At 44.1% G+C, this 279,259-nt stretch overlaps 8 protein-coding genes, 1 long non-coding RNA gene, 2 other non-coding genes and 1 pseudogene across 17 annotated transcripts; 10 read left to right on the plus strand and 2 right to left on the minus strand.

The window, feature by feature from the left end:
- Positions 1 to 10,996: 10,996 nt before the first annotated feature.
- LOC123858135 (U2 spliceosomal RNA) lies at positions 10,997 to 11,187 on the plus strand. Its single transcript, XR_006794091.1, has one exon. It is a non-coding gene; the product is annotated as a U2 spliceosomal RNA (small nuclear RNA).
- A 28,087-nt stretch (positions 11,188 to 39,274) lies between these two features.
- ZFTA (zinc finger translocation associated) lies at positions 39,275 to 48,629 on the plus strand. Its single transcript, XM_045893443.3, has 6 exons — positions 39,275 to 39,576; positions 39,712 to 40,065; positions 42,278 to 42,775; positions 43,335 to 43,721; positions 43,966 to 44,538; positions 44,778 to 48,629. Exons 2-6 carry the CDS (start codon positions 39,927 to 39,929, stop codon positions 45,245 to 45,247), a joined length of 2,067 nt encoding a protein of 688 aa, XP_045749399.1. The 5' UTR covers positions 39,275 to 39,576; positions 39,712 to 39,926; the 3' UTR covers positions 45,248 to 48,629.
- Positions 48,630 to 48,647: 18 nt separating this feature from the next.
- On the minus strand, positions 48,648 to 111,946 carry RTN3 (reticulon 3). Of its 3 annotated transcripts, XM_045893442.3 has the most exons (9): positions 111,624 to 111,946; positions 110,217 to 110,220; positions 85,468 to 87,545; positions 58,001 to 58,208; positions 55,771 to 55,909; positions 55,266 to 55,335; positions 54,427 to 54,473; positions 52,687 to 52,745; positions 48,648 to 50,796 (listed from the first exon to the last, which is right to left on the minus strand). In XM_045893442.3, exons 1-9 carry the CDS (start codon positions 111,760 to 111,762, stop codon positions 50,751 to 50,753), a joined length of 2,790 nt encoding a protein of 929 aa, XP_045749398.2. In that variant the 5' UTR covers positions 111,763 to 111,946; the 3' UTR covers positions 48,648 to 50,750. The 3 variants fall into 3 exon arrangements, with proteins under 3 accessions (XP_045749398.2, XP_045749397.1, XP_064432332.1); XM_045893441.2 differs by lacking the exons at positions 85,468 to 87,545; positions 110,217 to 110,220 and having other exon boundaries at positions 111,624 to 111,936; XM_064576262.1 differs by lacking the exons at positions 48,648 to 50,796; positions 52,687 to 52,745; positions 54,427 to 54,473; ... (3 more) ...; positions 110,217 to 110,220; positions 111,624 to 111,946 and adding an exon at positions 74,696 to 80,612 and having other exon boundaries at positions 85,468 to 97,339.
- Positions 111,947 to 112,193: 247 nt separating this feature from the next.
- LOC135362295 (uncharacterized) lies at positions 112,194 to 116,024 on the plus strand. Of its 2 annotated transcripts, none has more exons than XR_010406815.1 (3): positions 112,194 to 112,465; positions 112,621 to 112,731; positions 113,409 to 116,024. It is a non-coding gene; the product is annotated as an uncharacterized LOC135362295 (long non-coding RNA). The 2 variants fall into 2 exon arrangements; XR_010406816.1 differs by having other exon boundaries at positions 112,621 to 112,721.
- A 3,591-nt stretch (positions 116,025 to 119,615) lies between these two features.
- On the plus strand, positions 119,616 to 177,318 carry ATL3 (atlastin GTPase 3). The gene is made up of 13 exons (XM_045893444.3): positions 119,616 to 119,994; positions 133,760 to 133,974; positions 134,114 to 134,257; positions 146,989 to 147,093; positions 147,579 to 147,629; positions 155,574 to 155,630; positions 157,041 to 157,133; positions 158,069 to 158,207; positions 168,769 to 168,896; positions 169,517 to 169,573; positions 171,336 to 171,407; positions 171,778 to 172,209; positions 172,947 to 177,318. The coding sequence occupies exons 1-13, from the start codon at positions 119,949 to 119,951 to the stop codon at positions 173,028 to 173,030; spliced, it is 1,623 nt and encodes a 540-aa protein (XP_045749400.1). The 5' UTR covers positions 119,616 to 119,948; the 3' UTR covers positions 173,031 to 177,318.
- Positions 121,738 to 121,844, plus strand: LOC123858041 (U6 spliceosomal RNA). Its single transcript, XR_006794011.1, has one exon. It is a non-coding gene; the product is annotated as a U6 spliceosomal RNA (small nuclear RNA).
- Positions 177,319 to 180,742: 3,424 nt separating the features above from the next.
- PLAAT3 (phospholipase A and acyltransferase 3) lies at positions 180,743 to 213,729 on the plus strand. Of its 3 annotated transcripts, none has more exons than XM_045893447.3 (5): positions 180,743 to 180,892; positions 181,345 to 181,423; positions 199,231 to 199,333; positions 206,565 to 206,833; positions 213,455 to 213,729. In XM_045893447.3, exons 2-5 carry the CDS (start codon positions 181,409 to 181,411, stop codon positions 213,554 to 213,556), a joined length of 489 nt encoding a protein of 162 aa, XP_045749403.1. In that variant the 5' UTR covers positions 180,743 to 180,892; positions 181,345 to 181,408; the 3' UTR covers positions 213,557 to 213,729. The 3 variants fall into 3 exon arrangements, with proteins under 3 accessions (XP_045749403.1, XP_045749406.1, XP_045749404.1); XM_045893450.3 differs by having other exon boundaries at positions 180,859 to 180,928; XM_045893448.3 differs by lacking the exon at positions 180,743 to 180,892 and adding an exon at positions 180,936 to 181,126.
- Positions 202,325 to 202,921, minus strand: LOC123857042 (peroxiredoxin-1-like; annotated as a pseudogene).
- A 17,456-nt stretch (positions 213,730 to 231,185) lies between the features above and the next one.
- On the plus strand, positions 231,186 to 237,580 carry LOC135362291 (phospholipase A and acyltransferase 4-like). Of its 2 annotated transcripts, none has more exons than XM_064576264.1 (4): positions 231,186 to 232,047; positions 235,045 to 235,153; positions 235,919 to 236,187; positions 237,306 to 237,580. In XM_064576264.1, the coding sequence occupies exons 1-4, from the start codon at positions 232,039 to 232,041 to the stop codon at positions 237,405 to 237,407; spliced, it is 489 nt and encodes a 162-aa protein (XP_064432334.1). In that variant the 5' UTR covers positions 231,186 to 232,038; the 3' UTR covers positions 237,408 to 237,580. The 2 variants fall into 2 exon arrangements, with proteins under 2 accessions (XP_064432334.1, XP_064432333.1); XM_064576263.1 differs by lacking the exon at positions 231,186 to 232,047 and adding an exon at positions 234,185 to 234,223.
- A 6,511-nt stretch (positions 237,581 to 244,091) lies between these two features.
- On the plus strand, positions 244,092 to 250,529 carry LOC135362293 (phospholipase A and acyltransferase 4-like). The gene is made up of 4 exons (XM_064576266.1): positions 244,092 to 244,996; positions 247,994 to 248,102; positions 248,868 to 249,136; positions 250,255 to 250,529. The coding sequence occupies exons 1-4, from the start codon at positions 244,988 to 244,990 to the stop codon at positions 250,354 to 250,356; spliced, it is 489 nt and encodes a 162-aa protein (XP_064432336.1). The 5' UTR covers positions 244,092 to 244,987; the 3' UTR covers positions 250,357 to 250,529.
- Positions 250,530 to 257,038: 6,509 nt separating this feature from the next.
- Positions 257,039 to 263,477, plus strand: LOC135362292 (phospholipase A and acyltransferase 4-like). The gene is made up of 4 exons (XM_064576265.1): positions 257,039 to 257,943; positions 260,942 to 261,050; positions 261,816 to 262,084; positions 263,203 to 263,477. Exons 1-4 carry the CDS (start codon positions 257,935 to 257,937, stop codon positions 263,302 to 263,304), a joined length of 489 nt encoding a protein of 162 aa, XP_064432335.1. The 5' UTR covers positions 257,039 to 257,934; the 3' UTR covers positions 263,305 to 263,477.
- A 6,505-nt stretch (positions 263,478 to 269,982) lies between these two features.
- On the plus strand, positions 269,983 to 276,424 carry LOC135362294 (phospholipase A and acyltransferase 4-like). The gene is made up of 4 exons (XM_064576267.1): positions 269,983 to 270,891; positions 273,889 to 273,997; positions 274,763 to 275,031; positions 276,150 to 276,424. The coding sequence occupies exons 1-4, from the start codon at positions 270,883 to 270,885 to the stop codon at positions 276,249 to 276,251; spliced, it is 489 nt and encodes a 162-aa protein (XP_064432337.1). The 5' UTR covers positions 269,983 to 270,882; the 3' UTR covers positions 276,252 to 276,424.
- The last annotated feature ends 2,835 nt before the right edge of the window (positions 276,425 to 279,259 follow it).

The following is a 279,259-nucleotide window of genomic DNA, read 5'->3' on the forward strand; positions in this document are numbered from 1 at the left end:
CCTCCTACACTGTTGGTGGGAATGCAAACTGGTGCAGCCACTCTGGAAAACAGGATGGAGTTTCCTCAAAAAGTTAAAAATAGACTACCCTACAACCCAGTGATTGCAATTCTAGGTATTTACCCAAAGGGTATAAAAATACAGGTTCAAAGGAGCACATGAACTCCAATGTTTATAAGCAGCATTATCAACAATAATCGAATAATGTAAAGAGCCCAAATGTCCGTCGACTGATGAATGGATAAAGAAGATGTAGTATGGGGCGCCTGGGTGGCTCAATCGCTTCTGCCTTTGACTCAGGTCATGGTCCCAGGGTCCTGGGATCGAGCCCTGCATCGGGCTCCCTGCTCAGCGGGGACCCTGCCTCTCCCTCTCCCAATCCCCTTGCTTGTGTTCCCTCTCTCGCTGTGTCTCTCTGTGAAATAAATAAAATCTTTAAAAAAATTTTAAAAAAATGATGTGGTATGTGTGTATATATGTATGTATGTGTGTGTGTGTATATATATAATGGAATGTTACTCAGCCATCAAAAAGAATGAAATCTTGCCACTTGCAACAACATGGATAGAGCTAGAATGTATTATGCTAAGTGAAGTAAGTCAGTCAGAGAAAGACAAATACCATATGATTTCACTCATATGTGGAATTTAAGGAACAAAACAGATGAACATCGGGGAAGGGGAAAAAAAAGGGACGCAAACCATAAGACACTCTTAACTATAGGGAAACAAACAGGGTTGAGGGATGGGTGTGGGGGGAATGGGCTAAATGGGTGAAGGTCATTAAGGAAGGCACTTGTTGTGATGAGCACTGGGTGTTCTATGTAAGTGATGAATCACTAAATTCTACTCCCGAAACCAATATTGCACTATATGCTAACTAACTAGAATTTAATAAAAATTTGAAAAAAAATTAAAAAATTAAAAATTCAATCTTGAATTAGAAAAAAAAAAGAGTGATATAATAAAAGTCTATGTCAAGGGGCGCCTGGGTGGCTCAGTCAGTTAAGCGTCTGCCTTCGGCTCAGATAATGATACCAGGGTCCTGGGATCGAGCCCCACATTGGGCTCCCTGCTCAGCGGGGAGCCTGCTTCTCCCTCTCCCTCTGCTGCTCCCTCTGCTTGTGCGTGCTCTCTCTCGGTCAAATAAGTAAATAAAATCTTTAAAAAAATAAAAAATAAGTCTGTCAAAATATCAGTAAGTCTGGAAGAGATTTTTTTTTTAAAGATTTTATTTATTTATTTGAGAGAGAGAGAATGAGAGAGAGAGAATGAGAAAGAGAGCACATGAGAGGGGGGAGGGTCCGAGGGAGAAGCAGACTCCCCGCCGAGCAGGGAGCCCGACGCGGGACTCGATCCCGGGACTCCAGGATCATGACCTGAGCCGAAGGCAGTCGCCCAACCAACTGAGCCACCCAGGCGCCCCAAGTCTGGAAGAGATCTTTAACTATAAAATACAATGCAAAGAGATAAGAAATTGTGTCAGAATTTGGCAGTTTTTTTTTTTAAATAGGCTTCGCACAAATGTGGGCTTGAACTCATGACCCTGAGATCAAGAGTCACATACTCTGCTGAGTCTGCGTCAGGCAGGTGCCCCTTGGCAGTGCTGTTTTTTTTTTTTTTTAATTATTATTATTTTTTAAAGATTTTATTTATTTATTTGAGAGAGAGAGAATGAGAGAGAGAGAACACATGAGAGGGGATAGGGTCAGAGGGAGAAGCAGACTCCCTGCCGAGCAGGGAGCCCGACGCGGGACTCGATCCCGGGACTCCAGGATCATGACCTGAGCCGAAGGCAGTCGCTCAACCAACTGAGCCACCCAGGCGCCCCGGCAGTGCTGTTTCTTAAGGGTACATAAGATGATGGCTTCTCTTGCAATCTGTGACATCTCAGATTTAATGAAATACGGTTAGTTGCAAAAGCAGGACTCTGCTCTGGCTCTGCCTGTCCCCTGTCCTTGCTCTTTCCATTACAGTTTTGCTCTGCTTCTCAGTGAACTCAAAGTCCTCGTTAAATGCACGAAAGGGTAGACACTATTAGCTCCAATATATACATGAAGAAATCCAGTCTGAGAGAAATCAGTCCTCAGAAATCGAACAACTTGCAAGTCACAGAGCAATTCCATCCCGCTGCAAAACCTGGGCTCTTTCCCATCACACCCGCTACTGAGCCAGCCCTCTCTGCCACGAGGACCTGAGGGGGAGCTCCAGACCATCTTAGGTGGAGTTCCCACCCACTGGCTACATACATAGTCAGTGCATTGCTGAAGGAAGTGGAATCTTTTTTCTTTTTTCTTTTTTTTTTTAAGATTTTATTTATTTGCGAGAGAGAGAATGAGAGACAGAGAGCATGAGAGGGAGGAGGGTCAGAGGGAGAAGCAGACTCCCTGCTGAGCAGGGAGCCTGATGCGGGACTTGATCCCGGGACTCCGGGATCATGACCTGAGCCGAAGGCAGTTGCTTAACCAACTGAGCCACCCAGGCGCCCTCTTTTCTTTTTTTTAAGTTTTATTTACTTGAGAGACAGAGAGAAGGGGCAGGGGAGGGGCAGAGGGAGAGGGAGAAATAAACTCTGGGCAGAGCACGGAGCCTGATGTGGGGCTCGATCCCGGGACTCTGGGATCATGACCTGAGCAGAAGGCAGACGCTTAACCGACCGAGCCACCCGGGCGCCTAGAAGGAAGTGGAATCTTAATTGTCGAGCTAGCCCCCTGTGGAGGAGAGAGGGTAGGTTTCCTAGACAAGTACGTCTGTAACTCGTCTTTTGACTTTGTAAATTTGGCTTTAGAGTATGAGATTCCTAAAACAAGAAGGACAGCCTGGAGATGAGAGAGATGGCAACGGATGGCCTGTTCTAGCAATCAGCTGCTCCAGGCCGCTCTCCATAGTGTCCCCTGGGCTGGAGGCCCAAGCTGGGATGAAGCATTTCCTTTTAGTACAGCTTTTACTATTGGTGGCGTTTTAGGGCCTCAGCGATGATGCAGACAGTGAGCAGAGTGCTGCAGGAAATAAAGCTGTCTGAAGCTCTAAATGTAGAGAGGGCTGTTGAAGGCTAAGTAAGAGGGTGGATGTGTGGCTTCACTTCTAACTTGCTTGGCATTTTGTAGCGATCTTCAGCAAAAGCCATAATAAATATCTGTCCATGCTCTTTGGCTCAATAATCCTGTTGCCAACAGGGCACCTGGGTGGCTCAGTCAGTTAAGTGTCCAACTCTTGATCTCAGCTCAGGTTTTGATCTCAGGGTCGTGAGGTCAAACCCCATATTGGGCTCCCAGTGTGGAGTCTGCTTAAAAAAAAAAAAAAAAGTTACCCTGAAGTCACCCAAAAGAAGAAAAATAATGACCCAACACAGATATCATAGCAGTGTTTGCCCCTTAAACTACTCATTCCCTGAAACTTAGTATACTCTCACTCCTAGGTGCTGGGTGAAATGTTACTCAGTTCTTGCATGTAGTCAGAGGTCCCCTTCTCTTGGCTCTTGACTCGGTCGGGACAGCTCTCCTGTGAAACCAGGCATAGCACACTGATGATTTGTTTGCATGTCACGGTCCCCTGTGGTCTCCGGGCTTCTGGAGGGCAGGTCCATTTTTCCGTCCATCTTTCTAGTTCCAGCACTGGCCCAGGGGCTGGGGTGTTAGCTCCGGCTTGGTGCCGGCACTTCAGGGCTCTCATTGCAAAAATGTCAACTCAGAGTAGCTCAGAAAAAATGGGCGATTTGTTGACTCGTGCATTTCAAGGAAGTGCTAAGCGCCCAATCCTGGGAAGGGCAGGAACACAGGAAGGCTTTGGGAATAACAGGACCCAGGACACGAATGCCACAAGGACATTCTTTTCATCTCTGGTCTCTGCCTCTTTCTGTAGAGAAGCCTTATTTTCTCCGTGTTGATGGGCTTTTCCCACATAGCAGGCGGTGTGGCCGCTCTTTCCCTGGACTGGCTTCTCGCTCTGTACATTTCAAACCTCGTTTCTCCTCCACTGCCCGAGTGAGCTTCCGGGGCTGGGCTCTGTATGACACACTCACATCACCAGATGACGTCTGGCTCTATGCTTTGGGGCCAGGAAATGAGCCGAATCAGCTTAGTGGGCAGCAGGAGAATCTCTGGAAACCATTCCTACTGAGGACAACTATCAACCGCTCTGTAGGAAAGTGGGTCCAAACTATGTAAATCTAGGGCAGTGAACTTCTCTTACTGACCTGCTAAACTACTACTGAACTCAGCAGTTGGAAAATGCCAGCAACCGGCCCACCTCTGCTCCATAGGAAGGGAAGAATGGTGGAAAAGAAGGCAAAACCGGAAAACAATCATAACCCCCAGCCAATCAATGCCGTAGAAATTTCTGGGATGAGTGAACATAACAGTAAAATACTAACAATAACCACAACATCTAACAACAGGAACTGGCTGACAGATGATGGTGTGTTATCCAGACTGTAACGACATGGAAAAGCCTTCATGAAATAATGTCAAGTGTGCAAACCCACAAACACGTTCGCGATGATTATGTTGAAGCAAAAAATGGAATAACGTTGCTACAGATCGTTAAGTAAACATGAGAAATGGAAATAAATGTGTCATGATAACAGAATTATTATTATTATTTTTAAAGATTTTATTTATTTATTCATGAGAGACAGAGAGAGAGAGGCAGAGGGAGAAGCAGGCTCCCCGCGGAGCAGGGAGCCCGATGTGGGACTCGATTCCAGGACCCTGAGATCATGACCTGAGCCGAAGGCAGACGCTTAACCATCTGAGCCACCCAGGCGCCCGATAACAGAATTATTGATGAAAAATGTTTATAAACACATGAAAGATGTGGTAACTACCGTAAGATTCATACGAACGTTAGAAATAATGATCTAGGGCGCCTGGGTGGCTCAGTTGGCTAAGCGCCCAACTCTTGATTTCAACTCAGGTCATGATCTCAGGGTCATGAGATCGAGCCCCACGTTGGGCTCTGTGTGGAGCCTGCTTAAGATTCTCTCTCTCCCTCTCCCTCTGCCCTTCTCCACCCCTGTTCACTTGCTCTCTCTCTCTAAAAAAATAATGATGATGATGATTTATTTATTTATTTGTTTTTAAGATTTTATTTATTTATTTGACAGAGAGAGGCACGGCGAGAGAGGGAACACAAGCAGGGGGAGTGGGAGAGGGAGAAGCTGGCTTCCTCGTGAGCAGGGAGCCTGATGTGGGGCTTGATCCCAGGACCCTGAGATCAGGACCTGAGCTGAAGGCAGATGCTTAATGACTGAACCACCCAGGTGCCCCATGATCTATGTTTTTGTATAGAAAGGTATTCTGGGGCGCCTGGGTGGCTCAGTCGTTAAGCGTCTGCCTTCAGCTCAGGTCATGATCCCAGAGTCCTGGGATCGAGCCCCACGTCGGGCTCCCTGCTCGGCGGGGAGCCTGCTTCTCCCTCTCCCACTCCCCCTGCTGTGTTCCCGCTCTCGCTGTGTCTCTCTCTGTCAAATGAATAAATAAAATCTTTAAAAAAAAAAAAAAGAAAGGTATTCTTGAAATTTTAACTGACAATGGAGATTACAAAACAATACATATATCATGATCCTGATTATGTTAAACATAGCGTCAGTGTGATTATATATATATATATATAATTTTTTATATAAGAAATTATATAAGAATGAACACGAAGCTATTAACATTGTCTAACCCTGAATGGTGGGATTCTGGCTAATTTTTACATTTGAACATTTTCTGTATTGTCTGATATTTTTACTTTTATAATAATAATTTTATTTTATTTTTAAGATTTTATTTATTTATTTGACAGAGAGAGAGTAGAGAGAGAGGGAACACAAGCAGGGGGAGTGGGAGAGGGAGAAGCAGGCTCGATGCGGGGCTCGATCCCAGGACCCTGAGATCATGACCTGAGCTGAAGGCAGACACTTAACGACTGAGCCACCCAGGCACCCAATCATAATTTTAAGTATAGTAATTTCTATTAAAGAAAAAAAGATCCCCATGCAGTAGACATTAGACAAATGTCTCATAAGGCAGGAATGACAAGTATGTGGTCCAGTAGTTGTGGTAGATTGGCTTGTTTTCAACTATTCCACTCCCCCTGTAATAAGATTACACGCCCAGCCCCATTACCTTGAGAATTTTCAGTGCCTCTTACTAGGCAGTGAATATTTTCCCATCCCACTGACTTTGGGCTTGGCAACGTGACTTGTCTTGGCCAATAGAGCGTGAGCAGGCGTGAAGTAAGCTATATCCTGGCTGAGGCTTTATGGATATTCGCGTGGTGTGGCTTGGCCTCTCTTAGAGTGCCGTCCACCTTGAGAAGAGCGTGCCCCAGGGTGATGCTGCTCCTGCAGCCTGGGTCCTCCGATGGGAGACACCCAAGTCCACCTGAGCCCAGCGGGCCCGCAAGAGGCTCAGTTCACCCACAGATCTGTGAGTGAGAAATAAAGGTTTGCCGGGGCGCCTGGGTGGCTCAGTCGTTAAGCGTCTGCCTTCGGCTCAGGTCATGATCCCAGGGTCCTGGGATCGAGCCCCGCATCGGGCTCCCTGCTCAGCGGGAAGCCTGCTTCTCCCTCTCCCACTCCCCCTGCCTGTGTTCCCTCTCTCGCTATGTCTCTCTCTGTCAAATAAATAATAAAATAAAAATCTAAAAAAAAAAAAAAAAAGAAAAGAAAAGAAATAAAGGTTTGCCTTTGTACACAGCATTGCCACAACAAGCTTATACTCCAGGCCCTGCGTTCTCTCCCCAACCTCCTTGTTATTATTTTTTATAATATTATATGGCTGCGGGTGTGGCGAGGGGGATCAACCCTTCTGGTTTGCCCGAGTGACAGAGGGGTTTCCTGGGACGCAGGACTTTAAGGTTTTTTATTTATTTTTTTAAGATTTATTTATTAGGGGAGCCAGACCTGGGCCCGATCCTAGGACCCCAGGATCATGACCCCAGCCAAAATCAGGAGTCCGTTGCTCACCCGACTGAGCCACTTAGGCGCCCTCGCCTTTCAGGTTATTAAAAAATAGCTTTCTTGAGGGGCGCCTGGGTGGCTCAGTCGGTTGAGCAGCGGACTCCTGATTTTGGCTGGGGTCATGATCTCAGGGTTGTGACATCGAGGCCCCCCGTTGGGCTCCATGCTGAGCATGAATTCTGCTTAAGATTCTCTCTTTTCCTCTGCCACCCCCAACCTCTCTCTCAAAAACAAGTAAACAAGTAAAAATACCTTTATTGAGATCGAATTTACATTCCATACAATTCACTCATCTAAAGCGTACAGTTCCATGTGCAACCAATATCACTAATTGTGATTTTAGAACATTATCATTCCTCCTAAAAGAAACTCCCTACCCATTAGCAGTCACTACTCATTGTCCCCAGCACCTCTCCCATCCCATAGCAACCGCTCGCCCATCTACTTTCTGTCTCTATACATTTGCATATTCTAGGCATTTCATATAAATGGAATCATACAATATGGCCTTTTGTGATTGGCTTTTTTTTTTTTTTAAAGATTTTATTTATTTATTTGACAGAGAGAGACACAGCGAGAGAGGGAACACAAGAAGGGGGAGTGGGAGAGGGAGAAGCAGGCTTCCCGCTGAGCCAGGAGCCTGATGCGGGGCTCGATCCCAGGACCCTGGGATCATGACCTGAGCCGAAGGCAGACGCTTAACGACTGAGCCACCCAGGCACCCCTGTGATTGGCTTTTAATTAGCATAATGTCTCCCAAGTTCACTCTTGTAACATGTATCAGTACTTCACTTCTTTTTATTGCTGGACAATATTCAATTGTACACACACACTGCATTTTATTTACCCACTCATCAGTGACGGACATTCGAGTCATTTCCATCTTTCGGTTATTGTGAATAGTGCTGCTGTGAACATGTTTGTACAGGTCTTTGTTTAGACACCTGTTTTCAGTTCTTCGGGGTATATGCCTAGGAGTGGATTTGCTGGGTCTTAGGCTAGTTCTACGTTCAACTTTCTGCGGAATTGCCAAAATGGTTTTCCGCAGTGGCTGCACCCTGCGTTCCCAGCAGCAAAGCGGGAGGGGGTCCTCTTTCTCCACAACCTTGCCCACACTAGTATTGTCCATCGTTTCTATTACAGCCATCCTACTAGATGCTCAGTGGTCTATCAGTCACACAGCTTATTCCATGAATCCTCTTGTAATGGGTTGGACTTAATGGAGTGGACCTGAGAGTTCAGGAAGCAGACTTTCCAGGAGCTCTCTGTGGGTTTCTTCAAATCCTCTCAACCATGTCTCTTTTTCAGGATTTTTTTTAAAAATTATTTTTATTTTTTAAATGTATTATTATTATTTTCTCTTTCGAGTTCTATGCGGCCTTTGTCAACTTTGTGTAGGTACAACCTGATGGCCCCTCTTCCACACCTTGTACCTTTCACACCTTGTACCTTTCACTTTTTGCTCTGGGGTTTCTCTGACAGCTCAGCATGGGCCGCTTGTGGGAACCTACTCAGCGCTAACACACGTGCATCCTAAAAGTGGGTGGACTGTGGAGCCATCACGGACCAATAGGGACCGGAGTTAACCAACGAATAAATGTGTTTCCCCAAAGGATACCAAAGACAGGGTGAAGGATGCTCAACAGGCATAAATAGCTTCCACTCTTTCTACAAAATCAGAATCTATAGAAGGATTCCAGGAATCTGTATTTGTAACAAGCCCTATAGGTGATTCCTACACATGCTAAAAAATTTGCAAGACACTGAATTAGGCCGGTTTCAGAAGGAATTTACGTGATAAAAGGAGCATTGATTATAATTCTGGCTCCCTTGCACATTCCCTTGTATCACGCAGAAAAGCACCATAGGACTTGAGACTTCTTTCCATCTTCATCCTCATGGATGCTTCTCTTCTTCTGACTGCTTTCTGGTCCTCAGGCTCACCCTGCATATGTACGTGAACTTCCTTCTTGGTCTCTAAATAAGACAACTGCTCTCTTCCTAAGGAAGACTCCACCCCTTTCCACAGGAGATTTTGGCCTCTGTTCCTTCCTGCATCCTGTTGTCTAGAGTGGATCTTGGGCTTCAGCTGGAAGGTCACTGATGCTGACTTCCTGCCGGGCCAGCAAGCTCTGGGTGATGAATGGCCTCTAGCCCTCAGAGTAAGGATGAGCATGGTGAGCCCACCAATTTTAACTCAGTTGAAAGAGTCAAAGCTGCAGAGCCTGCTGGTTCCCTTATTAGGTTTCTTCTTATGTAAGCATATCTTTCAACCCCCGCCCCCCAAATTTCTGGAAGCAATAAGTATGTATCTAAAAAGACATCCCCCGGCCCATTTGCATGGCTCTCAACTTATATTTTCAGATAATATTCCTTTCTGCACTGCCTGGGTCTTGGGGTGTTATAAATCTATACATGCTTTTTTTTAATTAATTAATTAATTTATTTATTTATTTATTTGACAGAGAGAGAGAGCACACAAGCAGGGGGAGCAGGAAAGGGAGAAGTAGGCTCCCTGCCGGGCAGGGAGTCTGATGTGGGACTCGATCCCAGGACCCTGAGATCATGACCTGAGCCAAAGGCAGATGCTTAACCGACTGAGCCACCCAGGCTCCCCTCCATACATACTTTTAATGGCAGATTGGTTTATTACCCAGGGGGTGGTACCAACACTCATTAAGATCTTTTGATTTAGACTCTACCTCTGATAAAGTTGATAGTGGTGGGATTTGGGGTTTGAGGACCAGTATAATGGGGTGGATCTGGCTTTGGCCTGGGGCAGAGGGATGGGCTCTATAATTTCTATAACAGGGACCATGTTTTTCCCCTGCTTAAAACCCCTCCTTGGTTCCCAGTTACCCCAGTATAAAGTCCAAACTTAGCCTCACATTCCAGTCTTACATGATCTGACCGCTGCTTGTTTCCTGTATCACTTATGACTCTTCCTCCATTGCAGATGATAGAAACCAAATGCCAACCAGGTCAAGTGCAAAGAGAGAGTACTGGCCCATGGATCAGAAAGCCCTGAACTACACTGACTTCAGACACTGCTGGATTCAGGAGCACATATGATCGTTTCAAGAATGTCCTTTCTCTCCATCTCTAGGCTCGGTCTTCTGCAGTGGGTTTGTTTTCAGGCAAAATCCACTATGTGGTGGCAAAGATGAACACCATAGCTGATGTGGAGAACAAAGGCAAAAGAAAAAATTTAAACTTCCTTACAACTTGTAGCCCACTGACAAGTACTTAAGACAGGCAGAGTGACCTTCCTCAAGGAGCTTAGCAGCCTAGGGGCACCTGGGTGGCTCAGTCAGTTAAGTTTTTTACTTTTTTTTTTTTTAAGATTTTATTTATTTATTTGTGAGAGAGAGAGAAAGAGAGCACAAGCAGGGAGAGGGGCAGGCAGAGGGAGAAGCGGGTTGCCTTCTGAGCAAGGAGCCCAACTTGGGAATGGAACCCAAGACCCTGGGATCATGACCTGAGCCGTAGGCTGACGCTTAACTGACTAAGCCACCCAGGCATCCCAAGCTTTTGATTCTTGATCTCAGGGGCCTGAGTTCAGTCCCCACACTGGGCTCTATGCTGGGTATGGAGCCTACTTAAAAACAAAAAGGAGTTTAGCTGCCTCAATATTAATACTTCGAGAGAGGCAAAAGGCAACCTTAGCTTGACATTAGCCCGACCTCCAGGATCCTCTAAAAAAATCCCTTTGGAAACTTCCTTTATCTCTACACTACCCGCCCATGCCCCCCAAGATACATGTTAGCAATCATCATCATCCTCTAAACATATGGCCCACTGATATACATCTGTAGGGTCTCATGATTAAGGTTTTACTAGACAGTAATACATGACCTTTTCCTAACAATGGCTAGCCCCATAAAGTCCTGGAAACCTTGAAATGTTCCTTCCAAATTCCTTAGAGACTTATGCTATCCCTAACTCCCTCCCAATTTGGAAAGTATATAATCAGTCACTCCTCACAGCCCCAGTGCAGCTTTTCCTGCCCACGGGTCCTGTCCCCCTGCTTTAATGAAAACCACCCTTTATTGCTTCTCGGCCTTTTGGCTAAGATCAAGTGTAGCATCGGTTCTTATCAGTTTAATATCTGATACGTCCTCTATCCGAGGACAATATATTAAATGGATTTTTGGAATTAGGAGATGGAATAGGAGCTTGCTCCGTCCACTCCACGCATCGACCTGGTATTGCAGTACTTCCAGGAACGATGCACCCCCTTTGGGGGAATAAATGCTGTCCGAAAATTTAAAAAAAGAAAAAGAAAAGAAAAGAAAAGCACTCTTTTCACACTGAAGACGTCTCAAGAATTCTTTCTTGACTGTTCATTCCGGACCCCAACATTTCACATCAATAGCCATCTCAAGTTTACAATCTGGTACTTTAGTAAGCTCAACAGAGAGTAAATGCATCTTGTCCAGGAAATTCCAGAAAAGTTCAGAGGATATCTCTTACGAGTGAGACTAGGTCATATGCCCATCCTTGAACCATCACTGTGACTCTTGGGGTTGTCCCCCTGAGGCTTGGGGGGTAGGGTCATTCCATTTGAACTACTTTTTTGAGAGTGATGTGTGGGAGTTTCCAAAGTATCTGTGGGATGGTATTACTATGGAAGAAAGATGTGGCATACACCACTACCTGCCTAACAAATAGTTATATCCCTCCTTTTCCTTGCTAATAGAGTCTAAATTCTATTCAGCAGCAATATGCTAAGGGAAGAAAAGCCCTTTGCTCAGCCTCAGATGAACTGTAATTGGTCTAACCCAAGCACCAGAATTCCATTTCTTTTGTAGTTTCTGGTGTATGGGTCTGCATGTGATGAGGCTCTAGCCAATGAGGTTCTAAGGGACAGTCTGCTGGAGGGCTCTTGGAAGGGTTTTCTTCCCTAAGAAAAGGATATTGTCATGTGAGGATGGGAAACTTTAAAGCTGTGGCAGCCATCTTGAAACCATGAAGAGGAGACAGAGATCCCCGGAAAAGTTAACCCGTCAATCTGCCTTTTTGAGAAGCTGAATTATCCAACCTTAGTACTTCCTTTAAAAAAAAAGTACTAAAATACACATAACATTAAAGTCAGCATTTAAACCATTTTAAAGCCGATAATTCAGTGGTATTTAGTACATTCACAATGTATGAAACCATCAGCATAATCTAGTTCCAGAATACTTTTATCACCCCAAAAGGAAGCCCTTGTACCCATCAAGCAATCACTCCCTATCCTCTTTGCCCCATCCTCTGGCAACCACTCCTCTATTTTCTATCTCTCTGCATTTGCCTATTCTGAATATTTCATATAAATGGATCATATAATATGTGGCCTTTTCTGTCTGGCTTCTCTCATTCAACATAATGTTTTCAAGATTCATCCATGTTGTGGCATATATATCAGTACTTCTTCCTTTCTCTCTCTCTTTCTTTTATTGGTTTATTTTTTTAAATGGAAGTTTTTTTTTTTTTAAGATTTTATTTATTTATTTGACAGAGAGAGATAACGAGAACAGGAACACAAGCAGGGGGAGTTGGAGAGGGAGAAGCCGGCTTCCCACCGAGCAGGGAGCCCGATGTGGGACTCGATCCCAGGACCCTGGGATCATGACCCGAGATGAAGGCAGACGTTTAACGACTGAGCCACCCAGGTGCCCAATTTGTTTATTTTTTTAAGTAGGCTGCACACCCAGGATGGAGCCCAAAGTGGAGGTCAATGTGGGGCTTGAACTCACAACCCTGAGATCAAGACCTGAGCCGAGATCAAGAGCCGGTCTCTTAACTGACTGAGCCACCGAGGCACCCCAGTACTTCATTCTTTTTTAAGGCTGAACAATTTTACATTGTATGGACATACCCCCATTTTATTTATCTATTCATCAGTGATGGACTTCTAGGTTGTTTCCACCTTTTGACTATTATGAATAGTGCTTCTATGAACATTCATATACATGTTTTTGTTTGAACACTTTCACTTCTGAGGATATGCCTAGGAGTGGAATTGCCAGGTGATGTGGTACTACCATATTTAATTATTGAGGAATTGCCGAACTGTTTTCCACAGTGGCCACACCATTCTGTATTCCCACCAGCACTGTAGGAGGGTTCTAACTTCTCCACATCCCCACCAACACTTGGCTATTTTCTGTTTTTGTGATTATAGCCATTCTAATGGGCATGAAGTAGTTCATGATGGTTTTTATTTTTATTTACCTAATGACACTGAGCCTCATTTCATGTGTTGTTTGGCCATTTGTATATATTCTTTGGAGAAATGTCTATTCAACTCCTTTGTCCATTTCTTTTTAAAGATTTTATTTTATTTTACTTTTTTAATTTAATTTAATTTTTATTTATTTTTATTTTATTTATATTTTAAAGCCCAGCATGGAGCCCAATGCGGGGCTTGAACTCACAACCCTGAGATCAAGACCTGAGCTGAGATCAAGAGTTGGACACTCAACTGACTGAGCCACACAGGCGCCCCTAAAGATTTTAAGTAATCTCTACACCCATTGTGGGGCTTGAACTTGCAACCCTGAGATCAAGAGTCTCATGCTCTACCGACTGAGCTAGCCAGGTGCCCCATGCCCATTTAAAAAAAAATTTTTTTTTTTTTTTAAGATTTTATTTATTTGACAGAGAGAGATACAGCGAGAGAGGGAACACAAGCAGCGGGAGTGGGAGAGGGAGAAGCAGGCTTCCCGCGGAGCAGGGAGCCCGATGCGGGGCTCGATCCCAGGACCCTGGGATCATGACCTGAGCCGAAGGCAGACGCTTAATGACTGAGCCACCCAGGCGCCCCTAAAAAAAATTTTAAAAAGATTTTATTTATTTCTTTGAGAGAGAGATTGAGCATGAGTGGGGGGAGGGGAAGAGAGAGAGGGAGAAGCAGACTCCCTGCTCAGCAGGGGGCCTGATGTGGGGCTTGATCCCAGGACCCGGGGATCATGACCTGAGCTGAAGGCAGATGTTTAACTGGCTAAGACACTCAGGCGCCTCCTCCATGCCCTTTTTTAAATTGGCTATCTTCTTTTTGTGGTTGAGTTGTAAGAATTCTTTATACATTATGGATACAGACTCATCAGATACATGATTTGCACATATTTTCTCCTATTCTATTGTCTTTCCACCTTCTTGAGAATGTTTTTTGAGTTTTAAAAAATTTTGAGGAAGTCTAATTTGTCTATTTTTTCTTTTGTTGCTTGTGCCTTTGGTGTCAGATCTAAGAAAACATTGCCAAATGAAAGGTCATGATGATTACCTGTATGTTTTATTCCAAGAGTTCTACAGTTTTATCTATTTATTATATATTTATATATATAGTTTTAGCTTATATTTAGGTAATTGATCCATTTTGAGTTACTTTGTGCATATGGTGTGAGGAAAGGTCCAACTTCATTATTTTGCATGTGGAAATCCAGTTGTCGTATCACCATTTGTTGAAGAAACTATTCTTTCCCTATTGAATGTTCTTGGCATCCTTGTCAAAAATCCACTGACCTAGATACCTAGGTTCCTTTCTGGACTTTCAATTCTATTCCATTGATCTGTCTTTCCATATGCCAATACCATACTGTTTTGATTACTATCATTTTATAATAAGCTTTGAAATTGGCAAGTATGAGTTCTACAACTTTGTTCTTCTTTTTCAATATTGTTTTGGCTATTTGGACCCCCTTGAGATCCTACATGAATTTTAGGGTGTGTGTAAGTATCTGCGGTTAGACTCCTGATGTTGAGTGTGACCCACTCCCCTTCTCTTCTGCTGCAGTTCACAGTAGGTATGACAGTTGGTGTCCTAGGAGTGGCCTGGTTGTTGCAGCCCTCACCAGGAGCCCGAAGGAAGCAGGAAAAACAATAAGTCTAAGGAATTGTCCTGATAGCAACCATTTAGTGTGGAGAAATCTTGCTTAGCCAGCTGGTATGGAATTCAGTTTATTGATTTCACTCTGTTTTGTGGTCACTTAGGCTTATTTTAAGGGAGCTATATAAAATCACAGAAAGATTTTGTTTGGGGAAATGCAGAGTAATGTGGATTCTATATTAGTTGGGCTCTGTTATGAACTGACTATGTCCCTCCCCAGAAATTCATGCTGAAGCCCTAACTCCCATGTGATGGGACTTGGAGGTGATGCCTCCTTGAGGGGCATCCAAATACCTTGAGAGGTATTTAGGAATAGATGAGGTGAGAATGGGGCCCCCATGATGGGATAGTGTCCTTATAAGAAGAATAAGAAAGACAAGAGTTCTCTTCTCCCCACCTCTTTGCAAAAACGCAATAAGAAGGCAGCTGTTTGCAAGCCAGGAAGAGGGTCTTCACCAGGAACTATATCAGCTGACCCCTTGATCTTGAACTTCCAGCCTCCAGAACAGTGAGAAAATAAATTTCTGTTGTTTAAGCCACCCAATGTGTGGCATTTTTTTATCGCAGCCCTAGCTGACTAAGACACCTCTGATTTCCAGGGGAATAATTCTAATATTTCTCCTTTTAGGATGAGGTTTTCATTTAATTTAATTTTTAAAATTGAGGTTAAATTTACATACAATGAAGTGTATACCTTGATAAATTTTTACGTATCTATACACCTGTTTAAAAAATTCAGATCAAGACATAGAACATTTCAAATACTCTAGAAGGTGCCATTATGTACCCTCCCAGTCCATACATTATTCTTTAAAAAATTTTTTTTTAATTTAAATTTAGTTAACATATAGTATATTATTAGTTTCAAGGGTAGAATTTAGTGATTCATCAGTTGCATATAACACCCAGTGCTCATACATCATGTGCCCTCCTTAATGCCCATCACCCAATTACCCCATCCCCCCACTCACCTCCCCTCCAGCAACCCTGAGTTTGTTCTCTATCATAAAGAGTCTCTTGGGCACCTGGGTGGTTCAGTCGTTAAGTGTCTGCCTTTGGCTCGGGTCATGATCCCAGGGTCCTGGGATTGAGTCCCACATCGGGCTCCTTGCTCAGCAGGGAGTCTGTTTCTCCCTCTCCCTCTGTCCCTCCCTCTGCTCATGCTCTCTCTCTCTCTGTCAAATAAATAAAATCTTTTTTTTAAAAAAAAAGGGTCTCTTATGGTTTGCTTCTCTCTCTGTTTTTTTTAAAGATTTTATTTATTTATTTGACAGAGAGAGACACAACGAGAGAAGGCTTAACGACTGAGCCACCCAGGCGACCCTCCCTCACTGTTTTTATCTTATTTTATTTTTCTTTCCTAAGTTCATCTATTTTGTTTCTTAAATTCCACACGAGTGAAATCATATGATATTTGTCTTTCTCTGACTGACTTATTTCGCTTAGCATAATACCCTTTAGTTCCATCCACATCATTGCAAATAACAAGATTTCATTCTTTTTGATGGCTGAGTAGTATTCCAGTGTGTGTGTGTGTGTGTGTGTGTGTACCCCACATCTTCTTTATCCATTCATCAATTGATGGACATCTGGGCTCTTTCCATAGTTTGGCTATTGTGGACATTGCTGCTATAAACATTGGAGTGTGTATGCCCATTTGAATCACTATTTTGGTATCCTTTGGATAAATACATAGTAGTGTAACTGCTGGGTCACAGGGTAGTTCTATTTTTAACTCTTTGAGAGAATTCCATACTATTTTCCAGAGCGGCTGCATCAGTTTGCATGTGTAAGAGGGTTCCCCTTTCTCTGCATCTTCACCAACATTTGTTGTTTCCTGAGTTGTTAATTTTAGCCATTCTGACCCATGTGAGGTGGTACAATACCCATTATTCTGACCTCTATTCCATAGGTTATTTTTGCTTGTTTTTAAATGTAATATCCGTGAAATAGCAAAAATAAAAGACAATAAAAACTACTCTTTGCATCTGACTTTTTTTAAAGGTTTATTTATTTAATTTAATTTAATTTATTTATTTTTAAAAGATTTTATTTATTTATTTGACAGAGAGAGACACAGTGAGAGAGCGAACACAAGCAGGGAGAATGGGAGAGGGAGAAGCAGGCTTCCCGCTGAGCAGGGAGCCCAATGCAGGACCCTGGGCTCGATCTGAGGACCCTGGGATCATGACCTGAGCCAAAGGTACATGCTTAAAGACTGAACCACTCAGTCGCCCCTCAATTCTTTCTTTCATGGATTGTGCCTTTGGTGATATATCTAAAAAGTCATTGCCAAACTAAAGACCATCTAGTTTTTCTCCTATGTTATCTTCTAGGAGTTTCATAGTTTTGCATTTTACATTGAGATCTGTGATCCATTTTGAGTTAATTTTTGTGAAGAGTGTAAGGTCTGTGTCTAGATTTATTTTTTGTTATGTGGATGTTCAGCTGTTCCAGCACCATTTATTGGTAAGATTTTCTTCTATCCATTGTATTGCCTTTGCCTCTTTGTCAAAGATGAATTGACTACATTTATGTAGGTCTACTCTGGGCTCTCTATTTCATTCTATTGATCTAGTTGTCTACTTTTTCATCAATACTACACTGTCTTGAGTGTAGCCGTATAGTAAGTCTTGAAGTTGGGTAGTGTCAGTTCTCCAACTTTATTCTTCTTCAATATTGCATTGGCTATTTTGGGTATATTGCCTCCCCATATAACTTTAGAATTAGTCTGTTGATATGCATAAAGTAACTTGCTGGGATTTCGACTGGGATTGCATTGAATCTATAGATCAAATTGGGAAAAAACTAACATCTTGACAATATTGATTCGTCCTATCCATGAACATGGACTGTCTCTCCATTTATTTAGTTCTTTGATTTCTTCCATCAGTTTGTAGTTCTCCTATAGATTTTTTCAATTATTTTATTGTGGTAAAACACATATAACCCAAAATTTATTTATCATCTTTTTTATCATCTTATTTTTTTCATCTTAACTATTTTTAAGTATACAGTTCAGGGGTATTAAATGCATTCATCATAATATTGTGTAGCCATCAACACTATTCATCTCTATAACCCTTTTCACCTTGTAAAACTGAAACTCCATACCTATTAAACAATAACTCCCTATTTTCCCATCCCCCCAGTCCTTGGCAACCACCATTCTACTTTCTGTCTCTATAAATTTGACTACCCTAAGTACCTCATATAAGTGGAATCATACAGTATTTGTCTTTTTCTGACTGGTTTATTTTGTAGCATATGTCAGGATTTCCTTCCTTTTAAACACTGAATAGATGTTATTTAGACCTAGTGTGATCATTTCTCAATGCATACAGATATCAAATCATGCTGTACACCTGAAACTAATATGTTATATGTTAATTATACCTCAATTAAAAACATTTTTTTAAAAAGACTAAACTAGGGGCACCTGGGTGGCTCAGTTGTTGAGCGTCTGCCTTCGGCTCAGGTCATGATCCCAGGGTCCTGGGATTGAGCCCCGCATCGAGCTCCCTGCTCCACGGGAAGCCTGCTTCTCCCTCTCCCACTCCCCCTGCTTGTGTTCTCTCTCTTGCTGTGTCTCTCTCTGTCAAATAAATAAATAAAATCTTACAAAAAAAAAAAAGACTAAACAATATCCCATTGTATGAACCAATAACCATATTGCAAACTATATACCATATTTTGTTATCTATTCATCTGTCAATTAGCTATTGTGGATGATGTGGCTATGAACATGGGTGTGCAAATTTCTCATCAAGACCCTGCTTTCAATTCTTTTGGGCATATACACAGACATGCAATTGCTGAGTCATATAATAATTCTATATTTAACTTTTTGAGGAAATGCCATACTGTTTTCCACCACCACTGTACCATTTACATTCCCACCAATAGTTCCAATTTCTCCACATCCTTGCCAACAATTGATTACATGATAGATCACGTTAATTTGATGTGATAGATTACATTGATTTTTGAATATTGAGCCAGTCTTGTATACCTGGGATAAATCCCATTTGGTGGTGGTATATAATTCTTTTTGTACATTGTTTGATTTGATTTACTAATAATTTGTTGAGGATTTTTGCATCATATTCCTGAGAGATATTGGCCTGTAGTTTTCTTTTCCTGCAATGTTTTTGGTTTTGGTATTATGATAATGAATGAGTTAGGAAGTATTCCCTCTGTTTCTATCCTCTGGAAGAGATTGTAGAGAATTGGCATCATTTTTTCCTTTAATGTTTGTTAGAATTCACCAGTGAACCCATCTGGGCCTGCTGCTTTCTGTTTTGGAAGGTTATTTACTACTGATTCAATATCTTTAATATCAATATCTTCAATGTCTTTAATAGATAAGTTTTGGATTATCAATTTCTTCTTGTGTGAGTTTTAGTGCATTGTGTCTTTCAAGGAATTGGCCCATTTTCTATGTTATCAAATTTGTAGCCATTGAGGTGGCTATAGCGTTCCTTTATTATTCTTTTAATGTCCATAGGATCTGTAGTGATGTCTCCTCTTTCATTTCTGATATTACTAATTTGTATCCTCTTCCTTTTTTTTTCTTAGCTAGCCTGGCTAAAGGCTTATCAATTTCATTGATCTTTTCAAAGAATCAGCTTTTAGTTTCATTGGTTTTTCTCTATTGATTCCAGATTTCAACTTCATTGATTTCTGCTCTAATTTTTATTGTTTTTTTCTTCTGTTTACTTTGGATTTAATTTGCCCTTCTTTTCTAATTTCTTAAAATGGAAACTTAGATTACTGCTTTTAGATCTTTTTTCTTTTCTAATATATGCATTCAATGTTCTGAATTTCCCACTAAGTACTATTTTTGCTGTATTCCACAAATTTTGAGAAGTTGTGCTTTCATTTTTATTTAGATCAAAATATTTTTTAATTTCTGAGATTTCTTCTTTGACTGATGTGTTATTTAGAAATGTGTTGTTTAATCTCCATGTATTTTGCAAGTTTTCCAGTTACTTTCTGTTATTGATTTCTAGCTTAATTTAATTGTGGTCTGAGAGTAGACATCATATGATTTGTATTCTTTTTTTTAAGATTTTATTTGTTTATTTGGGGGGAGGAGGGCAAGCACACACACGTGTAAGCAGGGGGAAGGTCAGAGGGAGAGGGAAAGGGAGAGAATCCCAAGCAGACTCCATGCTGAGCATGGAGCCCGACACAGGGCTCGATCCCACGACCCTGAGATCATGACCTGAGTTGAAACCAAGAGTCAGATGTTTAATCAAATGAGCCACTTGGGTGCCCTTATGTAGATTCAAATTTTTGACATATTATTTTTCTTCTTTCTGAAGAACTACTTTGTTAGCGTTTCTTAAAAGAAATGGCAGGTCTACTTGCAAAAAATTCTCTCAATTTTTGTTTGAGGAAGCCTTTATTTCTCCTTCACTTTTGAAGGATAATTTCACAGGGTACAGAATTCAAGGTTTTTTTTTTTTTTCTGTCAATGCTTTAAATATCTAATTCCACTCTCTTCTCTTGCTTGTATGGTTTTCTGAGAAGTTGGTTGTAATTCTTACCTTTGTTCCTCTATAAGTAAGGAGGGTTTTTTTCTCCTCCAGCTTATTTCAGAATTATAAATTTATTTTTACTTTTCTGTAGCATAAATGTGATATGCCAGGGTATAAGTTTTTGTTTTTGCATTTATCCTGCTTGGTATTCTCTGAACTTCATGGATCTGTGGTTTGGTATCCCTATTTTCATCTGTTTCTCCAGTTTGTGAGGCAGCAGTTTTCTGCCCTCACTTCTGGGACTCACTGCACACGTCCTTATCATTCTGAGACCTTTTATCACTTGCTGTGACCTCACTTCTCTTATAGATCTAAGAATTGTTGATTTTTCAGGTTGTTCACCTTTTTACTTGTTATCACAGAGAGGTAACTTCCAAGCTTTGTACATACTGGACCCAAAGAACCATTGTCTTTTATACAGATGATTTTATCTCCCACCAGACAATGTTCTACCTGTACTCTTTTAGGTTCATGCACTAAGAAACTGATCACATCCATCCAGTAAGGGATGGAGCTGGACTGGGGATGAGATCCAGTTTTACCAAGACTCTACCTTTGTTTCATCCTCATTCTCCAGGCATGGTCCTTCCTCAGGTCTGGAAGCTCTCCGTCTCAGCCTGTGGGCTGTGGGAGATTTTATTCTGAGTATTGGAGGTTTTGAGTTTAACTCTCCTGTCTCCTGCCCCACATATCTTCAAAATCTGGCAAATATCCTTTGTTTCAGGCAGGTGCTCTTTCTCGAATTGGACTTTGTCTTCTCAACACCATGAGACTGCTGAAGATTTCACTCTTTTATTTAGGAGCTTGCAGGAGCCTGTAGCTCCTCATGGCCATCAAAAGCTCCGTTGGTTTCTCTTTCTCCCAGTAGAGTCTCTTTGCCTGAGCTAAACTTTTGTGCCCAGAATTGGCAATTGCCCCAGGGAAGAATATTTGGGCAGTGATCCTCAGTTCATTCAGGGAGGAAAGCCTCTTCACTCTCTGAAATTTTAGTTCATCTCATTCATTCATAGCATTGCATTTATAGCTCTCTGCTATCTTTAAAAAGATGATTCTTGGGGTGCCTGGGTGGTTCAGTCGGTTAAGCGACTGCCTTTAGCTCAGGTCATGATCCCAGGGTCCTGGGATCGAGCCCCGCATCAGGTTCCCTGCTAGGAGGGAAGCCTGCTTCTCCCTCTGCCCCTCACCCTGCTTGTGTTCCCTCTCTCGCTGTGTCTCTCTCTGCCAAATAAATAAATAAAATCTTAAAAAAAAAAAAAAGATGATTCTTTAAAAAAAAAAAAAGATGATTCTTGCAATTTTTTTTTTCTTTTTCCCTTCTAATTCTTGCAGTGGGAGCACTGACCTGCTGAAAACTCTATATTTTGGTTGGAAACAGAGTTTTTTTTTTTTTTTTTAAACTTATTTAAATTCTAGTTAGTTAACATACAGTGCAATATTGGTTTCAGGAGTAGAATTCAGTGTTTCATCACTTACATACAACACCCAGTGCTCATTAGATCAATGCCCTCCTTAATGCCCATCACCCATCTAGCCTATCCCACACCTCTCTCCATCAACCCTCAGTTTGTTCTCTATCATTAAGAGTCTCTTATCGTTTGTTTCCCCCTCTCTTTTCCCCTCCTTCCCATATGTTCATCTGTTTTGTTTCTTTTTTTGTTTTTTAAAAGATTTTATTTATTTGACAGAGAGACACAGTGAGAGAGGGAACACAAGCAGGGGGAGTGGGAGAGGGAGAAGCAGGCTTCCCGCGGAGCAGGGAGCCTGATGCAGGGCTTGATCCCAGGACCCTGGGACCATGACCTGAGCTGAAGGCAGCCGCTTAACCGACTGAGCCACCCGGGTGGCCCCGTCTGTTTTGTTTCTTAAATCCCACATATAAGTGAAACCATATGATATTTGTCTTTCTCTGACTGACTTATTTCACTTAGCATAATACAGTCTAGCCCCATCCATGTTGTTGCAAGTGGCAAGATTTCATTCTTTTTGATGGCTGAGTAATATTCCTGTGTGTGTGTGTGTGTGTGTGTGTGTGTGTGTGTGTGTGTGTGTAGTGGGATCGAGCCCTCTGTTGTGCTCATCGGCAGGGAGTCTGCTTGGGATTCTTTCTCTCCCCCTCCCTTTGCCCCTCCCCCCACTTGCACACTCTCTCAAAAATAAATAAATAAAATCTTAAAGAAAAAGAACTTCTGGTTTTAATGGGCTACTAAAGAATAATCAGACTGCTATATTCATTCATATGTTTACTGAATCCTTACCTTGTGCCAGGTTGGGCTCTAGGTGTGAGGAATTTAATCACCATCTATAAAAGGGGAATTGCCAATTTAAGCCTCCAGCTCAGACCCATATGGTCAACAATGTACTTGACATCAGAGGAATCTCAAACTCAACATGTACAAAATTGAATCAGGGATCTTCCTCTAATCAGGATTCTCCTGGAGGTAAGCGGCAAAATTCCAAGTCAAACTGGTTCAAGCCATAAAGGAAAGTTATTGGCTCAGTTAACTGAAAAGTTCAGGGTAACTTCAGGCCTGGCTGATAGTAGGGGCTCACATGATACTGACAAGACTCAGTATCCGTCTATCTCTTGCTTCTGCTGGCTTCGCTTTCAGGCCTACGTTCCTCACATGGTCACCAGCAGCCCCAGGCTTACATTCTTCCAGCTCAAGCAACTCCAGAACACACAGATCTCTCTTCCCGATAATTCCATCATTAGCCCCATGCTTGACGCTTGCTTGACGCTTTGCTTGGGTTTTGTGTCCAGCTATGAATCAAGCATTGTAATTTGAAGGAATATTCAGATGGGCCAGATCTGGGTCTTGGGCACACTCCTGCAGCTGATGTTATTTTCTGCTAGCTTTGCAAACTGGTGAGAGCCTCTTTTCTGAGAGCTCCATCAAATGTCCAAAGGAGAGCCATCATCAGCCTGGCTTAGGACTCATGGCCTTTTCCAAACCAACCTCTGTGTTCTCTTAGTAGGCCTGGGTCCAGATCTGCCAGATGTAGTAAATAAAAATAGACATTCAGTTACATTTTAATTTCAGATAAACAATGAATAACGTTTGAAGATCAGTATGTCCCAAGTATGCTTCCTGTACTTTATTTGGCAACCATACCTGACTTACACCAACTCTTCGATGTGGGGGCTGAGACCAGTCACACCCAAACCACTTGGTTGGAGTGTGAGAAGAAGAAGAATTTCAAAAGGGAAAATGGCGGTGCTGTTTCCAGAAAGAAGCATGGATGTGGGCTGCACAAATATTTGTCCTTGCTCCTCCATGTACGTCTAGCTCATAGCAACCTTTTAGCCCTTCTCCAGCTCCTTTACCTCTGGAACCTCCCTCTCCTTCCCCAGTCCGTCCCCTTGTTTTGTTGAACTTCCTCCTGCAGGAACTCTGGAATCTGCCTCCTTTCTGCATTTCCTCCACCAGCACTGTATTCCCGATGGCTCCTCATTTCTGTCCTGGTCCAATTCCATAGACCTCTATCCAGTCTTCCTGCCTCTACTCTTTGTTCTTCTGCAATGTATTTCCACATTATCTGTTCAAATTATAAATCTGATAATCACACCCACAGACAGTGCTTAAAAACCCTTCAGTTACCTCCCCTTGCCCTTAGAAAAAAGATCGAAATTATCAACAGAGCCTTTAAAACCCTGCATGTTTGGCCCTGCCTCACACCATACCTCATCCATGCTACTTTACTTTTGTTTTGTTTTTAAAGATTTTATTTTGAAGCAATCTCTACACCTAACATGGGGCTCAAACTCACAACCCTCAGATCAAGAGTTGTACGCTCTACCGACTGAGCCAGCCAGGTACCTCAATACTTCCTTTCTTCTTCTTCTTTTTTTTTTTTTTAAGATTTTATTTATTTATTTGAGAGAGAGAGCACGAGTGGTGGGGTATAGGGTTGAGGAGGTATGGGAGGGGCAGAGGGAGAAGCAGACTCCCCGCCGAGGAGGGAGCCCACCACAGGGCTCAACCCCAGGACTCTGGGATCATGACCTGAGCCTAAAGCAGACGCTTAACCTACTGAGCCACCCAGGTGCCCCAGTACTTCCTTCTTAATTGGAGTCTGTTCCCTTTGCACATGCTAGAATGCCTGGAATGATCTTCCTCACCTGCACTCACCTGATCCTCTCCTGCCCTGCCTTTAGATCTCTCCATTACTCTGACTTTCTCAGGTGAGTCTTTTTCTGACCACCTAGACCCATGGCCTGACCCACTTTTTCAGAGCTCAACAAACTTCTCCTTGAGTACAATCCACAGAGACCTTCCCCAGTGCTCCCAAGACCTCCGAAGTGTCCATAGGCATCTTTTCCCTGCCTCCTCTGGAGTCCTGTCAGAGCTGCCTTCAACTCCTGAGATCCTTCCCTTCTGGAATAATCCTGCTACTCTGCTTCTATTAACCCAAGCTTTCAAACTCAGTGGCCCGCTAATTCTCCCACAGCAGCGAGAACAAAAAACAATACACCCTCTCTCCCTGAAAAAATGTTGTTAAAATCAGTTTGAGTTGGGTTTTCTGTCATTTACCACAAAAGTGTTCTGACTCATACTGAGAGCTAGGATTAATGAAGCATTAAGCAACCATTGGCATGCTCTGCGTTGGGTGACAGGTTAGAGAAAAGGGACAGAGGAATCCCAAATGGCCAGTTTTGACACATTTAAAGAGGGCCAGGAATGAAGGCCTTGCTAGTCAATTACTCCTTGTTCTCCATTTCTGCTTGTGGCCAAATCAAGGAGTTGGACAATTGTGGGACTTGTCCTGAGTAGGGAGGAGAAGCACTGGGAAGACTAATATCCTCAAATGTTTATGTCACATCAGAAAGAGTAGGACACTGGGACCATCTTGGAGACATCCCTGCAACCAGGAGCAGGGGACCCAGCAGCAGGCCAGCATCTGAGGCTCATTCTGAGGACCTTTGGATGCATCCACCCATGGCTTTCTGTACCCAGGTGGGAGCCCAGGTTACTTGAACCTTGGCTCTTAGGATTATCCTTCCTTTGGATAGGGACACGTAGGTTATCCTGTATTTTCTCATTGATCATGTTGCCCCAATTAATTGTACAGCGTGCTTCATTGGACCACGTCCTCCGGAAGCTGAATCAGAAATCAGAGAGCCAGAGCTAGGGTTTTTATCTGTGAGTCAACCTCGGTGGCGATATCTGTAACAGATGTTCAAGAAACAAGAGTTGAATGAAAGAGTAAAAGAAAAAATAAACATGTTTGAGAATAAACTGTGTGGTGTGGGGGAAGCGCAAGAAATTTGGAAAGTTCCAGGATTAACACTATAGAGGGATGCCATTTATTTAAGCCTTACAAACATGAAAGTCATTGATTTATGTTGTTGATGGATACATGGGCAGTGAAAGTATCGGAGTGGTATGGGAATGATAAGCAGATCATAGGGTGGGTTCACTTGGGGAGGAGGGAGAGAGGGTAAGGGAGCAGGAAGGCTTGCGGAGGAGCTCAACTGTCTCTGTAATATTTCTTTCTTTTTTTTTTTTTAAGATTTTATTTATTTATTTGAGAGAGAGAGTGAGAGAAAGAGCACAAGAGGGGGGAGCGGGAGAGGGAGAAGCAGACTCCCTGCTGAGCAGGGAGCCCGATGCGGGACTTGATCCTGGGACTCCAGGATCATGACCTGAGCCGAAGGCAGTCGCTTAACCAACCGAGCCACCCAGGCGCCCTGTAATATTTCTTTTCTTAGCAAATCTTATGCAGCAAATTTGTCAAAATGTTTAGGGGCGCCTGGGTGGCTCAGTCGGTTAAGCATCTGCCTTTGGCTCGGGTCATGATCCCAGGGTCCTGGGATCAAGCCCCACATCGGGCTCTCTGCTCGGCAGGGAGCCTGCTTCTCCCGCCTCCTCTCTCTCTGCCCCTGCTCCTGTGCTCTCTACATCTCTCTCCCACTCTCTCGCGCACTCTCTATCTCAAATAAATAAATAAAATCTTTTTTTTTTTTAAAGATTTTATTTATTTATTTGAGACAGACAGAATGAGAGAGAGAGAGCACATGAGAGGGGGGAGGGTCAGAGGGAGAAGCAGACTCCCTGCCGAGCAGGGAGCCTGATGCGGGACTCGATCCCGGGACTCCAGGATCATGACCTGAGCCGAAGGCAGTCGCTTAACCAACTGAACCACCCAGGCGCCCCTAAATAAATAAAATCTTTAAAAAACAAAAACTTCCTTTAGGAACATTTTCCAGCTCCTCTGTTCCAGTTATCAGCCAGGCTCTTCCTTCAATGGGACAGCCCAAGGAGCCCCTGAGGCACTGGGAATGGATGGTTCCAATGTGCCCTGAGTGACCCTGGCCCTTGCAGGCTGGGACCAGACACCCCAAAAGGAGCCTGTGCTGGCTGGAGACAAAACACGGTGGACGAAGGATCTGAGTCAGAGAATCGAAGGGAAGAGACAAGGTGCAATAAATGAGGGGTTCTGGATTTGATAGAGGCTCCAAGGTTTCCAGCTTGTGACCTGTTCACTGAATTAAACATGGCAGCCAGTAGACGGAGGTAGCTCTATTAGAGGGGCACCTGCGTAAGCAAACCTAACCCCAAGCCTGTAAGTCCCTCAAGGCTTTGAAAGCAAAACCTAAGAACCACCACTCAACAGCCAACTAGGATGTGAGCTATAGCCAATCAGTAATTTCCTCCCTTTGCTTCCACCTTTTCCCCATAAATAAAGCTTCTCCCATCTCCCCCGATGGAGTGCTTCTAACTCATGTGGAGAACAAAGGTAAAAGAAATACAGAAGGAAATTAAACTTCCTTACAACTGACAGCCCATTGGCAAGTGTTTGGGGTAGGCAGAGTGACCTAGTGACCTTCCTCCAGGGACTCAACTGCCTCCATGTTAACACTTTGCTAGAGGCAAAGGTAACCTTAGCTTGACATTAGCCCGACCTCCAGGATCCTCAAAGTCTCCTTTAACTTATGAAAATCCCTTTGGAAATGTCCTTCATCTCTACCCACCGCCCCACCCCCCCAAGACACATGTTAGCAATCATCCTCCAAGCATATGGGCCACTGAACTCCATCTGAAGGGTCTCATGACTAAGGTTTTATTAGAAAGTAGTAAATGACCCCTCAAGGTCCTGGAAACCTTAGAGACTTACACTCTCCCTAACCCCCTCCCAACTTGCAAGTCACTCCTCACAACCCCGGTGCAGCTCTTCCTGTGCACGAGTCCTGTCCCTGCGCTTTAATAAAACCACCCTTTTTTTGCATCGAAGATGTCTGAAGAATTCTTGGGCGCCTGGGTGGCTCAGGTGGTTAAGCGACTGCCTTCGGCTCAGGTCATGGTCCTGGAGTCCCTGGATCGAGTCCCGCATCCGGCTCCCTGCTCAGCAGGGAGTCTGCTTCTCCCTCTGACCCTCCCCCCTCTCATGTGCTCTCTCTCATTCTCTCTCTCTCAAATAAATAAATAAAATCTTTAAAAAAAAAAGAATTCTTTCTCAATTGTTTGCTCCCCGACCCCAACGTTTCACATCATTATCACTTTCACTTCAGTGCTGCCCAATTCGAATTGATTTTTGCTCAAATAAACACCTAAAATTGTAATATGCCTCAGTTTATCCTTTCACCCTTCTGGTCAGCAGGAGGATCCGAAGAAGACCCCCAAAGGCCCAGGAGCAGCGAGCAGCCAGCCACATGGGCTCACTGAGTTCATTGCTTTCTCCCTGGCTCTGGAGGTGGTGGGGTCCCTCTCTGATTTGACTTCCTTGGGTTTTTGCGATTAAAAGACCTCTCTGAATTTCTTCATGTTTCTTTCTCCAGGCTGGGTCCGGGGTCAGCTAATGTAAAACAAACTGGACTGAGTCCAGGATCAGACTCGGTCCAACTTAGAAACTGGACTGGGTCCAAGGTCGGACCGGGTCTGAATTAAGCTGGACTGGGTCCAGTGCAAGGCCTCGGGTAACAAGGGGAAAAAAAAGAGAGAAAAAAATATGTTCCTCTGAATCCAAACAATCTGGGCCTCTTCTATCTGGGACCCCAGCTAAATATAGGTATAAAAATTATGGGCCCAGAACCTGTGTTTTTTTGAACCAGTGGACTAACCTTACTAAAGATCATCTGGAAACTCCTGTAGAGAAAAAGGATCCCAAATTTTCCCCAAAACAATGGGACGCATTTTTTTTTATGGGTATGAAGAAGCTGCTAAGAAACTAGGTGAATAAGGGCACTTGAGTGGCTCAGTTAAGTGTCTGCCTTCAGCTCAGGTCATGATCTCAGGGTCCTGGGATCGAGCCCCACATCGGGCTCCGTGCTCAGCGGGGAATCTACTTGTTCCTCTGCCTCTACCTCTTCCCTCCCTGTGCTCACACCCTCTCTCTCTCAAATAAATAAATAAAATCTTCAAAAAAAAAAAAAAAGAAGCTAGGTGAGTAAAAAACTGCATCTTTAAAAGATTCTTTACAAAAGCCAAATGAAAACCTTAAGCAACAAGTTGATGGTGAATCTATGGTGCACACTGACTAACTTGTCTGAGAGCTCCTTCCCTTTACCTCCTCTCTCTAAATATTCTGAACCTACGAATCCCTTTACTCAATTGCCTTTTCATTCAGAAGATGAGCTAGAGTTTTTTTAATGTTTATTATTTTTTAAGATTTTATTTATTTATTTGAGAGAGACAGAAAGCACGTGCTTGAGAGAGCACAAGCAGGGCAGAGGGGCAGGGGGAGAGGGAGAAGCAGGCTCCCCGCTGAGCAGGGAGGCCGATGAGGGACTCGACCCCAGGACCCTGAGATCATGACCTGAGCCGAAGGCAGATGCTTAACTGACTGAGCCACCCAGGCCCCCCATCGACTTATTTTGGAAGTAAACTCTACCCCCAATGTGGGGCTCAAACTCATGACCCCAAGATCATGACCCTACATGATCTACCAGCTGTCAGCCAGGTGCCCCAGGAATTTAGAATTCCAATTGCAGCTTACCATCTGGGGCTCCTGGATCTCTGCCGATTTATTAATATTACATTAAGACCTGGTGTCACCCAAAAATGGATGCCTGAAGCCAAATGGGAAGACACTGAGAGCGATATTAAAGACCCACATAGTACTCGCTCTGCCGAGGATGGGCCAAAACACACTAGGAAAATAGCCCAAGACCTATTGATAAAATATTTCCTCAAAAGACTGACGGGTCTATCATCCAATCTTGCAAACAAAGGAAAGATGAACCAGTCTCAGACTATAAGACAAGATTGGAAACACTTTTTGTGAAACACTCTAGGCTTTATGACACACAGGCACAGAAAATGCTCTGACTTCCTTATTCATTAGCAGGCTCGGGTCAAAACTCAGTGGCCTGATAAAGGGACAGAAGCTGGGCTGCAAAGCCACCCCTCTCACTGAGCATTTTGAAAAAACCTCAAAGCCAGATACAGTGCAAAAGCCAATATACTTACGGCCCTGAAGATACACAATAGCTCCAAGGGTGGAAGAACCTCCATGCACACATGTCAGGCCAGAACCTAGAGGTCCCCCACACAGGAATACTGCACCCTGAAATGTCTGCCTGCCTTGTAAACGACCAGGGGCATGGTCGCTAACACCCCCTGTCGAACCCATCTTCTCATAGACCTCCATCTAGAATCCAGATGGTTTCTCCACTGGGGGAAGTCTTGCAAAATTAGATCACCAAAATAATCATAAGCATTGATGGGGCTCCGAGGGCTCCTCAGGTAAATTGCTCCCCGCGACACCTCTACATGAGCAAGGGGACGCTAAGGTAAACGTTCACGGAGGAGCTTGTTTAATACGGCGGAGCCCAGAGCCTCTTTATCTACACAAGACCCTGCTTTCATAAAGGGGCAAAGCCCTCGGAGTAAAGAGAGGATTTCTGTCGTGCGGATTTCTTTTTTTTTTTTTAAAGATTTTTTTTTTTATTCATTCAAGACACAGAGATACAGAGAGAGAGAGAGAGAACATGAGCAGGGGGAGAAGCAGAGGGAGGGGGAGAAGTAGGCCCCCTGCTGAGCAGGGAGCCCAATGCAGGGCTTGATCCCAGGACCCTGGGATCATGACCTGAGCCGAAGGCAGACGCTTAACCGACTGAGCCACCCAGGCGCCCCTGTAGTGGGGATTTCTTTCTTTCTTTTTTTTTTTTTTAAGATTTTTATTTATTTATTTGAGAGAGAGAGAATGAGAAAGAGAGCACATGAGAGGGGTTAGGGTCAGAGAGAGAAGCAGACTCCCCGCCGAGCAGGGAGCCCGATGCGGGACTCGATCCAGGGACTCCAGGATCATGACCTGAGCCAAAGGCAGTCGCTTAACCAACTGAGCCACCCAGGAGCCCTGTAGTGGGGATTTCTAAGCAAATTCAAAGTGTACCTGTATCTAAACCAGTCCAGATGACACTAGGACCATTTTTGGGGACCCATACGCTCCTCCTGTGTGGCCCTGTCCCAGTAAAACTGTGAGGACGAGATCTGCTTTCTAAATTGAGGAGTCCTATAAAATTTAACTCAGAAGGAAAAATGACCTTCGGGGAGCCCAGGTGGCGCAGTCGGTCAGGCGTCCAGCTGTTGATCTCGGTTCAGGTCCTGATCTCAGGGTCGTGAGATTGAGCCCCATGTGGGGTTCACCACTCAGAGTGGAGTCTGCTTGGGATTCTCTCTCTCCCTCTGCTTCTGCCCCTCCCGCTACTCTCGTTCTAAATAAATAAATAAATAAATAAATAAAATCTTAAAAAAGAAGAATTTAAAAAATAAAATAAAAAAGAAAGCATAAGAGCCCTGATCTCTCAAAAGTGCCTGAATGCCTATGGGCTTTTTCTTCAACCAACAAAGGCAAAATTAAGAGAACTGAACCCGTACAAATATTCCAAACCCCTGCCTAAATTGACTTAATATCCACTAAAACCAGAAGGTATATAAGGGCTCTCACCAATTGGAGAAGACTAAATGAAGCAAGGGCTGGCTCTTGCAATGCTTCCATCTTACCCATTAAAAAAAATCAAACAGGGGCGCCTGGGTAGCTCAGTCAGCTCAGGTCATGATCCCAGGGCCCTGGGATTGAGCCCGGCATTGGGCTCCCTGTTCAGCAGGGGAGTCTGCTTCTCCCTCTCCCTCTGCTCATGTGCTCTCGCTCACTCTCTCTTTCAAATAAATAAATACAATCTTTAAAAAAAAAATCAAATGAATAAAGTTGGAGTTTTGTCCAGGATCTGGGTGCAGTCAGTAAAATTGTGATTCCAAGGTTCCCTGGAGTTCCAAATGCCCAACACCTTGCTGTCTAACGTACCTAGAGACTCAGAATGGTTTGCAGTGGTGGATCTCAGCTCTGCTTTCTGTAGTAGCCCAGCTGACAAGAAGAATCAGTATTTATCCACCTTCAGTTGGAAAAACCAGCAATATACCTGGATTGCTGAAGGCCCATCCTTATTTTTCACAGGTTTTATTTACATCAGGTCTTGCCAAACTTACAGCTCCCGAACAACTCTACAGTCACTTGACATGTAGATGACCTACTGGTATATTCCCTGCCTAGGAGGGAGGCCTAAGAAATAAATTTGATTTATCCATTATAGCAATTAGCTTACAAAGACCATAGGCCTCTAAGGAAAAACTGCGGTTCCCAAAAGGCAAGGCCCACAACCTAGGACATGATTTGATTGCAAAAGGCAGTCTCTCTCTCACCTGAAAGAATAAAGACTATCCCAGACTTCCCCAGACTCACAACTAAGCGGCAATTAAGGAGTTTCCTTGGACTTGCAGGATATCGTGGATCTTGGGTTCCCAATTTTTCTCTGATCGCGACTCCCCTGGATGAGCTTACAAGGATCCCAATTCCAGAGCCCTTACCCTGGGAAGATAATCGTGCCAACTAACATTAGCCCTGCAACAAATTCTCGCCCTAGGGCTCCTAAATTATACTAAATCTTTTATCTCATTTGTCCACAGCATGATCAGCAGGCTCTAGGAATTCTAACAGAGCAGCATGGAGGAAAACATAGACCAATTGCTTACTATAGCTTACAGTTAGACCCAGTAGCCAGACCATATCCAAACTGTTGGAAAGCACTAGCTATAGCTGCTAGACTGGTGGAACTGGTATTAGGACAAGACTTATACTTACAAGTACCCCATGCTCTCTGATCAGGCTCAGTGTTTCTCAGCAGGCAGACTTGTATCTTATGAGAACCTTCTCCTCTCACCTTCTAACCTCCATCTTAAGCAGTTGGCAACTTGTTCAGCCAGCTCTGCTACTCTGCTTCCCTGCCTGACAACCGTATGGACCACCGTACCTGGGTGGGCGTGAGGTCGTGGCTCGCACTGACTTACAGGACACACTGGAAAACCCAGATGTGATATTCTTGGTCGATGCGTCCCATGCTCAGAATTCACTAGGGAAATATCGAGCACAATACGCTGCAACATCTCAATACAACCTATTGGAAGGGGGGGTGCCTGGGTGGCTCAGTCGCTTATCAGGTCATGACCCTGGGGTCCTGGGATCGAGCCCCGCATTGGGCTCCCTGCTCAGTGGGGAGCCTGCTGCTCCCTCTGCAGCTCCCCCTGTTCGTGCTCTCACTCTGTGTGTGTGTGTGTGTCAAATAAATAAATAAAATCTTAAACTACTGGAAAGGGAAATCTTCCCCAACTTAAGTCAGTGCGATGAAGCACTGATTTACCAGATGCCCTCCCTCAGGCTTGTCAGCTCTCCAAAGTAAAATCAGTAAGCATTTATACTGATAGCAGATGTATCTTTGGGATGGTCCATGACTTGGGCATGTTATGGAAACAGAGACGGTTCCTCACTTCTAACAGAACCCCCATCAAAAATGGGCCCCAAGTAGGAAGTGAACCACTCACTCCCTGCTAGTCTATTCTCTAGCAATTTGCAATGATTAACACTAAAGTTCATACTAGAAAAACAGAAGCTGAGTATCAGGGAAGTACTCTAGCAGACTTTCTATGCTACGTTGGCCAGCACTAAAATTATTCCAGTAGGCAACTTGAATGAACGAGGGTGCAAATGTAATACTAGATGAGGACTCACTGAGGGCCCAGAGGGCTGCCGGGTTCTTTTTGAATGCCATCACTAAAAGCCTACATTCTGCAACTCATCGTGGGACAGATAAAATGACCCAAATTATGAAAAAGTAGGGGTAGGGGTACCTGCTCCGGTGTCGCATAATTGGTTTACCGATTTTGGTTACCAAATTGGTCAGCCAGTTTCTGAGCTGATTCGTCCAACCCATAACCCTGGAAAGACCGTTAAGGTAGTAGATGGAGCATTCCCACCACCTACTGGGCCATGTGAAGACTTACAAATGGATTTCATTCAATTGCTCCCTGCAATGGGTTATCAATATGTTCTTGTGATTGTACGTTCTTGGGATGGATTAAAACCTTCCCATGCAGAAGGGCTGACACCACAACCATGACTAAGAAACTTTTAGAAAATGTATTTCCTTCTGGGGTATCCAAAGAGAGATCTCCAGTGACAGGGGAACCCATTTCACTGGGTGAATAAGTAAAGAATTAAATAAGGCTCTGCTGACACAATGGTATTACCATCGTCCTTACCATCCTCAGTCATCTGGTAGAGTTGAACGGACGGGTGGTTACTTGAAACTAAAGCTACCTAAATTAACAAAACCAACTGGATTGCCACAGCCAAAAGTTCTACCATTGGCTTTGATGGCAATTAGATCAACACCTATGGGAAAGCATAAAGTAATGCCTTATAAAAGAAACAGTAACAGGAAGACCCATGCCTTTGGCTGATAGAAACCCATGTGTTTCCTGTACTCACAAATTCTGATATGACTCAGTATTGTAAAGTTTTAATTCATTATGCAAAAGTGTATTTCCACCGAGTAAAGGAAGCTTTCTGTGATCCTCCTACAGACAGTCAAAACTTCCACAACTTAGAACCTGGAGAGTGGGCCTTCTGGAAACAACACCTGGAAAGATTGCCCTTGAACCTTGTTGGAAGGGGCGACACCGGGTTCTCCTCACTACCCAGGTGGCAGCCAAACTTCAGGGACTTGAAACTTGGGTCCACATCTCCCAACTGAAAAGGGCTCCTCCAGACTCTTGGAACTGCATTCTAGCAAGAGATGTAAAATTAAAACAGACTGGGGAGATTCCTCTCCAGAAGCAGTCAACATCTTGAGGCAGACAGCTCTCCCAAGATCACTAATCAAGATCTTCATCTCATATGAAATCTTTATCCTTTTTATCTATTTGCTATTGGCTTTTCTCTCTATTAATGCATGGGAAGACAGCACTATGATTAGAATTTCAAAAATAATACTACTGCAGGAAACCTCGCTAACTGCTGGGTTTGCCATGCCATGCCACCATCAGGACGTAAAGGGAGAAACCCCCTTAATTCACCCTATAAGTAACTTCACTGACATCCCACATGCCACTGTATGCCTAAACTTCCCACAGGCCCCTTTTATAAAATTAAAATGCTAAATCCACAGACCCTCATTCTTTGCCTCAATTTAACCTAACCCTGGGATGGGAAAATGAGATCTGTTGGAGAGAAGAAAAAAAAAATATATATGACATTGCAGAGCAGTCAGTGTTAATCAGATCATGTTTAGACTTGCTTTCGGGCCCATATATTTCAGTGGTCTTTCAATATGCGATAATACAGTATTTGAATCTTGGTTGAATGATGCTAACACCTCTATACCAACCAATGGGTCCATACATGCTAATACTTATGACGGAGCCCTAGGTATACCCCCTGGTGTTCCATTGACCCTTCATCATACCTCAGAAACTCAACATTGGTCCACTCCTTTGAATTTATACTATTGACCAAAAAGAAGTTTACCAGCAGATGTATCCCTCTGGATAAGTGTCATTTGGACAGTCCCTTCTTCCTTCACCTGAAATTAGTACAAACAAATATGTGATTAAAAACTTATCCTTGGGGCGCCTGAGTGGCTCAGTCGTTAAGCGTCTGCCTTCGGCTCAGGTCATGATCCTGGGATCCTGGGATCGAGCCCCACGTCGGGCTCCCTGACCAGCGGGAAGCCGGCTTCTCCCTCTTCCACTCCCCATGCTTGTGTTCCCTCTCTCGCTGTGTCTCCCTCTGTCAAATAAATAAAATCTTTTTTTTTTTTTAAGATTTTATTTATTTGCGAGAGAGAGAATGAGAGACACAGAGCATGAGAGGGAGGAGGGTCAGAGGGAGAAGCAGGCTCCCGGCTGAGCAGGGAGCCTGATGTGGGACTCGATCCCAGGACTCCAGGATCATGACCTGAGCCCAAGGTAGTCGCTTAACTAACTGAGCCACCCAGGCGCCAAATAAATAAAATCTTAAAAAAAAAAAAAAAAAGGGCGCCTGGGTGGCTCAGTCGGTTAAGCATCTTCCTTTGGTTCAGGTCATGATCCCAGGGTCCTGGGATTGAGCCTGCTCAGCAGGGAGCCTGCTTCTCCCTTTCCTCCAAGCTCGTGCTTGCTCTTGTTATTGCTGTTGCTATCTCTGTCTCTCTCGCTCTCAAATAAATAAATAAAATATTAAAAAAAAAAAAAGACGCACAACAGACAAACGGTGAAAGTAATTCTCCAATGGATTTGACATCATAACCATGAGTTTCACGATAAGATAAGAACAATTTAACTCTGATGATGACTGAGAGTGGTACCAATACCGAATTTGTGGTCCATCTATTACCATGCGAGGATGACCAAATGGAAACAATTGTTAAATTCAACAAGGAGGCCATTAGACTGAGGTGGCTCTCACCCCCTGGCGCCTATGTAAGCAAACCCAAATCGAAGCCTGTAAATACCTCAAGGTGACTAAAATGAGACCAAAGGACAACCGATTGCCAACAGCCAACTAGGGTTCAAGCTGTAGCCAATCAATACCTTCCTTACTTTGCTTCCACCTCTTCTCTATTAAAGTTTTCCCCCAGCTCCTGTTGATAGAGTGCTTCTAACCACCTCTGGTTTGGCGCGGCCCCACTTGAATCGATTTTGTGCAAATAAATTCCTACAATTTTAATATGCCTCAGTTTATCTTTTACCAGACCTCATTCTGTCTCCACCCTCCAAATCTATGTTTCCTTTTATATCCCTGTCCCCCGATCCCAAGGCTTGGGAGTTAGCCTGGGCCTTTCTCTGATCAGCACGGTGAGTCCTGCACCAGGTTCTGTGGATTCCACCCTCTTGTTGGCTCAATCAAGGACAGCAGCTAGCCTCTAAGGGGGCCTTTGTTAAAAATTAGTGAAAAGGGCCCCCTTGGGGCCAGTGAATTAGGGAAAGATGCCCCTCTGAGCAGAAGCAGCTTTCAGGTGCTTGCCTAACACATTGCTCCTTGGTGAGAAGAGGTATCCTCTCTTCCTGGCAGACACTGGGGTGCATGACTCACTTGGGGGCACAGGGGGCCCCTTGTTTGCTGGGAAGATTGCACGCACATCCTGTGGCCCCACTTGAACCTTTTGCCTCCCCTCCGTTGGCCCTGCAGCAGCTGCCTTAATGTTATTCTTACCGCAGGCATGGACTGCTTGCCAGAGTCCCCATCTTTCTCTCCTCGCTCCCTCCCTCGTGGGGGGGGGATGTGAATCCTGTGAATCCACAGGACCATCAAGGCTGCCTCCAGAATGCCTTGCACACTGGCTCCAGGCACTCCTCATGCCTTCAGGATAAATGCAGACTCTTAGCCCAGCACCCAAGGCCCTGGCCCTGCTCATTCCTGTTTCCTCTTCTGCCTTTCCCACAGGAAACCCTCCATCACTCGGCACTTCCCTGGCCTTGGCTAGGAAAGCCCTAGCTCCTCTCTCCTCCTGGCAACCTGTCCTGGCCTTTCTAGACTCGTCTCAGTATCTTCCCTCAAAGTCTTCTCAGATTGGGTGGCCTCTCTCTTGGCTTTATCACCCTATGTTGCAACTAAGCCTGGCTAACCATTAGGCACTGAGGACATAGCGCCTAGAACCCACGAGATCTATAGGGGTCCATGGAAACATTTGAATTTACTTTAAAATCGGAAGAGAAAGGTAACATTCAAGGGTCAGAGAAGAGGCATTAATTTTTCTCACATCAGAGAAAATAAAGAGGTTTGTAGGGCCCACAAAAATCAATTAAATATTTTTTGTTGTTTTTTTTAAATAGAGGAAGATACCCGTGGAGGCAAAAGTCCATAGGTCCCATGGAAAGCCCCAGGGTGGTCCTGGTTACTACTGTTTCCCCATCCCACAGTAGACCCGGTAAAGGAAAGATCTGCTAGGAAGGGCGGATGAAACATCTCCCCCTTCCCCGCTGTGTTAGGTAATTTTTTCAGTGATGAGAGTGAAGCTTTATCTTCATAGGGTAGCTCTGAGGATCAGCTGGTGAGAATGCTTCAGGACTACAGAGCTGGGAGCTGTTTCTGGAGCTGTGCGGGATGCGGGCAAGGAGAGAAGCACCACACATTAAAAAATGGCTCCAGGTGGCTTTGATACCTTTCTTTTGGTAACAAATAAAATGATCCTACTGAAGGGCGCCTGGCTGGCTCATGGATAGAGCGACTCTTGATCTGGGGGTTGTGAGATCGAGCCCCACGTTGGGTGTAGAGATTACTTAAAAATAAAATCTTAAAAAAAATTACCCTATTTATACCGGTAGAGAGAGATCTGGCAGGACATATAACCAAAGTGTCTCACAGTGGCCAGCCCTGATCGTGGGTTCCCTTTGTGATTTTTTTTTTTTTTTAACCCATACTTAGGAGCATTTGAAGGTCAGGTCTGTATCTCATTTTCCCTTTGTGGCCCTGGGCTCAGCACAAGTGAAGGACATAATGAACGAAGGAATCCCCCATCTCATGGCACCGCCTGGCAAGCATCAGCACCAGGGCCCCGAGTCCCGAGAGGCTGAAAGCAGTGCAGCTCCTCCTTGAAAGCAAGGCCAGAGGTGCAGAGGACAGAGCTGTAGGGCCGAGACTCAGTTTACCCAAGGTGATATCTCTCGCGGGTCATCGTGGGGACAACAGCTCCAAGTGGTGACAGACACCTGCAGGCACTTAAGAAATTTTGGTTCTGGCCGCTCTTCGCGAACACTTAGGGGATAGGCTTCCTGTGTTCCAAGTAATTTAATCTATCCCATGGCTCCCGAAGGGCTGGAATTGTTTCCTTTTTATAAGCGGTTGCTGCCTGTTAAGTCATAAACAGTATCAGTCTTGTCTGTCTCGTTCACAGCCCAGCGCCTACAAGCGTGTTGGCACACAGTAGGTGCTGAGTGGGCGAACGAGTCTGTCCAGGGTTACTTCTTTAACGGATCGCTGGGTACCTCCCCAGCGAAAAGCATAAAACCCAACTCTAGATAATAAGACCCTGCATGGCCTCCGCACCCTGTAATTTGGATCTCTAGGAATCGCCTTTGTTGTGGGCGACCAACCCCAGGCAAAGCAAGCACCTGCTCCTCCAGCCGGTCCTCGCGGAAAGACCCCAGGCTGCGGCGCCCCTGGCTGCTTCTCCGGGTCCCTTCTCTCTGCTTCCTGGGACCTGGGGCCCCCGAGGCATCCCGGGGCTTACGGCCAGGGTGCTCCCCAGCGCTTCGCAGCCGTGGGGGCGCGCGTCCCGAGGTGCCCGACACCCCGCCCGGGGTCAGCGTTCTTTGCCTCCTCGGGCCGGGCGGGGGTTCTGGGGCTGCGTCAAGGGTCTCGTCTGGCACCCCCCAGGCCTCCGGGGGCCGGAGCCTGAGTCACGGCGGCGCACGCCCTCTCCTCCCGGCTCTCAGCCTGGGGCCCCCTCCGTCCCGCAGCGTCGGGCCCCGGCACAGCCGGCTTTCCCCGAATCTACCGCGCGCCCCCCTCTCCCCAGCCCGAGTCTCTGCGGCCGCGGCCCCCGCCCCCGGCCGGCTCTCGGGGAGCTCCGCGCGTCCGCCCCTCCAATGGAGGAGCCCGAACTCCCGGCGCTCCGGGGCGGCTCCCGCGGGAGGGGGCGCGGCCGCCCCCGCGGCTCCACCCTCTCGGCGGGGCCGCGGCCATCTGGGGCCCCTGCCAGTCGCGTCCGCTCTGGGGCCCGCGCCGAGCTCGCGCGGGAGGAGGCACCCCGGCGGGGACCCGGGCCTCCCACCAGGCGGTCCCCAGCCGGCGCCGGTGAGGGGAGCCAGGCGCTGAGATGCCCCGAGGGGGCAGTGGCTGCGAGCTGAGCCCGGGTGGAAGCGCGTCGCAGCGGACGCGGGCGCCCCTCGCCACTTCGGTGACCCTTCAGGAGCCGGGACCGGAGCCCCGGAGGCGGCGGCGCGGGCCCGCGAGGGCGGCGAGGTCTGTGCTCCTAACGTCTGGGGCGGGCGCCGGCTGCGGAGCCTCGGGCCAGCTCGTCGCCTCCCGCCTCTCCCCCCCCAGCCCCCCGCGAGCTGGCAGGAGGAAATAGCGCGCGGCCCCTTTAAATTTACCCAGGAGCCCTTAAAGGAGCCCCAGGGGCCCCAGACAGGAGTCCCCACCCCGGTCCAGCCCGCGCCGCCGAGCGAGCAGCCAGCCGTCCGTGCGGCCAGCCGCCCCGTGCATGCGCCCCGCGCCCCGGGGCCCCGAGCACCGAGCGCCCCGCGCGGGCCGCCGCCGGCCCCGCGGCCCCGCGCCCCGCCGCCCCGGGGCCCCGCTCCGCAGCGCAGCGCATGGAGCCCGGCGGGGACCACCGGAGCCGGAGCGGCGGCGGCAGGGGCGGCCCCGGGCCAGCAGCGGCCTCGGCACGGGGCCGACGGCTGCCGCCCGCCGGATCGAGCGGCGGCGCGGAACCCGAGGAGGACGACGGCGGTAAGAGCTGGGGCCGGCGGCTCGGGCGGGGGCCCCGGCATGGGGGGAGGGGAGGGCTGCGGCTCCGGGCTCCGGGCCCCTCTCCGCCGCCGAACAAAGGGGGGGACGCGGGCAGGGCGGCCGGGGGCGCCACCTGGCGGGCGCGGATCGCGGCTGCAGGGCCAGCGGGGGAGCCCCCCGCCCAGCTCCCGGGGTCCGCCCGCGGGGCTCGGGCGGATTCCCTCCCCCTTAAAGGGCCTCGCAGCCCCCTCCTTAGAGGCCAGGTCGGAGGGTCCCCAAAGGGCCTGGCCCGGCGCCACGGGGCACGCGCTGTGGGTTGTTGGACTTGCGCCCCCGCCCCTTTCTCTTTCAGACTCCCAGGTGGTCTCCCTTATCCGGCTGTCTCTTAAAAGTCTGCCCAGACTTGGGGGGGGTCCCTTTCGGGGGGCTTCCCCCACAGAGGAGCTGAGCTGGGAACTCCGCTGCTTTAAGTCGGGCTGCTCCTCCCCTCCCGTGGCCTTGCTTACAGACAGGAAACCTTTCTCTACCCCCCCCCCCCCCCCGGCACGTTCTTTCTAGGAAAGCGCATGGCTTGCGCCTCGGGGGGTGGGGGGGGACCCGCCACTACCTTAACCCACCGCGGGTAGTTTTTAAAGGGATGGGCTCGCTCACAAAGGCAGATACCCCCTCCTGTCCGCGCGTTATCGCCTCCCTTCTTTTCAGAAATTTTTGCCACAATTTGTCAGCTATAGTAGGACCAGCCCGTCCTCCCCGTTCGCTCTTAGAGGACGCTGTTTCTTCATTCCCTGCTGCAGGGTCACCGCCTTAAGACCCGTGACGGTTCTGTCCGGGCTAGGGAGACTCTGCCCTAATCTCGGAGCTCCCCTCCCAGAAACTCCCCATCCCCTTTTGTTTTTAAAGAATCTCAGCTCCTCCCCTTTTTTGGGCTCTTAAAGGGCCAATCCACCTTAGACTAGCTTAGATCCGGCGCTGGAAGGATGCTTAGAGACCAGCTAGCTACCCAGTGCCTTTTCAGACAAAGAGTCTGAGGCCCAGAGAGCCACATGACTTATCAAAGATCACAGAGCAAGTTACCAGTGAAACCATACTGGAACCGAGGTCTCTGACTTGGAAGCCAATGCTTTTTGCTTTGGATCTACTTAAATCAAAACAGACAAAAAACCACAGTGGTGACAGGAGTCCTCTCTGGTCCTGTCTTTTGTTTCTCTGACCCTGAGATTCTCCAGTGGGAGCACGACCACACTTGTCCATTCAGCTTATGTGGCCAGGAAACCCTTTTCTAAATAAAATCGGGTCCAAACTGCAGGGAAGGTGGGGGACTGCTTGGGGTGTCAGCCTGTTTGGCAAAAGGGCACACTGCTGGGTTAGTGTGCTGTGCTTGGGCCTCTCCGTGCCTGCCCCTTGATTGCTGGGCAGTGGCCGGCTCTCTGCCAGAGTAAAAAATAAACCCCTAGAAAGACTTAATGGGCTCCAGTGGGTGGTGACCACTCCCTTCCTCAGAATCTTCAGTAGCCACTCCGGTGGCCCTCCTGCCATCCCCTTGCAGGGTCATCGGCTCTCCCAGACTGTAGGGAAGTCAGGGTCCTAGAAACTCCTTTCCCTGGAGGTGTTGACAGCTTTGTCATGGGGATCCCTCCCATGGGTGCCTGCATTTGGGGAACTGACCACGCTTAGCACCGGACTCTCAGAAGGCTGCCTTTGAGGCATTATTGGAAAAAGGGAGATGATGTTTGGGTGGGGCCCTCCTGGCTGGGGCCTCAGACGGGTGGGTCCCGTGTGCAGCCCTGGATGCAGACAGATGCCCCCTTTGTTCTGCCACTGCCAGCTCTGCTCTGGCCGTAAGGGCCCGGCCTGCTGCTCTCCTGGCTTTCCCCTCACAGCCCGCCGCCAGAAAGGGGGCCGAACAGAGCTGGCTGCCGCCTTGGCCTTCACCTTATTTTTTAAAAAGTCAGAGCTAGTCCCTCAGCAGTGCTCGGCATCCTTTTGTTCTTGGTCCTCTCTTAAAGGGTCCTCACTCTTTGTAAAGGGCCAGTGTTTTGACTCCAGGCTCTCCCGCATCCCTTTTATTGCTGTTGTCATCCCTTTCCTGCCCCCTCCCCCCTGCCGAACGACCCCTCCCCCCACCTCCCTTTCTCTGCAAAATCCAAGCCCTGGGTTTGTTTCCTGGATATCGGGCATTGAAAACTGTCTCCCCTTCTCCCCCCCTCTTCAGGGCAAGATCTTCAGCTGGAAGGGGGTGCCTTGGGGTCCTGGGGGAGTGCCCCCCTGCCCTCCTCCAGGGCCAGGGGCCCAGCACCTTCAGGCAGGAAATACTCAGACCACTGTGAGGCCCGGGCCTCAAGGCCTGGAAAGAGCCGCATTCCCGGCCGTGACCACCGGCGCTATTACCACGACCACTGGCGGCTGGAGTACCTGATGGACTTCAACCCTGCCCGCCACGGCATGGTGTGCATGGTGTGTGGGAGCTCGCTGGCCACGCTCAAGCTCAGCACCATCAAACGGCACATCCGCCAAAAGCACCCCTACTCCCTGCACTGGAGTCCCCGGGAGAAGGAAGTCATCAGCAACAGCTGGGATGCCCACTTGGGGCTTGGGGCCTGCGGAGAGTCCGAGGGCCTGGGGGCCCAGGGGGCTGAGGAGGAGGAGGAAGAGGAAGAGGAAGAGGAGGAGGATGGGGCTGGCCTGCAAGCTTGCCCACCCAAGGGCCCAGGTAACACAGGACATGGAGAGGCAGGGGCCTGGGTGGCAGATGGGGCCCGGTGGGGCCAGCCCTGACTTCTCAGCCAACAAACTCATTTTCTGGAGCGAGTCACCGCTCTGTGTGGGGTAGGGTCTGCTTACTGCCCTTACTGTCCAACATCGGGGGAGGGACAGTGAGAGGAAGGGGTCTGCACCATCTCTGATAGTCTTGGCCTTCCGTGGTTTTAGAAGGATCAAGGAGCGTGGAGGTGGGGAGGATAGGCGGGGGAAAGGCTGGGAGTGGAGGGTGCTGGAAAGGTATGGCTTGACAGTGAAGTCCAGGGAAGGGGCTAGAATCTGGGTGTCAGGGAGGAGTGGGTAGAGCTTCGGGTTTGTGTGCAGGACGATCGGGAGGTGGAGGAGTTCAGGCCTGAGGAGAGAGGAAGAACAGGGCAAAGGTTAGGCTGGGGGCTCAGAGTCAAGAGTGAGGGAGAGGCTTGTGGAGGACCTGGCTGTGGCGGGGCGGGGGGGTGGGGGTGCTCCCTGGAGGGCCAGCACCTCAGTTCCTTCCCTCCCTCCAACCCTTTCAGGCAAAGCCCCAGCTGGTGAGGGCAGCCGATGCCAGCGGCGAGGGGGCCCAGTGGCACCCCGGGCTCGGCGTCGGCACCTCTCAGCCTCCCGGAGGGCCGGGGGCAGCAGGGGGCTGGGGGCCCGGCGCCTGGAGCGGAGGCTGAAGGAGTCCCTGCAGAACTGGTTCCGGGCAGAGTGTCTCATGGACTATGACCCTCGGGGGAACCGGCTGGTGTGCATGGCCTGTGGCCGGGCACTGCCCAGCCTGCACCTGGACGACATCCGTGCCCACGTGCTGGAGGTGCACCCCAGCTCCTTGGGGCTCAGCGGCCCCCAGCGCAGCGCCCTGCTGCAAGCCTGGGGTGGCCAGCCCAAGACACTGCCTGAGCTCACTCGGTCCCCACCAGGTGCGAGGCCCCTCCCAGGGCCGAGACCCACCCTCCATATTAGGGCTGCAACGCGGGGTCTGTGGCCAAAACCGGGAGGGACTCCTCTCTACACCCACCCATGCAGAGACACACACCACACACCCCACACCCCCCCACACCGGCTGGGGCCTGTAGATTGGGGCTGGGGTGAGGACCCCTCTGCGTGGGTAAGGGCAGCCCTGCCACCAGGCTGAGCCCGTCTCCCTCACCCCTTCCCCAACAGACGATGACCTCGTCCCCCAGGACCTGACCAGAAAGAGCCGGGACCCCGCCCCCACTGCTGGAGCCCTGTCCTCTCAGGATCTCAGTCCCCCAGACGTAAAAAAAGAAGAGGCTGGCTGGCTCCCTGAGAGGCCCGGGCCCGCAGAGGAGGAGGAGGAGGAGGAGGAGGGCGAGGAGGGCGAGGAGGGCGAGAGGGTGGGGGTTTCGGGCCGGTCGCCGCAGGGCCGTGACCGCCGCCGCCGCTACCAGGAGCGCTGGCGGCTGGAGTACCTCATGGAGCTGGACGGCGGCCGGCGCGGCCTGGTGTGCATGGTGTGCGGGGGCGCGCTGGCCTCGCTCAAGATGAGCACCATCAAGCGGCACATCCGCCAGCGCCACCCGGGCTCCACGCGCCTCAGCGGGCCTGTCAAGGCCCTCATCGCCCAGGAGTGGAGCGAGAAGGCCGCTCACCTGCTGGCCCTGGGGCTGCCCAGCCCCGAGTCCCCCGGGGACCCTGCCGCCCCCGGCACAGCCGCAGCCTCCGAGGAGGGGGGAGGGGAAGAGGAGGAGGAGCCAGAGGAGGAGGAGTGGTGGGGTGAGCTGGCGCAGGGCCAGAGCAGGTGGCGCGGGAGAGCGGGGGCAGGGACCCGGGCCAGGCAAGGGGCAGAGGGCTGGGAGTGCTTGGGTGGAAGCGGGCGGGGAGAGTGGAAGGTTGAAGGGGAGACTGGGGGGGACGGGGCAGGAGGGCCAAGGTGGGCGGCTGTGGAGCTGAGGCGCGAGACGCGGGCGGCTTGCCCTCTGCCGGCTCCAATGCGGTCCTTTGTCCCTTCCTAGGCGATGTCCCGCTTTCCCCAGGGGAGCCGTCGGAACGGCCCGCCGAGGACGACGAGGACGACGAGGACGGCCAAGAGCCCGGGGGACTCGCCTTCCCGCCGCTGCCCCCGCCCCCGCCGCCGCCCCCGCCGCCGCCGCCGCCCCCGCCCCGCAGCCGGGAGCAGCGGCGGAACTACCAGCCGCGCTGGCGGGGCGAGTACCTGATGGACTACGACGGCAGCCGGCGCGGCCTGGTGTGCATGGTGTGCGGGGGCGCGCTGGCCACGCTCAAGGTCAGCACCATCAAGCGGCACATCCTGCAGGTGCACCCATTCTCCATGGACTTCACGCCCGAGGAGCGCCAGACCATCCTGGAGGCCTACGAGGAGGCGGCGCTGCGCTGCTACGGCCACGAGGGCTTCGGGCCGCCGGCCCCTGCGCCGCGCGACGGCGGCGCGGACCTCAAAGCGGGCGCCGTCTGTCGGGCGTAGCGGGCTCGCGGGGCGGGCCGGGCGGCTCCGCCCTGGGCTCCGCCGGCCCTCGGGCCCGGACACCCTGCTTCCCGCGACCCTGGCCGCCGCCGCCGCTGTCCCCCGCCCCGCTGGCCGGGCCGGGCGGAGATAGGAATTGGGTGGGGTCGCCGGCTTCCGCTCGGAGCCCCGGAGCCCCCCGGGCTGGTCGGTGCGCTGCGGGGAGCGCTCGCTCCCCTCGGATGCGGAGCCCTGGCCCTCCCCGCGCTGGGCCCCACGTTTCCCGAGAGGCCATCGCGGCCTCCAAGCGTGTGTGCGCGGAGGGCCTCTAGCTCCCGCCCGCGCCGGGCCCGGGTGGGGGTTGCCGACAGTCAGTATTAGGTCCCCAGGGCCGGGGGAGGGCAGGAGGGCCGCAGGCCGGGGCCCAGGTCCTTGAGGCACTGCACGCCGGCAGGCACGGCCCCCGGGTCGGGGGCGGCTGCTGCCGGGTCCTCATTGGTATTCGCGGCTGCTCGGAGGCCCGGACTGCGGACGAGGGCCTCCAGCGGAGGGCGGGGCGACGGGGCTCGGGAGCCCGCCCGGGCGGGGAGGACGCTTGGACCGCGGGCGGGCAGCCCGGAGGCGGGGGCGGAGCTGGGCGGGGGCCACCCGGCAGCTGCGCCAGCCTCCCAGGCGGGCTCTGGGGACAGCGCGCCCCGCGGCCCCTTCTGCCTCCCCCGCTCCTGCCGCGCCTTCCCGGACCCCGATCTTGTAAAGGGATTAGCACTTTTCTCCTTTGCTCCTCTCCTGCTCCCAAGACCTCCGTTTTCCCCCAGACCCAGTCAGGCACTCCTGCTCTATCGTCCCCGTCGGTCCGAGCCCGGGGCACTGGAGGTCCCGGCAGTTGGCGTTCTCTTCCCGTCCCCTCCCTGTCCCCCTTCGTACACGTTGGACGGGCCACCCATTCTCAGTCCCCCAGGGCCTGGGGCCGGGCCTCGGCCTTCTTTTCCCCGCGGCAGCGCCAGGCCCGGTGGGGCCGGGAAGGGGCCCCGCGATCTCCCAGGCAGGTCCGAGTGGGATGTGTAGATTCATTCTCCTGTGGAGAACAGGTGGCCCCGAGATCAGGCCCTTTTTGCTCTTTGTATTTTATTTTGAAACTGTATTTAATGCTTTTATATGAAAGGGGGAGGGGCGGGGAGAGAGCTGTCCCAGTCACCCTTATGTGCAAATGTCTTATTTATTATACGTGTATCAGAGATAAGCTGTGAGGTGGTGGAGGAAGGACCTAAAGGAGGAAGGAGTGAGGACAGAGGTGGGGATGGGGGCCCCAAACATCCCACACTAATGTGTGACTCTCCAGGCCTCTCTGGGCCCGTATGTCTGCTCTTCACATGGCCAGGCCGGTTCCTTTGGTCTTACAGCCTGAGAGTGGGGAGGTGGGACTTGAGGGCGAGGCCTGGAAGCAGAGGAGCCCTGGCACCTGGGGCCAGGAGCTGCCTCTGTGGGCGGGAAAACACAGCAAGGAGGAAGCCCTTCCTCATCCCAGCACCCCCAGGCCAGAGCCCACGGTTCAAGTGCCTCAGGCCCAGTCCCCTTGACTCTTCCTGATTGGGAATTGGATTTTATACCATGGATTTTATAGCATTTTTATATAACTCAAAATTGTCAGAGTTGGAATGACCTTGGAGATCAACCAGACCCCGTCCCCTTGACCCCTTCCACAGACAGGTAGTGAAGTTCGGAAACTGAAATGATCACACACAGCCAGGTAGGAGCAGTATAGAACTAGAATAAAAAGCTCAACTCCCGACTCAGTGTTGTTTGCACTACACCACACTGCCTCCCAATCTCTGGTCCATTATTAAGATTTCTTTTTCTCGTGGGGCTTGCCGAAGGATGGCACGCGGTGGGTGCTGCAGTCTGTTAGAGCGCAGTGACGCTCCAGGGGATGGCAAAGACCTGCACGCCTCCCTGGGATCAGTGTCGTCCAGGGCAGCTCTGGCCGCCACAGGCTTCAGCTCCAGGGTTCGGGCAGCAGCCTCCTCCCTCAGAAGTTCGGGAGCAGGGCTGACGGCCACCCATCCCATGGCCTCTCCAGGAGGCCAAGGGCTCTGGCATTATGTTTCCTGTTGTAGATGCCACCAGGGACAGCATTCCCTGAGAAGTGAATTCCATGTTTGAACCTCGAGGGGTTTTGAGTCAGTATTAAGAGCTTGAGAACAGGGATTATGGATGGCACCTGGCTGGGTACTGCCATTCTTTTATTTTCCTTCATGCATGTTATTTTCGGATCCAGAATGAGTCTTATCACTTTTTGCTACTTGCCTGTTCAAAAACAGGAGGCAGATTGGGGTGACCTATTCTGGTCACCCAAGCCCACTGCCAAAGTTCAGGTAAGCCAGGACAGAGAGCTGGTCAGGAATGGCTTTTCCTTTTGACAGACAGGGACGGAGGCCTTGGGAAGACAGGAATGAATGTCTTGAGAGGCAGCCCCAAGCACTCCAGGGGGTTCTCAAAGTGTGGCCATTGGACCAGTAGCATCACATTCGGAACCTCCTAGAAACACAAATCCTTGGGCCCCAGCTCGATGAATCAGAAACTGGGGTGGCACCCAGCAATCCTTTCTGATAAGCCCTCCAACGATCACAAAGCTGAAGATCTGCGCAGGAGTGGGCTCAGTGCCACTGCAGTGATTCCTGCTTTGACTGCCCCAACGGCCTCTTGGGTTGGGGGGGTCAGGTGGTCCTCCTCTCTCTGTGCCTCCTCCTTGCCTTGGGAGTCTGACATCAACAGGTGAAGTTTCTTCATGAAGTTTTTGTTAATGGTATGCTTGCTATTATGGCCAATATGTAAATGTTACTCTGAATCCATATTTATATGCCACGTTAGAGACATTACTCGAACATTTGTATGTGTATTTGTGAAGTTGTTTGCTTCAGTTATTTTTAAAAAATTTCAGCCTAAGTTTTCTAAGAGGTATGTTGAATAAATTTTTTAAAATCCAGCTTAAGGGTCATGGCAGCCTTAGTTTTGGGGAAGAATAAATCTGAAGGGATAAAGTTCTGATGTATGTGGTCTCCACTTTCCACGGTGAGTGACTCTGTGATGTATAGGCTGCTTCCCGCTGCAGGCAGGCGACCCTCCGAGGTTGGGGTGCGGCTGAACTGGGACAGCAGACCCTCTGGCCCCTTCCACTCATCCTCTTTCTCCTGAGGTCACCTCTTAAGAGGGTCTCTGTGATCTTTCAGAAAGCAAACGCACAGCTTTGCTCTCCTATGGAAATTCTGCAATCTTGGGAATCATTACCAATCTCAACTATTAGTTGCTTTTTAAAGCCTCAAAAGTGGAGTGGGGATGGGGGCCGGTGGAAGCCTGGTTCTTACTTTACCCAAACTGTATGTATAAAGAATAAAGTTAGCAGAATGACACCACAGTCACTGTGTTTTGTTTTTTGTTTTTTTTAATTAATACCACATCAATTTGCAGTTTTACAGGAACCAAGATTCAAGTTCCTTAGGTGCTACTGTATTTTTATGTTGCACGCACATACACGCACACACAGTTTCATTAGTAATAGTTCATCTATAGATTTTCCTTAAAAAAAAAAAAAAAATTCCTGTGTGGCACAAAGATCTGTCCAATTACCTAAACACAGCAGTAACAAAACAAAAGAGCTAGGTGTGGAGGCTTCCAGTGCAGAGAAGGGTCCTTTGGAGGGGAAGCCCAAAAAAGTTGATCAGTGCACTGACTTCTTGGGAGGGCATAAGATAGGATGGACAATGTGAAATCAGCTTAAACATTAAAAAGGAAAGGGGGCTAAGTAAATAGGAAAATGGAGTAAGGCAAGGGTACCTTTTACCCATCTAAATGGCTGAAGTAACTTTTCCAAAACAGTAGAAAGAAAACTTCCACTATCTTCTACAGAGTTGCAGTGCTTTGGGACCATCAAAGACTGTAGCCCTTACTTTCAAGTCACCAGCGCACATTCCCTCTGGATTACCATGACCACAAGTTTTACAACCTGAAGGAACTCACAGATGACTTCTTTCAAGTTGACTGAATTTTCATGTTGGAAAGGGAGAAAGACACTTGTCTCAACAGGAATCAGATTCCTGATCACCCTCCATCTGATGTCTGTCTGGGTTGTTCTGTTTATCTTTTAATTGCACACGGAGCCCATCCACACAATCTGGTCCTGCCTGGTCGCCCTTACCTAAAACTTCTTGGAAAACACTCTCAAAAGGAGCACCCTGGGCCATGACAGAGGTGCTGAGACATTTTATGTGCCTGAAGATGAAAGGAACCCTCAAAACATAACACACACGTAAAGCTAGCCTCAAAGTTAAAACTCCATATGAACCACAGAACATACTTTCTTACACTAATTTGTGGTCTCTTAACCACAGACACACACAAAATCTCCTCTCAAGCCAGCTTGGCTTTGGTCCTTAGGATACAATGATAAGCATAGGTTAAAGATGTAGCATGTGAAGGAGGAAGCTGCGGAGAAAAGATAAAAGCAAAAAAGGCCTTTTATGTTTCTGTATTCACCTCCTGAGAATGTTCCCCCCCCCCCCCGCCATGGACTGAGACAGGATTACAATAACTCAACAACTGAGGAGCCCACATGCAGATTATTTTTTTCTCTAACAAGTTTACAGCAGTGTACAGCAGTTACAGACATTTATTTCATAATAAGAAAAGTACAACCATATTTATTAAACTCGAGGTGAGGTGGGCAGGGAAGAAGAAGGAAAGCACATTCAGGAATGAGTTCTCAAACTAAAGCTCAGAACTGGTGCCTACAAGAATAGACACAGACGCCACCCTCCCAAATAGAAGAGACTTTCCTTTCCTAGGGGTGAGCGGGAGGGGAGGGTCGTCCCAGCCCCACCTTCCATTTCCATTCTGGGTTCCCAGATGGCATTCTGGGAATCAGAACTCTATCACCTACAGGTTATTCATAGAGTTGGAAGTTATAGCATTACGTGAAGAAGAGGAATATCAGAAGTAGCTGCTCACATTGTGGGGCAGGAAGATGGGATCAGAGGGCTGCCAAAAACCCCATGGGAAGGAATCCCACTCTTGTCCCCAGATAATTTCCTCATAAGTTAATCATTATTTCTTAACTTAAAAATAAGGGTAAAACTCTGATGGGAAGCTGTGTAAGACTAGTCCTTGAGAACTGGATAGCAGAGTCCAAGAGCAGTGCTTTATCTTTCATTTTCTCCTTGACCTCCAATCTCTCCCCTTTCAAGCTACAAGTAAAAGCTCCACCACCATTAAGGTACTGATTTATCCTATTAATTTGACTCTCTCTTTATTCTTTTGGGTCCTAAGATATCAGTTCTTTTTTTAGTCCAACAATTCTTGTGCTTGATACTGAGGGTAAAGGGAAAGGAGGGGAGAAAACACCAAATTAAGAAAAAGAAGCTTGGAATGCAGGCTCGAGCTGACACTGAGCACTTCCTTCATAGTACAAGTAATAACGTTATAACTATTAAGTGGTGTTTTAGTAACTGTTGCATTTCTTGTTCTCATGTACTTATTCTGCCTTCTTTTTTGCGACTCCGGGGAGTTTTGCTTGTATCCTATTGAAGAAAAAAAAAAAGAAAAAGGTGAAAACGGACATTAGTTGTAGGTTTTTACTTTAACAGTGACACCGAAAGACAGCCCTGGACTTGCTGGAGCAATGTGACAAATAATCTCCCATCTCCACAGGGCTTATTCTGGATGAAAAGAGGCAGGGGCCGAGTCTGGTCTGGGATGAGCCGAGGGGTCCGCAAAGATCCATCCCCACTCCCTGCCATCATGCCTGCAGCCTGTCCTCTTTCACCGCCTGCACCTCTCACGTCCCTCACTGGGGCCTCCAGAGAAGAATAAGGGGTATGTGGGCATAACGTCTGCTGTGTTCCACACGCTGGCAGTGCAAGAATCCGTTTCTCTGGGAATGCTAGTGACCCCCTAGTGCCACAAAAGGAACCAGAAGTCAAGGGTCAAGGTGACAGATAAAAAGACTACAGGAGGGGCGCCTGGGTGGCTCAGTTGGTTAAGCGACTGCCTTCGGCTCAGGTCATGATCCTGGAGTCCCGGGATCGAGTCCCGCATCGGGCTCCCTGCTCAGCAGGGAGTCTGCTTCTCCCTCTGACCCTCCTCCCTCTCATGCTCTCGGTCTCTCATTGTCTCTCTCGCAAATAAATAAAATCTTAAGAAAAAAATTTTTTTAAAAAAAAGACTACAGGAGCTGGCAATAGTTTCTGGCCCCTCACAGAACACCAAAGCTACCCTTCATTTTGTGCATTAAGGTTAGTCATCGCTAAGGTCATTCACATACCTCTCAGCCAATGTCAAAGCCACTCCTCACAAATCCTAGATCCCACAGCAAGGACTGACCAAGACATCAGTTTTAAAGCTAAGCTATGTCCGTATTTCACAATCAGGAGTAAACAGCAACCAGATACGGATTTGTGCTAACTGTCCTTGCCTGGTTTTAGCTCTAATGTATACCTGAAAAAGCAAAAGAGCAAGTAAAGACCCTGGCATCAAGCCAGAGTGGTGGGCATATATTCATAGTTTCCACTTATCAAAACTGGAAAAAGCATTAAAATCTGAGGTGTGAAAGGGACTGGGGCGGCGTGTGTGTGTGCGCGCGCACAAAAGAGATTTAGCTGGGGTGCCTGGGTGGCTCAGTCGTTAAGCGTCTGCCTTCAGCTCAGGTCATGATCTCAGAGTTCTGAGATCGAGCCCCGCATCGGGCTTCCCGCTTGGCAGGAAGCCTGCTTCTCCCTCTCCCCCTGCTTGTGTTCCTGCTCTCGCTATCTCTCTCTCTGTCAAATAAATAAATAAAATCTTTAAAAAACAAAACAAAACAAAAAAGATTTAGCTGCTTGTGTTTTATTTCTTAAATATCTGAATATGAAAAAATGTTAACATCTCAATAAGAAGTGTGGGTTCCTTAGTATTTGCCATAATTACAAAAAAAAAAAAAAAAAGCAAAAAAAACACCAAACAAAAAACCCCAAATGGTTCCTTGGTAGAAGGAGTCATAGAAATGTCTACCAATATTTTATTACTTGATTTTAATATTAAATTGGTTCAAAAAAAAAAGAGAAAACAGGGATTTGGTAGTTTTAGGAAGGGTAGCATTGTGCCTTGAGTCATTTATTTAGTAAAGCTCTTATTTCTGAAAAGAGAAGGAAGAGTTTGGCTTAAAATTGATGCAGGTGGGCGGGCAGCTACGTACACTTACAAGGCCGATTCAGAAAGGCAAAGCTGCTAATTCCACTGATCTTAAGACACAAAGGATGTTTTTTAAAGAAGCAGGATGAAATAATTTGTAGTAAAATCAAACTAGTAACCAACATTTTTCTTCAGGATGAAAATTCCCTTTCTTTGAATCAGTATTTTATAGAGGAGGCTAAAAATAATTGGGGAAGAAAAGCAACACGTTCTGATAAAATGCGGAACTAAAGCATACTTACTTTTCAACAATCGACTTGGTCTGATCGCGGGCAATGCCAACATAGTGATCAATCTGGGTCTTTAAGGAAGGGAAGAGACTCAGTTATGGCAACACACAGATTAACAATTTTCCTGAAGGTAATGTTCTGTTTCCTAGTGTTAACCATTTTTTAAAAACACTATTGCATATTCTGGGAAATGAAAACAATGCCAGTTTTTAAAATTTATTATTATTTTTTATTTCAAGTGGGCTCCACACTCAGCACAGGGCTTGAACTCACGATCCTGAGATCAAGAGTCGCATGCTCTACTGACTGAGCCAGCCAGCTGCCCCAATGATGCCCAGTTTTTATGAGTATTTTAAAAACTTCAGGTATTGGGGCGCCTGGGTGGCTCAGTAAATCAAGCCCCACACACCAGGCTCACTGATCAGTGGGAAGCCTGCTTCTCTCTCTCCCCCCTGCTTGTGCTCTCTTGCTCTCTCTCTCAAATAAAATCTTAAAAACAAACAAAAACCCAAAAACTTCAGGTATTAGGGGTGCCTGGGTGGCTCACTCAACTCCTGATCTCAGCTCAGGTCTTGAGTTCAAGCCCCACGCTGGGCTCCATGCTGGGCGTGAAGCCCACATAAACAAAACAAAACCCATAAAGACCCTTCGGGTTTCAGACTTTAAATTATGCCATAAACACCTTATAATACTCTGTTGAAGTAAAAATCACTCATTTCTTTTGCTAAGGTTTTTTTTTGTTTTTGTTTTTTTTTAAAGATTTTATTTTTATTTATTTGACAGAGAGAGAGACAGTGAGAGAGGGAACACAAGCAGGGGGAGTGGGAGAGGGAGAAGCAGGCTTCCCGCCGAGCAGGGAGCCTGATGCGGGGCTCGATCCCAGGACCCTGGGATCATGACCTGAGCCGAAGGCAGACGCTTAACGACTGAGCCACCCAGGCGCCCCTTTTGCTAAGGTTTTACTTGTTAGGTGTTTCCTTTACAGATACTGGAGTAAAGCATTTTCTGAATACTAAAAACGGTCTATTTAATCTATATTCTGTAATCACAAATGTGTTCTGGCCCCTAGGTAAGACTAATTCATTTAATACCAAAAGGCATAAATAAAGCCTGTTGATTGATGACTTAATCTGTAAAGAATAAACTCATAGCATCTAGCAAGGCTTTGTATTCACCATTCCACGATGCAAACATCTCTTCACATAGATGGATTCCCATAATAGCCTTGATAGTTTAAATTTCTTTTTGGACACCAGCTTTTATCTATTTAAGCATTTTTTCAACTTCTTTTTTTGAACAGATAATGCATCCACATGAAATACTTAAAAGACCCACAACAAGGCATAAAAATATACCTTCCTACCCTTCTCTCTCCTAAATCTTGGTACAGGAAACCACTATTTCTTACAGGCTCCTGACTTACAAACTCAGACTGCAGAAATGGTTACAAAATGATCACTCATGGGGCCCTGGTGGCTCAGTCAGTAAAGTGTCCAACTCTTGGTTTCGGCTCAGGTCGTGATCTCAAGAGTCGTGAGATCAAGCTGGGCGTGGAGCCTGCTTGAGAGTCTCTCTCCTCCTCCCTCTGCCCCTCCCGCTTGTGCACTCTCTCTCTCTCTCTCAAATAAGTAAATAAATCCTTAAAAAAAAAAGAAAGAAAATGATCACTCCAAACCTTCAATGCCTAAAAAATAAACTAAAGCTAGTCATACATCAACAGGCATATCTGATTTGAGACAGACAAGCGCTCACCTTGTACTTCTCATAGACAATGGGGACACTGAAAATAAGCAGTTCGGCTGTAAGAGAATCACAGGACACAGCAAGTCTAAATGTGAGACAGTCAAAAAGACCCAAGACTCAAGTAACACGCACATTTTTCCTTATGAAATATAGGGAAACACAGATCTTCAATATGAGAAATCCTACCTAGGGCTCTCATTTAAGGATAGGTAGCTAGAGGTACACAGGCTTTCTTTGTATCACAAATAATTTCCAGATTATGAAAATGATTTCTATAAGATCCCCATATTTAAACCAAATGTAGACAACTCTCCTTTACTTCTGGTTGTTTTGATATTTCTTTATAGTTAAGACCTTTCAAAAAACCTATGGCCACAAACACAGGTTCTTCCAACATCTAATTCAAGGTTTATGGATGTTAAAGGCTAGGCCACATGGAAGGAGTGGAGACATGCTGGGCATTCTCTTGGCTCCTACTTTTACCAATTACAGATGACCCCTCAACATCGTAGGGATTAGGGGTAGGATACCCCATGCAGTAAAAAATCTGCATATAACTTTTGACTCCCCCCCGCCAAACTTTACTAACAGCCTACTGTTGGCCAGAAGTGCTACCAAGAACAGTCAATTAACACATATTTCGTATGTTATGTGTATTATACACTGTATTCTAACAATAAGATAAGCTAGAGAAAAGAAAACGTTAGTCAGAAAATCCTGAGAAAATACATTTACAATACTGTACTGTAAAAAATCTGCATATAAGTGGACCCCCACAGTTCAAACCTGAGTTGTTCAAGGCTAGTTGTACTTCAAAGAGCATGGAGACATTTTCCTTGTCACCTTACCAAGAATCAGAAGGGTGATTCCATTGAAAACAGCACCAACATAGGTCATAAGCCACATGAAGACAGCCAGCTGTGAAGGCCAACATCAGAGGGTTACGCAGGGATAATCATAATGCAAAATTTAGGTTAACTGATGCCATTCTCCTCTTGCCAATTAAGTCTGCATAAATTTAGTGATGTATGCCATACATAATTATAATTTCACAATGAAGGTTACACACCGTCTGCACCATACGTTGGAAGTGTGCATCAGAGCTCAAAAACAGACTGTGACTGCATTTCTGTCAATGACGGTGCCCTTGTTGGGAGGGCACTTAGTTCTACAGGTGTAGGAGATGTCTTCTCTACTGACTCCTATCCCCATTTTTCACAGGTTGAGGTAAGCATACATTTGTTTTTATGCAAAATACATTTGCATACATTTATTTACTGTTTTTCCTCTGAATTATAACCTAGTCCCTGGTTTTCTTCAGCCTCACCACCAAAAGCTGTAGAAGCAACTAACCTTCAAGGAGTCAACCAAATCTTCCACCAGAAATAGACGAATAATGAGTTTCAGGGCTCTGTTGATGTGCACCATGGCAGCATTCACGTAATTATGGAAAGCTTCTGAGGACAGAGTAATGTCTACATCCAGGTAGGCTCTTCCAGAAGAAAAAACAACAGTCATACATTTGACAAGGAAGAAGATCTCTTTCTGTTAGTAGAGCAGTTATTTAGAGTGTGAAATTCCCCCAAGGGCACATTTTAGAAATCTGTAGGGGCATTTTTTGCTTTCATGGGCTGGGGAGAGGGCACCACTGTCTTTCAGTGAGCAGAAGCAAAGATGCCAGATGTCTGCAAAGTGTGGCACATTCATACACAGTAAAGAATTGTCCTATGCCCTGCATAACTTTTACTGCCTCACAGGTATTTATGAAGGTGAACTCATTTATAATTATCAAAAGCCCAGAACGTATAAAAACAAGGTATTTTCCCCAGTTTTAACATATCCTGAATTTTCTAAAAAAACTGTATTTTGTTTATGCTAAACTTTACTAAGACATTTTACACTACTTTGGAAAATCACATCTGTACTGGAGATTATACATCTAAGTACAAGTATCTAATGTCTCTATTGTTTTGTGTGCGTGTAGTCATGTCCAAGCAGTTAAATATTGACTGGAATATATATTATTTTACTATAAATGACTTTCTATCTTATTCCTTTATATTACAATTACAGTCTATTTTTGAAATTTTGTTAATAGATATCTATGAATTTCATTTCAAAATGATAAAAGAGGCATTATAAAATATTTGTTAACAAAAGAAAAAGGAGAGTGGAGATACTGAGTTTGATAGGGCGGACAAAAGACTTAGGTTCTGTTTGCAGATGCACTACAGAATTGAGATGTAACCATGTGCTCATAACTTGTTCCTTCACTCGGTACTTACTGAGTGCCTACTGAGTATCAGACCCTCTGCTATGCACTGACATATCAGGAAAGAGAAGACTGCTTTTGCCTTAAAGAGCCTATAATCTTGTGGAAAAAAGAGAAAGGAACAGGCATGCTTTCCTTTCCTACTTATTAAGAAAATATTTACTACCAAATACAAAAGTTATAAAAATCAGATGCTGTAATTCATACAACTTGACAAAACACATTTTATATTCCATAACAGTGTCCTGCAGAAGAGGAAAAACGCTGCTAAGACATTTGAGCTTGTAGCAAAAGTCACATTTATTCACTCAGTGAGCAGCTACTGATTTGTTAAAATTAATTCACGTAACTTTTTAAATGCCACATATAGTTTAAATTGTCTTCTATTTTCACCAAGAGAAAATAAAAGGACCAGAGCTGCAGCCAGACACTTATTCTGTCATAGTCTTGAGAGGTCACGGAAGAGTTTCTTTCCCTATGACGAAAAGGTTTTGAAAAAACGGTCATTTATGAATATTAAAATTGTTTATGGGCTAAGATTTCCAAGAGGAAAACATTTGTTAAAGTCACAGCACAGAAAGCTAGCAAGTGGATTCTAGAAATGCATGACCTACTGACCTCAAGACTTGCTCCTGGTATTAAGAAAACTAAAGGGGGGAAAAAAAAATAAGAAAACTAAAGGAGAGATAAGAAGGAAATCAGTAATAAAACTAAGAGCAAACATATCAAATTTTGATATTGCTAAGAGCACAGCCTCAATACTGAGATTTCTAAGTTGTTTTAAGGTTTAACTATATGGGAGGTGGGTGGGGGGATGCGGTAACTGGGTGTTGGATAATAAAGAGGGCACGTGATGTAATGAGCACTGGGTGTTATATATGACTGATGAATCACTGAACTCTACCTCTGAAACTAATAATACACTATGTTAATTAACTGAATTTAAATAAAAAAATGTTTAAAAAATCAAAATCAAAACCAAACCAAAACAAAAAGATTTAACTATAACAGGGAACTTAAGCATGTCCTTGGGACCCCATCTAACCAGGTGCTGTCCTGGAGGCCCTGCTCAGGAATTCAGACAGTCTTCTTTGCTCTTAAAGTGTGAGCCCCTAGTTTGTCAAAAAGTTCTTGGCTCCTAACTTGGTCACTTTTGAAGTGGCAAGGTTTCTAGCTGATGGTTCATGCAAGGGATCAGCTGTATTAGGCTCTATAATTCTTCACTTAGTCAGGTCTGATTGGTAGACCTGCCCAGCCTCGGCAAACCCCTTCTCTAAACTGTCGAATGTTACTTGTGAGACTTCCACTCACTTGAATGGATGGCCCTCTTCTGATTTCTGTACAGCTTGGATGACAGACTTGTAGACCCTGAAGCTGATGGTGACAGAGAGAAGAGCCAGGATGAGGTAAGAAACCACACTGATGACACTGAAAGCTGCCAGGGAGAGCAGCATGATCAGTGTGGTGCCAAAGACAAACCCAGTCTTCTTCACATCTCGCCAGAAAATCAGATCGTGCACTGCCAAAAGAAAAGGGAACACAGGTTACATGTAGCCACGTGGCCAGGACTGCTCTTTGGCTGTGTCCTGCATACCTGAGAAGCATTACACTAGCATGCAATTACAAGCGCAACCCTCCTTAAGAGAATCTGTTAAATGAAAATCAAATTGTATGTCAGGAGTGAGGACTCATACTGCAAAAGGTTCTTGTGGTTTCTGGACAGGTTCACAAAAACTTAGAAACTTATTTTTTTAGAGATGGCTACTAAAGTACAATGGGATAAAGTGTCAATTTCTTGGAATGCTTTAGCAGAAAGGATGTAGAATAAGTGTGATAAAATCTTGTTAATTGTTGACTAAATTAAGCAAACCATGCCGATAAATTCGTTTGGTCACTATAAAACCAAAGCTAATGTGTATAAATTGGGTGGAGGCAGAAGAGAGTGGTGGATAAAAACAAACCAAACTCTACGAGTGTTAGCTGCAACAAAACACCTATGTCTCTATGTTAATCTGAAGAGAACTCAGGAAGGATGATAGGTAGGGGACCACATCATTATCTAAACCGCTATACCTCTGAAAATGAATGGGGACACTATAACTAATTGTTAGGAAATAGGTATAAACCAAAACTGTCTCAGGGAAGTGGGTCTCAGGATGTGGGACAGCCAAACTGGAAAAATCTAAGTTCTTCTACTTAAAGACACCTCAAGAACTGTGTGTAAAAGTTTCTAGTAATCACCTTCAATCTAGCAATGACACTAGATTTGAATTTTCAATCTGTGAAGGTTAACTTCGACATTAATGGTCCTATTGCAGGTTTTTTCTGTTCATAAAGAAGGGCAAGGACTGGGCGCCTGGGAGGCTCAGTTGGTTAAGTGACTGCCTTCGGCTCAGGTCATGATCCTGGAGTCCCGGGATCAAGTCCCACATCAGGCTCCCTGCTCAGCAGGGAGTCTGCTTCTCCCTCTGACCCTCCTCCGTGTCTCTCATTCTCTCTCTCGCAAATAAATAAAATCTTAAAAAAAAAAGAAGAAGGGCAAGGGCTTTGGAGTTGGAGAGACAGGTTTGAGTCCTGGTAATTTTTAGCCATATTGTCTTAAATGACCTTTCTAAACCTTTGTTTTTTCTTTTGTAAAATAAAGAAAGTAACATCTATTTCCTAGAGTTGTTTTTATAGGAGGCCAATGCAATAGAATGCTTTGTAAATGACATGCAGTAAACACTCAAATTTTAACTACAACTAAAATATGATAGGCCTGCAAGACTGTGATTGAGGGTAAAATGAACTTGAATCTGTTCAAGTGGACCCCCTGGCACCTAGTTCTTCTCCATATTCCAGCTACAATACTCAACTCTGAAGCCTAACCTTGCTGGAGCCAACGGAACCTAACTTGAAACTTTCACACTAAAGGTATGCTGATTGTAGAGAAGAAATAATCACTGGTTCAGAGATTCCAGCCAAGGGATGTGACACTAGGAGAAGTAAGAGGCATTACGATTCCTGATGGGAAGGTGAGAGCCCCAGACTCACCTAGTTGGGACAGGAAAGCTGAACAGAGTGCTGCCCTCTTATGAGAGCAAATACTAAGCAGGATTTCTACAGTCAGAGTCCTAATATATAGACGTCACTGTTCCTAAGACCACAAGCACAGTTTCAACACAGAATGCTTCGGAATGGAACAGATACCATGTGCCTCCCGGTGTAATGCACTGAGGACACAACATCACTTCTGTGGTGTTCTTGCCAAAAACATAAAACCTAGAACTAATAAGAAAACACCAGACAAACCCAGACTGAGAAATTTACAACAACATGGATGGACTTAGAGGGTACAACACTAAGTGAAATAAGTCAAACAGAGACAAATATCTTATGATTTCGTTCATATGTGGAATTTAATAAACAAAACAAATGAACAAAGAAAAAAGAGACAAAAAAACCAGATTCTTAACTACAGGGAACAAACTGGTGGTTGCCAGAGGGGAGGTCGGGTGGGAGTGGGTGAAATAGCTGAAGGGGGTTTAGAATAAGTACCCTTACTGTGATGAGCACTGAGTGATGTACAGAACTGCTGAATCATTACACTGTACATCTTTAGTTAATGTAACATTGTACTTATTCTTCAATAAAAAAACAGCAAAAAATAAAGGAGGTAAGATCTGACAACACATAAATGCCAAGTGTGATGATTATAGACTGAACACTGGATAAAGGGGTAAAAACGGCTCTAAAGGGGCGCCTGGGTGGCTCAGTCATTAAGCGTCTGCCTTCAGCTCAGGTCATGATCCCAGGGTCCTGTGATCGAGCCCCACATCAGGCTCCCTGCTCGGCGGGAAGCCTGCTTCTCCCTCTCCCACTCCCCCTGCTTGTGTTCCCTCTCTTGCTGTGTCTGTCAAATAAATAAAATCTTAAAAAAAAAAAAAAAAAAAAAAAGGCTCTAAAGGACACCACTGGGACAACAGACAAAATTTGAATGTGGACTATATAACTGATAAAAGCACCGGTGATCCTTGAGCAACACGTGTTTGAACTGCACGGGTCATTTTCGTGGATTTTTTTCTGATATAGTATAGTACTTGTAAATGTATTTTTTCTTCTTTTGACTTTAATAACATTTTCTTTTCTCTGGCTTACTCTAAGAATATAGTATACAATGCATATAACATACAAAATGTGTATTAGCTGACTGTTCATGTTAGTGGTAAGGCTTCTGGTTAACAGCATGTCATGAGTAGTTAAGTTTTTGGAGAATCAAACGTTCTATGGGAATTTTCAACTACATGGCGCTCAGAGCCTCTTACCGCGATGTTCAAGGGTCAACTATACTGTATCAATATTAAATTTCCTAAATATGATAAGTGTACTGTGGCTATGTAAATTCTTGAACAAAATTCTTGTTCAAAAACGAAGACAAAAACTAAAACTCCAAAGTAGGGGTGTAAAGGGGCAGGATGTTTGCAATCAGCTCTTATATAGTTCAGGAAAAAACATACATTGGGGCCTGGGTGGCTCAGTTGGTTAAGCATCAGCCTTCAAATAAATTAATTAATTAAAAAAAATAAAAAAAAGCATCTGCCTTCAGCTCAGGTCATGATCTCAGGGTCCTGGGATAGAGCCCTGTGTTGGGCTCCCTGCCCAGCCAGAAGTCTGCCTGTCCCTCTCCCTCTGCCCAGCTCGTGTGCTCTCTTCTCTCTCAAATAAATAAATAAAATCTTAAAAAAAAAAAAAAGAAAAAAGAAAAAACATGGATCTATGGAGAGGGGAAAGGAGAGATAAAGCAAAAGTAGGCAAATGTTAACAACTGTTGAACTAGAGTGAAGGTTATATGGGAGTTTTTTGTACTATAGTTGCAATTGTTTAAGTTTGAAATATTTGAATGAAAGAAAGAGAAGAAAGAAAGAAAAGCTTACAGGGTAAGACTGGGGCCCAGAGAGAAAAAGACTTGAATGTATCAAAGAGGGGTAATGACACTAGCCTGTATGTAAATCTAGATTAGCAAAAGCCACCCTGTCCTCATGAACCTTGCTGCCATCTGCTGGAAAACTGTCATAAGAAATAGTCAAACCTACAATGAGTACACATGTGAATGGTGTCCCCTAGAGGTGTGCAGTACACAACCTGCACAACAGTATTAAGGCCCTAGGCTGGGTCTTAAAAAAATCAATGGTAGAATTATGGTCTGGTCTAGAAAAGGGACACACTGATTAAAGGGGGGGCTATAACAGAGGGAAAGGAAAAGCGGGTTAATCCCTCAAACCTCTGTCTGGGATGCTCTTCCTCCACAAAGTCACATGATTTGCCCCTTCACCTCATTTGGGTCCTGGTTCATGGGCTACTTCCCTCAGAATGCCCACCCCACCTAACATCCCCATCCTTTGATCACACTCCATCTCCTTATTCTGCTTTATTTTTCTTTAAATCTGTTCATAAGTGCTTAAAACATGGGCTAATAACCAGTTTGCATTTGTTTCCTGACGATCTCTCTCAATCTATGAGAGGCCAAGTTTCTGCACCTGTAGCCTATCAAGTACAGCGGGCCAAGGATTCTGAGCATACAATACCAAAGAAAGGAACTTGGCAGTCTGGAAATGCTGTCCTCTGATCGTGGAGGAAGAGTTAGGAGGACCAAACACATGAAGAAAAAGGCAAAAGGGGCACCTGAGTGGCTCACTCGGTTAAGCGTCTGCCTTTGGCTCAGGTCATGATCCCAGGGTCCTAGGATCAAGACCCGCATTGGGCTCCCTACTCAGCGGGAGCCAATGCTTCTCCCTCTCCCTCTGCCGCTCTCTCAAATAAATAAATAAAAAATATATATTTTAAAAGACTTTATTTATTTGACAGAGAGAGATACAGCAAGAGAGGGAACACAAGCAGGGGGAGTGGGATCCCAGGAGCCTGGGATCATGACCTGAGCCGAAGGCAGACGCCTAACAACTGAGCCACCCAGGTGCCCCAAATAAATAAAATCTTAAAAAAAAAAAGAGAAAGAAAAAGGCAAGAAATGAGGCAGCTGCTGGAAGTTTAAAATGATGAAGCCTCTAGACTTGGTTTTAGTGTTTGCTTCACAACCAGGAAAGCACCAAGAGGCTGCAATGGTTTGGTTCCACAAAATGTTTTTTCTTCTACTTTTCATTCATCTGCTCCTACTACTTCAGTAGAGAACTTTTTTAAAACAGGAAATTCCTTATTTTTTTTTGAGAGAGAATGTGTGTGTGCGGGGTGGGGGGTAGTGGGCAAAGGGAGAGGGAGAGAGAATCTTAAGCAGGCTCCACACTGAACACTGAGCCTGATGCAGGGTACGATCTCATGACCTGAGCTGAAATTAAGAGTTGAATGCTCAACTGACTGAGCCACCCAGGTGCCCCTCTCAGCAAGCTTTAATTAAGTGCCTACCGTGTACCAGGCAAGTACTAGTAACTGGGAATATAACAGTGAGCAACGCAAACAAGATCCTTACTTTCCGGGAGGAAGAGAGGCATGAATAACAAGCTAAGTGTTACCTCTACCAGAGGCTTGTAAGATATGAATCCATTGTGCCACGATGAAAATAAGGTGTGTGTGCACAGGCATGACCGAAGCTAGCGGTCAGGAAAAGCCTCTTGGAGGACTGACATGAAAGGTGAGATATGAAAAATGAGAAGGAGCTGGCCATGCAAAAGGCCAGAAGGGTGTGACAAGGCTGGAGAGACTGGCAGGAGCTAGATCATGGAATACTTTCATAGAGCAAGGTAAGGAGCTTGGATTTTAACTTCAGGTGAAATGGGAAGCCACTAAAGGTCAAGCAGGGGAATAACATGGTATATTGTATTTTAAAAAGAGGTACACTTTTACTGCATAGAAAATGGATTGGGTGGGGTAAAAGTACAGGCAGAGAGACTTGTAGGAGCCTAAGGTGGAGATTCAAGTGCGAGATGATGGTCATTTAGATTAGGATGGGGGCAGTCAGGATGGAGAAGAGTGGACAGATTTGAGCTATATTTTGGAGTAGAACAGGGAGAACCTGGTGGTGGACGAGATGTGGGAGATGATCGACAGAAGAAATATGGCTGAACCATAGGTTTGGGGCCTGAACAAACGGATGGCTGCGGTATCATTTAATGAGGTAAAGTAAGGAATAGCAGAGTACAGAGCATGTTAGTTTGGGATGGATGTCAGAGATGGCCACCAGTGTATATAGCCCACAGGCCAAGTCTGAGCAGGAGATACACATTTGGAAGTCACAAGCACACAATATTTAAAAGTCATAAAAATGGGGCGCCTGGGTGGCTCAGTTGGTTGGGCGGCTGCCTTCGGCTCGGGTCATGATCCTGGAGTCCCGGGATCGAGTCCCGCATCGGGCTCCCTGCTCAGCGGGGAGTCTGCTTCTCCCTCAAGCACACAAACAATATTTAAAAGTCATAAAAATGGATGAGGTTACCTAGGACTGACAGGGAAGCAGGCCTAGGTCTTAATTCAATGGCACTCTAATATTTAGTAACGGAATAAAACTAGAGGAGCTAGTGGAAGTGAACGGAAGCAGTAACCAGGGAGGTAGGGGAGAACTAAGAGAGTATGGTATCACAGAAGTGGAGAGAGAAGTACTTTGAGGAGGTGTGGAAACCGATGAATTCTGCTGAGCTTGAATAAGGAAAAAGGTAATCATGGACTTGGCAACATGGAGAGAGTTGGTGATCTGATTAAAACTATTCAATGGAGGGGGCGCCTGGGTGGCTCAGTCAGTTAAGCGGCTGCCTTCAGCTCAGGTCATGATCTCAGGGTCCTGGGATGGAGCCCTGCATCGGGCTCCCTGCTCTGTGGGGAGCTTGCTTCTCCCTCTCCCACTCCCCTGCTCGTGTTCCCTCTCTCTGTCAAATAAATAAATAAAATCTTAAAAAAAAAAAAATTAAGTGGTTGACATATTTTTTTAAAAAAACCTATTCAATGGAGAGGCACCTGAGTGGCTCAGTTAGTTGGGCGCCTGGCTCTTGATTTAGGTTCTGGTCATGATCTCAGTCAGGGTCGTGGGACTGGGATTCTCTCTCCCTCTGCCCCTCCTCGTTCATGCTCTCTTTCTCTCAAAATAAAATAAAATAAAATAAAATAAAATAAAATAAAATAAAATCTTAAAAAAAAAAGCTGTTCAGTGGAGTGATGCAAACACAAGCAACTGAAGGGAGCAGAAGAGGAATTAGTGGTGAGATGTGGAGGCAGTGGGAGAGTAAATGCCTATGAAGTCTAGCTGTGAGGGGGAGTAGGGACATTTGGGGCCAAGGGACAGTTTTTTTTAAAAGATGGGGGAAAAAAAAAAGATGGGAAACACTAAAGCATGTTTATATGCTGACACAAGCAGAAAGAGCTGAAGGGGGCAGAAGGAGTTCAGGAGAAGGGAGGGATAGAGACCCAGAGCCCAGATGAAGTGGCTGACCCTTGTTAGAGCAACACAGTGAAGAAGATGAGGACAGACACAGGCCCATTCATAGATCTGAAGACTGCAAGAAGAGGGATTTCTTTCTAAATGCTTCTAGTTTCTTAACAAAAAAGTGTTGAGGTCATCAGCTGAGGTGGGGGCAAGGTGATGAAGAAGGTTTACAGAGAAAGAAAAAGATAAATGGTTGTTTCAGAAAAGTGAGAAACTGTCTTTATACTCTTAGAAGAAAACAGGAGTTAAATAGGTGATGGAAATGAAGGAGTGCACTTGCAATGAGCACTGGGTGATGTATGGAACTGCTGAATCACTATATTGTACACCTGAAACTAATATAACACTATGTACTGTATGTTAACTAACTGGAATTAAAATAAAAACTTAAAAAAAAAAAAAAGAAAACAGGAGTAAATCTTTGTGACCCTGAGTTAGGCAATGATTTCTCAACCAAAAGCACAAGTGACAAAAAAAGAACAGATAAACGGTACTATATCAAAATTATAAACCTTTATGCTGTAAACGGTACCGAGAAAATGACAAAAGTCACAAAATGAGAGAATATATTTGCAAATTATATATCTGATAGGTATTTGTGTTCAAAATATAAGATTATATAAAGAATTATAAAACTCAGTAATTAAAAAATAGCCCAACTGAAAAATAAACAAGGGATATGAATAGACATTTCTCCAAAGATTACAAATGCCCAATAAGCACATAAAAAGATGCTCCACATCATTAGTCATTAGGGAAGTACAAATCAAAATCACAATGAACCCACTAGGATAGCTATCATAAAGAATACAGTAACAAATATTGGCAAGGACATGGAGAAATTGGAACCCTCTTACATTCCTAGTGGGAATGAAGAATGGCACAGTCACTTGGGAAAACAGTTTGGCAGTTCCTCAAAAAGCTAAACTTAAGAGTTATTATATGACCCAGCAATTCCACTCTTAGGCAAATGCTCGAGAAATAAAAACATACAACAACACAAAAATTTGTGTACACCAATATTTATCAGAAACATTATTCATAATAGCCAAAAAGTGGAAACAAGCCAAATGTCCATCAACTGATGAATAGATGAGTAACATGTAGTATATATCCATACAATGTAATTATTATAGAGCAATAAAAAGGAGTGAAGTTCTGCTACTTGCTATGACATGGCTAAAACTTGAAAACATCAGGCTAAGTGAAAGAAGACAATTATAAGAGACCACATATTGCATGACTCCACTTATATAAAACATCCAGTATAAGCAAATCTATAGGGACAGACAATATATTAGTTGTTGTATAGGGCTGTGGTAGTGGTGGGAAATGAAGAGTGAATGCTAATGAGTATGGGGTTTCTTTTTTGTAGGGGGACTAAAATGTTCTAAAATTGGACAGTGATGATAAAATACATTTAGCTGCACACTTAAATGGATGAATTGTATAGTATATGTGAATTGTACCCCAATAAAGGTGAAATATATATATAGTTAGGGATTTCAACATCTCTCTCTCTCAATAATTGGTAGATCAAGTAGACAGAAAAATCAATAAAAATATAGAAGACTTAAACACTACTAGCCAATATGACCTTCTTGATATTTATAGGACACTCCACAAAACAACAGCAGAACTTTTCAAGTACATGTGGAACATTCACCGAGATAAACCAAATCCTGGGCCATGAAATAGTCCGATACATTTTAAGATTTATTTATTTATTTTGAGAGAGAAAGAGTACACACGTGCAAGGAGGGGGAGGGGCAGAGGCAGAGGGAGAGGGAGAGAGAGAATCTCAAGCAGATTTCATGCCGAGCATGGAGCCTGACACGGGGCTTGATCTCACATCCCTGAGATCATGAACTGAGCCGAAATCAAGAGCCGGATGCTGAGCCTACTGAGCCACCAGGTGCCCCCAATACATTTTATTTTATTTTATTTTTTAAAAAGGTTTTATTTATTTGACAGAGAGAGCACAAGCAGAGGAAGAGAGAGGGAGAAGCAGGCTTCTTGCTCAGCAAGGAGCCCGATGTGGGACTCGATCCCAGGACCCTGGGATCATAACCCGGGCCAAAGGCAGCCACCTAACTGACTGAGCCACCCAGGCATCCTCCCCTGAATATATTTTAAAGGATTCAAGTCACTTTTATGTTTTCTGACTACAAGGTAATTATATTAGAAATAATAACAAAAGATATTGGGAAAGAAAGATATTGGGGAAACCTTCAATATTTGTGAACTAAATACACTTTTAATGAATCAAAAAAGAAATCATCAGGGAAATTAGGAAGTATTCTGAACTGAAAGAAAATAAAAACTTGTGGGATCTAAAAAAACCCACCACCACCATTACCAACAACAACAAACAAAACTTGTGGAATCTAACTAAAGTAATACATAGTATGAAAGTGCCTATGTTAGAAAAGATGACAACTCAGTGATCTCAGCTGCAACCCTAAAAAACTAGAAAAAGAACCTGAACCCCAAGTAAACAGAAGAAAGTAAATAATAAAAGTCAGAGCAGACATCGGGGCATTGGAGTGGCTCAGTCAGTTGAGTGACTTCAGCTCAGGTCATGATCTCAGGGTCCTGGGATCAAGCCCCATGTTGGGCTCCCCGCTCAGCAGGGAGTCGGCTTCTCCCTCTGCCTCACCCTCCCCCCTGCTCCTGCTCTCTCTCTCTCTCTCTCTCAAATAAATATATAAATAAGACATCAATGAAATAGGTAACAGAAAAATAACAGAGAAAATTAATGAAGCCAAAGTTCTTTGACAGTATCAATAAAATAGATAAAACTCTAACTAGATTAATCAAGAGAAGGTGAAAGAGTAAAAAAACTGCCAGTACCAAGAACGAGAGAGGTGACATCACTACAGATTCTACAGACATTAAAAGGATAATAAAGGAGTATTATGAACAACAATATGCCAATAAATTAGATAATTTAGATAAAATGGACAAATTTTCCCAAAGACACAAACTACCAAAGTTCATTCAAAAAATAAACTGACTAGTCCTATATCTATTAAAGAAGTAAAACATAAATAAAATGCTTCCCACTCAGAAAATTCCAGGCCTAGATGGCATCACTGGGGAATTCTGCCAAACATTAACAAGAAGTAATACTGATTCTACACAAATTCTTCCAATAAAATGAGAAGGTAATGTCTTTCAACACATTTTAGAAGGTCAGTATTACCTGGACTCCAAAACTATACAAAGACATTACAAGAAAACTACCAAGAAATACTGCTCATGAGCACAGATGCAAAAATTTCTTTTTTCTTTAAGATTTTATTTATTTGAGAGAAAGAGCACACACGCGGGTGCAAGACAGCATGAGCAGAGGAAGGGAGAGGGGCAGAGGGAGAAGCAGAATCCCCGCTGAGCAGGGAGCCTGACATGGGGCTCAATCCTAGGACCCTGGGATCATGACCCAAACTGAACGCAGACGCTTAACTGACTGAGCCACTCAGGCACCCCAGATACAAAAATTTCTTTTATTTTTAAGATTTTATTTATTTATTTATTTGACAGGGGTTGGGGGAGAGCACAAGCAGGGGGAGCAGCAAGCAGAAAGAAAGGGAGAAGCAGGCTCCCAGCTGAGCAGGGAGCCCGATGTGGGGCTCAGTCCCAGGACCCTTGGGATCATAACCTGAGCTGAAGGCAGATGCTTAACTGACTGAGCCACCCAGGTGCCTCCCAGATGCAAAAATTCCTCAACACAATTTTAGCAAGTCAAACCCAACAACATATAAAAAGAATACACTATGACCCAAGTGGGGTTTTTCACAAACATGCAAGATTGGTTTAACATTCATAATCATTCAATATAATTCAGCATATTGATAAACTAAAAAAAAAAAAAAACACCATATGATTGATCATCTCAAAAGATACAGAAAAGGCATTTAAGGAAATCTAATATCCCTTCTGATAAAACCTTTCAACAAGGTTTCAACAACTTTTTAAGTAGTAGCAAACTACTACGTTATAGAATTTCCTCAACTTGATAAAGGGAATCTAAAAGAAACCTAGAGCTAACATCGTATTTAATGAAAAGAGGCAAAGATGTTCTAGCCAGTGTAGTAAGTCAAGAAAAAGAAATAAAAGCATTCAAATTGGAAGGGAAGTAAAACTATTATTCCCAGATGGCACAATTGCCTATTTAGAAAATTTGATGCAATCTACAAAAAAAGCTGCTAGAACTAATGAGTGAGTTTAGCAAAGTTGCAAGGGTCAATATACAAAATCAGTTATATTTCCATATATTAGTATTAACCAGAAATTGAGCTGAGAATACCATTTAAAATAGCATGAAAATATAAGATACTTAAGCATAAATTCAACAAAAGATGCAGTCAAAATGCTCTACCACTAAGCTATAGCCCCTGACAAATCTGACAAAATCTGTATACTGAACTATGTAAGATAGCTGAGAGAAACTAATGAAGACCTAAATTATTGGAAAGCCATACTGTGTTTATGGGTTCAAAGACTCAAAATTGCTATTGTTAATTGTCCCCAAGTTTATGTATAATTTGATATAATTCCAATCAAAATTCCTAAGTATTTTTGTAAAAATGGACAAAGTGATTCTAAATTTCCTAAGGAAATTCAAAGGACCTAGAAAAGCCAAATTGACTTTGAAAAAGAACAAAGCTGGAAGACTAACACTATGTAATTTCAAGACTCTATAAAGCTATCATTATCAAGATGGTATAGCAATGAGAGATGAGAGCAATGGAATGGTATATAAAGTCTAGAAATAGACCCATGCATATATGAACAAATTATTTTTTCACGAAGTTGCAAAATCAATTCAGTGGAGAAAGAAGTCTTTTCAACAAATGGTGTCTGAACTGGATACCCATACACAAAAAAACCCTGAACTTTGATCTGTACCTCATATGATATGCAAAAATGAACACAAAAGGATCAGAGACTTAAATGTAAAACCTAGTACTATGTAACTACTAGAAGAAAATAAACATCTGATATATCATAGAAAAAACTGATAAACTGTACTTTATCAAAATTAAAAATGTCTCTCTCTTTTTTTTAAAGATTTTATTTATTTGACAGAGAGAGACACAGAGGGAGAGGGAACACAAGCAGGAGAGTGGGAGAGGGAGAAGCAGGCCTCCGTGGGGCTCGATCCCAGGACCCCGGGACCATGACCCGAGCCGAAGGCAGACGCCCAACGACTGAGCCACCCAGGCACCCCAAATTTCTGTCCTTTTTGAAAGACACTGTTAAAAGAATAAAAATTTAAGTCAGAGACTGGAGAAAGTATTTGCAAAGAATGTTTTTGACTTGTATCTAAATGACTTTTTATATATATGGTATATATATATAATGGAATACTACTCAGCATCAAAAAAGTGAAATCTTGCCATTTGCAATGATATGGATGGTACGAGAAAGTATTATGCTAAGCGAAATAAGTCATTCAGAGAAAGATAATTATATGATCTCACTCATATATGGAATTTAAGAAACAAAACAGAAGATCATGAGGAAGAGAGGAAAAAAATAAAACAAGACGAAATCAGAGAGGGAGACACACCATAAGAGACTCTTAATCATATGAAACAAACAGGATTGCTGCAGGGAAGGGGGGTGAGGGGATGGTGTAACTGGGTGATGGACATAAAAGAGGGCACACGATGTAATGAGCACTGGGTGTTATATGCAACTGATGAATCACTTAACTCTATCTCTGAAATAATACGTTATGTTAATTAATTGAATTTAAATTAAAAAAAAATTTTTTTTAAATGTTTATCTCTTGACCGTACTAAGGAAGCCACCTGCAGTACCCTCCTTATGCCAAAAGAGGGCACTAACACATCCAATGGCGAGCTCAAGGCGAAGAAAAAAGAAACTGGTACCTGTCCATCCAAGTGAGAACATCAGCAAATCTTGTTGAGTCCCTACTGATTTTTATTACTAAATTTGGGGAAAGGTCCTGGTTTGACTCTAACTTCAGCCTTTCCCCAAAATCAACTGACTGTACTCTACAAAGTATACACCTCAAAACAAGAAAAGAAAGGCTGTTGAAATGCTTATTCTGAAAAGGAATAAATATGTAAGAAATTTTAGGTTTTAGCAGTTAATCAACTTTAACTTCAAATTTAAGAATAAATCTCCAACTCAGGGCGCCTGGGTGGCTCAGTTGGTTAAGCGTCTGCCTTTGGTTCAGGTCATGATTCCAGAGTCCTGGGATCAAGTTCAGCAGGGAGTCTGCTTATCCCTCTCTCTCTGCCCCTCCTCACCACTTGTGTTCTCTCTTGCTCTCTCTCAAATAAATAAATAAAATCTTAAAAAAAAAAAAAGAATATAGCTACAACTCAAGAGTCTGTACAACTTGTTCTATATTCATTAGTTTTTCAAAATTTATAATATACATCTCTAAGAAAATTTAAATGTGAAATAACTAAAGGAAAAAAAAGCCAGGCTTTATGACAAAAGGGAAACTGTTCATTAATAAAGGGGAAACAGGCAGTTAAATTTTTTTATATGAACAATTATTTATGTAAAGAAAAATATGGGTATTTTCACAGTGATTATTTTATTTGATTACTTTTACATTAATAGCTCATAATAAATAAAGCCACTTTTTGAGTTGTAAAAAACACTGGATAATGTGTTTATATATTCAGATCCAAATTTTGTTACTGCTGAAATGGGTTAATAGTCTGCTCTGCTATAGATTTACCCTTAACTGAAGACATTCCCTTCGAAAAGGCACAGGATCACTATAGAACACAAAGCTGTTACTGTCAAAGACAGATGCACATGCCTTCGGCCATGAACGCACCTGGCAGCGGGCCAAAGAAATTTGTAGGAATCCCTTTCAAACTAGCACTCCTTAGACTGTCAAGAAAAAATAGTTTTTCGTTCATTAAAATAACCTAACATTCCCTTTGCCCTTGATTTCAGATTTATAAAACACACAAAACAGCATTGATTACCTCTCCATAACAAATAGCTAGGTGGATCTGAAAATGTCAACTTCTGAACTTAGTTACCTAGAGAATATAATCAAAGATAATAAATGCAGTGCTGAATCATGATGGAATAGACACAAAACTCTGATTTTAGTTTTCTATTCTTTTTTTCCCTTCTAGATCTGGCTGGTTCTTTGCACATGTTAGACAACTACTAAATTCTCCAATTAGGAAAAGTCTGGGGCGCCTGGGTGGCTCAGTCATTAAGCGTCTGCCTTTGGCTCAGGTCATGATCCCAGGGTCCTGGGATTGAGCCCCGCGTCTGGTTCCCTGCTCGGTGGGAAGCCTGCTTCTCCCTCTCCCACTCTCCCTGCTTGTGTTCGCTCTCCCACTGTCTCTCTATCAAATAAATAAATAAAATCTTAAAAAAAAAAAGTCTGAACTTAAGTCTGCAGAAGACATCAGACCCAATCTAAAACTGAAGAAAGCACTACTTAATTGCTAATAATGGTGAAAGCCAAACCAAATTTTGAAAGTAATTTTATGCCTTTTGCACACATTTATTTCTAATTCTACCTTCCATGCTAATCAGGTTATGGCACACTATTTCTGCTATAGTTATTGATATACTTGGACTTGAACGCTTCTTTCATGATCTGGTAAGCAATACAGGTAAGTGCTGTGGCTTCAGACTTGAACAGTACGTGACATAAAATTCTCTTCTTCTAAAAAAGCTGACAATTTCTAAAATCTTTGTCAGTAATAAGCAAAAGAAATTTTAAAAATAAAATAAAGCGTTAGGTCATACACAGACGCTTGACTTTTGAGATCTTATTCTCTCCATTTCCCTAGCAGCTCTATTATTTCCCCAGCAGAAACAATATGAATCTATTTAGTAACTGGAACAGCTTGTCTCCCCCTTCGGCTTTATCTCCCCCCAACGTATTGTAAAGCTGAAGAGTTCAGAGTGAATACCCATATAAACACTACCGACATTTTACTATAAGTCTTACTTTTATTTTTTATCATGGTAAAATACACATAAAATTTACCATCTTAGCCATTTGCAAGTATTCAATTCAGTGATGTTAAGCACATTCGCACTGCTGTGCAACCATCACCACTATCTACTGATTTTTTACTATACAGGTATCCCCTGCTTTCCAAAGGTTCACATTAAGCCACTTTGCTTTTACAAAAAAACCCTACGTTAGTGTGGTTGTGGCTTTTTTCATAAAAGCAAAAATCCTCTTTGGATTTCTTTCAGTAGGTGGAAACTGGTACTAATGTAGGTCTTTCGTAAAAGCAAGTGGCTTAATGTGAACTTTTGAAAAGGGCTGGGGATATTTTCCATTTTGGCTCATCGAGGGTTTTATAGGAACGCCCTACTTTTGGATAGTAGGGGAAACCTGTACGCAATTACATACTATCCCTCATATCTGTCCATTAGTCCATTTCATTCTTTTAAAATGTATTTCAAAGTAAATCACAAATAGGAAATCTACTTCAGCTTCAAATGAAGTGCAATGTTTATAGTTTTTCTTTTGACGTAAAATCTATATACATGGAAATACATAATACATTCACGGATTCTGAAGACATGCATACACCTATGTAACTCCACCAAAATACAGAATATTACCATCACCTCAGAAAGTTTCCTCATGTTTCTTCCTAGCCAACATCCCAAGAAGTAACAACTGCTTTCTTTTTCCTACATAATCAGTTTGCTTGTTCTATAATTTCGCCTAAATGGAATCATGCAGTATGAATTTTTTGTATTGCTTCTTTCACTTGACATAATTTCTGAGAATCATCCATATTGCTGCAAGTATCAAAAGATAACTAGCTAGGGGCGCCTGGGTGGCTCAGTTGTTAAGCGTCTGCCTTCGGCTCAGGTCGTGACCCCAGGGTCCTGGGATCGAGCCCCACATCGGGCTCCCTGCACCGCGGGGAAGCCTGCTTCTCCCTCTCCTACTCCCCCTGCTTGTGTTCCCTCTCTCACTATGTCTCTCTCTGTCAAATAATAAATAAAATCTTTAAAAAAAAAAAAAGATAACTAGCTATATCACAGGTTATCTACTCCCTTGTCGATGGACTTCACTATTTCCAGTTTTGAGTTGTGATGATTAAAACTGCTATGAACATAACAACTTAACAACAGCTGTACGAACACATTTTCATTTCTCCATAGTGGAGTTACAGAGTCACAGGGTAGCTGCAGGTTTAGTTCGGTAAGAAACTGACCAACCTTTCTCCAGAGTATTTGTACATTCTTACCAATAATTTATGAGCTTAATTTAAGTTGTTCCACAACCTCGCCAACATTATGTGTTGTCAGTCTTTAATTTCAGCCATTTAGGTGGATGTGCAGTGATACGTTTTGATTTTAATTCTGGGAAGACTCCATTGCTGAACACATTTTTACTGGATTATTGGTCACTTGTACATCTTCTTTTGTGAAATGTCAGAATCTTTTCTGCTCAGTTTATTGTGTTGTTTGTCCTTTTATTGTTGAAATATAGTTTTTAATATTTCCTAGATGCTAGTCCTTTTTCAGACATGTTTTGTAAATACTTTCTCCCAGTCAATGCTTTGCCTATCAGTAGCACCTTTTAATGAGCAGATTTTAATTTTGATGAGGTCTAATTTATCGAGTTTTAATTTTATGGCTAGTGCATTCTATGGTGTAAAAAACTTTTGCCTAAGCCCCCAATTCATGAAGATATTCTGTGCTTTCTTCTAAAAGTTTATAGTTTTAGTTTTTATATTCAGGTCTCTGATCCATTTTAAATTAATTTTTGCATATTGTGTGAAGTAGGGACTGTGGAAGGCAGAATTCTAAGATGGCTCCCAAGACTCTTGCTGACTGGTGTATAGGTCCTGTATAATACTTCCTCCTGCCCCCAAGATGAGCAGAACCTGTGAATATGATGGGACAGTAGTCACTCTTGTGTTTATATCTGTTATGTAAGATCTGGTAGTGGACTGGAGAGAGATTCTCCTGATAGCTTTGAAGAAGTAAGCTACCACGTTAGGAGAGGGCTATGAGACTATGAGCGGAGTATGATCCCCAGCCCACAGCCAGCAAGCAAGAAAATGGGAATCTGGCCCTACAACATCCAGGAATTGAACTCTGCCAGCAATCCATGAAGAGAACCCTCTGTCTTGAGATAAGATCACAATCCTGCTCACACCTGCTACTTCCAGGGTACACTTTACTTCAGCTAACCTGTGCCCAGACTTCTGATCCATGACAACTGTGAGATAACTAAAGTGTTGATTTAAGTCCCTAAATTTGTGGTAAGTTGTTTCTGAATTCTCTGTATCTTAGATCTATTTGTTGACTCCCTTGCAAGTACCACAACGTCTTTATTACTGGAGCTTTATAATGTCTTGAAGTGAGTATTCCAAGTCCTCCAACTTTGTTCTTTTTCAAAATTGCTTTGGATTTTCTAGGTTGTGTGTATTTCCATAGACATTTTAGAATGAGCCTGTCAATTTCTATAGAAAAAAAATCCTTCTGGGATTTTGAATTGAATCCACAGATGAATCTGGGTAGGACTGACATCTTAACAATAATGAGGCTTCCAATCCATAAACACAGCATAGCTTTCCTCTCAGACCATTCGTAAGCTTCTCTTTGCAGTTTTGAGTACAGAGGACTTATCTGAACATTATTTTGTTAAATTCATTCCTATCTTATGCTTTTGATGCTGTGTTTTAAAGTTCTGTTTTCTGGTCTCCCTTAGCTCTAGCGCCATCTTCTTGGAAACCTCTGCACCATGAGAACCAAGTGGAGGAAGAAGCAAATGTGCAGGCTGAGGCTTCAGAAAAGAAAACCACAAGTAAACCACTAGCATGTGCACCCATGGAAGTCACAGGAGCAGAAATAAGGAAAGCCAGAGGTCAGGGATTCTGGTACAATTTGTTGGACTGCATGCCTACTTTCTAGAGCATGATTCAATGGATCTAGAACATCCATCATCCATCCATGATCAGTCATCTGATCATGATGACCTATAAGAGACCCACCTTGCTCACACAAAAACTGTCCCTTTTGGTCCTTTGCCCAGGACTTGTGACTTTCAGGACTAATTCTGTTTTCATTTGTGGCTGAATGTAATAGGTGTACAATAAATCATCTCTTCTGCTATCTTAGCTGAGGAAAAGAAATTTTAAAAAATTTTCATTTTCTGATGATTTGCTGCTGGTACATAACAAATCAAACTGAGTTTGGTGTATTAACCTAATATCCTATAACCTTGCTAAATCCACTTATTAGTACTAGTAATTGTTTTATAAATTCCTTAGGATCTTCTGTCTAAACAATCATGTCAACTGCAAACTAAGACAGTTTTAACAAATTCTTTTCCAATCTATTCATTTCTATTTCTTGTCATAATTCAATGGTAGGACCTCCACAGTGATCTTGAATACAAATGGTGAGAATGAGCATTCCTGCCTTACCCCTAATCTCAAGGGGAAGGCGCTCAATATTTTGGCATTAAGTACGTCAGCTGAGTTTTCAATAAATGTCATGTATTAGGACTGAGATTACCTTCTATTCCTAGTTTGCTGAAAATTTTATCAGAAAAAGGATGTTAAGCATTTTCAAATGCCTTTTCTATACTGACTGAAATAATCACAGTTTTTCTATTATATTAATGTGGTGAATTACGCTAATGGATTCTGCAGTCTTAAAACAAGCTTGTATTCCTGGGACAAACTGTACTTAGCCATGGGGCATTAACCTTTAGATACAAGGCTCGATTTGATTTGCTAATATTTTGTGAAGGATTTCTCATCTTATTATGCTCATGAGGGGTATTAGTTTATAATTTTCTTTGCAAGGTCTTTGCTTTGTCCAGGTTCGGTATTACTACCGAAGTGTTCTCTCCTTTTTCCTTAAATGCTTGCAAGAGTGCCAGTAAAACTCTGGACTTGAACGTTTTTGTGTGAGAGATATGAATTTATGAGATAAATTCATTGATAATGAATTTAATAGAAATTGTGTTAGTTTCAGTAAGTTGTATTTTTCAAGGAGTTTGTTCATTTCATCTAAGTTGATAAATTTACTGGCATAAAGTTGCTCATAATATTCTATTATCCTTTTAATATCCATAGGATCTGAAGTGGTAACCCCTTTTTCATGTTTGATATTGGTATTCTGGTTCTCTTTTCTTAATGTCAAGAAATCAATTTTGTTGATCTTTTCCCCAACTGGAGCTCCAACTTACAACCCTGAGATCAAGAGCTGCATGCTCTACCAACTGAGCCAGCCAGGTGCCCTTTTTCTAAGTTCTTAAGTTGAAACCTTAGATCATTGAATACAGATATTTTTCTTTTCTAATACAAGCATTCAGAGCTATAAATTTCCCTTTTAGCATTGCATTCCAAAAGTTTGATATACTGTATTTTCACATTCAGTTTAAAACAATAAAATTTTTTGCCTGTGATTTCTTCTTTGAGCTATGCATTATGTGAAAGTAGCTTGCTTAATTTCCAAATACTTAGGAATTTTCTTAGGTATCTTATTTTTATTGTTTATAATTTCATTATGGTCTTAGAACATATTTTCTGTTTTTAATCTTTCAAATTTACTGGTTTTTTTTTTAATGGTCTAGCATATGGTAAATGTATTTCTTGTCTAATTGCAAAAGAGTGTGTATCCTGCCATTGTAGGACAGCGCTCTATAAATATTATCTAGGTCAGAGTGGTTGATTGTGGTGCTCAGTGTGTGTATGCTATGTGTGGGTGGGTCGATCAATTGCTGAGAAAGAGGTATTAAAATCTCCAATTATGATTTTAGAATTGCCTGTTTCCTTAATTCTGTCAAATTTTGCTTCATGTATTTTGCAGCTGTTACTAGGCACATACACATTTATGATGATGAAGATTTATTGAGACCTTTTATCATGACAGCACATCATTTTTCACTTCTGGTAATACCCTTTGTTGTCTCATGCTTAACTTTTGCATGGTGTTCATTTATATATTTTTTGGTATATATTTTCCCATCTGTTTAATTTTTACCTCTCAGTGTCTTTAACGTGCACCTTTTATAGTCAGGATATAGTTGGGTCTAGAAGTTTATGTAGTCTGCCACTGTATTGGTTGTAGTGTTTAGTTCTTTAACATTGATAGCCTTGACTTAAGTCTCCCCTGCCCCCTTTTTTTTAGAGAGCGAGTGTGTGTGTGAGCAGGGATGGGGACAAGGGGAAGAGGGAGACAATCTTAAGCAGGCTCCATGCTCAGTGTGGAGCCCAATGCGGGCGGGGCTCAAACTCATGACCCTGAGATCATGACCTGAGCGGAAACCAGGAGTCAGGAGCTTAACCCACTGAGCCACCCAGCACGCACTCCCTGCCCCCCAGTAAGCTCTACACCCAATGTGGGCTTGAACTCACAACCCCAAGATCAAGAGTCATATATTCTAAGGACTGAGCCAGACAGGCACCCTGAATAAATAAATCTTTAATATTGTTTCAGATATTTAGCATTTCTAATGCTCTTCCTTCCGGAAGGTCTGAGTTTCTATCTGGTATCAATTCCCTTTAATCTTTAGAACTTCCTTTAGTGTTTCATATAGTGCAGATCTTCTAGTGACAAATTCTTAATTTTCTTTCATCTAATAATGTCTTTATTTTGCCTTCATTCTTGCAGGGTATTTTTGTCCAACAAAGAAATCTGTTCAATGACTTTTTTCCCCGTTTGGCACTTTATAAGATGTTATTTCACTGTCTTCTGGCATTGTGGTTTCCAGTAAGAAGCTAGCTCTAATTATAATGGTCATTCCCTTTTATGTGTCATGGTTCTCTAGCTACTTTTCATATTTTCTCCTTATCTTTGGCTTCAGTAATTTAACTATAATACTGTGTAGGAAAGGGTTAACTCAATAGGCCTTAAATGCTCAAACCCTGCACAGGCCAAAAAAAGGTCTGTCTTTAGGACTGGACCTTGGCTGGCTCCTCGGAGATGAACTCTGAGCCCCTGAAATATTCTGGCTGAGAAGTGTTTTTGCATGCCTGAGGACTTGAGCCATGCTGCACCAATGCGATCAGGTAACCTTGCCCTAACAATATGATTTATGACAAACATCTGTTTTTGCTCCGGGGGGTCTGAGTAGCCGAGATCAGTCATGTGGGCACTGCAAGGCGTTCTGGACACCAAACACTGAGTGAGCTTTCCTTGTTGGCAACACTGCACATGCTGTCACATCACTGATAGGAAAATTAAGGGCATCCTTGTGTGACTCCACTGGACACCTGGAAGCTTGGACCTGGTTTCTCCTGGACTTTATCCCATGTGCCTTTCCCCTTTGCCAATTCTAATGTGTCCTTTTGTTGCAATAAATTGGTAACTCTAACAGTTTCTGAATCCTGAGTCCTTCTGTCTTGGGGACCCCTGACACATGTACCAAGGTATGTTTTTTCTTTGTCCTTATCCTAATAGGTGTCACTAAGCTTCTTTAGTCAGCAAATGTATTTTGCTGAGAAATTTTACTATTTTATCTTCAAATATATTCTTCTGCCTCTCATTTTCCTCTCCTTCTGAAACTTCCAATTACATGACTTAGATCTTATAATAATGTCCCAAAGGTCCCTGAGGTTCAGTAATATATTTTTCTTTCTGTTCTTCAGGATGGATAATTTTCTGTTCATCTATCAACGAGTTCAGTGACTCTTCCCTTTGTGATCTCCATTTTGCTATTAAGTCCACTTGGTGAATTTTAATTTCAGCTGCTGTACTTTACAGTTCTAGAATTTCCACTTGGCTCTTTTTTGTTGCTGTTTCTCAATTGAGATTTCCGTTCTTTTCATTCAAGTGTATTTTCCTTTATTTCATTATAATAGCTGCCTTAAAACCCGTTTCCCAATTCTAACAAATGAAGTTGTTTCTGTTGGTTGTCTTTTTTCTTCAGTTTGGGTCATATCTTCCTGGTTTTTAAAATGTGCGGTTTTGCATTGTATCTTGGACACCGTGAATATTATGTTGTACATAACGGACTCTGGACTCTGTTATATTCCTCTGGAGAGTGCTAATAAATATTTGTTTCAGTATGCAGTTAAATTTGGCTGGATCCAAACTGTGAACTCTTGTCTCTTGGGCAACATCTCAGTTCACTTCTTTTCTCTTTAGCTGAGCTGCTTGTCGTCTTCTATGCATGTGTGTAGTTCAAGGATTAAACAGAGGTGTATATAGAGAGTACGTACACAGAATTTTAAGTTCTCACTCTCTGGATTTCTCCTTTCCAGGACTCCTCCAACCCTTTCCAGTGGTTGAATCGGCTGTGGCTGACCCAAATTTTGTCCTCTTACAAGTTTTCTATGAAAGTTTTAGCCAACCTGCCAAGTGCCAACTCAGCCTGTCATCTGGCTAAAAGCAGTTAAAATGGAAAACACATTCCATGCTGTCTCTTCTAAAAGTGTCAGCTCCTTTTCAGAATCTGTCTAATTGTTCATTTTCCAGTATCTTCAGTTCTTTTTTTCTTCCAATTTTGTCCAGAATATATAGTTATATGCAAGAAAGGTCAGTTCCAGCAAAGCTTACTTGACCATACTGCAAGAAAAACCACCGTGATGTTATTTTTTTAAATTTACTTCAGCTTCACTGTGTGTGGATATATAGATTATCAAAAAAAAAATTTTTTTTAAGTTTTATTTATTTAGGAATAATCTCTACACCCAACATGGGCCTCAAACTCATGACCTCAAGATCAAAAGTCACATGCTCTTCTGACTAAGCCAGCCAGGCACCCCAGTATAGGTTCACTTTTCTTTTTTAAAAAAAGAGAGGGGGCGCCTGGGTGGCTCAGTCGTTAAGCATCTGCCTTCGGCCCAGTCATGATCCCAGGGCCCCAGGATCGAGCCCCGCGTCGGGCTCCCTGCTCAGCGGAGAGCCTGCTTCTCCCTCTCCCTCTGCCTGCTGCTTCCCTGCTTGTGCTCTCTCTCTGTCAAATAAATAAATAAAATCTTTTAAAAAAAAAATAAAAAGAGAGAAAGCGTGCATGCATGAGTGGGGGAAGGGGCAGAGACTGAGGAAGAGAGAGATCTTAAGCAGATTCTATGCTCAGCGTGGAGCCAGACGTGGGGTTGAATATCATGACCCTGAAATCGTGACCTGAACTGAAACCAAGAGTCAGACGCTCAAGCAACTGACTGAGCCATCCAGATGCCCCTAGATTCACTTTTAATAATTATTCTGAATAATTTCTTTTTTAACTTGTGTTTTCCTACTGTAATCATTTATCAGATAACAAAAACTCTGCTGGGGGGGTTCAATAATACAATTTTTATTAATAAATTATGAACATCTGGGGGCACCTGGCTGGCTCAGTCAGTACAGTGTATAACTCTTGATCCTGGGGTTGTAAGTTTGAGCCCCCACCTTGGGTGAAGAGATTACTTAAAAAAAAAATTGTGAACATTTTCACATAATAGCAGGAACTCCAACTTTGACAGCAAATTGACAATAACTAGAAAAATAATGCACATTCCTAGAAGTTAAATTGATAAGCAGTGGCACTCTGACCCTAGAGAAATATTTGTATATGTGTAAAACCAGACAAGTACAAAGATGTTAACTTCAGCACCGTCTGTAAGTGTAAAAAATGGAAAATAATCCACATCCTAATCAAAAGGAAAGTAACAGAGATAAAATGGATTACTGTATGTAAAGCTGTTAAAATGAATAAATTATTCACTTCATTCAAATTTTATATATTTCAATATGGAAAGAGTTAAAAAAAAAAAAAACCCTAATGTCGAATGAAACAAGTTGCATAACAAAGATGGTAATATTAATAAAGGTCTGAAAACACAAAACAATACTACATACACATACATTTAAAACAAGCTGGAAGGATTTATCAGGTCCGTGATGGTGGTTACCTCTGGGGAAGGGAAGTAGGGAGTAAGTGGGTCAGGTGGTAATCTAAGGGTTCTTTAGTTTGGAAGCAAATATGACCATTAATGTTAATTCACAGAAGTTAATTCTACATAAAGAAATACGAGTGTATATCTTTTTGTACTTTTCTATATTTTTCCATTTCTTAAAAAAAAAACAACCTATAACAGCTCCAATGGCTGCATAATATTCGATTGCACAGATAGGTAATAAGACATGGAGATACCTGCCAATATTTTAGACAGCACTACAAAAAACATCTTTGTAGGGGCACCTGAGTGGCTCAGTTGGTTAAGCATCTGACTCTTGATTTTGGCTCAGGTTGTGATCTCAGGGTCATGAGATCGAGCCCCGAACCTGGCTCCATGCTGGGCGTGGAGTCTGCTTAAGATTCTCTCTCTCCCTCTCCCTTTGTTAGAGCTCTCTCTCTAAATAAAATCTTAAAAAAACAAAACAAAAAACCCCCAAAACCTCCCAAAAAACAAAAAAACCCCACATCTTTGTAGTTGTTTTTGCACATAATTTTTTTCCTTAGAATAAATTCCTAGAAACAAAACTGCTAGATTAATTCTAGGACTCTGTTACATACTGCCAAAATGCCTTCCAGAAAAGTTGTAAAAACTTACATCTACCTATCACCAAAATATATACCTGTCTATTTCCTTGCATTCTTGCCAATCTGGATACTAAAATCCAAAAACCTGTCTTCACCCAATTAGGTGTATGAGCAGGATCTAAATTTTCCCCAAACAATTAGTTATACCATAGATCATACCATAATTATTGAACTATAATATCATCATAAAGGAAATGAAACTTATGCTTCATTACAAACTTGTATAAAATATACCATAAGACAGCAAAAGAAAAAATACCATTAATATTTTTCATTGTTTCTTTTGCCTATTTTCCCCAACAATTTTAGGCAGAACCTAATTACAGAACTGGTTTTACTTCAAAGGGAAGACTATTCAGATGTACTACTTAGAACTAGAGACTGATGTATTTTGCTGAAGTAGTTGTATTTTAAAATATTTATTCATAAAGTAAGACAATTTAAAAAGGTTTTCTATTTTGAAGCCTGCAAAGGAAGACCTTTTAGCTTCTTGGTCTCATTATACCGGTCTTTAATTAGCATCTAAAAATGTCTACTAATGATAGAATTTGGCCAGTGACAAATATCCTAAATTTCTATAGCCCATTTCACCTTTCACAACAGATTAAATAACTCAGTTAAGAATTACTAATAATTAGTATTTACACAGTACTTTGTTTACTACAACACTATAAAGCAGGACAAAATAATTATTACCATATTAACAGAGGAAGATGCCAAACCAGTTAGGTGAGTTATCTGAGGTCACACTGAAGCAGGAATTTGCCAAAATTAGACACTGAAGTCCTTGTAGCCTAATTCCTATATGCCTTATCATTCAAAAGAACAACCTGTAAGAATTATGACAACAACTCATAAAGAAACCTAGAATATACCAGAGTCGGAGAATCTTATTATTAAAATGATACTGAGGATCATCTCCTTCAACATCCTCACTTTACAGATAAGGAAACTGAGGCCTCAAAAGGTGATATAACTTAATTGTTCAAAGCTTTCTAGATGCTGTAAAGCAACAATGAAAATTCAGCACTCCTCAATCCAAGCTCAGCAATCTTCAATTTAACTAGAGTATAACAGCTATCCTTAACTGCCACTTCAAATTTTTTAGTTTATAAAACAGTCTCAATGTTTTCACTGATACTGAACAATTCATTCACTTAACAATGAACAAATAATTATCCAGTACCTACTACATGCCAGGTCCTGTACTTTGTGCTAAATGAGTATTTATTATATGCTAAGCACTGCATTATCTGCATGTCCACATTTGATCCCCATAATATTATTACAAGGTAAGCACAACTATCTCTATTTTAAAGATTAAAATTTAGAAAGACTAAGTAATCTGCCTGTGGTCTTCAGGAAGGAAATAAAAAGTAAAGGGTGCCCTTCTGCCGCAGCTGAAGAGCTGCAGCCACGGCTCTGCAAACCCCATGGTCATGGACCTCAACAAGGACCACAAGGTGACCAAGAACGTGAACAAGCCAAGGAACTTCTGCCGGCATGAGCACCTAACCAAGCACATCACATCAGTGTAGGACAAGATCCGAGAGGTGTGCGGTTTCACTCCTTTTGAGAGGCACCCCAGCAGGAGGAGCTGAGCAGCGTTCTGGCTGCCACCAGGATAGGAAAGTGGCTGCTAAGGGCTGGACCTCCTCCCCATTCTGTGCATAATAAAATGTTTATAGAAAAAAAGGAAATGGTATAATCAATTTTATAAGTTTATCCTAACAAAAAAAATCTTATTTTTATTTTAAATATTGTAACTCTGTATATGATTTCATTTGAAAAAAGGGATCTACTGTCAAAGAAGCCTGGAAAACCAGAGACCCCTACATAGATTTAAGAGTGACCGTATAGTGAGTGCAGAACTTAGGGTTGTGGGTCCCTTTTGGAAACCTTTAAATGTCCTTTTCTTCTTACACCTTCCAAGATCCCAGAACAGATAGCATTTGCAGTAATGTAACTGAAGGCTGATTTCGAGAAAAGTAATCATTCAAATAAAGAGAAGACAAAGGAGGGCGCCTGGGTGGCTCAGTTGGTTAAGCGACTGCCTTCGGCTCAGGTCATGATCCTGGAGTCCCGGGATCGAGTCCCGCATTGGGCTCCCTGCTCAGCGAGGAGCCTGCTTCTCCCTCTGACCCTCCCCCTTCTCATGTACTCTCTCTCATTCCCTCTCTCACATAAATAAATAAAATCTTTAAAAAAAAAAGAGAGAAGACAAAGGGAAAAGCTTCTAGTACCACATAATAAATCTGGCCTGAAGAGTATTCAGTAAGGTCCAAAGTAGAAGAATGCATGACTTCTCTTAAGCAATACTCACAAAACAGTACTATAATACAATACTGGTTACCTACTTTCAGAGCATAAAATCTCTGTAGTATAAGATCAAATTAATTAAAAGTTTCATTTGCTGTCGTTCCCAGGAGGAATTCCTTTATCTTTGATTGCTAAATAGATTTCACAAGGCCCACAGCAAAAAACCCAAGTGCTAAGCAGTGCTACTATTATGGAGATTTAAAAGTAAGCTTTGTGAATAAATAAATGCCTAATGATATTCTTAACACAGCAACTGCTCTAGGGCCAACCTGTAAGGAAAGCAGAACCTTGAGGAAAAAAAACAAACAAACCAAAAACCTGAAGCATAAAAAATGTTTTAAGGAGAATATTAATTTTAACAAGTGGTCTACTGCTTTGGGAAATATTTGTATAAGAAAAACAAATCAGGCAACCACAAAAAAAAATTCTACCTTTCCCCATTACGCAGTGTTGTTTTTATTCTAGCCGTAATTTTGGTGATATAAAATCAGAGACTTAGAAAAATGACACTCTGATAAGTAATCAATCACAGCAGAATTAATCACATGTAGTATTTCTAATGTAAATGATTACCTGAGAAGTTTGTGAGAAGTCTTGCTAGGGCTTGCTTGTTTACCACTTCAGTCTTACTAAGGCTCGAAATAGTATCTACCCTAGGAGTTTCTTTGCTAATTGTGGGCTTCTTAGAAATCCCAAGATCAGATCCAGTATTAACTTCTGTGTGTTCTAGGACATCATACGATCTCTGAAGCCAAGAAGATTCTGGATCACATGTGAAAGTCTGCTTGAGTATTTCTTCAGGAGAAGATTCTACATTATCCAGTACAGAAGCTGACTTCTCAACCTTCCTTTCACTCAGTTCCTTAAGTGCTTTGATTGTGAGCTGTTCCTGTTCTAAGTCAAGAGATGCTGCTGGAGTACCCTGGGCAGGGAAAACATCCAGAACCGTACTTTCATTAGTTTCTTTGCTTTGTTCAGTGTGTTTGCTTTTTCTATCTTTAATTTCAGAACCACCTGATTCATTTTCATGCAAGATTTCCACAGCAAGAGTTGTTTTAAAGTCTGCAGTCTTCTCTGATGTTGCCTGAAAGGCATTTCCTGCATCTTTATCTACAATTCCTTCCTCTCTGGTTTCTGTAAAGGCTGCTATCAGGTCCCCTGGGGAAGAATCATCTGCACCTTTAACACTTTTTTCATGTAATGACTCCAAATAGGCAGAGGTTGTCACATTTAGTGAGAATTCTGTCTCTGGAAGAACACTTGGAGACAGAGCTGAGGGATGTTTGCGGTTCTCGGTTGCAACAGGCTTTTCAGGATCAACTTCACTCATACTACCCGACTGCTCCACCTCTTCTGACGTGCCATTCAGATCAGGTACTTGTGAACACGCTGCCTCACCAGCTGGACTCCTTTCAAGAATATCAGGCTGAACTTGCACTGCCTCAGAGCCACTGACTGGCCCTTCAAAGTTTTCACATGTTTTATTTTCCCTATTGCAATTGAAAATCTCTTCGATTTCTCTTTCATCTCTTTTTACAATAGCACTTGGAATGGAAACAGGTTTTTCAGCCTGAATTTTGTTACTTTCAAATGAAATACTGGTTGTAATGTCCTCTATTACTGTGTCATCAGATTCACCAGAACTATCAGCCTCTGTGGCTTCTCCTAACACAGAGCTCTGCCAATTCATTTCACCTTTCACATGGCCATCAGGTAAGACCACTTTCACATTAGCCACTCCAGAACCCAAAGAGAGACTTTTCTCAAAAGGAGATCCAGGTAACTCTGAAAGTGTGTTATCTTGTTTCTGCACATTGCCTCCCACACCTTTGATACTGATTTCCTTCGTGGAATGGAGACCGTCTGGCATAGGTTTTTCCGTGACAGCATTTTCTCGTGGGAGAGATGCCTGTGCCCAATCACCTGCTGATTTAATGATGGGAGTGCTCCCACTAATAGAACATACAGGAAATTTCTGGTGAGCGTTAGTCTTAAGATTTACAATTGGGATTTCTGAATTATATTCACTCATATCAAGTCCTGTAGTTTTTGTGATGTAGTCAGATTTACTGCTCTCTTCTTTCACTTGGGGAACCAAATCCCAAGTCAGTATTTCATTAGTAAAGTTATGCATATCATTCACACATCTAGACACTTCTTCCAATGCTGCAGTTGTGTGCGAAAACTGTCTAGTGAGCAATGCAGAGGTTGGGTAACGCCCTGCCTCTTTACTTCTCAGTGGAAATAGTTTGTCACTAGACTCCAAAATGTCTGCAGATGATTCTCTATCAATGTGCACTGCCCACCTACCAAAATCATTTGTGCTCTCCTTACAGGCATCTTTAAATTCTTTGTCAAATGCTTCTTTGTCAATAATTACTTCAAATGGTGACTCAGGGGAATCCTTTTCAATAATACCACCTCCTGAAACTTCAGATGGGGATAAGGAATATGTACAAATGCCTTCTGCCTTAGGCTGCTGGGCGAGTGGTTTCTGGGCTTTTAGCAAAGTGAACTTGTCATCAACATCCAAGCCAGTTTCATCACCCGTACCTGGTACCTCATTTGGGTTCCTGGACTCCTGATTTTTATTTATTTGCTGTTCCATTAGACCAACTTCCTTTGAGAGAAAAGCAGGACGATCAGGGAAACTGACCGGAATGGAAGGACGGTTACACTGAACTCCTTCTGCAACAGAAACTGGGGAGTATGCTATGTCTTTACTAGTCCCTTGAAGCTTTTCCATCTTTTTCACATCTAGTAGATCCAAACAGTCTTTTCCTCCTTTGGCTAAAATAGGCTGGCTGCCTAACACTTTGCTTTTTTCTCCATGTAGTACTGTAAGGTCAGTGTTATGCATTTCAGAAGACGAAAAAAGGGAGGAAGTCATAATTTCTGAAGGTGGCTCATCAGAGCAAAGAGAGCTCAATCCCTCTATAGTCAGAATTTGAAAGAAAAAAGTTTGTTTACCAGGTACAATCACACATTAGCTAGTCAGGCCAAGCAGCATGCTTTTCATTTTGCAAGTTACATATATATATATATAGACACACACACACAGGATGTATATATATACATACACACACGTAAATATGTAACAAAACAATGATCAACAATTAACCTATAAAACATGCATAAAAGTGCCAAGAGTGAAACAGAAAAGCTGTATCATGCTACAAATTGCAGATGACAAAAAATTTTCATGACAAATACTTTTCAGTCTACTTTTTCCATTGTAAAAGTAGAGCATAAAGAAGTATAATGAGATTGGGAAATCTGGGGAAATTTTTTTTCCTTTTTTTTTTTTCCTGGTAGAGCTATTCAATGTAATCCATACATAACTCAATATTATGAAGTACTGATATGTTCTTATCTGTAAGCTGCATAATTCAGTACACAGAGTTTCTACAAATCCACTGTTATAGTCTGACAGTTTGAGAAGAAAAAAAAAAGTGACCACAGTTCTTTTTGATTCTTAGGAGATACAGTGGATCCCTCCTGAGCCTAAGAATCAGACTAGAATTATTCTATTCTATCCACAGGGAAGATTGGTCTCAGGTACAGACGGCCTCATTTTAAACTAAAGAGTATGAAATGGTTGGCCTGCTCCAAAATCTCTTGCACCAACTTGCCAATTTAACCAACATTGAACTGTGCAAACTGGTAAGGTTTGTTCTGTGGTTAAGAAGAGTTAACGCCAGAAACCCTTTTAAAAGAGAAAATATCCTTCTAAAAGTAATACATTAATTAAATCTTATTAGTTATTAATACTACAACAGCCAGTGATTTATCATATTGTTTTCCAACTTTCCAATCTAGCAAGTTTTTCCAGAAGAAAAGATCAAAACAACTGTCCCAAGGTAAGTGCTGTCTCTCTTGCACATTGTTGTTATCTCTGGAGTTAGAACAAAGTAAGTCTTAAATAAATCGTTCCAAATGAGTGAATCAAAGACTGTTTGGCCAGGTGAGACCTAAGCAGGCTCAGGACAGCACTGCCTTGAGTGTGAATGAGTGTGAATTTATGAAAGAGAAAAACCTTTGGGATTACTTTTATTCAGCTTATATTCTTTTTCATGTGAGAAGCTGAATAATAGAAGCAAAATTGTGACTTTATTCAAAATCATTTCATAAGACTGAAAAGAAATAAAAACTAAATATCTTACTCCAAAAAATAAAATTTAACTATTATAAAAATGTTTCCAAATGCCAGATAAAGTTCCTCTATTTCAACACATGACTGAAATTTCATGTAATAGGATATGACCTTTAGAACAGTTTAACTGTTATCTGGGTATTGGGGGAAAAAGTTTTTGTAAATTGAGGAAAAACACAGTTTGGTGGTACAAACTGTACTAGTGGGACAGAAAATACTTGAAGCAAGCTGTAATTCACATTTACTTTTTTTTTTTTAAAGATTATATCCATTTATTTGACAGAGAGAGACATAGCGAGAGAGGGAACACAAGCAGGGGGAGTGGGAGAGGGAGAAGCAGGCTTCCCGCTGAGCAGGGAGCCCGATGCGGGGCTCGATCCCAGGACCCTGAGATCATGACCTGAGCAGAAGGCAGACGCTTAACAACTGAGCCACCCAGGCGCCCCAATTCACGTTTATTTCTAATGTAGTAAAGATGGTTTGCATCTATCATTATATAGTATTGTTATTTAGTACTCAGCAAGACCAGATTAAGGAGACAATATAAATGAAGCTCAGCATTATAGATTAAAAGGTTCAAAACCCTGAAATTTAAAGAACTACATTTTTAGTAGTTCATTTGTAGGCTACATTTAAATCAGAAATATTCCATGATCTGAGCTATGTTATTATTACTGAACTTATTGGTTACTGTTTCTACCATGAAACATTCAATGGATTAAATATGGATTAAGGTAAAACTGGGAACCCCTCCCTTCAAACATGAATGGAACTCTGACATGATCAAAACTGACTCCACCTTACAGGGAATGCTTGGCTTGTATATTTTATAGAGACTGAGATATCAGATAATTTAGACCAGCCATCTTATAGACAAAAGTGGACAAAATGAATTAATAATTCCACAAATATTAATCGAGTGCCTGTCATGTGTCAGACACTGCCTTAGAAACTAGATTAACAGTGGTGAACAAAACAAAAGATCCTTGAGTTTGTGGTGCTTAAGGGTACCTGCACCCAGAGCAGGAGACAGACAATAAGCAAAATCAGTAAGTAAAGTGATGATGTGGTGGTGGTGGTGGGCCTGAAGAAATGAAAAAGAAAGCAACCTGGGGTGCCTGGGTGGCTCAGACGGTTAAGCGTCTGCCTTCGGCTCAGGTCATGATCCTGGGGTCCTGGGATTGAGCCCCACATCGGGCTCCCTGCTCAGTGGAGAGTCTGCTTCTCCCTCTCCCTCTGCCTGCTGCTCTGCCTACTTGTGGTCTCTATCTCTCTGTCAAATAAATAAAATCTTAAAAAAAAAGGAAAAGAAAAAGAAAGCAACCTACCCTGAATGCTAATAGAAGAATGTGCACATTACTGGGGGAAAACGCATGGTGGAACCATTCTAACATGCTTTGTCAGGACACAACCTGGTCAGTTTTCCAAGCCTTGTTTCTCTCCTTTCTTCTTTGAACTCTTAATACTCCAAAAGTTTTAAGTTAGGTATATAATAATCCGAGGTAAAGCCAGAAGATTAGGTTAGAAATCTTATTCTCAGAATACTAGCAAGTCCTGCAATAAATAAAACTTATAACATTCTTTAATTAAGACTCTTTAATATGATGTCACTATTATGCACACACAAATAACTTTAGTCATATTTCCTAATAATTTTGTGACAATATATGGAATGGATAGTGCTTTCTCGGGGGTTAGCCTAGGGTGCAAACAGAGCTCAATGCTGCATTAATTTCTCTGAGACTGTGAGATACAGGAACTAGCTCTCACCATTGTCAATCAAGCTTTCCCACATGTAGCAAAATAAGTAAGCATCCTCATCTGTGCTTCAACTTTAATTATCATGTTTAGAATTTCAGCAAATGAAAGGAAGTTTCTTTGGCTAGTTGAAACCCTAACAAACTTGGACAGAGCTGACTTGTACAGAGACAATGGAAAAAACTGGGCTGGAAGTAAAAAGTTTATAAAGGCATGAAAACATTAAATAGAACGAGACCAGAATCTACTAAGCCTTTTTTAGAACAGCTCCCATAAGCAAAGACTCTTCCAATTAGTGAGTATGGCACTTAATAGTCACTGGTGTTGTCCAAGTCTATAAAACAGCAGAAATCGCCAGGGAGTTTGAAGGTTGTTAGTTTTTAAAATACCATACACTGTAAAACTGCCTGATAGAATGACTCTGGATCATCTTACATCTCAGAAAATGTCCATTCCCTTTGCCTTTTCAAAAGATCCAACCGGGGCGCCTGGGTGGCTCAGATGGTTAAGCGTCTGCCTTCGGCTCAGGTCATGATCCCAGCGTCCTGGGATCGAGTCCCGCATCGGGCTCCCTGCTCCTTGGGAGCCTGCTTCTCCCTCTGCCTCTCTCTCAATCTCTCTGTCTCTCATGAATAAATAAATAGAATCTTAAAAAAAAAAAAAAAAAAAAAAGATCCAACCGTTCACATGCACTACAAGAGACTTTCAACATTACTCAAAACCAATGTCTGTCAAAAAATTCCCTCATTATGAATATTTTCTAGTTATTTGCTGTAATAGGATTTAATGTGCATATTCATTTTCAAGAATTCTAATTACTTAAAAATATGGTATGGCTCTATACACCTAATAAGTTTGTTGAAAAAGGGAATTATAGGGCGCCTGGGTGGCTCAGTTGTTAAACAACTGCCTTCGGCTCAGGTCATGGTCCTAGGGCCCTGGGATCGAGTCCCACATCGGGCTCTCTGCTCCGCGGGAAGCCTGCTTCTCCCTCTCCCACCCCCCCTTGCTTGTGGTTCCCTCTCTCACTATGTCTCTCTCTGTCAAATAAATAAAATCTTTAAAAAAAAAAAAAAGGGAATTATATATGGTAGAGGTGAAAAATGTCATAACCCCATAATAATCATGAGAATGTTCCCAAATTTATCCAGTACTGAGCTGTTTGCTTACCCGTATCTTCCTAAGGTCTAAATACTTATAAGTCTCCACTTAAGTGTACTATCCGAAATAAGACTAGGAAATTAAGTTGGCAGTCTAAATTTCTAGACCGCTCCCAGACCAAAAATTTCTATTAAAAGATGCAAAATCATTTGATCACACTTACTAATCGTGTGGCCTTGGCAAGTTGATTAATCTCATCTAAAAAACGGTGATACTAAAGCACCTAACTTGAGAATTGCTGTGAGGATTAAATGAGTTAATAGGTGAAAAGTTCTTAGAGCACTATCTGGCACTTAGTAAATCCTCAGTAAATGTCCCCAGACACCACATTCTCAAAAAAAAAAAAAAAAAAAAAAAAAATCTCCTGACACAGAGACTCCAGATCATATGCTTTTTTGATAGGGGAGAGTATATAAATCCTCATTCAGAGTTTTAGACACTTTTCCCTCCTACCATTCTCAAATAAAAGTAATTTAAAGAGCTTTTATCTATTTCAAAAATTTGGGTGATGCAACTTCTGAATCAGTTATTACAAAACAAATGTCTATGGCATTCCAAGAATCATACTGGATTCTATGTAGGTAAAGACATTTAAGACGGTCCAACACATAAAAAAATGGAAGGCAAGGTTGAAAGAAAAAAGAACTTTTTCTGAACAAAATGTTTCATTTTACCACCACCAAGGCCAAAGTATATTTTAGTTCAATGTACAACTAGCTGAACAATATAACAACCTGGCACAAAAACAGTCTTGGATGCCGTCTTTTACACTCCCTTTCAAACTTTAGAACTACTAGTACTTCATGTATTATCTCTGCCTTACTGACTCAGAATTTCCTGAAATGGATGCAATCTGCATTACAAGTTTCCTAGGTAATGAACCTGGTTTGAAAACCAGAACTTTATGAATTTTAGAAAGGTAGAAAAATTGAGCTGTACTTCAGAACTCTAGTCTTGTAAAAATCCCACAGGAGATGAACCTGACGCTTTTCACTCTCACTCTTGCCCCTGTCCTTGTCCAGAAGCACAGCTTACAGTTTAGTAGGGCATGGGTGGTCCTTTTGTGCATGCTTCAAATACTTCTATCTGCTAAGTTTGAAGTATAGTAACTCGAAATTTTGATTGGAATAAGGCAAAAGCTCCGTTTGATTGGAGAATAAGGTGTGGGAATTCAGGAAGAATTTTCCCTCTTCCTTGCCTGCAGTATTTTATATCTCAGAACAAGGTGGGGAGTTAAAAATGACATGAAAAATCAACTTCCAAGTGAATACTGTGTTCACATCAAGTAAATACACTCGAATTGAAAAAAATCTCTTCAAATATTGTTTACTCTATCCTTCAAAATAATTTCTCTTTACTTTGTTTCTTGTCCCCCAAACTGCCTTTTCAAAAAAGACTTAATATTTTTATTCAGGTGTTGGTAACTTAATTACTGAAAACAATGTGATCTAGAAATAAGTAATTAATAATGAATATTATATCCTATTATCAGAGTACTTCCTAAAAAGAGTGAATAGCTTAGAATCCTGTTTTAGATACCATTTGGTTACTTTCCAACCCTCCTCACTAAGGAAATTCATTACTTTTAATTAAAAGGATAGCTGTAACATGGAAAAACCATACACATCAGCAAAGAAATACTATGCTTATTCATACAAGGGAGGCTTGAAATATTCAGGTATAGGTTTTCCTACACTTGAATTTTCTTATGTTCACAAAACAGGAAGGAAAGACAAATTCTCGTGCAAAACAGTATCAGCAACTTTCAGCCACAGCATCGAAATAGGAAGTTAGCCAGCAGACACTTTGCAGCCAAGCTAATCCTAAACAAAAAGTCTCTTCTGTACAAAGAAAAATGTTTTGCTCTTGTTAAAAAAAAGGCTGTAACTGGCAAATTTTTCCCTCAAATGCCTGCCCCAAAGTCCAGTGTTTAACTAACTTCCTATTCCAGATGCCTACTGCATTACTCAAATTGAATGCAAATGTTCATTACTGCAAAGGTGCTTCCAGTTCTTCAGGTTCCTCTCTTTCCCATCTTATTTTTACCTACTTTTCTTCCATGCTTTCTAAAGAAAATCAGCGTATTTTTCAGCCTCCACTCTTTTCAAAGGTTTCAAAAGTAGAAACCAAATTTCAGTTTGATTTTGTGCTCATGGAGGGAGCAGAGCCCCCTGATGATACTAAATTTACATCACTAACAGCAGTAATATGGTTAAAATAGAATTTCTGCCTCTTCCCCTGCTCTTATGATTGTAACATTAACCTCAAAATGACATCTCTAAAAATATCTGCAAACACTAAAATACAACTAATATACTTTATCATGGGCAGTGTTTATGAGTATGGGCTTTGGAGTCCTACATCTGTCACTTATTCACTCTGTGATCTTGAGCAAGTTATTGCACCATTTTAAACCTGTGTCAACTGGTAAATGAGCTAGTACCTTTCCTCCATAAAACTGGCTGTGCGTATTGAAACAATTCACATAAAGTACTGAACACAGTAAAAGCTCAATAAAAACGAGCCACATCCTACATGTATACCTCTGTTAATATCTTTATTTTACATTACAGGAAAACGCCATTAAAATTTATTCCCCTATTTTGAAACACTTAGGGATTAGGCTGAAATTAAATTCTGCTTGATAAGAAAGAAGGAATCAATAAGAAAAGACTACAAAGGACCTACTCAGGAATACAATTTATTTAAAAAGAAATCGATTATTCTATTAATATTGTCATTACAAATATATTTAATAGCTGTCAAAAAGTTTGCTTTGCTAACTTAAATAGCTGTCTACTTCAAAGTAGTACAATTTAATAAATATTACATTAATTTTCTTTTGAAAAATTTAACTGCCCTTCCTTTATTCAGTGCAAATTAATGGCAGTTTTTTGTGTATTCATCTCCCTGAAGACCAATAATAACTATCTCAGGATTGAAGAGGTCATTCTCAAATATAAAAATGTCCTATTTAATAATTGCTATATTGCTTAGATATATAAAAGTAAGGCTAATTCTCCAAGGCTAAATAAGTGGCTAAGAGTATGGAAGCCAGAGACAGAGGAGTTAGTTGGGTTAATGCCAGTGATGGACTCAAGGTTCTTCTTGGTGGTGGCACTCTGAAAGCCCTGCATTGGGCCAGACTGGTCCCAGCAATTCTCCCCAAGGGGTTAATCCAGTTAAACAAGGACACCAACATCCTCTTTCCTTATTTTTATAAGGCATACTAGAAGCTACCATTCTTGGCTACTCTAGAATGCACCTAATCACTTGCCAAGGTGTTTCCTCAAACAACAGATTGATCTCTAGACCTGCCAATGAAGTAGAGTACCAACTGGGTTACTTTTCCATTACGTGTTTTTTTGCAGGAGAAAAATGCTAGTAGTAATAGAGGCTAGACTGGAACACCTTCAGGGATATGGCTTTTTTAACTGCCTCTTTATAATACTCTTTTAACAATAACATTATCCTGAATCTGCACTGCTCTAAATAACTCTTTTTAAGCAAAAAGGAAAAAATGGCAAATCTATTTTCTTTTACAAACTTTCATACTCACTGTGACGCTGAAGCCTACTTAAACATTGGTTTTTAATTAGCAAAATCCTTATTTACCTCTATTCTATTTGAATGTATGTGTAATTTTTCCCAATAGGAATGAAATAGTTTTTTAAGCTATAACAGTTATCTTGTCGACATTCCATACATTAGTTATGTTGTATTTGGCTTGCATTGTTACACTATTTAGGATATCGATTATTCCCCTTCTGTATGAAAAAAGTGGCTGAAAGTTCTAACCTTGAAGAATTGTATTTTAAAAGATCTAAAATATTTACAAGAGAAAATGTAATGATTTGTTCTATCTACATTATGCTATTTTTACCAGTTTATCTTCCAGAGTAGATTACATGTAATACCTACTTGCCTAAATTATTAAATTGCTCATAAGGAAAAAAACTCTTTAAAAAATCAATCTGGTTGGATTTCAGATGTCAAGTCACTTTATAGGTTTGAATTATTTTTCTAATATTCACAAAATATCTATCTTTTAATGCAAACACTTAATTTCAAAGGTCATGATTTGACCCACAAGTTACCCAAATTCACCCAAGACACATTACAAAGGGGCTGGGGGACCTAATATTATCAGTCTGATTTAAAAGCAACAAATTATCTACCATGTTTCATAAGAAATATGCTACATTCACTTTATCCCATTATGTTTTTATTCTTATAAGGTCAAAGTCTTGGGGCCCGCCCCTGGGTGGCTCAGTTGTTAAGCGTCTGCCTTCGGCTCAGGTCATGATCCCAGGGTCCTGGGATCGAGCCCCGCATCGGGCTCCCCTGCTCAGCGGGAAGCCTGCTTCTCCCTCTCCAACTCCCCCTGCTTGTGTTCCTGCTCTCACTATCTCTCTGTCAAATAAATAAAATCTTTAAAAAAAAAAAAAGGTCAAAGTCTTCCTACCAAACCAGCATCCAGACTTTGCATCTAGAGAATTCCAGCTGGGACAGTAATCTGTTTGCACAGGGCTTCTCAGACCTATCTAGTGAGTTTAATTACCTTTTTTTAAAATAAGGATTTTCCATTGACCTATATTTTAGATTGAGTACACCAGACAAATGAAACTGTGCTTATTACTAGTGCGACTCGACAGAGCACATAGTGCTCTCTCTTACAGATTCTTGATAGTGCTACCCCCGCAAACATACAGCTATCACACTCGATTCCCTTCTTCACTGGCTGGCAGATTAAACAAACAAACAACCCCACAAAGCCACAGCTTAATCTCTAGGAAAACAAGCCTTGCTTGCCAAAAAGTCAACTGACTTGTTCAGTGTTCCTAGGCATTTTGGAACCAGCCTCGCTCTTGGGACAAATCTCAGATAAATTCACACTAAAGTACTCTAGCTAAGTTAGTGTATTAGTAGTTCAGTGGAAGCACACTTTTATACTGTTTTTTCCAAATCTACTATCTCTCCAAACCAGTGACATAACTGCAAATCAGTAGGTTAAATGCATCCTGCACTGGGTTGTGTTATGAGCCACAATTCTGTCTGCTCTAAATTCTAATTTTTAAGAAATGCTCAAAACTGCACCTAAAGCTTATGTGCTGTTAAAGGGTTCACCTACCTAGTCTTACCCTATTTTATTAACCTTTACAGGAAATCCAAAGCAAACTACTAAATATGAAGGACTGGCTTGTAGTTTTTATTTCAAGGGGTTTGGGAGCAATAGAAAACTTGCGCCTCATATCCCCAGTTACAGCCTCTTTCTCAACATTTTTCTTTTATTAATGCACACAAAAAAATGACAGACTTGCCTTGTGAGGTCGAAAATAGAGATACAGGCTGAGAGGAAGAGGAAGAAACAAAGGAATCTGAAAGAAAATATACAGCATGAGAATTTGACAACCTCACACAGGAATTTTAACTTTAACTCTCCAACTCTCCTTTTTTTTTGGCCAAGCATCATAATTTCATTGGGTTTAAACAAGAGGGGAAAACTCAAATCTTTATTTCCATTTACTGTTTACACTCACCTGGCAGCAAAATCTTATTTTATTCTCAAGATGCATTTCTAAAAGTTAATCAATTTTTTTGGTCAAATATTCTCACCTTCAAAGAAAGAAAATAGGAACCTCTAGCATTTTTAAACAAGTATAACCTCAAGAAAGAGGATACTCCCTTGCAATTCTTTGTGGGAAAGAAAAAATAGGTACCTGAGTACTAACTGATACTTGCTTTTAACCATTATCAACTGCATTTTGAAGAGCTGGTCACTAATACAAGCATTTGAAGTTATAAACTTGGCAAATATGCAAAGCTGACCCTGAATACTTAAAAAAAAAAAAATCACAAATAATCCATTAGGAAAATAAGACTGCACGAGAAATCTTCCACCTTCTAAAATTATAGTCCTCTAAATTTGGCAACATTTATCAAAATTGTAAATGCATGTACTGTCCCCACCAATAATAGTTATTCTTTTAATTTGGCCAGTTATGCCTCAAGAAATTTAACCTACAATATTAGCACAGAGTACAAACCCGTGTACATGAGAATATTCATCAGAGCACTGGTTATGAATATTAGGAATACTCTAAGTGATCATCAACAGGAAACTAAATAGTTACATCCAAACGATGGAATACTTGCTGCTATGAAAAACAGTAAAGTACAGCTATGTATGTTGATACAGTTGATAAATTAAAAAAGCAAAGTGCAGAAGTATATACTTGTGCCCCCCCTTTGTTGCTAGCAAAAGGGACTCTGAGGTCTGAAATGGGGGAGATTTGCTTTTCACCACCACCTTTGGCCCTTAAAAAAAAATACAAACCAAGCATATAATTCACTAAAAATGGAAAAAATTAATAAAAGTAGAATGTGAAAAGCAGCCCCCCCGCCACAAAGTGCCCCTAAATATACTGGCCTTTACTCCTTTTTTCCTTGCAACTATAAAAATGTTTTCACAAATATTAGAAATGTACTTAAAATAGGGAGATTGATTGCTTTAAAGGACTGGGCTATAGCTTGTATTGATAAATACAAATTTATTTAGTCAATAAATATGAAGCACATTAACAGCAACAGAATTTAGTAGACCACAGGCACAGTTCAGTAACTCAGGACCAGAATTTAAAAATTCACTACTTTTTAACTCTCTTAAGATGAAGCATCACATTTACCACTACAAATGAAAAACTATTCTTTTTTGGTTGTTTTTGTTTTGTTTTTAGTAATCTCTACCCCCAACGTGGGGCTTGAACTCTCCACCCTGAGATCAAGAGTTGCACACTCCAACTGAGACAGCCAGGTGCCCCATCCCTTTCCTTTTTTAAAGCAAGCATTTCTGCTTCTTTAATGTTTCCAGATGGGTTCATCCCTATATTTACCTTCAACATTAAATCTCTGCCAGATGATGAGTTTAAATCTGAATAAACCTGAAAAACCAAATGTTAATAAGTTCAGCCGAACGCCAAAAAGGATCCTATGAACTTGACTATCCACCTCCATGTAACACCCCCTCGTAATGGAAAATTTCAACATACAAATTCTTATACACAGCATCTATTCTGACACAAAACACAGATAACAAGTAACACTTTCCAACAATATTGCATGAGATCTTCTAACTCACAAAACCACACTGTATTCATATCCCATATTTATGCCACAGGAAACTAAACTCAAGAATGGTGATCTTAATTCTCAAATGCTATTAATTAAATCAAACATTATCATTAATAACAGTAATCATTAGCTAGGTCCAGGCACTGTATCAGCACTGGAATAGAGATGACAGCTATGCCCACATAACTGAAGGAGAAATACAAGCCAGTAAAACTGCATGAGTTGTGGGAAGGCAGCAGAGGCAGGTGAGTAGGGTACATTGCAGAAGAGATGGTAAACTTAGTCTTTAAGGTCATCAAGTCACCACGGCAGGGGAAGCCATTCTGGAGAGAAGGAATAACTTGCCACATTCCAAACGACTTTAAATGTCATGTAATGAAATTTGGATTATATCCTATATGTGATGAGGAATCACACTGACAATATCACAGGTGTTTTAAAAAGAACTATGGCAGCAGGTAGAGCATAGACTTAACTGGAAAGCTACTGCATAATCTTGGCATCAGTTTATTTGGTTAGTAAACTTAGCAAAGGTCTATTAGAGACTGGTTAAGTAAGTTTCCATATATCCATACAATGGTATACTATTCATTAAAAATTGTGCTGTGGGTAAGAATTTATTGACACTAGAAGTTGTTGATAGGATACTGAATAAAAAAGAACAGTACAAAAAAACTTAAACGTGACCCAATTTTGGTAAAAAATACAAATTCATGTAAGATGAAAAAGGGATAATGATATTTCCTGAGTAGATTATGAAAATTAAAAAAAAATATTTTTTCTTCTCTGTGTTTTTGAAAATAATGAACTTGTATTCTTATTTCAAAAAAGCTTATTTTGTTACAAATGAAAGAATATATATGAAAATGTTAACTGGGTGGTTCTACTCGCTGATTTTTAATTTTCTTTGTATTTTTATTTTCCTAAATTTTGTTATGGACATACATTTTTCAAGAATTATAAATTCCTGGGATGCCTGGGTGGCTCAGTCAGTTAAGCATCTGCTTTTAGCTCGGGTCATGATCCCAGGGTTCTGGGATCAAGTCCTGCACTGGGCTCCTTGCTCAGCGGGGAACCTGCTTCTCCTTCTCTTGCTCCCCCTGCCTGTGCTTGATCTCTGTCAAATAAATAAATAAAATCTTAAAAAAAAATAGAATTATGAATTCCCAACACATACCTAATTCCCCACTTCTACAGGGAACAGGTTAGCAACCTTTGAAGAGAAAAAGGATACCTAAAATGGGATCTCTTACCAGGTCTTTCAATAAAACTTGAGTGAATAATCTTTTTAGTCTTTACACCACTAGATTTTCAATACTCGTAAGACCCTAATCTGCAACAAACTGTCAAAACTACCCCCCCAACCCCCGCCAAAAATCCTGCCTCTTTGAAAACAGGTCCTTCCATTTACTGAGTCCTGAATATTTGTGATAGACACTGAGCTAAATATTTATATACATATTAAGTGAAATCTTTACAAAACTCATTTAAGATTAAAAAAAAAAAACCCACAAAAACTTAAAGCTTTTATCAGTACTTGAATCTGCACTTTTCGGGGCGCCTGGGTGGCTCAGTCGTTAAGTGTCTGCCTTCGGCTCAGGTCATGATCCCAGAGTCCTGGGATCGAGCCCCGCATCCAGCTCCCTGCTCCACAGGGAGCCTGCTTCTCCCTCTCCCACTTCCCCTGCTTGTGTTCCCTCTCTTGCTGTGTCTCCGTCAAATAAATAAATAAAATCTTTAAAAAACAAAAAACTGCACTTTTCTTTAAAGTCTGTGCCTTTCTTTATCATTCTACCAGTAAGATAAGATCTTGTCGCCTTACCTCTTCACCCTTCTCTCCAGCAGCATATTGAGTGGGTGAGAAGTGGAAAAACAGGAGGAAAAAGACCAAATGGCCCACTACTGAAGGTTTTCAAATTTGTGTCAAGCCTGTGCTAGATATTGTTGGGGGTAGAGAGGAGAGGAAGAGAGGTGCATTGGATTGGACATGAGACTCAAGTTTTGATTGAGATGGGGGGAAAATAAACCAAATAAATCTGTTTGAATTTTCTAACCCTCAGTGAAAATACTGTTCCAATGAACTGTTCATTTTAGTGATAACTGTCCCTCAACACCAGCAGAATAAAAACTATATACATATATATTTTAAGATTTTATTTATTTGGGGCGCCTGGGTGGCTCATTTGTTGAGCATCTGCCTTCCCCTCGGGTTGTGGTCTCAGGGTTCTGGGATCGAGCCCCGCATCGGGCTCCCTGCTCCGCAGGAGGCCTGCTTCTCCCTCTCCTACTCCCCCTGCTTATGCTCCTTCTCTCGCTGTGTCTGTCAAATAAATAAATAAAATCTTAAAAAAAAAAAAAAAGATTTTATTTATTTGACAGAGAGAGGGGGAACACAAGCAGGGGGAGTGGGAGAGGGAGAAGCAGGCTCCCAGCTGAGCAAGGAGCCTGATGCAGGGGGGTGGGGGGTGTTGATCCCAGGACCCTGGGATCATGACCTGAGCCAAAGGTAGACGCTTAACAACTGAGCCACCCAGGCACCCCCACAAACTCTATTTTTAGAAAAGCAGCAAAGTTACTTTTAGGAACAACTTTGTACAATGAATGACTTCTATATTTAACCTCAAAATGTCTGCCTTTTTGATAGTTTCTATAGATTATTAAAGCATCTTCCAATACATAAGGAAAAGTAGTGTTTGAAATTTTATCTAAAACTAATATAATGAAAATTAGAAATTCTTTAGCTCTTTCAAACACCTTTTCTTTCTACTATTAAAATAAAAGATTTTTGTCATGGGGCGGCTGGGTGGCTTAGTCAGTTAAGCAACTGCCTTCGACTCGGGTCATGGTCCTGGGATGGAGCCCCATGTAACTCCCTGCTCAGCAGGCATCCTGCTTCTTCCTCTCCCTCTACCCCTCCCAGCCGCTTGTGCTCTCACTTGCTCGCTCTCAAAACAAAAACAAAAACAAAAAAACAACCCAAAACCAAAAAACTAAAAGATTCTTGTCACTTACAGTTTTCCTTTTTGCCTATAAAGCTAGGCTCTCTGAAAAGGGTTTTTCCACTCTTTCCCATGACCACAATTCCTGATGGCAACTCATATCATTTCCGTAGAAGCTGCTAAACTGAGCCTTTTAATACCCACTGTCCTATTAGAATTCCAGGGATAGGCAGACCAATTTCCCCCCTGCAAACTTTATGCCATTTTTTTCCCTTATATTTTTGTTAGGACCTCCACTGTATCACTGAATATTATTAGTGGTGAAAGAGGACCTCCTTACCTTGTCCAAAGCAGTTCTGATTTCATGATTAAGGCTTTTTTAAAAAAACAGAGAAACTTTTTATTTTAGAGTAATTTTAGATTTACAGAAAAGGCCCAAAGGTAGTGGAGTTTTGCTTTATATCCAGCACTCAGTTTCTCCCATTGTTAACAAGTTACATTAATATGGTAGTACATTTGTCACATTTAAAGAACTAACACTGACACATTACTAATAAGTAAACTCCATACTTCATTCGGATTTCATTAATTTTTCCCTAATGCCTTTTTTTGTCCCCAAATCCCATTCAGGATACCGTATCACATTTTGTCATCATGTCTCCTTAGCCTCTTTTGGACTATGACAATTTCTCAGACTTTCCTCCTTGCTTTTAATGATCTTGATAGTTTTGAGGAGTATTGGTCAGATAGATATATGAGGAATATTGGTCAAAATGTCCCTCAATTTGAGTTTGTCTTATGGTTAGAATGGAGTTTTGGGGAAGATTACCACTTAGGTAAAGGGCCATCCTTGTCATAACATATCAAGGGTACATGGTATCAATATGACTTATCACAGAAGATGTTAACCTCGATCCCCTGGCTGAGATGGTTTGCCTGGTTTCTCCAGGTAGTATTTTTCTCCCATCCTTCCACACTGCACTCTCTGGAAACAAGTCACTAAGCACTTCCCACTGTAACTCTTCTGAACCCTAAAAGAGTTGGAAGGCTTTCTTTGTACATTTATGGAGTAAATGTATATGCAGTCCAAGAGGAAGAACAAGCAGAATTCTTGTTGCAAAAGAAACACAATTAGAAAGTCTAACAGAAAGAAATAAAATGGACTGTGTAAACAGGAAATTGGTTACAAATATTTTAATGACTCAACTTTTTTTTTTTAAGATTTTATTTATTTATTTGAGAGAGACAGAGATAGCCAACAGAGAGCACAAGTGGGGTGGAGAAGGAGAAGCAGGCTCCCCGCTGAGCAGGGAGTGCTACACGGGGCTTGATCCTAGGCCCCTGGCATCATGGGCATCATGACCTGAGCTGAAGGCAGACTGCTTAACTGAATGAGCCATCCAGGCTCCCCTTAATGACCCAACTTCTAAAATAATGCATATACTTTTAGAAATGTCTTACCCTTTTCCAAATAATGTTCAAGATCAATGTATTGAATCAAAACCTCAGATTTTGTTAGGAATAAGATGGAAATTAAACTTATTTTAACATATTTAAAAATCCTGACACATCAGACTAGCCTACCACTGAGTCCTTATTAGAAATGGAGTCTCTTTGGGGCGCCTGGGTGGCTCAGATGGTTGAGCGTCTGCCTTTGGCTCGGGTCATGATCCCAGGGTCCTGGGATCGAGCCTCACATTGGGCTCCTGGCTCGGCGGGGAGTCTGCTTCTCCCCCTCCCTCTGCCTCTCCCACTGCTCATGCTCTCTCTCTCTATCTCTGTGTCTCAAAGGAATAAATAAAATCTTAAAAAAAAAAAAAAAAAGAAATGGAGTCTCTTTGTAACATACCAAAATGTGGCATTCAAGTGATTATAAAAAGAAACTTTTCTGGATTAAAGCCATTAGTGGAAAATACCATGAGTCCAGAAGTAAACAGAATAGTAAAAGAAACCAATCTTAAACATAAGATATATATATCACAGATATAGTTTTATGGGCTTACATAAAAACTCTTGTGGATATGTCAATTTCCATAGGGGTTAAGTTTTTGCAAAACTCATAATTTAATTTTCAAAAACCAAACATTCTTAATCTGCAGTCTATGAACAATTTTGTAGTTCATGCACTATGGACCTTGTGAAAGCGTATGCAATACTTTGTTTATATCCATGTTTTTCTGGGAATAGAATTTCTCCATTCGGGCGCCTGGGTGGCTCAGTTGGTTGAGCGACTGCCTTCGGCTCAGGTCATGATCCTGGAGTCCCGGGATCGAGTCCTGCATTGGGCTCCCTGCTCGGCGGGGAGTCTGCTTCTCCCTCTGACCCTCCTCCCTCTCATGCTCTCTGTCTTTCATTCTCTCTGTCTCAAATAAATAAATAAAATCTTTAAAAAAAAAAAAAAGAATTTCTCCATTCATTCCATAAATATTTATTGAACACCTATTATGAACCAAGGACTAGTTTTAGTTGCTGAATAAAAATGATTGGTTGCTCATTCAAAAATATCTGAGAGCCGGGGCACCTGGGTGGCTCAGTTGGTTGAGCGACTGCCTTCGGCTCAGGTCATGATCCTGGAGTCCCTGGATCGAGTCCTGCGTCGGGCTCCCTGCTCGGCGGGGAGCCTGCTTCTCCCTCTGGCCCTCCCCCCTCTCATGTGCTCGCTCTCTCTCATTCTCTCTGTCTCAAATAAATAAATAAAATCTTTAAAAAAAAAAAAAAATCTGAGAGCCAGCTTTGCACCTGGTCCTGCTCAGACATTAGAAATAGAGGAGTGAATAAAACAGCAAAAACCCCTACTCTGGTGGAACTAATATCTAGTGTGGAAGACAGACAATAAACAAAGTCAGATTACATACCTTATACATGTAAAGATAGGAAGATTATGACAGATGGTAAGAAAAAGAAAGCAGGGGAGGCCTATAAGTTATTTTTTCTTGTGCAATTTAGATAAGGTAAGTCAAAGACCTAACAAAGGTGAGGGAGAGAAAAGCTGCAAAGATAAATGGGGAAGAGCATTCTAAGCAGAGAGAACAGCAAATAAGACTCTGCAGTGTGAAGAACAACAAGGGAGCCAGTGTGGCTAAAGCTGGGCGAGTAAGAGGGAGGTTGAAGCCAGGTATCATAAGGCTTCAAAAGCCCTCTAAGGACTTTGGCGTTGACTCTGATGAATGTGATCAGAAGCTACTGGAACATTTGCCCATGAATGACATGATCTGACTTATTTTTTCACAGGCTTACACCAACTGTTGTACAGAAAACAGACTGAAAAGAGGCAAGGGATAAAGTTTGAAGACCAGTTAGCAGGTAAGTGCAATAATCCAGGAAAGCTACGAGAGCAGCCTGGGCTAGGGTGATAACAATGGAGGTGGAGAAAAATGGTTAGACACTGGATAGATTCTGAAGGTAGAATCAATAGGATTTGCTGATAGCTGTATGAAGGAAAGAGAGGAGTCAAGGGTACTCCAAGATTTTTGATTTGGGCAAGAGATGGATGACGAATGACCATTTATTGAGATGCACAAGAGTGTGAGAAGAATAGATTTAAAGGAAAGATCAGGAGTTCAGGTTTAGACACAGTAAGTTTGAGATGCCCATTAGACATGAAGACCAAAGATAAAGATTTGGAAGTCACCAATTTGTAGATGGTATTTCAAACCACAAGATGGATATCATAAATGAGACCAATGCAAAGAGAAAAGTTCTGAGAAGTGAGTCCTGGAGTACTCTACATGTTAGAAGTTGGGGAGACAAAAAGAATTAGCAATATGAAATACCAATATTAAGGAAATCCACAGAGTCAGAAAGATTAGTGGTTGCCAAGGAATGGAGGGAGGGAGGAATAGAGAGTGACTGCCACAGGTACAAAGTGTCTTTTGGGGGGGATGAAAATGTTCTGGAACTAGACAGACTTTAAAATGGTGCTTTTTATGTTATGTGAACTGTATCTTAAATTAAAAGAAAAGAAGAAGAACTAGCAAAGGACACAGGAGGAGCAGCCAGTGAGAGTATGTGGTGGTATGGAAGACAAATGAGAAAGGTATTTCAATGAGGAAGCAAGTGATCAATTTTACCAGAAGCTGCTGACAGGGCATTTCAGATGAGGTCTGAGAAGTAGCCACCAGACTTAACAATGTGGAAAATAGCTAGTGAATGTGACAAGAAAGTTTTTGTAGAAAAGTGGAGCAAAAAGGCACCTGGCTGAGGAAGCATGGGACCAGAAATTAAAAATTTTAACTTCAACCAGTAACTGAAGTGAAGAGGGTGACCAAATGATTTTTATCACCTGTTGTTTCAAATTTTAAAGACAGGCAGTATGTATATTTGGAAGAGAACTGAATTGGGCCCTCAATCCCTTAGTTTTATCCTACCCTCAATGTTACAGCAACAAACTTTTAGGCATGTCACTTAATCTCTCTGAGCCTGATTTCTCATCTGTAAAATGAGACTTATATCACTACCTACATCACAGATAAACATAACATAAGGCTTTCTCCTATTAAATATAGCCTCCAGAGATCTAGATGATCTGTTTTGTTTGCCTATCTTCCAAAGAGCTTTACTGTATGCTCAAACATTTGTTAAATTAAGTTAATGGATAGGCAAAACTTAAACCATAAAGCAATACACAAATATAAGACATAAAAATCAAATATTTCTACCTCCTAATTAAAATGAAGACACTTCTTTCTCACTGTTGAAATGCTTTCAGGTAATAGGACAAAAGGGCCTCTGTATCAGTTTTGCTTAAAAAATTTTCCCCAAATACCCTTCAATATATCCTAAGGGCGAGCGGCCAATGAGGAACATGTCAGAAAGCTCGCACCTCTCCTGGTTAGGTTATGACGATGTGCTTACAGGGAGAAATAAAACAGTTGATTGGAGAAAACAGAGAAGTACGTTTCTCTGAAATTAAAAAAAAAATCATGAGAGTGGGCTACCTACTGACAATTACACCCTTTCCTAACAAAATAAAAACACAAATCCTATACAGTATTTTAAGGGATTCTGAGAAATTGCAGTTTCACAGAGTAACATGTTTTACATACATCATGGAAATGTAGCAAAAGACTTCAAGAATGCAATCACAAGCAATACTGATTATAGCTAAAATTACTTGGCATACACAGTTTTTCAAAACATCTTTAGCATACCCAATGACCAAAAATAATTCTAGAATTAACAGCTGTTATAAATGAACTGAATAAAAGGTAAGTCAGTTTCCTGGGCAACTTCTGAATGAGATAATTATATGAACATAATGCCAACTTGATAATTTTTACCTAAAAAGTTTTATTACGAAATTTATATATTTTTCACAAGTTTATATAGTTTAGGAGGCAGTTATAAATTCACCATTAACAATAAAGTCAAGCACGAACTATAAGCTAAGTACATACAATAAATACACATAGTTATTCATTTATTTGGAGCCTTTATAATTCCACTTGGAATTACAAAAACGGTAAGTTCCAGGATTACTACTAAAGAGAAGTACTTTTCTATACAACAAACAACCTCAAACAAAACTGGAAAATTTAACTTTCCCTAAACTTCAATGACATGTCACCAATTCCTTTACTACCAAACTTCATTTACAAGTGCTTGAAACATGAACAGGATTAAACAGGTGAGTCGTTTCCCACCCCCCCAAAAACAAAAACAGTGAGTCCTGTATCTGGACAAATATATAATTTCCTTACCAGAGAATACAGTAAAAGCAGTGAGTCCTATATCAAGACAAATATATAATTTCCTTACCACAGAATACAATAAAAGCAATGATATTCATTTTGTTTTGTTTTCAGACCATCTCTAAAATCATAAAAATTAAAAATGATGCACTTACCAGCAATTTAATAAACAATCCTCTAGAGATTTCAATTTAAGATTAAGGTATACCTGTCAAATGTATGAGACTGGTTTGTTCAATCAGAATGGTTAAATTATTTGTGAATGTGACTCTAAGAGGAAAAAAGCATTAAAAGAACCCTTTTTTGTTTCCGGGAAACAAAAAAACCATCCAACTCAACAGGCAAATGTAAACTATATTGACACGACCATTCTTGCTGTCTCCTGTACTCTTGCTTCCAGTGACAGCAGGTTCATAGTGCATCAGAACTACACTTATGGTTAGAATGCTGCAGACAATACTTAGGCATATCTTTTTTAAACATTTATTTACTTAAGTAATCTCTACACCCCACATGGTGCTTGAATTCACCACCCCAAGATCAAGAGTCGCATGCTTTTTCCACTGAGCCAGCCAGGCACCCCAATACTTTAGCATATTGGTTCACGTCAAGCTATCTACAAAACACTTTGGCTACCCCCCACCTCCCTTCTAACAGATTAGCTGAATGAAAGGGCTGGTAGCTTTAAGACATTAACGTGAAAGGTCAAAAGCTGAAATAGATTCACTTTTAAAAAGAAGAAGTCCTATCAGATCTTACTTCATCTTGAGGAAGATTATGATTTCTCACTTGTAATTCAATTGCTATTTTGTATGTATGTGCAAATAGTTTGTAACCTGCAAACAGATATATCAAATATTAGGTATTTTTACTCAATAAGAGTTCAGATTTTAGGGCACAAAGCAAATTTGCCTAGGTCATATTGCTGAGGCTCATGATATGCACAAGGTCATACAATTAAGAGACAGAATTAGGCTTGAAATCTTTGTGCCTCTGGAGCTCAAATCTGTGTGTTTATCACCATGTTATACTGCCACTGACAATCTGACACGAATATAATAATGTCAGTGCTGAACAAGTAGATTTCTAAGGGTTAAGACAAAAAATGCAAATTACATACTCACATTTGATTGACATGATAGGACAGAGTGTGAAATGGTGCCATAAAAACTACACAGGACAACTAGGTTTCATGAGTAAGGAAAGTAAGTATAAAGCAAAAACTTTTTTTTTTTAATTGTGCAAGCTGTTTTTGCTTTGACTTAATTTCCATGAACAGAGAAAAGAAATGCAGCTTTATTCTGGCATCATGATTTTCATAGCAATAATAAAGAACAGTCGCTGGCAAGTTACAGAATTTCAAATGCTATAAAAACAGTAAACTTCTAAAGTTCAGACAACAGACATGTACCTATACTTGATGCCTAATAAAGGCAATTCTCCTCCTGAAAAGAACACCAAATATTTAAGTTTCTTTTACCTTAATCTCAATTTTCTGCCTTTGAGATCTTTGATTTTCTTCAAAGGCAGAAATCTGGAAAGCCAATTCTGGCACTTGACCTCCTTCTCCAAGCATATTACAATGCTGGCTGCACCAGTCCCTGAGGCACTAGACCAGGGAGTGCGATCACTCATTCTCTACCTTTAGTAGGAACTAATATTTCTGAAAGCTGTTACTGGATAGGTCAATCAAGACAAAACTTTTTCCTGCAGGACATCAATCGACCACTTCTTTTACTTTTTGAAAGTCTCTAAAACCAAGCGGAGCTTGGTGAAAGAATGTGAAGCTGAAGGTTGACATCAACACTTGTAGATTTTAAGCAATCAAGACAGATTTTTAAATATCCATTTTAAATAGGTTAAATTGTGGAGTAACAAGCTTCATCTTATTTTCATAGTGCAGAAGCCTACGACATTTCCTATGAGGTATGGAGAAAATATTCTGCAAGGGGAAGAGCTTCTCCAATGGAATGATAACTACACATTGCAGTATCTTAAGCTAAACTTTTCAAGTAGTGACCTGACAAATGAGGCCCACCAAAACTGTATTAATGCCTTTTTAGATAATATTAATACACATCTACAATAGATAAGAATTTAAGACAAAGTATTTTTCAGGTGAATCAAAAATTTAAAATCAAGAAGTATCAAAAGCTATGTACAAAAGGGCCAACAACCAAACGGTAAGCAATGACAAGTGGTTAAATCCAAAACACCAAGTTGCTAAGTTATAGGGAAACTGCTGTTCATCTGGACCTTTGCCCAGAACACAAAAATTTGGAGGAGAAACGCTGGTGGTTTAAAGGGAAAAAGAGTTCTAAATTTGCAGCCTCATTCCTTTATCTGGACAGCTAATCTTGACCTTGCAGAAGCTTCCTTTGATACTGTTTCTACTGAAATGGCCAAAACCACAGTGGAAAATCCAAAAGGGTACCAAAGCTCTTATGTGGAAATCCACTGTTCAAAAAACACCTACAGAAAAAGGGGCACCTGGCTGGCTCAGTTGGTGGAGCATCCAACTCTTGATCTCGGGGTTGTGAGTTTGAGCCCCACCTTGGGTGTAGACATTAATTAAAACAAAACAAAAACCCAACACCTAGAGAATGTATTTAAAGTGAAGATCAGAAATTCTACATTCCTTACATCAACCTGAGATTCTGGCAAAGGAGACGGTGAAGTATTTTAAAACCCCTCAAAATCCTTTAAGGTAACTAAATACAGGGCAAAATTATCTGTACTCTCCCGGGCTTATGGCCCACTTCTTTTGACAAAAAGGTTTTTTTCTTTTCTTCAAAGACTGCGTTCCTTTAAGAACCACCACCTGCCCAGGGTGCATTTTTTTTTTCCCCCTCAAGAAGGCATCTGCACTGCAGATCTCTGCATGAGGGGAGCTTGAGCTTGCCAGCCAGCTCCCACCAGCAGGCAAACGCGTATACAATGGAAACTAAAAGCGGCCTGCAGCTTCCCTCCTAGTCTTTCACAGAGATAGGAGAATGGGGTTCAACCAGCTCCTGCTTTGTCTAATTTTTCTCCCCCTCCCCCTTTCTGCGCTAAACACCCCCTTTTGTTACACTGGGATCGATAATAGCCCATAGAGAGCATGAAATCAAAATGTGTTTGTTAATGGCTTGGCGTGACTCTTATTATCTTCTAGAATATAAGCAACTGATTGCTTGTTCCCACCCCCACGGCGCGCCAGTGAAGAGCAGGCGGTGTTGCAGATGCAGCCACGGATCCATCTTGGACCATCAGCTGCTCCCTCCCAAATCTTCCTGAGCTATTCTCATCACGCCTCCTCTTACCTCAGAGCCTCAAAAAAGCGGGCATTTAGAGAGTCTAGCCACACACACACACACACACACACACACACAAAAGCAAGCAGATAAAAAGGGTATAGAAAACGGCTACCATGTTTCCATGAAACTTCCTGATCCTCCCCACGGGAAACCAAAAAAAAATTTTTTTGCAAGACTACCATGAATTTCTGATTATGTCAACATCTGTCCGCAAACCTGCAATGCAACCCTTTCACCATCATCCCCTCAAAATCGTAACTAGTTCTTTCTCCTACAACCAATCTGCCCCAATCCTCTCAATCTCTCTAATCCTCCACTAAACCCCGGTTCAGCGGACGGCTCCCCCAAACTGCTGTTTTCCCCCACCTACCCTGCCTCGGCGTTAACGCCCACTCCCTAGAATATCTCCCCGCCTCCAACCTGTTTGCCTCACACCCCGTTATTTCCTCACCGTCTGCACCACCTTACGCTCCCCTCCCCCTTAGCCCATTTTCCAGACGCTCGTTCCCGGGGGCTGAAGCCTCCAGTAGGCGAGGGTGATCTGCCTTCCCCGACCCCCAAAACAAGCCCCTCGAAGGCGGGGTTCCCCCGCGCGCCTCACCCGCACAGGAGGAGCCGCAGCTCTTCGCCCCCAGGGCGGGGCAGGATCCAGGGCTCCCGCCGCCGGGCGCCGAGGGTTCGGCCCCGGAGGACGACGAGGAAACGGACGGGGACTGAGTGGCCGCCGACGGCTCCGCCATGGCTGCGCGAGCAAGGGCAGGAAAGGGGTGAAGAGAGATGCGGGGCGGGAGAGAGGGAGGGGAAAGAAAATAATCGAGCAGCAAGCTCTCAGAAGACCCTCCGCTCCTCCTGCTCCGAGGACAGACTCCGACAGACTGACTGACTCAGCCGAGCGCAGCTAGAGGGCGGGAGCGCGAGCGCGCAGGCGCACAAAAGGCTCTCGGGCGGGCGGCGGTCGCGCCTAGGCGCCCAGCGACGCAAGGCGCAAGCGCAAGAACTGTCCCTCCGCGCTCCTGCGGGGAAGGAGGGGCAAAACTGGCTTCACGCTGCGTCCGCGCGGGAGGCCGGGGTGGGCCGTGCCTCTCCGGGAACGAGACGCAAGAGGCGTGGCCAAGTATCAAGCTCCGCCCACCACTGCGGCCGAAGTGGGAGGGGGTCCTGCAGGTTAGTGTCTCTTTACAACTCTTTGTGAATGCTTCAGGCGCGGCGGATTATGTGTTTTAACGATATTAGTTTCTTTTGCTTCCATTAGCTGGAGTATGTCTTTCCCATAAATTCCAGAGCGGATGTCTATTGTCTGATGCGTTTCGGCCTGTGTGTGTGTGACGCCAATGAAAAGTGAAAACCACAATGTGGATAGGCCCACTCTGCAAGGTGCTTTATGAATTTTTGTGGATGTGTCGTAATATCACCAGGAGCGGAGATGGCACTGTCTCCCATTCGGTAGGTGGAGCAAGATGCTAGACAGAATGAAAAGCTATTACTCATTCCAGTCACATTGCAATGCAGCTGCAGAACCTGCTTCATATTCTTACGTTGTTTCTGTTCCCAAAGAGGAGTCCACCTTGGGTCTTAAGGTTGTCCTTTCTTCCAAATAGGCTATCAGGTAAAGAAGACATATTTTGAAGAAACAATAGCTGAGCTAATGAGGAAAAAGAAGAGCCAGGAGATAACAGCCTGGCTGCGGTCATGAAGGAGGGTAAGATAAGGTATTAAAAATTGAGAATAGGGCACAAAATACACATAATTGAATTTTATTCATAGCCTAAATGGAGTCCTTTGCAGAGAATTTACTTGAAACCAGATATCTAGCTTATACTGAATTTTTTTGTCTTCTCTTTGGTTGGATTGTGAAATAGAAAGGCTTCTCCATAAGCCTGGTTAAAATATTTGAAATGTGCATAATTCTTTTAAAAAGGGGAACGTAAACTGGAAATGACCATGATCAAAACTGTTGCCCTTGTTATTGCTAAAGCAGCAATCGATGACCTGAAGGGCAACTGCAAGATCAGCAGATCCTGTAGAGATGCAGCCTCATGAAGGGGGAGGTAGTAAGCTAGGCAGCAACACAGAGGAAAAGCGATCTGACCAGTGGAAATCTTCTAGAACAGGAAGTGGACTACATCTGCCCTTGACAGTTTTTAAGGTCAGGTAAAGCTCAAACAGGAAAAAAACTGGCCATTGCAACGTTCTGAAAAACAGGCACAGAAAATATTTCCCAAAATAACTTTGTGGCAAATATCTTACTCTGACACTTACAGCATCACTTGATAATGCAGCAATCTGTCCTTTAGATGACAAAGGGAAATACAAGCCAATCTGATAACCAAGCCAGTTATCTACTCATTCTAATAAATGCATAAACTTTAAAAATGTATGTTATTAGGAGCTGGATAAGGAAATGAACGATGCTGGTCCCTAGCCCTGACAGCGATTGCTAGGATCTGAAGACCCTGCTTGGAAAGGAATCCTGTTTTCATGGTAACTAGAAGCAGAGAAAAGAAACTAAAAATCAAGACACTGATGTTGTCTTGGTGGTCCTTTCATACTCTTAAGATTTCTTACATCAGAGGTCTTGTGCCAGGTCCAATTCCTGAAGCTGCCTTTCCTTCCTGCTCCCTCTTGCTGTACCAGTAAATTCCCTGAGACTGACTCTTGCTTGAGATGTTATTTGTATATAAGGTTTGTTCCACAAATGTTTACTGATCACCTGCTGAGTGAATGACACTCTCCTGGGAAATTTGGAGGAATCCAAAAAATGTTTGTCCTATCTTCAATGAGCTTACAAGCTAGTTGGGGCTTAAAACATACTCACATAAAAATAAAAATTAAATAGCAACCAAAACAACCCCCAGCAACACAAAGCTATAGTGTTCTGCTTAGATGGCAGTGAATTGCACGGATTTAAAGGGAGAGGGAGTCACTATGGAGTTGTAGTGGCTTCCGGAGGTTTTATGAAGAAGCGCAAAGTTAGATGGGAGTTTGGAATGGTAAGGAGGTCATTAAAGGCAGAGGAGAATGGTATGAAGCAAATGCCAGGGGCTGCTTTTGTGCAAGTGTACAATAAGACCTCCTTGTGGGCAGACCAGTCACAGAAGAGCACCCCTTCCTCCTAGCCCAACCCATGATGCACTTCAATGCTGGCTTGTTTAGCAGAACTTGGCCTAGATTTGATCCTCTCTTGCCCCTCCCCTCCACAGGCTGCCTTAGACCTACACATAGAAAGCACAGCCATCTGTGGTGGCTAGAGGGTCCGAGTGTGACCCTGGATAAGGTGTTTTGGGTGTGGTTAGCCCAGGTTGGCTAGAGCCAAGGGCTAACAAGACGGAGATAAAATGGGGAAGATGTGTTGGGGCCAGAGTGTGGAGAAGAGGTACTATAGCACTAAGGAACCAAGGCTTCCTTTTAAGGCTGATAGGGATTCAGTGAATGTTTGCAGGCAGGGAAGGGCTCAGATGGGATTTTTAAATGCTCACTGGAGCATAGCCACTTCTCAGTTCTGTGGAGCAATTTTTACTGCTGAGGCACTGAGCTGGGCCTCTTCTTCCTTGGCCCTGTCCTTGTAGGACTGGTATTTACACTGGTATTTACAGTCCTTATAGGACTGCTAATTTCCCCACTCAGCTTCTGGGCCATCTCATTATCCCATCTTTTTCTTGACTATTAGAAAAAAGTATTTTTTAATTAAAAAAATCTCTTCGAATATATTTGTATGTCATATATATATATATATGTTCACATATATATGAGTGTATATATACCTTAAAGTTTTCTTCTGTTATTAACCTCTCTCTAGCTCCTAGTCTCCCCCTCTACGCACACATAGGTAAGTACTGTTAGGAGCTTTTTGTGGCAAGTGCAAAGGTGAATATAGCAAATCTTTATCCTCATTCGCTCTTTTAAAAAATATATATATTTTAAGATTTTTTTTTTTTAATATTTTATTTATTTGACAGAGAGAGACACAGTGAGAGAAGGAACACAAGCAGAGGGAGTGGGTAAGGGAGAAGCTGGCTTCCCGCCGAGCAGGGAGCCCAATGCGGGGCTCGATCCCAGGACCCTGGGATCATGACCTGAGCCGAAGGCAGACGCTTAACGACTGAGCCACCCAGGCACCCTATATTTTAAGATTTTATTTATTTGAGAGAGAAAGAGAGAGAAAGAGCATGAGCAGGGGGGAGGGGCAGAGGGAGGAGCTGACTCCCCCCACCAAGCAGTGAGCCCAACTTGGGGCTCCACCCCAGGACCCTGGGCTCATGACCTGAGCCGAAGGCAGACATTTAACTGACTGAGCCACCCAGGCGCCCCTTCGTTTACTCTTTAACACAAATGATAGCATGCTATACACAGGTATGTTGCTTCCTTTCCTTAATTGTAAATTCTAGTGATCCTTTCTAGTATCCTTTTGAAGAGACAGAGAGCCATACTGTTAACAAGAACAAGAATGAAGCAGCTGGTAGGTCTTGAGCTCTTAGAGTATTACCACCATGTTGAGGGCCTAATATCCAACTTTATAACAGCCTGTGAGTTGGGGTTGACTATATTTTCTTTTCTTTCTTTTTTTTTTTTTTTCAGAGAGAGAGGCAGGGGAGGGGCAGAGGGAGAGGGAGAGAGAGAATCTTGAGCAGGCTCCACACCCAGCGCAGAGCCCGACTCAGCTTGGGGCTTAGTCGCACAGAATCTTGGACCCTAAGACACCAGGTGCCCAGCTGGGCATCATTTAAATATTTGTATATTAAGTACTTAAATGTTTGCTCTGTGTATAGAATGAGCTATTGACTTGGTGTTCATAGTTTATAAAAAGAAAATAGTCGGGCGCCTGGATGGCTCAGTCAGTTAAGCATCCGATTCTTGATTTTGGCTTAGGTCATGATCCCAGGGTCCTGGGATTCAAGGTCCCATGTGGGCCTCCCCGCTCAGCAGGGAGTCTGTTTGAGGATTCTCTCTTCCTCTTCCTCTGCCCCTCCCCACCTAAAATAAATAAATAAATCTTTTTTTTTTTTTTTTTTAATGATGCCCAGGGATGCCAGTGGTCCAGTCTGTCCCTTCTGAGGCCCCAGACTGTTGCTTAAACATGGATCCTACGAGTAGGCGGTAAGAGAAAAGGCTGAACTGAGGCCCGCACAGTCACAGTGAGTGATAATTATTTACTTGGCTGTTTATCCCACAAGACTGGGAGTCTCTGGAGGACAGGAATATGTCTTATGCATATGTCAACAATACTGCCTAGCACTATGCCTGGCACATAAGAATTTTGGAAAGCTATTTTTGGAAAGCTTTGGAACCTGAGTCACAGTGGATGTCACTGCAGAAAACAATTTTATTATTTCTGTGCTTCATAGAATACTTGATTATGACTTTGTTTTGGCTTTCCAGAATGAATATGATTACCAATTTTTGAACACTAACTATGCATCAGTCATAATTGCCAAATACTTAGATCTATTTTAACCCACAACAACTCACATCATGTGGCAATAGATAATGAAATAAGTTCAAAGAGGTTAAGTAAGTCACCCAGGTTTGTGCAGCTAGTAAGCATCGAAGCCAGGATTCAAAGCCAGGTGAGTCTGACCCCAGACCCTGTGGTCTTTTTTTTTTTTTTTTTAAAGATTTTATTTATTTATTTGACAGAGAGAGACACAGCGAGAGAGGGAACACAAGCAGGGGGAGTGGGAGAGGGAGAAGCAGGCTTCCCGCCGAGCAGGGAGTCCAATGTGGGGCTCGATCCCAGGACCCTGAGATCATGACCTGAGCCGAAGGCAGACACTTAACGACTGAGCCACCCAGGCACCCCAACCCAGACCCTGTGGTCTTAACCACTCAACATGTCTACATGTCACCTGCTTCTGGAAAACCACAAGGAAAGCTCAGCCTCTGGTCATACCACATGACTCAATTCAGAGTGAGATGGCTGAAGGCAGGCTGTAATCAGTATTATCAATATTTAGCATTTTGAATGTCCACTGTTTTGATGACCCTGGTTATTTGAGAAGGAAACAACACTAACAACAAAATGTAGTTCTCGTATACAGGAGCAGCTTTCTAAGTTGTGACTAATCCTAAAGTCTACCTATAATTTGTACTGTGTTGTTCTAAATTCCAAAAACTTCTACAAGGTATGGGGAAGGCTGATGTGCTGACACTGACTTTGATGCAATTAATTGAGACAGATGTAATGTCAGTGTTTGCTGGTCACTTCCTAACAGGATGGATTTCAGTGGATCTCTACTGGGAGCCCTTAAAATAGAACAGCGTATTTTGTTTCAAAGCGAAAGTTAGGGACTTAATATTAAGGGAGCAAGAAAGTGAGTGAGCAGTGTTAGGTGTTTCATATCCCTTCTTTATCCATCCATTCAATAAATATTAGAGTTTCTACTATCTGCCTGGCATTGTATGAAGCACTGTGGATACAGCAGTAAACAAAAACAGACAAAAATTCCTCTTCTAGTGGGAAGAGAAACAAAAAGATTATGTTTTACTTAAAACATAGTCATGGGGGCGCCTGGGTGGCTCAGTTGGTTAAGCGACTGCCTTCGGCTCAGGTCATGATCCTGGAGTCCCAGGATCGAGTCCCGCGGGCTCCCTGCCCCGCAGGGAGCCTGCTTCTCCCTCTGACCCTCCCCCCCTCTCATGTGCTCTCTGTCTCTCTCATTCTCTCTGTCTCAGATAAATAAATAAAATCTTTAAAAAAAATAAATAAATAACATAAGTCATGGGCGCCTGGGTGGCTCAGTCAGTTAAGGGTCTGCCTCCGGCTGAGGTCATGATCCCAGGGTCCTGAGATAGAGCCCAGCATCTGGCTCTCTGCTCAGCGGGGAGTCTGCTTCTCCCTCTGCCCCTAACCCCACTCGTGCTCGCTCTCTCTCTCTCAAATAAATAAATAAAAATAAAACATAAGTCAGATGGTAAGAAGTCTAATGAAGTTGGACGGGGAAGGGGACTAGAGAATTCTGGGATGTGTGTGCAATTTTAAATTCTTACACTGCGTGTTGCAATTGTGTCAAGTCATTGGCCTTTGGCCCCTCTCCCTAAGCATGCCACATAATGGCCTGGACTTGTGTCACATCCTGTAGGTCTTGCCTTCTGCACACCTAGTGTGAAACCCCAATAACCACTTGCCCTGATGTTCATGGCTGGTTTCTTGCTGGCCTGAATGGACTAGATCTAATCTATAGACTCTTAAATCTAAAGCCTAGAGGAGGGTATTCAAGTAATCTTGAGAGTTTGGGGAGAATAAGAAGGCAGAGGGAAAGAAATCAAAACAGGATTTCTTTAGATAAGATTAGGCAAAATTACCTCTCTCTTCTCCTCTGTTCTAATCACTCAGGAAGTAAGAAAAAAAAAAAAACAGCTCAAAGGCTTGGCAGGGCCTGGAGGTGGCTGGAAGGAGGTTCTGGGCGGATTATAACAGTTAAGGCAGAGGCAGAAGTGGGGCGTCTTGTTGGCTCAGTCAGAGGAGCATGCAGCTCTTGATCTTCTGGTGGATTCGAGCCCCACCGTTGGGTGTAGAGATTACTTAAAAACAAACAAACAAGCTTAAAAAAAAGTTAGAGGCAGAAGAAAGTATAATAATTTGTCTAATGAATGAGGGAATGGTGATGCCAAAAGGTGGTGCTGATGGGATGGATGGATGCTTTAGCCTCCCATAAGCTCCACCAGCTGCTTATCTCCAATAACTGCCCTTACCCCCAACAAATCCAAACTAACAAGACTCTTCACAACTGACATTTTCTTAATCACACGTGAAGTGTGAATAAAAAGCATTTTCGGAGAACCTTGTTTTGTATTGACCTAACACACAGTTTAAGTAGGGTGAGCTTGCAAAAGGAGCTTCGGGCGCCTGGGTGGCTCAGTCGGTTGAGCGACTGCCTTCGGCTCAGGTCATGATTCTGGAGTCTCGGGATCGAGTCCCGCATCGGGCTCTTGCTCAGCGAGGAGTCTGCTTCTCCCTCTGACCCTCCCCACCTCATGCTTTCTCTCTCTCTCAAATAAATAAATAAAATCTTAAAAAAAAAAAAAAAAAAAGGAGCTTCAAAGCAAGCCCTGTAAACCCGACATTTACAAAACATGGCCATGGCTTAGGCTGGACAGAGCCTGTGGAAGGAGTTTCCCTGGAAGTTCTTAGCTGTTAAGGGTGGTGGTGATGGTCCACCACTTGGCTTGGCCAGGCATGCGATTATGGGGTGAAACTGATGATGGTGGTGATGAAGTCACGTCATCTCCTTGTGAAGTCAAAATCGTTAAAAATCCAGTGACGCTCACGTCATCCAGGTTTGAGGCCTCCCTTTGGTCCTTTGGTCCTTAAGCACTGAAACTGTCAAACGCGGCAGACAGGGCCTAGCAGCGGGTTATCCCAAGTCCTCCGCCCCGGGGCGGGTCTCAAGACTAGGATCTCGGCGGGGCTGGCTGGCCGGCCGACCCCGGCCTGAGCCGGCCCGCCCCTCCCTTCCCCGCATGGCCTGCTGGGAGTTGTAGTTTAGTCGTCGAAGAGACGCGCCAAGCCCCTTCCCTCTCTTCCGTTTCCTCTCCGCCCCGGATGAGTGCGCAGAATAGGGACGGCAGGAGGGGGCACCCAGAGAGTTTGGGACTACAATTCCCAGCGGACCGCCTTCCCTAGTGCGCAGTCCCAGGTAGCCGGCGGCTCGCTCGCGCGCAGGAGCACACGCGTTGGGCGGTGGCGGGATTTGGCCGCGTGCATCTTCCTGCCGCTGCCCGCCCAGCGCCCGCCGCGAGTAGCGCGGTCCGTCCGGCCTCGCAGACCCGCCCTGTGTTCGTTCCCTCGAAGCTCTGCGAGCCCCACCTCCTACCCAGTTTCTTCTAGAGCCCAGGCCCCGCCCGTTTCCCACCTCCTGGGCCCGGTTCGTTCACGACTCAGCCCATCCCTCTCTGCGCCCCTGCTGCTTCTGCTGAAGGCGGAGGCTCCATGTTGTCCCCTCAGCGAGCGGTAGCGGCTGCCTCGGGAGGAGCAGGTGAGGCTCCCAATTTTCCCCGGGCCCGCTCCGTGGCCCTTCCGCCGCCCTCCCGGCTGTAGCCCCGAGGAGAACGCCCGCACCGCCGCCCGTTCCTCGTCCCAGGGCTGGGACCCTGCGCCCCTCGCCGGGGTACCCTCGGCCCGCGAATTCGGGGCTGGGGGCTCTTCGTGAGGCCTGGCCGGTCGGGCGCGGGCGGCGCTTCCCGCGGCTCCCGAGGGAGCGGCAGCCGTCGGCGGTCGGGCCCTGCGCTCGCGGGAGGCCGGCAGTGCGCTAGGCCGGGGGACGGGCGGCGTGCCGGCCCCGCCCTGACCGAGCCGCGCGCTCCGGGGCTGCGGCTCCCTCCTTGCCTGGCGCTTCGCAGGGTCGCGGGCCGGGAACCGGGAACGTAGATGCTTTACTGTCAGTCTTTGACAAAGCGCTGGACGGCTGCGAAGCGTTTCGGAGTTGGAAGCTTAATTTTTATCCTCACGACCTCGAGGCGCTGACAAGCATTAGGAAGGTTGATTTTAAGCCCACACTTCTTTGTATAAACGAGATAAAAGAATGTGGCCTAAATTGCTTTTTTAGGAAGTTTTTAGTACGTTGTTCTCTTGCTTCCTTGAAGACATAAAAAATGGTGAAAGAATTAAAAATTAAGTAGAGATTCATCAAAAATTGAAGGATACTTCATCTGTCATTTTATCTGGCTTTATTCTTGATTAATGTGTGTGCTCTTGAAATCGCCAGGAGTTTCACGTGCGAAATCTAAAAGCAAAAAAAGAAAAGAACATTGAAGAATCTTAATAGATAAATCCCAGCCCTCAAATTTGAATACGAAGTTGGGTGGGATGTTTTGTGAAAGGGAGAAAAGAACTAACGGACGAAAAACGCAGTTTCACATTTTGGCTTGCCTTTGGAGAAGCAAAAACCTACGTGGTTTTAATCCACGTCAAGTGTTCAGTATTGCAGTGAACTGAAATTCAAATTAGTGCTTTTTTTTTTTTTTTCACTTTCCACAGAAACTAGCTTGTAGTCTAGAAATCCCTGTTTCTGCTTTACCACCTGTAAAGGAAAGGCTTGGATGAAAAGGATCTCTATATAATGAAGAATTAACACTAGTACAGCACATTGTTTTATTAGCTACCAATTACTATCTCATTGGAGTAATCGTGAAATTAGGAAAAATGACAACAAAGGATAAATAATGTGTACTAGCATACTTTTTGTAGTTTTCACTCAATAGTGTAGAATAGGCTTTTTGAAATTGGTGTTCTATGGTGGAGCAGGTATGTTTTTCATTTTTATGATTTCTAAATCTTAGAATAAAGGATAGATGCACACTAATTTAAAATGAGATAATAGAGAATTGTAAGAAGCAAGAAATTAAAGTTTTCTCTACCTCCCCCAGCCCCCAGTGCTAGGTCACTTAACAGTTTGGCTACATATTAAGATTCCAATGAAATAGGGAACCCCAGGTTGTGTGAACTTGTTGAGAACTAGAATTTGCCTATAATGACTAGGCATGCCTGTTAAAGTGTCTATGGCCTTGTGAACTGAGAAATTGTTCAAATAACACAGCTGCATTTTAAAGTTATCTGAATTTTAAAACATTTTCCCAAGTTATCTTGAGGTTTTGGGAGTTTATTCTTTAAAAAAACATCAAGGGGGAAAAGTGAGGGGAAAGCTTTTATTTAAAGGAAAAAAACCCTTTAGTTGGGTTGTGGATCTCCATTCTGCTGCATGATTAGAATAACCTGCGGTGTGCTCGCTTCGGCAGCACATATACTAAAATTGGAACGATACAGAGAAGATTAGCATGGCCCCTGCGCAAGGATGACACGCAAATTCGTGAAGCGTTCCATATTTTTAGTGGGGGAGATAACAGTAAAGGAGTAGACAACATTAAAAAAAAAAAAAAGAATATCCTGCGGTATTTTAAACCTGACAGTGCATGGGACCCACAGATTCTGATTTAATCTGTTGAGGGGCCAGGCAACAGTTAAAAAAAGAACATTGAGGGGGCGCCTGGGTGGCTCAGTCGTTAAGCGTCTGCCTTCGGCTCAGGTCATGATCCCAGGGTCCTGGGATCGAGCCCCGCATCGGGCTCCCTGCTCCGCGGGAAGCCTGCTTCTCCCTCTCCCACTCCCCCTGCTTGTGTTCCCTTTCTCGCTGTATCTCTCACTGTCAAATAAATAAAATCTTTAAAAAACAAACAAACAAACAAACATTGAGTAATTCTGATTTGCATACTAATATAATAAAATTTCTCTATAGGTGGTTGCTTACATTTGAATTGATTTGCTACTTAATAGGAAGTCTAATTTATAATATCAGTGTATTGAGAAGTTGATGCTCTTTGCAAATTTGTAAAGAATGCTTTTTATTAGGGCGCCTGGGTGGCTCAGTTGGTTAAGCGACTGCCTTCGGCTAAGGTCATGGTCCCGGAGTCCTGGGATCGAGTCCCACATCGGGCTCCCGGCTCAGCGGGGAGCCTGCTTCTCCCTCTGACCCTCTCCCCTCTCATGCTGTTAATCTCTCTCTCTCTCTCAAATAAATTAAAAAAAAAAAAAAAGAATGCTTTTTATTAGCATGTATTTTGATAGAATTTGTTGTTATATTTCACAGCTAAAGTATATTACAAGTTAGGAAATAGACTTTACTGGTATAGTCGGTGAAAAAACAAAGTAGATTAACTGTATTTATGTCTTGAAATCATAAGGAATCCAAGTCAAATATTGCCAATTAACTGCGTTTGCGCTTTCGCCTGGTTTAAAAAAAAAAAAAAAAAGAAGAAAGCCTATTCATCTGGAACACAAAACCTTCAGGTAACCAAAATGATTTTGGTGAATTTTTTTTTTAAAGATTTTATCTATTTATTTGACAGACACAGTGAGAGAAGGAACATAAGCAGGGGGAGTGGGAGAGGGAGAAGCAGGCTTCCTGCTGAGCAGGGAGCCCGATGCGATGCGGGGCTGGATCCCAGGACTCTGGGATCAGGACCTGATCCGAAGGCAGGTGCTTAACCGACTGAGCCACCCAGTCGCCCTGATTTTGGTGATTTTTTATTTTTAGGGCTGAGTCAAATAAGATGAATATTGAACTCATTCTATTAAAAATAATTTTTTTTCTATAGCATAGCCTGGCATAATTTTTAGATTCAACCTAGTCTCTGCATTTCTGAATCTTAAGTACTGTTTAGTCATAATTGGTCTTTATAAATCCATAAAGCACTACAAAATTGACAAAATATGGTTTTGTTCAGCATTCTGTGCTAAAGTATAAAGATTTCTTATGACAGATGAATTGAGAAAAAGTTTCCTCTTAAACCCTTTAATTGATTCTAATGTAAATTTCCCCCAGTATTCTCTTCTGTTGGGCATAAGTAGTATTTTTATTGAAACAACTTTAAAAGTGTCTGTATCTACCAGTATATTTACTGCCTTAAGACAAAATAGACTATATAAAAGCACTCCCCCCCCCATCAGCGGAATGGAACCACACCCAGCCCTTTGAGTTGGCTGAGGGCTTACCGACATGTATGATGATGTGTTTTCTCTGGCCTTGCCTGAATTAGGAACTTTGAAGACTGCCAGCGAGAACAAGGCATGAAATGGTATGCTTCTGTTTTTGGGTGTGTTGTTCTTGCCCTTTAGTGAATGTGTTTTAAAAGGAAACTGGAAAACTCGGGTCATAACTTTAACCTGAGTCATTCACTCTACTTGGTGAAATGTTTCTGAAACTAGTTAATTTGCTTTCTGGAACTCTGAATTGTAAAGATGAGCACTGGGGCTGGCTCTGCCGTAAGTGGTTCTTAACCCAGGGTGATTTTGCTGCGGTGGGACATTTAGCAATATCTGCAGACGTTTTTGGGTCTTACAACCAGGAGGTAGCACTACCGGTATCTAGTGGGTAGAGGCCAGAGTTGCTGCTAAATATCCTACAATGAACAGGCTAGCTCCCCACAACAAAGAGTTATCCAGCAGTGCCGAGGTTGAGAAACCCTGGTCTGCACTGTTTAATTGATCAACTAAATTCTGTATGAATTTTCTGAAATAGCATTTGTAACTGCTTCCAGTTAACTAGTTTCATTGAATTTATCACTGTTCAGATGGTCTTTTCAAATATTTGAGGGGAATTTAAGCTTTTTTTCCCCTATAATGTTTTTTGATAGAATTTATTTCTGAGAATGTATGTTTTCCATAGGACTGGAAAGGCCAATTATGATTAAGTAGTCTCACCGGCTTTTATTTAGCCTATGCAGCTACTTTTGAATTTTTAAAAGACTTTTTTTTTTTTTAAGATTTTATTCATTTATTTGAGAGAGAGAGAGAGACAGCATGAGTGGGAGGGGCAGAGGGAGAGCGAATATCAAGCAGACTCCACACCGAGTGCGGAGCCCAACGTGGGCCTCAATCCCAGGACCCTGAGACTGCAACCTGAGCCGAAACCAAGAGTTGGATGCTCAACCCACTGCACCACGCAGGTGCCCCTAAAAGACTTTTTTAAAAGTAGCTGCAGGGGCTCTTGGGAGGCGCAGTCAGTTGAGTGTCTGATTCTTGGTTTCGGCTTAGGTTGTGATCTCGGGGTCATGAGGTGGAGCCCCATTGGGCTCCTAACTCAGTTCAGGGTATGCTTGAGATTCTTTCTTCCTCTCCCTCTACCCCTCCTGCTTGTGCGTTTCCTCTCTCAAAGAAATTAAGACAAAAATTCAGAGTTAGGTCATTCTAAGAGAGTTAATGCTGTAATTTGTTCAGATCTCTAGTTTTCCCTATGATAATTAGTTTCACCTGTTAGTCTCAATGTCTTTCTACTTGGGTTGTCTGTTTTTGTCATTTTAGTGCAGAGCCAGTCTATTGAATGCAGTTATTACAGAGATTATCTGAGCAGGCATATTTAAACCTATTGGTTAGTCTGGGTTAAGGTGTATTGTGCCAAAAGTAAAGGCTAATCAGTACTTTAAAAGTAATTAGAGGGGCTCCTGGGTGGCTCAGTTGGTTGGGTGTTGGGATGAGTCCCGAGTTGGGCTCTCTGCTTGGTGGGGAGTCTGCTTCTCCCTTTCCCTCTGTCCCCCCCCCCCCACTCATGCTCTCTCTCAAATAAATAAATAAAATCTTTAAAAAAATAAAAGTAATTAGAAAAAAGGTTGTAGCTTCCACATAAACTGTTGAAAGGCTTTTTTTTTTAAGTTTTTTTTTTTTTTTTTTAAAGATTTTATTTATTTGACAGAGAGAGACACAGCGAGAGAGGGAACACAAGCAGGGGGAGTGGGAGAGGGAGAAGCAGGCTTCCCGCGGAGCAGGGAGCCCGATGCGGGGCTCGATCCCAGGACCCTGGGATCATGACCTGAGCCGAAGGCAGACGCTTAACGACTGAGCCACCCAGGCGCCCCTGAAAGGCTTTTTAATTATCTAAGTATTTTCAGCACTTCCTACATAACTGAAATGAAGGCTGATTCAGTATTACCATATGCTATTTACAGCAATAATCAGAATTGGAATTATGATACAGTGTTCTACTCATCATTTTTAAAAACAAAGATTTTAAGTTCACTTATGTGGATATGGATGACAGATGTAACTATCGTCAGGCCATATCTTTGTGTACCAAAATATCTCATCTGTTATTCATATAAATGAACATAGTACAGCATTAACTGTTCATCTAAATAAGCACTAACTGTTCATATAAGTGAGCATTACTGTTGTCTCAGAGTGGATATCTAGATCTTGGGAAATAATTGCTTCACTAAAGGGAGAAGCATGTCAGGTTGTCACCTAAGTTTTTTTAATACCATTCCTGGAGGTTAGATCTCCAGAGTTAAGATTCCTGAGAAATGGAAGTAATTTCAGTGCAATTAAGAGAAACCCCTCCTCCCTCCCCCCTAAAACCCTCAAAACAAAACCCCAAACCTCAAAAGCTTTTGTGTGAGTCCTTACTGAGCAAGTTGCTTTAATGTTTTTATCATTATAAATTTTGATCTGTTCTTTAGCCAGGCCTATAAAATTTAAATTAAGCCAAGGGATGCATAGGTTACCTAGCCAGTTTGGCCAATTTAGACATCCAGGAAATTTTCAGTTGTTAAAGAGTCATTGAATCTTAGAGCTAGAAAACAGCTTTACCTAACTGCCTGGTTTTGTGGAGGAAACAGACCCAGAGAGGTAAAATGATTTACTCATATGGTTGTACAGTCATTGTACAGCTGGGCCCTGAGTGTTCGGGAAGGCCTTTCTCCTGTACATTCTGCCTCACTAGAGAGTAACAACTTTTGCCAAAACAAGCTTAAGTCATAGAAGGAGGAAATGAGGGGTGCTTGGGTGGTGCAGTTGGTTAAGCGTCCAGCTCTTGGTTTCAGCTCGGGTTGTGGTCTCAGGATCATGGGATGGAGCCCCGAGTCAGGCTCCACACTCAGTGCACGGTCTGCTTAAGATCCTGTCTCCCTCTCCCTCTGCCCCTCTACCCCCGTGCTCGCTTATTCTCTCTTTCAAATCTAAAAAAAAGGAGGAGGAAATGATTGGACTTGGAGGTATATAGTATATAGGGAGATAGAGTCAGGGAAGATGTGGAGGCTGAGAGGTGGAGATTTGAGAGAAGTGGAGTAACTGAGAGGATTCATTGTGATGCTACCACAAGTAGACATAGAAAGTGTTAGTACTGGAGGGTTTCTAGAAGTTAAATCTTGACTCATTTCACTCTTGGGACCGAAGACTAGACATGCCCAGAATCCCACAAGCTGTTAGTGGTAGAACTGGAACAGGAACTCGTCTCTTGACTCTTACACCCATGTATTTCTACATATTACTCCTGAGAAGGAGGTGATGGTGGAATATCCAGGTGCATCTGACCCTGAGGCAGTTGTATGTTTGGACGTGAATGCAGGTTAGAAATTAATGATGTTGCATCACCGAAAGAGGGTATAGCGAAATTATAATAATAAAGAGCCCATTGAGGGAGTGAGAGAACTGCAAGACTGAAGCAGAGCGCTGGTGGAGCTCACAGGAGGCTGAAGAGAAAAAGAAGTAGTGAAAGGAGGTGGTGAAGAGGCTGGGAGGGAGCTAGGAATGGGCACTGTCACTGAGACCAAAGGTTTTCAGGAGTTCTAGAAGCAGGTGGCAGTTGTGTTTTGTCCTACAGAGAGGGTTGAATGAGAATCAAGAAAGGGCCACTGGATTTGGCAAGAGAGGTCATTGATAAACTAGTGAATAATTTCAATAAGAAGATTGAGAGGAAAGTCAGGTTGCAAGGCAATGAGAAGGGAATGGGTAGGTAAGTGGATGAAGACATACCTTCAAGGAGTTTGGCCGAGAAAGGAGACTGCAAGTGGGAAGGGAAGAAACTGGTTTTTATTGAGGTGCTTGACAAGTATTACTGGGTTTAGTGTTCACAATACTAGGAAACTGTTATTCTTTTATTTAATTTTATGTTCAGGTAGCCACTGTGTAAGTACATCATTAGTTCTTGATGTAATGTTCAATGATTCTTTAGTTACGTATAACACCCAGTGCTCATCACAGCACGTGCCCTCCTTGGTACCCATCACCCTGTTACCCCCTCCCCCCATCCCCCTCCACTCTGAAACCCTCAGTTTGTTTCCCGGGGTCCATAGTCTCTCATGGTTTGCCTCCCTCTCTGATTTCTCCCCCTTCAGATTTCCCTCCCTCCCCCTATGGTCCTCCGTGCTATTGCTTATGTTCCACATATGAGTGAAACCATGTGATAATTGTCTTTCTCCGCTTGACTTACTTCACTTAGCATAATCCCTTCCAGTTCCATCCATGTCGATGCAAATGGTGGGTAGTCATCCTTTCTGATGGCTGAATGATATTCCATTGTATATATGTACCACATCTTCTTTATTCATTCATCTGTTGAAAGGCATCTCGGCTCCTTCCACACTTTGGCTATTGTGGACATTGTTGCTATGAACATTGGGGTTCATGTGACCCTTCTTTTCACTACATCTGTATCTTTGGGGTAAATACCTAGTGCAATTGCTGGATCGTAGGGTAGCTCTATTTTTAACATCTTGAGGAACCTCCATACTGTTTTCCAGAGTGGCTGTAGCAGCTTGCATTCCCATCAACAGTGTAGGAGGGTTCCCTTTTCTCCACATCCTCTCCAACATTTGTTGTTTCCTGTTTTGTCAATTTTTGCCGTTCTAACTGGTGTAAGTTGGTATCCCATTGTGGTTTTGATTTGTATTTCCCTGATGGCTAGTGATGTTGAGCATTTTTTCATGTGTCTTTAGCCATTTTTACGTCTTCTTTGGAGAGGTGTCTGTTCATGTCTTCTGCCACATTTTTTGACTTGATTATTTGTGTTTTGAATGTTGAGTTTGAGAAGTTTTTTTGTAGATCTTGGATATCGCCCTTTATCTGTAATGTCATATGCAGATATCTTCTCCCATTCCATGGGCTGCCTCTTAGTTTTGTTGACTGTTTCCTTTGCTGTGCAGAAGGTTTTTATCTTGATGAAGTCCCAAAAGTTCATTTTTGCTTTTGTTTCCCTTGCCTTTGGAGACATGTCTTGAAAGAAGTTACTGTGGCCAATGTCAAAAAGGTTACTGGCTATGTTCTCCTCTAGGATTTTGATGGATTCCTGTCTCACATTGAGGTCTTTCATCCATTTTGAGTTTATCTTTATTCTTCTTTTAGATACTGGGGCTGAACGTGATAGTTTCCCTACTCCCCAGAAGTTCCCAGTTGGGTGGTAAATCATGATTACAAATGATAATATTATAATGGGTGGGATAATAGAGTATGTATGAGGTTTTAGTGGAAATAGGAAAGTGGAACCACTTTATTGAGTTCCTAATATGTGTTAGACTCTGGGCTTTGAGAGGAGTATTCAATTTCCAAATGAAACTGCAAGTGGTTAGGATTTAGCCATAGTCACATAGAGACTAAGTGGTGAAGTTTATTCAGTTATCCCACAAATATTTATTGGATATCTAATATGTGTGGGCAGTGTTCTGGGATCTTGGGGGATATAGCATTGAACAGAAGAGACAAAAATTCTTGCCCTCATGGGGGCACCTGGGTGGCTCAGTCATTGGGCATCTGCCTTTGGCTCAGGTCATGATCCCAGGGTCCTGGGATCGAGTCCCGCATCAGGCTCCCTGCTCAGCGGGAAGCCTGCTTCTCCCTCTCCCACTCCCCCTGCTTGTGTTCCCTCTCTCGCTGTCTCTTTCTCTGTCAAATAAATAAATAAAATCTTAAAAAAAATATTCTTGCCCTCATGGAGCTTACATTTTAGAGGGGAGGAAGTAAGCATTCAAGCCCTGCTGTATCTTGATTCCAGAACCTGCTTTCTTTTTAGTATACCATGTAAAGTGATAGGCAGAGGATGGGGACAGAGGGAGGGTAAGGTGGGTGTTGAAGGGTCAGTGTTTGCCTGGAGTTGGGGGGCAGGGAATATGCATTTCAGGCCATGGGAACAAGTGGCTGAATAGGTTGTACATTTGAAATTTTGGAATCAAGGCAGGACAGGACCTGAATCCTAAGTTTCTTCAGTAGAAAGACCAGTGAAAGTAAATCTTCCTGAGAGGATAAGGGGCATAAGGAAGAAGAGGAACCAAGGCAGTGGGGAGAATGGTGAAAGGCTTTGACTTAGAGGATGGAGATTTAGCTTTGAGCCCTTGATCCATAAAGTGTTTTTGCTAGCCCTTAAGTAGTTGCTGTTGTGATGTATTTATGTACTATAATGAAGGGGGTCAGCCCTAAAGGATGAGGTCGCATCATTAAAGCAACCCTTGGGGATGGTACCTAACAGGCGAGAAAGATTGGGAGGTGGTAAGGCCTAAGGGAGAAGGTCCTGAGGTTTTGATTAAGGGATTGGGGAACCTGAGATATGGGGATAAATCAGCAAAGGACATTTATTTTTTATTAATTTTTTTTTGTTTTATTTATTTAAGTAATTTCTATACCCCATGTGGAGCTCGAACTCATGACCTCAAGGTCAGGAGTTGCATACTCTTCCAACTGTGCCAGCCAGGCGCCCCTTTTAGCAATTTTTTTAAAGAGCAAAGGGCAATTATATGACATCTGGAAAGGGGTGAGTAGAAATAAAGTTTTTGCTTGGAAGATTAGTGATACCGTCTGGGGGCAGCTGGCTGGCTCAGTCAGTTGAGTGTCCAATTCTTGGATTTGGCTCCTGTCAGGATCTCAGGGTGGTGAGATTGAGCCTTGCATCAGGCTCCATGCTCAGTGCGGTGTCTGCTGGAGATTCTCTCCCTCTCCTCTGCCCCTCCCCCTGCTCGCTGGCTCTCTCAAAATAATATATCTTTTAGGAAAAAAGATACTGTCTTGTCTTAGGAAATGAGAGAGAAAGATGATATGGTGAAAAGTGAGCAACTCTTTGTTTAAATTGAATTACTGGTGATGTGTGCAGTTCACAATGATTTTTCCCTTAAGTGGACGGAAACCAAAGGAACAAGATCTTTTTAAATCCAGTGTGCCCAATAAACTGTTTGAAGAGAAATGCAGGATCACCCCAGCTCCTCCAACTAAACGTAGCCTGGTTCTCTCTTCCTTTTCACTGTACTGTAGGCAGAAAGAGAGGAATAGGTGAGTGAAGGGCCTTAGCACCTTTTTCCCCCCAACTGCCCTCACTGGTCTTCATCTTCTCTTGAAGTACAGTTCGTTGTGCACAACTGCATACATTCTTGTCATTGGATTATTCCACCTTGTCAGTAGCCCAGGTAACCTTATCTTCTGTGCCTGTTGCTCTGGCAAAACCACCTGCATCCTCAAGGTTGTGGCCTTCAATGTTACAATACATATGATTGATTCTTTTTTTTTTTTTTTTTAAAGATTTTATTTATTTATTTGTGTGAGAGAGAATGAGAGAGAGCACATGAGAGGGGGGAGCGGGAGAGGGAGAAGCAGACTCCCTGCCGAGCAGGGAGCCCGATGCGGGACTCGATCCAGGGACTCCAGGATCATGACCTGAGCCGAAGGCAGTCGCTCCACCAACTGAGCCACCCAGGCGCCCTGATTCATTCTTTTTACGATTGTTTATTGTGTGCCTGCTGTGTGTCAGTACATTCACTTGCTCAGTAAAGTTTAATGGTTTAATAGATGAAATGGAAAGAGCCAGTATCATGAACTTAATTTTGAAGTCCTAGGGGACTGTTGTACTGCTTACTGGGTTTGGCCATACCTGATAGAACCTTCAAATTAGTTACCTAAACAAGGTAGACATTTATTTATTTATTTCACATAAAAGTGAGCCAGCAGGGCAATTCTGCTACATGAAGTCCTAGGCCCTACCTCTTGTTGCTCCACTATTTCTGGGGTGTTGCCCTCATGTGCCTGGTACAGGGTGACTCCCTCCTGTGAATACATTCCGCTAGCAGGAAAGGGAAAAATGCGTGCCCCAGAAGTTGCTATATCATTTCCAGAGTCAGAACTTAGTCACACAGTGATACCCCTGCTACAAGGTTGGGTTGAAATTGGGTTTCTTTGGGGCAGTTTTTATGCCCAGCTAAAAATCAGTTGCCATAGCAGGAGGGGAAAATGAATATTGGGGGAGCAACCAGCCATTTCAGGGACTTTGGAATTGCTCCGAGTCTTGCACATACTTGACCCTGTGGCTTATCCATAAGATCGTTTGTTCTTTTATATGAAAGATTGAAGGTCTTTAGGTCCTGGATTCACCTGCTTTTGTGGCAATAAAGAACTGTAAGAGATTATTCACAGAAATATTTCCTTTTTATCCGGGCAGTAATGGGAAAGAAAAATAGTAATATACATTTATTACAATGATACCATGACAGTTAATGTATATTTATAACTTGTTTTCCACTAGTTTGATAAAAAGATAAAAGTGGCAAGAACCCTTTGTTGCTTTCTGATATAAAAAGTGAGCAGCAGTTCCCATAGCTTAATGGGTAGAGTCTGGCAGTCAAGCTGTTTTGTTGACTTTTGTCTACTGTGATCATGGAGCCTTCAAGTGTTTCCCAGACAAAAGTAATTTGGTGATTTTTGCCATATCTGCTTACCTTACTGTGCTTTGCTTAGGATTTGTTTTTCAATTTACTCTGATTTGATTCACCTTTTAAACTTAGCATCCTTCCGAGTAACAATCCATTAAAACATGGTTTTGTTTCCTTGTATACATTAAAATACATAATTATTAAAATAAATGTCCTTTTAATACATGAAAACATCTTTAATACCAGTGGTGCATACACTTAGGGAAATAGTGCTTTGCTTCTAGGCTTTACTAGGCTACACTGGTAGTTTTTCATAAACTTTCCATAAATCCATAGCTACTGAGTGGTTCTGTGAATTTCAAAGAATTGATATCTTTCTGCTTTCAACTCTGGTAGGGAAACTACTAGTTAGTGCTTAATTTTGAGCTAAAGAATTAATTGCCCCTAATGTGTTGCCTGGGTTATTAAGAATGATCTGCAAGTCCTAGCCACCTAAAGATCTTTTCAAGCTTTTCTCCAGAACCAGTTGGACAAGATGTTTAACTTTTGTAAGCCCTAGTTTCCTTATTTTTAAAAATGAGGCAGTATTATTTACCACATGGGGTTGTTCTGAGGATTAAACAAAATGTATGTAAAAGGCTTAGCAGTGGCAGGCACCCTTTCTACTGCTGATAGACATTTGGATTGTTTCTAGTTTGGGCTTTTTTGAATAAAGTTGATGGGAACCTTTTTTTTTTTTTAAGATTTTATTTATTGGGGCGTCTGAGTCGCTCAGTTGGTTAAGTGTCTCCCTTTGGTTCAGGTCATGATCTCAGGGTCTTGGGATAGAGCCTAGCCTCGGGCTCTCTGCTCATCTTTATTTATTTGAGAGAAAGAGCATGAGCAGGGAGGAGGAGCAGAGGGAGAGGCAGACTCCCCGCTGAGCAGGGAAGCCCCATGTAGGACTCCATCCCAGGACCCTGAGATCATCATGACCTGAGCTGAAGATAGCTGCTTAACCGACTGACCCACGCAGGCATCCCTATGTGAACATTCTTGTATTTATGTCTTTCGGTGGGCATAAGCACTTATTTCTCTAAGTTATATACCTAAGAGTAGAATTGCTAGGTTATAGGTATGTTTAGTTTTAGTAGCTACTGCCAAGCAGTTTTCCAAAGTGGTTATATTCCCATTAGAATGTGTGACAATTCCAGCTGTACCACAACTTCTCTCACAGTTGATATTGTCAGTCATTTCAATTTTAGCCCCATTCTCATGGGACAGGTAGTGGTATCTCAATATGGTTTTATTTCTATTTCTTTGGTAAGTAATGGTATGGAAGCACCTCTTCATAGGATAATTGACCATTTGGGTATCCTTTTTTTAATGAAGTGCCTTTTGCTTATTACTATTTTAAAAATTTGAATATTTGTCCTTTCCGTATGGATTTCCATATTGATTCTGGGTGTGAGTCTTTTGGATATAGGTATTGTGAATATTTTTTCCTGGTCTGTGGCTTTCATTTTACTTTCTTTTGATAGTGTCTTTTAAAATTTAAATTCAATTAATTAACATATAATGTATTATTAGTTTCAGAGGTAGAGGTCAGTGATTCATCAATCTTACATAACACCCAGTGCTCATTACATCACATGCCCTCCTTAATGTCTATCACCCAGTTACCCCATCCCTCCATTAATAATGTCTTTTAATAAACAAAAACTCTTATTTTAATGGATTCTAATTTGTCATTTTTTCTTTTATGGTTAGTGTTTTTGTACCATTTAAGAAGTTTTTGCTTTTCCCATGTTCAAAAATACAAATTTAAAAAAGATTTGAAACAAATTTTTTTTTTCCTCTGCAACAATCTAGGTGATGCCATGGAGAGTGGAAAGCCTGGCCCAGTGCAGGTTGTTTTGGTTCAGAAAGACCAGCATTCCTTTGAGTTAGAAGAGAAAGCCTTGGCCAGCATTCTCTTGCAGGACCACATCCGAGACCTTGATGTGGTGGTGGTGTCGGTGGCTGGTGCCTTCCGAAAGGGCAAGTCCTTCTTCCTGGACTTCATGCTACGATACTTATATTTCCAGGTAAGCTTGAATTATTTCATTTCAGATTGGAAATGAGACTTGTGTGTCCAAAAGAGCAAAATAAGCTTGTGGATTATCCTTGATAGGTAAAATTACTCAAAATTTAAGATTTAATGGAAATTTCTTATTTTTCCTATAGAAGGAAGGTGGCCATTCAAATTGGTTGGGTGACTCAGAAGAACCGTTAACAGGGTTTTCATGGAGAGGGGGCTCTGACCCAGAAACAACGGGGATTCAGATCTGGAGTGAAGTTTTCACTGTGGAGAAGCCAGGTGGGAAGAAGGTAAGGAAGAAAAGACTTGTAAATTAACAAAAACAACAACAGAACGAGAACTTTAATGTGTATTCTGATAATTCAATTAAAAATAATTTTTATCAAAATGATGTAAGTGCATGGTTTAAAAATAACACAAGTATCATTTAAATGGTCAAATAATAAAATTTCTTTTTTTAATTTAATTTTTAAAAAAAATTTTAAAAAGATTTTATTTGAGAGAGAAAAAGAACGCATGAGCAGGGGGAGGAGCAGAGGGAGAAGCAGGCTTCCCGCTGAGCAGGGAACCCCACGTGGAGCTCCATCCCAGGACCCTGGGATCTTGACCTGAGCGAAGGCAGATGCTTAACCGACTGAGCCACCCAGGCACCCCAGTAATACAAGGTTTCTAACAAAAAATAGCTATCAAAACCAAAAAGTAGCTATCAAGTGCCCTGTTCTTCCCTCTGCTTGTTTTCACTTCCCCGGGGGTTAATGATCTCAACTGTTTCAGACGTTACTTCTGTTCTTTACTTTCTTTACTCCTGTGAGGGTGACATAGACCTGGCTGCCACTCTTCTGGGAGCTGAGCAGATACAGGATACTAGGGCGTCTCACATGCAGAAGGTGAGCGTCCTCCGCCTGCCCCCGGGGCAGCCATCAGTAGACCTCTTACCCCATCTCTTCTGTGGCTAGTAAGCTACAGTCCTACAGCCTCCCCTACATTTTTTGGTCAAAGGTGAGTCATGTGTCTTCTCAAAGTGGCAGAGAGGATTTGGGGTTATCACTGTTTCTTAAACATATTTTAACCCATTCCTTCTGTTTTTAGTTCCATCCTAAAGCATGCTTTCACAGCTGTTGGTGCCTCTCATTCTTGAGTCTTTCTAGGGCTTAAGGTTTCAAATCGCCCCTTCAGATTGGTCGGTTTCAACCTCTTCCTAAATGCTGTGCCATTCGATATTTTTGGGAGCTGGAGAGTTGATGCACAAGTCTTGATTGCCGTTTCCACATCTTTTATTCTTTTTCCTTATAAATTTCCTCATTAATTCTTTTACAATTTTATTTCTCTTTCTCTTTTAGTGAGATTCCAGGAGAAAGGTATATTGGAAAACCCTCTAATTTTGGGGGGGGGGATTTTATTTATTTATTTGACAGAGAGCAGGAGAGAGAATGAGAGAAAGCACAAGCAGGGAGAGCAGCAGAGGGAGAGGCAGAAGCAGGTTCCCCACTGAACAGGGAGCCCGATGTGGGGCTTGATCCCAGGACCCTGGGATCATGACCTGAGCTGAAGGCAGACGCTTAACTGACTGAGCCGCTCAGGTGCCCCTCTAATTTTTTTTTAATGCATAGATGCACATATAAAAAATATGTAGCAAAATGAAGAGGTTATCACATATTTTTTAAAGAAAGAGAATCTAGGAGAATAAGAAGTTGTAACATTGAAATATTACATTATAAACTTTTTCTTTGGAGGGTCTGCCTTTAATTTTTTAACAGCTTTATTGAGATATAATTGACATTCCATTTCTCCCCTCCTAACTTTTGGGCTATTGTCACATATATATAATATATGTATATTGTATATATGTGATATAATATATATATATTATATATGTGATATAATATATATAATAATATATATAAATAAATATATAAATATATATAAATAATAACGTTGTATTTATTTATTTTTAAAGATTTTATTTATTTGACAGAGAGAGACACAGCAAGAGAGGGAACATAAGCAGGGAGAGTGGGAGAGGGAGAAGCAGGCTTCCCGCAGAGCAGGGAGCCCGATGCGGCACTCGATCCCAGGATCCTGGGATCATGACCTGAGCCGAAGGCAGATGCTTAACCATCTGAGCCACCCAGGTGCCCCTGTATTTATTTTTTTGTTTAAACAGTCTGTTAAAACATTCAATTATCTTTTAAAGATATTTAAATAATAAGAAAGAAGCCAGGGATGCCTGGGTGGCTCAGTCAGTTAAGCATCTGCCTTCGGCTCTAGTCATGATCCCAGAGTCCTGGGATTGAGGCCCATGTTGGGCCCCTGCTCAGCAGAGTCTGCTTCTCCCTCTGCCCCCTGCCCCATCATGCTCACACTCTCTCTGTCTCTCTCTCTCTCAAATAATGAATAAAATCTTTGAAAAAAAGGAAAGAAGCCATATATTTACCCATGTAGTTATCATTAACTGTGCTCTTCATTTTTGGGTGTCCATATTTCTATTTTTGTGTCCATTTTTCCTTCTGCCTAAAGGACTTCCTTTAATATTTCTTGTAGTGCTATTCTGCTGGTGCTGACTTCTTTTAGTTTTCATATATCTGCAAAGTGTTCATTTTGCCTTTTTTGGGAAAATATGCTGGATATGGAATTCTAGGCTGGCAATTTTTTCTTTCTGTGCTTTAAGATGTCAGTTCTTTGCCTTTTTCCTGGTTGTTTCTGATGACAAATCTTTTATCCTTATCTTTGTTCTTGTGGTGTGTTTCACATGTGGTTTTTTTTTTTTTTTTCTGGTTGCTTTTAACAGTTTAGCATTTTTTTGTTTTTTGAGCAGTTTGATTATGATGTACCTAAGTGTAGTTCTCTTCATGTTTCTTGTGTTTGGATTTTGTTGAGCCTCTTGAATTTGCAAGTTCATAATTTTTATCAAATTTGTACATTTTTTGGCCATTATTTCTTCAAATTTTTCTTCCCTTTTTCCCTTTGGGGCCTCCTATTACGCATACGTCAGGCTGTCCCATAGCTCATCGATGCACTGTTCATTTTTTTAACTTACTTTTCTCTCTCTTTCCTTTTGGGCAGTATCTATTGCTAGGCCTTCAAGTTCCCAAGTCTTTATAATCCAGTCTACTTTTCATTGCAGAAGTGTGATTTTCATCCCTGGAAGTTCAGGTTAGGTCTTTTTTATGTCTTTCATGTCACTACGTCACTTTTTGAATATATGGAATACAGTTATACAGAATGCTGTTTTAGAGTCATTTTCTGTTAATTTTAACATCTGTATCTATTCTGGGTTTTTTTTTTCCCTTAAGTAGGCTCCACGACCAGTGTGGAGCCCAAAGAAGGGCTTGAACTCACGACCCTGAGATCAAGCCCTGAGCCGAGATTAAGAGTCCCAACGCCTAAGTCCAACTGAGCCACCCAGGTGCCCCTGTTCTGGGTTAATTTTAATTGACTTTTTTTTTTTTTTTTTTTTTTTTAATTTAAAGATTTTATTTATTTGTTTGACAGAGAGCGAGAGCAGAAACACAAGCAGGGTGGGTGGGAGAGGGAGAAGCAGGCTTCCCGCCGAGCGGGGAGCCCGATGCGGGGCTCGATCCCAGGACCCTGGGATCATGACCTGAGCCGAAGGCAGACGCTTAACGACTGAGCCACCCAGGCGCCCCAATTTTAATTGACTTTTGATTGATTTTTCTCCTCATTGGGTTATACTTTCTTGTGTTCCTTGATTTCCCCCGTTTCCCATATTTTCCCTGACCTTATTCTTTTTTTAAAAAAAATATTTTTATTTATTTATTTTACAGAGACACAGTGAGAGAGGGAACACAAGCAGGGTGGGGAAGAGTGGGGGAGGGAGAAGCAGGCTTCCCGCCGAGCAGGGAGCCTGATGTGGGACTCAATCCCAGGGCCCTGGGACCATGACCTGAGCCGAAGGCAGACGCTAACGACTGAGCCACCCAGGTGCCCCTCCCTGACCTTATTCTAGGATGCAGTTAAGAAATTTGGAAACAGTTGGATCCTTTCTTTTCTGGCTTTTAAGGTTTCTTAAATGGCACCAGAGCAGTATTTAATATAGAGCTATTTATTCCTCACTACTGAGGCAAGTACTCTTCTGAGTACTCTAGAATTATGGGATTTTTTTCAGTCTGGTTGGAGGGAACAGGCCTGTTCTTGGCCCTCTGCGAGCACTGGGTACTGCTCCCTCTAAACCTTTTGATTGGTTGTTTCTAGCCTCAGGTAGCGTCCTCATGCGCACACGCTTGTCAGTATTCAGCTGAACTCTTGATGGGGACCCTCTACAGATCCCTGGGGTTCTTTGTCTTTGTATCTCTCTCCTCTCAGACACTCTGCCTGAGAATTCCAGTGTCCTTGGTCTCCTTGACTCTCAGCTGTGTCTCCTCAACTCAGGGAATCCGTTGAGTTCTGCCTGGCTTCCCCTCCCCGCGCTTTAGTCAGTAAGCTGGGACAACAGAAAGGCTCACCTCATCTGTTCCTTTCCCTCAAGGATCATTATCCTTTGTTACCTGATGTCCAGTGTTGTGAACTGTTGTTTCATGTGTTCTGTCTGTTATTTTTTCGTTTTAGGTGGGAGGGTAAGTTCAGTCTCTGTTACACCATTTTGACTGTGACTGGAAGTGGAAGTCCAGTCTTTTCATTTTAGAGATGTTTGGCATCTCTAAACTGCTGTATTACCCATAGCAGTTAAGGCCTCCTATGGGTAATACAGCTGCTCTTAGATCTGGCATTACAACAGGCCCTACAATTTTCATTTCAGTCCGGTTTTATATCATTGCTCTCTTCTGTTTCTCTGGTAGTGTGTGGTAGATGCTTTAATAATTTTCTTTTTAGGAATAAATAATTATTTTTGATTATATGATCCCTTTGTATAGAACTGGTGGACCTGATTTTTATTTTTTGGGGCAACTGGTATATTTTCATAATAGTTTAGGAAATCTCTACAATTTTAGTAAGCAAGCTTTGCTTTTAGTTATCTAACATTTGTAGTGCCCTCATTTTTTTTATCTTGTTGAATTGACTCCTCTATAAAGTTCAATTTTTTTTTTTTTTAAGATTTTATTTATTTATTTGACAGAGAGAGACACAGCAAGAGAGGGAACACAAGCAGGGGGAGTGGGAGAGGGAAAAGCAGGCTTCCCGCCGAGCAGGGAGCCTGATGTGGGGCTCGATCCCAGAACCCTGGGATAAGCTCAATGTTTTTTGACATCATTTTGGTTTCCTGACCTTTAAAAAAATTGATAGACTTTATTTTTTAGGACAATGTTAGGTTTATAGGAAAATTGATTGGGAAGCGCCGAGTTCTCACATGCCCCTCCCCCTGCCAGTTTCTCTCTACTATTTATATCTTGTATTAGTGTGAGGCATTTGTTATAATTAATGAACCAATGCTGATATATTGTTACTAGCTAAAGCCCATGGTTTACATCAGGGTTCCCTCTTTGTGTTATATGTTCTGTGGGTTTTGGTAAGTGTCATGATATGCAGCTGCCATTGCTGTCTCAGACAGAATAGGTACACTGCCCTAAAAACCCTCTGTGCTCCACTTATTTGTTCCTGCCTCCTTCTCCCGCCTCCTCTATGAACTGGCAACCACTGATCTTCATACTGTCTCCATAGACCTGCCTTTTCTAGAACATCATGTAGTTGGAATCATACAGTATGTAGCCTTTTCTATTGGCTTCTTTCACTTAGCAGTACTTTTATGGATCCTCACATTTTTTTGACTTGATAGCTTATTTCTTTTTATTGCTGAATAATATTCCATTGTCTGTATGTACCACAGTGTATCTGTTCACCTACTGAAAGACATCTTGTTTGCTTCCAATTTTGACAATTATGAATAAAGCTGCTGTGTAAGCATTTGTGGGCAGGTTTTTGTGTGGACATAAGTTTCAACTCATTTGGGTAAATACCAAGGAGCACGATTGTTGGACTGTATGGCAAGGTGATGTTTAGTTTTGTAAGAAACTGCCAAACTGTCTTCCAAAGTACCTGTATAATTTTGCCTTTTTTCCAGTAATGAATGTGAAAGTTCCTGTTGTTCCACATCTTTGTCAGCATTTGGTCATTTCAGTAGACGTGTAGGGATATCTCATTGTTGTGTTTCCTACCCTTTTTTTTTTTTTTAAAGATTTTATTTATTTATTTGGCAGAGAGAGAGAGACAGAGAGAGAGGGAACACAAGCAGGGGGAGTGGGAGAGGGAGAAGCAGGCTTCCCGCTGAGCAGGGAGCCTGACGCGGGGCTTTATCCCAGGACCCTGGGACCATGACCCGAGCTGAAGGCAGACGCTTAACCGACTGAGCCACCCAGGCGCCCCTGTTTCCTACCCTTTTAAGAAATATTATGTTCAGGCATTCAGCAGGATCAGGGGTGCTTTAAAAAATCAATATAATATTGGATAAATGCCATACTAATAAGCAGTTCTTTAGAAGTTACCCAAATGAAAGTTTCACATGATTGTCTTGTTTTTTATTTTTATTTTTAATTTTTTTTAAAGATTTTATTTATTTATTTGAGAGAGAGATAGTGAGAGCAGGAACACAAGCAGGGGGAGTTGGAGAGGGAGAAGCAGGCTTCCCGTGGAGCAGGGAGCCCGATGCGGGGCTCGATCCCAGGACCCTGGGATCATGACCTGAGCCGAAGGCAGATGCTTAACGACTGAGCCACCCAGGTGCCCTGATTGTCTTGTTTTTTAATATACCTGGTGAGATTTTAGCTTAGAATGTATCTGGCTAAAGAAGTAGATAATTTGGGGGGGGGGCACCTGGGTGGCTTAGTTGGTTAAGCGTCTGACTCTTGATTTTGGCTCGGGTCATGATCTCAGGATCCTGAAGTCAAGCCTCTGCTTGTCCCTCTCCCTCCCCCGCTTGTGCATTCTCTCTCTCTCTCTCTCTCAAATAAATAAATAAATAAATAAATAACATCTTTTTTAAAAAGTAGATAATTTATTTGTTTTTACTTTTTAATTGAAAAACTACAGTCTTTTTTTTTTTTTTTTTAAAGATTTTATTTATTTATTTGAGACAGAGAGAATGAGATAGAGCATGAGAGGGAGGAGGGTCAGAGGGAGAAACAGACTCCCTGCCGAGCAGGGAGCCCGATGCGGGACTCGATCCCGGGACTCCAGATCATGACCTGAGCCGAAGGCAGTCGCTTAACCGACTGAGCCACCCAGGCGCCCTGAAAAACTACAGTCTTAAATATGTGGCTCCAGTTTATTCTTTTTAACTGTTACGTGGTAATCATCATACGAATATATCTTATTTTATTTTGCTCATTTACCCACTGGTGGGCATATGGATTGTTTCCTTTTTCATTATTATTTTTTTTAATTTTTATAATCCTTCCTACAGTGAACAATCTGGTAAATGTCTCCTTGGGGAATTATGCAAGCATGACTCCAGGCCACAGTTTTTTGAACTCTGTCCATGACCCATTAAAGGTAGAGAAATCAACTTATTGGCTCATGACCAATGTTTAAAAAGAAAGAACTAGAACATTGTAGAAAGTGTCAGAGTGCAGCTTTATATATGTGTGTATTTAGTCAGGATGTTAAGTATATTTCTTTCTCTGCGTTCTGGAGTCCAAAACATTAGAAAGCCATGTGGAAGTGGAATTGCCGGGTCTGAGAATGCCCATTTCCCCTTTTTCTAGCTCCTGCCCAATTGTTCTTGACAGTGTTGATGGCAGTTTACCATTTCACTACATGATAAGAGAACACCATTTCCCCCAAATACCCAGCACTTATATCTGAGTGTATGTATGACTCCTATTCCTCAAGAGCTTATTTCCCTGATACAGCCTCATTTTTCTAGTTAGTAAATATATGCTAGGATGAGCTCTTTTTCATCGAGAGCTAATTCACATATCATAAAATTTATGCTTTAAAAGTGTATAATTGAGCAGGTTTTAGTATAGTCACGAGGCTGTGCACATATCACCACCATCTAATTCCAGAACATTTTCATCATCCCAGAAAGAAACTCACTACTCATTAGCAGTCACTCTCCATTTCCCTCCTCTCCCAGCCCCTGGCTACTACTGATCTACTTTCCTTTTTTTTTTTTAATGATTTTATTTATTTGTTTGTCAGAGAGAGAGAGAGAGAGCACAAACAGGGGGAGCATCAGGCAGAGGGAGAAGCCGACTTCCCGCTGAGCAGGGAGCCCAATGTAGGACTCGATCCCAGGACCCTGGGATCATGACCTGAGCCGAAGGCAGATGCTTAACGACTGAGCCACCCAGGCGCCCCTGATCTCCTTTCCTTCTCCACGCATCTATTTGCCAGCTCTGGACATTTCATGCAAATGGAGTCCTATAATCTGTGGTCCTTGCGTCTGGCCTCCCCCACGCCCCCACCCTCCCAGCCCATTGCCCTCAGGGTCCAGCCATGTCGAAGAATGCATCAGCACTTCATTTCTTTTTGTGGCTGCATACTGCTGTGTTGTGTGGATGCGTCACACTTTATCTTTTCATCATTTGAAGGACATTTGGGTTATTTTTACTTTGTGGTTATTACGAATCATGCTACCATGAACATACACGTACAAGTGTTTGTGTGAACATACCCTTTCTTCTTCCTTGTTCTTACTGTGGTAAGAGCACTTGACATGAGGTCTGCCCTCTGAATAAAATTCCAGGTGCACAGGATAGTGTTGCCAGCTGTAGGCACTATGCTGTGGGGGGATTTCGAGAACTCCTCCATCTTGCATAACTGAAACTTTATACCCACTGAACAAGTCCCATTTCCCCTTCTCCCCTGCCAACCACCATTCTACTCTCTGTTTCCCTGGGCTTGACCATTTTAGATACCTCACGTAAGTGGAATCAAACAGTGTTGGTCCTTCTGTGACTGGCTTATCTCACTTAATATCCTCCTGATTCATTTATATTGTCACATACGGCAGGATTTCCTTCCTTTTTAAGGCTCAGTAGTATTCCATTGTAGGTAGATACCACATTTTCTCTATCCATTCATCAGTTGATGGGCATTTAGGTTGTTTCCATATCTGGGCTGTTGCGAATCTTGCAGCAGTAAACATGGGAATGGAGATAACTCGAGATACTGGTCTAAATTCTTTTGGGTATATACCCAGAAGAGGAATTGCTGGATTATAAGGTAGTTCTATTTTTAATTTTTTGAGGAATCTCCATACTATTTTCCATAGCAGCTGTGTGATTTTGTATTCCCAACAGTGTACAAGGGCTCTGATTTTTCTATATCCTCGCCAACACTTACTATTTCTTTTCTTCAAAATAATCTCTGCGCCCAACATGGGGCTTGAACTCATGACCCTGAGATCAAGTCACATGCTCTACCGGCTGAGCCAGACAGGTGCCCCTATTTCTCTTGTGTGTTTTTTTTTTTTTTTTGATAATACCCATTTTAATAGGTGTGAGGTCGTATCTCATTGTGGTTTTGATTTGTATTTTCCTGTTGATGAGTGATAGTACCTTTTCACATACCTGTTGGCCATTTATGTTGTCTTTGGAGAAATGTCTATTCAAGTCCTTTGCCTATTTATTTAATCAGATTATTCCTTCCCTCCCTTCTTGTTGAGTTGTAGGATTAAGCATGTTTTCAGTACTTCTGGAACTGTACTTCTGGTGGCTCAGTCGATTAAGCATCTGCCTTTGGCTCAGGTCATGAGTGGAGTGGAGTTTCTGGGTCATATCTAACCTTTCGAAAAACTGCAAAAATGCTTCCCAAAGCAGCCGGCGCAGCCTACATTCTCACTGGAAATGCAGGAGGCTCCCATTGCCATATGCTTGCCACCCTGATATTGTTTGTCTTCTTGATTATAGCCAGCCTAGGTGTGAAGTAGTATCTCATTGTGGTTTTATTTTTCTAATTAAAAAAAATTTTTTTTTAATTATTTTTTAATTCTTGAAGTATAATTGACGTAGATATTACATAACTGTTACATTAGTTTCAACATCTTGATTTGATAGTTCTATACATTATTCATTGCTCACTGTGATAAGTATGGTCCCCATCTGTTGCCACATAATGTTATTACAGTATCATTGATTATATTCCTTATGCTGTACTTTTCGTCTTCTTGACTTACTTATTTTATTACTGGGAGTTTGTACCTCTTAGTACCCTTCACTTATTTCATCCATCCTCCCATCCACCTCCCTCTGGCAACCACTAGTTCTCTGTATTTAAGAGTATTTTTGTTTTGTTTTTTAGATTCTACATATAAGTGAAATTACATTTGTCTTTCTAAGTCTGACTTACTTCACTTAGCTTAATACTAACTGGGTCCATCCATGTTGTTACAGATTGCAAGATCTCGCTCTCTTGTTTTTATGGCTGAGTAATATTCAAAGATGTATACCACATCTTTATCCAGTTTACCTATTGGTGAACACTTGGGCTGCTTCCACATCTTGGCTCTTGTAAATATATCTCAATAAACACAGGGGTCCATGTATCTTTTCAAATTAGTGTTTTTGTTTTCTTTGGGTAAATACCCAGTAGTGGAGTTTTTGGATCATATGGTTTTTCTATTTTTAATTTTTGAGGGGCCTCCATACTGTTTTCCAAAGTGGCTGCACCAGTTTATATTCCCACCAACAGTGCATGAGTGTTCTTTTTTCTCCACATCCTCATCAATACTTATTTCTTATTTTTAATGATTTTATTTATTTATTTGACAGAGAGAGACACAGCAAGAGAGGGAACACAAGCAGGGGGAGTGGGAGAGGGAGAAGCAGGCTTCCCGCTGAGCAGGGAGCCTGATGCGGGGCTCGATCCAGGACCCTGGGACCATGACCTGAGCTGAAGGCAGATGCTTAACGACTGAGCCACCCAGGCACCCCTTATTTTTAATTTTTTGAGGAAATTCCATACTGTTTTCCACAGTGGTTACACCAATTTACATTTCTACCAACAGTGCATGAGGGTTGTTTTCTTCACACTGTCACCAACACTTGTTATTTCTTTTCTTTTTTCTTTTTCTTTTTGTTTTTTAAGTAATCTCTACACCCAATATGGGGCTCGAACTCATGACCCCGAGATCAAGAGTTACATGCTCTACCGACTGAGCCAGCCAGCTGTCCCTTGTTATTTCTTTTTGATACTAGCCATTCTGACTGATCCTCATTGTAGATTTGATTTGTATTTCCCTGATGATTATTGAATGAGGTTGAGCATCTTTTCATGTGTCTGTTGGCCATCTGTATGTCTTCTTTGGAAAAACGTCTCTTCAGATCCTCTGCCCACTTTTTTTTTTTTAAAAGATTTTATTTATTTATTTGACAGAGAGAGAGCACAAGTAGGCAGAGAGGCAGGCAGAGGGAGAGGGAGAAGCAGGCTCCCCGCTGAGCAGGGAGCTCGACGTGGGGCTCGATCCCAGAACCCTGGGATCATGACCTGAGCCGAAGGCAGCCGCTTAACCAACTGAGCCACCCAGGTGCCCCCTCTGCCCACTTTTTAATCAGATTATTTCCTTTTTGGTGTTGAATTGTATAAGTTCTTTTTATATTTAGGTATTAACCCCTTACCAGATATATCATCTGCACATATCTTCTCCTATTCAGTAGTGCCTTTTTGTTGTGTTGGTGGTTTCCTTTGCTGTGTAAAAGCTTTTTTTTAATTTAAGATTTTTAAATTTTGTTTGTGCAAAAGCTTTTTATTTTGATTCTTTGTGGCTTTGATTTGCATTTGCATTTCCTCAATGACTAATGATGTTGAGAATATTTTTATGTACTTATTAGCCATTTGTATATTTTCTTGGGAGAAGTATCTATTCAAATCAAATTCATTTTTTAGTTGGATCATTTGTCTTTTTGTTGTTGAATTGTTCTTTATTTATTCTGGATACTAGACCAGTTGTCCAGATAGATAATTTGCAATTATTTTCTTTCATTCTGTACGTTGTCTTTTTATTTTCTTGATAGTGTCTCTTGATGTCCAAAAGTTTTAAATTTTGATGAAGCCAATTTGTGTATTTTTTCTTTGGTTGTTTGTGCTTTATGTGTCATATTTAAGAAACCATTGTCTAGGGTGCCTGGGTGGCTCAGTTGGTTAAGCATCTGCCTTCAGCTCAGGTCATGATCCCCGGGGGTTTGGGGATCCAGCTCTGCTTTGGGCTCCTTCCTCAGCGGAGAGTCTGCTTCTCCCTCTGCTGCTCCTCTCCTTCGCATATGCACTCATGTGTGCTCTCTCTCTCTCTCTCAAATAAATATAATCTTAAAAGAAAAAAAAAAGAAACCATTACCTCATCCAAGGTCCTGAAGATTTACACTTCTGTTTCCTTCTAGGGTTTTATGGTTTTAGCTCTGACATTTAGGTTTTTGATCCATTTTGAGTTAATTTGATCCATTTTGTATATGATCTGAGGTAGAGATCCAATACTATTCTCTTGTGTCTCAGCCATGATTAGTGCTGATTACTTGTTTAGTTTGACTGTATCCTCTTCACAAAATGGGTAAAGTGTGGAAAGAATAAAGCCTTCATGTCTGTCATTAGGTTTCAGTGTATTGAGGTTGGCTAGAAACTTTATTTGGTTTGATTTTATCTTTCTTTTCTGCATAATACTTTCTTTTGTGTGGATTTGTATCATATCCGTTCTACCACAGTAGTGGATTGGGGGTATGAAAGTAAACTCAAAAATGTAGTATGTGATTAATGGGACTTGATATGTAAGTTACATAAAAGTGATAATCATATTATTACTTCTGTGAATAAAAATATCCGAATGACTGGCTTGGTAAGTGAGCTAACTGGTCTCAACACTTGGCTCATTTAATTGGTGAGGCACTTTCCCTGTCTATGCATATTGCTCTGTGGGTCTCTGTTTCATACATCTAATCAGGTCCGAGCAGATAACCTCCTCCAGGAAACTTCTCTGATCAAGACAAGGCATTTCAGTAACTACTTTTCTGTAGAACTACAAACAGGTGCCAGAACCTCATTTAATTGTTACCTGTACTGTACTTCTCGACTTCTTTTCTACATTTCTCCCCTTCTCACTCTTAACAGATTTTGTTGGTATTTGCCTTTCCTTTAGGTTGCAGTTGTTCTGATGGATACCCAGGGGGCATTTGACAGCCAGTCCACTGTGAAAGATTGTGCCACTATCTTCGCTCTCAGCACCATGACTAGTTCTGTCCAGGTAATACCACTTGATTAAGATAAAAGTTTGCCGAGGAAATAAGATAAAGGGAGTACAGCTGTTTTCATTGTTCTCTTATCAGAATCCCTAGGTGATGTGTCAGTGTTCTTTTTAGGCTATAGAGATAAGTTAAGCTCAAGAAGGAGCTTTAACTTTTTCCACTTTGGACATAAGTATGTATAAAATACTTCAAGAAAAGTCTGAAAAGTGGACATTGAGATTACATTAATTACATCGCACAGGAAATGGAGATTTGGTGAGAACTTAGGAAAACTGATTTTAAGCTATAAAGGAAGAATTAGGTGATTTCAACATTATATGCATAGTTTTCCAAAAGACAGATAATATTACTATTTGAACAGACCTCATGTTCTTATATGTAAACCTTTAGTTGTACAAAGCTTCTGTTCAATGCTTTAGGCTTATTTGGGATTCCTTTGAAGTGAAGCTAGAGTGGTTATCAATCTGGACTTTTTGTTTTCTAGATTTATAATTTGTCCCAGAACATTCAGGAAGATGATCTTCAACAGTTACAGGTATATATTCATCATGAAAAGTTTAATGTCATAATGTATCATTTAAAAGTTTTAAGACTAAGAGAAGTTTTATAGCTGAATAGGTTTAGCAATAGATTGAACTATAGGGGAGGGTTTTTGGCTCATAGCGGTTCTATACCCTGTTCCTGCGGGGTAATCAGGGAAGGGCCTTACTGAGTTGAGCACAGAACCCAAGAAAGTGGATGAGTAAGTCCTGCGGTATATCTGGGGGAGAAGTAGTATAGGAGAGGGGGCAGCAAGAAGAAAGACCTGAACTGGAGGGTGCTTGGCAGGATTGAGGAACAGCACGGAGGCCAGTGGTTAGGACTCGGAAGTGTGACAGGAGGAGGCTTTTTTTTTTTTTAATTTTTTTTTCTTTTTTAAGATTTTATTTATTTATTTGACAGAGAGAGACACAGCGAGAGAGGGAACACAAGTGGGGGGAGTGGGAGAGGGAGAAGCAGGCTTCCTGCCGAGCAGAGAGCCCGATGCGGGGCTTGATCCCAGGACCCTGGGATCATGACCTGAGCTGAAGGCAGATGCTTAACGACTGAGCCACCCAGGCGCCCCCCCCCCTTTTTTTAAGAGAGCGCATACACGATGGGGAGGGGCAGAGGGAGAGAAAGAATCTTTTTTTTTTTTTTTAAGATTTTATTTATTTATTTGTGGGAGAGAGAAGGAGAGAGAGAGAGTACAAGCAGGGAGGAGAGGGAGAAGCAGGCTCCCTGCAGAGCAAGGAGCCCGATGCAGGGCTCCATCCCAGAACCCTGGGATCATGACCCAAGCCGAAGGCAGACACTTAACCCACAGAGCCACCCAGGTGCCCCAGAGAGAGAGAATCTTAAGCAGATTCCCCGCTGAGTGTGGAGCCCAACATGGGCCTCAGTCTCACAACCCTGAGATCATGACCTGAGCCAAAGTTAAGAGTCAGATTCTCAACCACTGAGCCACCCAGGTGCCCTGTGACAGGAGGAGGCTTAGTGATAAAGTCAGAGAGGCATTTAGGTCCTGTTGATGCTTGGCCTTTGCCAAGGGCTCAGGCTTTTCCTCTGAGGAATGGATATAGGAGCCATGTTTTGAGCATAGGAGTGACGTTATTTGAGCAGAGGATCACTCTGGCTGTTTAGAATAGATTTTTTAGGGACAGGTGTGCATTCAGTGAGACTGGTTGTGAAGCTATTGCAAAAATCCAGGTGAGGGTAAATAAATCAGTATTTATAAAATGCATAGCATTATGTGCCTAGAAAAGAATATAAGCTTAATAACTGTGAGCCATTGTTTAGTATTACTGTTACTACTACTGCTATTAGTCATTGTCTTCTGTTCTCCGTGCAGCAGTTCTTACGTGTTATTCCTGTAAAATACTCTTCCATAGGTTTTCCAGAGTTGAATGCAATTCTTGACATGCCTTTCTGATTGCACTCGTCCCGTTGACATTCAAGAAAACAGATCAGCGTGCAAGGGAATGAGGGTGTCACTTATTATGGGGATTACTTTGAGTTAGTTCTAATTTCTATTCCTTTAAAAAGCAAGGAAAATAATTCCTCAACTTTGGCTCTTCATGTTACTACTGGCAATAACTTGTACTCTCTAACTGGTGGTTCTTCTCTGGTGCCATGACTCAGGAGTTGGGAGCTGTTGTTCCTGAAACATTTAAACCAAAACTTGAGTTTGACACCTTTTCACCTGAAAATTATTCCTTTATAGGCTCTTCCCTTTCACACATTTTTTTGAACACCTAGCTTGTGTGAGGCAGGGGACCCCATGCTGTGGACACACTCATGTTTGAGGTAGACCTAATTCTTTATGGATCGTGTCATCAGTCGGTGAAAGGTCATCATGAGTAGGCCCGGGTGATGTGTGAGGGCTGCTGTAACCAAGTACCACAAACGAGGGGGCTTCAGACAACAAAAACTTACGGTCTCACAGTTCTGGGGTCCGATAGTCAGAACTCAAGCTGTCCACAGGGCCACACCCTCTCTGAGCCTGTGGGGAAGAATCCGTGCTTGCCCCTTCCACGTTCCTGCTGGTTTGCTGGCCGTCCTTGATGTTCCTTGGCATTAGCTGTAGGCCTTCAGCCTCTGCTTCTGTCTTCCCTGTGTGTCTCTTTGTCTTCACATTGCATTCTTCTCCCTGTGTCTGTGTTGCTTTTTCTTTTTCTTTTTTTTTTTCTAAAAGATTTTATTTATTTTTTAGAGAGCGAGCGAGAGAGAAACAGCATGAGAGGGGAGAGGGTCAGAGGGAGAAGCAGGCTCCCCGCCGAGCCGGGAGCCCGATGTGGGACTCGATCCCAGGACCCTGGGATCATGACCTGAGCCGAAGGCAGACGCTCAACCATCTGAGCCACCCAGGCGCCCCTGTGTTGCTTTTTCTTATAAGGACACCAGTCATGTTGACTTAGGGCTCACCCTGATGACCTCATCTTGACGTGATTACCTCTGTGAAGACCCTGCTTCCAATAACGTTTCCTGGTGGGAGATCCTCCTTCACTCTATGCCTTCTTCATAGAGGCTGAATTTAGCTCTCTCAGTTAGTAATATGACATCTGTCACTCTAGTCATTTCTATATTTTAACGTAATCATTATGAAATTAGAAATGATGTTGTTCTTGCAAAAAAATTGGGATGCCTTGGATAAAACTGAAGTCCCCCTTCCCGGTCCCCAGAGGTAACCACATATCGGGTTTGAATATATGCTTTCTGTTCTCTTTGTAAACGGATAGATATCCCTATAGGAAATAGATAACATGTGACAACAAGCCTTACTCAAACCCTTTGAGACTATGTGTATTTTGGGATTTGAAATTTTTTGGATTTTAGATGGACTATATCAAAAGTGCACGTAAGTATGAGGTCGAGGACAGGAATGGGCGTTCAGGTAACACCTCCTGATGAAACATGCTACTGTTTCTGCAGGTAAAGGCATGACTGATTCATGAAATGGGATAAATAAAGCTTATAAAAAGCCTCACATCCATTCAAGGCAGGTTTTCCTTCAAAGGAGTTTGCCACCTAACTTGGGTTTTTAGAGCTTTTTGGATTTCAGAATTACAGAGAGAGAGATCATGGGTTTTGTACAGTTTTGTACGTGTGTTTTGTTTATATACAGTATTTTGTATGTATTTCTTTTTCTAAAGCATCATTTTATTTTAACAAAGTGACATACACGTACACACACACACACACAGTATAAAAGTCGGTAGTATTGCAATGTTCATAATAAAAAAGAACATCCTTTCGACCTCCTACTCCTTTCTCCAGGGCAATCACTTGTCCTTTGGGCTGTGTCTTTTGCTATTTGCTTCAAAATTTTTCAAAAAGATGGTTATGCTGTTTCTTCTGGATTTTTATAATTGAAATAGTAATAATTTCTTCTATAAAGTTAGGGTTTAGCATCTTTACCACTCTCCCACATCTTCCTTTCCCTCATCCTTCCAACAGTTAGATCACAGTTTTTGACTAAAAAAGTATTCGTAGTTGCCTTATTATATGGGTATATTTATATGTTCTTCCTTAACTGAGGTTTCTTGTGAATTATGATTGCATTTCTTGTAATGAATTACCTGTATCATGTTTTTTGCTAGTTTTAGTGTTGTGTGCTTATCACTAATGTATCTCAAGGGATAGACTCCTAAAACCTCTCAGTATGGTCTTCATACTTCAGGTTGTTTTTTTTTTTTCCTTGGGAGCATCACTCCTTGGCATTGTATTCTCCTCTACCTTGCACTGCCTCCTTTAGTCCTGGTACACAGCTATCCCACTGGCAATTTCTTTCTTTTTAAAAAAAATTATTATTATTTTTTCCCTTGTGATGAAAACATTTAAAGATCTACTCACTTTGCAACTTTTAAGTATCATTAACTATAATCACCATGTATCCCCACGATTTATGTATTTTATAGCTGGAAGTTTGTACTTTTTTTTTTTTTTTTAAGATTTTATTTTTAAGTAATCTCTACATCCAATGTGGGCTTGGACTCACAACCCTGACATCAAGAGTCCTATGCTCTTCTGACTGAGCCAGCCAGGCACCCCTGGAAGTTTGTACTTTTTAACCCCCTTCACTTTTTTTCCCCTATTCCCACTCCACCTCTGTATCCATATGGTTGTTTGTTTTTTAAGTGTTAAGTTTTTTTTTTTTTCCCAGATTCTACATATAATTGAGATCATACGGTGTTTGCCTTTCTGCCTCTGACTTAGTAAAACTTAGTATGATGCCCTCAAGGTCCATCCATATTGTTGGAGATGGCCAGATGGCCGCCTTTTTTATGGCACATAATATTCCACTGAATATATGCACCATGTTTTTTGTATCCATTCACCGATGGACACTGAGGTTGCTTCCATATCTTGGCATTTGTGAATAAAGCTGCATTGACTATGGGGGTGCATATGTCTTTTTGAGTTGCTGTTTTCGTTTTCTTCAAGTAATTACTTGGAAGTGGAATTGCTGGATCATATGGTGGTTTCATTTTTAATTTTTTGAGGACCTTCCATATTGTTTTTCATAATAGTTGCACCAGTTAAATTTCTGCCAGCAGTGGACAACGGTTCCCTTTTTGGCACATTCTCACCAACACTTAATATCTCTTTTCTTTTTGATAAATATTCATTCTAATAGGTGTGAAGGAGGTATCTCATTATGGTTTTTATTTTCATTTCCCTGATATTATTGATGGTGAGCATCTTTTCATGTACTCATTGGCCATGAAATGCCAAATGGATATATCTTCCTTACAAAATGTCTATTTAGATCTTCTGCCCATTTTTTAATTGGGTTGTGGGGTTTTTTTTCCCTGTTGAGTTGTATGAATTCTTGATATATTGTGGCTGTTAACCTTATCTGATAAATGATTTTCAAATACTTTCTCTCACTTGGTAGGCTGCTTTTTCATTTTGTTAGTGGTTTTCTTTGCTGTGAAGCTTTTTAGTTTGATGTTGTTCTACTTGTTTGTTGTGGCTTTTGCTGCCTTTGTTTTTGTTTCCAAATCCAGTCGTTGAGACTGACATCAAGGAGCTTACCACCTATGTTTTCTTCCAAGAGTGTTAGGGTTTCAGGTTTTATGTTCAAGTCTTTGATCCATTTTGATTTAATTTTTGTGTGTGGTGTAAGAAAGTGGTCCAGTTTCATTCTTTTGCATGTAGCTTTCCAGTTTTCCCAAGCACCACTTAATGACGAGACTGTCCTTTCCTCATTGTCTATTCTTGGTTTCTTTGTCTTAAAGTCAATCGATCATATATGCAGGGGTTTATTTCTGGGAGAATAGAAAGCTATTCTATTCCATTGATCTGTGTGTCTGTTTTTGTGCCAGTATCATACTGTTTTGATTACTATAGCTTGAAATCAGGGCCTGGGAATTTCTTTTCAGTTCCTTTTGCAGTTGGATCCCTTTTAATCTTTTGTTTATTCTCTCTCTCTTGTTTTTTTTGGTTTGTTCTCTTCTTAATTCTAAACATTCTACACTAGCTTTCTGAGAAAGGATAGAATGGATGTATAGTAGATAACTTTTTTGAGTTCTTGTAAGTCTGAGAATATTTTAATTTTATCTTAGAATTATAGGATAGGAATAATTTTCTTTTAGAATTGAGGGCATTGCTTCATTGCCTTCCAGCTTCCAGTGTTGCTGCTGAAGTCCCACACCATCTGATTCCTGATCCTTTGTATGTGACCTTTTTCTCTCTGAAGCTTACAAGATCTTCTTATTCTTGGCATGAATTTTCATGGTAATATACCTTAGTGTGGGCTTTTTCTTCATTCTTTGTAAATGCATATGGTCAGAAAGATAAAATGTTGCAGCTGTTGCAACCAGGAAAAAACAGGATGCTGTTAAAAAGCAACATTCAGAAAACAAACAAAAGCTTGGAAATGAACACTATGTCAGTAAAATTGGAAACTTCAGTAGAGAAGGAGGTGGAAGCTAAATTGGAGAAAATCTCCCTGGTGGGCTGAATGAGAGGACAGAGCAGAAGTCAGACCAGAGGGAGGGAATGAAGCAGAGACAGAAGAGCGGGGCGGGGGAGGAGAGAAGAGGGAAAAAGGGAAGAGAGGAGCGGGAGAGGTGGAGGAGAGGGAGAATGGGAGGGCATAGCCAACAAGGAAAATTTGAGCATCAGTTTAGGAGAGGTTGCACCTGTTAATAACGACAGGTGTTTTAGTAAAACATAACAGAGAAAATGGAGGGAAAGAAATTATAAGGAATAATATAAGATGATGTTCTAGAATTGAAGGACACAAGTTTTTTTCTTTCCTGCTAGTAGCTTCTCACAAAGGTCTGGTGTCCTTGGCCATGTGTATTTAAGAGGGAGCTGTTAAAAATCTGATGGGACCTTTGGTAAGAGGGTGGGCCTGGTGTACTGCTTTGGATCACAGTGAGGTGACTGGGCAAGAATATTTGGGTATTTTGTTGCAACCCCTGAATGTCTGTATTTGCAGCCTGTTCTTGGGCTGTCATTTTCCCCAGAGAAGAATTCTTTAAACTCCTGCCTGGGTGGGTAGAAGCTTGCTGTGTCTCCAGCAGAATGGGAGGCCAAGGAGTCTCACTATTCAGTATGTAGACCTTGACTTAAGTGCCCCTTTCCAGTAAAGTAGGGGACTTACCTTACTCCTCTCGGCTGAATTTGGTATCAAAGTGTAAGTTATTTCTGGTTTATCTGCAGACAGTACACTTTCCGTTTTCTGTGGGGGCAGGAAGAGAATTTGGAGCCCAGGGAGGGAGCAGGATCTGGGAGTGTAGGTGCCCTCTCCGGAGACTTTCGGTCGTTTCTTTAGTTGTTAGCCCTGCTCCCTCATCCCCTCCTTCATGGTGATGGGTGCTTCTAATTTCTGAGCCTTTCAGGGATTCTGCTGAGAAAATCTGCTTGTTTTTGTTGGCCTGTCACAGATAAGGCAGAGAAAGCCAAAACCTGAGATAGTTTTCATTTCTCTGTTTTCCTTCCAGAGTGTTTTTGACAACTCTTCTTTATTGCCATATCATTTCTCATCCCCTTTGACCTGTGAGTTTATAACTTTTAAACTTCATTTTGCTATATTTTTAGTGAGAGGCTTCATGAGGACATAGAGATGAATGTCTGTGTAAACCCTGACCTTAGAGAACGTGGTCATTTGGTCATTTGCGTGGTGTACACGCTCTTGGCCCAGTGCTCCTCCTGCTGCCGGAGATACAGTAGTGAGGGAACAGACAAACATCCTTGCCCTCCTGGAGCGTAAATTCTAGTAGTGAAGACAGGCACTGATCAAAATAAGTAAAGGTACAGTATGTTAGATAGTGAGATGGGTTAAGGAAAGATATTTAAAAGAGATGCGGGGATAAGAAGAATTGTGGGGAAACTTGTAATCTTTTAAGGCAGATGGTTGGGAAGGCTTCTTTGAGAAGGAGCCATTTGAGTGAAGACCACAAAAAGTGAGGGAGCAGATTGTGCCATTATTTGGGGGGAGAACTTACAGGCAGAAGGAGGAGTCAGAACAAAGGCCCTAAGGTAGCAGTGTGCACAGCATGTTTGAGGAAGAGTGAGGAGGGCCAAGGTGGCCAGATCTCACTGGAAGGGGCTGGCTTTTCTACTATGAGGTTGGAGGGTTTTAAGCAGAGGCATGATGTGATCTAAGTAATCTTATAACAGAGCCATTGTGGCTACTGTCTGGGGAATAGTCTGGGGACGGAGCAAGGGCCGAGGTAGGGAGACCAGTTTAGGAAGCTGTTGTAATATTCCAAGCCACATGGAAGCTGTGAGCGGTTGGATTCTGAGTTTGCTAGTGATTTGGAATATGGATGTGAGACAGGAACAACAGATTGTTTTAAGGTTCATGGCTCTCCAGGCTTTTGAAACCGTAGAACTTGGGTCTCATAAGTAGCATTGAGTCTGTTAAATGAATTCTTTTTTAAATAATAGCCATAGAAATACTTTAAATAATTTTGCCTAACAAACCATTAACTCTTCTTTTTTAAAGCTCTTCACAGAATATGGTCGTCTGGCAATGGATGAAATTTTCCAAAAACCCTTCCAGGTAGAATGCTAACTATAAATGTAATTCATGTCTTTGTATTGTTTTTTTAAAGATTTATTTATTTTAGAGGGAGCACATTCGAGTTGGGGAGGGCAGAGGGAGAGAGAGAATCTCAGACTCCCTGCTGAGTGCTGAGCCCCACATGGGGCTTGATCTCAGGACCCTGAGATCATGACCTGAGCCAAAACCAAGAGTTGGATGCTTAACGAACTGAGCCACCCACGTGCCCCTCATGTCTTTGTTTTAGTTCAGAGATCAGCAAACTGCAGCCCGCAGGCCAAATCAGGCTAGCTGCCTGATTTTATATGACCTGTGAGTTAGGAATGGTTTTTATATTTTTGAATGGTTGAAATAAAAAAAGCAATACTATTTCATGACATGTGTAAATTAGCTGTGGACCTGGACATTTATTTATTTTTTAATTTTTTAAAAGATTTTATTTATTTGACAGAGACACAGTGAGAAAAGGAACACAAGCAGGGGGAATGGGAGAGGGAGAAGCAGGCTTCCTGCTGAGCAGGGAGCCCAATGTGGGACTCGATCCCAGGGTCCTGGGATCACGACCTGAGCCGAAGGCAGATGCTTAGTGACTGAGCTACCCAGGCGCCCCGACACTGACATTTAAATTGCAGATAAAGTTTTATTGGAACACAGCTATACTCATTTGTTCATAGCTGCTGCTTTTTTTTTTTTTTTTTTAAGATTTTATTTATTTATTTGAGAGAGAGAGCACGTGCACAAGCAGGGGCAGAGGGAGAAGTGGACACCCTGCTGAGCAGGGAGCCAGATGCAGGGTTCGATCCCAGGACCCTGAGATCATGACCTGAGCCAAAGGCAGACGCTTAACAGACTGAGCCACCCAGGGACCCTCCATAGCTGCTCCATTCTTGTTATGACCATCTAGGATATTTACTCTTAGGTCCTTTATGAAAAAGTTTTCTGGCCCCTGCTTTAGCCAGTTGTTTCATAAGGATGAGAATGCATAGTAACCTCAGTAAGATTAGAGGAGTTTTAAGTATTATTATTTAATTTAGTTTTCCTTTCTAACATTAAAAGTAGATCTGATTTCATGATTAGCTGGTACCATGCTGTTTTCTTGTCCTTTACCACATTCCTTGTGCTTGACTTTAGAGCAGAGCCCTGAATTTAACATCTCCTCAATCTCTTTCTTCTGCTCTTACCAACCCATGGGAACAAAAATAGCCGATAGGATATATTCACCTCACATTTGACTTAATACATGTCCTTCTAGTGTTTATAAGGTTTCTAAAACTTTACAGAAGAAATAAATCCTTCACAATTTCTTACCCCCTTTGAAGAAGTTGGCACTATGCAAAGAAGTATTTCAGTTGTTATTTTGAAAATGAATTTCTGCAACCTTATAATATGTTCTATTCTTTTCCTAAATAGACACTGATGTTTTTGGTTCGAGACTGGAGTTTCCCTTATGAATACAGCTATGGACTACAGGGAGGAATGTCCTTTTTGGATAAGCGTCTACAGGTAAGAAGAAATATAATCTTCTGAGGAATTACCTACAAGGAAAGTAGTGGTAACTTTCTCATTTGCCTTTAGCTATAGTATTTAAAGCAGATTATGGAAAATTCTTCTAAGTGTGTTAAATACTTATGAATATTAGTGCACTGATGGTATTCACATAGGAGTCAAGAGCCTGGGTATCGAGTGCACAGGGATTACAGAGGACTCTGGCTTTGAAGGACTTTTGAAGGACTTCTGACTCTGGCCCAAGCTTTGATCGTGGTTTCCATTTCACATTTTGCACCAGGTTCTATATGTGCCTTTAGAATGCCGTATTCAGAATTTTAGTTCTGTTCTTATTCAGAATTTTTTCTTGTTTTGGGGTGTATATAAACAGGCTTAGCCTGTTGTCCAAAATTAAAATACGGGAGTCCTTTGTCAATCACTAATAACTAGTTAGATCCTCTTTCATGTCCACAAACCTTCCCTTGTTCTTCCGAAGTATTGTGCAATACTTTTTTTTTTTTTTTTAAAGATTTTATTTATTTGTTTGGCAGAGAGAGACACAGCGAGAGAGGGAACACAAGCAGGGGGAGTGGGAGAGGGAGAAGCAGGCTTCCCGTGGAGCAGGGAGCCCGATGCGGGGCTCGATCCCAGGACCCTGGGATCATGACCTGAGCTGAAGGCAGATGCTTAACTACTGAGCCATCCAGGCGCCCCTGCAATACTGTTTTTTAAGAAACTTTAGTCCCTGTTCTTTGGTTGCTATGGGAACCAAACCATGGTTAATCAAATGTATGCATTTATTACTTCTAGGGTTCTGAGTTTTCTCAGTGGACGACACAGTGTAGGTTGCTATGATCCATCAGAGCTGGGAAATCTTTCCTTTGTCCTATACTAGTGGTTCCTAGTGAAGAAAAACAAATGGTCTTTTGTAAATTGTTGGTCTTCACTGGCAGGTAAAAGAACATCAACACGAGGAAATTCAGAATGTCCGAAACCACATTCACTCCTGCTTCTCCAACGTCACCTGTTTTCTCCTACCACACCCAGGACTCCAGGTGGCCACAAGCCCTGACTTTGATGGGAAATTGAAAGGTGTGTTATAAATGATGTTATTTTAGACCGGTGATTTGATCTTTGGAATGAAATAGTGATCAGAAAATGTAAATTATGGATCCAGTGAATGCTGAAGAGGAACAGCATGTTCTCTTAGAAAGAATAGTATTTAGAGTCCACTTCATTTTTTTGCTTCTGCCTTACTGCGACCATTAGAATTCACCTTAATTTTTCCATCTGAAGTGGTGGTGGTCATATTCATCAATGATCTTTCTAAGAGGCCTGTTTTAATTACTGGTTTACAAGAGATAAAAGCGCTAAATAAAGGAACACTAAACATTAGTCAGCTGATAATTATCAAGTACAATTAAATTCTCAAAGGAAGGTAACATGATGCATGGCATGGCTGTGTGTTTTCATCTTTGTGATTAGCGCAGAGCCTGGTGCTGGGTCATGTGTGAGTATCAGGAAGTGTTGACTAGGTGTTAGCTTAGAGAAATTACGAGTCAGGAGTCTTGGATTCCATTGTCTTATTTTTGTTCCTTATTCATTAAGACCTTGTGTCATGTAATGCCTAGTCTTCAGTTTACACATGTGTTAAACTAGCATGTCTGTTTATAAACTTATCTGAGCTTCTCAGGTTCCCGGTAAAGTAGGAATAAAAATAGCTGCCATTTCTCCAGGCTCCGCTGTATTTCCCACTGCCCATCTCTTTGGGTTGCTATAACAAAATGCCATACACTGGGTGACTTATCAACAACAGAAATCTATTTCTCATGGTTCTGGAGGCTGGAAGTCCAAGGTCAGGGTGCCTGCATGGTCAGGTGATGTCTGTCTTCCTATTCTCAGACTTCTGGTTGTACCCTCATGCATGGAAGGGCTAGGAAGCTCTGTGGGGTCTCTTTTATAAGCGCCCTAGTGCCATTCACAGGGGTTTTGTTCTCATGACCTAATCACCCCTCAAAGGCCCCACCTAATACCATCACCTGTAGGGGTTAGGATTTCCACATACAAATTTGGCAGGGACACAAACATTCAGACCATAGCACCAACACTGCTAGTTTACTTTGCTACTTCATGCTCCCAGTGCTTCCATAAACTAATACTGTCTCTTTTATCCCACAAATGAAGAAACTGAGTTAGGAAAGTTAAGGAACTTGCTCACAGTATTCCGCTAGTAAGTGGGGGGTGGGGGTGGGGGCAGAGATTTACATCTAGATTCTTTTTGCCCCAAAGTCATATTGGGCTAAAACAGAAGTTCTTCTGTTATTTTGGGGAAATAATTTAGAGGGTATACAATGTTTAGTTTCCAGAAGAACTTGCCTTTTGAAGTGGGAGTTTTTCATAGCCTGTAATAAACACAAAATTCATCATTTTCAATTTATTTGACTTATTTGATCCAAGAACGTTAATGTACTTGTTCAGTTAAGATTTACATTCCAGCTGGTCTTCATAATACAGAAGAAACCGAGTTTGAGAGACTTCTTACCTTTACCTTCTGTTTGTCACTGTGTGGTATTTTTATGTGGTTGGCAGCTTTCCTGAGCAGGAGACGTCAAGAGCCTATTAGATGGCTATTCAGAAATCCAAGTTTGGGGTCTAGCTTTGGAGAGAAATCTGCTCAGGCAACATTGGAGCTAGAACCTTCTATTTCAAAAGCAGTTGCAAGTGACTTTTCTGAGTGGAGTGTATAGAGGAAGTTGAGTGTGTAGGTGATGTGTTCCTTTAGGGTTTTCACACTCTTACTAGACATACCTTTACCAAACCTGAACTTGGGTTTGTTCGTCACTGGGAGGGGAGGTGTCCAGGGCATTCCTAAATGAGACTGCTGAGGAGGGGGTGAGTTCAGGGACTTCCTCATGCACTTGATCCTCAGCATGTTCTCAGGTTATCAGGTATAAACATAGAAAAAGGCATTCCGTTGTATTTTCAAGCATTTTAATGTTTCAAAACATTGTTTTAAAATTCACTTTTATTATGTTATTCCAGGAAATAGGAAGAGCTTTTTAAGGTTTTCTAACCCCGACTTTTGAAATTTTGTATCACTGTTGGGTGTGCATATTCTGTCTGTTTCCTAGGACTGGTATCAAAGTACCATAAACTGGCAGGCTTAGGACCACAGAAATTTACTGCCTAACAGTTCAGGAGACCAGAATTCTGTAGTCATGGTGTCCACATTGATTCCTTCTGGCGGCTCTGAGGGAGAATCTGCTCCCTCTTTCTCTCCTAGCTTCTAGGGTTTGCTGGCGGGCCTTGGCGTCCTTTGGCTTGGAGCTGCGTGCGTCACTTCGGTCTCTGTCATCACATGGCTGCCTTCTTTCTGTGTCTCTGTGTGTTCTCTCCTCTTATAAGCACACTGCTGTTTGGATTTAGGTTCCCCCCGATCAGTGTGATCTCAACTAGTTACATCTGTAATTTCCAAGTAACTTAATGTCCTGAGATTCCAGGAGGATATGCACTTTGGGAGGATACTGTTCAACCCTCTATGTATTTAAAACTTATGAACAGCTTCTCACTAAATATTCATTGTGCTAATTTTCCTATTATAGTTATAAAATAGGGAACAAATTCTGTATAAGCTGTTAGTATCATAATTATGTACTATTTGCTTCCCTCATCCATCATTGAACTTAAAAACACACGGGGTTAAAATCTTAACTCTCTTACATGGAAAGGCAAGTCCCAAAGGAAGAAATAAAATGGTGAGTATATACTCATGAAAATACGTGTAGCAGGGGCGCCTGGGTGGCTCAGTCGTTAAGTGTCTGCCTTCGGCTCAGGTCATGATCCCAGGGTCCTGGGATCGAGCCCCGCATCGGGCTCCCTGCTCCACGGGAAGCCTGCTTCTCCCTCTCCCACTCCCCCTGCTTGTGTTCCCTCTCTCACTGTGTCTCCCTCTCTCTCGTCAAATAAATAAATAAAATCTTAAAAAAAAAAAAATGTAGGGGCGCCTGGGTGGCTCAGTTGGTTAAGCGACTGCCTTCGGCTCAGGTCATGATCCTGGAGTCCCAGGATAGAGTCCCGCATCGGACTCCCTACTCAGCAGGGAGTCTGCTTCTCCCTCTGACCCTCCCCCACTCATGTGCTCTCTCTCTCTCTCATTCTGTCTCAAATAAATAAATAAAATCTTTAAAAAAAAAAAATGTAGCATCACAATAATTGAGAAAGTGCAAATGTATTGGTACAAATTCATAGTCTTTATGGGTCAGTATCAAAATTTAAAATGTTTACATCCTTTGATCCAGTATTTCACTTTTAGGAAAGTATTTTAAAGAACTATCCAAATAAGTACATAAAAATATATGGAGAAGGGTATGTATTACTATAGCATTATTATAATAGGGAATAATTAGAAACAACTTAAATGGGTATTTTTGAGGAATTGGTTAAATTATGGTACATTTGCACTTTTAAAAGTTTATTTTAAAACTTATTTAAAGTCTTTTTTTTTTTTAAGAGAGCAGAGAGGAAGGGCAGAGGGAGAGAGAGAGAATCTTAAGCAGGCTTCACGCTTAGTGCGGAGCCTGACATAGGGCTCCATCTCATGACCCTGAGATCATGACCTGAGCCGAAATCAAGAGTCAGATGCTTCACTGATTGAGCCGCCCATTTAAAGGTGCCCCTATTTCAAATCCTTTAAAAGGTTAAGGTAGATAGATGGATCTATCTGTGTTTACATAGATGTCTATGACATATTATTAAATGTAAAAAGGTTGTGTAGTAGCATATGTTATATGATCCTATTTATTTAAAAATGTATATTTATAATTATGTTTTTAAAAGGAAAGATTTAAAAAATAGAAATTTTCTTTTTTGCTTTACCTTAAAAATATATTTATATCTGCCTTGTGTGTCTGTTTCAGGAACTATAGTCATTAGGAGGATTGCTCATAAAGAATTCTTATTAGCTCTGCAAAGGTTTATGTACTTTTAGGGGCTTTGCAGATGGATATTTTGTAATTTTAGTCAACTTTCTAATAGGATATTGAAGGGTTTTGAGTGAAGTGTAAATTGGACGATAAATTGCAAATAGTTGGTGGCTTGGAGTACTTGGCACGTGCTTGATTGAGAACCACATAAACTTTATTGTGGGGGACCTGTAAATGAAATTTACAGTTAAAGAAAATGCCTACATGTTGTTTTTTCTCAAGTATATACTTGTGTGATGACTTGGTTGAGATCCTGCAAACCCCATTCCATATAACCCGGGAAAGACAACAGTAGCTTCAGAGTGGTTAGGGCTAATACACAGAAGGACCTTAACGTAATTACTGTAGAACATTTAAATTTAGTAAGAGTTACATTTTCTGCAGATGTTCTCCTAAATACTTCAGGGATTATTTTAGTGGTTTTATTTGCTGTATTTTTTTTTTTTTTTAAAGAATGACCATTTATTCAGAGATGAACACTTGCCAAACACAGTCTTAGTTTTGGTAATCGCTGCTCAGCTGCTGCTTCCTCTTAGCTCGATGAGCTCACTTTTGAGACCCTTTCATCAGACACAGATGACTCTGCCATCACCATAAAGAAAACTGTCATCGGGCGCCTGGGTGGCTCAGTTGGTTAAGCGACTGCCTTCGGCTCAGGTCATGATCCTGGAGTCCCGGGATCGAGTCCCGCATCGGGCTCCCTGCTCAGCAGGGAGTCTGCTTCTCCCTCTCCCGCTCCCCCGTCTTGTGCTCTCTCTCTCTCACTCTCTCTCTCAAAAAAAAAAAAAAAGAAAACTGTCATCTTCGTATTTTCTAGAGAGACCTAATGCAGTAACCCCCGAGTTGTTTAGCCAGAAATTAAATGGAAGAGTTTGTAGGGCACAATCTTCTTTGACACCATGAGATTTTGAGATTGTCAGGAGATAGTTCTTGTCTGTTCTGAGTCTAAAACTAGTGTTTTGGTATAGCCTTTATAGAAGAATTACTAGCTGAGGGTCTGTTAAATCTGGGTAAAATCGAATGTAGGAACAATTTTTTGAAGTTCTTAGTCTTTCAGTATGATAAAAGTTGAAACCATAAAAAAAGCGTTGTTGTTGTTTTTTTTTTTTTGGAATAGGTAATACATTCACATGTTTAAAATCCCAAGAAGGATTAAAAAGTATTCAGGGAAAAGTCTCTTCCACTTTTTTAGGCTTCCAGAGTTTCTTTAGTATGTGCAAGCAAATATGAATATACACAGAATAACATAGCATGTACACTATTTTATCGTTTTTCACTCCAAGTTATAAAGAATTTGTCCCACTTTTTTTCTTGAAATTTTGTAGTTTTATTTTTCACATTATAATTTATGATCCAGTTTAGATCCATCTTATTTTCTGAATGGCTGCCCTTTTTCCCAAAAGTATTAATTGAATAGTTCAACTCCCCCCACTGGTTGAAATGTCACCTTTATCATATATTAAGCTACTAATCAATGTGTAATATGGGGATTAACCCCTTTTTAAAATTGGTAAAGGCCATACTTTGGCGCCATCCTGAGGAGACTATAGAATTAAAAAGTATTTGGATGGGAGATTGGTACCCATTTATTTAGGTGGGACAGATTAAAAAACCAAAAAAATTTTTTGATGCCATGAGATCTTATAATTGATCAGTTATTTAAGATGGGTTGGGAATTGGGCGCCTGGGTGGCTCAGTTGGTTAAGCGACTGCCTTAGGCTCAGGTCATGATCCTGGAGTCCCGGGATCGAGTCCCGCATCGGGCTACCTGCTCAGCAGGGAGTCTGCTTCTCCCTCTCCCGCTCCCCCCTCTTGTGCTCTTTCTCTCTCTCAAATAAATAAATAAAATCTTTAAAAAAAAAAAAAAAGATGGGTTGGGAATCGGTAGAGATGAGAGGTACATGTTACTATTTAGAGAGAAATGTCATGTAGGTTTTAATTTATGAGGCATAAATAACTTCTAGGTAGATTACAGAGTTAAATTATAAAAATTAAAGCATGCGGAAAATTTAATTTTATTCGACCTCTGGTATTGGGGAAGGACTTTTTAAAATTAGGAGGAATAAAAGAAATTGCCAAGGAAAAATGGTATAGGTTTGAATACCTAATAATTTTATGCATATTAAAAAAAAGGCAAACTGGAGAAAATATTTCAGTGATTGTAGTATACATAAGGATAGAGGATAGCATATTTGTTTACTTTGTGAAGAATGACTGTATTCCAAGATACAGGCCCCTGGTAGGGGAAAAGGAAATCAGCTGATGAACCAGTATGGGAGAAAGCTTGGTCTAACTAGCAACAACAGAAATGAAAGCAAATTAAAATAATGAGCTACCATTAAATTTTAAAATGTACTATTAGGTATACAAAAGAATGCAAAAGTTTTACATATATAAAAGGAAACATAGAACTTATATGTGTAAGATATAAAACCTCATATAATGAACATCATGAACCTATTACCCAACTTAATATCTAGAACCAGAATTGGCAAATTTTTTCTGTAAGGGACCAGATAGTAAATATTTTAAGTTTTGGGGGCCATACAATTACTCATCGTTGCTATTGTAACAAGAAAGCAGCCATAGACAATGCATAAATGAAGACATGATTGTGTTTCAACAAAACTTTACTGACAGTTACAGTTAGCAGGCCGTATTTGGCCCAAGGGCTGTAGTTTGCTAGTCTGTCGTCTAGAACATTACCAGTACTATTTTCTATACCTGTGTGCTTCTTTCCTATCCCGTCTCCCTGCCTCCCCACAGAAATAATCGCTATTCTAAATTTTGCTTATTTCACCCTTGAATTTTTAAAAAAAATCATTACTTGTGTTTGAATCACTTAGTCTGTTGCTAAGTTTAATTTTGAAGTATGGCCAACTTGTATTTTCATTGAGTGTTTTATTTATTTATTTTTAATTAAATTTTAGGGGCACCTGGGTGGCTCAGGTCCTTCAGCTCAGGTCATGATCCCAGGATGCTGGCATTGAGTCCCACATCGGGCTTCCTGCTCAGTGGGGAGTCTGCTTCTCCCTGTCCCTCTGCCCTTCCCTCCGCTCATGCTTTCTCTCTCTCTCACGCTTTCTCAAATAAATAAAATCTTTCTTTTTTTAAGATTTTTTAAAAAATTTATTGAGAGAGAGAGAATGATAGGGAGAGAGCATGAGAGGGGGGAGAGTCAGAGGGAGAAGCAGACTCCCAGCTGAGCAGGGAGCCCAATGTGGGGCTCGATCCTGGGACTCCAGGATCACGACCTGAGCCGAAGGCAGTCACTTAAACAACTGAGCCACCCAGGCGCCCTCAAATAAATAAAATCTTTAAAAAAATTTTTTTTAAAGATTTTATTTAGAGAGTGTGCACGAGAGTGCGCCTGCAAGTGAGGGGAGGGGCAGAGGGAGAGGGAGAAAGAGAATCTCAAGCAGACTCTGTGCTTTGTGCGGAGCTGACATGGGGCTGGATCCCATAACCCTGAGATTGTGACCTGAGCCAAAATCAAGTCGGACATTCAACTGACTAAACTAGCCAGGTGCCCTGAGTGTTTTATTTCTGAGATTATCTGTGTTACTGCATGTAGTTTAGTTCATTCACTTTTTTAAACATTTTATTTATTCATTTGAGAGAGAGAGACAGAGGGAGAGGCAGAGGGTGAGGGAGAAGCAGACTCCCCGCTGAGCCAGGAGCCCAGATGGTGGGGCTCGATCCCAGGACCCCGAGACCCATGACCCGAGCCGAAGGCAGACGCCCAACCATTTGAGCTACCCAGGCGCCCCTAGTTCATTCACTTTTACTGTAGTATAATTGTGCCTTCTGCGAATATAACACAGTTTATTCTCGATGGAAATGTGAGCTTTTCCAGTTTCTTGCTATGAACAGTGCTGCAGACATTCTAGTATATGTGGATATATGGGAGTCTCCCAAAGATATGTGCTTTAAAAGCAGAATTCCTGGATATTAGAATTTGTATATTTTTACCTTACTGGATAATGCCAGATTGTTTTCCAAAGTGGTTGTTCCAAATTATACTCCCTTCATCAGTGTATATAGAAATTCCTGTTGATCCATATCATAGGCAATGCTTAGAGTTATCAGACATCTGGTTTTTACCAAATTAGTGATAAAAAACAGTATGTCATTGTGGCCTTAAATTGCATTTCTCTGGTTACTTAATGGGATTGAATATCTTTTGATATATTTATTTACATCCATGCTTCCTTTCCTCTGCAATTCCTATTCACGCCTGTTCAGTTTTAGATTGGGTTTGTCTTTCTCTGCAATGTATAGATCCTATATGTGTATTTTAAGATATGAACCTTTGTTAGTTATATGTTGCAGATATCTTCTCCCATCTTCTGTCTTGTCTTTTTTTATGGTGTCTTAGCTTAAATGTGATTGAATTCATTCACCTTTGATCTTATGTAGTGCTTTTTTAAGTCTTGTTTTAGAAAATCCTTTCCTTTCTCCACACACACACGTGCACACACTCTCCCTTGCTCTCTTTCTCTCTCTCAAGTATTGTCTTTCATATTTGTGTTTAATCCACTGGGAATTAATTTTTATGTATGTATGAAGTAGAGATCCATTTTCTATTTTTCTATAGATACCAATACTTTGACATCATTTATTGAATACTCTGTCTTCCCAATATTTATAATTTCTCATACATTTTTTAAAAACGCTTTTCATTGGGGTGCCTGGGTGGCTCAGTCGGTTAAGCATCTGCCTTCGGCTCAGGTCATGATCCAGGGTCCTGGGATCGAGTTCCGCATCGGGCTCCCTGCTCAGTTTGAGCCTCAAAGTAGAGATTGCTTAAAAATAAAATCTTTTTTTTTTTAAGATTTTATTTATTTATTCATGAGAGAGAGAGGCAGAGGCAGAGGGAGAAGCAGACTCCCCACTGAGCAGGGAGCCTGATGTGGGACTTGACCCCAGGACTCTGGGATCATGACCTGAGCTGAAGGCAGATGCTTAACCGACTGAGCCACCCAGGCATCCCTTAAAAATAAAATCTTAAAAAAAAATCTCTAGTGTGTTGAGAGTTGTAAACAGCTTTCTTATACATTGGTGGGAGAGGTAGAAATTGGTAATCTTTCACAAAAACAACTTAGCAATATATAGGAGCCTTGAAAAGGAAGGGAATACTTTATTTTTTTTAAAGATTTTAAAAATTTATTCATTTGACAGAGAGAGTGAGCACAAGTGGGGAGAACAGCAGGCAGAGGGGGAGGGAGTAGTAGCAGACTCCCTGCTGAGCAGGGAGCCCGACGAGGGGCTCAACCCCAGGACCCTGGGACCATGACCTGAGCTGAAGGCAGACGCTTAACTGACTGAGCCACCCAGGCACCCCAGAAGGGAATACTTTAAATGTTAATCATCATTATCTGGCTTTATGGATTTTTTTAAAATTCGTTTTGAATGTCTTCCAGGAGTGTGTACATTGTCATTATATTATCTAGTAATTGCTTTTAGAGGACCATATATTCCAAGGAAAGACTCTAAGGAAATAAAAGTAACCTGAAGATTTTTCTACAGAAATTCTTAATTTGTAATTGGAAAAATTTAGAAGCTGCTTTTGTTTTATTTGCGGCTCTGCTCCCAACTCTTACAACAATGTCTGCTACAAAAGGGTTCTCAAAAACTGTTGAATGAATAAAATTTGAAATCAGAATGTCTCAGTTTTATACATTAGAGTTATGGAGTGTTGAAGAGTTCCTACCTTGATGTGGGTTCCTACCCACTTTCTTTTCAGCTGATGTGTGAATTAGTTGGGAACCCCAGAAGATTCCTTGTATTTTAATTTCCTTGTGTCTTCAGAGTTGGACCAGCTAGTTCTCACTTTGAGGAAAGAGCTCTTAATTAATGGCTCTCCTGCACCCTCAATGGGAATTTTGTAGAAGCTGTGAAGAACTGTCATCTTTCCTGAGATAGTAGCCTTTTCCTTTTGGGATGGCCCAGAGGGTCCTGAGGAGATAATAGAAAATACCATGAGGTACAGGTGCTTCTACATATTTTAACATTAAAAATTGAACAACAGAAAAGCAAGTGGATAATGAGTAGTGATTTCTAATGGATCCAAGGGGGAGTGTGAAGGTATGGTAAGGAAGAGAGGACTAGAGGGGTTGATAATTGATTTTTTTGAAAATTCTTTAAGAAGTGAGATTTCTTGAAAGGCTAGGGAGTAGACTAAATCCCCCAGAATGAAAACCAGGGGAAGAATATTCTGCATATTCTGTTTTAGACTAGGCAGCCCTTAATCCCCGGAAGGAAGGAGACAGTAAAGGTACATGCAGACAGAGGTCCATCAGCAACCTGGTCATGGGCAGAAAGTGTCAGACACAGTTGGGAGGGAGTCCCAACTTTTCTTTTTTTTAAGATTTTATTTATTTATGAGAGAGAGAGAGAGATCAAGCATGAGCAGGGAGAAGGGCAGAGAGAGAAGCAGACTCCCCGTTGAGCAGGGAGCCCAATGTGGGGCTCGATCCCAGGACCCTGGGATCATGACCTGAGCTGAAGGCAGACACTTAACTGACTGAAACACCCAGGCATCCCTCCTTCCCCTCACTTTCAACTAGCAAATGTTAAAACAGTTGGATAGACTGAAGATTGCATTTTATGCTCAGCTTGGTTGAATAAACCCGTTTGGCTTACTGTTTTCTTCATGGTCTTGTGAACAGATATTGCCGGTGAATTCAAAGAGCAGTTACAGACCCTGATTCCATTTGTGTTAAACCCAGCTAATTTAATGGAAAAGGAGATCAATGGCTCAAAAGTCACCTGTCGGGGGCTACTGGAGTATTTTAAGGTAAATATGGGTTTTAATTATCAAAATATTTGACTTTTGGTAAAACTGATCTAGGTTGTAAACTAACTTGAATTTTACTATTTTAAAGCTTAGGGGCAAGTTTCATGGGGGAGATGGTGAGAGGCATTTTCAGAGCCTCCAGTGTCCTTCCAGGAGTGGGCCACTGGGTGGCAGTATCGGTCTAAGAACCAAATGGATGTTCTTTGCACTTTCTTAGAGGAGTAATTACTGTGGCTAAAGGAAGATTGTTCCTCAAGGAAGATGGTGTGGACAGGAGGTGGTTAGGAAGTTGCCGTGAGTAGGAGGAGACGGCATCTAGATGTGACATGGCTACTTCAAGGCGGACGGTCACTGTGCCCACAGGTAGTGGTGAGGCCAGTGTGCATGGGGAATCTGGTGGGACTCCTAGCCTTGCTAGGCTCGTGCTGCTTGAGAACAGTTTTAGTTAACTAAAAATGCTAACATTCACTCAAAGGTGTGTTGTGTTTTTGCTAATTCCTGGGTGTTGATCTAGGTCTTTAGGAAAATGCAGTTGTATGGTCATTTTCTAAAAATTAAAAGTATGATTAAATGTGACAGAATCACATTTTTCACAATTGATTTTATGTTTATATTCTAAGGCATATATTAAAATTTACCAAGGAGAAGATCTGCCTCATCCCAAATCCATGCTTCAGGTAAGCAGTTCTTTGACATCCGAAATGATACTGTTGGATTCCTTGTTGACTCGTACACAAGAAGCAGCGTCCTTTAAGAAGAGAATGTGGGGCGCCTGGGTGGCTCAGGTGGTTAGGCATCTGACGCTTGATTTCAGTTCAGGTCATGATCTCAGGGTCCTGGGACGGAGCCCCAGGTAGGGCTCTGTGCTCAGTGGGGTAGTCTGCTTGAAAATTCTCTCTCTCTCCCTCTCCCTCTCCCTCTGGCCCTTCCCCCACTTGTGCACATGCTGTCTCTCTCTAAAATAAATAAGACTTAAAAAAAAAAAAAGGAGAGAATGCTTTTGCTCTCCTTGCCTGTTATGCTAAAGTATGTGAATTTTTAGCACATTCTTCAGCATTGTGACTGCCCTCTGGGTTGGTTTTTTTTTTTTTTTTTTTTTAAGATTTTGTTTATTTATTTGACAGAGAGAGGGAGGGAGCACAAGCAGGAGGAGGGGCAGAGGAAGAGGGAGAAGCAGGCTCCCCGCTGAGCAGAGAGCCTGACATGGGCTCAATCCCAGGACTTTGGGATCATGACTGAGCTGAAGGCAGATGCTTAATTTACTGAGCCACCTAGGCACCCCTGCGCCCTGGGTTTTTTTGTGCGTATTCATGGGGGTACAGTTAAAGCAGAACGGCCCCTTACTGGGCCTGGTCTTCCCACCAAATGCACTGTGGAGAGCACTGTTTTATTACACCCAGGTAGAACAAGCGCAGTTATCTTAGACAAATTATTGTCCTGTTTTCTGTTGTCTACTTTAGTAGAACACGTCCCGACATACCTATTTACTACTTACTGGTCAGGTTTTTTATTTTGGGGGACTTTTATTTTCAACATTTTGCTATTTTCAAGATGTCATTTTGTTAACACATAATTTCTGACTTTCATGGGCAGAACATAAAGCCGTTTACTGCCAGATGTTTACTTCTTTAGTAGCAAAACATTTTTACAAAGGAAGCTAGAATTTGGAATTCATGTAAAGATAAATTTTTTCCCTTTTTTGACCCACGTCTATTTCTTGACACTTATTTTTTTAAGATTTTATTTATTTTATCTATTTATTTATTTTTTAAGATTTTATGTATTTATTTGACAGAGAGGGAGACAGTGAGAGAAGGAACAGAAGCAGGGGGAGTGGGAGAGGGAGAAGCAGGCCTCCCGCTGAGCAGGGAGCCCGGATGCGGGACTCGATCCCAGGACCCTGGGATCATGACTGAGCCGAAGGCAGATGCTTTAACGACTGAGCCACGCAGGTGCCCCAAAGATTTTATTTATTCATTTGAGACACAGAGATACAGAGAGAGAGAGAGAGAGCATGAGCTGCAGGAGAGGCAGAGCAAGAGGGAGAAGCAGGCAGGCTCCCTGCTGAGTCAGGAGCCTGATATGGGGCTTGATCCCAGGACCCTGGGATCATGACCTGAGCCGAAGGCAGACATTTAACCATCTGAGTCACCCAGGCGCCCCTATTTCTTAACACTTAAAATGGAAGCAAAGGGAGTGATATTTCCAGAGGTTTAATTGATGATAAAGACTCCTTATGTATAAGAATGTTTTTTGGCAGAAAATTTGGTAGAAAAGTAGTATTTTATTTTATAAATTGGGCTGTATGGAAACAAAAAATGGCAGAAGGATCCTAAAAAAGGAAGAATGGGGACAGGGTGAGAGGACGTTGGCACTTGGTTATTTGTGGAAGAATGTTAAAAGAGGGGATTCAGAGCTCATGCTTTCCTTTCTTAAAAGGCCACCGCTGAAGCCAACAATTTAGCAGCTGCAGCCTCCGCCAAAGACATTTATTACAATAACATGGAAGAGGTATGTTGGGCACGTGTCTTATTCTGATGTATCTATCACCTGGCCCTGTTGCTGACTTCAGGAGCCCAAACTGATCCTGTTTAATGTATCTGAAGATGATGAGACAACAAAGCTGTGTTCAGGTCCCCCTGGTAATTGGGGTCTTCTAGTTCTTTCCATTGCTAAGCAAGACTTTCTTTTGGTGCAGTTAATGTCACCTTGCTTATTTCAGTGTGCTTTTCAGAGGAAGTGAACCCAGACTTTTACTGGTCTTGGTCAAGTTAATTTCTAATATCTTAAAATGTTCTGACTTTTTCAGTGTTTTCACTTGTTTTATTGGGCACTTGTTTTCAAAGCGATCTTCAACACGTTATGTCTTTATTCTTTTTAGGTTTGTGGGGGAGAGAAACCTTATTTGTCTCCAGACATTCTGGAGGAGAAGCACTGTGAATTCAAGCAGCTTGCTCTGGACCATTTTAGGAAGACCAAGAAGATGGGTGGGAAGGATTTTAGCCTTCGTTACCAGCAGGAGCTGGAGGAGGAGATCAGGTTGCTCTATGAGAACTTCTGCAAACACAACGGCAGCAAGAATGTCTTTAGCACCTTCCGAACCCCTGCGGTGCTTTTCACGGGCATCGTGATTTTGTACATAGCCTCAGGCCTCACTGGCTTTGTTGGTCTTGAGATTGTGGCCCAGTTGTTCAACTGTATGGTTGGACTGCTGTTAATAGCACTTCTTACTTGGGGATACATCAGGTATTCTGGTCAATACCGTGAGCTGGGCGGAGCAATTGATTCTGGTGCAGCATATGTACTAGAGCAGGTGAGTGGTGCCAGCTGACGAGGCTACGGGTTGATAACGGACAGATGTTTGTGCTTTTATTGTAAAGTATTTCCATTTGGAAGAGTTTCACAGTGAAAGAAGGCATGAGAAACTTCCCCTGACCATTTTTTGTTTTTTGATAGGCATTACGTTGTATCATCCTTCTTTAGGATGTTAATATTTATTCCTAATATTTTGTTTCCATGCCTAAAAACTGCCCTCTAATGCGAGAAAATGCACTGTGTTACTCATAGCTTCTAACCACATGCTCTTTAGACGCAATTCCTGTGTGATTCTCCCCCATCCAAGGTTAATTTGCTTCACTGAAAATCAGCAGCTTTGAAATTTTTCTATTTTGAGTTCTAATGGATGGCATCTCTTTCGCTTAAAATCTTTAAAAAAGCCAGTGGCTTTTGACATTGACGTGATCTCCAGGTGTACAGATCCTTGAGACTCGGATTTCTTTTTCCGAGTACCAGGAGCAGATCGGTTGAGTCAGAAGCTTGTGAGGAGCCACGGTGGCTTCCCAGCCCACCACGATAACGGAGCAGAGGCTTCGCTGACTCTGGGGAGCCAGCTGCCGCTACAGGTTCCCCTGACACCTGCATTTTCATTTCCCGATTTTCTGGTAACCTACCCGTGATGTAGACAGATTTCTGAAAGTTTATCTCTGAAGTCTCTCTCGATGCTGTGTTGTATTTTATTAACTTACGTGTTGAATAAATGGACTCTTGCAGGCTACTTCTCATATGGGTAATTCCACTCAGTCCGCTGTGAGGGATGCAATTGGGAGGCCACTTGTGGATAAAAAAGCTCAATAGCATCTTGACGAGAGGAGCCAACGAGAACGCGACCAGCCCCTCCTGATTTCTGGGTTTCTGCCACGGCCACAGGTCCAGGTCCAGAGGAACGCAGATTTGGGATCACCGGGGAAGAGCTGAAACTCAGCAGTAATAAATTCATAGACAGACCTTTCCCATGGCTTCAGATTCTTAAACATACTTCCATTTCTGTTGGAAGCGTTTTTTTCCTTGCTGATATAGATCACGCCTGCGTCTATTTTCTTATTACTCTCTGCTTTGTGCACTTTATGGGGGAGAAAGCTAAAGGAAAAACTGCAGATGTGGTTTTAAATCCTGTATGTGCCACTTAGTGCCTTTTAAGATTGAATCCAGGCTTTTGAGGACATGATAGGGAGGGAATCAAGAATAACCTCATGAAAGATGCTGTTTTGTGGTGAAACCTATCTGTTCTTCTATACCTTACTATTTTAAAATGTTTACAAAACTTGCAAAAGCTTCAGAACAAAAGACTGAAAAGGATGCCATTACACTTTTAAAATCTTATAATGTTAAAGAATCCTGCTTGCCACATAGTGTGGAAAATCCATATCCTGTTTAAATCCACCATACACTGAAATTTATGGTCTTTTACTGACAGGCTGACAGTTTTGTTGGAGCATACTCTTACTTTATTTTTGCCTTCATTCCTCTAGCTTCTTTTTAGAAAAGAGGCAAACATGCCTTGAAGAGCCAGAGTGGCTCATAATGAAAGGAGTGAGCTCGATATTTTAAACAAAAAAGCTTGAGTTTAAATGAACCATGTGACCTCTGATAAGTCACTTGAACTTGTGCCTTGCTCAGATTCACTGTTTGCAGGTTTATATACACATCTGTATTATATATAACTCACGGTTGTCATTTAGAGGTCTTGTTTTCAAGAGTTCTACTGAAGAACAGAACTTTATTAAGGATTAGAGGAAAGACATTACCAAACACTACTGCCTTTAGTTGTCCTGTTTCATGTGGCCTAGCAGTAAATCAGGTCTTTATCCAAAACATTTACTTGCGTTTTCCTAGGCACTGTCTAGTATTTTTAATAATAAAGCTAAAATTGTCAGTTTTGTTTAGCGAATCTTCCTTTCTTTAACCTCACTTGACTAGTCTGGTAGCTTTAAAATAGCTTTGGCTTAGTGAGGACCGGAGTCCCACCCAAATATGGACAGTATCTAGAAGTATCTAAGAAATCTTTTTTATTTACCTTGATTGGGTGGTAAAAATTTCTCTATGAGTTGCCTTTTCCTTTGATTTATAATATAATGGTGAATTATTGTGGATTTTTAAACTTCATAAAACTTGCCTTTAAGTATTTATAAAAACATTCAGGTATGAGAGCCTTAATTAAGATAGTTTTTGTTGTGGGAGGGAGATAGGAAGGCTTAGGCGAAACCCAAGTGTAGATTCTATATACGTGAAGAAGTCTGAACGGAAGGCAGAAGAAAGAAGCATGTAATCTCTTTATTAAAGAATTTTCTTTTTACTACATTAACACTTCACCACTGAAGTATTTTTATGAGTCTGAATTAATTCCAAGCATTTTATATTTTTTTCCTGTCTACATACCATCTTGCCCCTAAGTTCTTGCTAGTTTATTCAATTGCCATTAAATTTTAGGAAAATTCCAGCTTGTTCTAAAAACTGTTTATTTGCCTATCAGTGCTGCTTAGTGTTGACTGTTAAATTGAAAGCTTCTCTTTGAAATTTTGGTGCATTTTCAGGTAGCCTCTCATCTTCCTGAAGGTTCATACTTGTTCGCTAAAGGCCTTGCAGGTGTTGAGATTCTTGGCTTTTAATGCACTGTAGAGGCACATTTATAGATTTCAGAATAATTGTCTAGAGTGATGCTTTTAATGGTGAGAAAAGGATGATGTGTCTAAAACTTATTTTAATACTGAAGTATTAGAATTTTTAAAGTAAAACAGTATGTGATAATGTATGACGAAGTGAAATCTTAAGATTTAGTTACTGTTCAGATTCACCATTTCTGTTTTGATCTTAAATAATTTGGTTTAATTCCCTGGGGAAGCCTTATTATTTTTGTCTTTATTAGTTAATTTATTCTGGCTCTGGGAAGTATTGATAAAGTTTTCTCAGTGAAGATCCTTAATGAGTTTTCTTTGGTTTCTTTTCTCTATTTTTACAGTAAATTGGTGGTTTTATATCATCTTTTTCAATAAAAGGTGCATCCTCACTGCTGGCTTTAAATAATCCGGGGAGATTTATAACCAGGTTGAAAAGAATGTCTTGTACGTCTTAACTTCCCTCAGCCTTTAGTCTGTGGGTCAGAGACATTGCTTAGGTGTTCACACTGCAAGTGTTTGTGTGGTGTGTGTAGCTCCGCAACTCCTGACCAGCCTTTTCACACAAACATTTATGGTTTGCACATTTCTAACGGTTATATGGGGCGTAGTCCTAGTAACGTGGAAAAGGAGGTTTTCAGAATTTCTATGAAAAGTATTCATTTCAGAAAAAAAAAATTTAAAAATCCAATTAGCTTTTTATAGTAAAAATAATAGAATCAAAATTTCAATTCTTTCTAGATTGGTTTGTAGATACAATGGGGGTGAATGATCATGTATGATGATCAACATCTTCAGAGCCATGCCCTATTTTAGCAATATACCAAGAAGTCTGTTCCGTGGAGGTTTATGTGTTAACACCTTCTTTGTACTTGGTAGAATTGCCTATGAATATTGTTTTGCTTTATCTGCTCTTTCTTTTTTCTCTTAACATGAAGTGAAAGGCTTTAGACACATAAACAAACTGCCTTGTTACTGGCAGGGTGTTCCCTTAGCAGGTCATAGCCAGTGTTTTACCTACCTTATAAAAGTAGTGTCTTGGGTAGGGTGAGTTTGGATGGGTATTTATGTATTATGGATGAGTTACAGATAAGTAGGTTGACCTAAGCCCAGGCAAAAGTGATAAAAAAACAAAACTAAATAGTTTTATTTTTCCCTAGAGTTTTTTTTCTTTTTAAAAATAATTTATATGGGAAGTCTTCATAGGCCTTTTTCCCCCCTCATAGAACTATTGAAATGTAATTTAGGATGATTTTAGGATGGCTACCATCCAAGGTAGCCAGTGTGGGCTACATCTTTCTGGCTTACATTTAGACCTGACAAAATTTTAGTCAAGGAATAGGGCATAATGAAGACAAGCTTCAGTCATGAAAGTACAAACTATTTGTGATTTTTTAAAATGACAATGACCATTTGCTGCGATAGGATAGTTTTCCTTATGTCCTGTTGTAGTTATGTTTTGGGTAGTCGCTGTCATCTATGTTAGAGTGCCCAAGACGTACTTGGGAGGCTTGTTTAAAACCATTCTGATTCCTAGCTTTATGTTAGGGATTGCCTCAGTGGGTCTGGGTTGTGGCCCTGGAATCACCCCTTCGATAGTACTGCAGGTGGCTCAGAGACCAGTGAGAGAGATGCTCCGTGGGTTGGGAAGGTGCAATCAGTATTGTTTGGAGCCGAGGGGATGGACAGCTTCTACCTGCGCTCAGAATAGGTGCTCTGCTTCCAGGACTATGACTGAGGGTTCACCGTGTTCTGAGTAATAAGGGCGATGTCTTTCATCTACGTTAAAGCTGTTTTTCTAAATTAAGGTATCATAGTGCCTTCTCTGAAAAGTGAATGTACAAGTGTCCTGTTTACTAACAGGTGTAATTAGGATTAAAAAAAAAAACCACTTTTTGAAAGTAGTTTTTCTTTAAAAAAAAAAAAAAGCAAAATTCAGCACTGTGACTTGAACCCCTCATCTTTCGTGCACAGAAAACCTTAAGCCATAAATAAAAATAATAAAAAGGAAGGAGAAGATAATTTTGAAAATTAGTTACAGAAGTACCCCTATGACAGGAACTTTTCAAAACAGATCTAGGAGCAGAAAGATTTCAAAAGAAAATGTTCTTCCTTGGAAGGAGTTTTCATGTGCCAGAACTAAAATTTAAATGTAGTGCTCTTCTGACCAAGGAAAGATTACATTTGATTGCTGAAGCTTTCTAATTTAGATGGCTAAATGCTACCATGGACTTAAGCCTTAAAGGGGTTCGTATTAATCCTGAGCATGTACAAGTTTTCTTTTTCTTTTCTTTAAAAAATGATTTGTTGAAAATACTTTCTCCTAGACCCTTGCCTTTGAACGGCTTTAAAATTTAATACACTTTTTAAAAAGTGCAATGGGATGAGATTATGCTATTAGTTTATTAAAAGCACGTTTTCTGTTTCTTAATTGTAAGGTCATTTAATTGAATAAAGATCATAGCACCATTGTCAGTGTTTTGTTTCTTTCTCCGTTCTTTAATATGGGAAGGTCTGTGAAATAGATTTGGGCTTGGCAAAGTGAATAGGATATCTAAGGGGAGGGATTAACCCCATGTCAAAGGAGGTAATGGTAATGCGGTTCGGGTGCATCACCTTTCTCTGTCCTGCAAAACCATACCAAACAGTCTTGCTAGCATAGTGCTGGAGAAGGCCATGGACTTGGACTTAAAATCAAACACAAGTTTTATTTACAGTAACGTGGACTTGTGAGGACCCTTGAACTTGTAGCGCTTTCATTTGGTTGCCCCATCTGGTTAAATGGTTCCTCTTTGGGAGTGAGTGAAGCTCTATCGAAAGCTTTCCCTTTCAACTGGTGACCTTGGAGCCAGTGGAGAGGTTGCATTCAACTTCCCAAATACTGGCTAATTGCTAGACGTAGCCCATTTGGCCCTGCAGTAAGATTTCTAGTATGTTTATAGTTTGAAACATATACTTGGTGTGGTCAGTTGCCATCCATCCCTCCCTCCCTGTCTTCCCTCTCTCTCCCTGATGGTGATCATATGTTCGGTGCCAGGCTAGCTGTTGCACTTGTGCTCATCAGTATAGTTAGGGAAGGTGCAAACTCACAGACTGATAGGAAGAGTATGGTGAAAACTCGGGACTACCATCAGAGTGGTGATACCCCCAATAGCATAAGCTGGGGAGAAAAACGGGAGGGGAAAGGGCGTGTGTGGATGGGGAGAAGTCAAGCAAACTATGGTTTGTCTTTGGTGCGTTGACATTCTTGCCTTTGATTACCATATATCAGTTTGCAAAGATGAGTTCAACTCTAGCTGAATCAAAGAAAAGATGATGATAACTGGATGTCTAGGAGCAAAACTGACATCAGGCACTGGAAGAACTCAAATGTCAGCAGGGCTATTATCTCAAGTACGTGGCAGGTGTATTATCTGCTTTTGCAGATGGATTTCTTCCATGCTGCCGGGGAGGTAAGGCACAGACGGTTCCAGGCTTACATCATACCACTTTAATGTCTCCAGGGGAAAAAGACTTTTTTTTTTTTTTTTTAACCCACTGCCTACTTAGAAATGTGTGTGTATATAGAGAAGGCTTCTGATTGGTCTGGCTTGGGTCATATGTTCCTTCAGGGTCAATTGCAATAGCCTGGGGGCTGGGGCCTGATAGCTGGACCAAGGTCACATGTGTCTCTAGTCAGGGTAATGTGGTACTGTGATTAGGCAGGTCCACTAGAACCACATAGTCACCAAGTGAAAGACTGCTGGACAAACAAAAACAAATGTCCACCACAGTTCCCAGTGCCCCGGACTGTTGCTCCATTTAACAGACATAGGGGAATGAGAAACCTGGACCATTTCAGGAATGTTCTTTCAAAGAGAAGTATGGTGGTTATGCTGCACATTTATGCAGGGGAAGCTCTTCAGAGCCTCTCAATAGGGATTTGTTCTCTTTATGACTTGAGGGGTTTCAGAAATGGGATTCAGGAGGAAGTTACACTTCACCTTCCTTTTCTTTCATAAAAACCTGATTTTTCTGGCCAAACGGTCAGAATTGGCATATTCCCAAAGCCGCACCAGAGTAGCCTGGATAAACGTTAAAAAGCCTGTATTCAGGGGTGCCTGACTGGCTCAGTCAGCAGTGACTCTTGATCTCAGGGTCTTGAGTTCAAGCCCCACATTGGGCACAGAGTCTACTTAAAAAACAAAACAAAACAAAACAAAAACAAGCTTGTATTCAGTTTTGACACTGATGGAGTTTTCCCCAGAAGAGTGTTCAGGTTTTGAGAGTTAATGTCAAGCAACAGAAACCCTCATGTTCACACAAAATGCTCCTAATGGATTCTGCTCCTTTAAATGTGGCTTGCCTGCCCTCTCTCTCCTTCCCCCCTCTCCCTTTCCCCCTTTCCTTCTCTCCCCCTGGCCTTGCTGCCCTCCTACCCCACCCACTCAGAATCCCCACAAGGTCTCATGCTTCAGCATAAGCCTGAGCCATTTTCTCCTACTTTCTCAGAGACTGCAAAACACTGGATTCTCCTGGAGAATCGTCCTCCTTAGAAGGCAGAAAATGGAGACATTGAAAATAATGACTATTACCCCTCTCCCACCACAAGAAGAACAGGGCTCCGTGACTGTGGTTGCAGAAAAGACCAGAGGCTTTGGAGTCAGTTCTTGGTTTGATCCTGGTATGGCCTCCCACTGGAACAGCGGTGGCAGACTTGGAGGGGAGGGGGGGGCACCTAGGGACAGTCTTGCTGGTGGCGGTACCAACATCGTGTGGTATAGCTTCTTGGCCTGGGTCTGTCTTACCGAGCTCCTCTTGAGCGCTGTGTGGAAGGCGAAAATCACTTTCCTGGCATCCTCATCCCTCAGGATGCTTTCTGTTTTGTTTTCCCAGGCACAGCACAGGGGGAAATAAATAAGGGAATCGACATCTGGGCAGTTCTGAAAGCAGAGAGTAAGGAGAAGCAGAAGTCAGTCTGGTGTCCTCAAACCCCAACCCCTCCACCTTGGGTTTGGGCTGCTTTACTAGTCACTTGCTTAATACGAAAAACAATTTGTTGGGTGAGTAGCAATGCCCATAAAGCTCTGGTATGTATTTGTGTTGCCTCTGACTCTCCCGTTGGGAAGCTGGTGAATGACGGGTGATGTGATGAGCACGTGCTTTTCCTTGTGTTAACAGCCAACATGTCCTGATGAGGATTCACCACGTGCCACACATCAGGCACAGTACTTTATAAGCATCATTTCATTTGTGGCTCTCCCTTTGGGGAATGTGTTTTTACATGTGATCTTATATGTTGTCCAGTATTATCATCACTCCTTTTAAGAGATGAATAGACTGAGGCTCAGAGAGTGAAGGTCCACTTCCTGGACCCTATAGCCAGCAAGTGAGCAGGCCAGGATGTGGCCCAAGCATCCCGACTGCAAGGCGTAGGGCTGGCTGGGAGTGGGGAGAAGAGAGATGAAGGGGAGCTGGTTCCACTCTTAGGGAGCCACAGTCCAGCCAGAGCCGGGTGCCAGGAAGGGCCTGTGTCTGGTCATTCATTCATGGAATTTGTGCTGTGGACCCGGTTTGGGGGATATCTGATGGCTTAAGACCCAATAGTTAAAAGTGCTTTCTTTGTGCTGGTCCTCTGAAAGCCTTCAGCTGGCTTTCAACTTTAATATAGTTTTAAACTATAAGCCCACTCGGAGGGAGGCGGTAAGTCAGTTGATTACAGTCCAGCGTGGTGTGTATACAGATGGAGTCTAATACAAGATGGTCTTCAATATTGGGCGGCCCCAAGCGCGCGTGTGGAATCGGTGAGGAGGAGGTGGCGCTGGAACTGGGTTCACGGGGGGCCTCTAGGTGGAGGAGGGCGTGGGGAGTGGCGGTGAGTGGGAGGTCTCCTGGCCCTCTGACCCAGAGGCGGGAGCAGGCTGTCCCTGTCGCGGGGCTGGGAGCTCTGCGAGGCTCTCATTAGTCAGCCGCGCGGGGAGGAGCCGGGTGACCCTAGGCTGGCTGGAGCCTCTGCGGCCATTAAACGCGGTCCCTTGGCGGCGCGCTGCCTCCCAAGTTCGAGAGGTGGGTGGAGCGGTCCTTTCCCGAACTTAAGGAAGGGTGAGGTGCTCGGGGTGGCTCTCCAGGTCCCGGACGGCCAAGTGGGAGACGGAGAAGTTGGGGGAGGCGGGCGTAAACAAGTCAGGGGGCAGCCCGCCGGCAGCCGCGCCCGCTGGCACCCGCGGGCGGGGAGCGCCACCGGGAGCAGGCGACACTGATCGTCCTTCCCCGGCTGCGCCGCCGCCTCTCAGGTGTCGGGTGAGCCTTCCCTGACCCTTCAAGGGATTCATCAGTTCGCGGCCAAGTTCAGGGGCAGGGAGGGGGTAGCGAGGACCTCGAAGAGTGAGCTGGTGGCCCTGGGAAGGGTCAGAGGAGAACCGCGCACCGTCTCCTTGCTAGAAGCCACGGTACCCTGGGGATCGGGGAACGCTGTTCCCTATTAATGACATAATGAATCCCTGCTCCCCCTGCCTCAGGGCTTTACGCAGCAGATACACCGAACTCCAGCCTGAAATTGAGAAGTCCACTGGACGAAAAAAGATGCGCGCGTCCATCGTAAGTGTGGGGCGGCGTGGGCCGGGGTGGGGGCTGTGTTTTAGTGGGGACTCATTGTCCTGGAGCCTGAGTTATTACTGGAGAGTGAGGATCCTGGAGGATGTGGGACCACACCTCCTGCAGCGGGTGGGCTTAAGGTGTTGGATGTGGGTTAGCCTGCTCCTGTCCAGATGTCTCAGTACTTACTCTTGCCTGGGCACCTGTCTGAAATTAATGCCAGGGCTGGCAGGACCTACAGGAGGAGGGAGGCAGCAAGGGGCGGCTTGCTTCGCCAAGGCCCTGTCCTGCTTCCCCCAGTCAGACCAGAACATCCCGGACTGGCTCCTGGGGCCAGATGTCTGGGGCTGGACCTGCTGCCCCAGCCCCTGCTTGGGTCTGACCTTTTCTCTGGGCTTTTTTGGTTTCAGCTGACTCACCCCATGACCAGCTCTGACAGCGATTTCTAGGCTTTCACTTTTACTTTTTCTAGTCTGTGATGTGGTTCAGAAATCATAAAGGGGCTTAGCAAATGCTTCCTTTCAACCTAGCAGAACCCTGAAGGATTCAGGGCACTGGCTGCTGATGTAGACCCACCTGGGGTTGTGTTCCTACACAGCACTTGGTTGGGGCACAAGCCTGCAGGGTGCTGTTCTGAGCATTTCCTGTCTGAAATCCACTCGGTTCCCCAGAATGAAGATTATAGGACTTCATACGTAGGACGTGCTCAGAATAGTGCTTCCCACACATAGTAAGTGCTCAACTGCAATTCACTCTTATTATTATTTCAATCCACAGAACTATGCCACCGGGACTGGCATCAGGGTGGACCTGGCGTATATGATGCCTCAAGTGGTCATTTTAAATATCCCTCTCCTTTATCTGACAACACTGTTTTCAATAATAATCATGAAATGGATAGTAATAATATCCAGAAAAGAAACAGTGAAAATTTTATTTTATTGAGGTTTGTATAGGAAACATGCCAGTGCAAAAGTAAAAAAAAAAGAAAAAAGAAGGTAAATATTATGGAGAAAAATAGGAAAAAGTAATGGATTGGGAGTTTTTAATTCGGGGCACCTGACTGGCTCAGTGAGCGGAGCCTGTGACTCTTGATCTCAGGGTTGTGGGTTTGAGCCCCATGTTGTAGAGATTGCTTAAAGATAAAATCTTTTTAAAAAGTTTTTAATTGCATGAATGTAGTTTTGAAAGAAAGCTCACTCTTGCATGTAGGTTGGTCACAGTCACGAATAATAGCAACATGACAGTTTCTGTTTTGGAACTTTTACTTCTGGAAAGTTGTCCGTGACTTTGTCAAGATTGATCTTTGCATATTCATGTTCCGTATTCAGCTGAGCTCGATTTGTCCATCCATCTTTGTTCACAGCTGACTGAAGAGCACTTTTTATTAATTTTAATTTCAAAAGCTCCTCTACATGAAACCACAGATATACAACTAGGGAAAGTCTTAAACATTAGGAGAGGTTTGTCAGAGATTCATAAAAATTACATTTCAGAATAAATTCCAGAAATTCCAATACTGTGTCTTAAAAAAAAATCAATCTAGTGCCTTTTAAATATCTCCACATGTGAAACATTTTCACTAAAACATCATCACCAGAAAATTAATCATAAGTTTTTAATCTTATTTGGTGAAATTCTCCCAAGTTTTCCTTCTTCTGAAGAAATCAGAGAAAATGGTTGAGTGATAGTGGGCACTGATATTTATTTAATCCATTGCTTTAGAATGAGTCTAGTTCTCGGTGAAAGGGATCCACTTCTCTTTTAGTTTCTTCTGGCACAGGGAGAGCTGACTCTTCTGTCTTCTGTGTTGACACATAGGAAAATGTAGGACCTTGAGAGTTGGCACATGAACCGTGCCCAGTGTGAGCTCGAACCCCTCTGAGCCACTTGGAACTTTCTGTTGGAACATTAGCTAAGTCTGTGTGTCCGCAGACTATAGAACTGGGTGTTCTCTGATCGAACTTCCATGTAGAAGACAAAGTTGTTTGTTTTTTTTTTTTAAAGACACAGCGAGAGAGGGAACACAAGCAGGGGGAGTGGGAGAGGGAGAAGCAGACTCCCACTGAGCAGGGAGCCCGATGTGGGGCTCCATCCCAGGACCCTGAGATCATGACCTGAGCTGAAGGCAGACGCTTACCCGACTGAGACACCCAGGCGCCCCAAGGTGTGTTCTTATTGTTTTAAAAATTTCTACAGACAACTTATTCCTATTTGCACCCAAGGAATACAGCTCCCACCTCCCCACTCTTTTGAGTGTGTGGCTGCCTGCCTCTTAGAGCTTGACAAATGTCATTTCTTATTAGAGCAGCTGCGTGGACCTCCTTGGGATGGAGAGCCTGCCTGTCTACTGTCCAGCCCGTGTTTCTCTGAGTCCTTTATTTTTATTTAAATTCAATTAATTAACATAATGTATTATTAGTTTCAGAGGTAGAGGTCAGTGATTCATCAGTTGCATATAACACCCAGTGCTCATTATATCACATGCCCTCCTTAATGCCCATCACCCAGTGACCCCATTCCCACACCCACCTCCCCTCCTGCAACCCTCAGTTTGTTTCCTGAGATTAAGAGTCTCTTATGGTTTGTCTCCCCCTCCAGTTTCATCTTGTTTCATTTTTCCCTCCCTTCCCCTATGATCCTCTATCTTGTTTCTCAAATTCCTCATATCAGTGAGATCATATGATAATTGTCTTTCTCTAATTGACTTATTTAGTTTAGCATAATACCCTCTAGTCCCATCCACGTCGTTGCAAATGGCAAGATTTCATTTTTTTGATGGCTGCATAATATTCTGTTGTATACATATCCCACATCTTTTTATCCATTCATCTGTTGATGGACATCTGGGCTCTTTTCATAGTTTGGCTATTGTGGACATTGCTGCTATAAACATCGGGGTGCAGGAGCCCCTTCAGATCACTACCTTTGTGTCTTTGGGGTAAATACCCAGTAGTGCAATTGCTGGGTCATAGGGTAGCTCTATTTTCAACTTTCTGAGGAATGTCCATACTGTTTTCCAGAGTGGCCACACCAGCTCGCATTCCCACCAATAGTGTACGAGGGCTCCCCTTTTCTCTGAGCCCTTTAGTCAAGCCTGTGATTCTTCCTGGTCAGTGCCAGAGCTGACCATTCTCTCCTCTCCGTGTTCCAAATTTGCTTAGAACAAGCGGGCCAAATTTGCCTCTGCTTCTCCAGCCCTGCTGTCCTTAAACCTATGGCTAGCTGCTGGGGAAGTGCATATCCAGAGTGAAACTGAGGCTCCAGAATATCGGTACTGAACTGGGCCCTTGGGTCCTCTAAACAACAGAAATCAGTAAGAGGCCAACCAGGAGCTGCAGGCAAGGCTTTACTGGGCTTTGTGCTCAAGCACAAGGGAGGCGGCAGAAGGAAAGAATTCTCTGACTCCCCAGAGGAGAGGTCAGGGAGGGTTTGTAAAAGAAATGTAGGTGGGGAAAGGGTGCCTTGGAAGCAGGAAGTGGAGGATTTATTCACACCTGTGCACTTAAAGGTCATGCTTCTTCCTGTGTCCCATGTCTAATTAGCATGTTAAGTCTCCACCCCCTTGGCCTGATTTTTGAGTATTATAATGAGAAGACAAGTCTGTGAGAGTTCAGCACTGGGATCCGCCCATCTTGGTGCAGACTGGTTTGGTCCGGTCTTGGCCAGTCTTTGTAGTAAGCATCTTCCCTTCAGTAAGCGCCTTCCCTCTGAATTCCTGCAAGTTGGGCTCCTCAAGAGGCACAGAGTTTTAGCTTTTTTCTTCTTTCCTTACGAAGGCCCCCAGGGAGTTCTGGATTTCACGGTCAGGGTTGAAGGGACATGAGTCCAGTTCCTGCTCTGTCTCAATAGGAGGACACTGATGGGCCTACTCTGATCTCTGACTCTGGACTCCCTTGTGACAACTTTGTGAGCCTCTCAGTTCGCCTGATGTTCTGACAGATCTCTACAGTGCTTGTTAAGGTGCTAAGGGACAGGGACGATAGCTCCAGGCCCTGCAGGGAGTCATCCACATTCCAGAGGGGCCCTGTCGGGGCTGGGCTTCCTGGAGGCTGCAAACCTCCAGTGAGAACACTGTGCCAGGCTGGTTGCTGGGTGTGGCTGGTGGGCTGGGCATGGAGCCTGATCCCTGTTCCCATGGGCTCAGCTCAACAATTATAGTCCCCTGAGAAAACCGGGCCGTGGCCCGTGGAAGCGGCAGCAACACTGTTTGCTGGAGTGTCCTCTTGAAGGATCAGTAGGACTTTGCCCGTGAATAGCCAAGGGCATTTCTGGCCCAGAGAAGCGTGATGTAGAGGCAAAGCTCACCTTGCGGGTTGTTACCGGAAGTCAGTACCTGCATGCAAACTCCTGGGTATATTGGAAAGAATTTGGCCCTTGGATTCAGGAAGACCTACAGTGGAATCCTGGCCCGGCTTCTTGGGGAGCTCTGAGAACTTGGGCAAGTTACTTCCCATCTCTGTGCTGTTTCCTGACTTGTAAAAAATAGGGCGGCTGTGAAGAATTCCAGATAGCTCGTGTGTGCGAGGTGCCGGGTGGCGGCGGTGGCCGTGGTGGTTTCCAGATGAGTTAGGAGGCAATCCTGATTCATGTGGAGTGAGGCTGGACTCATACATCGCACCGGTCTCGGGCCTGGAGGTCAAGAACCTGGGAGGCCCCATAAGTTTTGCCTCCTTTTTCTAGGCTGCTCATGACCTTCGGGGCCACAGGGGCTGGACCTGGAACCCATTGGAGCTGCCCCTGTTCCTCTCCCAGCAACTGGCAAGGGAAGAGGCGATACATCAGCCCAGTCCCTCCTCTACCTTCTCTCTGGGGCTGAGGCTGGGGGCTGTGGGCAGTCAGGCCTCCGGTCATGCTTCCTGCATGCACCCAGCCCGGGGCACAGGGTCTCAACCCTCTCCCAGGTACTTGGTTTTACAGCTTTTGCCCCATGATCGCATTTATTCCTCACATAGACTCTGCTGCATGGGTCTGCATGGCCCCATTGTACCAGAGAAGCTCAGAGAGGTTCAGGGACTCCTGAAGGTCACACAGCGGTAGAGCAGAGAGGGGCAGAATCTTGGGTGGACATGGGCTCTGCTTCTGAAAACGCAGCCTTGGATAGACAGGATTGATGCCCAGCCCCTCACAGGTTTCTTCTCTTCCTCAAACCTTGGTACCAGAGTCCCAGCTCTTTGCTAGAAAGTCCCCTCTTGGCATCCACACTGGACCTCGTAATTTTCCAGGAGTTTCTCCAGAGCATCAGGAATGAAGGGGCTGAGATTGGAATTTCCACACTCCCCACAACATGTGATTTTGGGAACAAGGAGAACCTGCTCTCAGGCTGGGTTTCCCAATCTCCACGGCATCTCCAGCTGGTCCTGGAACTGAGAACTTTCCAAATCAAACATACCGAAAACATACCCAAGGAGAGGGGCAGCAAAAACTGCCGTGTACAGAAGTCTTCCTTTGTGCCAGGCGGTATTTGCTGAGTGTTTTGTAGGTATTAACCTATTTGATCCTCAGGACAACCCCATGAGTTATTCCATTTTACAGCTGGGGAAACCGAGGCTGGGAGAAGTTGGGTAACTTGTCCAAGGCTGTCCAGTTAGGAAGTAGCAGAGCCCAAATTTGAACCCATGCTGTCTGGCTCTGGAGCCCCAAGCTGTAGTCAGTAGACTTTTTTTTTTTTTTTAATGTTTTATTTATTTATTCGTGAGAGAGAGAGAGAGAGAGAGGCAGAGGGAGAAGCAGGCTCCCCGCCTAGCAGGGAGCCCGATGCGGGACTTGATCCCAGGACCCTGGGATCATGACCTGAGCCGAAGGCAGAGGCTTAACCATCTGAGCCACCCAGGCGCCCCATCAGTAGGCTTTTTAATGAAAACGAAAGCCATCTGGATTTAGACATGCTCATGAGTCATGCTCAGTAGCCTACTTCCTGTATTTTTTTGTACATCTGAAATATTTCATTCAAAAAAACCAAAATTGCAAAGCTCTGACCGATGAGGCTAAATGGGGTCAGATGTGTGTGAGTTGGAGCACTTCCATAGTGGCCTCGAATTAAAGAAAAAGATTCTTTTTTAAAACATCTATTTTATTTATTCTTTTTAAGTAGGCTCCCCTCCCAACATGGGGCTCGAACTCACGACCCCAGAGTCGCACACTCCACTGACTGAGCCAGCCAGGCGCCCTGAGAAACACATTCTTTTTGTTTTGTTTCACTGCTTGGGTTGAAAATTCTTCTGCAAGTGCTGTCGCTGTGCTCTCTGGTCCTGTCCAGCGCCCACAGCTGAGGGTCTCAAACTGGATCGGAGCTGCAGGGGTGAATGTGGATGACTATGCAGGGGCTGCAGACGGAGTTGTCTGCTGGAGGGCTCGGCTGTCTCCTTTCTCCCTGCAGTGGGGGAAGAGGCTGGGGCTCCAGCTGCCCCGTTGCCACTTTCAGGCTGACTCTGGGTAAGCGACCTCATCTCCCTTAGCCTCAGTTTCCCCACCTGCAAAATGAGGTATGTCTGCTCATCTCAGCCTGATGTTCAGGGTCACGGCTCTCTCCCCTCAGATACCCTCTCCCCTGGTTCTCACTCTGGGCTGCACGGCAGGACCACCTGGAAGCTTTAAAAAAAATGCCCCCACGGGCACCGAGAGATCCCCTCACAGCTGTGCTTCTGCTTCAGTCTGCCCCGCACCCCTGCTTCCCTGTCTCCATCCTCCCCCGTAAGGCCACTCCCTCCTCACCACCTTCTCTGATTGCCGGAGGATGTGAGGGTTCAGAGTATAGGACTCGGATTTGAATTCTACCCATAGCACATATATGGTCCCTCTCGCCTCTCAGGACTTCCACAAACATCTCAGGTGCTGCTGCCTTTTCTAGCATCATCGGCGGCTCCTCTCCCCCTCCCCCCTTACGCCCATTCGGCCGGACTTTGGTGTCCAACTCCGATAGGAGCTGCACTCATAAAGGCCACCGTGACCCTCACCCTAGAGCACACTCCTGACCTCCAGAGGCCCGTATTCAGCTGCCTTCCTGGCCTCTCCACTTGGCTCCGCGGAGCCCGGTTAACCCCAGCGCCCAAGCAGGGGCGCCCGCTCCTCCCTAGCCTGCTCTGTCCGCAGCCTGCTCATCCTGCCTCCCACTTGCTCTGGCCAGAAACCCTGGGGTGATCTTTGCCTCCACTTCCCTTCACGCCCACCTCATTCCATCAGCAAATCCTGTCGGTTTGACCTTCATAGAAATCCAGAACCCGTTACTTGCCATCCCCGCTGCCCCGTCTCGTCTGAGCCATCCACACCACTCTCCATCCTGCATTCAACACCTCTCCTCCTTCACCCCCTCCACTCCAGCCACACTGGCCTCCGGGCTGCTCCTCAAACACGCTCCCACCTGGGGCCGTTGCTCAGGCTGTTCCCTCTGCCTGGATGTTCCAGATCTCTGCAGGGCCCACTGTCTGCCTTCCCTGACCCCTCATTTAATATTGCAGTCTCTGCCCCCACCCCGTCCCCTCCAGCTCCTTTAACACTGCTCTACATTTTCTTTCTTTTTTGTTTTTATTTGGTATCTCTTCCAATGTTCTGGATGATTTACTTATTTACTGAGGCTTCAAATAAACTAAAAAAAAAAAATTTCTGTCTCTCTCCCTGGTACTGAGCAAAAGCTCATGAAGGCAGGGATCTTTACTTTGATCATAGACACAGCGCAGGTGCCCAGGTTGGTGCCTGGCGTCTAGCTCTGTGAGCATCTGTTGGGTGAAGGAGCAAATGAATGAGTCCCCTGACCCTCCCAGGCAGAGGTGGGCATGCCCAAGGTGAAGGGATTCTCAAGGGGAGGCCGCTTACACCACTGCCCTAGGGTGGGGCAGACTATTTGTTAAAAGTGCACGGTGATTCTGCAAGCACGCCAGCAAGCCCCTCTCCTCTAATTTGTGCGCAGGCTCGTGTCCGAGAACCACAGCTTGGGATGAAGGCTGCAGGCTCGGGGTCAGGAACCCAGTGGGTCCTAGAGCAGAGTTAGAGCACATCGCACACCATTATTGCCTTTGTCATTGTCCCCACTCCCTCTGCTTTTCCCAGAACGCCTGTCATTTGAGTTTAAAAGAAGAGTTTAAAGATACTTGGCAGGTGGAATGAATAGATCGGCATATTTGTGATAAAGCAAATGCAGTAACATAAGAGTAGTATCTAAGTGTTTGGGTATACAGATATTCACTAAACAACGCTTTCAGTTTTGAACGCTTGAGACTTTAAATTGTATGTTTGAAAATGTTTCTTAATACAATGTCAGGAAGCATGCTCTGAACTTAAAAACACTCATTGCAGGAAAGCTGGAAAATACAGATAAAGAGAAGGAAGCAAAATAATTCCAGTAACCATCCCAGCACCCAGAGGGATTCTCTGTGAAGATGTTGGTGTATATCTTTCTAGTCTTTTTGTCGTGTGTATTTATTTTGTTACAGAGTAGTAATGGTGTAGATTACCCCAAATTGAACACACTGATGTTTGTCAGGTTTTGTGTTGTGTGTGTGTGTGTGTGATTCTAAAATGAATATACGTATATTTAAACATTTTGGAGGGCACCTGGGTGGCTCAGTTGGTTAAGCTACTGCCTTCGGCTCAGGTCATGATCCTGGAGTCCTGAGATCGAGTCCCGCATCAGACTCCCTGCTCAGCGGGGAGTCTGCTTCTCTCTCTGCTGCTCCCCCTGTTTGTGTGTGTGTGCTCTCTCTCTCTCTATCTCTCTGACAAATAAATAAAATCTTTAAAAAAAAATAAACATTTTGGAAAACTAGAAAAGAATTAAAAAGAAAATTAATACCCCAGATGTCACCGACTGGTAATAAACAGTTTACATTTTGGTGTATTTCCACAACTTTTCTATATGTGCTTTCTTTTTTTTTTTTAAAGATTTTTTATTTATTTATTTGACAGAGAGAGACACAGCGAGAGAGGGAACACAAGCAGGAGGAGTAGGAGGGGGAGAAGCAGGCTTCCTGCTGAGCAGGGAGCCAGATGCGGGGCTTGATCCCAGGACCCTGGGATCATGACCTGAGCCGAAGGCAGACGCTTAACGACTGAGCCACCCAGGTGCCCCTGTGCTTTCTTTTTTAAACAAAGTTTAAAAAATATACTATTTTGTATAAAGCCTTTTCATTAACCATTATGTAATGGGCATTTATTATCATTAAGTATTCTTTTAAAATAAAACTTTAAAACATAACATATAGTATCCTAGTATAAAAATATTGCAAGAATAAAATAATCTTTTTACGTAGGATTTTTAGGTATCTGATGTTTTGCCATTGGATGTCACTTTTTGATGGACAACTTTTGTGGGCATTTCAGATTATTTCCTTAAGATCTAGTCTATAAATGGAAATTGGGTCAAAGAGTATGAATATTTTTAAGGTTAGTGAGACAGATTGCCAAATTGCCTTTCAGAAAAGTTATACTGGTTTTTATTTGCATCAGCAATGAATGATGGTATGTGTTTATCTTTTCTTATATTTAATATTGGTATTTTAATTTCCCCCCAAAACCAGTTTTTAATTTGCATTTACTTGATTACTTGTGAGGTAGAATATATTTACTTATATTAGTGGTAATATATATTTCTTCTTTTTATAAGGTTTTTTTTTTTTTTAAGATTTTATTTATTTATTTGAGAGAGAGAGTGAGAGAGAGAGAGAGCACAAGAGGGAGGAGCGGGAGAGGGAGAAGCAGACTCCCCGCCGAGCAGGGAGCCCGACGCGGGACTCGATCCCGGGACTCCAGGATCATGACCTGAGGCGAAGGCAGTCGCTTAACCAACTGAGCCACCCAGGCGCCCTATTTCTTCTTTTTAAATTACTTATCATGCCCTTTGTCTACTTTTTTCTATTTTGGTATTTACATCTTTTTTATTGGTTCATAAAAACTTTTAAAGATATTAACTGTTTTTCTGTCATTTTCTTCCAGTTGATCATGGTAGTTTGTGGTGTTTTATTTTGTTTTTTTCCAATGCATAGAATGTCTGGCTCATTTGGCTGTGAGTAACAAGCAACCCACTTAAGCTAGCTCAAGTAAAGAAATTTTAGTTTTAGTTTTAGTTTTAGTTTAAGGACATGTGGAGGTTCATAGGATGAGACCTGCTTGCCTTCTTCAGGTCCAGCTGGCTGAGGTGGGAGGCGTTGGTCACAGGGTATGAAATATGGCGGCTGCCTAGGCAACTGGGATTGCAGGCAATCATTTTCCCTTAAAAGGGAGCATGAACATAACAGGCAATGATAGAAACTTCTAATAGTAAGACCTTTAACATTTTTTAAATTGTAAAACCTTTTACCCTTTTCCTTTGTGGCTTTTATCCTTTGAGTCTCTTTATTCTAAGATCTGATATATATGTATCTATATTATTTTAAAATTTATTTATGGTTTTAGTCAACAAAACAAAGAGGCAACCCACAGAATGGGAGAAGATATTTGCTAATGACACTACAGACAAAGGGACGATATCCAAGATCTATAAAGAACTTCTCATACTCAACACTCAAAAACAAATAATCCAGTCAATAAATGGGCAGAAGACATGAACAGACACTTCTCCAAAGAAGACATACAAATGGCTAAAGACACATGAAAAAATGTTCATCATCATTAGCCATCAGGGAAATCCAAATCAAAACCACACTGAGATACCACCTTACACCAGTTAGAATGGCAAAAATTGACAAGGCAAGAAACAACAAATGTTGGAGAGGTTGTGGAGAAAGGGGAACCCTCTTGGGGTGGGAATGCAAGTTGGTACAGCTACTGTGGAAAACAGTGTGGAGGTTCCTCAAAAAATTAAAAATAGAGCTACCCTATGACCCAGCAATTGCACTCCTGGGTATTTACCCCAAAGACACAGATGTAGTGAAAAGAAGGGCCATATGCACCCCAATGTTCATAGCAGCAATGTCCGCAATAGCCAAACTGTGGAAAGAGCCGAGATGCCCTTCAACAGACGAATGGATAAAGAAGATGTGATCCATATATACACTGGAATATTACTCAGCCATCAGAAAGGATGAATACCCAACTTTCACATCAACATGTATGGGACTGGAGGAGATTATGCTAAGTGAAATAAGTCAAGCAGAGAAAGTTAATTATCATATGGTTTCACTTATTTGTGGAACATAAGGAATAGCATGGAGGACATTAGGAGAAGGAAGGGAAAAATGAAGGGGGGGAAACTGGAGGGGGAGATGAACCATGAGAGATGATGGACTCTGAGAAACAAACTGAGGGTTTCAGAGGGGAGGGGGGGTGGGTGATGGGTTAGCCCAGTGATGGGTACTAAGGGGGGCACGTACTGCATGGAGCACTGGGTGTTACACACAAACAATGAATCATGGAACAGTACATCAAAAACTAATGATGTACTGTCTGGTGACAGAACATAATAAAAAAAAAGAAAATAAATAAAATTTATTTATGGTTTTTTATATTTATATATAAATGTTACTGATTTTTAAGCATCATTAACATGGTCATATTTACAGGTTCCAGGTGGGAGATAGTTTCAAGAGGTTTTGGTGACAGATAATATACACCTTTTCCAATTAAAAAACTTCAAGCTCGGGGCGCCTGGGTGGCTTAGTCGGTAAAGCAACTTGCTCTTGGTTTCGGCTCAGGTCATGATCTCAGGATCCTGAGATTGAGCCCTGTGTCAGGCTCTGCGCTCAGTGAGGAGTCTGCTTGAGATTCTCTCTCTCTCTCTCTCCCTCTGCCCCTCTCCCCTACCCCCATGCTCTCTCTCACTCTCACTTTAAAATAAATAAATAAATCCTTAAAAGTATTTAAAAAAAATAAACAAGATAAACAACTTCAAGCTCATCAACACAAGGGACTTTTTTTCTCCATCTAAAAAGCTTTAAAAATTTTTATTATAGAAGTAACTCATATTAGTAAAAAAAAGAAACAAGATAAAATGTAAGAGTCTGAATCCCAAACCCCCACTGTATATAATATACAACAATTTGGTGTATTTTCCTCAGATCATGCATAGTGCATAGTACATTTTGCTTATAAATGTAGAAAAAATGTATTTTGTTTTATTTTAATTTTTTTAAATGTATTTTAAGCAAAAATGGGATAATGTTTTTCAACGTGCTTTTTCCAACCAGTTCCGCGTCTGCTCACATAAATCCACCTTGTTTTCTCTAACGGCTCTATGAATGTATGTACATATGGATGTAGGATAATTTATTTAATCGGTTCTTATAAATGGTTATTTAGGTTGTTTTCCCAATAATTTTGGAGGCCAGAAATTGTTCCTCAGTTTGCTTGCTAAGGAAAATGGTTGTTATGCAGTTCTTTGTAACCCTGCTTTTGTGGAAAGGATAAAGGCCTTTTGTTCTGAAATCCCATGGGCACAGAGTCTCAGCTTTGCCATTGTTAGCGCCTGCGTTCCAAGTTGCGTAGTTGAGGCCTGGTTACTGTGCGGGCTGGGGATCCCCTGAGCCCTGCCCTGGAGAGGGAATTCTCTTCCTGGAGCCTCCTGCTGGCCCCCTTCTTCCTAGAGGAAGAACCACCTGGCAATGAATCCCCGGGACTGTGGATCAAGCTGAGTAACGGAGGCATCACAGTCCATCCTTTTATAGCAGGACCTGGCAAGCTTTTTCTGTAAAAGGCCAGACAGTGGAAGATTTTAGGGTTTGCAGGTCACACGGTCTCCATTACAACTCTTCAACTCACCTGCTGTAGAGAGAAAGCAGCCCAGGACAAGATGTAAATGAATGGGGTGTGGCCGTGTGCCAATAAAGCTTTGTGGACGCTGAAGTTTGAATTTCATAAAATTTCATGTGTCACAGATCATCCTTCCTCTTTTGACTTCCCCCAACCATTTTCAAAATGTAAAAACATTCTTAGCTTGCATACAAAAATAAGCAGAGGCACCAATTTGGCTCCTGGGCTGCAGTTCTCATACTTCTAATTTTATAACCTAGTTCCTTGAGTTCTTCACTTTGATTCAGCTGAGTTGGCTCATGTGTATCATTAAGTTATTGTTTCTCTAGTTGGATTTTATGATAGAGGGTGACGTCATTCATATTCTCAGTTCATGACACCCTGTCCTCACTGGTCCCTACAAGACCCCCTCTCTTGCGGGTTTTTGGTTTTGTTTTGTTTTGTTTTGGTCCCTTTGTATCATCATGCCTTCCTCCGTCTTCCCAGGGGCCAGCACCGTGATGTATTTAATGTGTGTTCTTTAGTCCATATGCTTCTGTTCTTGTTCTTGTTGGTTTTTTAAAATGATGTTTTCAGGTATGGTTCTTATAAGATGTGTATCATTGGTTTGCGTGTGTGTATCTTTAATTGATATAAATGGTGTTGCATTGCAGAGCTCATTCTCATTTTTCAACTTAGCTCCGTCTCTAAAAGATTATCGCTGTTGCCATGTGAAAATCGAGTCCTTGCACTAGTTAGAAACTCGTGGGCGGGGCTCCCCAGATGAGTCTACCACCTTTCACTTCATTTTTTTTTTTTAAGATTTTATTTATTCATTTGAGAGAGAGAGAGAGAGACAGAGAGCATGAGCAGTGGGGGAGAAGCAGCGGGAGGGGCAGAGGCAGACTCCCTGCTGAGCTGGAAGCCAAACGTTGGCTGGATCCCAGGACCTGGAGATCATGACCTGAGCTGAAGGCAGATGCTTAACCATCTGAGCCACCCAGGCGCCCCCTTTCACTTCATTTTAAGAAAGTGTCCTTGAGGCGCCTGGGTGGCTCAGTTGGTTGAGCGACTGCCTTCGGCTCAGGTCATGATCCTGGAGTCCCGGGATCGAGTCCCACATCGGGCTCCCTGCTCAGCGGGAAGTCTGCCTCTCTCTCTGACCCTTCCCCCTCTCATGCTCTCTATCTCATTCTCTCTCTCAAATAAATAAATAAAATCTTTAAAAAAAAAAAAGTGTCCTTGAGTGGTGGTATGTTTTGAACTTGTGCATATTTGGAAATAGGTACCTTTGCCCTTACAAGGGGCAGGCAATTTGATTGTGTATTTTAAAAATCAAAACTTTTTTCCTTTCTGGAACTAGAGGGTATTATGCTAAGTGAAATAAGTCAATCAGAGAAAGACATGTATCATATGATCTCACTGATATGAGGAATTCTTTTTTTTTTTAAGATTTTATTTATTTGATAGAGAGAGGGAACACAAGGAGGGGGAGTGGGAGAGGGAGAAGCAGACTCCCCACTGAGCAGGGAGCCCGACGTGGGGCTCGATCCCAGGACCCTGGGATCATGACCTGAGCCGAAGGCAGACACTTAATGGTTGAGCCACCCAGGCGCCCCGATATGAGGAATTCTTAATCTCAGGAAACAAACTGAGGTTTGCTGGAGTGGTGGGGGGTGGGAGGGATGGGGTGGCTGGGTGATAGACACTGGGGAGGGTATGTGCTATGGTGAGCACTGTGAATTGTGCAAGAGTGATGAATCACAGACCTTTACCCCTGAAACAAATAATACATTATTTATTAAGAAAAAAAAAAAGAAGATAGTAGGAAGGGAAAGATGAGGGGGGGGGAATCGGAGGGGGAGACAAACCATGAGAGACTGTGGACTCTGAGAAACCAACTGAGGGGCGCCTGGGTGGCTCAGTCGTTGAGCGTCTGCCTTCGGCTCAGGTCATGATCCCAGGGTCCTGGGATTGAGCCCCGCATCGGGCTCCCTGCTCAGTGGGGAGCCAGCTTCTCCCTCTCCCCCTGCTTGTGTTCTCTCTCTCGCTCTCAAATATCTTTAAAGATTTTATTTATTTGAGAGCGAGAGAGAGAGTGAGAGAGAGAGCACATGAGCAGTGGGGGGAGAGGCAGAGGGAGAGAGAGAAGCAGGCTCCTCGCTGAGCAGGGAGTCTCACGGCAGCGGCAGGGCAGATCCCAAGACCCTGAGATCATGACCCGACCTTAAGGCAGATGCTTAACTGACTGAGCCACCCAGGCGCCCCCAAATTAAAAAAAATTTAAATACATTAAAAAAATGTTGTGTTAAAAAAAACTGAGGTCTAAAATTCCTTTTAGTGTTCTTTTTTAAAACATAATTTAATTTTTTAAAAGGTTTATATTTGTTTTAGCAGTCTGTACACCCAGCATGGGGCTTGAACTCACGACCCTGAAATCAAGAGTTGCTCACTCCACCGACTGAGCCAGCCAGGCACCCCGTTAATGTTTGTTCCTATGAGTTTTCATCAACACATCCAATTGCATAACTATCACCACCGTCAGGCACAGAACAGTAGGGAAAGTTTAGTTGCCCCCCAGTTCCCTCCTGCCCCTTTGTTGTCAGCCCCTCTCCTCACTCCCAGCCCCTGGCAATCACTGATCACTTTCTGTCCTACAGTGATGCCTTTTCTGGGATGGGACATAAATGGGTTACAACAATTGCGTTACTTTTTGGGTATGACTTCTACTCAGTAGCGTGCATTCGCTGCTTCATTATCTTGTGATGTTTATGGTGATAAGGTTTGAATTTCTTTGTAGATATTTTTGCCATTTTTTCAGGCATCTTTCTTTTTTTTTAATTTAATTTTTTTAAACTTTTTTTTTTTTTTTAAGATTTTATTTATATGACAGAGAGAGACACAGCGAGAGAGGGAACAGAAGCAGGGGGAGTGGGAGAGGGAGAAGCAGGCTTCCTGCAGAGCAGGAGCCGGATGTGGGGCTCGATCCCAGGACCCTGGGACCATGACCTGAGCCGAAGGCAGATGCTTAGCGACTGAGCCATCCAGGCGCCCCTCAGGCATCTTTCTATGTGTAGGCCACCTTTCCTTGGTATTGGTCTGGAACACAGTGAGCTCCTTGGGTCCATGTACCCACTGACTGCTCATTACTTGACATCGTATTACTGACATTCACACTGTCTCCTGTTTAATCGGTGTTTAATCCAACCGAGGGTTGGATCCCTGCCTCGTCTTTATGTCCTTGCTTATTCGTGGAGAATGCCGCCCCCCCCCCCCCCGTTAAATTCCCTTTTGGGGGATTTCTCAAGGCCTCCTAATTCTTACCAAACAATATATATATTTTTCTTTTATTCTGGAAAACAAGTGGGATTCATAAATTGCAACCATTGTCCATTGTTCTGAAATAGGTTCTCAGTAAGGTCTGGGTGCTTTCTTTTTGGCAGACTAATTACAATCACTGCATAAGAGAACATGATTTATCCATAACATTTTTGTGAAAAGATTTTTTTCCTGCCATATGTAATAGGTATTTGCAGTTTTAATGTTTGTATAAATAGAAATGAACTACCATTGACCTTGCTTCATACGCCTCCTGGAGTTTGTGATTGGCTCTTCCTAATGTCCTTTGTTTTTATCCCAAGGGAGGCCACGCAGTGGTGAGTCCTTCCCATCACCTCTTTGATGGAATCTCTCAGTCAGGTCCACGGGGGCTTGGCGGTGGGATGTGGGCAAATCCCTACAGGTCAGCCCATGAGAGGCACATGTCAGAGCCCCCTCCCTAGAGTCTTCACTCGCTGAAGACTCAGCCAAGGAACAGAGGGGATCCTTCTCTAGGTGCTCTAAAAGGCTAGTTTCCTCGCTCATTAAAGAGATTTAAGACTGGCTTGGACCAGAGAAGCTTGTCACCCCTGATTCTGGTCCAAATCGAATGCCCCCGTCCCCAGCACTTAGCACAGTATCTGGTGTCGGCGCCTCAACAATGCTGAATGGAAGTGATCTTGAACCTCTCGAAGTTGTCTCCCGCTCTGCTCCACTCTCCCGGTTCCCCAGTAGGGCAGGGCTCCGAGCCGCTCCCCCCACTTCCCCGCACACACATAGACACGCACCCCGACGCACACTCCTTGTGAGGCAATAAGAAACACAGTTTTGGTCTTTGTTCCCAATTCCCTGCACTGGGCTTCTACAACCCTTGTAACGTCCTGAGTGATAGGAGAGATGAGTCTTTTGTTATTCATCATAAGCCCCTTTCATCCCCACCTGAGTTTATGCTAAGGCGGTGATGAGGAGCCCACCCGATTAGAGGGCTGGAAATTTCAGCCCCGCCTCCAACCTCCTGGGCGGGGAGAGAGGCTGGAGGGTGTTACTCATTAGGACCAATGATTTAACACGTCCTGCCTGTGGGAGGGAACCTCGGTAAAAACTGAAAGGGGTTGGGGAGCTTCTGGGCTGAACACGCGGAGGTGCTGGGACTCGGGCCTCTGGAGAGGGCGTGGCTGCTCTGCCCCTCCCCCGCCTGTCTGCCATCTGGCTGTTCCTGAGTTGAATTCTTTATAACTGGTAATCTAGGAAGTAAACTGTTTTCCTGAGTTCTGTGAGCCATTCTAGCAAATTATAGAACCTGAGGAGGGGGTTATGGAAACCCCTATTTTATAGCTAGCGGAGTCAGAAGCTCAGGGGACAATCTGGACGTGTGGCTGGCCGCTGGGGATGAATTTGGGGGGGCAGTCTGGTGGGACTGAGCCCTTCACCCCTGGGGTCTGCGTTAGCTCCGGGCAGTTAGTGTCAGAATTGAGATAAACTGCAGGATATCCAGTCCATTTCCACTGAGGACTGGATTGCTTGGTGTGGAAAAACCACATATCTGGTGTCAGAAGTGTAGGTGTGAGTACAGTTTACAGGAGAAAGAATTTTCCTTTATTCACATACACACACACACACACACACACAGAGCCACTCATCATCAGGATGATCAGCCAGGAGGACATTATGGCCAGAGACATGCCAATTCTTGGTCAGGCCCTAGGCCAGGTTGGGGAATGTCTGGGAGACACCCTCCCAATTTGACAGCCTCTGGCAAGGGACCGCAGCCTCTGCCACCTGGTTCCAAGGTCTCACTTGTACCACCTCTAACAGCCTTGTTCTTGGTTTTGCAGCCAGAGCCCAAAGTTGGAGACCTGATTGAGATTTTCCGCCCTTTCTACAGACACTGGGCCATCTACGTTGGCGATGGATACGTGGTCCACCTGGCTCCCCCAAGTAAGGGCGCCGAGGGCCTCTGCTGTGCTGGGGCTGGGAGGAGAGGGAGCTGGGGCAGCTGTGGGTAACAGGGGAGCCCAGCTCTCTCATTGATCCCTGACCGGTGGTTCGTTCCTCAGGCAGGTTGGTGTGGGGCAGTGGTTTTCAAACTCTACTCTTGGAACCCTAGGGGTTCCCTACAGGGGTTGAAGTGGGCTTCCAAGGGGATGGCTCTGTTTTTAGGGTTTTAAATACTGTGGGTGTTTATAAAACACATCCACCTCTTCAGTGTAAAACTCCCTGAGAGAGCATGGGCTTTTGGGCAGCAGGCTTGGTGACGAATCTAGTTTCTACTCTCTAGTCTTGGTTTCCATCATCTGTAAAACTGAGGCTAAGAGTGGTTCACTAGGAGAATCGTTGTGAGACTTCCCCCATCCCTTTTCTGAAACTTGTTACTTAAACTGAGGTATAAGATAAATAAGGTAAAGTGCACACCTGTAGTAAAGTGTATAAACAGGGAATTAAAAAAAAAGTCTCCTTGTGACAGTGACCCACATCAAGATCTAGAACATTTCCACCACCCTATGAGGCCCCCTCCGGCCTCTTCAGCCTCCTCTCCTCTTCCCTAGAGACAACTACTCTTCTAGCTTCTCTTGCTGTAAATTAGTTTTGCCCATTCTAGACCTTCGTGTGGGAGGAGCCGCATAGTCTGGGCTTTTTTTGTGTCTGGCTTCTTCCCTTGCCCGTAAGAGCCATCGGTTTGTGAGCAGTAGGAGGAGTTCTTTTTCATTCTCTGTGTTTTCTGTTCTATGAAAATGCCTCAGCTTGTTATCCATGCTTCTACTGATGGACGTTGGACTGGTTCCCATGTATGGCTGCTGAGAATACAGTAGCTGTGGACATTCTTGGACACGTCCTTTGCCCACCCCTTCACCTCTAACTAATGGCCTCACCGTGTACTTACGGAGGAATCAGAAGGAGCCAGAGTATATGGCACCTTCCCCAGCCCTAATGAACCAAACCACCAACATCTGCACCCACCTAGTCTGCCTTTTCTTCAGTTAAGATGCAAAACATGCCCCGTCCTTGTTTAAAAAGCCAGCCTCTGTGTGTGGGTCCTAGACCCCCACTCTTAATTTCGTGAGCACTTTGCTCCTCAAATTCCTCACCTCCTGTATTATCATGGTCCCCCTCTCTGCTAGATTATTCTTTTTTTTAAATTATTTATTTATTTATTTGAGTGAGAGAGAATGAGAGATAGCATGAGAGGTAAGAGGGTCAGAGGGAGAAGCAGACTCCCTGCTGAGCAGGGAGCCTGATGTGGGACTCGATCCCGGGATTCCAGGATCATGACCTGAGCCGGAGGCAGTCGCTTAACCAACTGAGCCACCCAGGCGCCCTCTGCTACATTATTCTGACTGGCATAGAAAACACTGTAATACCTCCTGTTGATAAAATGAACGGACACCCCCTTGACCTCACGTCTTCTCTAGCTAATTCCCTGTAGAGCGAATCTTCGATTGTCCACCATGGCTCTCAGCACTTCCTCTTGACATTCTGTCTTCGGTTCCCTCCACCAGGCTCTCTTTTTCAGCCCCCTCCCAAAGGAGCGCTTATCAAGGCTACTGAAAGTACTTCCACATTTTTTTCTTTTTTTTCTTTTTTTTTTTTTTTAAATTTTATTTATTTATTTGAGACAGAGAGAATGAGAGACAGAGAGCATGAGAGGGAGGAGGGTCAGAGGGAGAAGCAGACTCCCCGCCGAGCAGGGAGCCCGATGCGGGACTCGATCCCGGGACTCCAGGATCATGACCTGAGCCGAAGGCAGTCGCTTAACCAACTGAGCCACCCAGGCGCCCCTCTTTTTTTTTTTTTAAGATTTTATTTATTTATTTGACAGAGAGAGACACAGCAAGAGAGGGAATACAAGCAGGGGAAGTGGGAGAGGGAGAAGCAGGCTTCCCACGGAGCAGGGAGCCCGATGCGGGGCTCGATCCCAGGATCATGACCTGAGCCGAAGACAGACGCTTAATGACTGAGCCACCTAGGCTCCCCTAGACCTTCCACATCTTGACAAAGCCAATGATTAATTTTCTGGTCAAGGCTTATTTGGCTTCTCTGTAGCATTTGACACGAGTAACCTCTCTCTGATCTTCATCTGGCACCTGTCTTTCTTCCTCTCTCACTGGGCCTTCCTTCTTGGTCTCCTGTGTGGGCTCCTCTTCCTCCTCTCCCATATCCCTCCTCCTTACTCTCGCCAGGTGACCTCATCGGGCCCCTGGCTTCCAATACTTTCCATCGGTGGATGTTTCCTAAGCATCCCCTCAGCATAGACCTCCCCACTCAGCTTCAGACTTGTATAACCTCTTGACTACTTGGCATCTCCATGTGGGTGTCCAGTTGGCACATTGAACTTGACATGCCCTGAAAGAAAGGCTCCAGTGGATGACACTATCCAGCTGCTGGAGGCAAAAATCTAGGTATCATCCTCAATCCTTTTCACCCTGTATCTAATGCAATGGGAAATCTGGTGGCCTCTCTCTTCAAGAGAGACTCCGGGTCTGATCACTTCTCACCGTCTGCACTTCCATGCCCATCTGAAGCTCCTGCAGCTTGCAGCTGGTCTCTCTGCCTCTTGCCCACTTGTGGTCAGTCCCTCCTTTCCTGGGCAGCCAGCACGATCATTCTAAAGTATGAATCGGATTATGTTACTTCTCTCCCTAAAATTCTCTTTTTTTCCCCCTCAGTTCAAATTTAATAGAAACCACAAAAGATCAAAAGTGATGTCCCGCTACTGGCCACATCAGTTGACCTGCCCCACAGCATGGCTCAGGCCATTCTCTCCAGAGGAAGAAAGGCTGGCCTCCCCAGCCCCTGCAGGAGAGGCCTGTCCTGTCCCATACCACATCTGCACTGAATCTAAAGTCTTGTGTTTTCAGCATGACAGTAGTACAAAAGAGATTTTGTTTTCATGGCCACCCACTGCAGCCTGGCCCTAAAATGGCCCGGCGCTCACTTCTGCTTAGAGAAGTATTCTTTGCTCTGCATGGCAAGCTTGTTGGTATCATTGCCAGGCTTCCAACCAGTGGGGGGCACTTCCCCATGCTTGTCAGTAAACTGGAAGGCCTGAAGTAGTCTCAGAGTCTCACCCACAGAGTGGCTGATGGAGGTTGGGGGTCATCCTTTGTCATCTGCCAAAGGAAACCTGTATCATCAATAATAAAGAAACCCCTGAACGAGATGCCTTCATCAGCCTTTAAGGCTCCATAGTCCTGAGCGATGTACGCGTAGGGTCTGATACCAGGGGAATGTTCATGGGTCCCATTCCTCCTTGTTTCTTGGGTGTGTTGATCCATGCCAGGTGACACAAATGAGAATCCACAGAAGCACCAGCCACTTGGCAGTTGAGTTTCTTAAATTCTTCTGCCTGTCACTGAAAGCAATGATCTCCATGGGGCACACAAAGGAAAAGTTAAGAGGGTAGAAGAACACAACGTATTTTCCTTTGTAGTCAGGGAGGTTGATGCCTTTGAACTGGCCATCTGGAGTAATGGCCGTGGCTTTGAAGTTGGGGTCAGGGTACCCAGTTTTGGCATTTCTTGAAGACATCTTACTGTTGGCACCTAACCACTCTTGAGTGCCAGACCTCCCCTGGCCACCTCCCCATCACAGCACCCCAAGTTAAGTAGGACAGGTCCCTGGGGGGATGAGGAAAAGGCAATGACCAGGGTGTGGGGGTGCTTCTCACCAGCTCTGAGACAGAACTCACCAAAGACCAGTCAGGAAGATGTCCCTTAAAATTTTTTTTTTTTAAAGATTTTATTTATTTATTTGACAGAGAGAGACACAGCGAGAGAGGGAACACAAGCAGGGGGAATGGGAGAGAGAGAAGCAGGCTTCCCTCTGAGTAGGGAGCCCGATGCGGGGCTTGATCCCAGGACCCTGGGATCACGACCCGAGCCGAAGGCAGATGCCTAACGACTGAGCCACTCAGGTGCCCCGTCCCTTAAAATTCTTGATTGGCTTTTCTATCACACATAGAATGAGCTTCCAAGTCTGTACAGTGGCCCGTGGGGCCTGGTGTGGTCTGGCCTCTGCCTGCCTCTCTGACCCGGATCTTTCTCTCCTGTCCTCCTGGGTCTCTCGACGTCAGCCACATTGGCCTTCTACAGCCTCTGGAGCATGTCATGCTCTTCCTTCCCAAGGCCCTTGTCTTGCCCTTCCTTCTGCATGCGATGGTCTTCCCTGGATCTCAGCACGGCTGCCTCCTTTCCATCATTCCAGACTCCTCTCAATGCCCATTCCCTGGGGTGGCCCTTCTCATGCTGGGCCTCCCCAAGTCACCCCCTTCTGTAATATTTCACTTAATCTAACCCGTAGCACTTCCACTACCCGGAAGTACTCGATTTTGTCTATTTGTTCATTGTCAGGGTGGGTCCTCTCACTGGAATGTGAACTACCTGAGGGCAGGTGCCCTGTAGTTCATGCTGCTGCCTCCAGCACCTTGGACAAGGCCCCACACAGCCGGGCCGCAGCGTTGACTGACTGCACTGAGGATGTACCTGGTGGACAGGAGGCAGGGGAGGGCATGGCAGGGGCCCTGGGGACAGGTGTGCCACAGTCATTGGGCAGGGGATGCTCCTTAAAGGGAAAAGATGCTTCCACATGCATCTTCTCACTAGAGCTTCGTGGGAACCTTGCCAGATAGGTCAGGACTGACCTCATGCTACTCAGAAAATGGTAGAGATTAGAGTTGGAAAGAAGCTTGGGGAACAACTCCGACGATGAGAGATGACACTTGCTGGGCACTCACCCTGTGCCAGGTACCGGAGAAGCCACCTTACGTGGCCAGATTCTGTAATCCTGGGAGCCCCTCCCCCTGTCACGGTGCTGTAGGGACAGGTAGGGCTGTTATTGTCCCTGCTCTACAAGGAATTGGGGATTCACGGAAGTTTAAGCACCTTGGCCAAAGTCACAGGGCAGGTAAGTGGTGGAGGTGCGACTCGAACTCTGGCTGTCTCTTGACTCTGCCTTTTCCCATGATGCTACACTGCCTATCTGACATTTCCCAAAACTCACTTATGAAATGTGTACCCTACCTACATGCCCTTTCTCTGATTGTTGAACTAATATTTTCTTTAATGGACTAACTTTAAAAATGGAAATATTTTTTTTTTAAGATTTTATTTATTTATTTGAGAGAGAGAGAATGAGAGAGAGCACGAGAGGGAAGAGGGCAGAGGGAGAAGCAGACCCCCCGCTGAGCAGGGAGCCCGATGCGGGACTCAATCCTGGGACTCCAGGATCATGACCTGAGCCGAAGGCAGTCGCTTAACCAACTGAGCCACCCAGGCGCCCGGAAAGAATTTTTTAAAAGGAGCTTTAAATGACTATTGATACATGTTTGTGTATCAATTTTGGTATGTATTTGGGGACTTGCCCAGTGTTGGCTCAGCAAGGTTAAGCGGTGTGTCAGGACCACTCAGTGATGCAGCCAGAATCCAAACCCAGAGTTTCTGATCGTCAGCCCTATTGTACCACCCACCAGAGTGGCACCCACAGCGCAAAGCTTAAGGAAGCCTCACTCTTACCGGTTGACTCTGTACATGCCTGGCCCTGAGAGTTGGAGCCTCCTTAAGTTTTGTGCTGTAGGCACCCTGCTTACCTCACCCCCGTCTCAGCCCTGCCACCCTCCCTGCCTGGGCGCTGAAACTCACCTGGTCCCATTCCCACACTGACCCTCTCCACAAACTCAGAGCTGCGCATGGTACCCTCTCTTTTCTTTACTCCAATGGCTCCCTCAAACATCTCCTGCCCCATTGGTAGCAAGTCTGAACTCCCCTGGTCTTCTAAAAATCCCAGGAATCTATCTACTCAGGGCAAAGGGAGTTAGTCCTCTTTGGAAAGACCTGGGATCTGATCAACCCCTCCTGCCATTGCTTGTTGCTGTCACATGGTGTCATGTGGAAGACTGTCCCTGCCCCGCCTAACAGGATGCCTCCCCTGCGGGGAAGGGCCTTGGAGATCCCATCCCAGCAGGGCCACCGAGGCTCTTTGAGGGATCGTGGGTCTCTCTGGGGCCCACCTCTTTGGTGCGCACCCACTTTTTCGGCCATCATCCCCAACTGTGTAGGTTGGCTGCCTTGGGGAGCTGCCCAGGCTTGTGCTGACGTCAGCCTCCCCTGCCCACCATCCTGGTCCTTGTATTGACTCCCTTTCTTTGAGTTTTCTATTTTTTACTTGAAGTGCAGTTGACACACGATGTTCCATTAGTTTCAGGTGTACACGGTAGTGACTGGACAGGTCTATACGGCACGCTGTGCTCACCACAAGTGTAACCACTGTCTGTTCCCGTACAAGGCCTAGTACAACACCGTTGACTCTATTCCCTGTGCTGGGCCCTTTATCATCGTGACTTATTGATGCTGTAACTGGGAGCCTGTTCTGCCCACTCCCCTTCACCCATTTTGCCCATCTCCCTTCTCCTTCCCCTCTGGCGATCACCCATTCATTCTCTGTCTTACAGGCCTGTTTCTGCTCTTTGTTTATTTCTCTAGTCATTTGTTCTGTTTTTGAGATTCCGCATACCAGTGAAATCATATGGTATTTGTCTTTCTCTGTCTGACTTATTTTGCTCAGCATCACACCCTGTAGGTCCGTCCATGTTGTTGCAAGGCAAGATCTTATTTTATGGCTGAGTAATATCCCATAAGCAGTTTAATTTCTGGAGCTTTGTTGCTCCTTCCAGCCCCTCATCTCAGCCAGGGCTGTGCCGATGGACCTGCTGGGTCTCCCTGGCAATGCATCTCGAGGAGTTGCTGTGGGGTTTTGGTCCCTTTGCTCCAAGAAGGGTAGAAACTACCCATCCGTCCACCCTTTCTGCAGTAATCTGCTTTGTATTTGTCAAGGGAGTGTAGCCTTGATGGAATCACAGAAGGTTCATAATCTGTTCCCCCAGGGAGAAGGGTGTGCTCAGGGCCCATATTTGCATAACCAAGAGGGCCACTGGGGAGCCACAGGTGTAGAAGGCCAGCTTCTCTAGAAACCTCACCAGTCCTCCTTTCAGATAAGGAAGCCAGGGCCCAGAGACCACAAGCACCTTCTCCAAAGCCACACAGCATGTGTCTGACCCTGCTCCCTTTTCCCTTCCCTTCTGCTCATGCTCTTGTGGGTGGTTGTCCGGGGCCTGCGGATGGACCCCGATGGGCCTCCCCAGGACCAATCCCTCTGTTTCCTCTTTGTGACTCTTTAGGCGAAGTCGCGGGAGCTGGTGTGGCCAGCATCATGTCCACCCTGACTGAGAAGGCCATAGTGAAGAAGGAACTGCTGTATGATGTGGTGGGGAGAGACAAGTACCAGGTCAATAACAAACACGATGACAAGTACTCACCGCTGCCTCCCAGCAAAATCGTCCAACGGGCGGAGGGACTCGTGGGGCAGGAGTTGCCCTATTCGTTGCCCTGTGAGAACTGTGAGCACTTTGTGAACGAGCTGCGCTATGGAGTCGCCCGCAGTGACCAGGTGCGTCCTCAGCCTGCGTCCCCGTCCCCAGGAACCAGACCGTTCCGTCTGCTGGCGGTGGCTGGGCATCAGGCCCCTGGAAGACAAACGGATGTCACACTCAGGGTGGGGACGAGGGTGTGGAGATGGGCAGGTCGGCGCTGGGGACCAGCACCACTGTGCGCCATGGCCCGCGATCTGAGTCACCTCCAGGGAAGAATCCTGTGTTTTGAATAACCGTTTGTCTTTTACCGACTTAAACATTGCTCAAGGTGAAGAAAGCACACGAGAAGTTTCCTTTTCCCGGAAACAACTCTGAGGCTTTAACGCTGTGTAGCATAGACAGCTCATTTTCTGTGGTCTCATAGAATTTCTGTTTGTCCACGTTAAAAAAAAAAAAAAAAGGCAGCTTTCTTAGCATTTCTAATGAGGGACAGTTTTTCTCTTTCGTGATCTTCTGCTTTAAGACCTGTGCTGCACACCAGGGGCCCTTTCCGTGATCAGAGCTCCTGTAATTCAGCGCCGAGGCTGGGCTCATCCAGCAGCCCGGCCACCAGGAAATCAGCCGCAGTGACGTCTGAACGTAGTGCTGACTCTGGGGCGGATCGCGTCCCCCCCCCCCCCCCCTTAAAATGTGCACTCTCAGGACTAACCAGGGCCCTCTGTCTTGTATTTGATTATACTCTTTGCCCCTGTACCGAGCATGCTCACAGTGAGGCAATTGTTGATTTCCTTGACAAAGTACGTTTTGTATGAAGCTGCTGCCTCATGTGTTCTCACTCTATGAGGTTCTGTAAAGAACTGGGGCCACATTGTTCCTCCTCCATTATCTGCAGACTGTTCCTCCCACCCTGACAGATCGTTTAGCAGGGAAAACGCTGGGGACAAGAGCTTTTGTGCCGGTTGCCCCCAGAATCACTGCCGCCACAAAACCACGCCTGAGGACCTCTAACGGGAAGGTTAGAGACTGACTCTCGCAGTCAAACCTCAGGTCTGTAGCTTCATCCAAACCTTGTCATGTGGCTTCTGGCTGCTAGGAATCTCAGTTCTGGGTACCGTGTGCTGTGAGTCTCACCGGCATGTCTCCTGACGCCGCACACGGCCATGTAGGGCACATTTATGGGCAGCACCAAGGTGTTTATATTTTTAACCATTGGAAACATCCAAATTCTTCTCTGTAATGGTCATTAGGGGTTTTGGCAGCCACAAGCTCTGCGCTTAGGAGAGCAAAGGCAATGCTGGCCGTGTCAGGTAAGGAAGGGTGTTAGTTTTGGGTACAAAGTTTGTATTTTCATCCTTTGTATTCCCGGGATTTGGGGTCCATGGTCTTCACTGGACTTCTTGGTATAAAACGATGATTAAAAATCCTTTTCTTTGCTTGTTCTTGATTCTGCTTAATGCCTGGCTTGGTCCGTAGGGGAGATTTCTTGATCCCTCTTCGTTACACTCTTTCGTGCCCTCATGTGGGAAAAAGTACAGTTTTGCTGATTTGGGGCATCGTGCCTTCACTGGGGACAGTGGCTATGAGGGCCGACTCTCCCTGTGTATTGTCACAGGGGCTGGTGCCCCCAGAGTTGCGACTAGATAGTGCTGGAAATAGGAAGAGGCCGAACTTTCTCGCTGTTTCTTGCTGATCTGAACTGTTTCCACTGAGTTCTGTTCCCTTCAGTGTTGCTGATGGACCTGATAAAACATGAAGGGGTTGCAATGGTGGCCGTAAGGACATTGTGGCTCGGAGATGGGGAAAGAGGCAGGGGACAGGGCCACCAGATACGCTGGCCTTGTAGCCAGACTGCAAATTAGGGCAACAGACTTCTGTGTTGGATGTTTTCTAAGCTTCAGAGCACATCCTCAACACTCACTCATGGAGGCTTTTTATTGGCACTGAATCCGAAGCTCTTGATGCCTTTGGAGCTCAAGTCTATGGCCACCATGTTTCTGTTCAGAGATGGACTGTCAGGTTCTCGAATCGTCCAAGGAGAGTGCTGTGTACATCAAATGTACTTGAACGCTGAGGTCAAAGAAGCGCTAGCTATGCCAGATCTAATTCCTGAAAGCTTATTAGAGGCAGGCAGAGCCCTGGTCTGAACCACCCATAGCTCTGCTGAGTGCACTTTTAGGCACTTGAGATAAATCAGATTGGAGATCAGAGGTCAAGGTAAGGGGAATGTTTGGAACAAAGTGAAGGATGAACCTGAGCTGTGTGTGTATGGCCCCATCACAAAGCCAAACTATCACATCAGCAAACACCTGCTTCTGTTAGATCTGTGTTACACACCATTACGTGTGATACGTCAGTGACGTTTTCCTGTGGCTGTTTACTAGGACGTCACCTGCTTGTCTTCCTAGAACTCCCATAGTCTTTGCCTCCCCTGTGGGATGGTTTCCTCCATCATCTTCTTGCCTTTCAAGTTTCGTAGACATGCTGTTGGCATTTGAAGTTAGCGGGTGCAAAGAGGTTTTATATCAGGTTTCTGGGCTGACTAGGCATGCTTCTTTGTCCTTTGTTGTTTTTTTCTGGAAAAGTTTTTAAAATTTAATTTTTAAATTTTCAAAGTAATTCATGCACACAAGTTGAAAAGATAACCAGTACTCAAAGACCTGTAACAAATACCCCTCTCTACTCCTCCCCGTCTGACCAGGCAGCCACTCTTCTCTCTTTTAGCTTGGCATTTACCTATTTCTGAATTTCTAAACAATATGTGTTTACTACCATCTTTTTTTAAAAAAACATTTTATTTATTTATTTGAGAGAGAGAGAGAGAGCGCATGCAAGCACAAGTGGGGGAGGGGCAGAGGGAGAGGGAGAAGCAGACTCCCCGCTGAGCCGGGAGGCCAATCTGGGGCTCAATCCCAGGACCCCGAGATCATGACCTGAGCTGAAGTCAGATGCTTATCCAACTGAGCCACCCAGGCACCCCACTACAATCATTTTATTCAAAAAATTTAGCTATGCTCTTTTGACGACTTCTTATGCTAAGTGAAGGTTAAACTGTTTAAACCATTATTCCCTCCCCTCCCCCATTCTCTCACTATAATTTTATATTATACATTTTTTAAAGATTTTATTTATTTGAGAGAGAGAGAGAGAGAGAGCTGGGGAAGAGGCAGAGGGAGAGGGAGAAGCAGACTCCTCTAAGAGCAGGGAGCTCAATGAGGGGCTCCATCCCAGGACCCTGAGATCATGACCTGAGCTGAAGGCAGACGCTTAAACAGCTGAGCTACCCAGGCACCCCTCCCTCTTCCATCTTTTAAGGAAATTTGTGATGACACTGGGCCCACCTAGATAATCCAGGATTATCTCCCCCTTTTTAAGGTAACTTGATTAGCAATCTAATTCCATCTACAACCTTAGTTCTCCCTTAACCATGTAGCACAATATACTTAGAGGTTCCTGGAATTAGGACATGGACATCTTCAGGGGGCCCATATGTCTACTTACCAGTTACTGTCTACAGTTGGTACTAAGTTGTTGCCCCAGAGTCTCCCCTCCCCATCACGCTCAAGATATTCCCTTCTATCCTCTCTTGCCCTGGAGTGCCCCTCTTCTGTAGCTCACATCTTCTTTTTAGGTTCACTCCCTTGTTCTGGTGGAACCTCCTTCAGCAGCTTCTTGAAAAAGGATGTATGTGGACACCTGGGTGGCTCAGATGGTTGAGCATCTGACTTCAGCTCAGGTCATGATCTCAGGGTCCTGGAATTGAGCCCTGTGTTGGGCTCCCTGCTCCATGGGGAGCCTGCTTCTCCCTCTCCCACTCCCCCTGCTTGTGCTCTTTCTCTCTCTCTCTCTCTCTGTCAAATAAATAAATAAAATCTTAAAAAAAAAAAAAGAAAAAAAGGATGTATAGAAGATACATTTTTAAAACCTGTATTTCTGACTTATTTTTTATTTTACCCTTCCACTTGATTTGATAGTTTGGGTAGAGAACTCCAGGTTAGAAATTGCTTTACTTTAGACTTTTGGAGGCAATGTTCCATTGTCTTCTTGCTTCCAGCATTGCTTTGGAGAAATCTGAAGTTTTCAATCCCAATTCCTGGCCTTTCCTCTGCTTCTGTTTTTCTCCCCTGCTCTAGCAGTTGCAGTATCTTTTCTTTACCCAGTTTTCTAGAATTTCACAGTAATGTGCCTTGTTGCGGGTCTACGTTTATCCATTAAGAGGGGCCTCAGAGCACCATTTCAATCTGAAAACATATGTCCTTTAGTCCTGTTAATTTTCATGGATTATTTCACTCTTGATTTTCCTCTGAGTTTCCTGTATTATCTCTTTCTGGAATTACTATTACTCAGATGTCAGACTGCCTGGATTATTCCCTATTTTTTAACCTTTGGCTTCTGTTTTCTGTGTCTTTATCTTTTTACTATTTTTTTTTTCTGAGAGATTTCTTAAACTTTATCTTTCAAACTTTTTATTGAGTCTGTCATTTCCATTGTATTTTCTAAGAATTGTTTGTATTCTCTCAATATTCTATTATTTTGTATAGTACCATGTTTTTTTTTAATTTTAATTTTAATTTTAATTTTTTTTTTAAAGATTTAATTTATTTGACAGAGAGAGACACAGCGAGAGAGGGAACACCAGCAGGGGGAGTGGGAGAGGGAGAAGCAGGCTCCCCGCTGAGCAGGGAGCCTGATGTGGGGCTCGATCCCAGGACCCTGAGATCATGACCTGAGCCGAAGGCAGACGCTTAACGACTGAGCCACCCAGGCAGCCCCCCATTTTTTTTTTTTTTTAATATTTAATTTATTTATTTGAGAGAGAGACAGAAAGCAGAAGAGGGGGGTGGGGGCGGCAGAGGGAGAGGGAGAAGCAGGCTCTCCGATGAGCAGGGAGCCCAATGTGGGGCTCGATCGCATGACCCTGAAGGCAGGTGCTTAACTGACTGAGCCACCCAGGCACCCTATAGCACCATGTTCTTATTTATTGGATGTAATATGTTCTTTTATTCTCTGCTGATAATTTTTAAAAAGATGTTTTCTAGATACGATTTTTGTTTCTTCTCATTGTTTTTTGTTTGTTTTGCTCTCTGTCTTCTGTTTTATTTATTTATTTTTAAAGATTTTATTTATTTATTTGACAGAGAGAGAGACAGTGAGAGAGGGAATACAAGCAGTGGGAGTAGAGGAGGGAGAAGCAGGCTTCCTGCAGAGCCGGGAGCCCGATGCGTGGCTTGATCCCAGGACCCTGGGATCATGACCTGAGCTGAAGGCAGACGCTTAACGACTGAGCCACCCAGGCGCCCCTCTGTCTTCTGTTTTAGAGGTCTTCCTCAGATGTCTGGTATCTTGGTCATATGCTCATGATTAAGGGTGGGGGGTTTGCTGCTGAATGGAAGCTTTGAGTGAACTGGGAAGGGACAAGTGACTTGTTGACTTTGAGTTTCACTTCTGGTTGATATTTTTTTTTTTAGTTTTATTTATTTATTTAAGTAATCTCTATACCCAATGAGGGGCTTGAACTCATGACCCCGAGATCAAGAATCACACACTCCTCCGACTGAGCCAGCCAGGTGCCCCAAGTATCTTTTGTTTCCACTTGGGCTGGTCAGATTCCCCAGGAAAGTTTTCCTGACTCTTGTGTGGTAGGTAGTGTTCTGGGAGTAGAAACGGGTAGGAGGGCCAAGAGTCTCACAGTTAGCCTGTTTATGGTCTCTCAGTCCCTCGTTGTTGGCATGATATCTGCATCCTCACACATGTTTTTCAAATCCCAGGCCCCCAAGTCTTCTGTTTCACCCTCTGTAGAGAATAAACTTTTGGACTTCTGTTGTGGGTGGGGGGAGGGGTTTCCAGGGACCTAGCTGAAGCTCTTTCTCTGTCTTGTTTCCAGAGCTATTTGGTGTTGACAATAACTGACCTTTCCCGAGGGTCCTGTTGTATAATTCGGATTGATCCTCAACTTTTCCCACTGCTGCCTTAGAATTTAGAGTTCTGTGGGTCCTTGTGAAATTATGCCTAAAACAAATGCCTTACTTTACTCTTGGCTAAGTTTCAGGGGGGAGTGAAATTTGACATGGGTTCACTTTTTACCCTGAAATCTAGTCTTATTTTTGCAACACTTCTTTTTTCTAGTATGAGCCATACAAGTCAGAAATACTAATAATTTAAAGTAGAGCATCACTACTACTCCAAGTTGGGTCATTTCTTTAAGGACTCGTAAAGAGCACCCCTGTGCCTGGCAGAACCAGGTGTGGGGGATGCAGCGAGGAACAAGACAAGTGACACACGTGAGGTCCTTGCTCTCCCGGGGGGCACAGGTGTGACATGGTCAGCATTCGAGAGCCGTTCCTGCGCCACCTCACACTGGCTGCAAGGGCTCCCTGATGGCCGCCAGGATCTCAGCCCTCCTGCCTTTATCTTCTTGTCCTTTCCACAATCGCCCTCTGGGGATTTAGGTGCTTTAAATACCTGCAGAGTGGATCGAGTTGCACTGGGGCCCATGTACAACCCTGGCCTACTGGCTCCATGCAGCGGCTCTTTCCCCATCCAGTCCTCTTCTCCCCATTTCCCGGCCAATATTTGTTGACTCCTGAGTTTGTCAAGTGGGCCAAGGGGCACATGAGTGTCCTTAAGCTGAATGTTCTTGTTGAGTGTACAGCCCGTCCTCGGATTCCCGACGGACCGTGACCTCCCCTGTTCTCCCGCAGGTCCGGGACGCCATTGTGGCGGCTGGCATCGCAGGAGCCGGCTTGGCAGCCATGGGCCTCATTGGAGTCATGTTCTCAAGAAACAAGCGGCAGAAGCAATGAGTTGAAGGGCCTGTCCCATCAGCAGTGACTTTATCCATTTAGGGGATCTGGTTGCCCCAGAGGTTTTGAGGTTTGGTCTGTGGATTTCACTCTGTTTTACAATAAGGCTTATTTTTACAGAATAAAATAAAGCCCAACAAGGGAGCACTTTACTGGAGGAGATGAAGCAAGAACTGGCTGGTGTGAAGTGTGTTGGGGCGCAGCTGGGCTCTGGGCCTGGCCACGCACAGTGGCGCCCTGGGCTTCGGCCCTTTTCTCTCCCTTTGTGTCTGTGGCTGTGTTCTTTGTCTTGCAGGAGCCAGTCCAGCTCCAGCTATTTCAAGTCACGGGTCTTTCTGGTTGTGGGGAGACGGGGGGGCAGCAAGGGAGACACACGGGCCTGGCCGATGGGCAAGAGCAGGACCCATCAGACAACTCGGACCGTCGGCCTGGGACTAGAGCCGACACGGCTTCTCGGACTCTGTAGCTACAGTCTGTGGTTGTTCGGCGGAGTCTACACCAAACCAAAGCAAATGTCTGCCACGAGGAAAGTCAGTATAGGCTCTTGCCCATCTCGTGAAATCCTTTCTTAACTCCCTCTGCTCTCCACGCCTTTCCTCAGCCTCGTCTCTCCACCCCCAGCCACCTGCTTCCTCTGCACGTGGGCTAGCTTGCGGACCCCCAAGTCTCAGACCCCGCACCCTTCCTGTGGGCCCTCTTCCTGTGTCCCCTCAGCTCCCTGCTCCCCATGGCCAGACAGCTCTGCCTGGGTTACCTCAGACCCTCCCGCATGTGGCTGCCCCCATGACTGGGGTCGGGGGGTGGTTGGGGATGAGGCAAGACCTTTCGTGGGTGGTCCCTTGAGTTCTGCTGCTATGGCTTGCTGGACGTGGCAGATGTTCAAAGTGGCCATTTCTCTGAGGAGGCTTTCATGGCTTCCTCAGAAATACTCTGCTGGGGCCAGCTGGCCTTCCCTCCACAGGGCAAGGCTTCTCCCTCGGGTTGCAAATGTTTCCTCTGTCGGCCCTGGTTGTCTGGAGACCTGTTGGAAGCCCAGACAGGACTTACACATGGCTTCGTGCCACCTCCCTCCTGCTTGGCCCCGATCTGGCCCAGGGTAAACGCACGCCCATCCGCGTCCCAAGATTGATAGAAGAATAGTTTTCTCCCAGTGCAGTTTTCTTCCTTTTTGTCTCAGCTCTGTTGATATAACATCTCCTACCAGTTCTCAAGCTCCCAAGAGCAGGGGACACAGGCCAAACTCAAAGGGTGGGTCTCGTGAAGGCCCCTGTTTCACGTGGCAGGAGGGGATAGGATAGGGACACGTGGAGTGGAAACCTCCAAGCTAATTATAAAGCAAAAAGGAATGAGGAAAATAAACAAGAAAACAAAACAAAGATACCCAGTTCAGTTGAAAAATAAAAATTACATACAAAAATGTGGGATATGTAGAAATAACCAAATAAGACAGAAGAATGAATTCCAAATATATTGGTTGGTAATCACCATATATATAAATGGACTAAACTTGCCAAGTGAGAGATAAACACTTCACTGGGTTAGAAAACTGATTTAAAGAATGCAGTTTATAGCAGATACACTTAAAATAGAAGGATAAAAAGATTAAAATCCAGGGGCGCCTGGCTGGCTCAGTCAGCAGAGCATGTGACTCTTGATCTTGGGGTTGTGAGTTCAAGCCCCACGTTGGGTGGAGAGATTACTTAAAAATGAAAAATAAAAAAAAAACATTTATAAAAGTTAAAATTCAAAGGATGAACATTTTACATGACAACAGTCTGATGTCTTAAAGAAAAGTCATGCTATGAAGGAGAAATACAGGGTGTGTGAAGGTTGTCTAGATTGAAAGACATGTTGGGGACAAACAACTAAATGTGAAAAACAACTGTGAAAGCAGTTTGGGGCAATTGGGAAAATCCGAGTGTGGACTGGGTATTAAAAAATATTAAAGAATATTAATTTTATAAAGTGATTTGGTATTAGGCTTATGTAAACACCTGACCTCATTTAAAAAATAGGTGCAGATGAAGCAAATATGACAAAACAGTAAAGTTTTTAATCTAGGCGGTGGGTATGTAGGTGATCATTGTACCAGTCTTTCTAGTACTTTCTATATGTTAAGAAGTTTACATAGTAAACTTTTAAAACATATCTGAAATCTGAACTTGGAAATTTAAATAAAATAAGACTTTTGCATCTATTTCAACGAATTATATAATAATTTTTAAAAACTAAAAAAGATATGCTAGACAAATACTAAGAACACATACTAACTAAAAGCTGGTATACCTGTATTGATATCAAAAATATAGGCTTTAAGGCAAAAATTATTACTAGCCACAAAGGTCATTAAAAAGTATGGCATAATAAGAAATATATTTGGTCTTTTCCTTGGTTCCCAGCCTGAGCTCCCTTGGAATTTCCTGAGTATCTCGTTTTACTCATAATGAGTCCCCTTTGATCACACCTGAGTGTGTGCTAACGAGCTGACCTAAGGTGGGGGCGCTAGAGAGCCTAACAACCAGGCCGGTCACTGGAAAGACCAAGTGATTAGAGGATTGGAACTTTAAGCATCCCTCTCAAGCCCCACCGATCTCTGGGAGAGGGAGTGAGGTTGAAGATGAAGCCCCATAAGAACTCTTGAACAAAGAGACTTGAGCTGCTGGGTTGGTAAACACATGAGGTGTGGGGAGAGTGGTGTGCCTGAGGAGGGCATGAAGGCGCCTTGCATCCCTCTGCCCCCATATCTTGCCCTATGCATCTCTCCCATTTGGTTGTTCCTGGGTTATACCCATTATAATAAACTGCTAAACATAAGCAAAGTGCCTTCCTAAGTTCTGTCAGCTGTTCTAGCAAGTCATTGAACCTAATAGGGGTCGTGGGAACTCCCGATTTTTAACCCATGGTCAGAAGTATGGGTGGCCTGGGACTTGTGAATGACATCTGAAAGTGGGAGCAGGGGGTGCATTCTTGTAGGACTGAGCCCTTACTGTGGGGTCTGTGCTAACTCCCAGGTGTCAGTATCAAAATTGAAATGAATTGTTGAACAGCCAGTTGGTGTCTGGAGAATCACAGGATTGGTTGTTGGTGTAGGAAAACACTCCAAGAGGTTCCGTGAAAGTCTCAACTCAGCAGAGATATAATAATTCTCTATTTGTTTGCATCTAATACAAATCTCAAAATAGATACTGTGAATGTTGGCCTATTGCAAGGAGAAATTGGTAAATTTCTCCATTATAGTGGGAAATCTAAATACACCTCCATCAGGAACCGATAAATCAAGGAGACACAAAAATCAGTAAAGATATAGAATATTTCAAAAACTTAGCAACAAGCTGATTTCATATATATGGCACAATGTATGTACTGTGTCTTATATAGGACATAGTACAATTGTAGCCTACAGATACTTTTTGACCACGCACAAAGGAACATTTATAAAAACTGGCCATATCCAGGGCCTTAAAGCAAGTCTCAGCAAATTTCAAGGGACTGATAACATAGAGATTATCTTCTCTAATCATAATGCAATTAAGTTAGAAATCAATAACAAAGCAATAGCTAGAAAACCCCTCTACTTTGAGCAGTTTTAGAGCACATCGTTAGATAAATTATGAGACAAAGATGAAAACATAATGGAAATTAGATAATATTCAGAACTGAATGGTAACAAAAATATTAGAATCGATCTTTGGGCCTTGCAACTAAAGGGATGCTTAGAAAAAATTTATAGCACAAATCCTTACACTAGGAAAGAGAAAAGTATCAGTTAACAAGTTAATCACTCAATTTAAGAAGATAGAAGACAGGGCGCCTGGGTGGCTCAGTTGGTTAAGCGACTGCCTTCAGCTCAGGTCATGATCCTGGAGTCACAGGATCGAGTCCCACATTGGGCTCCCTGCTCGGCAGGGAGTCTGCTTCTCCCTCTGACCCTCCCCCCTCTCATGCTCTCTCTCTCTCTCATTCTCTCTCTCAAATAAATAAATAAAATCTTAAAAAAAAAAAAAAGAAGATAGAAGACATACAGATGGCCAATGTGAAAAAACCCTTGACATCACGAATCATCAGGGACATGCAAATCAAAGCCACAATGACATACCACCTCCCACCTGTTAGAATTGCTGGTATCAAAAAGAAAAGAAATAGCAAGTGGTGAGGATGTGGAGAAAAGGAAATCCTTGCGCACTGCTGGTGGGAATGCACATTGGTGTGGCTACTACAGAAAACAATATGAAGATTCATCAAAAAATTAAAAATAGAACTACCATCTCCAGCAATTCCACTTTTGGGCATTTATCCAAAGAAAACAAAAACACTAACTCAGAAAGATATATGCACCCCTGTGTTCATTGCAGCATTATTTACAATAGCCAAGGTATGGAAGCAACCTAAGCATTCAGCAATGGATGAATGGATAAAGAAGATGTGGTATATATATTCAATGGAATATTAGTCAGCCATAAAAAGAAAGACATCTTGCTATTTCCTTTTTTTTTTTTAATTCTTAAATCTTGCTATTTCCAACAACCTGGGTAGACCTTGAGGGTATTATGCTAAGTGAAATAAGTCAGACAGAGAAAGACAAATACTGTATGACCTCACTTATATGTGGAATCTAAAACCAAACCAAACCCCAAACAAACAAACAAACAAAAAAACCAAGGTGATGGATACAGAGAACAAACAGTTGGTTGCCAGAGATAGTGTGGAACAGGCTAAATGGGTGAAGGGGGTTAAAAAGTACAAATTTTTAGCTATAAAATAAGTAAGTCACGGGGATGTAATGTACAGCATGATGATTATAGTTAAAATACGATATTGTATATTTGAAAATTGCTAGAAGAGCAGGTCTTGAAAGTTTACATCAAGGGGAAAAAAGGGGACAAAAAGAAATTGCCAGGAGAACAGTTGTGCACCAGGCTTAGAAGAGGCAATCCAGAGGAGATGAGGAGAGTGCAGTGCCCAAGAGTGATGCTTCCCCAGGGAGAAATAAAACAGAGCCTGAAGTATGAAGACCTTACTGAGAGGTGTTGGGAGCCCCTTCCTTGTGGATACATTAGTGATGAGCACACAGAACATGAAACTAACAAAGAAGATGATACAGGTAATTCATTACAAGAAATGCAATCATAATTCACAAGAAACCTCAGTGAGGAAGAATGTATAAATATACCCATATAATAAGGCAACTACAAATACTTTTTTTAGCCAAAAATTGTAATCTAACTGTTGGAAAGATGAGGGGAAGGAAGCTGTGGGTGAGGGTGGGAGAGTGGTAAAGATGCTAAACCCTAATTTTATACAAGAAGTTATTACCATTTCAATTGTAAAAATCCAGAAGGAGTTGCATAAGCATGTCTTTGAAAAATTTAGAAGCAAATAGCAGAAGACACAGCCCAAAGGACAAGTGATTGCCTCTGGAGAAAGGAAGTAGAAGGTCGAAAGCATGTTCTTTTTTATTATGAACATTGCCATACTACTGACTTTTATTTTTATTTATTTATTTTTTTAAAGATTTTATTTATCTGACAGAAAGACACAGTGAGAAAGGGAACACAAGCAGGGGGAGTGGGAGAGGGAGAAGCAGGCTTCCCGCGGAGCAGGGAGCCCAACGTGGGGCTCGATCCCAGAACCCTGGGATCATGACCTGAGCTGAAGGCAGACGCTTAACGACTGAGCCACCCAGCGGCCCCAATACTACTGACTTTTAAACTGTGTGTGCATATATATATACTACATTGTTAAAACCAAAAAAAGGATGCTTAAGAAAAGGAAAGTACCTAATACATATAAAATACTATATATAAACAAAACAAAACACACATACAAAACTACAAAACCCATGATCTCTCTCTCTGTAATTCTGAAATCCAAAAAGCTCTAAAAACCCAAGTTAGGTGGCAAACTCCTTTGAAGGAAAACCTGCCTTGAACGGATGTGAGGCTTTTTATAAGCTTTATTTATCCCATTTCATGAATCAGTCATGCCTTTACCTGCAGAAACAGTAGCATGTTTCATCAGGAGGTGTTACCTGAACGCCCATTCCTGTCCTCGACCTCATACTTACGTGCACTTTTGATATTGTCCATCTAAAATCCAAAAAATTTCACATCCCAAAATACACATAGTCTCAAAGGGTTTGAGTAAGGCTTGTTGTCACATGTTATCTATTTCCTATAGGGATATCTATCCGTTTACAAAGAGAACAGAAAGCATATATTCAAACCCGATATGTGGTTACCTCTGGGGACCGGGAAGGGGGACTTCAGTTTTATCCAAGGCATCCCAATTTTTTTGCAAGAACAACATCATTTCTAATTTCATAATGATTACGTTAACTTTTAAAAATACAGAAATGACTAGAGTGACAGATGTCATATTACTAACTGAGAGAGCTTAATTCAGCCTCTATGAAGAAGGCATAGAGTGAAGGAGGATCTCCCACCAGGAAACGTTATTGGAAGCAGGGTCTTCACAGAGGTAATCACGTCAAGATGAGGTCATCAGGGTGAGCCCTAAGCCAACATGACTGGTGTCCTTATAAGAAAAAGCAACACAGACACAGGGAGAAGAATGCAATGTGAAGACAAAGAGACACACAGGGAAGACAGAAGCAGAGGCTGAAGGCCTACAGCTAATGCCAAGGAACATCAAGGACGGCCAGCAAACCAGCAGGAACGTGGAAGGGGCAAGCACGGATTCTTCCCCACAGGCTCAGAGAGGGTGTGGCCCTGTGGACAGCTTGACTTCTGACTATCGGACCCCAGAACTGTGAGACCGTAAGTTTTTGTTGTCTGAAGCCCCCTCGTTTGTGGTACTTGGTTACAGCAGCCCTCACACATCACCCGGGCCTACTCATGATGACCTTTCACCGACTGATGACACGATCCATAAAGAATTAGGTCTACCTCAAACATGAGTGTGTCCACAGCATGGGGTCCCCTGCCTCACACAAGCTAGGTGTTCAAAAAAATGTGTGAAAGGGAAGAGCCTATAAAGGAATAATTTTCAGGTGAAAAGGTGTCAAACTCAAGTTTTGGTTTAAATGTTTCAGGAACAACAGCTCCCAACTCCTGAGTCATGGCACCAGAGAAGAACCACCAGTTAGAGAGTACAAGTTATTGCCAGTAGTAACATGAAGAGCCAAAGTTGAGGAATTATTTTCCTTGCTTTTTAAAGGAATAGAAATTAGAACTAACTCAAAGTAATCCCCATAATAAGTGACACCCTCATTGCCTTGCACGCTGATCTGTTTTCTTGAATGTCAGTGGCACAGGTGGAATCAGAAAGCCATGCCAAGACTGGGGAGACATTAAGATGGCAGAGAAGGAGGGGACCCTAAGTTCATCTGGTCCCTGGAATTCAGCTAGATAGTTATCAAATCATTCTGAACACCTGCAAAATCTATCGAAGATCTGAGAAAAATGCTGCAATCCTACAAATAGAAAAGTGACCACTTTTTGCAAGGTAGGAGGTGTGGAGACTTGAATCTGGGGTGATATATTGGAGGATAGGGGGAGGGGAGGTAGCCTGCTTAAAGAGGCTACCACAAAGTCTTAGAAGCAGTGGAGCAAAAATTGGATCGTTCAGAAGTCTGTTCTGGTAGGGATGTCCCTGGCTGAAAAGCACTCAGGTGGCAAAGCAGGGCAGAATCCCAGGTGGTCTCAGGATCCCCGAGGTCACAGAAAGAACGGGGGCACCTGAGTGCTGCAGAGTTCCCAAACATCGGAGCAGAGAAGCCGGCTGCAAACAGTGATCCTGGTGCTGGCTTTCTCCTCCGGGTTGCCAGAAATCAGGAACAGGGTCAGGAGACTGCTCTCCCAGCAGGGGCCCAGCAAGCTGCAGAAACATGGGGAGACCCCATCCCTCCCCCTGGAGGAGTGGGGGAGGTGCCCACCACAACAGTCCTGAAAGTTTGGAGACTTCAAGAGGGTTGGCAGGCCTGAAATAAAAACGCTGAGTCAGATGCTGCGTGAACACAGAGTGAGGAGGGAAACCATGGAGACAAGAGTGGTTGCTTGTCTGTGAGGGTGCACTGAAGAGTGGGGGGTGGAGCTTTCAGCTCTGGGGCTAGAGATCCCGGCTATGCCATTTTCATCCGCCCATAGGTGCTGAAAGCCTAAAAGGAGCAAAGGAGAGGCACCCAGTGGAGTCTGGAGCCATGTACACTGAGCCCAGCCCCCTGGCAAAGGAGAGCAAATCCCACTTGGGAAGGACACCTGAGAATCAGCACAACAGGGGCCTCCCCCAGAGACCAGCAGGAACATCACTCAAACACCAAGTTTACACATCATAGAGAACTGCAAAGCTTCAGCTCTTGGGGAAAACAGTATATGGCATTTGTGGGTTTTTTTTATTTTTTATTTTTTAGTCTTCAGTATTATTTTTTCAGCTATTATTTTTCAATTCTTTTTATTCTTCTTAAATTTTTATAATATATATACATCTTATATATATTATTTTTGGTTTCCTTTCATTGTATTTTATTTTATTTATGGATATATGTGAGTTTTGCTTTCTTTCCTATTTCAAGATCTAGTTTCCTGTAACAAGCAGACCAAAACACACCCAATATCTAGTTTTTCGTTTTGTTTCTTGTTTGATTTTTTCTTCTTTTGTGTGTGTGTGTGTGTGTGTTTTTCTGTTTTTTTTTTTTTTATTTATTATTGTTGTCTTTTCTCTTGTTTCTTCTATTCTTTTCTGGACAAAATGATGAGACAGAAAAATTCACCCTAAAAGACAGAACAGGAGGTAGTACTCACTGCCAAGGATTTAATCAATATGGATATAAGATGTCTGAAGTAGAATTTAAAACAATGATTATAGAGATACTAGCTGGGCTTGAAAAAGCATAGAAGACACTAGAAAATCCCTTCCTGTAGAATCAAAGAACTAAAATCTAGTCAGGCCCAAATTAAAAATGCTATTGCGGAGATGCAGTCCCAAACAGAGGCTCCAAAATTGAGAATAAGTGAGGCAGAAGAGAGAGTCAGTCAGTGATATAGAGGATAAAATGATGGAAAGCAAGGAAGCTGAAAAGAAGAGAAAAAGACCACTGCTGAATCTCGAAGGGAGATGTCAAGAACTCAGTAATTCCATAAGTGAAATAATATCCGGATAATAAGAGTCCCAGAAGACGAAGAGAAGGAGAGAGGGGCAGAAGGTTTCTTTGAACAAATTATAGCTGAGAACTTCCCTAATTGGAGAACAGAAAAAGGCATTCAAGTACAGGGGGCCAGAGAACCCCCCTCAAAATCAATAAAAATAGGTCAACACCTCGACATATGCTAGTGAAGCTTGCAAATTTCAAAGATAAAGAGAAAATCCTGCAAGCAGTTTGGGACAAGAGGTCCTTAACCTACCAGTGTAGAAACATAATGCTGGCAGAAACCTATCCACACAGACCTGGCAGGCTAGAAAGGACTGGCAGGATATATTCAGTGTTAAATGGGAAAAACATGCAGCCAAGAATACTCAGTCCAGCAAGGCCGTCATCCAGAATAGAATTTGATATAGAGTTTCCAGGAGAAACAAAAACTAAAGGAACTTGTGAACACTAAACCAGCCCTGCAAGGAATATTAAAGGGGATTGTTTGAGCAAAAAGAGAGCCCAAAAGTAACATAGACCAGAAAGGAGTTGAGACAATCTACATGAACTGCCACTTTACAGGTAATACAATGACACCAAATTCATTTCTTTCAATAATTACTCTGAATGTAAATGGACTAAATGCTCTGGTCAAAAGACACAGGGTATCAGATTGGATAAAAAAACCAAGATCCATTGATATGCTGTTTATAAGAGACTCATTCTAAACCCAAAGACACCTCCAGATTGAAAGTGAGGGGGTGGAGAACGATTTACCATGCTAATGGACATCAAAAGAAAGCTGGAGTAGCAATCCTTATATCAGACAAGTTAGATTTTAAACCAAAGACTGTAATAAGAGACGAGGAGGGAAACTATATCATAATAAAAGGGTCTACCCAACAAGAAGATCCAACAATTGTAAAATTGTACTTGGGAGCAGCCAATTATATAAACCAATTAATAACAAAATTAAAGAAACTCATTGATAATAATAAAATGATAGTAGGGGACTTTAACACCCCACTCACAGCAATGGACAGATCATCTAAGCAGAAGATCCACAAGGAAGCAAGGGCTTTGAATGACACATGGACCAGATGAACCTCATGGATATATTCAGAGCAGTTCACCCTAAAGCAGCAGAATGCACATTCTTCTCGAGTGCACATGGAACATTCTCCAGAATAGATCACATATTGGGTCACAAATCAGGTATCATCTCATACAAAAAGACTGAGAGGATACCATGCATATTTTCAGACACAATGCTTTAAAATGTGAAGACAACCACAAGAAAAAAATTGGAAGGAACATAAATACATGGCAGTTAAAGAGCATCCTATTAAGGAATGAATAGTTCAACCAGGAAATTAAAGAAGAATTAAAGAAAATAAATGGAAGCAAATGAAAATGAAAACACAATGGTTTAGAATCTGGGATGCAGCAAAGGTGGTCCTAGGAGGGAAGTATATAACAATACAGGACTTTCTCAAGAAGCACAAAAAGTCTCAAATACACAACCTCATCTTACACCTAAAGGAGTTGGAAAAAGAACAGCAAATAAAGCCTAAACCCAACAGGAGAAGAGAAATAATAAAGATTAGAGCAGAAATCAAAGATATAGAAGTAAAAAAACAACAGTAAAACAGATAAAGGAAACTAGGAGCTCGTTCTTTGAAAGAATTAATAAGATCAATAAACCCTTAGCCAGACATCTCAAAAAGAAAAGAGAAAGGACCCAAATAAATAAAATCATGAATGAAAGAGGAGAGAACAGGAGATAGGTCCAAGATGGCAGGGGAGTAGGAGACCTTAGCTTCATCTTATCCCAGGAATTCAGCTAGATAGCTCTCAAATCGTTCTGAACACCTGCAAACTCAACCAGAGAGTGAAGAAAATAGCTGCAACTCTACAAATAGAAAAGCGACCACCCTCTGCAAGGTAGGAGGTGTGGAGAAGTGAATCTGAAGCGATATATAGGAAGATAATCCACGGGAGGTGGGAGCGTCGTTAAGCTAGCTACCAGAAAGTGATATAGCAGTGGAGCACAAAATTGGAACTTTTAGAAGTCTGCTCTGGTGAGGGACGTTGCTCAGGTGACTAAGCAGGGGTGAGAACCCTTGCTGGGACAGTGTGGTCTCAGGATCCCTGATGTCACAGGAAGACCGGGGATGCCTGAGTGTGGCAGAGCTCCCAGGCTTCAGAGCAGGGAAGCTGGCAGCAATCAGCCAGCCCAGGAATGGGTTCTCAGCTCAGGGTTGCCATAAACCACGAACCACGGCCCAGTCTGGCGACTGCTCTCTGAGCAGGGGCCCAGGAAGCAGCAGAACCAGGAGACTCCCCTTCTTCCTCCAGGAGGAGTGACTTTGGGAGCCGATGGCAGGAGTCTGCTGGGTTTGGAGACTCGAAGCAGGGTTGTGCCTGAGCTAGAAATGCTCAGTCACAGGCCAGGTGAGCACCAAGTGGGGCAGGAGATCAGGGAGACAGGAGTGATTGACTGCTTTTCTCTGAGGGACCACAGAGGAGAGGAGCTCTGAGCTTTCATTTTCATTCTCATCCTCTAAAGCTGCCCCGAAAGCCTTCAAGAAACAAAAGCCACAGAGAGTAAACAGGAGCAGATTATGTAGCCTGGTCCCCTGGCAAGGGCGGTGCAATTCCCCAGGGAGCAAAGACACTTGAGAATCAACACAACATGTCCCTCCCCCAGAAGATCAGCAAGAACAACCAGCCAAGACCAAGTTTACCCATCAGTGAGAACTGCAAAACTCTAGCATTAGGGGAAGACAGGACAGAGAATTCATGGGTTTTTTTCCCCATGATTCTTTAGTCTTTGATTTTACTTTAAAAATTTTTTTTCTTTCCTTTTTCAACCAATTTCTTATTTTATCAACTTTTAAAAATTCTTTTTAAATTTTCATTTTTAGAGTTACATTCTATCCCTTCAATGTATTTAATTTTATTTTTGTATATATATATATATATATATATATATATATATATATATATACATACACACACATATATGGTTTTCTTTCTTTACAATTTTGAGATGTAGTTTCTTCTAACAGACCAAAATACCCCAGAATCTAGTACACGGCTCTGTTCTATACACCTGTCTGATCATACTCTTTTTTTTTTCTTTTTTTCTTCCTTTTTTTGTGTTTTTGTTTTGTTAAAGTCCTTTTTAATTTTCATCTTTACAGTTATGGTATACTTTTTCAATGTATTTGATTTTATTTTGGTATATATATATATGTGTGTGTGTGTGTGTGTGTGTTTCTTTCTTTACCACTTTGAAATACAGTTTCTTCTAACAAACCAACCAAAATACACTCAGGATATAGAGTATGGCTCTGTTCTGTTCACTTGTCTGTTTATATCCCTTCCTTTTTGTTGTTGGGTTTTTTTTCTCTTTTGTTTTTCTTGTCTTTTAATTTTCTTTTTAGTGTTACATTCTATCCTTTCATTGTATTTAATTTTGTTTCTGTACAGATATAAGGTTTCTTTCTTTACAATTTTGGAAACTAACTTTCTAACAACAGACCAAAATGCACACAGGAGCCAGGGTATGACTCTATTCTGTTCACCTGTCTGATTATATTCTTTTTTTTTCTTTTTAAATTTTTTTGTTTGTTTGTTTGTTTTGTTTCAGGACTCTTCTGATTTGTTTAGTGTATATTTCTCTGGGGTCATTGTTGCCATTTTAATATTTTGTTCTCTCATTTATCTATTTTTTTTTGACAAAATGACAAGACAGAAAACCTCACCTCAAAAAAGAGAATTACAGGCAGTACTGACTGCCAGGGACCTAATTAATATGGACATTAGTATAGTAAGGTGTTGGAACTAGAGTGCAGAATGACAATTATAAAGATACTAGCTGGGATTGAAGAAAGCCTAGAAGACACTAGAGAATCCCTTTCTGGAGAAATAAAAGAACTAAAATCAAACCAGGTCGAGATGCAACCAAAGATGGAGGCTCTAATTGCTAGGATAAATGAGGCAGAAGAGAGAATTAATGAAGTTGAAGACAAAATGAGATAGAAAAATGAAGCTGAGAGAGCGATAAACAGCTACTGGATCATGAGGGGAGAATCGAGAGATAAGTGATGCCATAAAGTGAAATGATATTAGAATAATTGGGATCCCAGGAGAAGAGGAAAGAGAAAGGGGAGCAGAAGGTATATTTGAGCAAATTATAGTGGAAAACTTCCCTAATCCGGAGAGATAAACAGGGATCCAAGTCCAGGAGGCACAGAGAAACCCCGTCAAAGTCAATAAAAATAGGTCAACACACTAACATGTAATAGTGAAACTTGCAAATCTCAGAGACAAAGAGAAAACCCTGAAGCAGCTCAGGATGAGAGATCTGTAAACTACAAGGGTAGAAACACTACATTGGCAGCAGACCTATCCACAGAGAGCTGGCAGGCCAGAAAGGACTGACATATATTCAGGGTGCTAAATGAGAAAAATATGCAGCCAAGAATACTTTATCCAGCTGGGATATCATTCAAAATAGAAGGACTGATAAAAAGCTGCCAGAACAAGCAGAAACTAAAAGAATTTGGAATCACCAAACCAGCCCTACAAGAAATATTAAAAAGGATCCTTAAGCAAAGAGAGATCCCCAAAAGTAACATAGACAAGAAAGGAATAGAGACAATATACAGAAACAGTCACTTTACAGGTAATACAATGGCACTAATCAATAGTTACTCTGAATGTAAATGGGCTAAATGTCCCAGTCAAAAGACAGAATGTAACAGATTGGATAAAAAAGCAAACCCATAGATATGCTGTCTGCAAGAGACTCATTTTAGACCCAAAGACACCACCAGATGGAAAGTGAGGGGGTGGAAAACCATTTATCATGTTAATGGATCAAAAGAAGCTGTGATGGCAATCCTTATATCAGACAAATTAGATTTCAAACCAAAGACTGTAATAAGGAATGAGGAAGGACACAATATCATAATTAAAAAGTCTATCCAACAAGAAGATCTAACAATTATAAATATCTATGCCCCGTACTTGGGAGCAGCCAATTATATAAGCCAATTAGTAACAAAACCAAAGAACCAGATGGATAATAACACAATAATAGTAGGGAACTCTAACACCCCACTCACAGCAATGGACAGATAATCTAAGCAGAAGATGAACAAGGAAACAAGGGCTTTGACTGACACACTGGACTGGATGAACTTCACAGATATATTCAGAACATTCCATCCCAAAACAGCAGAATAAACATTCTTCTTGGGTGCACATAAAACATTCTCCAGAATAGACCAGATACTGGGTCACAAATCAGGTCTCAACCAGTACCAAAAGACTGGGATCATTCCCTGCCTATTTTTGGACTATAGTGCTTTGAAGCTGGAACTCAACCACAAGAGGAAAATTGGAAAGAACTCAAATGCATGAAGGCTAAAGAGCTTCCTACTGAAGAATGAATGAGTCACCCAGGAAATTAAAGAAGAATTTTAAAAATTCATGGAAAGAAATGAAAACACAGCTGTTCAAAATCTTTGGGATGCAGCAAAGGTGGTCCTAAAAGGGAAGCAATACAAGCCTTTCTCGAGAAAGAAGAAAGCCCTCAAATACACATCCTAAGCTTACAGCTAAAGGAGCTGGAGAAAGAACAGCAAATAAAGCCTAAACCCAGCAAGAGAAGAGAAATAATAAAGATCAGAGCAGAAATCAATGAAATAGAAACCAAAAGAACAGTAGAACAGATCAACAAAACTAGGAGCTGGTTCTTTGAAAGAATTAATAATATTAATAAACCCTAGCCAGACTTCTCAAAAAGAAAAGAGAAAGGACCCAAATAAATAAAATCATGAATGAAAGAGGAGAGATCACAACCAACACCAAAGAAATACAAACAATTATAAGAGAATATTATGAGCAACTATATGCCTACAAATTAGGCAATCTGGAAGGAATGGATGCATTCCTAGAGACCATAAACTACCAAAACTGAACCAGGAAGAAATAGAAAGCCTGAACAGACCCATAACCAGCAAGGAAATTGAAGGAGTCATCAAAATCTCCCAACAAACAGGAGTCCAGGGCCAAATGGCCTCCTAGTGTAAATCTACCAAACATTTAAAGAAGAATTAATATCTAATCTTCCAAAGTTCTTTCAAAAACTAGAAATGGAAGGAAAATTTCCAAACTCTTTCTAGGAGGCCAGCATTACCTTGATCCCCAAACCAGACAAAGACCCCACCAAAAAGGAGAATTATAGACCAATATCCCTGATGAACAAGGATGCAAAAATTCTCACATAAATCCAAGCCAATAGGATCCAACAATACATTAAAAGGATTATTCACCATGACCAAGTGGGATTTATTCCTGGGCTGCAAGGGTAGTTGAACAACTGCAAATCAATCAGTGTGATACACCATGTCAATAAAAGAAAGGACAAGAACCATGTGATCCTCTCAATAGATGGAGAAAAAGCATTTGACAAAATACAGCATCTTTTCTTGATAAGAACTCTCTGCAGTGGACGGATAGAGGGAGTATACTGCAATATCATAAAAGCTATATTAAAAAACCCACAGTCCCGCTAGGGTCAGGAACACGACAGGGATGTCCACTCTCACCACTGCCATTCAACACATTATTGGAAGTCCTAGCCTCAGTAATCAGACAACAAAAAGAAATAGAGGCACCAATATTGGCAAAGGAGAAGTCAAACTTTCACACTTTTCAGAGGACATGATACTCTATGTAGAAAACCCAAAGACTCCAACAAAAAATAGCTACAACTGATACAGGAATTCAGCAAAGTCGCAGGATACAAAATCAATGCACAGAGAAGTCCGTTGCATTTCTATACACTAACAATGAGGCAGAAGAAAGAAACCAAGGAATCAATCCCACTTACAATTGCACCAAAACCCATAAGATACCTAGGAATAAACCTAACCAAAGAAGTAAAAGATCTGTACTCTGAAAACTAGAGAACACTTATGAATGAAATTCGGGAAGACATACGGAAATGGAAAACATTCCATGCTCATGGACTGGAAGAACAAACACTGTTAAAATGTCCATACGCCCAAGCAGTCCCCAGATTTAATGCAATCCCTAGCAAAATACCAACAGCATTTCTTTTTTCCCAGAGCTAGAACAAACAATCCTAAAATTTGTAAGGAACCATAAAAGACCACAATAGCCTAAGCCATCCTGAAAAAGAAAAAGCAGGAGGTATGACAATTACAGTTTTCATGTTATACTACAAAGCTATGGGTATCAAAACAGCAGGGTACTGGCACAAAAATAGACACACAGATCAAAAGAACAGGACAGAAAGCCCAGACACAAATCCACCATTATATCATCAATTAACTTTTGACAAGAAAGGCAAGCTATGCAACGGGAAACACACAATCTCTTCAGAAATGGGTGATGGGAAAACTGGTCAGCTACATGGAAAAGAATGAAACTGAACCACGTTCTTACACCATAGACAACAACGAACTCAACGGATTATAGACCTAAATGAGAGAAATCAATGTCTGTTGTTTAAGCCCCCTGGTCGGTGGTATGTCCTTCTAGCAGCCGGAGCAGTTAATCCAGGCTCCGGCTACACTGAGGTGCACCCCAGCCATTCACAGCTTTCCACCCGTTTCTTCTGGGAGGCCTGTATGTTTATTTTTGTTTTTTTGAGAGAGAGAGAGCAAACCCACACACGGAGAGGGGGGGAGCGGATGAAGGAGAGAGAATCCTAAGCAGGCTCCACACCCAGCATGGAGCCCAAATGGGGCCTGAGCCGCCTTGATCTCACGACTCTGAGATCATGACCTGAGCCAAAACCAAGAGCGGGAGCCTAACCCCCTGGGCCACCACCCAGGCGCCCCTGGAGGCCTGCATTCTTCTTCGCGGTGTGAGGATACACGAGGGGGAGGGGAGACACACCTGTGATGCATAAGAACAGGAACCGTGGGCCTGCCAGGGCCTGGGGCGCCAGCGGCTGGAACTGTGTGGGAGACTCTGGGCCATGAACGTGAGGCCGCCACCAGTGAGGGAAGGCACCCCATCCTCCCTGCTCCTCTCCCTTCCAGGAACGATTAGTATCTCTCTCTGCTCTCCACGTCCTTCCCCTGTCTGCTCGCTTTCGCGCCCAGGGCTCCTGCTTCCTCTCCCCTTGGGATTGCCCGGACCCCCAAGTCTCTGATCCCGCACCCCTCCTGTGGCCCGTCTTGTCGGGTCAGCTCAGCTGCACCTCTCCGCGCTGGGGACCACTCTCGGTCCCCCGCGTCCAGGTCCGGAGAGTCTGGTCGGCTCAGCGCGGCACCCGGCTCAGCGCTGCGCCCGGCTCAGCCTTCCGATTGGCTGCCACGGGTCAGGTGCTCTCATTGGGCCAATCGGCTCTGCCCCAGGGGGCGGGGTCACCTGGCTCAAACCCAGCCCCAGAGTTAAGTTTCACCAGGGGGAAATTGCCGGCGAGCGAAGCAGGGTCGGCACCCCCCGGTGACCGGGCCGCCCGGGGAGGGGGTGGGTCAGCACGAATCTTGGCCCCTCGAGAGCTGCTGGGAGCCTGGGTCTTGACCCAGGGAACATTCCTTGACAGAATTCCAGGCTGGAGCTCCCATCTCTCGTGAGATCTGATTCCCCAACCTACCGCTGCTATTTGGAAAAGAAAAGATTGGATTCCAACTCTTGTATTTATTTTTTTTTCATGTCTGGAATGTCCATTTCATTCGAAGGCATCAGGAGCAGTGAGGGAGAAGCAAGAGGGCTCTGTCCCTCCACCCCCACCCCTTACCTGGCCAGACCCCCTGTCTGTGCTGAGGGCCCAGCCCGTGGAGAGGAAGGGGGTCGGCACCTGCGAGGGGCCTGCTGTGGCCCCAGAACCATCTCTGTGAGCGGGAGCCTGGCCCCCACTGTGGCAAATCAGCTGGGCTGTCACCTTCCTGCGCACTTCTTGGGTTTCAGTTGCCACCTAATGCTAACCATGGAAATGTCTGCATGTCTTCGTGTGAGCCATTTCCCCAGGCCTCACCCTCAGCTGATAATGAAGCAAACCTCAGACCGAATTCCATCGTACACCAAGGCATTTATGAAACATGTGTTCACCAAGGAGGCACAGAGCCCCTCATCCAGCCTGCTCCGATGCTGGAGGTGCCAGCCCCTGGACGCTCACCTGCGTGGCTCACTCTTACGTGTGTGACTCTTGACCTCAGATCAGGTCTGGATCTCAGGGTTGGAGTTTGAGCCCTGCTTTGGGATCCATGCTGGGTGTGGAGTCTACTTTCAAAAGGAAAGTTTCCTATGTAGTTGTTATTAAAGAGTGTCTAAAGGAAACTGAAAGCAAAACCGTCACCTTTGGTATAAAAGTCCGTCCACACGCAGGAGAACAGCAGACTCCACCATGGCTGAGGTAAGTCCCTTTTTTAATTTTTGCATAACTTTCTATTTGCAGTTCTCCAGCAGTAGGCCACCCCCCTCTCATAAAGGCCTCCGTGTGGGTTCCTGGTGTTGGGCACTCTGAACTCCAGAGTTTGGAAAGGCTTTAGAAGGGTGTTATGGAAAAGTCTTGTTGTTTCAAAGTCCCTTTTCCTGCAGGACAGTGCGGGCTTCAGGCCCACTGAGCCTCCCCTGTCCTCTGGCTCAGCTCCCGGGGAAGGAGCTGGGTTGGGGTGGGAGCTTTGCCTGCCTGAGCTGGGAAGTATCTGTTGTGTGGGCCGAGGGGGGTGTCCCAGGACTTGGGAAGTGAGGGGATCCCCAATGTGCCTGTCTCCCTTGCTGGGGCAGGAGTTCAGTGCCTGCTCAGCTCTCTCCTCCTCTCTCCTCTTCCCTCCTTGGCATCTGTCCTGCCTCGGTAAGTATGCTTCCATTCCAGCCTTCTGACTCTGATCTCCCTTCCTGTCAGCCCTGATGTGCAGATTCACACGGTCCAGGCGGGGGCAGGCCGGCTGCGTGGTTGGGGTGCACTGAAGGGGAATGAGTTGAATCATGCAATTCGAGGAAATGAGGCCATTCTGGGAAAGAGCGGCCCACTCTGCACTCACCTGATCCCCTGGGGTGGGCCGAGGGCCTGATTGCTGAAAAAAAAAAAAAAACAAATACGCCCTTTGTTTCTTGGGCAGCCTCTCCTCCGGGCGGGGACTGGCGTCACATTTTACTGCCACCAGCCACTGTGCAGGGTGTCTGGGCCTGACCTTAGTTAGACATTGAACCCCAGAGTGAAAACTCCCCTTTTGATTTCAACGTGGAGATCATCCCTGGGCTTGCCGTGCCCTGGCTGAGGGAGGGGGGAGTCACTGGGCCCCGGGTCGTGGCCCCACTGACCCTCCAGCCCCTATTCCATGTGGATTTCCTCTGCCCCCATTCCAGGCCAGGCCCTTCACCGGATCCTGGGGAGGAAGGAGCTAGGCAGCACACAGGATCCTGCCCCAGTGGAGCTCAGAGCCCACAGGGAGGTGCAGACAGACACGGGGAATCCCAGCAGGACGTGATCCATGCAGGGGGAGGTGGCAGCTGAGCCAGGCTGGGGCCCTGAGAGCAGCTGCTCAGAGAGGGATGTCTGTGTGGGGGAGAAGAAGAAAGGAGGGGTGGGGAAGGTGACTGTGACCGAGACAGCCAGATGTGCAGAGGATCAGAGGCAGGGGCCAGCTCTGTGGTGAGGAGAAGGGCAAGCCAGTCAGCCTAGGGCCAGAGGGCAGGGAGGGTGAGGAGGGCTGAGGAAGGGCTGGTTGGAGGGCCTGTGAGCTGCCCACAGTGCATGCCCCGTGCCCTGATTCCAGGGGAAGTTCATGGCCAGATGTGCCCTTTCGGAAAGCCACAGTGGGTCTTGGGGAGACTGGGTGTGGGGTAGCATGCACAGATGGCCTGGTAAGAGGGGGGCGAATGTCAAGAAGATGTAGGGTCCCAGCACCTGTCTGGCTAAGTCGGAAGAGCATGCAACTCTTGAACTCAGGGTTGTGAGTCAAGCCCCATGTTGGGTGTGGAGATTATTGAATAAATAAAATTAAAAAAAAAACAAAGGCTGTGAGATCTCAGGGGCAGGCCCGGAGACTTCCCTAATGAATTCAGAGGGTGGGAAATGGACCAGGTGATGAATTCAGGAGAAACTCCCAGGGTCAGCGTTGGTTGTTGGATATTGGCATGACAAAGAGGGCTAAGGAAAGCTGACCCCAAGTCTCTGATTAGGTGGCCTGCAATGAGAGATAGAGGTTTGTGGTTTGCTGAGAGCAGGCACAGAAAGGGAGAGAAACTGAAACATTCTCAAATCAGATGCTGTGGCTCCAGGGGTGGAGTGGGGGGCACTGAGGAGCAGGAAATGGGTGTGGAGGGCGGGGAGGCAGGGCCAAATCAGGGGGAGAAGAGGCAGCTCAGTGCTGCCGAGCTGAGTGTTCTTGGCCAAGCCCCTCTCTCTCTGATCCTCAGTTACCCACCTGAAAATAGGGTGATGCTTCCTTCCCCTGGGGCTTCTGGAAAAGTGCCCACTGAGGCCTGCCATGTGCACGCTGGGAGCAAGCCCCCTCAGGGTCAGAAGCTGCCAGCCCTCCAGAGCCTCAGGTCCCCGGATGATGCCATCAGCCAATGTCTCTCAGGTTGGCATCTCCAAGGGCGGGTGTCCTGGGGCTGGAGGGGACAGTATCTGAGGAGGAGTAGGTACCTGGTGTGGCCATGGACAGTGAAGGTCAAGAGGTGTGAGGAGGACCTGTGAAGGGTAGAGAAGCTGGTGATTCTCCTCCCTGACTGCTGGGGAGGGTCTGGGGCTCCCAGGCTCAGTGAAGAGGTTTCCATGCAGGTGGTCATGTCTGCAGGCTCGGGAGCAGGTCTACAAAGCACCTGCACACGCTTGCTCACAGCCTCGGTGTGCACATGAGTACGCACAACACACACACGCAAACCCAACATATACACATACACAGATGTGTGCATAACAATGCCCAACACACAAGCGAAAACCCCATACACAACACAACAGCTGTGCACATGAGTATACCCGACATGCACATGCAAACCCAACATATACAGCACATGCTGATGTGCATGTTCAGGGAACACAACACACAGACACACATGTACCACATGTACATATACACACATGTGCTCCCTCACACATATCCCATACAACTGGAGCGTGTGCACATACAAACATAATAATATGCACACACCGAACCAATCTCCACTCTCCCATTCCACAAGGACCTTTTCTCTAGGCTTCTAGCCCCTGGTTGTGCAGAATCTCTAAAGTGACAGCAGGATGAGGACCCCACAGGGGCCAGGAGTTCCCTCCCACTGCAGGCTCTCACCAGGTGATGAACATCACCCAGTGGGGTCCCCAGGCCAAGCTGCAGGGCCCCAGCTGGGCACTCTACTGTTGCCTAGAAGCCCGCCTACACCATTTTGGGTTTTTGTGTTGCAGTTTTGTGAAGAACCCAAACCTGGAGACCTGATCCAGATTTTCCGCATTGGCTATGAGCACTGGGCCATCTATGTGGGAGACGGTTATGTGATCCATCTGACTTCTCCAAGTAAGCACTGTTGGAAATATTATTTTCAAAATATTTGTTACCATCATGAGAACAATTAGAAGAAAGTGCCGAGCAAGGGAAAACTGAGTTGGTTACTCCCTGAGCTTGCTTGAGCAGACCATACATCCATATTCCACTGGGTAATCGAGTGGAGTCCCATAGGTCTGGAGGCAGGGAAGTCAAGTAGAATGCACATTCCAAGGGTGGGATGAGATGAGGAGCCTCTGACTGCTGGGGGTGAACTCATGGTTACTGGTGGTCACATTTTCTAGATGACCTCCCCCAACACCAATATTTGGATTATCAAATGGAGATAATATTTACCTCCAAAGTTAAAGACGATGAAGAAATATATGGAAAGTAAACAGTGTGTGATCAAATAAATTTGATCTCTTTCTGAAATGTGTGAGTGTGCAAAATTGAACAAATAGTAAATACTTGACTATCACTGTTGAAAATGGCAAAATCTTTGAACAACCAACATGTTCAATAATAGGGCTTGACCAGATAGATGATCTATATCCATATGATGGAATACAATGACTGCATAAGCAATCATGACATTCACTGACTTAAAAAAAATTCACAGCTTGTTCAGTAAAAAGAGCAAAATCTATGAATGCTCCGATCACATTTGTGAAAAGACAAACAGCAAGACCTCAGTAGTGTACTCCCTCGGTCCTCTTTCTCGTCCTGCCCCTTCTCCCTCCCTCTCTCGCCTTCCCCTGCAGCTCCCGATGACCATGGTCGTGTCTTTGATTCCAGGTGAGATCCCGTGGGTTCGCTCCAGCATCACGTTCTCCGTTCTGAGCAGCAGAGCGGTAGTAAAACGGGAGCTCCTACGGGATGTGGTGGGAGGCTGCTGCTATAAGGTCAACAACCTCTTGGACAACAGGTATAGACCACGACCTGTGAACCAGATCATTTACTCTGCGAAGCAGATGGTTGGTCAGGAGATGGAATATAGTCTTCTGCACAAGAACTGTGAGCACTTTGTCACCAACCTGAGATATGGCGAGCCCAATAGCAGGCAGGTAAGGCCCTCTTTGAGACGATCCTTCTTCCTCCTGGAGGTCCCCTTGGGGTGGTGGTGACCAAGCTGTGCAGCCAGAGGGGAGAATCACCATGACCCACTGGCTGGGAGTCAGGATGTCTAAACTCAAATCTTCAATCAGCTTCTGAACCACTTGGGGTCTGTGGACAGGTCACTCCCTCCCTGGGCCTCAGTTTCCCCATGTGTAGGAGGAGGAGTTGGATGGAGGCCTTCTAGGATCCTTCACCTCTAGGATCCACCCTAAAGGCAGCTCTTGATGCCCCCAAAGATGTCAAGAAGAGTGTGGGCCAAGCCAGCACCAGGACAGGTGTCCTGAGGCCCCAGAGAGCACTTAGGCAAGGGATGCTCAAGGTGCACAGGCTTATGTATGAGCTCAAGGATTCATTTATGGAAGATGTGGGGCACAGCTTCCACGCCCACCCCTTCTGGCTTCCACGTTTGTTGTCCCCAAAACACACAGCTAATAAGTGGCAGAGGCAGGATTCCAACCCCAGCTGTCCTTCTCTAGAGTCTCTGCTCCATACACTGAACTGCAGCACCTGCAGGGCTAATCATTTAAAGTAGAGCATCACTACTACTCCAAGTTGGGTCATTTCTTTAAGGACTCGTAAAGAGCACCCCTGTGCCTGGCAGAACCAGGTGTGGGGGATGCAGCGAGGAACAAGACAAGTGACACACGTGAGGTCCTTGCTCTCCCGGGGGGCACAGGTGTGACATGGTCAGCATTCGAGAGCCGTTCCTGCGCCACCTCACACTGGCTGCAAGGGCTCCCTGATGGCCGCCAGGATCTCAGCCCTCCTGCCTTCATCTTCTTGTCCTTTCCACAATCGCCCTCTGGGGATTTAGGTGCTTTAAATACCTGCAGAGTGGATCGAGTTGCCCTGGGGCCCATGTACAACCCTGGCCTACTGGCTCCATGCAGCGGCTCTTTCCCCATCCAGTCCTCTTCTCCCCATTTCCCGGCCAATATTTGTTGACTCCTGAGTTTGTCAAGTGGGCCAAGGGGCACATGAGTGTCCTTAAGCTGAATGTTCTTGTTGAGTGTACAGCCCGTCCTCGGATTCCCGATTGACTGTGACCTCCCCTGTTCTCCCGCAGGTCCAGGACGCCGTTGTGACGGCTGGCATCGCAGGAGCCGGCTTGGCAGCCATGGGCCTCATTGGAACCATGTTCTTAAGAAACAAGCGGCAGAAGCAATGAGTTGAAGGGCCTGTCCCATCAGCAGTGACTTTATCCATTTAGGGGATCTGGTTGCCCCAGAGGTTTTGAGGTTTGGTCTGTGGATTTCACTCTGTTTTACAATAAGGCTTATTTTTACAGAATAAAATAAAGCCCAACAAGGGAGCACTTTACTGGAGGAGATGAAGCAAGAACTGGCTGGTGTGAAGTGTGTTGGGGTGCAGCTGGGCTCTGGGCCTGGCCACGCACGGTGGCGCCCTGGGCTTCGGCCCTTTTCTCTCCCTTTGTGTCTGTGTCTGTGTTCTTTGTCTTGCAGGAGCCAGTCTGGCTCCAGCTATTTCAAGTCATGGGTCTTTCTGGTTGTGGGGAGACGGGGGGGCAGCAAGGGAGACACACGGGCCTGGCCAATGGGCAAGAGCAGGACCCATCAGACAACTTGGACTGTTGGCCTGGGACTAGAGCCGACACGGCTTCTCGGACTCTGCAGCTGCAGTCTGTGGTTGTTCGGCGGAGTCTACACCAAACCAAAGCAAACGTCTGCCACGAGGAAAGTCAGTATAGGCTCTTGCCCATCTCGTGAAATCCTTTCTTAACTCCCTCTGCTCTCCACACCTTTCCTTGGCCTTGAATCTGGGGTTATATATAGGAGGACAGGGCAAGAGGAGGTAGCCTGCTTAAAGAGGCTACCACAAAGTCTTATAAGTAGTAGAGCACAAAATCAGAACTTTCAGAAGTCTGCTCTGGTAGGGATGTCCCTGGCTGAAAAGCACTCAGGTGGCAAAGCAGGGCAGAATCCCAGGTGGTCTCGGGATCCCCAAGGTCACAGAAAGAACGGGGGCACCTGAGTGCTGCAGAGTTCCCAAACATCGGAGCAGAGAAGCCGGCTGCAAACAGTGATCCTGGTGCCGGCTTTCTCCTCCGGGTTGCCAGAAATCAGGAACAGGGTCAGGAGACTGCTCTCCCAGCAGGGGCCCAGCAGGCTGCAGAAACATGGGGAGACCCCATCCCTCCCCCTGGAGGAGTGGGGGAGGTGCCCACCACAACAGTCCTGAAAGTTTGGAGGATTGGTGGGCCTGAGATAAAAACGCTGAGTCAGATGCCGGGTGAACACAAAGTGAGGAGGGAAACCATGGAGACAAGAGTGGTTGCTTGTCTGTGAGGGTGCACTGAAGAGTGGGGGGTGGAGCTTTCAGCTCTGGGGCTAGAGATCTGGGCTATGCCATTTTCATCCGCCCATTGGTGCTGAGAGCCTAAAAGGAACAAAGGAGAGGCACCCAGTGGAGTCTGGAGTCACGTACACTGAGCCCAGCCCCCTGGCAAAGGAGAGCAAATCCCACTTGGGAAGGACACCTGAGAATCAGCACAACAGGGGCCTCCCCCAGAGACCAGCAGGAACATCACTCAAACACCAAGTTTACACATCATAGAGAACTGCAAAGCTTCAGCTCCTGGGGAAAACAGTATATAGCATTTATGGGGTCTTTTATTATTATTTTTATTCCTTAGTCCTTCAGTGTTATGTTTTCAGCTATTTTCTTATTCTTTCAATACTTTTTTATTCTTCTTAAGTTTTTATTATATATATACAATCTCTATATTTTATTTTTGGTTTCTTTTCATTGTTTTTTATTTTATTTATGGATATCTGTAAGTTTTGCTTTCTTTCCTATTTCAAGATCTAGTTTCCTGTAGCAAGCAGACCAAAACACACCCAATATCTAGTTTTTTGTTTTGTTTCTTGTTTGATTTTTCCTTCTTTTGTTTTGTGTCTGTTTTTCATTCTGTTGTTTTTATTATTATTGTCTTTTCTCTTTCTTTCTTCTATTCTTTTCTGGACAAAATGATGAGACAGAAAAATTCACCCTAAAAGACAGAACAGGAGGTAGTACTCACTGCTAGGGATTTAATCAATATGGATATAAGATGTCTGAAGTAGAACTTAAAACAAAGATTATAGAGATACTAGCTGGGCTTGAAAAAGCATAGAAGACACTAGAAAATCCCTTCCTGTAGAATTCAAAGAACTAAAATCTAGTCAGGCCCAAATTAAAAATGCTATTGCGGAGATGCAGTCCCAAACAGAGGCTCCAAAATTGAGAATAAGTGAGGCAGAAGAGAGAGTCAGTCAGTGATATAGAGGATAAAACGATGGAAAGCAAGGAAGCTGAAAAGAAGAGAAAAAGACCACTGCTGAATCTCGAAGGGAGATGTCAAGAACTCAGTAATTCCATAAGTGAAATAATATCCGGATAGTAAGGGTCCCAGAAGACGAAGAGAAGGAGAGAGGGGCAGAAGGTTTCTTTGAACAAATTATAGCTGAGAACTTCCCTAATTGAATAGAAACAGACATCAAGTCCAGGAAGCCAGAGAACCCCCCTCAAAATCAGTAAGAATAGGACAACACTTCGACATACACTAGTGAAGCATGCAAATTCAAAGATAAAGAGAAAATCATGAAAGCAGTTTGGGACAAAAGGTCCTTAACCTACCAGTGTAGAAACATAATGCTGGCAGAAACCTATCCACACAGACCTGGCAGGCTAGAAAGGACTGGCAGGATATATTCAGGGTGCTAAATGGGAAAAATATGCAGCCAAGAAGACTCAGTCCAGCAAGGCTGTCATTCAGAATAGAAGGAGAGATAGAGTTTCCAGGAGAAACAAAAACTAAAGGAACTTGTGAACACTAAACTAGCCCTGCAAGGAATATTAAAGGGAATTCCTTGAGCAAAGAGAGAGCCCAAAAGTAACAAAGACCAGAAAGGAGTTGAGACAATCTACATGAACTGCCACTTTACAGTTAATACAATGACACAAAATTCATATCTTTCAATAGTTACTCTGAATGTAAATGGGCTAAATGTCCCAATCAAAAGACAGAACGTAACAGATTGGATAAAAAAGCAAACCCATAGATATGCTGTCTGCAAGAGACTCATTTTAGGCCCAAAGACAACTCTAGATGGAACGTGAAGGGGTGGAAAACCATTTATCATGTTAATGGATCAGAAGAAAGCCGTGATGGCAATCCTTACATCAGATTAATTAGATTTCAAACCAAAGTCTGTAATTAGGAATGAGGAAGGACACTATATCATAATTAAAAGGTCTATCCAACAAGAAGATCTAACAATTGTAAATATCTATGCCTCTTACTTGGCAGCAGCCAATTATATAAGCCAATTAGTAACAAAACCAAAGAACCAGATGGATAATAACACAATAATAGTAGGGAACTCTAACACCCCAGTCACAGCAATGGACAGATCATCTAAGCAGAAGATGAACAAGGAAACTAGGGCTTTCACTGACACACTGGACCAGATGGACTTCACAGTATATTCAACTTCACAGTATATTCAGAACATTCCATCCCAAAGCAGCAGAATACACATTCTTCTCGAGTGCACATAAAACATTCTCCAGAATAGACCAGATACTGGGTCACAAATCAGGTCTCAACCAGTACCAAAAGACTGGGATCATTCCCTGCCTATTTTTGGACTATAGTGCTTTGAAGCTGGAACTCAACCACAAGAGGAAAATTGGAAAGAACTCAAATGCATGAAGGCTAAAGAGCTTCCTACTGAAGAATGAATGGGTCACCCAGGAAATTAAAGAAGAATTTAAAAAATTCATGGAAAGAAATGAAAATGGAAATGAAAACACAGCTGTTCAAAATCTTTGGGATGCAGCAAAGGTGGTCCTAAAAGGGAAGCAATACAAGCCTTTCTCGAGAAAGAAGAAAGCCCTCAAATACACATCCTAAGCTTACAGCTAAAGGAGCTGGAGAAAGAACAGCAAATAAAGCCTAAACCCAGCAAGAGAAGAGAAATAATAAAGATCAGAGCGGAAATCAATGAAATAGAAACCAAAAGAACAGTAGAACAGATCAACAAAACTAGGAGCTGGTTCTTTGAAAGAATTAATAATATTAATAAACCCTAGCCAGACTTCTCAAAAAGAAAAGAGAAAGGACCCAAATAAATAAAATCATGAGTGAAAGAGGAGAGATCACAACCAACACCAAAGAAATACAAACAATTATAAGAGAATATTATGAGCAACTATATGCCTACAAATTAGGCAATCTGGAAGAAATGGATGCATTCCTAGAGACTATAAACTACCAAAACTGAACCAGGAAGAAATAGAAAACCTGAACAGACCCATAACCAGCAAGGAAATTGAAGCAGTCATCAAAAATCTCCCAACAAACAAGAGCCCAGGGCAAATGGCTTCCCAAGGGAATTCTACCAAACATTTAAAGAAGAATTAATACCTATTGTTTTGATACTCTTTCAAAAAATGGAAATGGAAGGAAATTTTCCAAACTCTTTCTAGGAGGCCAGCATTACCTTGATCCCCAAACCAGACAAAGACCCCACCAAAAAGGAGAATTACAGACCAATATCCCTGATGAACAAGGATGCAAAAATTCTCACATAAATCCTAGCCAATAGGATCCAACAGTACATTACTGTTAACAGTAATAATAACAAAGGATTATTCACCATGACCAAGTGGGATTTATTCCTGGGCTGCAAGGGTAGTTCAACATCTGCAAATCAATCAGTGTGATACACCACGTTAATAAAAGAAAGGACAAAACCATATGATCCTCTCAATAGATGCAGAAAAAGCATTTGACAAAATACAACATCCTTTATTGACAAAGACTCTCTGCAGTGGTAGGATAGAGGGAGTATACCACAACATAAAAGCTATAGTAAAAAACCCACAGTGAATATCATCCTCAATGGGGAAAAACTTAGAGCTTTCCCCCTAGAGTCAGGAACATGACAGGGATGTCCACTCTCACCACCGCCATTCAACACATTATTGGAAGTCCTAGCCTCAGCAATCAGACAACAAAAAGAAATAGAGGCACCAATATTGGCAAAGGAGAAGTCAATCTTTCACTCTTTTCAGAGGACATGATACTCTATGTAGAAAACCCAAAGACTCCAAAAAAAATTGCTAGAACTGATACAGGAATTCAGCAAAGTCACAGGATACAAAATCAATGCACAGAGAAGTCCGTTGCATTTCTATACACTAACAATGAGGCAGAAGAAAGAGAAATCAAGGAATCAATCCCACTTACAATTGCACCAAAACCCATAAGATACCTAGGAATAAACCTAACCAAAGAAGTAAAAGATCTGTACTCTGAAAACTAGAGAACACTTATGAATGAAATTCAGGAAGACATACGGAAATGGAAAACATTCCATGCTCATGGACTGGAAGAACAAACACTGTTAAAATGTCCATACGCCCAAGCAGTCCCCAGATTTAATGCAATCCCTAGCAAAATACCAACAGCATTTCTTTTTTCCCAGAGCTAGAACAAACAATCCTAAAATTTGTAAGGAACCATAAAAGACCACAATAGCCTAAGCCATCCTGAAAAAGAAAAAGCAGGACGTATGACAATTACAGTTTTCATGTTATACTACAAAGCTATGGGTATCAAAACAGCAGGGTACTGGCACAAAAATAGACACACAGATCAAAAGAACAGGACAGAAAGCCCAGACACAAATCCACCATTATATCATCAATTAACTTTTGACAAGAAAGGCAAGCTATGCAACGGGAAACACACAATCTCTTCAGAAATGGGTGATGGGAAAACTGGTCAGCTACATGGAAAAGAATGAAACTGAACCACGTTCTTACACCATAGACAACAACGAACTCAACGGATTATAGACCTAAATGAGAGAAATCAATGTCTGTTGTTTAAGCCCCCTGGTCGGTGGTATGTCCTTCTAGCAGCCCGAGCAGTTAATCCAGGCTCCGGCTACACTGAGGTGCACCCCAGCCATTCACAGCTTTTCACCCGTTTCTTCTGGGAGGCCTGTATGTTTATTTTTGTTTTTTTGAGAGAGAGAGAGAGCAAACCCACACACGGAGAGGGGGGGAGCGGATGAAGGAGAGAGAATCCTAAGCAGGCTCCACACCCAGCATGGAGCCCAAATGGGGCCTGAGCCGCCTTGATCTCACGACTCTGAGATCATGACCTGAGCCAAAACCAAGAGCGGGAGCCTAACCCCCTGGGCCACCACCCAGGCGCCCCTGGAGGCCTGCATTCTTCTTCGCGGTGTGAAGATACACGAGGGGGAGGGGAGACACACCTGTGATGCATAAGAACAGGAACCGTGGGCCTGCCAGGGCCTGGGGCGCCAGCGGCTGGAACTGTGTGGGAGACTCTGGGCCATGAACGTGAGGCCGCCACCAGTGAGGGAAGGCACCCCATCCTCCCTGCTCCTCTCCCTTCCAGGAACGATTAGTATCTCTCTCTGCTCTCCACGTCCTTCCCCTGTCTGCTCGCTTTCGCGCCCAGGGCTCCTGCTTCCTCTCTCTCCCCTTGGGATTGCCCGGACCCCCAAGTCTCTGATCCCGCACCCCTCCTGTGGCCCGTCTTGTCGGGTCAGCTCAGCTGCACCTCTCCGCGCTGGGGACCACTCTCGGTCCCCCGCGTCCAGGTCCGGAGAGTCTGGTCGGCTCAGCGCGGCACCCGGCTCAGCGCTGCGCCCGGCTCAGCCTTCCGATTGGCTGCCACGGGTCAGGTGCTCTCATTGGGCCAATCGGCTCTGCCCCAGGGGGCGGGGTCACCTGGCTCAAACCCAGCCCCAGAGTTAAGTTTCACCAGGGGGAAATTGCCGGCGAGCGAAGCAGGGTCGGCACCCCCGGTGACCGGGCCGCCCGGGGAGGGGGTGGGTCAGCACGAATCTTGGCCCCTCGAGAGCTGCTGGGAGCCTGGGTCTTGACCCAGGGAACATTCCTTGACAGAATTCCAGGCTGGAGCTCCCATCTCTCGTGAGATCTGATTCCCCAACCTACCGCTGCTATTTGGAAAAGAAAAGATTGGATTCCAACTCTTGTATTTATTTTTTTTTCATGTCTGGAATGTCCATTTCATTCGAAGGCATCAGGAGCAGTGAGGGAGAAGCAAGAGGGCTCTGTCCCTCCACCCCCACCCCTTACCTGGCCAGACCCCCTGTCTGTGCTGAGGGCCCAGCCCGTGGAGAGGAAGGGGGTCGGCACCTGCGAGGGGCCTGCTGTGGCCCCAGAACCATCTCTGTGAGCGGGAGCCTGGCCCCCACTGTGGCAAATCAGCTGGGCTGTCACCTTCCTGCGCACTTCTTGGGTTTCAGTTGCCACCTAATGCTAACCATGGAAATGTCTGCATGTCTTCGTGTGAGCCATTTCCCCAGGCCTCACCCTCAGCTGATAATGAAGCAAACCTCAGACCGAATTCCATCGTACACCAAGGCATTTATGAAACATGTGTTCACCAAGGAGGCACAGAGCCCCTCATCCAGCCTGCTCCGATGCTGGAGGTGCCAGCCCCTGGACGCTCACCTGCGTGGCTCACTCTTACGTGTGTGACTCTTGACCTCAGATCAGGTCTGGATCTCAGGGTTGGAGTTTGAGCCCTGCTTTGGGATCCATGCTGGGTGTGGAGTCTACTTTCAAAAGGAAAGTTTCCTATGTAGTTGTTATTAAAGAGTGTCTAAAGGAAACTGAAAGCAAAACCGTCACCTTTGGTATAAAAGTCCGTCCACACGCAGGAGAACAGCAGACTCCACCATGGCTGAGGTAAGTCCCTTTTTTAATTTTTGCATAACTTTCTATTTGCAGTTCTCCAGCAGTAGGCCACCCCCCTCTCATAAAGGCCTCCGTGTGGGTTCCTGGTGTTGGGCACTCTGAACTCCAGAGTTTGGAAAGGCTTTAGAAGGGTGTTATGGAAAAGTCTTGTTGTTTCAAAGTCCCTTTTCCTGCAGGACAGTGCGGGCTTCAGGCCCACTGAGCCTCCCCTGTCCTCTGGCTCAGCTCCCGGGGAAGGAGCTGGGTTGGGGTGGGAGCTTTGCCTGCCTGAGCTGGGAAGTATCTGTTGTGTGGGCCGAGGGGGGTGTCCCAGGACTTGGGAAGTGAGGGGATCCCCAATGTGCCTGTCTCCCTTGCTGGGGCAGGAGTTCAGTGCCTGCTCAGCTCTCTCCTCCTCTCTCCTCTTCCCTCCTTGGCATCTGTCCTGCCTCGGTAAGTATGCTTCCATTCCAGCCTTCTGACTCTGATCTCCCTTCCTGTCAGCCCTGATGTGCAGATTCACACGGTCCAGGCGGGGGCAGGCCGGCTGCGTGGTTGGGGTGCACTGAAGGGGAATGAGTTGAATCATGCAATTCGAGGAAATGAGGCCATTCTGGGAAAGAGCGGCCCACTCTGCACTCACCTGATCCCCTGGGGTGGGCCGAGGGCCTGATTGCTGAAAAAAAAAAAAAAACAAATACGCCCTTTGTTTCTTGGGCAGCCTCTCCTCCGGGCGGGGACTGGCGTCACATTTTACTGCCACCAGCCACTGTGCAGGGTGTCTGGGCCTGACCTTAGTTAGACATTGAACCCCAGAGTGAAAACTCCCCTTTTGATTTCAACGTGGAGATCATCCCTGGGCTTGCCGTGCCCTGGCTGAGGGAGGGGGGAGTCACTGGGCCCCGGGTCGTGGCCCCACTGACCCTCCAGCCCCTATTCCATGTGGATTTCCTCTGCCCCCATTCCAGGCCAGGCCCTTCACCGGATCCTGGGGAGGAAGGAGCTAGGCAGCACACAGGATCCTGCCCCAGTGGAGCTCAGAGCCCACAGGGAGGTGCAGACAGACACGGGGAATCCCAGCAGGACGTGATCCATGCAGGGGGAGGTGGCAGCTGAGCCAGGCTGGGGCCCTGAGAGCAGCTGCTCAGAGAGGGATGTCTGTGTGGGGGAGAAGAAGAAAGGAGGGGTGGGGAAGGTGACTGTGACCGAGACAGCCAGATGTGCAGAGGATCAGAGGCAGGGGCCAGCTCTGTGGTGAGGAGAAGGGCAAGCCAGTCAGCCTAGGGCCAGAGGGCAGGGAGGGTGAGGAGGGCTGAGGAAGGGCTGGTTGGAGGGCCTGTGAGCTGCCCACAGTGCATGCCCCGTGCCCTGATTCCAGGGGAAGTTCATGGCCAGATGTGCCCTTTCGGAAAGCCACAGTGGGTCTTGGGGAGACTGGGTGTGGGGTAGCATGCACAGATGGCCTGGTAAGAGGGGGGCGAATGTCAAGAAGATGTAGGGTCCCAGCACCTGTCTGGCTAAGTCGGAAGAGCATGCAACTCTTGAACTCAGGGTTGTGAGTCAAGCCCCATGTTGGGTGTGGAGATTATTGAATAAATAAAATTAAAAAAAAAACAAAGGCTGTGAGATCTCAGGGGCAGGCCCGGAGACTTCCCTAATGAATTCAGAGGGTGGGAAATGGACCAGGTGATGAATTCAGGAGAAACTCCCAGGGTCAGCGTTGGTTGTTGGATATTGGCATGACAAAGAGGGCTAAGGAAAGCTGACCCCAAGTCTCTGATTAGGTGGCCTGCAATGAGAGATAGAGGTTTGTGGTTTGCTGAGAGCAGGCACAGAAAGGGAGAGAAACTGAAACATTCTCAAATCAGATGCTGTGGCTCCAGGGGTGGAGTGGGGGGCACTGAGGAGCAGGAAATGGGTGTGGAGGGCGGGGAGGCAGGGCCAAATCAGGGGGAGAAGAGGCAGCTCAGTGCTGCCGAGCTGAGTGTTCTTGGCCAAGCCCCTCTCTCTCTGATCCTCAGTTACCCACCTGAAAATAGGGTGATGCTTCCTTCCCCTGGGGCTTCTGGAAAAGTGCCCACTGAGGCCTGCCATGTGCACGCTGGGAGCAAGCCCCCTCAGGGTCAGAAGCTGCCAGCCCTCCAGAGCCTCAGGTCCCCGGATGATGCCATCAGCCAATGTCTCTCAGGTTGGCATCTCCAAGGGCGGGTGTCCTGGGGCTGGAGGGGACAGTATCTGAGGAGGAGTAGGTACCTGGTGTGGCCATGGACAGTGAGGGTCAAGAGGTGTGAGGAGGACCTGTGAAGGGTAGAGAAGCTGGTGATTCTCCTCCCTGACTGCTGGGGAGGGTCTGGGGCTCCCAGGCTCAGTGAAGAGGTTTCCATGCAGGTGGTCATGTCTGCAGGCTCGGGAGCAGGTCTACAAAGCACCTGCACACGCTTGCTCACAGCCTCGGTGTGCACATGAGTACGCACAACACACACACGCAAACCCAACATATACACATACACAGATGTGTGCATAACAATGCCCAACACACAAGCGAAAACCCCATACACAACACAACAGCTGTGCACATGAGTATACCCGACATGCACATGCAAACCCAACATATACAGCACATGCTGATGTGCATGTTCAGGGAACACAACACACAGACACACATGTACCACATGTACATATACACACATGTGCTCCCTCACACATATCCCATACAACTGGAGCGTGTGCACATACAAACATAATAATATGCACACACCGAACCAATCTCCACTCTCCCATTCCACAAGGACCTTTTCTCTAGGCTTCTAGCCCCTGGTTGTGCAGAATCTCTAAAGTGACAGCAGGATGAGGACCCCACAGGGGCCAGGAGTTCCCTCCCACTGCAGGCTCTCACCAGGTGATGAACATCACCCAGTGGGGTCCCCAGGCCAAGCTGCAGGGCCCCAGCTGGGCACTCTACTGTTGCCTAGAAGCCCGCCTACACCATTTTGGGTTTTTGTGTTGCAGTTTTGTGAAGAACCCAAACCTGGAGACCTGATCCAGATTTTCCGCATTGGCTATGAGCACTGGGCCATCTATGTGGGAGACGGTTATGTGATCCATCTGACTTCTCCAAGTAAGCACTGTTGGAAATATTATTTTCAAAATATTTGTTACCATCATGAGAACAATTAGAAGAAAGTGCCGAGCAAGGGAAAACTGAGTTGGTTACTCCCTGAGCTTGCTTGAGCAGACCATACATCCATATTCCACTGGGTAATCGAGTGGAGTCCCATAGGTCTGGAGGCAGGGAAGTCAAGTAGAATGCACATTCCAAGGGTGGGATGAGATGAGGAGCCTCTGACTGCTGGGGGTGAACTCATGGTTACTGGTGGTCACATTTTCTAGATGACCTCCCCCAACACCAATATTTGGATTATCAAATGGAGATAATATTTACCTCCAAAGTTAAAGACGATGAAGAAATATATGGAAAGTAAACAGTGTGTGATCAAATAAATTTGATCTCTTTCTGAAATGTGTGAGTGTGCAAAATTGAACAAATAGTAAATACTTGACTATCACTGTTGAAAATGGCAAAATCTTTGAACAACCAACATGTTCAATAATAGGGCTTGACCAGATAGATGATCTATATCCATATGATGGAATACAATGACTGCATAAGCAATCATGACATTCACTGACTTAAAAAAAATTCACAGCTTGTTCAGTAAAAAGAGCAAAATCTATGAATGCTCCGATCACATTTGTGAAAAGACAAACAGCAAGACCTCAGTAGTGTACTCCCTCGGTCCTCTTTCTCGTCCTGCCCCTTCTCCCTCCCTCTCTCGCCTTCCCCTGCAGCTCCCGATGACCATGGTCGTGTCTTTGATTCCAGGTGAGATCCCGTGGGTTCGCTCCAGCATCACGTTCTCCGTTCTGAGCAGCAGAGCGGTAGTAAAACGGGAGCTCCTACGGGATGTGGTGGGAGGCTGCTGCTATAAGGTCAACAACCTCTTGGACAACAGGTATAGACCACGACCTGTGAACCAGATCATTTACTCTGCGAAGCAGATGGTTGGTCAGGAGATGGAATATAGTCTTCTGCACAAGAACTGTGAGCACTTTGTCACCAACCTGAGATATGGCGAGCCCAATAGCAGGCAGGTAAGGCCCTCTTTGAGACGATCCTTCTTCCTCCTGGAGGTCCCCTTGGGGTGGTGGTGACCAAGCTGTGCAGCCAGAGGGGAGAATCACCATGACCCACTGGCTGGGAGTCAGGATGTCTAAACTCAAATCTTCAATCAGCTTCTGAACCACTTGGGGTCTGTGGACAGGTCACTCCCTCCCTGGGCCTCAGTTTCCCCATGTGTAGGAGGAGGAGTTGGATGGAGGCCTTCTAGGATCCTTCACCTCTAGGATCCACCCTAAAGGCAGCTCTTGATGCCCCCAAAGATGTCAAGAAGAGTGTGGGCCAAGCCAGCACCAGGACAGGTGTCCTGAGGCCCCAGAGAGCACTTAGGCAAGGGATGCTCAAGGTGCACAGGCTTATGTATGAGCTCAAGGATTCATTTATGGAAGATGTGGGGCACAGCTTCCACGCCCACCCCTTCTGGCTTCCACGTTTGTTGTCCCCAAAACACACAGCTAATAAGTGGCAGAGGCAGGATTCCAACCCCAGCTGTCCTTCTCTAGAGTCTCTGCTCCATACACTGAACTGCAGCACCTGCAGGGCTAATCATTTAAAGTAGAGCATCACTACTACTCCAAGTTGGGTCATTTCTTTAAGGACTCGTAAAGAGCACCCCTGTGCCTGGCAGAACCAGGTGTGGGGGATGCAGCGAGGAACAAGACAAGTGACACACGTGAGGTCCTTGCTCTCCCGGGGGGCACAGGTGTGACATGGTCAGCATTCGAGAGCCGTTCCTGCGCCACCTCACACTGGCTGCAAGGGCTCCCTGATGGCCGCCAGGATCTCAGCCCTCCTGCCTTCATCTTCTTGTCCTTTCCACAATCGCCCTCTGGGGATTTAGGTGCTTTAAATACCTGCAGAGTGGATCGAGTTGCCCTGGGGCCCATGTACAACCCTGGCCTACTGGCTCCATGCAGCGGCTCTTTCCCCATCCAGTCCTCTTCTCCCCATTTCCCGGCCAATATTTGTTGACTCCTGAGTTTGTCAAGTGGGCCAAGGGGCACATGAGTGTCCTTAAGCTGAATGTTCTTGTTGAGTGTACAGCCCGTCCTCGGATTCCCGATTGACTGTGACCTCCCCTGTTCTCCCGCAGGTCCAGGACGCCGTTGTGACGGCTGGCATCGCAGGAGCCGGCTTGGCAGCCATGGGCCTCATTGGAACCATGTTCTTAAGAAACAAGCGGCAGAAGCAATGAGTTGAAGGGCCTGTCCCATCAGCAGTGACTTTATCCATTTAGGGGATCTGGTTGCCCCAGAGGTTTTGAGGTTTGGTCTGTGGATTTCACTCTGTTTTACAATAAGGCTTATTTTTACAGAATAAAATAAAGCCCAACAAGGGAGCACTTTACTGGAGGAGATGAAGCAAGAACTGGCTGGTGTGAAGTGTGTTGGGGTGCAGCTGGGCTCTGGGCCTGGCCACGCACGGTGGCGCCCTGGGCTTCGGCCCTTTTCTCTCCCTTTGTGTCTGTGTCTGTGTTCTTTGTCTTGCAGGAGCCAGTCTGGCTCCAGCTATTTCAAGTCATGGGTCTTTCTGGTTGTGGGGAGACGGGGGGGCAGCAAGGGAGACACACGGGCCTGGCCAATGGGCAAGAGCAGGACCCATCAGACAACTTGGACTGTTGGCCTGGGACTAGAGCCGACACGGCTTCTCGGACTCTGCAGCTGCAGTCTGTGGTTGTTCGGCGGAGTCTACACCAAACCAAAGCAAACGTCTGCCACGAGGAAAGTCAGTATAGGCTCTTGCCCATCTCGTGAAATCCTTTCTTAACTCCCTCTGCTCTCCACACCTTTCCTTGGCCTTGAATCTGGGGTTATATATAGGAGGACAGGGCAAGAGGAGGTAGCCTGCTTAAAGAGGCTACCACAAAGTCTTATAAGTAGTAGAGCACAAAATCAGAACTTTCAGAAGTCTGCTCTGGTAGGGATGTCCCTGGCTGAAAAGCACTCAGGTGGCAAAGCAGGGCAGAATCCCAGGTGGTCTCGGGATCCCCAAGGTCACAGAAAGAACGGGGGCACCTGAGTGCTGCAGAGTTCCCAAACATCGGAGCAGAGAAGCCGGCTGCAAACAGTGATCCTGGTGCCGGCTTTCTCCTCCGGGTTGCCAGAAATCAGGAACAGGGTCAGGAGACTGCTCTCCCAGCAGGGGCCCAGCAGGCTGCAGAAACATGGGGAGACCCCATCCCTCCCCCTGGAGGAGTGGGGGAGGTGCCCACCACAACAGTCCTGAAAGTTTGGAGGATTGGTGGGCCTGAGATAAAAACGCTGAGTCAGATGCCGGGTGAACACAAAGTGAGGAGGGAAACCATGGAGACAAGAGTGGTTGCTTGTCTGTGAGGGTGCACTGAAGAGTGGGGGGTGGAGCTTTCAGCTCTGGGGCTAGAGATCTGGGCTATGCCATTTTCATCCGCCCATTGGTGCTGAGAGCCTAAAAGGAACAAAGGAGAGGCACCCAGTGGAGTCTGGAGTCACGTACACTGAGCCCAGCCCCCTGGCAAAGGAGAGCAAATCCCACTTGGGAAGGACACCTGAGAATCAGCACAACAGGGGCCTCCCCCAGAGACCAGCAGGAACATCACTCAAACACCAAGTTTACACATCATAGAGAACTGCAAAGCTTCAGCTCCTGGGGAAAACAGTATATAGCATTTATGGGGTCTTTTATTATTATTTTTATTCCTTAGTCCTTCAGTGTTATGTTTTCAGCTATTTTCTTATTCTTTCAATACTTTTTTATTCTTCTTAAGTTTTTATTATATATATACAATCTCTATATTTTATTTTTGGTTTCTTTTCATTGTTTTTTATTTTATTTATGGATATCTGTAAGTTTTGCTTTCTTTCCTATTTCAAGATCTAGTTTCCTGTAGCAAGCAGACCAAAACACACCCAATATCTAGTTTTTTGTTTTGTTTCTTGTTTGATTTTTCCTTCTTTTGTTTTGTGTCTGTTTTTCTTTCTGTTGTTTTTATTATTATTGTCTTTTCTCTTTCTTTCTTCTATTCTTTTCTGGACAAAATGATGAGACAGAAAAATTCACCCTAAAAGACAGAACAGGAGGTAGTACTCACTGCTAGGGATTTAATCAATATGGATATAAGATGTCTGAAGTAGAACTTAAAACAAAGATTATAGAGATACTAGCTGGGCTTGAAAAAGCATAGAAGACACTAGAAAATCCCTTCCTGTAGAATTCAAAGAACTAAAATCTAGTCAGGCCCAAATTAAAAATGCTATTGCGGAGATGCAGTCCCAAACAGAGGCTCCAAAATTGAGAATAAGTGAGGCAGAAGAGAGAGTCAGTCAGTGATATAGAGGATAAAACGATGGAAAGCAAGGAAGCTGAAAAGAAGAGAAAAAGACCACTGCTGAATCTCGAAGGGAGATGTCAAGAACTCAGTAATTCCATAAGTGAAATAATATCCGGATAGTAAGGGTCCCAGAAGACGAAGAGAAGGAGAGAGGGGCAGAAGGTTTCTTTGAACAAATTATAGCTGAGAACTTCCCTAATTGAATAGAAACAGACATCAAGTCCAGGAAGCCAGAGAACCCCCCTCAAAATCAGTAAGAATAGGACAACACTTCGACATACACTAGTGAAGCATGCAAATTCAAAGATAAAGAGAAAATCATGAAAGCAGTTTGGGACAAAAGGTCCTTAACCTACCAGTGTAGAAACATAATGCTGGCAGAAACCTATCCACACAGACCTGGCAGGCTAGAAAGGACTGGCAGGATATATTCAGGGTGCTAAATGGGAAAAATATGCAGCCAAGAAGACTCAGTCCAGCAAGGCTGTCATTCAGAATAGAAGGAGAGATAGAGTTTCCAGGAGAAACAAAAACTAAAGGAACTTGTGAACACTAAACTAGCCCTGCAAGGAATATTAAAGGGAATTCCTTGAGCAAAGAGAGAGCCCAAAAGTAACAAAGACCAGAAAGGAGTTGAGACAATCTACATGAACTGCCACTTTACAGTTAATACAATGACACAAAATTCATATCTTTCAATAGTTACTCTGAATGTAAATGGGCTAAATGTCCCAATCAAAAGACAGAACGTAACAGATTGGATAAAAAAGCAAACCCATAGATATGCTGTCTGCAAGAGACTCATTTTAGGCCCAAAGACAACTCTAGATGGAACGTGAAGGGGTGGAAAACCATTTATCATGTTAATGGATCAGAAGAAAGCCGTGATGGCAATCCTTACATCAGATTAATTAGATTTCAAACCAAAGTCTGTAATTAGGAATGAGGAAGGACACTATATCATAATTAAAAGGTCTATCCAACAAGAAGATCTAACAATTGTAAATATCTATGCCTCTTACTTGGCAGCAGCCAATTATATAAGCCAATTAGTAACAAAACCAAAGAACCAGATGGATAATAACACAATAATAGTAGGGAACTCTAACACCCCAGTCACAGCAATGGACAGATCATCTAAGCAGAAGATGAACAAGGAAACTAGGGCTTTCACTGACACACTGGACCAGATGGACTTCACAGTATATTCAACTTCACAGTATATTCAGAACATTCCATCCCAAAGCAGCAGAATACACATTCTTCTCGAGTGCACATAAAACATTCTCCAGAATAGACCAGATACTGGGTCACAAATCAGGTCTCAACCAGTACCAAAAGACTGGGATCATTCCCTGCCTATTTTTGGACTATAGTGCTTTGAAGCTGGAACTCAACCACAAGAGGAAAATTGGAAAGAACTCAAATGCATGAAGGCTAAAGAGCTTCCTACTGAAGAATGAATGGGTCACCCAGGAAATTAAAGAAGAATTTAAAAAATTCATGGAAAGAAATGAAAATGGAAATGAAAACACAGCTGTTCAAAATCTTTGGGATGCAGCAAAGGTGGTCCTAAAAGGGAAGCAATACAAGCCTTTCTCGAGAAAGAAGAAAGCCCTCAAATACACATCCTAAGCTTACAGCTAAAGGAGCTGGAGAAAGAACAGCAAATAAAGCCTAAACCCAGCAAGAGAAGAGAAATAATAAAGATCAGAGCGGAAATCAATGAAATAGAAACCAAAAGAACAGTAGAACAGATCAACAAAACTAGGAGCTGGTTCTTTGAAAGAATTAATAATATTAATAAACCCTAGCCAGACTTCTCAAAAAGAAAAGAGAAAGGACCCAAATAAATAAAATCATGAGTGAAAGAGGAGAGATCACAACCAACACCAAAGAAATACAAACAATTATAAGAGAATATTATGAGCAACTATATGCCTACAAATTAGGCAATCTGGAAGAAATGGATGCATTCCTAGAGACTATAAACTACCAAAACTGAACCAGGAAGAAATAGAAAACCTGAACAGACCCATAACCAGCAAGGAAATTGAAGCAGTCATCAAAAATCTCCCAACAAACAAGAGCCCAGGGCAAATGGCTTCCCAAGGGAATTCTACCAAACATTTAAAGAAGAATTAATACCTATTGTTTTGATACTCTTTCAAAAAATGGAAATGGAAGGAAATTTTCCAAACTCTTTCTAGGAGGCCAGCATTACCTTGATCCCCAAACCAGACAAAGACCCCACCAAAAAGGAGAATTACAGACCAATATCCCTGATGAACAAGGATGCAAAAATTCTCACATAAATCCTAGCCAATAGGATCCAACAGTACATTACTGTTAACAGTAATAATAACAAAGGATTATTCACCATGACCAAGTGGGATTTATTCCTGGGCTGCAAGGGTAGTTCAACATCTGCAAATCAATCAGTGTGATACACCACGTTAATAAAAGAAAGGACAAAACCATATGATCCTCTCAATAGATGCAGAAAAAGCATTTGACAAAATACAACATCCTTTATTGACAAAGACTCTCTGCAGTGGTAGGATAGAGGGAGTATACCACAACATAAAAGCTATAGTAAAAAACCCACAGTGAATATCATCCTCAATGGGGAAAAACTTAGAGCTTTCCCCCTAGAGTCAGGAACATGACAGGGATGTCCACTCTCACCACCGCCATTCAACACATTATTGGAAGTCCTAGCCTCAGCAATCAGACAACAAAAAGAAATAGAGGCACCAATATTGGCAAAGGAGAAGTCAATCTTTCACTCTTTTCAGAGGACATGATACTCTATGTAGAAAACCCAAAGACTCCAAAAAAAATTGCTAGAACTGATACAGGAATTCAGCAAAGTCACAGGATACAAAATCAATGCACAGAGAAGTCCGTTGCATTTCTATACACTAACAATGAGGCAGAAGAAAGAGAAATCAAGGAATCAATCCCACTTACAATTGCACCAAAACCCATAAGATACCTAGGAATAAACCTAACCAAAGAAGTAAAAGATCTGTACTCTGAAAACTAGAGAACACTTATGAATGAAATTCAGGAAGACATACGGAAATGGAAAACATTCCATGCTCATGGACTGGAAGAACAAACACTGTTAAAATGTCCATACGCCCAAGCAGTCCCCAGATTTAATGCAATCCCTAGCAAAATACCAACAGCATTTCTTTTTTCCCAGAGCTAGAACAAACAATCCTAAAATTTGTAAGGAACCATAAAAGACCACAATAGCCTAAGCCATCCTGAAAAAGAAAAAGCAGGACGTATGACAATTACAGTTTTCATGTTATACTACAAAGCTATGGGTATCAAAACAGCAGGGTACTGGCACAAAAATAGACACACAGATCAAAAGAACAGGACAGAAAGCCCAGACACAAATCCACCATTATATCATCAATTAACTTTTGACAAGAAAGGCAAGCTATGCAACGGGAAACACACAATCTCTTCAGAAATGGGTGATGGGAAAACTGGTCAGCTACATGGAAAAGAATGAAACTGAACCACGTTCTTACACCATAGACAACAACGAACTCAACGGATTATAGACCTAAATGAGAGAAATCAATGTCTGTTGTTTAAGCCCCCTGGTCGGTGGTATGTCCTTCTAGCAGCCCGAGCAGTTAATCCAGGCTCTGGCTACACTGAGGTGCACCCCAGCCATTCACAGCTTTCCACCCGTTTCTTCTGGGAGGCCTGTATGTTTATTTTTGTTTTTTTGAGAGAGAGAGAGCAAACCCACACACGGAGAGGGGGGGAGCGGATGAAGGAGAGAGAATCCTAAGCAGGCTCCACACCCAGCATGGAGCCCAAATGGGGCCTGAGCCGCCTTGATCTCACGACTCTGAGATCATGACCTGAGCCAAAACCAAGAGCGGGAGCCTAACCCCCTGGGCCACCACCCAGGCGCCCCTGGAGGCCTGCATTCTTCTTCGCGGTGTGAGGATACACGAGGGGGAGGGGAGACACACCTGTGATGCATAAGAACAGGAACCGTGGGCCTGCCAGGGCCTGGGGCGCCAGCGGCTGGAACTGTGTGGGAGACTCTGGGCCATGAACGTGAGGCCGCCACCAGTGAGGGAAGGCACCCCATCCTCCCTGCTCCTCTCCCTTCCAGGAACGATTAGTATCTCTCTCTGCTCTCCACGTCCTTCCCCTGTCTGCTCGCTTTCGCGCCCAGGGCTCCTGCTTCCTCTCTCTCCCCTTGGGATTGCCCGGACCCCCAAGTCTCTGATCCCGCACCCCTCCTGTGGCCCGTCTTGTCGGGTCAGCTCAGCTGCACCTCTCCGCGCTGGGGACCACTCTCGGTCCCCCGCGTCCAGGTCCGGAGAGTCTGGTCGGCTCAGCGCGGCACCCGGCTCAGCGCTGCGCCCGGCTCAGCCTTCCGATTGGCTGCCACGGGTCAGGTGCTCTCATTGGGCCAATCGGCTCTGCCCCAGGGGGCGGGGTCACCTGGCTCAAACCCAGCCCCAGAGTTAAGTTTCACCAGGGGGAAATTGCCGGCGAGCGAAGCAGGGTCGGCACCCCCGGTGACCGGGCCGCCCGGGGAGGGGGTGGGTCAGCACGAATCTTGGCCCCTCGAGAGCTGCTGGGAGCCTGGGTCTTGACCCAGGGAACATTCCTTGACAGAATTCCAGGCTGGAGCTCCCATCTCTCGTGAGATCTGATTCCCCAACCTACCGCTGCTATTTGGAAAAGAAAAGATTGGATTCCAACTCTTGTATTTATTTTTTTTTCATGTCTGGAATGTCCATTTCATTCGAAGGCATCAGGAGCAGTGAGGGAGAAGCAAGAGGGCTCTGTCCCTCCACCCCCACCCCTTACCTGGCCAGACCCCCTGTCTGTGCTGAGGGCCCAGCCCGTGGAGAGGAAGGGGGTCGGCACCTGCGAGGGGCCTGCTGTGGCCCCAGAACCATCTCTGTGAGCGGGAGCCTGGCCCCCACTGTGGCAAATCAGCTGGGCTGTCACCTTCCTGCGCACTTCTTGGGTTTCAGTTGCCACCTAATGCTAACCATGGAAATGTCTGCATGTCTTCGTGTGAGCCATTTCCCCAGGCCTCACCCTCAGCTGATAATGAAGCAAACCTCAGACCGAATTCCATCGTACACCAAGGCATTTATGAAACATGTGTTCACCAAGGAGGCACAGAGCCCCTCATCCAGCCTGCTCCGATGCTGGAGGTGCCAGCCCCTGGACGCTCACCTGCGTGGCTCACTCTTACGTGTGTGACTCTTGACCTCAGATCAGGTCTGGATCTCAGGGTTGGAGTTTGAGCCCTGCTTTGGGATCCATGCTGGGTGTGGAGTCTACTTTCAAAAGGAAAGTTTCCTATGTAGTTGTTATTAAAGAGTGTCTAAAGGAAACTGAAAGCAAAACCGTCACCTTTGGTATAAAAGTCCGTCCACACGCAGGAGAACAGCAGACTCCACCATGGCTGAGGTAAGTCCCTTTTTTTATTTTTGCATAACTTTCTATTTGCAGTTCTCCAGCAGTAGGCCACCCCCCTCTCATAAAGGCCTCCGTGTGGGTTCCTGGTGTTGGGCACTCTGAACTCCAGAGTTTGGAAAGGCTTTAGAAGGGTGTTATGGAAAAGTCTTGTTGTTTCAAAGTCCCTTTTCCTGCAGGACAGTGCGGGCTTCAGGCCCACTGAGCCTCCCCTGTCCTCTGGCTCAGCTCCCGGGGAAGGAGCTGGGTTGGGGTGGGAGCTTTGCCTGCCTGAGCTGGGAAGTATCTGTTGTGTGGGCCGAGGGGGGGGTCCCAGGACTTGGGAAGTGAGGGGATCCCCAATGTGCCTGTCTCCCTTGCTGGGGCAGGAGTTCAGTGCCTGCTCAGCTCTCTCCTCCTCTCTCCTCTTCCCTCCTTGGCATCTGTCCTGCCTCGGTAAGTATGCTTCCATTCCAGCCTTCTGACTCTGATCTCCCTTCCTGTCAGCCCTGATGTGCAGATTCACACGGTCCAGGCGGGGGCAGGCCGGCTGCGTGGTTGGGGTGCACTGAAGGGGAATGAGTTGAATCATGCAATTCGAGGAAATGAGGCCATTCTGGGAAAGAGCGGCCCACTCTGCACTCACCTGATCCCCTGGGGTGGGCCGAGGGCCTGATTGCTGAAAAAAAAAAAAAAAACAAATACGCCCTTTGTTTCTTGGGCAGCCTCTCCTCCGGGCGGGGACTGGCGTCACATTTTACTGCCACCAGCCACTGTGCAGGGTGTCTGGGCCTGACCTTAGTTAGACATTGAACCCCAGAGTGAAAACTCCCCTTTTGATTTCAACGTGGAGATCATCCCTGGGCTTGCCGTGCCCTGGCTGAGGGAGGGGGGAGTCACTGGGCCCCGGGTCGTGGCCCCACTGACCCTCCAGCCCCTATTCCATGTGGATTTCCTCTGCCCCCATTCCAGGCCAGGCCCTTCACCGGATCCTGGGGAGGAAGGAGCTAGGCAGCACACAGGATCCTGCCCCAGTGGAGCTCAGAGCCCACAGGGAGGTGCAGACAGACACGGGGAATCCCAGCAGGACGTGATCCATGCAGGGGGAGGTGGCAGCTGAGCCAGGCTGGGGCCCTGAGAGCAGCTGCTCAGAGAGGGATGTCTGTGTGGGGGAGAAGAAGAAAGGAGGGGTGGGGAAGGTGACTGTGACTGAGACAGCCAGATGTACAGAGGATCAGAGGCAGGGGCCAGCTCTGTGGTGAGGAGAAGGGCAAGCCAGTCAGCCTAGGGCCAGAGGGCAGGGAGGGTGAGGAGGGCTGAGGAAGGGCTGGTTGGAGGGCCTGTGAGCTGCCCACAGTGCATGCCCCGTGCCCTGATTCCAGGGGAAGTTCATGGCCAGATGTGCCCTTTCGGAAAGCCACAGTGGGTCTTGGGGAGACTGGGTGTGGGGTAGCATGCACAGATGGCCTGGTAAGAGGGGGGCGAATGTCAAGAAGATGTAGGGTCCCAGCACCTGTCTGGCTAAGTCGGAAGAGCATGCAACTCTTGAACTCAGGGTTGTGAGTCAAGCCCCATGTTGGGTGTGGAGATTATTGAATAAATAAAATTAAAAAAAAAACAAAGGCTGTGAGATCTCAGGGGCAGGCCCGGAGACTTCCCTAATGAATTCAGAGGGTGGGAAATGGACCAGGTGATGAATTCAGGAGAAACTCCCAGGGTCAGCGTTGGTTGTTGGATATTGGCATGACAAAGAGGGCTAAGGAAAGCTGACCCCAAGTCTCTGATTAGGTGGCCTGCAATGAGAGATAGAGGTTTGTGGTTTGCTGAGAGCAGGCACAGAAAGGGAGAGAAACTGAAACATTCTCAAATCAGATGCTGTGGCTCCAGGGGTGGAGTGGGGGGCACTGAGGAGCAGGAAATGGGTGTGGAGGGCGGGGAGGCAGGGCCAAATCAGGGGGAGAAGAGGCAGCTCAGTGCTGCCGAGCTGAGTGTTCTTGGCCAAGCCCCTCTCTCTCTGATCCTCAGTTACCCACCTGAAAATAGGGTGATGCTTCCTTCCCCTGGGGCTTCTGGAAAAGTGCCCACTGAGGCCTGCCATGTGCACGCTGGGAGCAAGCCCCCTCAGGGTCAGAAGCTGCCAGCCCTCCAGAGCCTCAGGTCCCCGGATGATGCCATCAGCCAATGTCTCTCAGGTTGGCATCTCCAAGGGCGGGTGTCCTGGGGCTGGAGGGGACAGTATCTGAGGAGGAGTAGGTACCTGGTGTGGCCATGGACAGTGAGGGTCAAGAGGTGTGAGGAGGACCTGTGAAGGGTAGAGAAGCTGGTGATTCTCCTCCCTGACTGCTGGGGAGGGTCTGGGGCTCCCAGGCTCAGTGAAGAGGTTTCCATGCAGGTGGTCATGTCTGTAGGCTCGGGAGCAGGTCTACAAAGCACCTGCACACGCTTGCTCACAGCCTCGGTGTGCACATGAGTACGCACAACACACACACGCAAACCCAACATATACACATACACAGATGTGTGCATAACAATGCCCAACACACAAGCGAAAACCCCATACACAACACAACAGCTGTGCACATGAGTATACCCGACATGCACATGCAAACCCAACATATACAGCACATGCTGATGTGCATGTTCAGGGAACACAACACACAGACACACATGTACCACATGTACATATACACACATGTGCTCCCTCACACATATCCCATACAACTGGAGCGTGTGCACATACAAACATAATAATATGCACACACCGAACCAATCTCCACTCTCCCATTCCACAAGGACCTTTTCTCTAGGCTTCTAGCCCCTGGTTGTGCAGAATCTCTAAAGTGACAGCAGGATGAGGACCCCACAGGGGCCAGGAGTTCCCTCCCACTGCAGGCTCTCACCAGGTGATGAACATCACCCAGTGGGGTCCCCAGGCCAAGCTGCAGGGCCCCAGCTGGGCACTCTACTGTTGCCTAGAAGCCCGCCTACACCATTTTGGGTTTTTGTGTTGCAGTTTTGTGAAGAACCCAAACCTGGAGACCTGATCCAGATTTTCCGCATTGGCTATGAGCACTGGGCCATCTATGTGGGAGACGGTTATGTGATCCATCTGACTTCTCCAAGTAAGCACTGTTGGAAATATTATTTTCAAAATATTTGTTACCATCATGAGAACAATTAGAAGAAAGTGCCGAGCAAGGGAAAACTGAGTTGGTTACTCCCTGAGCTTGCTTGAGCAGACCATACATCCATATTCCACTGGGTAATCGAGTGGAGTCCCATAGGTCTGGAGGCAGGGAAGTCAAGTAGAATGCACATTCCAAGGGTGGGATGAGATGAGGAGCCTCTGACTGCTGGGGGTGAACTCATGGTTACTGGTGGTCACATTTTCTAGATGACCTCCCCCAACACCAATATTTGGATTATCAAATGGAGATAATATTTACCTCCAAAGTTAAAGACGATGAAGAAATATATGGAAAGTAAACAGTGTGTGATCAAATAAATTTGATCTCTTTCTGAAATGTGTGAGTGTGCAAAATTGAACAAATAGTAAATACTTGACTATCACTGTTGAAAATGGCAAAATCTTTGAACAACCAACATGTTCAATAATAGGGCTTGACCAGATAGATGATCTATATCCATATGATGGAATACAATGACTGCATAAGCAATCATGACATTCACTGACTTAAAAAAAATTCACAGCTTGTTCAGTAAAAAGAGCAAAATCTATGAATGCTCCGATCACATTTGTGAAAAGACAAACAGCAAGACCTCAGTAGTGTACTCCCTCGGTCCTCTTTCTCGTCCTGCCCCTTCTCCCTCCCTCTCTCGCCTTCCCCTGCAGCTCCCGATGACCATGGTCGTGTCTTTGATTCCAGGTGAGATCCCGTGGGTTCGCTCCAGCATCACGTTCTCCGTTCTGAGCAGCAGAGCGGTAGTAAAACGGGAGCTCCTACGGGATGTGGTGGGAGGCTGCTGCTATAAGGTCAACAACCTCTTGGACAACAGGTATAGACCACGACCTGTGAACCAGATCATTTACTCTGCGAAGCAGATGGTTGGTCAGGAGATGGAATATAGTCTTCTGCACAAGAACTGTGAGCACTTTGTCACCAACCTGAGATATGGCGAGCCCAATAGCAGGCAGGTAAGGCCCTCTTTGAGACGATCCTTCTTCCTCCTGGAGGTCCCCTTGGGGTGGTGGTGACCAAGCTGTGCAGCCAGAGGGGAGAATCACCATGACCCACTGGCTGGGAGTCAGGATGTCTAAACTCAAATCTTCAATCAGCTTCTGAACCACTTGGGGTCTGTGGACAGGTCACTCCCTCCCTGGGCCTCAGTTTCCCCATGTGTAGGAGGAGGAGTTGGATGGAGGCCTTCTAGGATCCTTCACCTCTAGGATCCACCCTAAAGGCAGCTCTTGATGCCCCCAAAGATGTCAAGAAGAGTGTGGGCCAAGCCAGCACCAGGACAGGTGTCCTGAGGCCCCAGAGAGCACTTAGGCAAGGGATGCTCAAGGTGCACAGGCTTATGTATGAGCTCAAGGATTCATTTATGGAAGATGTGGGGCACAGCTTCCACGCCCACCCCTTCTGGCTTCCACGTTTGTTGTCCCCAAAACACACAGCTAATAAGTGGCAGAGGCAGGATTCCAACCCCAGCTGTCCTTCTCTAGAGTCTCTGCTCCATACACTGAACTGCAGCACCTGCAGGGCTAATCATTTAAAGTAGAGCATCACTACTACTCCAAGTTGGGTCATTTCTTTAAGGACTCGTAAAGAGCACCCCTGTGCCTGGCAGAACCAGGTGTGGGGGATGCAGCGAGGAACAAGACAAGTGACACACGTGAGGTCCTTGCTCTCCCGGGGGGCACAGGTGTGACATGGTCAGCATTCGAGAGCCGTTCCTGCGCCACCTCACACTGGCTGCAAGGGCTCCCTGATGGCCGCCAGGATCTCAGCCCTCCTGCCTTCATCTTCTTGTCCTTTCCACAATCGCCCTCTGGGGATTTAGGTGCTTTAAATACCTGCAGAGTGGATCGAGTTGCCCTGGGGCCCATGTACAACCCTGGCCTACTGGCTCCATGCAGCGGCTCTTTCCCCATCCAGTCCTCTTCTCCCCATTTCCCGGCCAATATTTGTTGACTCCTGAGTTTGTCAAGTGGGCCAAGGGGCACATGAGTGTCCTTAAGCTGAATGTTCTTGTTGAGTGTACAGCCCGTCCTCGGATTCCCGATTGACTGTGACCTCCCCTGTTCTCCCGCAGGTCCAGGACGCCGTTGTGACGGCTGGCATCGCAGGAGCCGGCTTGGCAGCCATGGGCCTCATTGGAACCATGTTCTTAAGAAACAAGCGGCAGAAGCAATGAGTTGAAGGGCCTGTCCCATCAGCAGTGACTTTATCCATTTAGGGGATCTGGTTGCCCCAGAGGTTTTGAGGTTTGGTCTGTGGATTTCACTCTGTTTTACAATAAGGCTTATTTTTACAGAATAAAATAAAGCCCAACAAGGGAGCACTTTACTGGAGGAGATGAAGCAAGAACTGGCTGGTGTGAAGTGTGTTGGGGTGCAGCTGGGCTCTGGGCCTGGCCACGCACGGTGGCGCCCTGGGCTTCGGCCCTTTTCTCTCCCTTTGTGTCTGTGTCTGTGTTCTTTGTCTTGCAGGAGCCAGTCTGGCTCCAGCTATTTCAAGTCATGGGTCTTTCTGGTTGTGGGGAGACGGGGGGGCAGCAAGGGAGACACACGGGCCTGGCCAATGGGCAAGAGCAGGACCCATCAGACAACTTGGACTGTTGGCCTGGGACTAGAGCCGACACGGCTTCTCGGACTCTGCAGCTGCAGTCTGTGGTTGTTCGGCGGAGTCTACACCAAACCAAAGCAAACGTCTGCCACGAGGAAAGTCAGTATAGGCTCTTGCCCATCTCGTGAAATCCTTTCTTAACTCCCTCTGCTCTCCACACCTTTCCTTGGCCTTGAATCTGGGGTTATATATAGGAGGACAGGGCAAGAGGAGGTAGCCTGCTTAAAGAGGCTACCACAAAGTCTTATAAGTAGTAGAGCACAAAATCAGAACTTTCAGAAGTCTGCTCTGGTAGGGATGTCCCTGGCTGAAAAGCACTCAGGTGGCAAAGCAGGGCAGAATCCCAGGTGGTCTCGGGATCCCCAAGGTCACAGAAAGAACGGGGGCACCTGAGTGCTGCAGAGTTCCCAAACATCGGAGCAGAGAAGCCGGCTGCAAACAGTGATCCTGGTGCCGGCTTTCTCCTCCGGGTTGCCAGAAATCAGGAACAGGGTCAGGAGACTGCTCTCCCAGCAGGGGCCCAGCAGGCTGCAGAAACATGGGGAGACCCCATCCCTCCCCCTGGAGGAGTGGGGGAGGTGCCCACCACAACAGTCCTGAAAGTTTGGAGGATTGGTGGGCCTGAGATAAAAACGCTGAGTCAGATGCCGGGTGAACACAAAGTGAGGAGGGAAACCATGGAGACAAGAGTGGTTGCTTGTCTGTGAGGGTGCACTGAAGAGTGGGGGGTGGAGCTTTCAGCTCTGGGGCTAGAGATCTGGGCTATGCCATTTTCATCCGCCCATTGGTGCTGAGAGCCTAAAAGGAACAAAGGAGAGGCACCCAGTGGAGTCTGGAGTCACGTACACTGAGCCCAGCCCCCTGGCAAAGGAGAGCAAATCCCACTTGGGAAGGACACCTGAGAATCAGCACAACAGGGGCCTCCCCCAGAGACCAGCAGGAACATCACTCAAACACCAAGTTTACACATCATAGAGAACTGCAAAGCTTCAGCTCCTGGGGAAAACAGTATATAGCATTTATGGGGTCTTTTATTATTATTTTTATTCCTTAGTCCTTCAGTGTTATGTTTTCAGCTATTTTCTTATTCTTTCAATACTTTTTTATTCTTCTTAAGTTTTTATTATATATATACAATCTCTATATTTTATTTTTGGTTTCTTTTCATTGTTTTTTATTTTATTTATGGATATCTGTAAGTTTTGCTTTCTTTCCTATTTCAAGATCTAGTTTCCTGTAGCAAGCAGACCAAAACACACCCAATATCTAGTTTTTTGTTTTGTTTCTTGTTTGATTTTTCCTTCTTTTGTTTTGTGTCTGTTTTTCATTCTGTTGTTTTTATTATTATTGTCTTTTCTCTTTCTTTCTTCTATTCTTTTCTGGACAAAATGATGAGACAGAAAAATTCACCCTAAAAGACAGAACAGGAGGTAGTACTCACTGCTAGGGATTTAATCAATATGGATATAAGATGTCTGAAGTAGAACTTAAAACAAAGATTATAGAGATACTAGCTGGGCTTGAAAAAGCATAGAAGACACTAGAAAATCCCTTCCTGTAGAATTCAAAGAACTAAAATCTAGTCAGGCCCAAATTAAAAATGCTATTGCGGAGATGCAGTCCCAAACAGAGGCTCCAAAATTGAGAATAAGTGAGGCAGAAGAGAGAGTCAGTCAGTGATATAGAGGATAAAACGATGGAAAGCAAGGAAGCTGAAAAGAAGAGAAAAAGACCACTGCTGAATCTCGAAGGGAGATGTCAAGAACTCAGTAATTCCATAAGTGAAATAATATCCGGATAGTAAGGGTCCCAGAAGACGAAGAGAAGGAGAGAGGGGCAGAAGGTTTCTTTGAACAAATTATAGCTGAGAACTTCCCTAATTGAATAGAAACAGACATCAAGTCCAGGAAGCCAGAGAACCCCCCTCAAAATCAGTAAGAATAGGACAACACTTCGACATACACTAGTGAAGCATGCAAATTCAAAGATAAAGAGAAAATCATGAAAGCAGTTTGGGACAAAAGGTCCTTAACCTACCAGTGTAGAAACATAATGCTGGCAGAAACCTATCCACACAGACCTGGCAGGCTAGAAAGGACTGGCAGGATATATTCAGGGTGCTAAATGGGAAAAATATGCAGCCAAGAAGACTCAGTCCAGCAAGGCTGTCATTCAGAATAGAAGGAGAGATAGAGTTTCCAGGAGAAACAAAAACTAAAGGAACTTGTGAACACTAAACTAGCCCTGCAAGGAATATTAAAGGGAATTCCTTGAGCAAAGAGAGAGCCCAAAAGTAACAAAGACCAGAAAGGAGTTGAGACAATCTACATGAACTGCCACTTTACAGTTAATACAATGACACAAAATTCATATCTTTCAATAGTTACTCTGAATGTAAATGGGCTAAATGTCCCAATCAAAAGACAGAACGTAACAGATTGGATAAAAAAGCAAACCCATAGATATGCTGTCTGCAAGAGACTCATTTTAGGCCCAAAGACAACTCTAGATGGAACGTGAAGGGGTGGAAAACCATTTATCATGTTAATGGATCAGAAGAAAGCCGTGATGGCAATCCTTACATCAGATTAATTAGATTTCAAACCAAAGTCTGTAATTAGGAATGAGGAAGGACACTATATCATAATTAAAAGGTCTATCCAACAAGAAGATCTAACAATTGTAAATATCTATGCCTCTTACTTGGCAGCAGCCAATTATATAAGCCAATTAGTAACAAAACCAAAGAACCAGATGGATAATAACACAATAATAGTAGGGAACTCTAACACCCCAGTCACAGCAATGGACAGATCATCTAAGCAGAAGATGAACAAGGAAACTAGGGCTTTCACTGACACACTGGACCAGATGGACTTCACAGTATATTCAACTTCACAGTATATTCAGAACATTCCATCCCAAAGCAGCAGAATACACATTCTTCTCGAGTGCACATAAAACATTCTCCAGAATAGACCAGATACTGGGTCACAAATCAGGTCTCAACCAGTACCAAAAGACTGGGATCATTCCCTGCCTATTTTTGGACTATAGTGCTTTGAAGCTGGAACTCAACCACAAGAGGAAAATTGGAAAGAACTCAAATGCATGAAGGCTAAAGAGCTTCCTACTGAAGAATGAATGGGTCACCCAGGAAATTAAAGAAGAATTTAAAAAATTCATGGAAAGAAATGAAAATGGAAATGAAAACACAGCTGTTCAAAATCTTTGGGATGCAGCAAAGGTGGTCCTAAAAGGGAAGCAATACAAGCCTTTCTCGAGAAAGAAGAAAGCCCTCAAATACACATCCTAAGCTTACAGCTAAAGGAGCTGGAGAAAGAACAGCAAATAAAGCCTAAACCCAGCAAGAGAAGAGAAATAATAAAGATCAGAGCGGAAATCAATGAAATAGAAACCAAAAGAACAGTAGAACAGATCAACAAAACTAGGAGCTGGTTCTTTGAAAGAATTAATAATATTAATAAACCCTAGCCAGACTTCTCAAAAAGAAAAGAGAAAGGACCCAAATAAATAAAATCATGAGTGAAAGAGGAGAGATCACAACCAACACCAAAGAAATACAAACAATTATAAGAGAATATTATGAGCAACTATATGCCTACAAATTAGGCAATCTGGAAGAAATGGATGCATTCCTAGAGACTATAAACTACCAAAACTGAACCAGGAAGAAATAGAAAACCTGAACAGACCCATAACCAGCAAGGAAATTGAAGCAGTCATCAAAAATCTCCCAACAAACAAGAGCCCAGGGCAAATGGCTTCCCAAGGGAATTCTACCAAACATTTAAAGAAGAATTAATACCTATTGTTTTGATACTCTTTCAAAAAATGGAAATGGAAGGAAATTTTCCAAACTCTTTCTAGGAGGCCAGCATTACCTTGATCCCCAAACCAGACAAAGACCCCACCAAAAAGGAGAATTACAGACCAATATCCCTGATGAACAAGGATGCAAAAATTCTCACATAAATCCTAGCCAATAGGATCCAACAGTACATTACTGTTAACAGTAATAATAACAAAGGATTATTCACCATGACCAAGTGGGATTTATTCCTGGGCTGCAAGGGTAGTTCAACATCTGCAAATCAATCAGTGTGATACACCACGTTAATAAAAGAAAGGACAAAACCATATGATCCTCTCAATAGATGCAGAAAAAGCATTTGACAAAATACAACATCCTTTATTGACAAAGACTCTCTGCAGTGGTAGGATAGAGGGAGTATACCACAACATAAAAGCTATAGTAAAAAACCCACAGTGAATATCATCCTCAATGGGGAAAATCTTAGAGCTTTCCCCCTAGAGTCAGGAACATGACAGGGATGTCCACTCTCACCACCGCCATTCAACACATTATTGGAAGTCCTAGCCTCAGCAATCAGACAACAAAAAGAAATAGAGGCACCAATATTGGCAAAGGAGAAGTCAATCTTTCACTCTTTTCAGAGGACATGATACTCTATGTAGAAAACCCAAAGACTCCAAAAAAAATTGCTAGAACTGATACAGGAATTCAGCAAAGTCACAGGATACAAAATCAATGCACAGAGAAGTCCGTTGCATTTCTATACACTAACAATGAGGCAGAAGAAAGAGAAATCAAGGAATCAATCCCACTTACAATTGCACCAAAACCCATAAGATACCTAGGAATAAACCTAACCAAAGAAGTAAAAGATCTGTACTCTGAAAACTAGAGAACACTTATGAATGAAATTCAGGAAGACATACGGAAATGGAAAACATTCCATGCTCATGGACTGGAAGAACAAACACTGTTAAAATGTCCATACGCCCAAGCAGTCCCCAGATTTAATGCAATCCCTAGCAAAATACCAACAGCATTTCTTTTTTCCCAGAGCTAGAACAAACAATCCTAAAATTTGTAAGGAACCATAAAAGACCACAATAGCCTAAGCCATCCTGAAAAAGAAAAAGCAGGACGTATGACAATTACAGTTTTCATGTTATACTACAAAGCTATGGGTATCAAAACAGCAGGGTACTGGCACAAAAATAGACACACAGATCAAAAGAACAGGACAGAAAGCCCAGACACAAATCCACCATTATATCATCAATTAACTTTTGACAAGAAAGGCAAGCTATGCAACGGGAAACACACAATCTCTTCAGAAATGGGTGATGGGAAAACTGGTCAGCTACATGGAAAAGAATGAAACTGAACCACGTTCTTACACCATAGACAACAACGAACTCAACGGATTATAGACCTAAATGAGAGAAATCAATGTCTGTTGTTTAAGCCCCCTGGTCGGTGGTATGTCCTTCTAGCAGCCCGAGCAGTTAATCCAGGCTCCGGCTACACTGAGGTGCACCCCAGCCATTCACAGCTTTTCACCCGTTTCTTCTGGGAGGCCTGTATGTTTATTTTTGTTTTTTTGAGAGAGAGAGAGCAAACCCACACACGGAGAGGGGGGGAGCGGATGAAGGAGAGAGAATCCTAAGCAGGCTCCACACCCAGCATGGAGCCCAAATGGGGCCTGAGCCGCCTTGATCTCACGACTCTGAGATCATGACCTGAGCCAAAACCAAGAGCGGGAGCCTAACCCCCTGGGCCACCACCCAGGCGCCCCTGGAGGCCTGCATTCTTCTTCGCGGTGTGAGGATACACGAGGGGGAGGGGAGACACACCTGTGATGCATAAGAACAGGAACCGTGGGCCTGCCAGGGCCTGGGGCGCCAGCGGCTGGAACTGTGTGGGAGACTCTGGGCCATGAACGTGAGGCCGCCACCAGTGAGGGAAGGCACCCCATCCTCCCTGCTCCTCTCCCTTCCAGGAACGATTAGTATCTCTCTCTGCTCTCCACGTCCTTCCCCTGTCTGCTCGCTTTCGCGCCCAGGGCTCCTGCTTCCTCTCTCTCCCCTTGGGATTGCCCGGACCCCCAAGTCTCTGATCCCGCACCCCTCCTGTGGCCCGTCTTGTCGGGTCAGCTCAGCTGCACCTCTCCGCGCTGGGGACCACTCTCGGTCCCCCGCGTCCAGGTCCGGAGAGTCTGGTCGGCTCAGCGCGGCACCCGGCTCAGCGCTGCGCCCGGCTCAGCCTTCCGATTGGCTGCCACGGGTCAGGTGCTCTCATTGGGCCAATCGGCTCTGCCCCAGGGGGCGGGGTCACCTGGCTCAAACCCAGCCCCAGAGTTAAGTTTCACCAGGGGGAAATTGCCGGCGAGCGAAGCAGGGTCGGCACCCCCGGTGACCGGGCCGCCCGGGGAGGGGGTGGGTCAGCACGAATCTTGGCCCCTCGAGAGCTGCTGGGAGCCTGGGTCTTGACCCAGGGAACATTCCTTGACAGAATTCCAGGCTGGAGCTCCCATCTCTCGTGAGATCTGATTCCCCAACCTACCGCTGCTATTTGGAAAAGAAAAGATTGGATTCCAACTCTTGTATTTATTTTTTTTTCATGTCTGGAATGTCCATTTCATTCGAAGGCATCAGGAGCAGTGAGGGAGAAGCAAGAGGGCTCTGTCCCTCCACCCCCACCCCTTACCTGGCCAGACCCCCTGTCTGTGCTGAGGGCCCAGCCCGTGGAGAGGAAGGGGGTCGGCACCTGCGAGGGGCCTGCTGTGGCCCCAGAACCATCTCTGTGAGCGGGAGCCTGGCCCCCACTGTGGCAAATCAGCTGGGCTGTCACCTTCCTGCGCACTTCTTGGGTTTCAGTTGCCACCTAATGCTAACCATGGAAATGTCTGCATGTCTTCGTGTGAGCCATTTCCCCAGGCCTCACCCTCAGCTGATAATGAAGCAAACCTCAGACCGAATTCCATCGTACACCAAGGCATTTATGAAACATGTGTTCACCAAGGAGGCACAGAGCCCCTCATCCAGCCTGCTCCGATGCTGGAGGTGCCAGCCCCTGGACGCTCACCTGCGTGGCTCACTCTTACGTGTGTGACTCTTGACCTCAGATCAGGTCTGGATCTCAGGGTTGGAGTTTGAGCCCTGCTTTGGGATCCATGCTGGGTGTGGAGTCTACTTTCAAAAGGAAAGTTTCCTATGTAGTTGTTATTAAAGAGTGTCTAAAGGAAACTGAAAGCAAAACCGTCACCTTTGGTATAAAAGTCCGTCCACACGCAGGAGAACAGCAGACTCCACCATGGCTGAGGTAAGTCCCTTTTTTTATTTTTGCATAACTTTCTATTTGCAGTTCTCCAGCAGTAGGCCACCCCCCTCTCATAAAGGCCTCCGTGTGGGTTCCTGGTGTTGGGCACTCTGAACTCCAGAGTTTGGAAAGGCTTTAGAAGGGTGTTATGGAAAAGTCTTGTTGTTTCAAAGTCCCTTTTCCTGCAGGACAGTGCGGGCTTCAGGCCCACTGAGCCTCCCCTGTCCTCTGGCTCAGCTCCCGGGGAAGGAGCTGGGTTGGGGTGGGAGCTTTGCCTGCCTGAGCTGGGAAGTATCTGTTGTGTGGGCCGAGGGGGGGGTCCCAGGACTTGGGAAGTGAGGGGATCCCCAATGTGCCTGTCTCCCTTGCTGGGGCAGGAGTTCAGTGCCTGCTCAGCTCTCTCCTCCTCTCTCCTCTTCCCTCCTTGGCATCTGTCCTGCCTCGGTAAGTATGCTTCCATTCCAGCCTTCTGACTCTGATCTCCCTTCCTGTCAGCCCTGATGTGCAGATTCACACGGTCCAGGCGGGGGCAGGCCGGCTGCGTGGTTGGGGTGCACTGAAGGGGAATGAGTTGAATCATGCAATTCGAGGAAATGAGGCCATTCTGGGAAAGAGCGGCCCACTCTGCACTCACCTGATCCCCTGGGGTGGGCCGAGGGCCTGATTGCTGAAAAAAAAAAAAAAACAAATACGCCCTTTGTTTCTTGGGCAGCCTCTCCTCCGGGCGGGGACTGGCGTCACATTTTACTGCCACCAGCCACTGTGCAGGGTGTCTGGGCCTGACCTTAGTTAGACATTGAACCCCAGAGTGAAAACTCCCCTTTTGATTTCAACGTGGAGATCATCCCTGGGCTTGCCGTGCCCTGGCTGAGGGAGGGGGGAGTCACTGGGCCCCGGGTCGTGGCCCCACTGACCCTCCAGCCCCTATTCCATGTGGATTTCCTCTGCCCCCATTCCAGGCCAGGCCCTTCACCGGATCCTGGGGAGGAAGGAGCTAGGCAGCACACAGGATCCTGCCCCAGTGGAGCTCAGAGCCCACAGGGAGGTGCAGACAGACACGGGGAATCCCAGCAGGACGTGATCCATGCAGGGGGAGGTGGCAGCTGAGCCAGGCTGGGGCCCTGAGAGCAGCTGCTCAGAGAGGGATGTCTGTGTGGGGGAGAAGAAGAAAGGAGGGGTGGGGAAGGTGACTGTGACCGAGACAGCCAGATGTGCAGAGGATCAGAGGCAGGGGCCAGCTCTGTGGTGAGGAGAAGGGCAAGCCAGTCAGCCTAGGGCCAGAGGGCAGGGAGGGTGAGGAGGGCTGAGGAAGGGCTGGTTGGAGGGCCTGTGAGCTGCCCACAGTGCATGCCCCGTGCCCTGATTCCAGGGGAAGTTCATGGCCAGATGTGCCCTTTCGGAAAGCCACAGTGGGTCTTGGGGAGACTGGGTGTGGGGTAGCATGCACAGATGGCCTGGTAAGAGGGGGGCGAATGTCAAGAAGATGTAGGGTCCCAGCACCTGTCTGGCTAAGTCGGAAGAGCATGCAACTCTTGAACTCAGGGTTGTGAGTCAAGCCCCATGTTGGGTGTGGAGATTATTGTATAAATAAAATTAAAAGAAAAACAAAGGCTGTGAGATCTCAGGGGCAGGCCCGGAGACTTCCCTAATGAATTCAGAGGGTGGGAAATGGACCAGGTGATGAATTCAGGAGAAACTCCCAGGGTCAGCGTTGGTTGTTGGATATTGGCATGACAAAGAGGGCTAAGGAAAGCTGACCCCAAGTCTCTGATTAGGTGGCCTGCAATGAGAGATAGAGGTTTGTGGTTTGCTGAGAGCAGGCACAGAAAGGGAGAGAAACTGAAACATTCTCAAATCAGATGCTGTGGCTCCAGGGGTGGAGTGGGGGGCACTGAGGAGCAGGAAATGGGTGTGGAGGGCGGGGAGGCAGGGCCAAATCAGGGGGAGAAGAGGCAGCTCAGTGCTGCCGAGCTGAGTGTTCTTGGCCAAGCCCCTCTCTCTCTGATCCTCAGTTACCCACCTGAAAATAGGGTGATGCTTCCTTCCCCTGGGGCTTCTGGAAAAGTGCCCACTGAGGCCTGCCATGTGCACGCTGGGAGCAAGCCCCCTCAGGGTCAGAAGCTGCCAGCCCTCCAGAGCCTCAGGTCCCCGGATGATGCCATCAGCCAATGTCTCTCAGGTTGGCATCTCCAAGGGCGGGTGTCCTGGGGCTGGAGGGGACAGTATCTGAGGAGGAGTAGGTACCTGGTGTGGCCATGGACAGTGAGGGTCAAGAGGTGTGAGGAGTACCTGTGAAGGGTAGAGAAGCTGGTGATTCTCCTCCCTGACTGCTGGGGAGGGTCTGGGGCTCCCAGGCTCAGTGAAGAGGTTTCCATGCAGGTGGTCATGTCTGCAGGCTCGGGAGCAGGTCTACAAAGCACCTGCACACGCTTGCTCACAGCCTCGGTGTGCACATGAGTACGCACAACACACACACGCAAACCCAACATATACACATACACAGATGTGTGCATAACAATGCCCAACACACAAGCGAAAACCCCATACACAACACAACAGCTGTGCACATGAGTATACCCGACATGCACATGCAAACCCAACATATACAGCACATGCTGATGTGCATGTTCAGGGAACACAACACACAGACACACATGTACCACATGTACATATACACACATGTGCTCCCTCACACATATCCCATACAACTGGAGCGTGTGCACATACAAACATAATAATATGCACACACCGAACCAATCTCCACTCTCCCATTCCACAAGGACCTTTTCTCTAGGCTTCTAGCCCCTGGTTGTGCAGAATCTCTAAAGTGACAGCAGGATGAGGACCCCACAGGGGCCAGGAGTTCCCTCCCACTGCAGGCTCTCACCAGGTGATGAACATCACCCAGTGGGGTCCCCAGGCCAAGCTGCAGGGCCCCAGCTGGGCACTCTACTGTTGCCTAGAAGCCCGCCTACACCATTTTGGGTTTTTGTGTTGCAGTTTTGTGAAGAACCCAAACCTGGAGACCTGATCCAGATTTTCCGCATTGGCTATGAGCACTGGGCCATCTATGTGGGAGACGGTTATGTGATCCATCTGACTTCTCCAAGTAAGCACTGTTGGAAATATTATTTTCAAAATATTTGTTACCATCATGAGAACAATTAGAAGAAAGTGCCGAGCAAGGGAAAACTGAGTTGGTTACTCCCTGAGCTTGCTTGAGCAGACCATACATCCATATTCCACTGGGTAATCGAGTGGAGTCCCATAGGTCTGGAGGCAGGGAAGTCAAGTAGAATGCACATTCCAAGGGTGGGATGAGATGAGGAGCCTCTGACTGCTGGGGGTGAACTCATGGTTACTGGTGGTCACATTTTCTAGATGACCTCCCCCAACACCAATATTTGGATTATCAAATGGAGATAATATTTACCTCCAAAGTTAAAGACGATGAAGAAATATATGGAAAGTAAACAGTGTGTGATCAAATAAATTTGATCTCTTTCTGAAATGTGTGAGTGTGCAAAATTGAACAAATAGTAAATACTTGACTATCACTGTTGAAAATGGCAAAATCTTTGAACAACCAACATGTTCAATAATAGGGCTTGACCAGATAGATGATCTATATCCATATGATGGAATACAATGACTGCATAAGCAATCATGACATTCACTGACTTAAAAAAAATTCACAGCTTGTTCAGTAAAAAGAGCAAAATCTATGAATGCTCCGATCACATTTGTGAAAAGACAAACAGCAAGACCTCAGTAGTGTACTCCCTCGGTCCTCTTTCTCGTCCTGCCCCTTCTCCCTCCCTCTCTCGCCTTCCCCTGCAGCTCCCGATGACCATGGTCGTGTCTTTGATTCCAGGTGAGATCCCGTGGGTTCGCTCCAGCATCACGTTCTCCGTTCTGAGCAGCAGAGCGGTAGTAAAACGGGAGCTCCTACGGGATGTGGTGGGAGGCTGCTGCTATAAGGTCAACAACCTCTTGGACAACAGGTATAGACCACGACCTGTGAACCAGATCATTTACTCTGCGAAGCAGATGGTTGGTCAGGAGATGGAATATAGTCTTCTGCACAAGAACTGTGAGCACTTTGTCACCAACCTGAGATATGGCGAGCCCAATAGCAGGCAGGTAAGGCCCTCTTTGAGACGATCCTTCTTCCTCCTGGAGGTCCCCTTGGGGTGGTGGTGACCAAGCTGTGCAGCCAGAGGGGAGAATCACCATGACCCACTGGCTGGGAGTCAGGATGTCTAAACTCAAATCTTCAATCAGCTTCTGAACCACTTGGGGTCTGTGGACAGGTCACTCCCTCCCTGGGCCTCAGTTTCCCCATGTGTAGGAGGAGGAGTTGGATGGAGGCCTTCTAGGATCCTTCACCTCTAGGATCCACCCTAAAGGCAGCTCTTGATGCCCCCAAAGATGTCAAGAAGAGTGTGGGCCAAGCCAGCACCAGGACAGGTGTCCTGAGGCCCCAGAGAGCACTTAGGCAAGGGATGCTCAAGGTGCACAGGCTTATGTATGAGCTCAAGGATTCATTTATGGAAGATGTGGGGCACAGCTTCCACGCCCACCCCTTCTGGCTTCCACGTTTGTTGTCCCCAAAACACACAGCTAATAAGTGGCAGAGGCAGGATTCCAACCCCAGCTGTCCTTCTCTAGAGTCTCTGCTCCATACACTGAACTGCAGCACCTGCAGGGCTAATCATTTAAAGTAGAGCATCACTACTACTCCAAGTTGGGTCATTTCTTTAAGGACTCGTAAAGAGCACCCCTGTGCCTGGCAGAACCAGGTGTGGGGGATGCAGCGAGGAACAAGACAAGTGACACACGTGAGGTCCTTGCTCTCCCGGGGGGCACAGGTGTGACATGGTCAGCATTCGAGAGCCGTTCCTGCGCCACCTCACACTGGCTGCAAGGGCTCCCTGATGGCCGCCAGGATCTCAGCCCTCCTGCCTTCATCTTCTTGTCCTTTCCACAATCGCCCTCTGGGGATTTAGGTGCTTTAAATACCTGCAGAGTGGATCGAGTTGCCCTGGGGCCCATGTACAACCCTGGCCTACTGGCTCCATGCAGCGGCTCTTTCCCCATCCAGTCCTCTTCTCCCCATTTCCCGGCCAATATTTGTTGACTCCTGAGTTTGTCAAGTGGGCCAAGGGGCACATGAGTGTCCTTAAGCTGAATGTTCTTGTTGAGTGTACAGCCCGTCCTCGGATTCCCGATTGACTGTGACCTCCCCTGTTCTCCCGCAGGTCCAGGACGCCGTTGTGACGGCTGGCATCGCAGGAGCCGGCTTGGCAGCCATGGGCCTCATTGGAACCATGTTCTTAAGAAACAAGCGGCAGAAGCAATGAGTTGAAGGGCCTGTCCCATCAGCAGTGACTTTATCCATTTAGGGGATCTGGTTGCCCCAGAGGTTTTGAGGTTTGGTCTGTGGATTTCACTCTGTTTTACAATAAGGCTTATTTTTACAGAATAAAATAAAGCTCAACAAGGGAGCACTTTACTGGAGGAGATGAAGCAAGAACTGGCTGGTGTGAAGTGTGTTGGGGTGCAGCTGGGCTCTGGGCCTGGCCACGCACGGTGGCGCCCTGGGCTTCGGCCCTTTTCTCTCCCTTTGTGTCTGTGTCTGTGTTCTTTGTCTTGCAGGAGCCAGTCTGGCTCCAGCTATTTCAAGTCATGGGTCTTTCTGGTTGTGGGGAGACGGGGGGGCAGCAAGGGAGACACACGGGCCTGGCCAATGGGCAAGAGCAGGACCCATCAGACAACTTGGACTGTTGGCCTGGGACTAGAGCCGACACGGCTTCTCGGACTCTGCAGCTGCAGTCTGTGGTTGTTCGGCGGAGTCTACACCAAACCAAAGCAAACGTCTGCCACGAGGAAAGTCAGTATAGGCTCTTGCCCATCTCGTGAAATCCTTTCTTAACTCCCTCTGCTCTCCACACCTTTCCTTGGCCTTGAATCTGGGGTTATATATAGGAGGACAGGGCAAGAGGAGGTAGCCTGCTTAAAGAGGCTACCACAAAGTCTTATAAGTAGTAGAGCACAAAATCAGAACTTTCAGAAGTCTGCTCTGGTAGGGATGTCCCTGGCTGAAAAGCACTCAGGTGGCAAAGCAGGGCAGAATCCCAGGTGGTCTCGGGATCCCCAAGGTCACAGAAAGAACGGGGGCACCTGAGTGCTGCAGAGTTCCCAAACATCGGAGCAGAGAAGCCGGCTGCAAACAGTGATCCTGGTGCCGGCTTTCTCCTCCGGGTTGCCAGAAATCAGGAACAGGGTCAGGAGACTGCTCTCCCAGCAGGGGCCCAGCAGGCTGCAGAAACATGGGGAGACCCCATCCCTCCCCCTGGAGGAGTGGGGGAGGTGCCCACCACAACAGTCCTGAAAGTTTGGAGGATTGGTGGGCCTGAGATAAAAACGCTGAGTCAGATGCCGGGTGAACACAAAGTGAGGAGGGAAACCATGGAGACAAGAGTGGTTGCTTGTCTGTGAGGGTGCACTGAAGAGTGGGGGGTGGAGCTTTCAGCTCTGGGGCTAGAGATCTGGGCTATGCCATTTTCATCCGCCCATTGGTGCTGAGAGCCTAAAAGGAACAAAGGAGAGGCACCCAGTGGAGTCTGGAGTCACGTACACTGAGCCCAGCCCCCTGGCAAAGGAGAGCAAATCCCACTTGGGAAGGACACCTGAGAATCAGCACAACAGGGGCCTCCCCCAGAGACCAGCAGGAACATCACTCAAACACCAAGTTTACACATCATAGAGAACTGCAAAGCTTCAGCTCCTGGGGAAAACAGTATATAGCATTTATGGGGTCTTTTATTATTATTTTTATTCCTTAGTCCTTCAGTGTTATGTTTTCAGCTATTTTCTTATTCTTTCAATACTTTTTTATTCTTCTTAAGTTTTTATTATATATATACAATCTCTATATTTTATTTTTGGTTTCTTTTCATTGTTTTTTATTTTATTTATGGATATCTGTAAGTTTTGCTTTCTTTCCTATTTCAAGATCTAGTTTCCTGTAGCAAGCAGACCAAAACACACCCAATATCTAGTTTTTTGTTTTGTTTCTTGTTTGATTTTTCCTTCTTTTGTTTTGTGTCTGTTTTTCTTTCTGTTGTTTTTATTATTATTGTCTTTTCTCTTTCTTTCTTCTATTCTTTTCTGGACAAAATGATGAGACAGAAAAATTCACCCTAAAAGACAGAACAGGAGGTAGTACTCACTGCTAGGGATTTAATCAATATGGATATAAGATGTCTGAAGTAGAACTTAAAACAAAGATTATAGAGATACTAGCTGGGCTTGAAAAAGCATAGAAGACACTAGAAAATCCCTTCCTGTAGAATTCAAAGAACTAAAATCTAGTCAGGCCCAAATTAAAAATGCTATTGCGGAGATGCAGTCCCAAACAGAGGCTCCAAAATTGAGAATAAGTGAGGCAGAAGAGAGAGTCAGTCAGTGATATAGAGGATAAAACGATGGAAAGCAAGGAAGCTGAAAAGAAGAGAAAAAGACCACTGCTGAATCTCGAAGGGAGATGTCAAGAACTCAGTAATTCCATAAGTGAAATAATATCCGGATAGTAAGGGTCCCAGAAGACGAAGAGAAGGAGAGAGGGGCAGAAGGTTTCTTTGAACAAATTATAGCTGAGAACTTCCCTAATTGAATAGAAACAGACATCAAGTCCAGGAAGCCAGAGAACCCCCCTCAAAATCAGTAAGAATAGGACAACACTTCGACATACACTAGTGAAGCATGCAAATTCAAAGATAAAGAGAAAATCATGAAAGCAGTTTGGGACAAAAGGTCCTTAACCTACCAGTGTAGAAACATAATGCTGGCAGAAACCTATCCACACAGACCTGGCAGGCTAGAAAGGACTGGCAGGATATATTCAGGGTGCTAAATGGGAAAAATATGCAGCCAAGAAGACTCAGTCCAGCAAGGCTGTCATTCAGAATAGAAGGAGAGATAGAGTTTCCAGGAGAAACAAAAACTAAAGGAACTTGTGAACACTAAACTAGCCCTGCAAGGAATATTAAAGGGAATTCCTTGAGCAAAGAGAGAGCCCAAAAGTAACAAAGACCAGAAAGGAGTTGAGACAATCTACATGAACTGCCACTTTACAGTTAATACAATGACACAAAATTCATATCTTTCAATAGTTACTCTGAATGTAAATGGGCTAAATGTCCCAATCAAAAGACAGAACGTAACAGATTGGATAAAAAAGCAAACCCATAGATATGCTGTCTGCAAGAGACTCATTTTAGGCCCAAAGACAACTCTAGATGGAACGTGAAGGGGTGGAAAACCATTTATCATGTTAATGGATCAGAAGAAAGCCGTGATGGCAATC

The sequence above is a fragment of the Mirounga angustirostris genome, unplaced genomic scaffold (genome assembly GCF_029215605.1).
Source record: "Mirounga angustirostris isolate CCGP_5_RB_7025 unplaced genomic scaffold, mMirAng1.0.hap1 SCAF_13, whole genome shotgun sequence".
NCBI classification, from domain to species: Eukaryota; Metazoa; Chordata; class Mammalia; order Carnivora; family Phocidae; genus Mirounga; species Mirounga angustirostris.

Bases quoted from the DNA above. Each gene is read 5' to 3' on its own strand.
- ZFTA (XM_045893443.3), top strand. From the start codon at position 39,927: ATGGAGCCCGGCGGGGACCACCGGAGCCGGAGCGGCGGCGGCAGGGGC. The intron at 40,066-42,277 runs GTAAGAGCTGGG...CCCCCTCTTCAG, and splicing joins ACCCGAGGAGGACGACGGCG to GGCAAGATCTTCAGCTGGAA. The intron at 43,722-43,965 runs GTGCGAGGCCCC...CTTCCCCAACAG, and splicing joins GCTCACTCGGTCCCCACCAG to ACGATGACCTCGTCCCCCAG.
- RTN3 (XM_045893442.3), bottom strand. From the start codon at position 111,762: ATGGCGGAGCCGTCGGCGGCCACTCAGTCCCCGTCCGTTTCCTCGTCG. The intron at 58,209-85,467 runs GTAATCATTTAC...TTCTTTTGGCAG, and splicing joins ACTTCTCACAAACTTCTCAG to TGCACGATCTGATTTTCTGG. The intron at 55,336-55,770 runs GTTAGTTGCTTC...TGGCCTTCACAG, and splicing joins ATTTGGTTGACTCCTTGAAG to CTGGCTGTCTTCATGTGGCT.
- ATL3 (XM_045893444.3), top strand. From the start codon at position 119,949: ATGTTGTCCCCTCAGCGAGCGGTAGCGGCTGCCTCGGGAGGAGCAG. The intron at 158,208-168,768 runs GTGTGTTATAAA...TCTTGTGAACAG, and splicing joins CTTTGATGGGAAATTGAAAG to ATATTGCCGGTGAATTCAAA. The intron at 172,210-172,946 runs GTGAGTGGTGCC...GGACTCTTGCAG, and splicing joins CAGCATATGTACTAGAGCAG to GCTACTTCTCATATGGGTAA.
- PLAAT3 (XM_045893447.3), top strand. The intron at 199,334-206,564 runs GTAAGGGCGCCG...GTGACTCTTTAG, and splicing joins GGTCCACCTGGCTCCCCCAA to GCGAAGTCGCGGGAGCTGGT. The intron at 206,834-213,454 runs GTGCGTCCTCAG...GTTCTCCCGCAG, and splicing joins GAGTCGCCCGCAGTGACCAG to GTCCGGGACGCCATTGTGGC.
- LOC135362291 (XM_064576263.1), top strand. From the start codon at position 234,197: ATGATGCCATCAGCCAATGTCTCTCAG. The intron at 234,224-235,044 runs GTTGGCATCTCC...TTTGTGTTGCAG, and splicing joins CATCAGCCAATGTCTCTCAG to TTTTGTGAAGAACCCAAACC. The intron at 236,188-237,305 runs GTAAGGCCCTCT...GTTCTCCCGCAG, and splicing joins GCGAGCCCAATAGCAGGCAG to GTCCAGGACGCCGTTGTGAC.
- LOC135362293 (XM_064576266.1), top strand. The intron at 248,103-248,867 runs GTAAGCACTGTT...CTTTGATTCCAG, and splicing joins GATCCATCTGACTTCTCCAA to GTGAGATCCCGTGGGTTCGC. The intron at 249,137-250,254 runs GTAAGGCCCTCT...GTTCTCCCGCAG, and splicing joins GCGAGCCCAATAGCAGGCAG to GTCCAGGACGCCGTTGTGAC.
- LOC135362292 (XM_064576265.1), top strand. The intron at 261,051-261,815 runs GTAAGCACTGTT...CTTTGATTCCAG, and splicing joins GATCCATCTGACTTCTCCAA to GTGAGATCCCGTGGGTTCGC. The intron at 262,085-263,202 runs GTAAGGCCCTCT...GTTCTCCCGCAG, and splicing joins GCGAGCCCAATAGCAGGCAG to GTCCAGGACGCCGTTGTGAC.
- LOC135362294 (XM_064576267.1), top strand. The intron at 273,998-274,762 runs GTAAGCACTGTT...CTTTGATTCCAG, and splicing joins GATCCATCTGACTTCTCCAA to GTGAGATCCCGTGGGTTCGC. The intron at 275,032-276,149 runs GTAAGGCCCTCT...GTTCTCCCGCAG, and splicing joins GCGAGCCCAATAGCAGGCAG to GTCCAGGACGCCGTTGTGAC.